The sequence below is a fragment of the Myotis nattereri genome (assembly GCF_964212035.1).
Source record: "Myotis nattereri genome assembly, chromosome: 2".
Lineage (NCBI taxonomy): Eukaryota > Metazoa > Chordata > Mammalia > Chiroptera > Vespertilionidae > Myotis > Myotis nattereri.
In genome coordinates, this window is record NC_138076.1 from 40,527,738 (window position 1) to 40,816,095 (window position 288,358).

At 43.0% G+C, this 288,358-nt stretch overlaps 2 protein-coding genes across 4 annotated transcripts; both read left to right on the forward strand.

Annotated features, from left to right (window-relative positions):
- The first annotated feature begins 25,194 nt into the window (after positions 1-25,194).
- DOCK9 (dedicator of cytokinesis 9) lies at positions 25,195-185,361 on the forward strand. 3 transcript variants are annotated; one of them, XM_081082498.1, is made up of 55 exons: positions 25,195-25,335; positions 47,028-47,144; positions 67,358-67,447; positions 70,973-71,055; positions 72,695-72,764; positions 74,806-74,901; positions 75,879-76,013; positions 81,793-81,967; positions 82,984-83,051; positions 92,765-92,839; positions 94,107-94,247; positions 94,531-94,734; positions 95,052-95,174; positions 98,615-98,697; positions 99,313-99,435; positions 102,423-102,502; positions 102,588-102,775; positions 102,910-102,975; positions 104,157-104,249; positions 105,841-105,964; positions 106,306-106,427; positions 107,533-107,619; positions 108,008-108,097; positions 109,394-109,509; positions 109,753-109,822; positions 110,683-110,808; positions 111,381-111,452; positions 118,241-118,387; positions 118,608-118,691; positions 119,323-119,434; positions 124,842-125,020; positions 125,230-125,343; positions 127,341-127,461; positions 131,766-131,899; positions 133,919-134,033; positions 137,507-137,573; positions 139,185-139,232; positions 142,708-142,751; positions 148,281-148,396; positions 150,370-150,507; positions 150,624-150,806; positions 153,000-153,113; positions 153,233-153,448; positions 154,676-154,733; positions 155,752-155,826; positions 157,109-157,215; positions 166,620-166,742; positions 167,443-167,556; positions 168,225-168,260; positions 169,078-169,224; positions 172,796-173,006; positions 178,026-178,216; positions 181,680-181,780; positions 181,916-182,054; positions 184,075-185,361. In XM_081082498.1, exons 1-55 carry the CDS (start codon positions 25,210-25,212, stop codon positions 184,195-184,197), a joined length of 6,300 nt encoding a protein of 2,099 aa, XP_080938624.1. In that variant the 5' UTR covers positions 25,195-25,209; the 3' UTR covers positions 184,198-185,361. The 3 variants fall into 3 exon arrangements, with proteins under 3 accessions (XP_080938624.1, XP_080938625.1, XP_080938626.1); XM_081082499.1 differs by lacking the exon at positions 155,752-155,826; XM_081082500.1 differs by lacking the exons at positions 155,752-155,826; positions 168,225-168,260.
- Positions 185,362-248,546: 63,185 nt separating this feature from the next.
- On the forward strand, positions 248,547-278,443 carry SLC15A1 (solute carrier family 15 member 1; the record flags this gene model as incomplete). Its single annotated transcript, XM_081083866.1, has 22 exons — positions 248,547-248,621; positions 252,039-252,120; positions 252,222-252,363; positions 253,284-253,403; positions 255,920-256,019; positions 256,255-256,345; positions 258,058-258,141; positions 260,888-260,970; positions 263,906-263,992; positions 264,550-264,639; positions 266,506-266,550; positions 266,696-266,728; positions 266,813-266,901; positions 268,417-268,498; positions 270,167-270,286; positions 271,591-271,737; positions 273,122-273,171; positions 274,079-274,186; positions 274,309-274,414; positions 275,276-275,419; positions 276,506-276,613; positions 277,581-278,443. 22 exons carry the CDS (start codon positions 248,547-248,549, stop codon positions 277,773-277,775), a joined length of 2,181 nt encoding a protein of 726 aa, XP_080939992.1. The 3' UTR covers positions 277,776-278,443.
- Positions 278,444-288,358: the final 9,915 nt, after the last annotated feature.

Consider the following 288,358-nt stretch of genomic DNA (forward strand, 5'->3'; position numbering starts at 1 on the left):
TTCCCTGCCAAAGAAAAACCCATATCTGAGAAAACCGAAGTCGATGTGACTTGTGAACCTAAGCAGAGGGACATGGAGCTGATGCCCACTGAGATTTCCTCTTCTCTTCTGGAGGAGGCTCTGCCTTTACAGAGTCTCCATGCCTAGAGTTTGCTTTTAGAATTCTAAGATGTGGGTTTGGTGGCAGTCCTATATACTAAATAGTTTTACCCTCCTTTGCTCTTCCCTGTATATTTTCTAGGTTTATGAAATAGGAAACCGCATCATCAAAGAATCAGTCTTACAAGTTATTCTTCTTTCTCTATGATTTATTTATTGTGAAGAGCAATCAGAAGAGAACCCCGAAACAACTTCCTTGCTTTCCCCCTCTACTGGGAACAGGGAATAACGATGCCCAGTCTTCTGACTTGGGAGGTGGTGATCCCATTAATCAAATGCTTGCACAGAAGGGGAGGGCAGGTGGAAGTCTAGCTGGTGTGAGAGCAGGGGAAAGAGGAGAGAGATCATGAATTCACTGTTGGTCTTGCTGAGTTCGAATGCCTGAGAAGCCTTCAGATCAGGGTCAGATCCAGCTTTTACGGGCCCTGAAGCTTTTACAATTTAGTCCTTCCTTAAGAAAACTGATAGAAAATGACCAACGCCAGAGTAGGTGCAGGACCTTGGGAGGGGCCTCCACAAGGAAGAGTCCTGAAGCTTAACACGTTAAGCGCCCAGCCAGTTTTGTCTTCCGGAAGGGAAGTATAGTGTCAGTTACCTGTGACTGACAGGGTGCTTAATGTGTTAAGCTTCATTAACTTCTGGGGAATCTGGGTCTGTGTCATGGCAGATGTCGGAGGCTCCCTGGGTTCTCCTCCCAACCTCAGGCTCATCACCATCTTGTTTATTAGACTGTCAGAGATAATTAAGGTTAATCCAAGGGCTACCTTAACGTGGTATCCAGAGGAGTCCATGCCGTGCCTTCTGACTTTTCTGCAGAAAAGCTAACTGCCTCCACGGTCTTTTTGACGTACCAGAGAGATGGAAAGAAAATGCCACAAAGAGCTTGTATGGAATGAGGGGCTCAGTCTAGTATTGATACCAACAACCAAAAGAGGATTATGCTCTGAGGCATGCTCTCTCTGTTTAGATTATCCCCAGGAATTAGGAGCTATGTATAAATTGAACTGAAGCACTTCTAGCTCTTCCTGTTAGGAAAGAGTTTGGGGGGGAACCATTTTACCTGAAACCTTTCACTTTAAATAAAACCTTTGAAACCAAGTTTAAATGGTTTCCAAATAGATTGAAAGTGGTTTCATAATAGTAAATGGAAGGCAGCACATTTAGATAGGCCTCCCAGGAATACTTCCAGAATGGGAATGGGAGCACTGGAACAGTGGTTTAGTCTGCCTGGGATAGCTCCTGCTGAAAAGCCTCCCCTTGCAGGGAGGTCATTGCAGGCACCGCCAAGGACAAGGTTGTATTTGGGTAAAATGTCCTCTGTCCTCCCGCTGCGGCTTGGCCTTTGGAGCCCCTGCTCGAGTGGCTGATCCTCCCTCGGTGCTCCAGAATTCCACCCTCGCTCCTCTTCACCTTCGTTGTCGGTCTCTGCGTGCGAATGATCTCAGCTGGCGTAAGGCTCCTGTGTGATGAAACCATTCACACCATGGTATACACAGCTAACAGAATTGTATCTGCCAAGGAGTCTGCATTTTAGAGGGACGTTTGCTAAGGGTAGCACTGCAGGTGATCATGGAAGATTTTGGAGCAGGTTGTCATTTATTCCCAAACTGCAGAATGAATGGCATTTGTAAGCCAGCGAGTCTCTGTGTGTGAGTTGGGGTTTTTGTTTTGATGGCAGGAGGAGAATGTTTTTTTACCTCCTTTTCTTTGTTTTCTAAGTGGGCCCCAGTTTTCTGAGCATAGTTATCTAGAGCAAGTTTCAAATGTTTAATTGGGGAGAGCATGAGGTTTCTATTGGTGGTGTTCCCTGCTGTGTTTTGCCACCTGCAAGCCATCCAGCTCCTCTCCCAAGGCCCCTGAAAGTTGAGCTTGGGAACCTCGCATCTTGCTTTGGGAAGGCTGGCTGCTGCTCTCGTGAGCCAAAAACATCTGCAGATGTTTTGGGCCTTGTAAAGACAGGGCACCATGATGTTGCTTTTTTGTTTGAGTCTATGACTGGCTGGCGTTCTTGAGTCTGTGTTGCACGTTATCACCTAAAGCTTCCTCTCTGTTCTCTCCCAGAGCCCTAAGTCAGACCAGGTTTTCCTGCTTTTATAAATCTGATTTGGGGGCTTGGTTGGGATGGGGTATTGAAGTCAGGCAGAGCCATGAACATTTTAGCCATCCCAAAAGTAGACATCATTGTCTTATTTTTGGTTTCCCTTTTCCACTAAAACGAGTAGGATTGCACTAGTTTTTCTTTGCCAGATTAACAAATACAGGTGCATGGATGGTGTCTGGGAACTTCAGTGCAAGGGAGTCAGTGCTGAATTTCCGTTTTCACTTTTCACCCTTGTAATTCAATCACCTTTTAGACTGGGCTGTTGTGTTACAGGAGGATGCAGGCCACTATCCAAGTCATACTCTCTTGTGACCGGTGTTGTAAAACATGTGGAAACTCTGATAGTTTCTGCAGATGCGTGTTTATCTGAACACACACACACACACACACACACACACACACACACACGGCACTGTCCAAAGGGAAAGCAGGCAGTTATGCTCTTAATTTTAAAAACAACCCCTAGCTGCACCAGAACCTTAAAACTTTTCGTTATTATTTCTAATCACCCTCTGTCGGGAAAAAGAACACACAAAAGAAGAAACATTGAGGATAGGTTTTTGGGACTGCTTATGTTGTCTGTCCTGCAGGCCCAGCCATGAAGGGCTTGGCTGGCAACAGGCAATTAGAGAATCCAGGAGAAGGCCAGATGATCTTGAACCAGGCAAGAGAGTTCATTGTTTAAGAATTCCTTCTATTGGGAAATGAATTTTAAAAAACAACAACAAAACTTAAAGCTATTTTTACTTTTCATATTAAAAACAGTTGTTTTGCTATCCGCTCCTAGGCCTCTTTCCAGCATGTGTGTGTCCTGGGGACGAGGGGGTGGGGGTGGGGGGTGTTCATAAGCTGCTCCGATGAACCTTGTTCCAGGACGCATAGACACCCTTTGAGCCTATGTATGAACAGCAAGATTAATTAGTTGGAAAGTCTGTTGGAGGAACTCAAGAGAATTTCCATACTAGGTTTTGTGAGACTACTTTGGCCATTTATTTCCAAAATATACAGTGTATGAGCGTCAAGTGCCAAACTGAGTCTGGGTTAGGTCACAAAAGTAAAAGGGGGAGTTGATGCATAGCTTTGACTTCCTGTCCACCCTGTTATCTGTGGTTAGATGATTTATATAGTAAAACTGCGATTCTAAGCGTGTAGCCCATTCACCCTTTTCCTTCTCCTTCCCCCCACAGAGACATTGTGGCTGTCTTCCTCCACCACCCACTCACTGTGTGCTTGGAATTGCAAACTAATTTTGATAATAGCCCCGAATGAAACATTAGGACGATGAATCTGGTTGCTCATCTAGGCAAATATAGATGGTTTTGGATTGTCTACCTTGCTGGACAGTGTGCCCCAACACCTCTCTCCATTACTATTTTGGAAGTAATGGAGAGTAATTGAATGAGTGAGAAGAAATTATACGCCTAGAGTTTAAGCTGCAGTGTTAGCAGCCCTGTAACCTCCCTTTGGGTGTTACTCTTACCCTATTGTAGGAGATAGATTGGGAAGAGCTCACCTGGGTGGCGAGTTACGGAAGTTGGTCTGGAAGGAGGAGGTGCTGACCAAGACCATGCGTCCTGACCACATCTCATTCCCTTATGGATTTTACAAAGTCTCTTAGATCGGAAACTCGTAAAATACTTTGGCACTTTGTCTTGGGACTCTGCCTACATGACTCAGATGGAAACCAAGGCCAGGAGTGCTGTAAGTGCACTCGAGGTTAAAAAGGACTCATCACATAATTGGTGACAGGCCTTTTCCATTTGTCTGTCTTCCTGGACAAAAGATCAGCCCATAGTTGATACCCAGGGTATGAGCACAACTTGCACCATGAAGGTGGGTTAGGTCCTACCTCCAGGGACTTCCATTTCATTTAGTGAGATGAGGTCCATAGGCAGAGGTGAGAGGCTGCCTCGACCTTAACTTTGTCACACTCGATGTGGCTTTTCTCTGTGATGCGTCCCCTCAGCACACACTTTGGCTCCACCTAGCACCCAGGTCCTGAGTTAGCTGTTCTCGGCTGTGACTTAACTCATGGAAGGCCCACCATGTGCAAAGGAGCAGAGGAGGGTGTCAGGTTGGGCACTACCGTGTGATTTTACCACCATCTGAGATGTTTCTGGGGCCTGCAGCACATCTTAGAAAAGCATACTGGCCTCTGCCTCACAGTCTGCGAAATTTCTCAGGGCTTTAGCAAAGAGGATTCTGGGGATTTAACAGGGATTTGTCCTGTTGGCAGAGGGCTGACTGGGCACACCTACACAGAACAAAACCCTCCTTTAATTATGAGGTTGGAAAGCAGTGTGCTTCTCACCATGCCCCCAACATCCTACATGGAAGTGTTTTCTGTTTTGTAACAAAGATGCACAAAGTCAGGGGGTCTTTGGAGTGTTCCTTGTCAACCCAGGACTTAACATATAGTCCTGATCAGCTGTGCCCAGAGAGGGAAAGTGAATTTCCAGGAAGAAATAGTGAAGGCTGAGCATGCCCATCCCTGGAAAATAGTTTGAAGATAGAGAGGTGGGCCCTGTGGCTGGAGTGAGGCAGGGAAGTGTTGAGAGAAGGTGGAAGGGTGTCAGAGAAGTGGGTAGATTTAACCCCTAGAGTGCTGGGGAGCGCGATCTCGCTCCTCCTGTCTTTCGCCAAAAGTGCCGGGAGCGCTATTGCGCTCCTCCTGCAGTGTCACTATTAGATGCTAGTAGTTCACTCTTTATTGACAGATGGCACCCAAGTGCAGATTACTATGATGCTGAATGTTTGTAATTCTAAAATTGACCACTGGCATTTATCTAATTTTTTACAGGTACTACAATTTTATGAAATTTACTCAGATTTTTTTGTTTGTTTGTTTGTTTGTTTTTTAATATATTTTATTGATTTTTTACAGAGAGGAAGGGAGAGAGATAGAGAGTTAGAAACATCGATGAGAGAGAAACATCGACCAGCTGCCTCCTGCACATCCCCCACTGGGGATATGCCCGCAACCCAGGTACATGCCCCCGACCGGAATCGAACCCGGGACCCTTCAGTCCGCAGGCTGACGCTCTATCCACTGAGCCAAACCGGTCTCGGCAAGATTTTGTAAAGCTTCGAAATGGTGTCCAGTTCTAAGTCTGTTTTTATTAGTGATGATGATATTGCTAAGTATGTCATTTATTGCTGTAAAGATGACAATTTTGTGGAATATATTGGAGAAGGGTGTACCTCTATTTTAACATTATATGTTTTGTTCATATTTTTTTTCTACTAGTATTTTATAATACAATCAGCAAACAATATATGTCAGAGATGAAAACAAATGTAGTAAAGGTTTCCTTAAGTTTTTGAATATGTAACTTCATTTACTTGCGATTCATAATTTTTTTCCTAAACTGCTGTAAAATCAGCAAAAATGCCTTGGCAATTTTAGCATAGTTCCTAGGATATTGGTTGGCACTCAAAGGGTTAAAGACAAACTTTACTGCCCATTGTTACTGGTCTGCTTTTACTTTAGGTTTGGCAAATAGGAATCTGGTGGTCAGCCGGTCAGCCGGGAGGCCTGTTATCAAAGAGAGAGGTTCTTTACCTTGAGAGAGGTTCTCTTTAGAAATTTTTAGGCAGAGCAACTCTAATTAGTCTTTTTCAGCATGACTGAGAAGGCTTTAGTTAGAAATTTGAGCCAAATTGGTGAGTTCTTTTTTATCCCAAGTTTTTATATCGCTCCTGTTTGGAGGTGGGGTGGGAAACTGTGCCTAATTAACAAGTGGAAAGTGTGATGTTTTCTATGGAGGGCCTCAGCGAAGCAGTTTCACTGTCTGTTTCCTGAAATTACCGAGACGGGTGACCCCTCGGGCTGCACGGGCAGGCGTCCCGTTAAGCAGGTGTGTTCTGGACTGAGTGCGCTGTGCAGGCCTCTTTTCCTGCTCAGAGGTTGTGGGAAGGGGAACACTCACCTTCCTGCTTTTCTTTCTGTGAAACCAGCTGAGAAATGAGTACTGATTGGGCCTAGAACAGATGGGGTACCTGGTTTTCAGAACACTCGAACAGCGTGCTAGTGCTGTTTGCCTTCCCACTGGCAGAGTAGTTTAATCCCAAATTATTATTACAATAAAACATAAACAAATTTACATAGGAAATTAGGCAGTGTGTTCGCGGTCATTCTTCTGAAAACAATATAGCCCCTGACCAGTGTGGAGAGACCTGGCCAGGCTGCTTAGTTTCCTAAGCTACTATTTTCTTGTGTGTAAGGGGGAAGTTTGCATTAGATTATCCATTCCAGGTAAGCAATTCTTTGACTTTGAAATAGATTATTGGCATATGTACATATAAATATAGACCATCAGGGAACTGTAAAGCACCGTCCAGTTGGAGTATGAAATATAAATACACGGAAGATTAAATATATAACATTAGTTTTGCTGTTAGCTCAGGATGACTCTGGAAGGTATAACATAAGTCAGCTAATGATGAATTGCTATTAGTACTCAGGATCTGGAAAAAGTTGTGTTTATATCACGGATGCCATGTGGGTAAGAAGGGGGTTTGTGGTAATCACTGGTAGCGCCTGTGTTATTGGGGGCTCCGTCCTGGGCCAGCATTCTCTTTGTAGGTGATAGCATTCGCTTTCATTGTTTAGCCACCACCTGCCTCTGTGTGGCTTCTCCACTCTCTCTGCATCTGAAGCTCTGTTCTCATCCCCATGCACGTTTTCTGCTTAAAACCCTTTAATGGCTTCCCATTGAGCTCAGGCTAAAACAGGCATTCCTAATGACGCCTGTCAGCACGATCGGCCCTCTTTTTACCTCACCAGGCTCATCGTGAGCTATTCTCCCTGCACTACTGCACTGAAAGCACGTGGGCCACCTTCCGGCTCCACAAGAGGAACAAGCTCTTTTGTGCCTCAGAGCCTTTGCATATGCTGTCCTCCCCGCCCTTAACTCCCAACTCAGCCATTTTGTCTTTCACACTTCCTTCTATCTAGCCACAGCTCAAAAGTTCTGAGAAGGCTTATTTGACTGCAGGTTCTACTTTTTGAAAGCATCTTCTACTTTTCTTTCAGTGCACTTACCACAGTTGCAAATAAACAAGTGATTATATTGCTAGTTGCTGACTAGCTGATTCCATTGACCTCTGGATATGCTTGTAGAAACCCTGGACAGTTAACACGTCTCCCTTTATGCCTTTCTCCCAGCCCACTTGCTGGCATAAAAGAAGAACCTTTGTAATGTTATTAGTTCAAACAGTACCCTGGCATTAGCTTTATGTGAGTGAAAAATATTCACAGATGCCCCAAGGGCCTTTCTGGGAAAAGGTGTTTCTGTAATGGTGAGCCTGGTGTCCTCACGGCCTGATGATCTGCACGTAGACCCAAACAGCTGAGAGCCACCGACCACCTAGATGGACTTCCAAGAGCATGATTTAGATCCTAGTGACCTTTTCTCTGTATAAACATTTCTTTAGAACACCTGGGTCATTTACACAGTTTCCTATTTGTAAATGTTAGTAATAATACTTCACTAACTTGTTACAGCATTTTTACTTATTTATAATTTAAACAGAAACATCACACTCAGTGTTTCATGTTCTTGGGCTTCTGGAATGTACTATTCTAAAATGTAATAATGATATAATTTTGACACAAAAAATTATATGTGAGGCCTAGATTTTTGCTAAGCATGTTTCAAATCCTACCTCCCCCAAATCATACAACAGACTATATGGAAAGAAAAGGGAAGAGGAACTACCACTTTATATACAGAATAAAAGACATTACATTAAGAGCACAATTGAGAGGAAAGAACAAAGACAATGAATTAATTGACCTTGATTAGCAACATAATTATATGATTATATATAAACTAGGGGCCTGGTGCACGAAGATTCGTGCACTGGGGGTGGGTCTCTCAGCCTGACCTGCACCCTCTCCAATCCGGGAGTTTCTGTCTGTCTTTGCAATCATATGAGCGAATTGTCTGAGACCCCCAACCCAGTTTGGTTTGTTTCTCACAGAATAACAGAGGCATTTTTTTTTTCTTTGCTCCATTGGTGGAGATTTCCTGGAAGTTTTAGGATATCTTCCCTTTAATTTTTCCTAGACACTCTGATTTAACTTATGTCTCTCACCTTTGCTTTCCCTCCATCCTCCACCGCAACAGTAACTTGCTCCAGGCTCACTTTGCTCTAGTGTCTAGGAGAGTGGTCGGCAAACTCATTAGTCAACAGAGCCAAAAATCAACAGTACCTCTTCAAAATAGACTCGCCCAGGCCGAAAACCGACTTCTGCGCATGGGCCACGAAGTTTCAATCACACTGTATGCACACCTGCACATGGTATTTTGTGGAAGAGCCACACTCAAGGGGCCAAAGAGCCGCATGTGGCTCGTGAGCTGCAGTTTGCTGACCACGGGTCTAGAAGATTCATCTGCCACCAGAACTATGATCCCCAGCATTCCTGGTGCTCCCTGTGCTCTGGGCTTCTGCTTCAGGTCCAGGGGCTGCCACCAGAACTACTATTTCCAGAATTCCTGGTGCTCTCCATGCTCTTGGTTTTCCCTTCCTGCTCTGTCTCCGTCCATGGCCTCTCACTCTGCCAAGTCCTCGAAGCCACCAGCTCTCCCTCTCTGCTCTCCGACTGGTGGCTTGGGGAGCCAAGTTCCCCAAGCTGCTCCACTCTCTGCTGGCTCTCCTGCTCTGCTCTCCACCCAGCAGCTTGAGGGAGTGACTGAGGGAGCCACATCCCCCCAAGCCTCCAGCTCTCCTGCTCTGCTCTCTGCCCGGCATCTTGGGGGAGCGACTGAGGGAACCACATCCCCCCAAGCTGCCAGCTCTCCCACTCTGCTCTCCACCCGGCACCTGTGTATGCAAATTAACCCGCCATCTTTGTCAGGTTAATTTGCATACTCACTCCTGATTGGTGAGTGTAGTGGAGGGACAGTCAATTTACATGTTTCTCTTTTATTATATAGGATACTAGAGGCCCGGTGCACAAAATTCGTGCAAGAGTAGGCCTTCCTTTCCCTGGCTGCCTGCACCAACCTCCCTCTGGCACCCAGGACCCGGGCTTCCCTTGCAGCTCTGGCTTCGTCTGGAAAGTCATCTGGAAGGAGGTCCAGTCTAATTAGCATATTACACTTTTATTATTATAGATAATTATAGGATGAATACACTAAACTCTTTGGACATGCATTTCCTTGTTGCAGAAGAAGATTTATACATTTGAGGGTAGGATGATATGTCTCTGATAGGGTTAGTACAGGGTTTCTCAGTCTTATTACTATTAAAATTTTGGGCTGGATAATTCTTTGTTGTAGGAGGCTGTCTGGTACATTGTAAGCTGGTTAGAATCCCTGGCCCCAGTCATGACAACCAAAAAATGTCTCCAGATACTGCCAAATATCCCTTGGCAAAGTTGCTCCCAGTTGAAACCAAAGGATTAGAATATCTGATGCTTCAGGTTAAGTCTGTAGTCTGAAGGGTGAGTGCCCCAAAAAAGCCCAACACAGGCAGAAGCGGGTGTCCATCCACATCAGAGCCCCATCGTGGGAGATGGTGGTCATGCCCCGCTTCTGTTGGGACTCATGCTGACAGCCTTCCACTTACAGCAGGCATTTCATTCTGGACTTCCCTGAAGTAAGGGAAATATATTTCACTGATTTAATTTAAAAAGTCTTGAAGCATCATCCCAGCTCTTAACTATTCTTTAAGAGCTAACTCAAAACCACCTTTGCAAGGAGGTAGGTGATCACCCATCAATTCCTGTGAATTTTTTAACGTGTGGGGAAATGAGAAAAATAGGAAAATGTGGTGAACTCTTAGTTTAAAAAAAAATTCTGAGATTGCCATTCCTAATTTCAAGCATGTATGCTTGTGTGTTTTAATAGACTTTCTTTACAAAACAATGGTAGTGATTAATATTATTTGGTTTTGTTTGTTTGGATTTTGTATTTTAGTGTTATTACTTGGCAAAATAAATGTTGGAAAGCTATGACAGTGCCCTGATAAAAATAAATTGATAATATATGTGACACTTCTTTTACAAAATTGTATGTCAATGGAGACTATCAAAAAGGTATCCTCTCATCTTGTAGCTCGATAATATTAAGGCATGGTGCTGGAAGTAATATCATAAATTTTTTTCTCTTTGAGGTAAAACCAGTTTTCGTCCTTGAATTTTTGACATAAGCAAACTCCATGTATTATTCATCTAATTGTAACTACAATGAGAAAAAACATTTAATAAATGTTTTCTGTCAGCAAACCATTTTGATCACTTTCTTTTCCCTCTAAATGATCATAAAGGGACCATTAGATTTCCATACGGAGCAAAGAATATATTAGCTCAAACAGAACTCTTCTTGTGTCATTAGAAAGAAAGACACTAAAATATTTTCCCCAGCATTCATTTGAATGCAGTACAGTTAGCACTCCTGTTTCAGCATCTTGCACCTACTTAGCAACCTACTTTCACCATTACTTGTTATGGTATACACACACACACACACACACACACACACACACACTTGTGGTAGGGATGGAAATTCAGTATAGTCATAAACTAGGCTGTGATTTCATAGAATCTTGTTCACAGCTATTGAGAAGACACGAACATCTGGTTTTTAATCCAGTTGAATGAGTTAAGAACTGTTTTTGTTTTTCCCCAGTCTGTCCTGAAAAGTGGGAAGGAGGGCATTCAGGATCCTACTATTGGAAGGGATTCCTAGTGAGCTCATGGTATTCCTCCTAGTCCCTGCCTTCCCTAACCATCACAAGCCCATATGTCTTCCATTGTGGTCTTTATCAGTTCTGGTAGTTTCTCTCCAAAACAATTAGCCATTTGTATCTCATCAGGTTGAGTAGTACCTGGTTAAAATCATAGAGACTCTTTGCATGTAAATTATATACTTTTTCCTAGGAAGACATTTTTTTATTTTTCCACATCTAATCTCCCAAGGTTTCTATGAAGAAGATTGAAGGGAAATGTTGTTCTGCACAGAGCAGTTAAATTGTTTCTCAAGTCACATAAGATTATAATAAATGGGTGGTTGATCCAAGAATTAGGATTTTTGGAGTCTCACTCTTGGTCCATAATGACCAAGTTATCATGCTGTACCCCTGTCATTTCCCAGTAATTTTGTAGGTAATCGAAGAATTAGTATACGAATTAGTCAGTATTCATATTTACTTTAGAGTAAGTGGAAAGGAAAGCTCTGCTTCATAGTTCTCATTGAAGAGGCAGAAGTCAGAATCCTGGCTGCTGAGTACCAGTCTGCTTTTCCCTTTCTCCCCAAATTCCTTTTCCACCCCCTGTGGTGCATTTTCACCAGAACTCTTGCTGTTCCTGGGAGCCCAGCATGCTCCTCCAAACCTCCAAACTTTTCTATATATGAGATTTCTGTTTCCCTTGAATGCCTTTTGTTCTCTTCACAGTTTGAAAAAAGATTGCTCATCTTTTAACAAGATATTGCTCCCTGGACTGGCAGCATCAGCAGCACCTTGAGAGCTTGTTAGAGATGCAGATCCTCAGCTGTGCTCCAGACCTGCTGCTTGGAGGGATTGGGGGAAGGGGGGGGCATGGTGCTCCTAGAGGGCCAGCACTCTCACACAGACCTCCCTCCCTAGCTGGTCTTCCTAGAGAGGGTTAGAAGAGGGCCCAGTGGCCTGTGTTTTTAAAAGCTCTCTGAGTGATACTGAGCAATGGAGTTCGAGAACCACCACATGTAGACACCACCTACATGGCACCTTATCGCTGAAGCTTATTTTGACAGTTCTTGAGTAAGTAGTCATCCCTCTTGTCAAAGCACTCCGTCTTAGTGCATTAATTAATCAAAGTATGTTAATTGCTGTAACCAAATGGCAATAGCTTAACACTGTAAGTTGTGACAAGGTCTCATTGCCCGCACATCAGGTGGTCTTTCATATGATGATTTAGGAAGCTGGTTTCCTCACATTCTTGGCTTCTCTCCTGCCCAGGACCCCCTCAGAGGCCTCTTGTGGAATGTCCACTTACAGAGGAGAGAGAGAGAGAGAGAGAGAGAGAGAGAGAGAGAGAGAGAGAGAGAGACCAGGCTGGGATGATTGTGCACCTTGTTTTATAACTGCCTCTAGACTTTGCTACCTACCTCATTTTTCTTATATTCTTTTGGCCAGAATGTGGTCACATAGTTTGAGTTACATAGTTTCAACACAACTGTCAAGGAGTTTGGGAAACGTGGTCTTTCTCTCTGCCCAGGAGGAAGAAAGAGTACTAGGAAGCATTTAGCCAAGCACTGTACAAAAAAACCCACCAAAAACAATGCAAGCCACATGTATAATTTTACATTTTCTAGTAGTTGCATTAAAAAAAGTAAAAAGAAACAGATGAAATTAATTTTAATAATATATTTTATTTAATCTAGTATATTCAAAGTATTATTCAGCATGTAATCAATATAAAAGTACGCAAAAGGTATTTTACATTCTTTTTCTCATACAAAGCCTTTGAAATCCAGTGTGCATTTTTCACTTGGAGCATGTCTCAGTTAGACTAGACAGATACCAAATGCTCAGTGACCCCACGTGACTAGCGGCTGTTATATTGGACAGCACAGGTCTAGCAGGTTCCTGCCTCACTTGGTATTGAAATCACTCCTTTCCATCTTCCCATCTCACTCCCTCACTGGATTGTGCACTCCTTACACCTAATTTCTGTGTGTTGCTTACCTCTCATTCCTTGCACTGTACCCTATGGTTAAGAAATACTTGCTGAGGGTTTGAGCAGGCAAGGCATTAATGCAAAAATACAGAAGAACATTCCTCTTGGCTCTTTTGATTACTTAGTGAAAGTTTCTAAGATGTTTTCTTTTGTGGAGTGCTGGTTGCACAGAGTATGACAAAATTAGTGTCACAGTAGAAGAATAAAGCAAACACAGTTAACGGTGGAACTAATATGAAATCACTGAATTGCAGAACGTTTGAGGTGAAAGAAACTTGACCATCAGATATTTTGATGTTCTCTCTCATTGGATGGACTTGTTTCTCCCAATCAAATAGAAACTTGGAGGTTGCACATCAGCTCTCGGGAGCTGACTCTGTGGATACTTTTGGTTGATTTAATTCTATTGCAATAAATGTAGAAGTCCTGTGTTTCTTCTAAGTTAATGAACACATATTGTAGGATATGCCAGTTATTTCAAAATGAGATGTTGTAGAAAGTGTAACATAGACTCAGTTTTAAGAGGCTGCCAACAAAAGTTGTTTAAGATTTTTTGTTTTGTTTATTTTAGTGGCTTTTCTTCAAGTCCTAAATCGGGGACTAGGAAAGCTCATGAAACTATATCAATCTAAGGTGTAATCTGAGTAAGACATTCTATTTAAAAGGAAAATAATAGTATAGTAGGCCTGCCATATTGGATGGGTGTTTTTTCTCCATTGCTGGCCTAATTGCAGTGAATTGTGGAGGATGCATATGGCGGATGTAACTTTGGCATGTTATTCCTCTTATGGCAGGGAAAAAGGAAATCCTTAGAAATGCATGGTGCCTTTCTCTAAACAGATGGTTTTACTGCTTTTAGTTAGGGACATGGGTCACACATGTGAACTTGAATGAGAGCTTACAACTCAGTTGGCAAACAAGTAAGGTGTTTGTGAAGGCATTGTAGGTAACAAAACCCTACTGTTGGTTTCGTTCTTCACTATCTTTAGAAAGTATACTGCTAAGCAAGTGTTTAATTACATGATCACACCCTTAACAATATCTGAGAGATGTGTGAGGCTTGTGCTGTTTTGTAGGTCCTTTCATACTGACTTAAAAGGCATTTTATTTTGGCAGAGGTGGGGGAGAAAAGAGCAAGGAAGGTGGGTGAACGGCAATTCTGGTGGAAGAACCTACCCACAATGTTATGATTTTCCAAAAAGTCCAGCTAAATAGAAATGATTAGTCATTATTAAGTCAAAACTTGCCATGGCATTTTCAACCAGGCTAAGGTCCTATGGAGGATAGATAGTAAACTCTTTGGTCTCATTCCCAACCCACCCTCAACTTTCAGCCCGATACAGTCATCTTTCTCATACCTGAGCAGCGACATAACTGGGAACCCATCCATGTGTCCTTGTATTGGATCTGGGTTTAAACATCGCGAGTGTTCTTCCTGAATCTTTTAAATTATTAGATCAAGATCAGTGATTCTCGGATATCGATAGATGAAAAACTGCAGCATAGGTATCACCTGGGGAGCTGTGAAAAATACAGCTCACTGGGTCTCAGCCCAAGATCCCAATTCAGAAGTTCTGGGTGGGGTCCTGGAGTCTGTTCCATACAGAGGTGAGCAGGCATTTGACAGATTAAGATCAGGAGGTGCAGGGAGAACATTCCAGGTTGGTGGACAGCACTTTTGGAGGCCTGAAGGTAAGGCTGGAGGAGGCAATACAGTCAGTGCTCCTTGTGCCTGAGGCTCAGGACGGGCTGATGAGGAGGATGAAACCTCTGCGTGCCTTGTTACCCTGAGGGCCATGGGATGAGGGGTTGTGATCACGGAAGTGATCACATGGAGAGACTGTCTTGCCCTGGGAACCAGATCTCCAGGGCTTACTGTTTGTTTCTTCCTTCCTTCCTTTGGGGAATTAAAATGAGAAGAAAGTCTTTGCCTTCACCTCTGCATTTCCTCTTCTCCTCACTCTGTTCCCTACTTTGAACCATTAGGAGTTTTTACCTATGTGTGAACAATAAAATAAAATAATAAAATAAAATAAAATAAAATAAAATAAAAGGGTTTTAGTAGAGTGAGGTTTGGGTCCTTTGCCCCAATTGCCCCCATATTACTTAATTTTCTAAGGAAGAACTTATGTTAAACCTGAGTTTTAAATCTTTTTAGTTGTGCATGGTACCTGAAGATCTGATCAACTTGTAGACCAAGTTTTAAAAATAAATGTTGATTTTATCTTTATGGTCAAGGCAAATAAAAATGACTTTTAATCTGTTTAAAGTTGTTTATCCACATAACAGCTCTGTGACCTTGGACTAAAACCCTAACTTTCATGCCTCAGTTTCCTCATCTGCATAAAATAAGAGCACCTACCTCGGGATTGGTGGGGAAGTAAATATACCGCTGATCACAGTGCCTGGCACAGAGGAAGGCCAGGCTGAGCAGAGCCATATTGGAGTCTGAGGCAAAAAACAAACAAACACCCAAACAATCAATATACTGATTCTGTCTCTCTTTCAAGTTTTGATTTGTTTATCATAGTTTTCTTTTTGCTATTAATTTTGATTTTTATTTGAGTATTTCATTAAGGTATTTATGTTGGTTACTGAGGTTTTCGGGCTCTCTGAAATTCTGTTCCTGAATTGAATGCCTCAGTCACTTCCCCCCAATTCCAACCCTGGCAGATGCACTATGTGCACCAGCCACTTTGTGGACATTGATTATTAAAATTTCCCAAATAGTAGTAAATGGTTTTAAAACTTTAAAAAAATGTGTTTAGTTTAAAGCAATTTATGCTTATTAAGGAAAGTTTGAAAAATATAGATAAGTTGAAAGCAGGGAATAGAAAAGCCTCCATTCCATATTTCAGACACAACCACTATTAATAATAACCTTTGGGTTTTATATTCTGTTATCTTTCATTCTGATATTTTCAGGCCCTAGAAAACCCTCCAATCTTCTTTGTGGCTCCCATAAAGAGATATATGTTCAAAAGGGAGGGAACATTATGTTTGAAATAAAACTTAAAATATTCTGATCTATTTAATTACCAGGTTTAATATTAATTTTGGAACATAGCTCCAAAGCATAATAACTATATGAACTTAGGCTATGCTATTTAGTTCATAAGAACACGAGTTTCTAGAAACAAAATAATTATAGTGTTGTTATTATTTATTTTGTCATAAGGGTTAAATTGATCTAAATGAAATGTGCAAGCATGTCAAATGCCTAGACATAGTAGGGACTTGGGAAGTGTTTCCCTTGCCCGCCTCTGCCTTTCATTCTCTTCCCTTTCCTCTCCCCTTCTGTGTTGAAACTCCCCTATGACAGTTACAATAAAAACAATAAATAAATATTGATTTCTAGATTTAGGTCTTGGCAAAGCGTAAATGGGGAATGCGCCTGGGGAGTTCCCAAATGCTTTATGTAACATTGGAAGCCTTGTTTATTTTGTAATTATTTAACCTGCTATTTTTGAATCAACGGAGGACTTTTAAGACCTGGCCCCTCTTTGTGCTTGGGCCAGTGGAATGAATATTCATAGCCAGTTTTCAGAGCTTGGTTAAACATCACCCTCTCTTTTAACCACATGTTTTCTGGAAGAGTTTTTTCCCCTTGTTGGAGAGGGGAAAGCAAAGCCTATTGTGTCGCATGTGTAATGCTTTAGAAATGTAACAGAAGTAACATTGGACTGTGCAACAACCTTTAGTAAAGGACCGAAGGTGGCTGCAGCTCCCCCATCGCTGTCACCACCACCATCATCATTGGTCTCTAAGTTACATGATGCATGTGTTTCGATTTGGCAGTGAAGAGGAAGGAAGCTTTGATGGCCTTCTTTGACACTCACCCTCCCCACCTACCCTGTTTGGATCTCCAGCTCTGGCACCTTTATGGTAGCACTAGAGGCCCGGTGCACGAAAGTCATGCATTGCGGGGCGGGGGGGGGGGGTGCGGGGGAGAGGGGGGCGGGGCTTCCTCAGCCCTGCCTCCGCCCTCTTACAGTTCGAGACTCCTTGCTCCTTACTGCCTGCCTGCTCGCTGCTCCTTAGCGCTGCTGCAGAGGCGGGAGAGGCTCCTGCCACCGCTGCTGTGCTCTGCTCGCCAGCCGTGAGCCTGGCTTCTGGCTGAGCCACACTCCCCCTGTGGGAGCACACTGAACACCAGGGGCAGCTCCTGCGATGAGCGTTTGCCCCCTGATGGTCAGTGTGCATCATAGCCACCAGTTGTTCTGCCAAAATGGTTGCTTAGGCTTTTATTATATAGAATCTATGAAGAAAGTCATTTAGCTTGGTTACACATTTTTATAGGCACTCAGGGAGAAAGTGTGACTTATCAGGATGTGTTGTCCAGGAATAACATTTGAGTTCCCTCAACTCTCTGGCTTCTTTTTCTACTCCTTGGCAGCCTCTTGATTTCATATAGGAAATCAGTCACAATGAGCTGGGAAGAAGTGGAAGGCCCTCATTTAGCCAGCAGGATGAGAGGGGATACATCATCTTTGCTGCTGATGAGTTCATCATATGGAAGGGACATAATCTACGGCTTTTTAAAAGAGGGAACTTCCCAGTTATTGTTAGGGGACCTGGTGTTATTGTAAATGAACATCATCTTTTAAATACAAGCTATATTAAGCCAGAGGTGCCAGGGGAGAGTCCACAACCCCCTTTGCAAAGTTTCCTGATAGCAGACTTTCCCCTTGTAGCCTGGGGTGGTTTCCTTTTCACAGAAAAAGGTGCCCTGAGGTTTCCTGCAGGCCTGTCCTCTCTCCTTCCCCATGTTAGGTAGCTGAAGGCCATGAACTCTGATACCTGGGAGCAGCCAGGGTCGTGAGACATTTGCCAGCTGTGCCATCTCTGTCATCTATATATCTAGATGGCCCACTGGTATTACACTTTATAAACACTGATATAACTCGCTTTAAGTAACTTTAACATACACCAACAAAGATATTACAAAAGCTATAAACTTGGAGGGTATTTATTTGCATTTTTCAATAGGTTGCTTTAGGAGGTGGATATGAGAAGAAGAGGAAGAATAGAGTTTGTCTTCCAGTTATAATTGAACGAGGCATTTTATTTAGAAAGAAACACTTTAGCACTTTATAAAAAGGTTGTGATCTTTCTTCTCACCAAGCATTTACTCTCTGGCCCTTAACTTCAACATTTGTCATGTAGTGAGGAAAGTTAGAAAACTCTGCTCCATGTGGACTCCCATGAGGCTTGGGTGTGCGATAAATCAAACCAAGATGAGGCAGTTTCATCATTCATTCTATAAGCAAATTTTTGTGGATTGCCTACTGTGTACACAGTACATAGAGTGTGCATGCACATGTGTGCCAGCACCTGCACACACACACACACACACAGTGTTCAGAGCTATTGAGGGGAAATAAAACATGCTGGGATCCCTCCAGTTAAGGTTGAGCCTGTGTGGCAGGCCAGGCTTCGGTAACTCAGCCTGGGAGTTTTGTTTCCTCAGAAAAATCCCAGGCACATTATGTTTTCCTTGGCTTTGTAATTTTCCATCTCTAAAACAAATCATGGACACTGCTGGCTGACTTGTCATTATTGTGATGAAAATAAAGGGACAGTTTACAGAAAAACTATTGGTGTCCGTAGTGTAAAAACTCTATATCCAAATTGAGGGGATCCTGACCCTTCAGTAAATTCACTCAAGAAATGCTTTTTGAGTGCCTATCCTGTGAGTAGAGCAGTGAACAAAATAGACAAAATCCCTGCCATTGTGGAGCTACTGCTCCTTCTTCTTCTTGTTCTTACTGTCCTTCTTCTTTCTCCCCTTCCTCCTCCTCCTCCTCCTCCTCCTCCTCCTCCTCCTCCTCCTCCTCCTCCTCCTCCTCCTAAGTTGTGGTTAGATAGACATTAAACAAATAAGAAAAATAGGATGGGGAATCCCAGATGGTGATAGAGGCTATAGAAAAGGAAGCAGGGAAGGGGCTGTCCCAGGCGGCAGTGGCTGTCTTTACTGAGACGCTCCTTGAACGAGGCTGCAGCCAGTGCTCCTGCTCACAGAGGGACGCATCCGTTATCCACTGGACCTTGGGAACGGACAGGATCTAGCTAGGGTTGTAATGGCGGGCGTTCTAATTCCTGTTTTCCGGATGAGGGAGCTGGGGTCCCCGGAGTGGTGTGGTCGCTGTCCGGATCGCTGTCCTAAATTCGCACAGCCAGTACCAGAGAGCCATCTCTAGCAGTGGGAGGCCTCTCCCATCGTGGTTTCTCCCCCGCTGTCCCAGCACTGTGGGGACAGGCCTCCCCCTTGACCCTTCTTTATCAATAGAACATCCTTTAGTTCTTTTCACCTGCCAGCCTCTCAGCTCTTCCCCTGCTCTGTCGGAAATGAGGATTTAACACATTTAGAAATATGTCTTTGTGTTTTTCTTTTGTGTGTATATGACTTGGAAATGTTTATCATTCCATTGAGGTGATTTATTTTCCCCCAGATGTCACCAATAAGGGAAGTTTTGATAGTTCACATGTTAGGTATGCAGAGCTGGAAAGATCTTTCAGTCTAAGTCCTTCGTTTTACAGGACCCAGAGAGGTGGAACCTGGAGAGGTCAAGTGACTTGTAACATCACACAGCTATTGAGTGGCATAGTGTGGGCTAAAACGTTAGTGTGAGCTTTTCTGTACCATTAGCTAGTAATCCATTGTTTTCATTTTTTTCTGACTATAGAACTAATAAGTGCTTTTGAAGAAAACTGGGAAAACAAAACAGTTTATAGAAAAAAAATCACTACAGGCCCCACTGTAATAGTTTCACAAACCAGGTGTAATCAGAAGTCACTTTTTACAAGTCTTTGCTTGAGGATATGTTTATTGACTTTAGAGAGAGTGGAAGGGATGGGGGGGAGAGAGAGAGAGAGAGAGAGAGAGAGAGAGAGAGAGAGAGAGAGAGAAAGAGGAAAGAAAAGAAAAGAAAAGAAAAGAAAAGAAAAGAAAAGAAAAGAAAAAAGAAAGAATAGAGAAAGAAACAGTGATCAGTTGACTCCCATATGTATCCTGACCTGGGATCAAACCAGCAACTTAGGTATACGCTCTGACTGGGAATTGAACCCACAGCCTTTTGGTGTACAGGTTGATGCTGTTGATGCTCTAACCAATGGGCAACAGAGCCAGGGCTCTTTTGTTTGTTTGTTGGTCTTGTATGTGTGTTTAATTGTGAGCATTTTCTCAATGTCATTAAAAGTTTTCAGAACACATAATTTTTATTGGTTATATTATTTATCCTGTTTTGGAGTCATACTTTATTGGCCTTGGATTGTCTGCTGGGCATTGGGCTTCATATAATGATCCATTTGCTGACCTGGCCATCCATCAACCAGTGAGGAGACTGCGGGTGTTGACACTGCTGATAGCCATCTGATGCTTATTTATTTAACAGGGGCTTGGTGTTTAAATTACTGTTATCTCTACTTGAATAGACTTAAACCTGCTAAAGTGAAGAGCTTTGTATCCTCAACCTTTGGGTGGTTCTCAGCTTATCTCTTGGACCTCAGTTCTCTTATTCTGTGAGTAGCAGGTTTTCCCTTGGTCCCTTCTCTGAGAACTAAATGAATTCCAGAGGCCTCCCCTCAGAAAAAGCACAGGCACACAGAATTTTGAATGTAATGTGAAAGGATTCATGGGCCACTTTCCCCACAAGTTCAGCCTTGGATTCCCGGCTAAGAAACGCTAGACTAGCCGATAATGCGTATTCTATTTCTTGTGATTATTGGATTAAATCTCTAATGACATAATTGAGTTGAGCATCAGACTTTATCTCAGAATGTATTTTTATATTAATTCTTCTAAGAGGCCCTCAGGGTCTGATGTAGAGACCCTCTCTCCTCTCTCACCTCCACCTGCCCCCACATCTCTCCTCCGTTCGTCGCTCATTGCCTCTAATCCTGTTCTGCTCTGTTTTGCTGCTTATTGTGCCTCCTATGTTCCATACTTCTGTTTTTCTTAGAAGGGCAGGTCATTTTTCTGACACCTTTTCTTTTCTTTGGCCGGCAGGCTGACCAATAATAATACACTGTGGAAAATATTTAGTCATTTGCTCCTTTTTGCAGTTTTTCTTAATAATTTTTACTTATTGTTTCAAAATTTTCCAGAATAAGAGAAAAGGAATGATTATTTTGGAATAGAGGCATATATGTACATATATTTAATATTTATATGTATATATTTAAGGCTCTATTCCAAAATATGTATATGTGTGCTATATATCTATATACTTTATGTATTTAAATACACTTTGTATGCACTCTAACGGCTTATATTTGTATCTTAGAGCAAGTTATTCAGTATAATATTTTTTAGGTGGGAAAAAGGAACATTTATTTTTATTTATTTTTATTTATTTTTTTACAGAGAGGAAGGGAGAGGGACAGAGAGTTAGAAACATTGATGAGAGAGAAACATTGATCAGCTGCCTCCTGCACACCCCCAACTGGGGATGTGCCCGCAACCAAGATACATGCCCCTGACCGGAACCGAACCCGGGACCCTCCAGTCCGCAGGCCGACGCTCTATCCACTGAGCCAAATTGGTCAGGGCTGGAACATTTTAATTATTAGTAAATGGTCTGTAGGGTTTCCGTTTATGAACAGTTGAATGATTTGGGCTATTAACAAATAAAAATGTTTGCATATTTTTACAACTACTAAATTTCATTTCAGGGGTAAAGATAACTCGTGACATAAAACTGACATAAGCATTAAGTTGAGCAAATATGTTTTGAGTGCTTGCAGTACCCAAGACACTGGAGACTCAAAGGTGGTGAAAATATAGTCCCTGCCCTTATGAATTTACAGTCTCACCATAGAGTGTGACATGTACAAACGTAATAAAAGGTAGATTGTGAAAAGCTCCAAAGCAGAGGTAAATAAAAGTTTAACAGAGAGCTAATTAATCCTGGCTAGGAGGATCAAGGGAGTTGCATAGAGAAGGTGCTATCTAAACTGGTTCTTCAGGCATGCATTGGAGTCCTCTGGGTGAGAGGTCCTTCAGAATGTGATAGAACTTCATTGTACAGTGGGAAGGGGAAGATGGGGACTTTTAGAATCTAAAGTTTGCCTTCCTTATAGTAAGAAATTACCCTTAGAACAGGGGGATGAGAGCATGAGTCGGGGGGGGGGGAGGGAGGATGGGGGTTAATGGGGAGGTATAAGGACACATTTGTAATACCTTAACTAATAAAGAATTAAAAAAATAAAATAAAATAAAATAAATTACCCTTAGAAAATCCTCTAAATTTCCCATAATATTTTTGTAGTTTTGTGTACCTAATGGTCCTGTATAATAATTTGTATGCGTATTAAAATCTGAGAACTGAAACCCATGTACAGAAGCATTCCATCCTACCTCTGAAGTGTTCCCACTTCCTCATGGGGTTTACTCCATTCTGTCTTAACAGTAAAACTCTATACCCTCAATACATGTTCATGGATGTGTTTGCTATTGTAAGAGTTAGACAAGTTAAGGTGAGAAGGAGCTTGAGGTTGCCAGGTAGTAGGAGTCAGTCGATGTTTGTGGGTTTGAATCCAGAGGGCTGGCATACACCTTGTTCTGTGAAATGGTGTAAAGGAAACCGTGGCCACCTATTTCCTGCCCGTCTACGACGGCATTTCCTCTTGTGGCTGCTCTGACCAGATGTCATTCTTTTGTCCTCAGACACCGATCTCATAAACCCCCTAGAGAAACCACATCCTACTCTGAGGTTTAGGTCCTAGAGTTAACTGCTGTACCATGTAACTCTCCTTGCCCGTCAGATTTCTAAAGTGTTGGCCGGTCCTAGACGAGCAGAATATAACAAAGACCTTGCGTGGCCTGAGAAGTTAAGTAGCAGGAAGGCTCACAATAGCGTCTCCATTGCTCTAGGTTGTGAGAATTTCCTTCTTCCATAAGTTGGACCCATTTGAAAGTGATAGACGAAACGTCTGTCTTGCTCTCAGAATTGCTTTATTTTATCCAGGATTTAAGTGTAATGCTCTGAGGTGATGGTGAGAAAGCTGTGTGAATTTGGCTGCTGCCATTTCCAATAAATATGTTGAGAACCTTGTCTCGTACATTAATCAGTCCCTTTTTACGTAAATCTCTGTGTGAGAACCTTTTTTAAAAATTCACTTGCCTGACAGCCTTGTCTGTTTTCTTTTTTTGATGATATGAATTATGTTTGCCTTTCTGTCCTGGCTACCTGGAAGCTCAGAGGAAATTCAGTTTTTTCCCCTTGGTTACAAAAGATATATAAAAATTCACTGCTGAAATTTTGAAAAAAATAGAACAACTTCAAGAAGAGGCCTGGCTCATGGCATGAGCACAGGGATGTCAAGTAAACTGTTTGAAGGTAGTTGTCATAGTTGAGCAGCAAAGAGGGAAGAACAGTTGATTTTAAATTGCTGAAGCACTTTGTGTAAAGTGTTATAGCAACAGTTTGTTGGAGCTGTTATTTTAGATCACACAGCTCCAGTCCTGAATTCAGGACGAAGGTAAATTTCTTCAGATTGCAATAACCACAGCAACAATAACAGTAGTTACCATTAAATGAACACTTACTATATACCAGACACTGTGCTATGCCATTTTCACCTTTTTACCTCTTCATTAAATTATCTCTGTGGAATTAAACCCAGATGCTGCCTTTATCTTTAATTGATGATCAGTATCTTTTACATATTTATACTTCTTAGCAGTTGGAATAGAAAACTGGTTCAGCATGGTATCATGGGTTAAGTGTGTGTACACTGGGTCCATATGGCTACTGCTTGCTGTGTGACCTTCTGCACATATATAACATCTCTGTGCATCTGTCTTCTCATCTATAAAATGGCAATAACCGCACCACTTACCTCATAGGGTTGTTATGAAGATTAAATAAGTTATTATCTAAATTATTATTGCTGGTGTTTGAGTGACAGAGATCCTGGTGGGAGGAAGAACAGGCAGGCATAGGGTGACATCTTTGCTCCCCCAGTGTCTCCCCCCCCCGCCCACGTGCCAAGCCCTCCCAGCCAGCTCCTTGGCCTGGAAAGTGGGAGATTTGTACCTATATTTTATATAGTAGTTTCTATGGCACCTGGTGCTGCTAAATGACACCCATTTCCATTGTTTCTTTACTACTACTGCTTGGTATCTTCTGTAACCAGATCATCTCCGATTTCAAGAAAATAAGCTGAATAATAACTAACTGGGAGAAGCACTGCAGCAGCCCAGGAAGTGCAGATTAATATTTAATTCCATCTTACTGCCCGTTTCCCATGAATTTTTAAATAAATCCCTTAACACTTCTGTTTTAGTTTTTCCCAAGAGATGACTTTAAAATGATTTAAAATTTACTCCACTGTTATTGTTAGGAAATACTAAAAATAGCAGCCTTTTTGGAAAAACACATTTTGGGTACGATCCCCATTGAACCATGGGACGGTGACTCAGCTCCTTTCTTGTGCTTTGTGTAAATCTCTGTTAACTATGCTAATCTGTCACTTACGCTGTCCATTCATCTCGCCTTCTCAAGGAGCTCTGACACTGCTTGCAGGGAGAGACCCCTGCCTGTTGATGGACTTAAAATAACATTCTGATTAATAAGAACATTTACCACAATACATGGTTGCCCATGAAAATGTTTGATGACCTTGTTTTTCTTGCACAAAATAACACATAAATTAAGTTGAACGTGCAGGGATAAACTCTTTCTTTACACCTGCAGCCTTGAGGTGCAGGCTACGGAATCTCCTGCTGATAGCTCTTACCAGCATTGATCATCAGCCAGGCATTTGGTGTTTAGCCATAACATAAAGGAAAGCATCCAAAACCTAAGAATTTTGGAACATCCAGACGACCTAGCTGTCTGTCTCTTCAGCTCCAGGAGCTTTAGATTTGAAGGAATTACGAAGGAGTCTAACTGTGAGTGGTTTTCTTTTAAACACTGCACTATATTGATTCGTGTCCATTTGGCCCACCCCGTGTGGAGCAGACACAATGAGGCCGGTCTTTATCAGAGAGGCAGTACACTGTGTATTGTACAGTTCAGGGTTTGTTTTCCTTTGGCCTGCGAGCGGGAACCTCCCATTTTTCCAGCAGTAGTAACACCCCTGGAGGCTGGCCCTCGCAGGCATGCCCTCCCACCCCAGCAGGCTCTACCGACCCAGCCCGCGGAGCTGACCACTGGTGCCTGGGAAGCCAGCTAGCTGCCTCTCCTGCCTTGGGCCACTGGCATGCTTGTGCCTTGCTCAGCTGGGCACTCACAGCTGTCCAAGTTGCAGACGTTCTGACTTGCATTTTCAGCCGAGAATGCAGGCTGATAAATACAGGACAAGTGGTAGAAGTGCCAAAAAGGAGATGGTGATCGAGTCCCCCCTGCAACACAAGGATGCAGCTCAGGGAGAAGTGGAAGCAGAGAGCCCGGGGCCAGTGCTGGTAAGGGGCTCACCCTCAGCAACCCTGCTGCCTTTCCCCACAGTGCTTGTGCTGTGTGCATGCTCGGTGCCTTCTGGCCCTCTGTGGGATTGTAAAACTTGCTCTGCCTGTCTCCTGTGAACTCTCCTCTCCCTCTTTTCCTGTCGATTGTTTTCGGCTCCACTTTGATTTTCTTTGTGAGGAAAGATGTGTTGACATTTTGTGGGCGATCGTGGCTTCCAGGAGGCTTCTTTGTATAGAACAACCATGCATTGTTCAAAATTATGCCCCACTTAGCTGCAGGGCTGCCAAAGGTATACCCAGGGAGGCACTTTTTAATTCCTTCTGTAGGGTTGAAAAAGATGTCCTTTGTAAAATTAAAACGTTTTTACATAATATGCGTACGTTATTGTGAAAATGATGAAGATGACACTAGGCGGTTTTAAGGGACATAACTGTTGAAGTTACATGTGGTCTCACTCACTAATTTTAACAGGTTTGCCTTGAACAAAGTTAGAAATAACCTTTATTTTGAACCAATTGATAGAAAAGTTTCTGTTCTTAGCATTAGCTAAACTCATAGCAGTTTGATAAATTCAAGTGCTTCGGTAGACTTTGTAAGGGAGGAATGTGAAAAATGGTTGTGTTGTTAGCATCAATGAGTAGGTTGTGCTTCTCTCTCGGAATTTCTTTAGTACAATAAAAGCACATATTTTGTTTAAGCAAACTGTAAAAAAACCACCAACACACACTGCAAAAGAGGACAATTGAGCCTTTCAAATGAGCTGCTAAAGGGATTATTAAACTAGTACTTAGTGATATTATAGAGTGATTTTTTTAAAAAAACAGAGGTCCAATTGCCATTATCATAAAGTGTTTGGTTAATTAACTTAATTTTCAACATTCTAATGCCCTTAAGAATCTGAATTTTAACTTTCCTATGGTGGATTTGATTTGAATTAAACTGCTTCCCTCTGATGTGTGAGACTACCTTATATTGTATTGCCTTCAGAATTGTATTGCTAACTGAACTGAGAAAGTCCATCAAGGATGATGGGCCTTTTCACTGCAGGTTTTCGTCTGAGAGAACCCTGGTACATTGTTTAGAGATGTTGTTCATTATCTTGGAATCCTTCCTGCTAGCATAATAGTTCATTTATTTACTGAGTCGTTTGACCTGCTTACTTGTTATATAGATTTAATCAGCTCCCCGCTGATGTAGCTTACGATTTCATGGAGGAAGTTGTGTGGTTTGGGTTCCCTTGTGAATTTTCTTAAAAATCTTTTGTCAGTGATTCTTCAGAAGTGTAGAAATATGTGTCCAGATGATTAGATACACTATAGAAAGATGCGTTGTGGTTTATTTTTAATTCCACAAGTGACTATTAAAATTATTTCTCTTTCTAGTGCTTAAAAATTAAAATTAAAAAAAAAAATTGGCCGCTCATATCCCAGTTATTTGTTTAGGTCAGATCTCACTCCAGGCATTTCCACGGGGAGTTTTTTCTCCCACTGCAATGGATAAGGCTGTGCTGGCTGCAGCTGCACCTGGGGGGAATGCTCACCCGGGCTTGGAAGCTTCTGGCAGCGCGGAGAGCTCTGGCTCTGTGCACCTGCAGAGGGAGGTGTGAGGGAGAGGTGAAGGCAACAGCGATACAACAAGACACTTTTCCTTATCTGATAGTGTTTCTCTTCTTCCATGGGGTGAGCAAGATAAAAAGAGCTAACTAGTATCAGATAAGAGAAGCAACGATATTTAAGTAGGGCCTCTGCCCAGGGCGGATCCTACCTGTGATCATCGCTGCTCACAGCAAATGAGAATTCAACAAACTGCTTGGAGTACAACTTTTTTCCAAGATGGTTTTGAAACAGTATGCCCGCACAGCCATGAGGTCTATTTCTTGTAGTGCTATTCGTTATTATGTCAGTAGCCCACATGTTCAGTGAAAATCCCAGGTCTATTACGTTTAAATGTAAATACCTTACTTTATTCCAGAGATAACATTTGAAATCAAGTTCTGCTGGTTTTAGTTATGTACACAATCAGTCCTTGCGGGGAAATATTGCATAGTTTAGAAAGCATAAAAGTAATTAATGCATATAATAAGAAATATAAATAGTGTAGAAAGATGGAAAAATAGAGTGCCCAGTATTACTTAGTGTATATACTTCCAGACTTTCTCCTGTGCATATAAAAGTATAGCTCTGTGTGTGTGTGTGTGTAAAAATGTGCTAGTGCTATAGATTTCTGCATTAATTTTCTCCTAGAACATATCAAGAACATCTATCTTTGTCACTATATGTAGATTTATGCCATTCTTTTTAATGGCTGTATATTATTCCAGTTTATAGCTGTACCATAATTCAATGGTTATTCAACTTGCTTCCAATTCTTTACAATTATTGAAAGGTACAGTCATTGAAAAATGACCTTGTGGACTGTGAGTGACTAACAGTGAATGTACTAGTACTTATCAAGTCAGAAGTACTAATTCTATAAAACTTCTATCAGAAGTCTCCTCTGGGCATTCATTGGCAATGATGTTTCTTTCCCCTTGGTCAAGGTTAAGGTTGCCCTTAGCAGTGGCTGCTTGTTCTGTGCAAAGTAAAATCAGTGTTTATAAGAGAAGTATGTGTTTGGACATTATAAAGTTTCAGAGGCTGCAGTGTTCAACTTACGGGCACCTACGTAGGTCTTGTCCTCTCATTGTGATGGTAAGCGGGGGAGGAAGTGCATGGTGAAACTCCCCTGTTCCTATCCACCAGGCTCCCTGCCAGCCCCATTGAAAAATGCCTTTGTGGACTGTGAATGACTAACAGGGGAACAATCTGGGTATTCTCGATGTCTCCCAGTTAGCTACCCTGCTTTCATTTGAATACCTATTTTTTTGCCCCCCAAAGTTTAAAGTAATTCCTGGAAATTATTTATTCTAATCGTCACTGCCCAACAATTTAGAGGAAAAGGGTGCGGCCTCAAAGAGTCAGAAGTGGCTGGGGATGTGTCGTTTGTGTTGTCCTTTCATTGGGTTACTCTCACGACGCAGATCAGGACTGCAGCACAGGTCTTAGGTGGGGGATTCTGAAGGTTGAAAGATGTGAAGATAGAAAATAGCTGAATTTTCATGTTAGAAACACTCATTAGGTAGTTTTTGGCAAGTTTCTTTTCAGAGACACCTTTTCTATTTATGTTATTCTTCTGGGATCTTCAAGTGTTAAAAACGGAACCCGAGTTCTTTCCTCCTTTGATGTCGGAATGAGCAGATGATTAGCTAACTGACTGGGTGAGAAGGCAGCATGTGAGCCAATGTAGAAAGGAGGAGGAGCCTGGCTTCTGGGTGAATTTAATAACCTCGCCAGCCTGGAGGGCTGTCTCAGAGGAGCTTCCACAGCTCGGGTCACTACCTGGTGGCAGTGCCGAGCCACTCTTCCCAGGAGAGTCAAGTCAGTGCATTACCTGGGAAAACGTTCTCTTTACTTTAGAAATAGCAGAAGAAGTGAATTGAGGCACAAGCCCTGAAGTACAGGCTTATGGGCCATGATCATGATATCCTGTAAGACTTCAGATGTCTGTGGTTGAGTTAATTACGTTATACTTCTAACCCCCTCTGCCCACAGGTTTTCCTGCATCCCTATTGATGTCTTTAGAAATAATTAAGAATATTAACTACCTTGGTGATACTTAACAAGTAGTTTTGTTGTTTTTAAAATAGTGAGTGGTGGAGGAAGGAAGTTCCTGCAAGGTTTATGTAGTGACATAGTCCCAGGGGACACGGACATTTTACCTGTTTAGAGCCACAAGCCTTCACCATGCTTTTTGGTTTTCTCCTTCATTTGTTCATTCTTTTGTTCATTAGACCCATATTTCTAAGCATTGAGATTTGCCAGACTTACTGTATAGTGCATTGGGGAGGCAGGTCAGTGAGACCAACCCCCCTCATCTCCCCAATACAAGGTCTGGGTAAGGAGGAGCTTTGTTCCTCCTGCTTTTCACAGGGTGCTCATTAGGCACAAGTGAGTGTTACTCTCACCCATCCCCTCCCGGTAAGACAGACAACATTTAAATCATCATTGGCCCCAGCAAGCACACGTTCTTGTTTTTTGAGCACCAAAAGCAGGCCTAGCCCAGCTTTTCCCAAGGCACAGGGCCCCCTGGCTGTTCATATGAACAGTTTGTGTGAATGGGGCCCCCAGAGTTGCACATAGACTTTGTGTAGTGGTCCGTGGAAGGACTCTTCGGAGATAGTGTCGGTGTGAATTTAATAACTTCGCCAGGATGGAAAACTGCCTCACAGAAGGGGATTCCATAGCTCGGGTCACTATCCCAAGGCCGTGCTGAGCCACTGTTACATTCTGGGCTTCTTGCTCGTGTAGAACATGAAAGTCCACTGAGCTCTGGCATGTTTCTTTGCTCATATCTGTCACCGATGTGGAAGTTACAGTAATGCCAATTGTATTCTTGTGTTTTGTTTTTTTTTTGGTGTAATAATACAATAGGAAAAAAATACATAGTGCCTTGCTCTGTGCCAGACACTGTTTTAAGCCTTTAAATGTGTAAAATGAGAAGCATGCAATAAATAATCTCTAAGATCTCTTCTGGGGCTAATGTCTCAGGGCTGTTAGCATTGATCCTGGAATAACCTGTGATGGAGTCAGGTCAAGACCCTGACAATTTTAGTTTTAGGTTCTAAGCTTAGTTTATCCAAAATTGTTTGGGTTTTGAGTTGTAGCAGCTGCAACACGGGATATTGGCTTTTCACCCAGTGTAAATGAGTAACACCAGTGGAATGTGTCGACCAACCTGGAAATAAGTAAAAGTAGCAGCAGAATTTGGAGTTAGCAGGGAATACGACACAGGAGAGGCAAGAAGCCAACTTGAGCCTACAGATGACATAGGACTATGAGTATAATTTTAGGACCAAGAAGGCTTGGAAATTATAGTTCATTCTCAACTTTCCAGAATTTGAAATATCCCTGTAATGTGATATAGCTAGTCCTGCATTTCTCTAAGCATGACATTTTGACACTTTAGATGTTTTTAGTGCTTGATTTCCAGACAAGTATATGTGCCACTTACCTTGCAGGTCTCTGAGGGCTTTGCCAGGTTCTTGGGGAGGAGCTGGCCTGTAGTTCTGTTTTGGAGTCGCCTTGCCATGGAGAGTTATCCCTACTGTGGGAGAAGTAGAAGTGAGTGGTGCAAAGGGGACCTGGGCCCTGTGTCTTTTAAACACCATTTGACATTTCTAAGCCAAGATTGTGTTTCTATCAGATGGAGATAGGAGTAGTGTCTGCCCTCTAGATGCCTCATCTCCAAAGGTTATCTGGACTGCCCAGGTCAGCTTACCGGTGCATTCAGTCTTTTCTTACTCTGAGCCACACTCCAACGTGCTAGCACACCTGACTCTGTGTGTGTGTGTGTGTGTGTGTGTGTGTGTGTGTGTGTGTTGCAAAACACAGATAATGTTATTAACTTCCTGCTTAAATGCCTTCTCTGTACAGAGAAGGCAAAGCATGGGTTACCTACATGACCCTCAGCGGCTGTCCCTGAACTTACTTGCTGGCCTCATCTCCTGCAATTTCCAAAATTCTTCCTGTCCTGGGCCCTATATTTTTCCAGTGGAGGTGCTTCCGCACGTGGGCACCACTCCCTTTGCCTGGCGTGTGCCTGCCCATTTCCTTTTACCCTTCAAGTCCTAGTTCACATGCCAGCTCCTCCAAGAAACCTTTTCATAGACCACGTGCTCCTGTGGCCGACCCATCATGGCATCACTGTCCTGGTGTGTTAATTATGCATCTCTGCCGTATTGCTGCTAAGGTTTATACTCTAGTCTTCCTCACTAGTACAGGGAGGGTATGCCTAGCAGGAGCCATGGTTTTTGTTTTCAGTTACAGTTGATATTAAATATTATTTCATGTTAGTTTCAGGTATATAGCATCATGGTTAGACATTTAAATAATTCTACAAGTGATACATCTGATAAGTCTAGTGCCCACCTGGCACCATACGTAGTTATTGCAGTCTTAATGACTGTATTCCTTATGCTATGCTTTACATCCCTTTGTTTGTATTCCATCTCTGACATAAAGTCAAAACTACCTGCTCCCACTCCCCCACCCTCCCCCTTTTTTTTGCTTCTCCACATGATCCTGGTCACTCTTTGCAGAATGTATTGGCAAAAATGGGTTGCAGAAAGGTGCTTCCAGGAAAGTCTAGATCTGGGGATAATTCTCCTTTATTCTTCCCTCTTCTACCTTCAAAGGTTTAGCCACTAATATCCAAATGTGTTGAATTGTTTAAAAAAAAAAAAAAGGTTAAAAAAATAGATGCATCCCGAGGAATCTGCTTGAGTATGCTGTGGGTATTGTGCCACCAAACTTGAATGTGCTTCTGTTATTGTTGACCTAAATTAAAAATAACATTTTATGTGCGTGCTTGGGTACAGAAGTGCAAACTTAAGGGGCCAAAGTCAGAAGCTTTTCCTCTCTTCCTCTTAGCACCTCTTCTGTCATCAGTACCACCTCTTCCTTGTGAGCCACATCTGAAACCATAACATCGCCTGTAATGGTTGAAGTACACTTGGAAAAACCATTGTGTGGCCTTATTACCAGCATTCCAACACATTGATTCTATGTGGAAAAGTGTAAGGTTAGGTTTTCCTTCCAAAGACCACCATATCCTGGAACTGTTTATTGGCAAAGTAAATTAAGAGCGACCTATTGGCATTCATATGTATTCCAACATTCCAACCTGGTTCTTCAGGAAGACTTAGTATTTCGGGATATGATTTTTAATATTCTTGAGACAAAATGAGTATCCCTCAGAAAAGGATTCTGCCTTTTCTCTCTTCCTTGGTGAGGTCTTGGAGCCTGGGCAGTTCAGTGTGGCCTACGTTTCCAGGTATCTGAGCTGGGCAGAGAGCAGAGTCTTGCACTTCTGTCCTCCCAGAGCGGTGGAGTGGTGTTATTTAGTTCTTCCACAAAGGGAAATGAGGGATTGGGCAACCGTTTCCTGTCCTAGAACTGAAATTCCATCATTACTGCCAGTTGTTCGTTTATGGGAAGGGTCCTGGGCTTGGAACCAGGAGATCCAAGGGTGACCATCTGTGTGACCTTCATTAATTCATATAACCCTTTTGAACTTCAGTTTCCTCATCTCTGAAGTGGTGATACTGCAACCATAGAGAATGGGGGAAGTTTAATGAGAGAACACGTGTGATCCAGCAAAGTCATGTGGGCTCAGCCCCTGTAGCTCAGTGATTGAGTGTTGACCCATGAACCAGGTGGTCATCATTCAATTCCCGGTCAGGGCACATGCCCAGGTTGCAGATTTAATCCCCAGTAGGGAAGCATGCAGGAGGCAGCCTATCAGTGATTCTCTCTCATCCTTGATGTTTCTATCCTCCTCTCCCTCTTCCTTCCTCTCTCTGAAATCAATAAAAGCATATTTAAAAACACTTTTTTAAAGTCATGTGTATGTTATAGGGGCTAAAATTCTCTTATGTCTGAGTGACACAACTATGTATGATCCCCATAATCACCATTTGTTGATTTCCTCCCCTGTTACAGGCATTATATATTGAAACCCTTCAATAACCCTGTGATGATTATAAGAAAAGTTATTTTCCCACTTTCAGATGCAGATATGGAGACTTGATAAGTTGCCCCAAGGCCGTATAGCCAATAATCAGTGGAATCAGGATTTTTTTTGAAAATACTTTTAATATGAAATGTTCAGACATACACAGAAGTTGATAGATTAGTAGAGAGGGTCTCAACATGGGTGAACATCAGAATCACCTGGAGGCTTTGTTAAAACCCAAAATGCTTGGCCCCATCCCCAGAATTTCTGATTCAGTGGGTCTGGCGTGAATTTGCATTTCTAACAAGTTCCTGATGCTGCTAGTCTGGGCCACACTAAGAAACATGGGTCTGGCATTCTGAACCCCCAGCTACCTGTCACCACCTCCAATAATAGTAAACATTTTGGGGACCAAGATTTTAATCCTCACTCCCTACATCTGCCCTTAACTGGTCTCTGAACTGCCTTCCTGGCCATGAGGTATGTAGAAACTCTTTTGTGAATCATATGTTATGAATATTCCATCGCCATCCTCAATATCTTCAAATAAGTACCTTAGGGTAAGTTGTTTTGAAATCTGACTTAATCAGGCTTTTAGAGCCTTTTAGCTTAATTACTTGACCTCCACATTTCAGAGTTCTAAAAATAGCTTTGATGGACATAGGAAGAATTAAGAATTTCAGACCATAATGCTACAAAGTGAGGTGGGGGGCAGTGGTTATTGGCCGGAAAATAATCTGTAGTATAATTTTAAGATAGAATTATGTATACAACTATCATGGTGCATCATTTTCTTTTTTCCTTTCACATGTGTAAACATGGCAGGCAGAAGCTGGGATGGTTGTATGTGTGAGAGACACATGCTGAACCAACCACTCTGGCTCTGTGTCTGTTATCTCTCTCTGTTTTCCTTACACCTCCTTTGCCTCTCTTAGCCCGTATCTCTGTCAGGATAGATGACACTTCCAGTCTGTGTTTGCAGGGGCAACTGCTCCATTCCACTCAGCTTTCTGCTTGTGTGTTCCATGGGTGAGGAGAAAGTCCCCTAAGTCCTTGCTATCCCTTCTTTCTTCATTAGCATTATCAGTAGCATCTCCATTGAGGGAACTAAATGTGAGCATCTGGGGGTTTTTCAGTAATCGGAATGACTATCTCTATTATTAGCTCAATTTCCATTATTATGTTTCTCTTAACACCGTTTTCTAGGTACTATTGATTTGACATTTTTTTGCAGTCGTTAATTCTGTTCATTTTAGTAATAGGGTAATAATTTTGGAAAACCACAGTTATTTATAAAACTGACAAATACAAAACCCAAAACTCTTTTCCTTCTGATTGATTGATTTTGAGTGTTCAAGTTTTGCTAATGCTGCCAAGCCTAATTAAATAAAATCTTCACTCAGTGACAAGTTCTCTAATTTGAATGCTTTTTAAAGTGCTGTATAAAAAGGGAATTCAACATCTATCCATGTTTATAAGATAAAAAAGTAGATTAACAATTATGTCATTCTTGGGGTTCTGAGGATAAACCCACATTTCAGTGTGAGAAATATATTTAGATGTCTGAGATAGGTGGTCATCATACATTCCAAACATTCTCGAACTCATTCACTTGTGGTTTAATGCTCAGGTTTGAGCTTGCTTCTAAGTCCAAGGCGCTCTCTTTCTCCACTTTTTTAAAATATCATTTGCTTGTGCATGTTGCCAAAGAAAGTGCGAAAATTAAAACGCAGAGGATGAGAGGAAGAGCATAGACCACAGGCCAGGAGACCTGGGATCTAGGCCCAGTCCTGCAACAACCCCTCCTGGGACCCAAGATAGTCACTTAACTCCCAGGCTCCCTGGTCTCCCTGTCTGTAAGACGAGAGGGCCAGACCAGATAATCTCAGGTTCCAATGTTTGCACAACTGGATTCTAATGTTACCGAACCCCCAGCTCCTTTGAAACAAGCATGCTTCTGAAGAGCTGCCAAGACTGATGTTCCTCGCAAGCTGATGAACAGCCTGGAGAAGAACATGTACTCCTGAAAAGGAATGTGATCCTATTCTGATTATCAGGGTCTCCTGAGTTTTAATGTCCTGGGTTATGGAAAGGAAAGAAGAACATGTCTATTACAAGGTGATGAGAGATCATTTTTCATGGCTAGAGGATGGTACAGGGTCTCGTTTTGTCTCAGTCCTCTTCTTCCTTCACCAGTTTGCTGGCTTCCTTAGGGCCCATCTCTACATAGCCCAGCTGCCACTCTGGCCTCATCTTTCACCACAGGCTATAGGCCAGGGGTGGCTTTGAGACATGGGGCATACCAGGTGAGCTAATCATTGGTGCTCCCTCAAATGGGTGCTATTCAAATTGTATGCTATTTTAGATGAGAGACTGATGAAGGCTGCTTAGGGCAGAGGTGCAGCAGGGACCCTGGTACGAAGCCATTCCTCTCTGACTCCAGAGAAACGAAGGCCCTAAGGTTGACCATCCATTGTTTGTCAAGCACGTCCATCTGCGCTCGCTTAGTTCACCTTTGCAGTCACATAGAGTACCCTTTCAGATGGGAGTTCTCATAAATGTGGTTTTCTCCATCGAGTTGGATTTTCAGTGATACTGTAGCTCCCCTAGAGACTGTGCTCCAAGCCTTTGGCCTGCTGCCACCCGAACCCTTTATGCAACTCTGCCCCAGCGGTTGTGAGCTGCTTGCTGCTTCCTGAACTCACCATGCTTAGAGGAGGACTTTTCCTGAAGCTGGTGATGCTTCAGTTTCAGGATCCCTTCCAAGGCCCTGGGAGGGACTCCAGCAACTTCGTATTCGTAAGTTTATATGTTTTTGACACCCCTCCGTCCAATTATACAGATTTCAGGCCCCACAAAATCTGGTCCCATCTATGAGCATGCTCTCTGTCTTCTCCATTTTCTTTGCAAGGAGTCTCCAATCCAGCCTGAATCCTGGCTAACTTGTTCTTCTCTTAGACTCAGCTCTGACAACTTCCTTTAAGAAGCATTCCATGTCGTTGGGTTCCTTCTCTCATCCAACTTGTCTTATTGAGTGCCTGTTCTATGCCAGGTGCTTTTCTACGTGCTGGAGAAAGTAGTGAATAAAGTAGAGAAATCTTTGCCTTGGTAGAGCTTGTAGTCCAGTTGGGAGAAGTCAGGTTCATTCTGGTGGGTCAGATGTCACTCATGGGTTCCCATTGCTGTCAGTCATCCTACTGTAACTGTTCACACATCTGTCTCCAGTTTGAATTGTGAGCTCTCTGGTGGGGGCCATGCCCTTTTTATCCTGGTGTCCCAAAGACCGGGCACCGTGCACATGGACAGGCTGGGTAAAAGTCTGGAGAGAAGAAACACGTAACTGCTAGTAACATTTGCAAGTGAGGAAGGGAGGCAGCTGCTAATTTCCTGTGCCCACTCTAATTATAGGAAAACTAGAGGCCCGGTGCATGAAATTCATGCAAGGGCCTGGTCTCTGCCACTGTGGCGGCCGTGGGGCCTCTGCCGCTGCCCCCACCCACCGTGGCTTTGTCCGGAAGGAAGGACGCCCGGAAGGACGTCCAGTCTAATTAGCATATTAGGCTTTTATTATTATAGATGAAGGTTCTTCCTTCAAATCTGATAACTTCACAAAGTTCTTGGTGGGAATATATAGTGAGAGTGTGTACAGTAGAGCAGTGCAGGAAGCCTCGTGGGGCCACACTGATTTTTATTTGGCTTCAGAAGCTCCTCCTTCTCACTGCAGGCTCATTGTCCCCCTCCCCAGCAACAGCACTGGTGTCTTGTTGGCAAGGTTGAAAAGGGACCAAGTTCCATGGGAGGTTTATATCTCAGGTGATCAAGTAGCTTTCATAGCCATGCAGATAAGTCAAGAAAGTCCTAAATTCTTCATAAGCAGAAATGATGAATTTCTCCTCTCTTATAATAGAATGCTCACAGAGTTGCCATTTCCTTCATTTGCTATTTCAAGAATAGCATTTGGGGTTTCAGCTTATGTTAACATTTAATTATCAGAGACATATAGGCAAGAAGAAATGACTAGAAAGGTCACAGGAAGCTCATGCCAGAGAGAAGAGCAATAGAATCAGTAAGCATTTTTATTTTTTATTTTTCTTGTTAATCATCATCTGTGGATATTTTTTCCATTGACTTTTAGAGAAAGTGAGAGGGAGGAATAATAGCCCAACACATTGATTGGTTGCCTCCTGCAGACACTCCAACTGGGATGGGATCGAACCTGCAACCCAGATACATCCCCTTGACCGGGAATCGAACCCATGACCCTTTGGTGTGCGAGCCAACGGTCTAACCACTGAACAACCCTGGCCAGGGTGGAATCAGCCTTTTTGCTTAGCTCTTCCCATGGTATTCTAGGCTTCATACATGTTTGGCCAAAATTGAACTCGTTTGTGGTCTGATGCTTTCCAGTTGTGCTGGATTCTTAAGGAATCTCATTTTCTTGGCATAGAGAAGACTCCCTGGTTTCTGATTGCCTGTGGATCTGGAATTTCAATTTGCACAGATGTTGAGCAGCCAGACCCACAGCAGCAGATGCTGTAGGAAAGAGTGAGTTCAGAGAGCCTCAAGGGAGGCTAATGGGAGGGCATGTGGGTCGTGCTCTTTGGCACCTGTGAGATCCGCGTGATCACTGGAGGCTTGCCATGCTGCCTGCTGCTTTGACCAGTAGATGGGGCCGGGGGGGCCTCCATATCAGGGGCTAACCTGTGCACACGTTGTCCATTGGGATGGAGCTCCTTCCGTGTTCTGATCACATGGCCCTGGCCTCAGGCCTGGCCTGTCGGTCTCCTCCACGGAAGGCAAGGTTTTGATTCTTTGTTAGAAAACCATCTGTGGGTCCTGGGCCTCCCAGACTCCCCAGCTGAGTCTGTCTCCATCTTCTGCCACAGAACCCTCTGAGCAGCGTCCCTTGGGGTTTACTGCTTGCCCCCCTCTCCTCCTCCGGAATCTTAGGTCCTGCTGCTCTGGTGCAGCTTGCCTACTGGAAATGGGTCTAAGTGCTTCTCTATACACCCTGACCCCCGCCCCCCACCATTGTTGTTCTTCTCAATCCTTCCTGACACAAACTTGATCAATAATCCCCAATTCAGTTCATAATCTAAGCATCTATTTATGTTTCTTTTGGGCTCAGTCCCTGAACTCCAGTGTCATCTCTATTTATTATTGTACAGTTAGTTTCCTCTGTCTTTGGCCTTTTGTTTTTCCTCTCTTGTGAATGCCCCTGCCATTGTTGTCTGTTTTATTTCATACATTCCTGGAGGGTGCAGGAAAATTTTTGTAAACAGATTGGTAAAACTGTACATGCAGCACTCAAAAAAATCTAAGGTCACTGTAATGCAAGCAACACATTTATTATTATTATTATTATTATTTTAATATATTTTTTATTGATTAAGATATTACATATGTGTCCTTGTCCCCACATTACCCTCTACCCCCCCACACCCTCATGCCCTCACCCCCACCCCCGTTGTCCGTGTCCATTGGTTAGGCCTATATGCTTGCATGTAAGTCCTTTGGTTGATCTTTCCCCCTTACCCCCACCCTCCCCTACCTTCCCTCCAAGGCCCGACAGTCCAATCAATGCCTCTCCGTCTCTGGATCAGTCCTTGTTCATCAGTTTATGTTGTTCATTATATTCCACAAATGAGTCAGATCATGTGGTATTTATCCGCTCTCCAGTTCCATCCATGCTGTGGCAAATGGTAAGAGTTCCTTTTTCTTCTTCCTCTTCTTAAAGAATACCTTTCAGCATTTCATATAATGCTGGTTTGGTGGTGATGAACTCCTTTAGCTTTTTCTTATCTGTGAAGCTCTTTATCTGACCTTCTATTCTGAATGATAGCTTTGCTGGATAAAGTAATCTTGGTTGCAGGTTCTTGCTATTCATCACTTTGAATATTTCTTGCCACTCTCTTCTGGCCTGCATGGTTTCTGTTGAGAAATCAGCTGACAGTCGTATGGGTACTCCCTTGTAGGTAACTGACTGTCTTTCTCTTGCTGCTTTTAATATTCTCTCTTTGAGCCAAACCGGTTTGGCTCTGTGGATAGAGCGTCGGTCTGCGGACTGAAAGGTCCCAGGTTCGATTCCGGTCAAGGGCATGTACCTTGGTTGCGGGCACATCCCCAGTGGGAGGTGTGCAGGGGGCAGCTGGTCGATGTTTCTCTCTCATTGAAGTTTCTAGCTCTCTATCCTTCTCCCTTTCTCTCTGTAAAAAATCAATAAAATATATTTTAAAAAAAAAAGATTCTCTCTTTGTCTTTTGCTCTTGGCATTTTAATTATGATGTGTCTTGGTGTGGTCCTCTTTGGATTCCTTTTGTTTGGGGTTCTCTGTGCTTCCTGGACTTGTAAGTCTATTTCTTTCACCAGGTAGGGGAAGTTTTCTGTCATTATTTCTTCAAATAGGTTTTCAATATCTTGCCCTCTCTCTTCTTCTGGTACCTCTATAATTCTGATGTTGGTACGCTTGAAGTTGTCCCAGAGGTTCCTTACACTATCTTCATATTTTTGGAATCTCTTTTCTTCTTTCTTTTTCGGTTGGGTATTTTTTGTTTCTTTGTATTTCAAATCTTTGACTTGATTCTTGAGGTCCTCTTGTCTGCTGTTGGATCTCTGTAAATTATTCTTTATTTCAGTCAGTGTATGCTTAATTTCTAGTTGGTCCTTTTTCATGTCCTCCAGGGTCTCACTATACTTATTGAGAGACTCACTAAATTTATCGGCGGTTTCCATAAAATTCTTGAAAAACCTTATAAACGTGGCCTTGAACTCTATATCCAGTCGTTTGCTTTCCTCCATTTCTGCCATTTATGACCTGTTTCTTTGTCTCTGCATTTTGGCTGCTTCCCTGTGTTGATAGAGTGGCTTTGTGTGCTAGGTGTCCTGTAGGGCCCAGTGTCTCAGCCTCCCCAGTTACCTGAGGTGGACACTCTTGGTGCACCCCCTTGTGGGCTTTGTGCACAGTCTTGTTGTAGTTATGCCTTGGTTGTTGTAGGATCACTGGGAGGAATTGACCTCCAGGTCAATTGGCAGTGAGAATCAGCTGTGTCTGCAGTGGGAGAACTTCTGTGCTGGAGACACCCTTCTGGGGCAAGACTTGCTTCAGTGGGGTTTTGGTGCTCACTGAGTCTGCACCCTGAGTGTGTCCCTTATGGATCTGAGGAGTTGTGATGTGGATGGTCCCCCTCTGACCACTGGGTACAGTGGCTCTTGGATCTAAGGAGGTGCTAATTTAGCTTCTGCCTGAGGTTACACAGCAGGAGCTATGAAGAGAACTGCAGATTCCCCTTCCTTTTTTGGAGTTTGGAGGTACCCTGATGAGGCCCAGCTGTGAAGCAATGCAAGCCGCTGTGGGGCCGTGGGCCTTCTCTTGGAAGTTCTGGGTCTCTCTGGCCCGGCTGCAGTTAGGTAATTATCAGGTTGCAAAGGGCCGGGGCATTCATATGCAAAAGTCTCTGCCGAAGCCTGGGTGGGGCGGGGTCTCAAGGAATCAAAGGGCGGAGCAAGCAGCTATGGCGGATCCTTAGCCTTGCCCTAGGAGTCGCGCGTCTCAGTGTCCTGGTAACGGCTGCAAGCACCTCTGAGGGAAAGCCGCCCTCAAGTTCGCCCGCTGCCAGACAGTCCAGTTTCTCCCCGTATGAGTCCTGGGTCCCCAGAGACTTCCCGGAACCGGAGTTCAGAGCCGTCGGGAGCTTGTGACTTCCTCCGGATTCAAAAAGACAGCCGCGTCCTCAGGTGCCATCCCCTTTCCGTGCGCGTGAGCCCCCGTACCTCTGCACTTTACTTCCGCAGCTTCTCTGGCTCTCAGTGTGCTTTTCTTTCCTTCTAGTTGTAGAATTTACACTCAGCCAGCCTTCCTGTAGTTCTGGATGATGTCCGTTTTGTGTTCCTCGAAGATTTTTCAATTGTTGTGGGAGGCAGCAATTTCCTGGTGTTTATCTATGCCACCATCTTAGTTTCTCCATTATTATTATTATTATTATTATTATTATTATTGCAATGATTACTATGTGTTTATAGTTTGCCAAGCTCTACTAAGTGTTTTACCTGCATTAACTCAATGGAGCTCAATAATAGCCGCATGTAACTGCACAGCTCAGCTGTCTTAACCGCTTTATTGCCTTCAGTTTGATTAATAAGTGTGGGCTCTATGGCCCTATCAGGGCAGATCCAGGTTTTGTGAGCAATGCAGCTTAGAATTTGGGGGACCTTGTGTAAGAACAATGATTCAAAGTTACCAATACAAAATAAGGCATGGAAGTGACTCTTTAGAATTTGAAAAGAAATCACAACAATTACAAATTTTAAAAAGCTAACTCAAACCATAAACGTCAGGAATATAGGAAAACAATAAATTTTAATCAACCCTTGACACAACTCGGGAATACTTTCTTCCCTACATTTTTTGGCTTTATGCTGTGATCATCTCTTCATATGATCATGATTTTGTTTTATCATTCTGTATCACAAGGATAGATCATTTAATCTTTCCCATAGTATGATTAATTGAAATTTGTACTTTATTAATCATAGTTTAGTAAAATTCCTTCTAGCTTCACATTAGGTAACATCATATAAATTTTGAAGACTGGAAAAATATCTATTAGGTTTCTTTCTTATATGAGCTATATGATTTGGGGGCATTCTCAGTTTGTACAATGACTTATCTTAAATGCCCCCAAGCAGCTCTGGGGCCATGCAAATTGGGATCGGTCTGTATTGCCATATATCCAGGCCCTCATTCTTCACTTCCGTGTCATGAGTCAGGACATTGGGTGTATTCCTACAAATCATCCTAATAAGACAAGATGCTGAACTTGACACATACATGGTACCTGGAGAGGGGTCTGTGCAAGTGAGGGCCATTAAGTTTTACTAATCTCACAGTCAATGTGTCTCTTGGTTCTGGGCTGGATGCTCCAGGGACACAGAGATAATGAGACCCGGCCCCGTCCCAAGGCACTAATAATTGGGGAGATAAGCTGATCATGAGCCAATTCAATCCAAGCAGAATGAACTGCATCCCAGGACTGCAGTAGTCAGAGAAGAGAAAGGCTACCTCTTAATGGGTTAAGGGAGGTGGGGCCCCAGTTTAATGGCCAAGTACGACATGTCCTGGGCCAGAACAACCCTGCTTTAGCATTTTGGGCATATTTGTTTTTTAGAGGAAGGATTCTACTCCTAAAATAAAAATTTCATAGACCACTGTCTGAAGGGCTGTAGGACCGTGACAGGTGCAGAGATGTGAGCGGCAGGCTCATGTCAGAAATGGTGAACTGCATTGCTTATGTCATGGACCCCAGGGCTAGAGATGGGTGACGGGAACCTGCACTTCAGCCTAGCCAAGGAGGGCTGTGTTGTCAAGGAATTCAAAACTTTGCCCACCTGAAGAATTCTCATTCTTCTCTCCGCACTCTTAGAGTGTCCCTTCGTGGTGACGTGAAGAAACTTCACAGCCCATGGGCGGCAGTTGGCTCCGCCTTCTCCCTTGACTCTGTATGTAACTTCTGCCAGCACCGCTCCTCACTGTATTGAATTAAGTGTCTATGAGCCTGCCTGTGCAGGGTGTCTTCAACTCAGTTTCATGGCTGTTCTCCAGGGAGTGACAACCCTTCCCCCCAAACTGTATTTAAAATTTGGAAACTAATATGTCTATACATTTTGGGGGAGGGCGTGGGCCCACGTTTTTAAAAGAGACTATAACCCCAAGGAGGCTAAGAAGCTCAGTACCCCCTGGATTTACAAATTCCTGATAGTTCCTGGACGTCATTATATACCTAGCCTTCTTCAGAATCCCCTGGAGATCTGCTTTAAGCACAGAGATCCGGTCCCCACTCCTGGAGTTTCTGCCCTAGTTTACTTTTGTGTCAGTGCACAAGGTGATGCCCTTGCTGCTGTCCCTGGGCCCAGTTTGAGAACCATTGTTGTAGTCTGCTCTAAGTGGAAAGTACCACGTCCTCTCCCTTTCTGATTTCATAATAACCTGAGAAGTGAATGTCCGTAGATAAGGACCTTTAACCTCCCAAACTGGGTAGAAATCTGAAGGAGTTGTGTATGTAGATCAAGTTACATGTTTCACGCACGATGAAAGCAGCATCATCACGCACTGCGACAGTTCTGGATGCCATGGACTCAGAATAGCTGAGCCACATCATGCTGAGGAAAACACAGTGTCCTTGAATATTTAAAATTCAAACTGGTGAATTCTCCTGGTTACAAAGCATGGTGTTTCTGATGGCCTAGGAGCAGCTCCATTCATGACCATTGGCCAATTTGAGTAATTCTGGGCACAGAATCTTGCTTTTGATAGAAAATCAAAACTTAGCTCTTGTAGCTTTATCACATGGAGAAAGATTGACCTTAAGCATGTTGAGATGACTTTAAAACCAAGGCCGTGAGCCAGATCTGTGCCAAACCTCTTTCTTCTAAACCAGGAGTGGGGGACGGGGACTGGCTGTCCGGTAACCAGGCTCATTTCATTTTACTGTGAAGGTGACGTTCTTTTCACCAGTGGTGCTTTAGGGCAGTCAGTTCCCTACCCTTGTGGGCTGCCCCCAGCTCATGTGACCACTTGGAAAAGCTTAGTGAAGCTGAAGAACAGTGAACAGCTCTAACCATTGAACCATCGGTTTAAAGAAGAGTAGAAAATAGGCGTTTATACTCTTAACCAATAATTTAGTGGGTAGATGATGTGACTGCCCATGGACCCGCCTCAAGTCTCCCACTCCCCTCACTTCTGTTACTTCTTTCTATATGTTCTTTTTCTCTTCATCTTCCTCTGATGTTTCCTCCATCTCTGCATCTTCTTCCTCCCTTCTCTGCAGGTGTCTGTCTCTTTTGCCTCTTTCTCCTCCCATCTTCTTCCCTCACCAATCTCCCTTTTCAGCCTTATCTCCTCTGACAACTTCTTTATTTCCTCTTCCTCAGGGCCACGTGTCGAAGGGGGGCATTGTGCCAATTATTTGTATTTGAAGCAAGAGCTTTTTGCCTTGTTTTTAAGTAGCAGGTGAGTCACTCAGGGTTGACCCCTTTTCCGTGGAGTCAGTGGTTTGTCCTGGAAAGTGCTCCCTGCTACTGCAGAAGACCTCTGCCCAGCCAGGTCTCTAAGGAGTCATTTCATTAAGTGACCTCAGGGTTTAGACACGTTTCAAATCTTTGTAATCCTTGAGACTGAAGAAGACAGACGCGTCATTCTTCCATGAGGTCTCTCTGTTGTTGAAATCAATCCTGTAGGCTTTCCTGGTTAACATGCATCATTCATCTCTAACAGAAATGTTGCTAATAAACTCTCCACAATTTACTCTGGTTGAATAGTGGTGATCCCAGATCATAACAGGGCAGCCTAGAGAAGAAAGAGTTCCAGCAGATGAAGACTGCCTTCTAACCCTGCTTGTTACTTGGGGGAGTCGGTGGCGGGTGGGGGGGAGCGCTCTAGGCAATTAACTCAACTCGTCATCCTCAGTTTCCAGCCTCAGTAAAACAGAGCAATGGTTTCATGCCTACGTTGGCATTAAGGGGTGTTAGAAGATAAAGAGAGGCATATTAAAATTTTTAAGAGTTTATTTGAGCAAAACTCAATTCAAATCAGGCAGCACCAAACTGGAAATGGTTAGTAGCATTCAACTGACAGAAGCTGAGGAGAGACTTATATAAAGGGCAGGAACAAAGAAAAGAAATTGATTGCCTATAGCAGTGATGGCAAGCCTATGACACGCGTGTCAGAGGTGACACGCAAACTCATTTTTTTGGTTGATTTTTCTTTGTTAAATGGCATTTAAATATATAAAATAAATATCAAAAATATAAATCTTTGTTTTACTATGGTTGCAAATATCAAAAAATTTCTATATGTGAAATGGCACCAGAGTTAAGTTAGGGTTTTTCAAAATGCTGACACGCTGAGCTCAAAAGGTTTGCCATCACTAGCCTAAAGCCTAGTTGGCTGTTTGTGATTAGTTGTCTTTAGTGGTTTGATTTTGTAACCATGAGGCATTTACAGGCTTAGATTTTGGGTTGCTTACATAGGCTGTCAGGCCTTAGAGCACCTCTGTCTAATGCAGCGGTGCTCAACCTGTGGGTCGCGACCCCTTTGGCGGGTGAACGACCCTTTCACAGGGGTCGCCTAAGACCATTCTGCATATCAGATATTTACATTACGATTCATAACAGTAGCAACATTACAGTTATGAAGTAGCAACGAAAATAATTTTATGGTTGGGTCACAACATGAGGAACTGTATTTGAAGGGCCAGAAGGTTGAGAACCATTGGTCTAATGGTCTTCCTGTTTAATTAGTTTAACAGTGGATTAAGTGTGATCACCTGTGTGAAAATATGCAAGTTATTGAACATTACATACTGACACACAAAAGTAATATTTACAACATTATATTCTGTCCTTAAATACTTCCAAGATATCTTTAGGCAAAAACTAATTTATAGTCTCTTTAGCACTAGAGACAAGAGAGCTCTTGGGGTCTCTCTTAAAAGGGCACTAATCCCACTCATGAGTGCTCCACCCTCATGACTTAATCAGCTCCCAAAGACTCTACCTACCTCCTAATATCATTACATTGAGGATTAAGTTTCAACATAGGAATTTTGAGGGGACACTAACATTCAGTCTATGGCAGAGGCTTTTATGACCACATCCACATCCCTTCCACTCACATGCCATTGGCCAGACAGTCATATGACCACACCTAACCATGGGGAGGCTGGGAAATGTAGTCCGACTGTATTTGGAGGAAAAGAGACAGATTTTGGGAACAGGTAATAGCTTCAGTCACAATATCTAATTTAGATGCTACATATCAGATGTCTTTCATATATTCTTATATTAATTTATTAATTATCGTTGTAATATACAAAGCATTTGTTGATATTAGATGCTTTTTTATTAATATTTTCAGAAATAATCTTGCTCCGTTTATGTGTGTGTGTACCTATTTTACCACTTAACATACTGCGTTATATAGTTAGTTAAATTACATATCTCTATCCCTGACCTCACCGTTAGTGCCTTGCAAATGGGAAGTGACCAGTAAACACTATGGCAATGACTGGCAAAGATGAGAGAGATTTTTCCTGAGAAGAATAACTTTGGGAATAGTTAGAAAAGGCATGTTATCTCTTTTCTTTCCCCACTTGCTGTTGCCTCTTTCCCCTTCTCAGTGCCTGGTAGGGATGGCCATCTCTACCCATGAGTTCACCCATACGCACTGGTTTAAGTAGTGCTTTTATTCTCCCCTGGTTTTTGAGGCGCTATTTGCCTGGTTTTTCTATGTTTAGGTATTACATAGCTAAGTTGTAAATATTTCAGGATAGACAGGGATATTTTGAGACTCAGAGATGAGTTCTGTAGAGTCTTATATGAAATAGTGAGCCCTGTGGATGCTTTCAGCCCTGAGCCAAGGAAAGGTGGTCATGGCTGGAGCCACTGTGGGCATCCAGCCTCCACTGCCAGACCATGGCTGGAGCCCTAAGTGGGCATCTCTGGCAGAGCCTAAAGCTTGGGAGGGGACTGACCTCGCCAGGGGTGACCCAAGACATGACTGGAAGTTCCACCAGAATCCATCGCCTCCTTTGTGTTTAAAGAATTAAGCAAGCACGACTATATATAGACAGAGTGCCACAAAGTGCCTTCTTTTTCTTTGAAAACAACTTTTATCTCTCGGTTCTGATTCTTCCTGGTAGCGAAACTAACACACTCTAATTATAGAAAAGTAGGAAAATGCAAACACATATACAGTAGAATTTAGAGTTCTTTAATCTTAAGAAATTGCTTGTGTCTATAAGAATGTTCCGCCCTAGCCAGTGTTGCTAAGTGGTTAGAGCGTTGGCCCAATCACCAAAGGTTCAAGGTTCAATTCCTGTTCAAGGGCACATACCTGGGTGGCAGGTTTGATCCCAAGCCCTGGTCAGGGGCATGAGGGAGGCAACCAATAACTATGTCTCTCTTGAATTGATCTCTCTCTCTCTCTCTCTCTCTCTCTCTCTCTCTCTCTCTCTCTCTTCACTCCTCCCTCCTTCCCTCCCTTCCTACCTCCTCTCTCTGAAAATCAATGGAAAAAATATCCTCATGTTGAGAATTAACAAAACAAAAATATTGTTTCAAGTCCTTATCTTTCACTTTCCAGGCCAAGCCAAAGCTGATTGAGCCCCTTGACTATGAAAATGTCATCGTCCAGAAGAAGACGCAGATCCTGAATGATTGTTTAAGGGAGATGCTGCTCTTCCCTTATGATGACTTTCAGGTAGGTAACTTTTCAGTTTCTGTAAAGAGAATCATGCAGTTGATCTTTACAATTATCATTTATCTATTGCTTTATTATTTGTTTAATTTAGGATTTTTAAAAGATGAAAAGATGATGTTATTTAAGGGGGGAAAATGTCATTATATTCTTCAGGCATTCTTTCATGAGTTGATTTTTTTAATGGCATTGTTTTTGCATATATATGCAGATGTGAATTTATATGTTATATATGTATGTATATGTATGTAAACATAAGCATATATACAACATAGATGTCATATATATAAGTGTGTGTGTGTGTGTGTGTGTATGTGTGTGTGTGTTTTATCTTGAATACAAGTACTATTCTGTGGGCTGCTTTAATGGGCAAGTGCCTCCTCTGTCTTGTGAGATTTATTTGGAGAGGAATTTAGATTTTTTTCCTAGTGCCTTAGAGTCTTAAGGTTGAGATTTGCTGGGGAGAAGCAGAGGATTTTGTCATGCATCCTTTTAGGGAAGTGCCATGAGAGAGGCTTTGAACTGTGTGTGAGCTCACAAAGAAGGGTTTTGGGGTAACAGGTGTGTCCTGATGCCTACCTCTCTGGTGCAGTGGCAGGTGCTGTTCTTTGGAGCTTAGTAGCTGCCAGCAGAGGACTCAGCACAGCTCCTGCTCTGAGCTGTCCTCTAGATTGTTGCCAGAAGCCTTTCAGATTATGGCCTGCGGCTGAATGACTCACAGGAACTCTGAGGGTAGTGAGGAGCTAGAACATTCTTCCTCCAGGAACCCCATACAGTGGTGTTAGATACCTCGTAACCTGGACTTACCTCAGTCTATTTGGAGGTCTGGTTACTTACCTCGCTCTCCTGGAACCTAATCGCCTTCTCTACCTTGAGGCTTCTCTATCTGATTCTTTTATTATTGAGCCCTGTCTTGTGTGAATTGAGCTGCCTTAGTTTTTTAACAACTTCATTGATGCCTTGTTGTTTAATTTTAAAAGTACTACATACTTGTAAACAAACAAAGAGGCACTATTGGAATACTTGACATTAAAAGCCTCCCCCACCACCTTCTTTCTAATCCCACTCTCAGAAAACCTATTATATACAATTCTGTGCATACTGAATTGTCTTTAGAAACTTCCATGTTAATGATAATTGTTGAATTATATTCCTTAACGTTTTCTTTCCCCACCAAATTTAAGAGACTTCAGTTTACAACAAGGCTGAGAATTTTCACAAATGTTCACTTTTTCTAACTTTTTAGAATGCATATGGAGAAAATTATTGTCCTTTAGATCTTCCCTGGAAAGTAAGGATTGCCATGGAAATGAAATTGACCATTAAGTACCGTAGTGTGATGCTGCTGCCAAAATGTGTTCTACTGATGAATGGTTTCAAATCACGCCTAAAAGGATGAGCCTTTGGAAACTTCACTGCATAGACTACCCAACTAAAGGACAAATGAAAGGAAACTTCAAAACCATGTCTCCTGCCTGTGATTTTGGCAGCAAATTAACATGAGACGTTAATCAGTTGATTACAAATGGCAATCCATGTTGACATATTTTTCCTGAAGTGTGCTCGGAGGAAGCTAAAGGTTATCTCACGTTTCTCTGAGCATGAAGTATGTATTATTCTTGGTATTAATTAGAGTAACAACATTATTTCAAGTTTTGTAGCCTAGAATGAAAAGTTGTATTTGCAGCCTTGAGATAAAGTTGCTTAAGAAGCAAACAAACCAAAGAAACAAGACATGGTTAATTTAATTTCATCTTTTATCCCAGAAACAAGGAACCTAAATGTTTAAGCAGTTGTAGAATCAAGTAATTGAAACTTTGAGAAAAAATGTCTTTGTCCTTTTCACCTGTATCTACTTCTCTCGGGATACCAGGCACAAATATTCTCGGGAAGGCCAAGAACTCACTGATGTTTTGCTGGCCAAGACTGAACCAGAAAGTGTTATTTTCTGTTTTGGGGAAGTTTATCCAAAGGTTAAGGAGCTTGAATTTTAGCTTTGATCCCCACCACAGTAATTGTGATGGTGTCTATTTAAATTTGGATGGTGTTATTTATTTTCTTGGAAACTCCTATTTTCCAATAAGTAAGGCCATTTGCACTGTGCTTTCTTGCCAGTTTGTCTTGGTAATTTCAGTAACTGTCTAATTAGCTGAATAAGCAAAATGTCTTAGCAATGTCACAGATTCCTTATGTCTGTCCAGGTTTTTATTTCCTTAGGCAGTATAGAGTAGAATTACTATTGTATTATTAGAGACAGGGAGCAACTTAGATCAGGTGAAAGTATTTTATTTCATATGGAAAAAGATAGCAAGTTGGATAACAAATGGGCCATATAGTGAGCAAAGTGCACGCTGGGGGTTGATTTGCAATGCTACACTTACTAGTTAAACAATATTCGGTAACTATTAAAAAAATAGAACATTATGTGAAGTTCTTTCAAATATATTCAGGGTAATAATCTACACTAATAAAAGACAAAGATGCTAATTGACCTGTACCTTTGCTATGCCCATCAGCCAATCAGAAGAGTATGCAAATTAACCCAACAATAATGGCTGTTAAATTTGCATACTGCAGGCGGGGTGGCACAGCACGAGCCGCCGCCCGCCTGCCTGCCGCCATCTGGACCTCCCGTGTGCCACCCGGGGTGGCGGGGCAGGGCAGCATGCTCCGCCGCCCGCCCCGCCGCCATCCCGGCCTGCCATCTGCGACCTGGGGAGCGGGCCTAAGCCAGCAGGTGGTTATTTCCCGAGGGGTCCCAGACTGTGAGAGGGCACAGGTCCGACTTAGGGACCCGCCCCTGCCAATGCACAAATTTTTGTGCACCGGGCCTCTAGTTTATTAAAATATAAATGTGGATAGTGATGATACATTTGTACCGTTCTTGAGGACAATGTTGGTATTGGTCAGCTCCTAAAATGAATCTTAGGGAGAGATTTGTTTGTGGGATGTAATTGCCTAAGTAAATGTGGATTTTAAAAAACAAAAGGACAATTTTCAGCTATCAGAATATTTATGAGTAAGGTTTTATTAGCCATGGCCAGAGACAGGAATGCTATGCTATATCCTTACTAGCCTGCTACACTTCTTTTTTCAGAATCAGACCTGGTATTTTGGGGTCTGTTCTGTTCTTTCCTTATCTTGGATTCGGGGTGCTCTTTGCCAATAAAATCTTCTCTTCTTTTCCATCCTTCTAGTACAGGGGTGGGGAATGTCTGGACCTCAGGCCGTATAAGGCCGGAGAAATCATTCGGTCTGCCCCTGCTAAGGCATTAGGGGTGAGTTAATTAAAGGTCTGACCAAATATAGCAGGCTGATTTTTAAATTGATAATTTTGTGTGGCCCACGAATGTTGTTGTAAATAGCCAAATAGCCTTTGGCAGAAAAAAGGTTCCCCACCCCTGTTGTAAAACCATCTCACCTTCTGAGGCCACTTTAATTCTCCCCTCCCCCCACTCTCTTATTTCCCTTAATGCTTACTGCCTTACACTGTGTACATTGATACCTAAGTACACTGGGCTTTTCACTAATGGCTCCCTACGCATACTGTGTCCAAGTGTCTCCACTGTGCTGTGGCCCTGAGGAAGGCTCAGGCACAGTGTTGGTGCCTCTCTAGGCTCCCTCCTGCCTGTCCACGTCCGCATCCACATAACCTCTGCACACTGGGTTCTAGGGTTGGGTACTTTTAGCTTCACTTAAAATGAGTAAAATTATTGTAAATATTGGGTAGTTTTCTTTGATTCAGGAAGTAAATATGAGTATCATTGAGCACATGTGGAAATGCCAGTAACTGGATTTGTAACACTTTTTGCCTGATCAGTGATTTGGATTGGTGGAAGTTGGATAATTTTTGAAATAAAAGAATGGAGGTGAAACAGTCTTAAAAGGCGTATATCTTCTGATAGCTTACAAACCTTTATTCTGAGAACTTACTTTTCCATGGGTACATTGTAGGTAAACTTTATTGGGCAAGTTAGATAGATAGAGATGATAACCTTTTTGGTTAAAATGTTTTAGATCAAGAAATATAAGTTGATTTGTTGCTTATGAAATGACAACTTTATATATAACTGAAAGTAAGGCCCAGGAATCCTCCCTTTCCTATCAGAGACATAGAATTCAGTGTGGGTCTGCCCATAGATTTCCAATCATCATTCTCCTTCAAGGGAAGTCCTTTGCCAGATGCTGCTGCTGCTACTGCTGGGACATTCTTAACTGTTGTCATCAATTCACTGAATCTACAGCTGGCTTTTTGAGCTCTTGCATCCTGGGTTGTTGCATAGCTTACTAATGTTTGTGTAGTTATTAAAGTGTTGGAATATGGAGAAGGTAGTAAATAGTAAAAAAGTATGTTGGGAAGCAATTTATGGATATCATTTATATAGTATAAATATTAGACTTTGGTGTGTGATATGAACTAACAAGGGATACTGTTTGTATGGAAGGAATAAAAGAACATGTTGTATCTCACTTCTGGGGCTATATCCAAAAGAATTGAAAGTAGGGACTCAAAGAGGTATTTATGCACCTAGGTTCATAGCAGCATTATTTACAATAGCCAAAAGGTGGAAACAACCCAAATATTCATTGATGCATGAGTGGATAACCAAATGTGGTAGATGCACACAGTGGAATAAGATATAGCCTTAAAAAGGAAGGAAATTCTGACATATACCACAACATGGGTAAACCTTGAGGACATTATGTTAAGTGAGATAAGACAGTCAAAAAAGGACAAATATTGAATGATTCCACTTACACAGGTTCTGATTCATAGAGATAGAAAGTGGAATGGCAATTGCCAGGGGTTGGGGGAGAGGGAGTGGGGAGTTATTGTTTAATGGGTACACAGTTTCAGTTCTGCAATATGAAAAGAGTTCGGTGGAAGGTCAGTGGTGATGGCTGTACAACAATGATAATGCCACTGAACTGTATACTTAAAAATGGTTAAGATGATAAATTTTATATTATATGGATGTTTTAGCACAGGTTTTTATGTGTGTTTTTTAAGAGCATGTTACGGGATTTCTGTGCTATGTGGATGTGAAATTGTTGTCATCCTTAAAGCTGTGTGTAAAGTCAAAATGAGGAGAGATTTCTAAGGTGCTCTTTCTACTGGTACTTCATAGAGTATTATCAACGTCAAATCTCTTAGCAAAAGAATTTTAAAGGAAAGATGGGAGTATAAAGCAAAGATTATTAATAATTGGCAATCCTAGAAATGTTCACTTTTGAAAATGTATGGATACAGGAGAATCCTCGTGTTCTCAGCATTGTATAGAAAAGTGTGGTTAATCCATTTCCCTTTAAATAACATCCTGATTTTTATTTTTCTTCTGTTTCTTTTCCTCTTCGACTTACATGAGGCTGATAATGATCTACAAACCACTGGCCTGAAAAGGAAGCCAGGCCCCGCTATTGACAAAGGGTCTGGAAGTCTCTGATCTCATTTCCCATCTGTTTTTTTAAAAAGAATTTTCTTTTTCTACAGGGTTTTGTCCTCACTTTTTATTATATGCTGCCAAAAAATTACCTCAATACTTTGTTTTGAGCTTTTGATTGGAAAGTGGTTTTTTAAAATAAATTCCTAGAAATTTTCATCAGTTGGAATTCAGTGGCCAACAATGTAACTTTCTGTGAACATTGTGGTTTCTGGGATATTCATGCCCAGGACTGTACCTTCCTGAAAAACCTGGATAAGTAATATTTCTGAATTGATATTGGCCAGAGCTTCAGGAGATGAGCATTTTAATTTTAATTCAAGTCTGATGCCTTTTACAGAAAACAGGGGCAGATTGTTCTTTTATAATCAAATATGCCTTAAAAAAGAAAAGCGTGTTTTTCAGATAGCACTGATCAGCTGAGTTGAAGAGAGTGTCGATTTAGCTTATAGTTTATGGTTATTCTCCTTGTGCAGAGGGCTCAGCCTGGAGATGTTTAGCAGTATAAATATATGATACAGTTTCTGCTTTCAAGTTGCTCAAAACTTAGGAGAGGAGGTAATTAATATTAGTAGTAAGGAAGAGAATGTGACCAGTGTCGTGGCATAAACAGGGGCCCATAGGAATTTATTCTATTGAGTGAGATAGTGGGACATTCAGGTGCTGAGAGTCCTTTCAGTGTTGGAAATGCAGAAGCCCAGCCTCAGAGAGAAGGCGGGGTTCACCACAGAAATGTTAGAGTAGCCCAAGGGGTTATGAGCATGAGAGTGCTGATGGGGCCCCCATTTTGGGGGGTACCTTCACTGAAAAGAAGGGAGGTGGGAAGCAGAGACAGGAAGTAAGAACAGAACCAGGAAACTCGGGGTTTTGGAAGGCAGCAAGAGCAGGTAGAGGAAGGCAGGCAGACTGAGCAGCAGTCACACACGCCTGGCTGATGGGGTGGGAGGAAGGTCCTTAGAGTCAGTAACTGTCTTTGCCAATGAAGATATTTTCTAGCCAAGGCTGAAGAAGTGAGTGGGTTCAGCACAGAGATTAGCGTTAAATAGTAGAAGAGAGAAGGAATCATTTGGCTCAGCAATAACAAGAAGTTTTTATCAGGATTGGGGAGATGCGAGAATGGGCTAAGGAGGAAAGTCCAGAAATGAAGAAGAGATTGAAGATGCAAGATATAATGGGGATGTCTTTTGAGGCAAGATGCTTTAGCGATGGGGACTTTGGGGGGAAGAATTCAGGAAAGAGAGGAGAAAGAGTTCTATCTCTGAACTGAAAAGAGAGGACTGGATATTGGGAAATTTAGAGGTGAATTGGGCTCAGGTGAGGTGCAGCCTCGGGGAGAGTAAGGAGGGTTTGGAAAGCAGGCTATGGGGAAAAGGATGGGGAGGAGCCTGGCTGGTGTGGCTCAGCCGTTGAGCATCGACCAAGGAACCAAGAGGTCATAGGTTCGATTCCCACTCAGGGCACATACCTGGGTTGTGTGCGTGCAGGAGGCAGCTGATTGATGATGTTTCTCTCTCATAGATGTTTCTATCTCTCTATCCCTCTCCCTTCCCTATCTCTAAAAATCAATAAAAACATTTTTAAAAATCTTCATTAAAAAGAAAGAAGAAGGATGGGGAGGAGTAACAGGAAGTCATCAGATAGCATTCCCTCTGCTGTGACCAGGGCCACAGCTCGCACCCTTTCTTGCCGAGTTAATGCAAGAGTCTCCTGTCAAGTCTTCTGGGTGCTGTCCTTGCTCCCTCAGCCTATCCTGACAGAGTAGCCAGAGTGATTGTTTAAGTAGTTTAAAGGGCAGGTCACATGCCATCGCTCCTGTGTTTAGAGTCCCTTAGTGAAGGCCCTACCGTGGTCTGAAGGGTCCGAGTCTACCCACTGCCTCTCTGACTGGCCCCCATTCCCCTCCCCACTCTCATCTGCAGCCACACTGGGCCCCACGGAGGGGGGAGGGGCTCCTATGTCACTCCTGCCTCAGGGCCTTTTCTCGGGTGTTCCCTCTGTCTGGTACATTCTTTACCTAGCTGTCCCTCACCTCCTACAAACCTTTTCCCAGGTCTTACCTGCTCAGTGAGGCCCTTGCCACTGCCATACCCTCCAACCCCCTTAGGCGTTCCTGGCCCCCTTTACCTTGCTTGGTTTTATTTTTCTCACTGCATTGCCTATCTGCTTCTAACATACTTATTTACATGTTTATTGTTCATTCATGTGAATGCCACACAGATAGAGGAAGAATTAAACCAAGATGATATCTTATGACAGAGATAGCTTAAGCAGGTGGAGATGTATGTATACTGTATCTATAGCAGTCATTGAATATTGTTCTTTATTATAACTTATTTGTAACTATAAGACTTTATTTTCTCCCCAAATAGAAAATAAAATCTCTATGAGAGTAGCAGACCATAATTATTTGGTTTTTATTACAAACCATCGTTTTTTGAAAATTCACCTCTGCATTTGCTAGAGTTCCTACAACAGGGTTTTATCCATGGTGGGCACTAAATATGTATTGAAGAAATGGATGGTTTGGGATCTTGGCACCAGCTTCCTTTGAGGTTGTAAGAGCATAGATCAGGAGTAGAAGAGAAGGAGAGACACAATATGTATGCATGCAAAAACAAAAAGCAAAAGTCCTTAAAGAAAAAGAAAATCTAGGCTTTGGCCTCAGAACTATGAGATGCCATTTAACATATTACCAGGTACAAAATCTTTTGGGTCCACAACCTGCAGGGGTCCTGCTGTTTCCGCACCTCTGCCTTTTTCCTCCAGGGTTGCGTGGCGGAGCCTGGCCACTGCCAACTGTGTCCTGTGTGGGTTTGAGCAGCCTGTGTCAGCAGCACCTTGAGTGTGTGCATGAAATCCAGAGGGGACAGATGAAGTTCAGCAAGGTCCCCTGATGTTAGAAGCCCTCGAATCAGGCCTTCCCCATCTGCTTAGCATTTTATCTGCAAAGCATAATCTCTGCTCCGTGGGGTTTAAAATAAGAGTTTGGATGGCATCCCAGGAGCAGCAATGCTGCTCTGAACAAGACCAGTGAGGTGGTGTGCTGGTAAATGCAAGGGATTTGAGTGAAATGCTGTTGGATGCACCAGTGAAACCTTACACATGAATGAGGGGCACATGGGGGAGTGTGTGTTCTGAAAGGGAAGTTCATTGGTATACATATTGCAATATGTAAATAGTGGGCATGGTTTAACATGAAGCATTTTCACTATGCTACCATTCACAAAAAGGTATGGTCTCTTTAGCAACTAGAATTGTGTTCTAAAGACATACAGCACCATACACAGACAACTAGAAAACCAAAGAAACTATGCTTGCTCATACCTCCCTTAAGGTTATGTTGCTGAGTGGAATGCAGATGACTCAGAGGGATGGTAGATGCTCTGGGTGATAGGGTCAGTGGCAAGATCCAAGACTTAGTTATGTGACCCTAGATGTTAGCCCCAGGTCTGTCGGTTACTAATCTGGCTATTTGGAATAGCAATAAACCCTCCTAAAAGTCACTTTTCTTAATTGGTAATTCAGAGACAACGTTTGCCCTAAAATTTGGATCCTCACAGATGGATGAGAATCCAATGAGATCTGACCGTTCGGGAAAGCTCTTTGTGTACCTGGCTGATGTCCTCCTGTTGGGAGGGAGCTGAGGGGCTAGGGTTCTTATTGCAGCCTTCTTCCTCTGGTCTAGGTAACATAGTTTTATTTTTGAGGATAGCAGTTTTAATTGCAAAGCCATGTCATATGGAACAGGCTGAGTCCCTTACTAGGGAGCTGGGCCTACCACTTGTCCTCTGAATGACCCAAAGGCCACTCCTGGTTTTCTGGATACCACCCCCCAAAACACACTCTCCTCACTTGTGCAGTGGTATTCATGAAGAGATTAAAAACAAGCTTCTTTGTAATACCAAACCAAACATAAGCCAAAAGGTAATCTCTTTTGAAAGGATGAGTCTGCTCACTCAGGGTTCTGAACATTGAACTTATTTGGTTATGGTTTTCTGCATTTGAACAGGCAATTATAATGTACTAGAGGCCCAGTGCACAAAAATCTGTGCACACCGGGGAGATTGGGGGGGTCCCTCAGCCTGGCCTGTGCCCTCTCGCAGTCTGGGACCCCTCGGGAGATAATGCCCTGCTGGCTTAGGCCTGCTCCCTGGTGGCAGAGGGCAGGCCCAATCCCTAGATGCAGCCCCTGGTCGGGCTCAGAGCAGGGCCGATTGGGGAGTTGGGGCGCTGCCGCCTGTCATGCACAGAGCAGGGCGGATTGGGAGGTTGTGATGCCACCCTCAGTCACGCTCAGGGTAGGGCCGATTGGGGGGTTGGGGCACCTCCCCCTGTCACACTCAAGGCAGGGTTGATGGGGAGGTTACGGCGCCACCTCCTGTCACGCACAGAGCAGGGCCAATCAGGGGGTTGGGGCTCCTTACCCTGTCACACACGGAGCAGGGTCGATCAGGGGGTTGGGGAGCTCCCCCCTGTCACGCACAGAGCAGGGCCCATCAGGGGGTTGGGGAGCTCCCCCCGTCACTCACAGAGTAGGGCCGATAGGGGAGTTGGGGCACCGCCCCCTGTCACACACAGATCAGGGCGGATCAGGAGGTTGGGGCGCCACCCTCTATCACCCACAGAGCAGGGCCGATCAGGGGGTTGAGGCGCCACCACTGTCACATTCAGGGCAGGGCCGATGGGGGAGGTTATGGCTCTACCCCGTCACACACAGAGCAGGCCGGGGGGGGGGGGGGCGGGGGGGAGGGGTTGGGGCGCCGCCCTCTATCACCCACAGAGCAGGGCCGATCAGGGGGTTGGGGCGCCACCACTCTCACACTCAGGGCAGGGGCGATGGGGAGGTTATAGCTCTACCCTGTCACACACAGAGCAGGGCCGATCAGGGGCTTGGGGCGCCGCACCCTGTCACACACAGAGCCGCAGGGCGATCAGGGGGTTGTGGAGCTCCCCCATATCAGGCACAGAGCAGGGCTGATCAGGGGTTTGGGGCGCCTTCCCCTGTCACCAACAGAGCAGGGTGAATAGGGAGGTTGTGGCCCCGCCCCCTGTCACACACAGAGCCGCAGGGCGATCAGGGGGTTTGGGTGCTGCCCCCTGTCACGCTGATCCCGGTGCCAGGAGGCCTCTCGGCTCCGCTGATCCCGGTGCTGGGAGGCCTCGCGGCTCCGCTGATCCCGGTGCTGGGAGGCATATTACCCTTTTACTATATAGGATAGAGCCCTGGTGCATGCGTGGAGCTGGCTGGTTTGCCCTGAAGGGTGTCCTGGATCAGGGTGGGGGTCCTCACTGGGGTGTCTGGCCAGCCTGGGTGAGGGGATGATGGCTGTTGCAGCTGGTCACACACCCTTCAGGGTGGGGGTCCCCACTGGGGTGCCTGGCCAGTCTGGGTGAGGGGCTGAGGGCTGTTTTCAGGCTGGTGGGTGACTGAAGCTCCCAACTGCTCCTTTTTTTCTTTTCTTTTTTTTATTGTGGGCCAGCTTTAGCTCTGGCTCCAGCTCTGAGGCCTCTGCTGCTGAAAGCAGGTATCTGGTTTGTTTGGGTTCTATAATCGAAACAATGTATAACTCCAGCTCTGAGATCCCAGCTTGCTGAAAGCAGGTTTCTGGGGTTTTGTTTAGCTTCTATATTTGTAACTATGTTTCAAACTGCAGGCTCAGAGGCCGGCAAGGCAGGCGGGGAATGTTGGTTTCCTCCGTCACTGAAGCAAACAAGCCTCATGTTAGTTTCAAGCTGCCTGGCTGCTGGCTGCCATCTTGGCTGGCAGTTAATTTGCATATCACCCTGATTAGCCAATGGGAAGGGTAGCGGTCGTATGCCAATTACCATGTTTCTCTTTTATTAGATAGGATAATTGGTGGGTTTGAAAAGGTAGCAGAATAAATTTTTTATGACTCCTAAAGGTCTACTGAAATTTTTAAATGTACATGATATTTTAGGAAACAGGACATTATGCAGAAGCTCCGTGCTGTCTCACCAGTTGCTGAAACCCTGTCTAATTTGGAACCTCAAGGGATCGCACAACTAAATAGAATAATCTCCATTAGAAAAAATCTGCCCATTCACTCAGCAGACATTTATGTGGTGCCAGATGTTGTTATGCTGGGTGTTGGAGAAGCAAAGGTGAATAGTATAATCGGAGGTTCTCAAGTCTAAAAGGAGATACAGGAAGGTTTTTGAGTAATTTCAGCAGAATGACACACATGCTCATTGAGGGCAGTGGCTGCAGGAGTCCTGAGGTTGGTATGAGCAGCTCTGCAGCCGGGCAGTGGGGTCGGTGCATTAGGGCGTCAGAAGTACCCCGTGTTGGAGGGGCGAGTCAGAAGTACCTCGTGTGCTCGAGGGGTGGAGAAGGACAGGAGAAGAGTCAGGAAACGTCAGTACGGCTGATCTTGGAAGGTCTTAGGTCCTGTTGAGGAGTTTGGACTTTGTTCTGGTGACAGTGAGAGTCATTGAAAACTTTTAATCTGAGGCGTGATGCTACCATATCAGAGTTTTAGAAAGATGACTGGCAGCTGTGCAGAGAATGGATAAGAGGGATGATAGAAGGAAGGCGGGCATTCCAGTCAGGGAGGGTGCTGCACTGAGGTTCCTACAAGAGCACCCTCATTCTGTGTGTTGTCATAGGGATGTACAGCAAAGAGAGGCGTTGACCTCACAGGATGACACTTGAGTGAATGGAGAAAGGCAGTTAAAGATGGAAGCTTCAGGACCGTGCAGGAGCCAGTGAAGAGGAGCTGTTAGAAACAGATAGAGAGATGTCCGTTTCCCTGCACGTATTCAAGGCTCGGCCCTTGTATGGCTTTAATTAGTTCCTTGGGAGTTGTTTTTGTTTTTTTGTTGTTGTTGTTAGATCCCTCAGAAACCCAAATAGAATTCCTTCTCCAGCTCTAGACCCTTCCCTTGTCCCATGCTTTGTCCATGTTCTTAATTATTAGTGAATTAAACATTGAAAATTCTCAGGAAACTGTTTGCCTGAAATTGGAAGTGTCTGATCTTAATAGAACATGTTGGTCAGCTGCCAAGACGTGATCTGGCAGCGAGCCGTGGGGCACACCCTGTGTGGACTGCAGTTCCCAGCCGCGTGTGGGACTGCGCCCTCTGCAAAGCAAGTCATCTGCTCTGAAACAACGCATCTGCCAGATATTTGGGAAGGCGTCCTTACTGCTGTGCTCAGTAAGTCGCAGTCATGTTTAATGTGGCCCTGGATACAAAACGTTTAATGTACAGGCAAACCCAGCCGGGAGTGTTTCTGCAGACATCAAAGGGACCCAACTCCACAGACAAGGGAGGCACCTGTGGTTTGGCTCAGGTCTAGAGACGAAAGGAAGGAGGCGTTGGGAGCCATCTCTCTAACAGGGAGTAGTTGAAAATCCGAGGTAACTTTAGAACATTGAAGTGGACACTATCCACTTGGCCCAGTTGGCCCAGTAAAAATTCAACTCAGAGCTTAATCTTTAGTGAGGGAGATGGGCCAGGCCTGAGGGAAGCCGTCTAAAGAGCTCTCAGTCTTACCTAGCCCACCTGAGCTCTCATTTCTGACAGCATCCTCTCCCCTCACGGCACTGAGCTCTGGCCCCCCCTACCCCTGCCGCAAGGATGCCCTTCTCCTGACAGATGATTGCATCAAGCTCTCAATGGTTTGAAGGGATAGTGCTATTAAATAAATTAAACACAAAAATAAACACTAGTGCCGATGCTTTATATGGAATTACAAACAGGAGGGGTTGACTGCTAAGGGAAGATAGTCTATGTTTGAGCCTAAGGGTAGATTGGGGTTGACCAGGCTCTGAGATCTGTGGGCTTCTCCATCCAGCAGGTCAGCAGAATGGCTCTTGGGCCTTCTTCTCTGACTTCAGGCCATCTGCACCTTCGAGGTAAGGCAGCAGGCACCTAGGACATTTCCCTGCACTCTGTTCTGCAGCCATGTGGCTACTGGCCAGTTAGAAGAGGACCCTCTTCCTTCATCTAACTCAGCTGTTCTGTTTAGGACACTAGAAGCCATCTCTCCCTGTTTCAAAGCCTGCACTCCTTCTGGCTGCCCCGCGATGTTTGTTTTCTGTCTGAGGCAGGACACTCCCAGCCCTCCCAGCCCTATGCTCCTTTGAACAGGAGAGACGGGGGAGACAGTCTGTGGTGGATCCACACAGCTGGCTCAGGTTGCAGCCCACCCACTTCTCTGGAATATTGTCTTTAGCTCATTGTTCATGTGGTCCCAGGAGCAGGGAGGGCCATTGTTTCAGTCTCTTAATCAAAACCCTATAAAATAAGATAGTTTAAATACCCAGTGGATGTGCGTACTTCCCATCAGGAGTTAAGAAGGCTGTTTTGTTATAGTTTCATGCTTATGGTAAAATGATAAAAAAAAAATAAAAATCCAGTGCCATATGGGTTTCAAGGGTTAGAAAAATAAAGAAATGATGAAATAAAGAAAGCATGTCTTTGTTAACACTCATACCTCTATTTATTTGAGTCTTTATGGTGAATCTTCCCTCCTTTTAATCTGACAATTCCTTTTATTAAACAAAATAAATGGGGACTATAAATCAGAGCTGTTCCAGTATTACTTTTTTTTCCTGGATGTCTTTTATGTTCTGGTGGCTCACTGAGCAATGCATAGCACTAACATAAACCATTCGTGTGAGACAGACTTAGAATTCCATGTTCACAGAACTGTGGAATTTTTAAACCACAAAGGAAACCTGGAAATCCTGAAAACCTCTTGATTTTATGCATGTGGAAAGTTAAAACTTTCCCCCAAGATCACACAGTTAATTAGAGGCAGAGCTCAGATGAGAACTCAGGTTTCCTGGCTCTCAATCCAAACCGCTTTCCAATATCACTTCTCAAATTCTTCCATAGGAAGCTTAATTAAATTATGTGCTTCACGGTGCTCGTGGTTTGAAACACAAGCTTCTTCGTATCCCAGCCTCAGAGGGGTCAAGGTAGTGTGTTGTCTAGCACTGACGGAAGGAAGACAGAGCCTTGACCAGATGGGGTCAGGAATTTTGATAGTAGAGGGGGATTCCAAGCTGAAGCTGAAGAAACAGGGTTGCAGCAGGCCATGAGGGAAGAGAAATGGGTGACGAAGTAGAGGGGTGGGAAATGCCAGGAAGGCCCAGGTGTGGAGGCCTGATACCTCTGCACATTCCCTTTAGGTGGCCCATGGCTCTGCCTCCCTGGGGTAAGCATCCAGATGTGGCTCATAGACAATCAGATTATCTCAGTTTTTGGAGGCAGTCATTTGAACCAAGAGAAAATAAAAGTTTTTAAAATAAAAAAGCATCTATTTGAAATTTGTTATTCCAAATTAGATTTTCAGATCACTATTAAATTTTACTCTTCATATTCTGCTGGGGTGAGGGGGGGCGGGGATGCGGGGACAACGTTGTACTTCTTCATCTCATTCCATTGGAGAAGAAAAGTCTTATACGGATTTACTTGGGGCTCTCAGGTGTTTGTGCATCATTATATAAGGCCTTTGGGGGAGGACTTCACCCCTTACTTTCTCTTCTTTAGCAGTTCAGTTATCCTTTTCAATTACTCCAAAATTTTGTGGAATTCCTCATAAGACTCCTGCCCATACTTGGCCACGGTAATTAAGGATTCTGTGTCAAAGACCACCAGTGTTTAACCTAAGTAATAGTACTGACCAAATATAGATGATTTTTAAAATTATTATAGTAGTTAGAAGAGGGCCTTTAATTTTAAATTGTTTTGTACTGTGAGATTTATATCCCAATGGTTGTCTATGTTTAGATTTAATTTTCAGGTCTTATCACACTTCATAATGTGAAATGTTTTTCCCTTCCCACTTGCAAATGTAGAAAGTTACTTAGTCAGAAGCTACTAAGCTTTCTTAGTAGAATGGAAATCGTATCTTTCCAAATATAAAAATAAAACTGATAGTCTATGAATGTCCAACCTTGATACTGATTTATATAAAGTGGACACAGACCCATCTTTTAGAAGGAATATGATTTTAACTGATAGAAAAGTAAAAAAAAAAAAAAAAAAGAATACCATAACCATGTAAAAGAAAATTAAGCTAATTTTTAAAGAAGGGCTTTAATGTTCATGGAGTATATCTTGGTCTTGATTTGAATTCTGTTATAAACCAGATTAATAAAACTATAGAAATTTAACGTGAATTGATTTGGCATACAGTTGACTATTACCCGAATGTAACTTTTAATACATAAAAATGTATGGAGAAATTAAAACAGAAAATCACTTATGCTATAGACTTCCCTTGTCAATTTTTATAATATATCAGAGAACTTTTATAGTAATATAAAAAAATGTGCAAGTAATGGATAATTATTGGTAGGTTTCTATTTCTTTCTCCATTGTCTATTTTATTCATTTATTTATTAAGTACTTGGCACAGAGATACAAATAGAAAGATGCATCTCCTGCCCTCGGAGGAATCCACAGTCTGGTAGGGCAAAAAAAGATGTGCCTGCAAGAGACTTTTGTATAATGGAACCAGAGATGATGAGCTATCAGACAAGCCATCATGGTCTAGCAGTGGTTGGCAAACTCATTAGTCAACAGAGCCAAATATCAACAGTACAACGATTGAAATTTCTTTTGAGAGCCAAATTTTTTAAACTTAAACTATATAGGTAGGTACATTTTTATTAACTTAATTAGGGTACTCCTAAGGCTTAGGAAGAGCCACACTCAAGGGGCCAAAGAGCCTCATGTGGCTCGAGAGCCGCAGTTTGCCGATCACGGGTCTAGGGGCAGTTTTTCACTTTGTAAGTCCAAAGACTGGGTTTGGACAATATAACCAGAATTATTTAGGCTCGGATGAATTCACTTGTGGTAGCCAAGCCCGCAAGAGAATATTTAAAAATGTGCATTCAGAACTGGAATTAATAAGCAAATCAGGATGTATTCATTGGCTGTGTGTTCTCTCTAACTAGTGAAGTCTAAATGGGGATCACATTATAAACAAGTGGGTTGTTGAGGCTGGACTTAGAGCCAAGGCAATGAGTGGGAGACCTTGGCAACTGGTGGTATTACACGGTGACTTCTCGTTGGTGCCAAGTCCTGTAGCCCCGCCCCCCCCCCCCCCCCCCCCCCCCCCCGCCCATGGGTCCCTGCCTGATGGATCCCAGCCTTTTCTTTTAAAGATACTGAGAAAAGTGCTCTGGTTCAAAGCCCGTTTCTTTCTGTTGGCTCATTCTTTCCCCAGATGAATTAAAACCACTGACTAGCCTGTGGGTTGGTGGGGTTTTAGTGTTGTTTAATTCAAATTTAGAGTTCTAGGAAGTTTTTCCTTTGACATAGAATGATTTTTCAGTTCTAGGATTTAATGGGTTTGTTTCTTTTGTGTGTGTGCAAAGAGCTAACCACATTTATTATGTCTTGATTTTGTCCTTTTAACTTTCCAAGGGTAAGCTTCTCTCCAAGTTTCAAGTGTATGCAGTACAAATACGATGTAGCTTAAGCATCTTTGCCTCAGGACACATCTTTTAAAAATATATTTTATTGATTTTAGAGAGAGGAAGGAAGAGGGATAGAGAGATAGAAACATCAATGAGAAGCATACATCGGCTTCCACCTGCATGTCCCCTACTGGAGGTTGAGCCTGCAACCCAGGCATGTTTCTTGACCCAGAATTGAACCACAACCTCCTGGTTCATGGGCTGATGCTCAACCATTGAGCCATACTGGCCAGGCAGTACACATTTTCTTGATGTCCTCTTCTCCTCCATGTCAAATTTAGACTCCCCTACTCTTTCCTCTCTTACCAGCTGGTGTATCTGTGCTCTTTTTTCTCATACCCTCCTGCAGTACTTATCACACTCTAATAATTTATTTCCTCTGTCATCAGACTGTAAACTCTGTAAGAACTACATTTTATCTAATGTGGTGTCTCAATGCTAGTTCATTGTCTGTTGGTAAAAAGTAGGGATCCAGTAGAGGGAGGAAGGGGGGAGAGAAGGAAGGGAAAGAGGGATGGATGGATGGATGGATGGATGGATGGATGGATGGATGGATGAATGGATGGAGTGATATTTATACTGAGCCTTACGTGATCAGTAGACTGTTCTTTGGGAAGAGAAGCCACTATAGTCTATTCTCTAGGTCTAGCAGACACTTTTCTCTTACTTGCCCGTGCTTAGGACACTGATTGAATAGAGGGTAAGTATGGAAACCAGATTGCAGTGTATCCCCTCCATGCTTCTGTCCTAACCTATAGTGTGATTCGCATTTGAAAGATATTTCCATGAAAATGGCAGTATTCTCCAATACTTTAATCAGGAGATGTTCCTAGCCTCTTACAGTCTTATTACAGTTATCTATTGCTGAATTGCCCCAAAGTCTAGTAAGACAATAATTTATTGTTTCTCATAATTCTGAAATCTGGTTAAGGCTAAGCTGGGTAGTTCTGCTTTATTTAGAGTCTATGGGGGCTGGGATGTCCAAGATGACTTTTTCACTTGACCAGGATAGCTGGAACCAGCTGGAGGCTGGTGGGGCATCTTTCTATATACGGCCTCTCCATATGACTAGCTTGAACTTGTTCACAGCATGTGGTGATATCAGGTGGTGAATCTTTTAATATGCTCGTTGTCTTTCAAGAAGGAAGAATCAGAAGCTTCCAGTTCTCCTAAAGGCTAGTCTTGGAACTGGCACAAGTTCCCTTCTACCTCATTTTACCCGTGTTAAACAGCCCAGATTCAAGGGAAGAGGAAATAGTTTCCACCTTTTGGTGTGAGGAACAGCATGAACATATAGGGAAGGATAGTAGGCATCTAAAAAAGAGGATCTAAAACAGACATACAAAAAGAACTATGAGGATCATAGTTAGGACTTCATCAGTAATGGAGTCAAATCTAACATTCTGGTATTGGTGGGTGGCAATAAACACGTGAATGATTGCTTTAATTATTTGGTAAAAGACAAGTCTCTAATGATTTTTGCTTTCTTTTAAATTGAGAGCATAATGGTACTTTGGTCCATGAGAATAAAAAAGACTCATTTGCTATTATTTTTCTCTTAAAGGGGTGCTTAGAATAGTATTACATAATTAAAGTTTCTTGAGTTGGCAATTCACTGGGAAAATTTTGTAATACATTTTCTTTCTTCTTAGTCTTGTGATGGGAAATGGGCTGGAAATGACCCTAATAGTCCTGTTTCTTAGCCTGAGCCATTTCCTGAACATTTTTGAAAGTATAATCATTAGTTTATAAAATCTTGATAGACCCAAATAATCAAGATAAGGATACAATAAGTAAGAATATTAAGAAGTTTACACAAACACAAGAGGTCAATGGAGGAAAAAGAGGACATATGTAATACTTTCAACAATAAAGATTTAAAAAAAAATAAAAGAGAAGGGAAAAAATAAAAATAAATAGAATCTGAAAAAAAAGGAACATACACAATTTCTTAGGCAATTCCCTTTTACTAATATTAGTTTTGACAGTCTCTTATAATTTATGTGTTATGTTGAAGCTTTTTGAGTAGATTGTGCCTCTGCAAAGCTTAGTCACATATCTCTATGGCATTTCATGTGAACACGTGAGTAATGAGAATCACCCTTTGTTTGAGATATTTGCAAAGAAACCAAGACACCCAGGGTCGTACAAGTCCTCTTGGAGGCTGAATGAATTAATAAGCCACCTGTGAAGGACTTTGGTGGAGAATAGAGTTCCTTCCTTCCCTTCCTGTAGAATTAAGGGATCCTTATTCTAAAAAACGGGAGGTAAGATTAATTTCAAAGATGGACACAGTGCAATAAGAGAATATATATATAGGTGAATCAAACACAACACAGAGAAAATGTGGGCAGGAAATAAAATTAAGTTATACATAAAATATGTGCCCTGGGGTTCTCCACCTCTACAGGTTGGGAGGAGATCACAGATTTGACCCAAAGCTGCTTATCAAAGGAAGAAGAGAAACAGCCGGGACAGGTCCTGGGAGACCCCAGCTTAGTAATTAGTCAGGAAGAGCCAACAGGGTAGATTCCGTTAGCAAAATGTTTCATGTATGCTGTTTTATAATCAGTTAATAGTTCCAAGGATTGTAGTCCGTGGGAGAGGAAATCTTTCTGAAGTCTGAGGTCCTGTTTCCTGTATTGACATGACTGTTCCGCACAAACAATGTTAATTGGAATAGATGTGCATCTGCCTAAAGTCTTGAGGCATTTTGTTATTTAAAATAAGCATTTAAGCCTCATGAAACAAGAATAGTTCTAAGGTTCATAGGAGGGGAGGTAGAATTCACAATTCATAGATTCAGTCGGCAAATATTGATTAAGGGCTTTCAACCTCTCTGGTTCTTGGGCACTGGAGATGTGGTAGTGAACACAGACATAAAGGGCAGTTCAGAGATGGATAGTGGTGATGGTTGCACAGCAGTGTACATGTACAATGACACAGGACTGTACAATTGAAAATGGTTAAAATTGTAAATTTTATGTCATATCTGTTTAACTACAATACAGAAAGATAATTGGGGCAAGTAAAAAGCAGTGTAATGGGACTAGATCAAGTACCTGGGGAGTTAGGGACTCTCTGCATGGACCTCTGCCTTACTCAGGGGAAGCAGAAGGGCTCCCGGGAGCGGCCAGAAAGAAGCAGGGTCGTGGCCCTGCATGACTTTTGAATGGTAGGGTGTCAAGTGGGCTCTGTTGTGTAACCTGAGGAGGAGCTGGTAGAGACTGAAGTGACTGTCCATGCCAGGCCCTGCGAGCTGGAGGCTGCCCTCCCCTCTTCACCTCACTCAGCCCTTGCCTGGTGCTTTCCTTCGCAGACCGCCATCCTGAGACGCCAGGGCCGCTACAGATGCTCCACGGTTCCCGCACACGCACAGGAGGAAGCGCAGAGCTTATTTGTCACAGAGGTAATGTGTTTCTTCCACATTCATGTATGTTATTTTAGTCCTTTTTTCCCAAGGCTGGCCTCCCCCACCCCCTTTTCTTTACATTTTAATGATGTTTTCAAGACAGTGTCAGGGAAGTAATCATATATATATATATATTTATAATGGAAGTTAAAATCAGAGGATGGCATGCGGTTTTCAGAATCCAAAGCTTAGAAATGCCAAAGGGGGTCTTTTCTGACAACAGAACGTGAAAATTCTGCGGGAGCTTATAAAATAAAGCCCCTGGGTGTAATGTCAGAGGCTTCGTCATGGATATTTAATGGAGACTCGGCACACACATTTATGTAATCATTTACACTATTACATATTTATACTTGGAACTTACCTTCAAGACCAGTTCAATTTCAATATTTATAAAGTGGCAGGTGAAAATGAGCTGAGCCTGCCGATCCCTGATCAATGTGTGGTCACTATTACTTTTGTTTTAACATACAAGTAATGATCATCATGAGGAAAGAAAAGTTATTGCATTGAGATTGCTGGTTTCGCTCCCCCCCCCCCCCCCACACACACACCTGGGGGTGTTAGTTTCTTCCTCCAGGTGCTTTTAGGTAGGATGAACTAATTAGGTGTTTTAATGTTCTTTCTTGACGTTCTCCTTCATTGAAGTACCTGGGCGGGTAGGGGCTCTCTGAGTGGGCCGCTGCTTTACTGGGAGAGCAGAAGGGCTCCTGGGCGTGGCCACTGGCCCCTGATCCAGAAAGAAGCAGGGGCCGTTTTTATCCTCATTTTCTAGATGATAAATATGTCTATTGCTAAATTTGCCCACTATAATGAAATTATGCTTTTATAAGTGAAGACCAATTAAAATAACACAATTTAATTTCCGTGGAGATTTTTTTAAAAATTCAGTATGTATTTAAAATTTTTAAAGTATGTCCTCTCATCCCTCTGAAAAGGTAACTTTTTATCTTGCCTCCTTTGCTATTATATTAGTAAAATTAATTCTAGACAAATACAGCCAGGTATGTTTATATGATCTTAAATGTTTATTTTAAAACAGGATGTAGGCAAATTGTGACCTACAGGCAAACTCTGGGCTGCAGCCGGTTTTTATAAATAAAGTTTTGTCGCAGCACAGCCACACCCGTTTGTTTACCTATTGCCTTTGGCTGCTTTTATATCACAGCTCAGAGGTGAGTGGTTGCCACAGAGACAGTATGTCCCTCAAAGCTGGGAATGTTTGCGGTCTGGCCATTTTCAGGAAAAGTTTGTTGTCTCCTGTTTTAAAGCCTGCAGCAAAATTATTAATTACTAATTCAGTTTTCCCAATTGCTTAAAAAATACGGTTTTTGAAGGGCAGCTCTCCGTTAAGTTCTTTAATCGCTGCAGGTTGAGCAATAGCGGCTCCATCCTCTGCTGCGGGAGCCAACATAACTAAGCCCTCTGGAGAGCCTTCCCTTGGGTGGAGTGGAACAGCACTTCCTCTCCATCCTCTCGTCCCGAGGAGAATGACCTAATGGCTCTTTAAAAAACAACTTCAAAAAACCTGCAGTAGAAGTTCAAAATATTATTGAATTTCACAAGTTTGAAAGGTCAGTCATGAAATCAGATCTCTGTGCTTTTAGAGATATGGGTCTGTGGATACTGATTTCTGATTGAACCCATTGTCTCCTAGACTTTCCACATCCCAGAGGGATGGGTGTTGCTTGCCTTATTCTGTTTCTACCTTGGAATTTAGTAGCTGCCTGCTGTGTGGGCAATCAACAATGGCTTATTAAATGAATGAACCTCTGGCTGCTTAACCTGGCTAACGATGCTTTTTGCAATTCCTTATAATTTAACATATTTAAATACTATAATTATCTTTCTTACTAGTTTTATCTAAGATATTAAAAATTTGGGCACTCTGGTATTCCGTTCATAAGTGCACACGATCATGTCTGTCTGTGCTTGTGTATGTTTTAATTGGGCAGGTGCATTTTATACTTCAGCATGTTTGTAATGACCTGCAAGAGACTTTGGTGGCACAACTTCAGTGGCCCTGCTCTATGCAAAACCACCATGGCCCTGAGTGCTGCTGCTGTCCCCGATCTGGCTTCCAGAACAAAGAGAATAGGGGCTTGTGCATGAGGCTGTATAATACACAGTCAGACTTGACTTAGTGATAATGGACCTACGGACGGTAGTGGGAAAATCCAAATCTAAGGATAATTCTGAAATCATACTGGTTTGGGAATGTAATTTTAAGTGTGGATATCTGATGTTCTAAAGGTGAAAATGCTTTGAAAATTTTTTGAAAGCATTTACAAGAATGAAATAGTATTTAAAAACATTTGTAAGTACAGAGAAGAGAAACTGAAAAGTTGCTTAGCTCATACACTTAACCCTCTTCGTAACCCTTCTCTGCTATTTATCCCACCTCTCCTATTTATCTTACCTTAATGATAGCAAAGCTTACACTACCTTCCCTCTACAACCTTGCCAGTAAAGTGCTTATAGAGAGCCTGGCACAGGAGAAACACTTGCTGTTGTTGCTGCAATTATTTTCATGATTTTGGGGTGAAGGAGAGTTTGCCTCAAAAGGCCTTCTGGCAATAGGCTAAGAAATAGATAAAAAGGTTCACAACTAAACAATGAAGAGAAATAAGCCGAAAAGAGACTTTGTTCATGTTAGTTATAGCCAGCATCAAATCAACTCGGTAATACATACATGCATTTATCTATCTATGTTTTCACTTATTCACTTTTTTTGCCATACTGAAGTCTACACACATGTAGTCAAGAGCTGATCACACAGAAAAATTATTTGGGCTAAGCTGATGGTAGCTAAATCAAAGACTTCACCTATAGATTTCGACTTGTTCGTATTTGAAGATCTGGAAGATCTTATAATCTTAAGACCGTATGTGCTACTCAGTGGATCCTTCTGTGTAGATGAATGAAAGACACCATGCTGGCCCGTTGAGTCTGTCTTTTAGGAGGTAGTCTAATGCAGCCTCTGCAGGTTGGTGTCACCGATAGAATCCTTGGCAATGGAGCGCTGCATACGTTGTGCATTCTATACACACATGCACGTACACACGGAAGTGTCATGGTGCCCCTGTGAAATGGAATCCTTCCTCCTAATACCTCACTCTGTCCCTTATAAATAGAAGAAAAAACTGAGGACAGATTTATATAATATTGACTAACAAAGCCACTTGTAATATTAGTAAATACCATGAAACTGTCTTATGGTTCACACTCTCTGTTCACTTTCATATTCTAGTAGAGGCCACACAACTTCTTAAGAATCAAATGCTTTTAAGTCAGAAACTGTACATTGTAATGTAAATGGAGCAAGAGGAGGTGATGTGTGTCTCCTGTAAAATCTGCTCTCAGATCACACTTAAAGCGACCCCTCTCCCCAGGGCGATGTTTAAGTGGTTCTTCAGCTTCACGGGAATCTCTGATGATGGAATTTCAGGCGCGAGAGCATTAAGGGGAAAGAATTTTTATTGTTCTCATACACTTTCTATTTTTTTTATCTACCCCCAATAGTGCATCAAAACCTATAACTCTGACTGGCATCTTGTGAACTATAAATATGAAGATTACTCAGGAGAGTTTCGACAGCTTCCAAAGTAAGTAAATGGGCAGACCACACACGGTGGGGTTGTATGCATAGGGAAAAGTCTTTGTACTTAAAATGTTTAGGGAGATATGTACCTTCTAGCAATCAGAGTAATCGGAGAAACTATTTCTACGTGGTTTGTATGATATGGGATAGCTGTTGTTTACAGGGCATGTGATAACAGAACTCAATCCCAGTACTCTGGGATTGGCAGGTGGTAATAAACACATGGATGGTTTAATTACTTCCAGTGGTTCTTTTCAGGGTGCCACTGATAAAACACAAGCAGGGTGAAATTTTTTCAGTGAGAAATAAAAACAAAGAAAATGTAAGGGTTTTGAAATATGCTACAATGTGTTTTATCTTAAAAAGAATATTTTAAGAAACAAAAATGTTTTTGTTTTATTTTATATTGAATAAATGAAAATTAAAAAAATTCTACCGAATAAATTTTATGTTAAAAGTATATCAAAGAACAAGCATTTCCCCAGACAAATTTCTTTACCTCCTTTAAAGTATTAACTCATTCTAAAATACACCAAAAGCAGGTACATTTAGATTGATTAGTGGTGGTTAAAGTAAACCAGGGATAGGATGTCTGTTATAAAATGGTACACCCATAAATGATGCAGTTGGCAAATTTAAATAGAGTTCAGTATGAAAATTGAAAGTAAATAATGATGGATTGTGTCTCAAAAGTAACCATCGCCAATGAAAATTTTACTTGAGATCCTATTAATATGTTTTTCTTTGTGTTTGTTGCACCTTTGATTTGTTTATACTATTCTTGATGGATCTCGCTATTTGTTTTTTCTATTTGTGTGGTTCAGCCACTCCTTAAGCTTGTTTAGCCAGCTTCCCAGATGCCTTTTTTTAAACCTCAGCTGAGAACACTCTCCTCCAACATTATCTTCTCCAGATGGGTGTGCTTCTTAGCTCTATGTTCACTCTGTACTCTGTGGGGATTTTTTAATTCTTCCCATTTGACCAGATTAACCTATCTTCACTGATAGTGTTGTTCCTACTTTTCTCATGGCTAAAAGAGAATAGACTGTGAGATATATTGTACTTCCTATATGATATTTTACTTTTACTGCTGGTAGACTTCACTTTTTGGCATAAATAAGAGTTTCTGGTTATTGTGATGAGGATGAGAGGGAAGATTGTAACAATGACTAAGAACATAGATTCTCTTCTATCTCTGCCTAAGTCATCTACTTACTCTGCTCTCTGTAAGCCCTAGTTTCCTCATCTATTACTAGTGAATGGTCTTCACACCAGTCCCCGCATCAAAAGGACTAAAGGAGAAAACACGTGAAGTACCCAGCACAGTGCCTAACACGTAATTGTTTAATAAATGCTAGCCGCTATTGTTACTGTCATGTTTTTGTTGTTAATGCCTACCAAGTCTTTATTTATTAATAGCTTTCCCATTTTAAAATACCTATGTAGCTCCCAACAAGCTATGGATAGCTTTTGGGGTTCTCCTAACTCCACTGTGAAAAGCAATGGCACTGATAGTTTTTATCTTTATGTGAGTGGGCCAATTTGGGGTTTGTTAAATGCTGGTTCCTCTGATGGGAGAAGAAATGCAGCATCTCTCCAGGGACCAGGTAATTATAAAACATATTCTTTTCTTCTTTTTAAAGCAAAGGGGCCAAGTTGGATAAACTTCCAGTTCATGTCTATGAAGTTGATGAGGAGGTTGACAAAGACGAGGTAGGATGATCACTCACAGATTTTAAAATTGACTTCTTTTACAGACTTAGAAGATTAATTAGAAAATTACCAACATTTACCCAAAACAGCAATTGGAATGTTTCTTGAAACGGAAGAATTTCACTAAATGTGTTGTTTGATTGATTGAAATAAAGTTTCTGTTTCAACTTGACTACTTAACATACGCAGCATGTTCTCCTGGCCCTGTTTATTTGTTCTGAGATCATTTTCAAAGGCCTGGATAAGATTTGGCTGCACTGTTAAAAGATATCAAGATTACTTAGACCTTAAGTTTATATTGTTTTTCTTTTCTTTTTAAAAAAAACATATTTTTATTGATTTTAGAGAAGAAGGGAGAGAGAGATAGAAACATCAATGATGAGAGAGAATCATAGATCGGCTCCTCCCACACGCCCCCCACTGGGGATCGAGCCGCAACCTGGGCACATGCCTCCCTTCCCCCCAGAATCGAACCCAGGACCCCTCAGTCCACAGGCCGACACTCCATCCACTGAGCCAAACCAGCCAGGACTATGTTGTTTTTCAGCAGGAAATCTTAAAACAATCTGGTAGCCAGTACATTTTAAGTTGCTGTTTTTCAGTGATTGCATTGAGTGAAGTATGTATTACCCAGAAGCTCTGATGTTAACAACCACTTCCCCTATTGTTGGAGAAATGATAATGGCTAGGGAAGTGTACAAAGACAGCAGGGCATGAAGGGGACTATGTCCACTGAGCAAGGGAAGCCTACTAAAAGATGGTGCTTCCCATCTCTGTATTTCTCTTTCTCCCCTACTCACTTTTGGGTACCTCATCGTGAGTTTAGTTTTTCTTTTCTTTTTAAATTGTCAGCTAAGCCAATAACACTAGCCCCTCATGAACTTTAACAATGTCCTTGGTAGCAAATTATTTTAGAAACCGCGTTTTAAAAAATAATTCTGAGAAGAGGAGGTAGTCATTCAAAGTGAAAAGCAAGATATTAAGAATGTGGTGCTGATTAATAGAAAGAGGAGGACCAAGTAAAATAATGCATGCAAGGACACACAAAACAAACTGTAAAATCCTAGACAGATAAGTTATTTCTATTATTGCTAATAATAACAGTAAAACCACCAATATTAATATTGAGCTGGTCTAACACATGGCATAAAATGGGCCTTTATGCAGTCGTCGGCTTGTACAGAAATGAGGATCGTAATTAGAGACTAGTTTTAGGAGGTGTGAGCTGGGCAGGCTGACCCTGTGTGGCCTTCTCTTCCCAGAGGACCTCTTGAAGGGTACACTGAGCACAGCCTTAAAGGGGGAAAGAAGCCATAAGGGAGCACTCTTAAAGAGTGTGCGAGGGTGTGGTGGAAGACTTGCTGGATTGTGTATTTGTGTGTATATATTTCATCAGTCTGTTTATTATGTGTACAAATATATGCCTATATGTTTAGCAGCCACCCCCTTAAACCCGGATCTCAGAGCTTGGGGTCAGAACTTGCTTCTTTACTTTTCTAGCTGTTTCCTTTCCCTTTTCTAACTCCTTCTTTCTTCTATCCCTGTCGCATTCTTCCCTCTTTCCTTGTTTTTCTGGTTGCCCCACCGTGTTACCTGTCCTTTCTTTATTGCCTCACATTTCCTTCCTTCCTTCCTTTCTTTATTCACCTTCCCCTGAACTAAGCCTCTGGGAAGTTTTCCAGGAATTTGCTTTTGTCCTTCAGTCATAGGGGAGTGGCATTTGAAAACATTTTTCGTGAAACCAGTCAAGACTTTAGAACTTGAGTGGTCAAGTATGGTATGTACTTTCTGTGGCTCATTAAACACTTAAAAGTAAAAATTTGTAGTGGAACTAGCTTTGCCTTTTCATGGGCTAGGGCTTTCAGAAATGTATGCTTGCCCATCTCTTTCCCTGTTAAGTGGACTCTAGAGTGCCTTGTAGGTGTTAGTGTCAGATGGTGACTCCAGTAAAGGGGCAGGGGGCAACCAAATGAATGCTTGTTCCACTGACCAGACTCACAGCAAATAACAGACTGATCACCATGTTTTCCTTCGCTCCCAGGATGCTGCCTCCCTCGGCTCTCAGAAGGGCGGGATCACCAAGCACGGGTGGCTGTACAAAGGCAACATGAACAGTGCAATAAGCGTGACCATGAGGGTAAGGAGGCCCACGCCCTGTTGTCCCCTCTGATTAAACGTTTTTTGCTGTAGGTCTTAGGAATAATGCCCAAGATGAATGAGCTTGCTGTTCTTTCCGACAAAAGTGAAGTTGTCTGGTTAGTAAGATGCCTCCCTTTGGTTAGTAAGATTGACCCCCATTCGTACAGCCCCTTCCACCCACTTACCCGTCACCCTCTCACCACCAGTGTGAAGAGATCATTGACCTGGCATGAAGGTGTGATGGGCTAATACAGGCTTTTTTCTCTGTATTGACTACAAAAATGATACTTGATACCTCAAAGAACGTCACTGAGAAGCTAAACCTAAGCGCTTTTTCAGAGGTCTACTGTGACAAAGTCAAGTGAAGTGGAAATTGAGGACTAAAGGCAAAATGGTTACATTGGGAGAAGGTTGCAAAGAGGACAGTAAAACCAGAGTAAAAAACTACCCAGGACAGAAATAGGGCCAGAGAAAGACCCGGATAATAATGAGAAAAGAAGCACTGGAAACGGGGTGGGCGTAGGATAGACAGGGAGATATCAAATCGGGGGAAATGCCGACTGTCTCAGTCCTGAGGCTGGGAAATCGCTCAGAGGCATGAGGCAAAGAATGGTTTCTGTGCTGTGTGAGCAGAAACTCTGGGGATTTGAGAAAGTTTCCATCCCTCTAGGCTGCATCCCAATTCGGAACTCACTGCACTGCTTTTGGATAGTTATATAAAAATCCCAAATTCTGTGGGTGAGAAAAATGACCTGTAGATGTGAGGTGAACCACCTCCTAACATCTACAGGTGAAATTACTAGATGTGAAGGAGAGTCTTCACTCACCCAGTTACCTGGGGGCATTGGCCAGAATGAGATTTGATTTTGGGAGAATTGAACTGGTTTTAATCTCTGTGTCGAATTGTGAGTAATTGCAAGAGATTGTGATTCTTTTCATTTTGAAGCAATAGCTGTGTATGTATTTTTCTTTCAGTCATTTAAAAGACGGTTTTTCCACCTGATTCAACTTGGTGATGGATCCTACAATTTGAATTTTTACAAAGATGAAAAGATCTCCAAAGAGCCAAAAGGATCGATATTTTTGGATTCCTGTATGGGTGTGGTTCAGGTAAATATGAAAAGAGTTCTATCAAGTTTTCTTATTTGTATAGGTACCATCTGTGAATTAGCAGATCGAAGCAAACACTTCCAAAAATGGCAGTTTTGTGGCAGAAATAGCTGACTTTAAGTGAGAAAAGGCTTGTTTTCCTCACTTTAACAGATGGCAGGTGTAACATAGAGGCAGAATTATGTTATAGTAGCCACAAATGCTCTTGTGCGTGAGTTCTTGTGTCTAAACCTGGCTCAGCCACTTTTTAGTTGTGTGATCTTGGGCAGCTGTTACCTGTTGTTTCATTTGCAAAATTCAAATAGTGATAATGTTTCCTGAATAGGGTAAATTGGAGGTTTGGATGAGCTAACTTGAAAATATTTAGAACAGTTCTTAGCATTTCAGTGATGACTTTTATCGTAGTTCCAATGGCAGAGTAGTATATTGGTCAAGAGATTAGTTTAAGATTCAAACTGAATTCAAATCCCTGCTCTCCCACTTACCCACTCTGTAACCTTGGAGATACTACTTAACCTATCTGTGCCTCAGTTTCCTCACTTGTTAAATAGGGATGTTAATAGTATTGAATATGGTTTCTGAGAGGATTAATTAATAGATGTATGAGCTTAGGACAGTGCTGGCACATGGCAAACAGTCAGCAGCTAGTATTAGATATTTTTATCCTAGTTCTGCTGCACTTGTAGAATTATTCTTAGAATTTTTAAATTATATATAACATATGAATATGTACATATTATAAATATCAGGCAATGCAGATAATGTGGAAGTCCTCATTGACCCCAATTTTTCCCTTTTCCAAAGACCTGCTTTTACCAATTTGGCATTCTCCTTCCATACCTTTATAGAATTGTCTTTGGAAGTTTTCCCATCTACCCGTCCATCCAGCCATTCCCCTGCCCTTTTTCAGGCAGCAACTGACAAGGATTCATAAAACACAGAACACCATCAATTTCAAGTGGGTTTGAAAGCAGAAAGGTAAACAAAGAGTCAGGGTAGGGAGGAGATAAAGTGGAATTAAGGGAAAAGTATGTTACAAAGACCTAACTAGGTGGGCAACCAACTGGACCCTATACTTCCCAGCTTGGAGACCTATGCAGTCGCACAGCACCCATAGATACAATCTAATTAGTCAGAAACTGCCTGAGCAGCCTCAGAATGAAGATCATTCAGGCATTTCTCTTGGGGGCGCTCATACAGAGGGAACACTGTGGGATTAATGAACAGTCTCCTTGACAACTCCTCACAATAGATACAGTCACCATTATCAGAGGAGTCTTCCTTAAAATGACTCAGTGTTGCTTAATGACATCAGCCTGAATCTCAGTTCTATAAGAAGGGTTGTTTTGTGGAACCAGTGTGGTTAAGGTTAGACACATAGCTCTCTGGTCTGACCCTCAGGTATACTTGTTTACTTAAAATTAAATTACATTTTCATCTAAGTAATTGTTCATCTGATGTAAACAGTCAGACAGTGCAGAAAGGTAACACTAAAGCCACATTCCTGCCTGCATCAGCCCTACTCCCCCGTTCTCCACTCTCCTAAAATGATCATTTTCAACTCTTTTCATTAGTTTTTCTGGATTTGTCTTCATATTGCTAGATAAGGAGTGTTTGTATTCTTCATTCATCAGTTGTGGACATTATGTGCTAGTGATGAGATTGTAGCTCCTGCCACCCTCCTTTCTGCTCTAATCTGGACTACAGTTGACCCTTGGATAGCACTGGGTTTATGGTCACCAACCACCTGTAGAGTCTAAAATCCATGCATAACTTTTGACTCCCTCAATATTTAGTGATAGCCTGCTGTTGACCAGAAGCCTTACCAATAACACAGACAGTTGATTAACACATATTTTGTATGTTATACATATATACTGCATCTTTATGTATGTTTACATTTTGCTCAACTACGAATGGTGCCATGTATGGTCTCTAAGCGTGTGTAGAATTTTTTATAAATTTTAACTTTGTATAATAGATTTCTGAATATTCAATAGTAGTAAATTATAAAATAGACTAATATCTATATATAATTTATTCATTTATGATATAGCTACCTTTTTCTTAACTTTCCATATTTTAGGATATGCAGCTCATCTGCAAGTTTTTTCACATTGTCCCAAATATCACATATAAGTGGACTGGTGCAGTTCAAACCCATGTTAATGAAGCATCAAATGTAATTTTTTTTTTTTTTTTAGCTTCTGCACAGCTACCATCCTGAAAATTCCCTTTACCTCCGTCCCTATATTGGAGTCCCTGTTTTGAGAATCCTATGTTGTCTTCTTTCTTGATTTACTTTCTTGTTTTGGAGGAATACATCCTCCAGTAGTTTCCTGAGGAATCGTGTGTAAGATGTTAATTTTTTGAGGGTTAGCATATCTGCAACTATCTTTATTTTTGCATTTATACTTGACTAATAGTTTGGCTGGATGAAGATTTTCAAGGTAAATTTTACCTTAGAATTTGAAGGCACTTCATTAACTTCTAGGTACGCGTGCAGAAAGGTGAGGTAGTGCTGAGGCTCACTTCATTTATTTCCCTTCTCTCAGGGACCCCAGGCCTGCCCTCCCTGTTGTCAAATGTCTGAAAACAGTTGTTCCCTCTATTCTGTCCAGTTTTCTAGTAGTTATAATGGGAGAGTAAGTCCAGACTCTGTTACTTCATCATGGCCAGCAGTAGAAGTTGGTGGCCTAAACTCAGATGTTTTCAGGGGCTAAGCAGGTAATTAAGTGAAAGAAGAGGCCTGATTGTGAAGCAATAGTGCAGTGATGGCGAACCTTTTGAGCTCAGCATGTCAGCATTTTGAAAAACCCTAACTTAACTCTGATGCCGTGTCACATAGAAATTTTTTGATATTTGCAACCATAGTAAAACAAAGACTTATATTTTTGATACTTATTTTATATATTTAAATGCCATTTAACAAAGAAAAATCAACCAAAACAATGAGTTTGCATGTCACCTCTGACACGCGTGTCCTAGGTTCGCCATCACTGCAATAGGGAATACTGGGACTGTGACTAACTGGGGACAGGTGGTCCCATTTAAAGAGGACTGATACTGCTGGGTGGAAATACCAGCTCAGGGTTGCCAGGCCATTGGGTTTTTTCAAGAAGGGCAAAAATACAGAATTTTAGTTAAACCTTGGTGCTCTTAATTATTGCTAACTAATTTAAAAAACAAAAACTGCAAAAATAAAAAGTAAAAAAAATAATAAAATGGGATGGGATGGAATACGCAAAAGCGTATTTGGGCCCAGATTCAAGAGGATAGCATCACTTAACATTCACTGAAAATTATTGTACGCCATCAGCTAATTGGCATGTGGATATCTCCTGGCTGGTAACCCAACCTTCACCTAAAAGCTGCCACTGTAGAAACCAAATTATATCAAAGTATGTTTAATCAGAGTGTATAGTAAGAAGTACCAGAGAAAATTGCCAGTGATAGCAAATTAACTTCTGGTGTGGGACTCCCAAGTCGGAGTTTGATTTATATTTTTAAGTGGAGAGACTTTTCAAGTTACTTTTTAGTTGAATTTTCTGGCATTTGGAAAGTAGGAAGTAATTACTTGGTTTTGGTGCCCATCTTCAGCAGTGCATAAATGATTTATTTATAAGCACAGCACGCTGGGCTATATCATTCATTATGGAGTCATTTTAGAATCGAAGGTTCTGATTTCATTGGACATCTCATCCTTCATACTCTTTTTGCAGAAATGGCTGATGGTGTTTTTCATTTAATGAATTGTATCTAAGGCTTCAAAAATTTAAAAGCGCTTGTTTTCATTCACATTTATTGTAAACTAAGCTCCAAAAGTTGCGGGTTAAGTGTGTTGGGGTTTTAAAAGAATATATTGCTATTGGATATTATTGCAAAATTAGTTGATTAATGCTATGAGTTCAAAGAAATGCCTAAAGTAAATTTTTAAAATGGACCTGAATGGAATCCAGGTTAGAATGTTAGGCCCTAAAAGTATTTTAGAAGCTGGGAGTGATTATAGTTGTTTTATAGATAAGGAAACAGGAATAACCCAGGATCAGGGCCTAATGTCTCCTACCGCCCCCCTTTTCACTTTTCATAATTGTGAGTAAGTGAGGAATGTGGGGGAAAGAAAACGCGTTTCTCTTCCAGACTTAGACTCTGATTCTTGCCTTGAAGTGAAGTGTAAGTGAGGTCCAGGGCAGCAATTAGGGCGCCCACAGTGTGCAGTCTGTGCACAGTATTTTGTGTGGCTTTGCCCGGAGCGGCTCTCTCCTTCATATTTCTGAGAACTGCACAAAGATGCCTTTGGGATGGTGGCCCTGTCCCTGAAACCTGCGTTCAGGAGCCCCCACAGGGACTGCAGCTAACCAGCTAGAATTTTAGTGGGTGAGGGGTCGGCTCTGCCCTGAACAGGTGGCAGGAGTTTGTGATTTCCCTCAGCCTGGACCCACAAGGAATCTTGTGCCATGGTCCTTAGAGCTTGATCGCTATCTAATGCAGTCACCCCCAGGGGGTGTTTGGTAATATCTAGAGCCATGTTCTGATCTTGACAACTAGAGGGGAATGCTACTGGCATCGAATGGGGACGTTTAATAAAACACCTACAATGTGTAGGACGCTCCCACACAAGAATGATCAGCCCCAAACATCAGTAGTGCAGGGCTGGAGAAACCCTGGCATGTTCATCCTTCATCATTTAATGCACATGGACTACTATTTTTATACTTAGAGTCAGACACCCTTTTGGAGGCATAAAACCACAGGCATGAAGGAAGGGGAAGTGCCCCAATACCTTTTGGGACTCATCAGTGATGAGAAAGTTCCAGATAAGGAAGTCGAGCATATTGATAGGTAATGGCTTGCTTTTAAAAATGTAATACCACCCACTAGTTCATTTTAAAAAATAAAAAAAAAGGAGCTAAGGGAATTGAAAACTTTCAATGAAATTTCATTCGTTCAAATATCTTTCAAGAGCCTATATTATTTGCCAGGCTGTATTCTAGAAATGGGGATGTAGCCCTGAGCAAAAGAAATCTCTGCCCTGAGGAGCTTCCATTCATTGGAGGGAACAGACAGCAAATCAGATGACTGTGTGAACTAGGGAATGTGTCAGATGGAAAAACAGAGCTATGGAGGAAAGAAAGCAGGGAAGGTGGATAGTAGGGGTTTTATGGGGAGGAGGCTTGTCCGCAAATGCCAATGTGATAGCATCCACCAGCAAATAATAAAGAGAAAACTTATTAAGGCCTGTGGGGAGCCGGCAGGGCCATGGCATACTCAGCCCCAGGGCGCCTTATGTGCCATGCCAGCTCAGCCTGGTTCAGTGACCCCGGGTGGGAGGGTGAAAGGATTGAGAAAAGACAGACAAGAGAATGAAAGCTGGGTCTCGGTGGGACGCTGCTCCCTGATGAGGAGACAGCGCCAGTGCCCACAAGCCGTGTCTTTATTTTATAGCAGATGCCATGAGGCAAAGTAGGGGCGTAATCAGGTTGTTTACAGCATTCTCGTGAGTTTCATCCTCACTTAACTACATGCACCCGAACTCTATCACAAGGCACGTGGGCCACGTGTTCGGACCATAGGTTCAAGCTTACAACCACAGCCGTTGGCTATGATTGTGCTGGGGGGGCCCTGCCCTCCAGCTGGGACTTGCACGTGGCAATGAGAGGACCCTGTCCTTTCATTAGTCCGAGGCTTGAACCTGGCCAAAACACCGTAACCACGCCCCACAAAGGCCGTTCCAGTTCTTTTAACATATGTCTCGTTACCCCTTTTTTTCCCATTTCAGAACAACAAAGTCAGGCGTTTTGCTTTTGAGCTGAAGATGCAGGACAAAAGTAGTTATCTTTTGGCAGCAGACAGTGAGGTGGAAATGGAAGAATGGATCACAATTCTAAACAAGATTCTCCAGCTCAACTTCGAAGCTGCGATGCAAGAAAGGCGAAACGGAGACTCTCATGAAGGTAGGCAGATCCAGCTTCCCCCGGGCACAGGCACACTCTGTGAGTGTCCTTTATTTCTGACGGAAGGTGTGGAAAGTAGACAGATATTTTGCATCCGTAATGACAGGTCAGACAGATGTGAGCTTTTTACAGACGGCCTGTCCAAAAAAGGTTTTTGTCACATTGCAACTTATTACCCTGGCATTATTTTTATAAGGAAATCATGTGATTGGAAGAACCACAGCTTTGGAAGCAGAAAGGAAGACTTGAGTTTGAATCCCAGCAATATATACAATTTTTCAGCTGTGAGACCTTGGGCAAGCTGCTTACATTTTTTGAGTGTTACTTTACTCACCTGTGAAATGGGAATAAAAAATGTAATTTGTTGGTTAATGGGAAGATTAAATAAGATAATGTATTCTAGTACCTAGCATAGAGTCAGCACTTAAAATCCTAGCTATAGTTGTTACCATGATCATTAATCATATTGTTTGGAACTTCCAAGACTAAGTTAGAATGGGCAGAGAAGCCTCTGATTAAATTGATGGGGGAAATCTATTTTCTTGACAATTCATATGTTCAGTTGTTGTTTTTGTTGTTGTTGTTGTTCTTTAGACAGGTGATTCTCAACCTGTTTATGTCTTAAAAATGCCTGGGAACTCTTAAAATATATTCTTTCCTTTGTCCCACCAAAGATTCTGACTTAGCTGGCCTGGGGTGGTGCCGGGAGGCCTGACTTTTAGCACGCCTGATGGGAGTGGCGTGTGGGCTGTTCATGGCTTTTATCTGTTCTAGTATCTGTTCTAATCAGACAGTGCCCATGCTGTACCAGCTGTCAAATCTTGAACTCTCACCAGTGGGCCTGGGCATCAAAGTTGTGTGTGTGTGTTTTAAGCTCCAAAGTGTCTCTAACGGGCATCCAGGGTTGAAATTCAGTGTGTTCCAGGGCACGTAGAGAAATGGCCTTCCTCCTCCTGTTTTAAAAAATATGTATGTTCAACTACAAGTGACTCAGGTTATCTGTTTTGCCATTTCAGATGATGAACAAAGCAAATTGGAAGGTTCTGGTTCCGGTCTAGATAGCTACCTGCCTGAACTTGTCAAGGTAACATCATCTTAAGTCTTCTGCTCTTCATAGAATGATACTGGAATGATTCTCACTGCATCTGTTGAAATGATTAGCAGTTACATTATAGTCAATCATTAAAATGACATTGTAGTTACTGCTCGCTCTTTTCTAACTTGAATATTTGCTGAGGTGAAAGACACTGCTCACCTGAGTTGATTTCAGTCTGTTTTCCAGAAAGTGCCTTACAAAGTGCCTTAAAAAAATTTTCTTTTTTTATTACTCTTTGTCAGTGATTTTCAACTGGTGTGCCACAAGAACTTTTAAAACATCCAATACCTGACTGTTTAGTCAGGGGCACTGATCTCCAACAGCCAATACAAAATAGCTCTCTGGTGTGACTAAATCAAATTATACCCTTTTTTCTTTGTCACATCGACAGAAAAATATAACATTTTTTGGTGTGCGGTAGAATTTTAGTAATTAGTTTCTGTGTGCCATGCGATGAAAAAGGTTGAAAATCACTGCTTTAAGTCTTTTTCCCTCCATAATATTTACTATCGTATTACAAGCATTGAAGAAATAACCAAAATACACAGGTAAATGTTCCCAAGGGAACAAAGTACTTATGCAGCTCTTATTCAGGTTAACACATTGTATGCGGGGAACGTATTTATATGTTTTACGTATTTATACGTTCTAGCAGTGTAGTAGAGCGCGGGACACGTATTAATACGTTTTTTATAGACTAGCGGTAGAATGCGGGTAACGTATAAATACGTAAACTAAAGTTATCGTAATTTTACTGAACATTGCCATTTGGGCAAAAAATTAGCAAAAATGGCCCGCGCCACCTGTTAGCGCGCGATAAAAACTACCTGCAAACAATGTGTTAAGAGACACAATTCCAAAGATGATGGTTTCATGTGAATCTTGCCACCAAACCAAAGAAGGGTTGCCTGTGTTCTATTAATTGTTCATGGGTTTTTCTGAAAGAAAAGAAGTTACACCTGTTTTTTATAATTTTGAGAAACTTACAAGTTACTGAAAAGCACAAAGAACAAAACAACTGTATTCCCACCTCTCAGATTCAACACCTGTGACTATAATTTTAGCTTCCATATTTTTAAAGAAAAAAAATACATTATAAAGGTTTTTTTAAAACATTATACTTATTTCATTCCCTTCTTCTCCTGCAACCTCAACCGGAAACAACCACTATTAAGAGTTTTCTGGGGTTACTTTCATATCTTTACCAATATCCTAGATAATAAAGAGCTAATATGCAAACAGTCATCACACCCTCACACCCTTGCGCCGGGGCCAGGGGACCTGAGGCCGCGCCCTCTGGCACCAGAACCATGGGACCTGAGACCGTGCCCCCTGCCCTGGCACCAGGGGACCTGAGGCTGCACCCCCTGCCTGGTGCCGGGCCAGGGCACTTGAGGCTGTGGCCTTGCACTGTGGGGCTTGATGGGGGTGGGGCCGGCCGGGTCTGGGTCTTGTGCAATTTCGAGGCTCACGTGGGTGGGTGGGGACTTGACTCTGGGTCCCGCGGTGTGCCCCAGACTCTGACAGGAGCGAGATTTTCATATACATTTTACTAATGTTCTTTCATCTCTGACACTTCTATTATAGAGAAAGGGCAAATAGCAATTAAAATATTTCCTCTAATTAATTCCCTTTTAATGTGCATGAGTTTCATGCACTGGGCCACTAGTATCTGTTATAATGATATATATGGTTGTGTGTTTAAAAATGTTATATAAATGGTAATGTATTATTCTGCCCTTGCTTTTATTTTCAATTCAGCATTGTTTTGAGATCCATCCAAGTTGATGTATAGCTCTAGTTCATCATTTTATTGTATTGCGTAAGCATTTATCATAGCTGTTCTATTATTTCCAGTTTTTCTAATTCAGTGTTACTGTGAGTATTCTTGTATTTGTCTCCTTGTGTGCATCTACAAATGATTTCTTTTTTAAATGAGAGAACTATCTTTGTTTTCTCTAACTCTTTATATTCTTACTCTGTTACTGGCTTTCTATTCTTTTTTCTCTCAAATACAATGAAACAGAGACTGCACACACCCACATCTTAAACACTATAATAGAAAACGTGGTTTATCTATATACAATTATAAATAGACTAGCATTCAGCACTGACCTTTACTTCAGACAACATGGTTCTTTTAAAATGTTAAAACCTCCCTCCCTGGCTAGGACTTTAGAATATTGTTTTTCTTAGGACTTAACTGTTACCACAGTATCTTTTTAGCACCTGCATATTAAAGCTAATTTTAGTGCCACCATTGTAACCACCTTTTAGGCTGGAAAGAGTTTGGTGTGTGTGTTTGCTTTTTTGAGTTATGAATTTCTATGTATCATATTTTTCACATTGAGATTAGCTATTTTATTTCTAGATGTTTGGAGGTTCATAATTTCTCAAAGCAAAACCTTTGTGGAAACAGATAATATATGCAATGCAATCTAGAATTCAAAACACAACTTTCTACACTTACTGGGTGAACACAATTGATCCCTAGGAGCAGACTCATATTATTTGAGCCTAATGTTGATTAATTAGAAATCTGTATCGTTTCCTGTGAAGACATACAGGAGTTGTGCTCTCCATTCTTCTCTCATTGCATACTACTACCTAGCCAGCACAATTTAGAATGCCTTGGTCCTAAGACCTAGGGAGATTTTTAAAAAAATAAAATACATATGTACATTTTTTTAAAAATCTGGGTCACATAATGTTGAGCTAAAGAAGTCTGCCATGGCCCAGCTGCTATGGCTCAGTGGTTGAGCATCAGCCTATGAACCAGAAGGTCAGGGTTCAATTCCTGGTCAGGCAGATGCCCTGGTTGCAGGCTTGATCCCCCGTGTGGGGCATGCAGGAAGGAGGCAGCTGATCAATGACTCTCTCATCATTGATGTTTCTATCTTTCTCTCCCTCTCCATCCCTCTCTGAAATCAATAAAAATATATTTAAAAAAATGAAATAAAAAAGAAAGAAAAAAGTCTGACATGAAAATACATATGTATTCTTTTTAGAATATGTGCATAGCATATTTGGAGCTATTTTCAAACTGTGAGTAAAAACCATCCTCACTGAAGCTATTTTAGTGGCTAAAATCAATTTAATTGGTTTCAACTTCCCTCCATTTCTTACTTACAATTTGTTTTGTTTGTATTTTTAATTTTCTTTTATTGAAGTAGAACTTACATACAGTAAAATTCTCAAGTACAGTTATACAGCTTGATGAACTTCCCGTTTGTGCACACACATAACCACCGCCCAGATCTCAATACAGAGAACATTTCCAGCACCCAGCAGGCTGCCTTGTAACCCCTCCCAGCTGGCTTTCCCATTCTTTTGACCTCTGTCATCGGAGGCTGGTCTCAGCTACTCTAGACCGTCCTAGGAATGGAATCCTACAGTGTGCAGCTTTGTGTCAGGCTTCTTCAGCTCAGCATTTGTGACCCAGATTTTTCTTTTTTCTAAAGGGTAGAATTGAATAGAGAATATGAAAGTGCACTTCCCTTAGTGATGATAGACATTACTTTATAGCTGTAGGTATAGATACAGATGTTGTGTGTGCATTGGGTTGTGATGCAAATGTATTTTTTACTGTGGGTCATGGTCAAAGCCTGAAAAAGGCAGCAGCATAACGGGCTTAATTGCTTCCTCCTCTCCCCCACGCCTCTCAAGTGTTTTAAAGCTATTTTGATGTAAGAAGGGAGAAGGAGGCAAAAGGTAACTTTTTAGAGCAGTGGTTCTCAACCTTCCTAATGCCGCGACCCTTTCATACAGTTCCTCATGTTGTGGTGACCCCAAACCATAAAATTATTTTCGTTGCTACTTCATAGCTGTAATGTTGCTGCTGTTATGAATCGTAATGTAAATATCTGATATGCAGGATGTATTTTCATTGTTACAAATTGAACATAATTAAAGCATAGTGATTAATCACAAAAACAATATGTAATTATAGATGTGTTTTCCGATGGTCTTAGGCGACCCCTGTGAAAGGGTTGTTCGACCCCCAAAGGGGTCACGACCCACAGGCTGGTGACCCACAGGTTGAAAACAGCTGTTTTAGAGGAAAATAAAGAAGATTGAAATGTATTATCATTCACTCATTGTGCTGCCATCATGCTCGCAGGCGGCAGGGTCCAAGGTGGTGCCTCTGTGATGCCCAGTGAGAGGGGCCCAGGCACCCACTGTGCCCGCTCACAGCTCCTTTACAGCCCAGGGCCCCGAGTGTGAGTGTGGTTTTGGCTGTTCACAACCTCCTTCAGTGTGTGTGTGTGATCATTCATACCTGTTAAAAAAGGCAGGGAAGTTAGCCGATAACTAATTTTAGAAAGAATGGATTCCATAGGGGAGAATCTGAGATGAAAGTACGGAGTGGGAAGGATAGAGAGGCCGGAAGCAGAGCCGAGCAAGGAGGGGAGTTTAATCAGGAACTGAAGAAGGAAAGAGGTCAGTACCAGGGAAGGAAGGTGCAAGAAAGGGCCCAGCAGGGGATCAGGACACAGTTTAGATTTCAGAGAAAGGACTAGAACAATGGGGGCAGGCAGAAGGCCCTTAAAGGTGTAACTTAATGGCAGGTCCTCTCTGGTCAACTCCTCTTTCTGTTTCATTTATCGTGTTGCCCCGGCTTTTGTTTCCACTGTGACTGAGACATGACCAAAGAGGATGTGAGTGACAGGAAGTTGTTCTAGTACAAAAACAACTGAAGTCTCTTCTGGAATATAATGGAGGGGCCTTTTGCATGTGGTAGTGACGATATGAACTTAGGTTTTCAGAATATGTTGTGTTTTCTTGGCCCTTACGTTGTTTAGACAATTAGTACTGAACATTATTCTTGTTTTACCAGGCGACATTCTGCATTTACCCCAATACCTGTTCTTTTCTTCCTGTTGTCTAACATGGCACCAAACATCTTTGTTGTAAATATAACGGCATTTATAGTATCAGAGTACCTACTCTTTTAAAGATTTTTATTGATTATATAAACATAAAGTTAGCTAACCCTTCAAAGTCTGGGGTTAATATGCTGAGATTAGTAAACCTGCTTACTATTTATTTAATAATTTCTTTCTCTGGTTATATTTATCTTAGGTGACATAGGGACATATATCCCGCCTTGTGTAAAGACAGAATGAAGAAAATCCTCATGCTTCCACCTTATATTTCTCTCCTCCACAGCTTTCCTATTTTTGATCTTTTTTCCCCCCTCAGAGAACAGCAACTCATCTTAATTTGATCTCCCCATATGGTTCTGAAAGAGAAGTATTGTTTCATGTTAACCCAAAATTGTTCATATCCAAATACCATATAGCTTCTTTTTAGCCAATGAACTTACCTTTCTGGATAAATCTTCCACAGTTGAGCACAGAATAAAGTATAGTGTCTCAGACTCTATAGTCTCATCGAGTTTGAGTAAGGGTCAGGTGGCCAAGCAGCAGTCCATGTCAGAATCCAGACAGTTTCACAGACACCTTGGCTAAGGTCAGTGACAGATGCTGCCTTCTCTGCCTCCGAATCCAGAAAACGGTGTGATTGCATTATGATGCAAAGGACTCGGCCAGGGTTGTGTTTGTGAGGTCAGCTGGCGTTCGTTTCTTGGGCCTCCTTGTTCTAAAATGCTCCCCTGCGGCTTTGTGACCCAGGACCAGGTGATGGTCCAGGGAGTTGGCTATCTTGGAAGTAGTGGAAACAAATCATGGCAGCTCTTTAAATTAAAAGTATATATTCTGGTCTCCAGGGATTTTGCTAAATTTTCCTATTCCAATCCATTTTGGTTAAATGAGCCAACAGTCAACACAGTATAATTCTGATAACTAATTCTGAAAATGAAACGCCGTTGGCCATAGTCTTTGACCTCCGATTGTTTTGTTTGCTCAGAGGTAAACTGAGGACATAAAGTAGGCCTACAACAGTCCTTCTTGAAACTCCGAAATGTTTGGTCCATAATTATGTTTGGTCCATAATTATTTCTTAGGACAAGGCCCGGGAGGGGGTGGGGGGAGGACATTGTCAGGGTGTCATTAGCGATTAAACTTAGGGTATACAGAAGTGGGAAGAATAGAGGAATCATTCTCTTCTTTGACTTCTGAGCAAGGGTCAGTTTTTACAGAGAACAGCTCTGTCATTGTCCATTTTCTTCATTTTCCTCTCCTTTTCCTCTAGACTGAACCCAGAATATTAGATGGGCTCTGGGTAGGATGGCAGCAACAGGGTTTGGGGAAGTGCCAGTCCACTTCTTCCTACCTCACAGTAGGAGCTAACCACAGGTTATTTTAAGAGCGGAGCTGGTTTCTGTCCCTTTGAGAAGTGCAGGATGGCATAGTCTGTGGGATAAGTTGTTGTTGTTGTTTATAGCAATATTTTGTAGGCCTTTATATTGTAAGAGTACGTGACAGGAATTTATTTTGTCTTTACCAAAAATGTAAGTAAAAATAACTGTGCTTGCCATCAAAAATAAAAATATCCAAAGTTACATAAAGAAAAGATAACTTTTTCCCTCATCCTCCATTGCCACATTCCTGAGCACACTGATGCTATTAACCTGTCGTAATTCCTTTCACCAAACCAGTTGCTCATAGGAACATACACATAAACATAATGTTTTTATTGTTTTTTATTGTTGACAGTATTACAGATGTCTCGCATTTTTCTCCCTTTTTGCCCCCCGGGTAGTGTTTTTAATTATTTTTAAAAATATGCTCGTGATCTATGTGTTGCTCTGCAACTTGTTCTATCACTTAGAAACATTTCATCGCTACCCCTGAATCCAGTTTACTTATTTTCATAGCTGCGTGATATTCCAGATATGGATATTGCTCACTTCAGTTCGCCATCTCCCTGTTTACGAACATTCAGGTTACTTTCAGCTTTTAGCCTCTACAAACAGTACCCAGTAAACATTATAATATACTTATGAGCTTAAATACATGCACTCTTATTTCAGTAGGAGAAATTCCCCCAAGTGGGATTTCTGGGTCAGAGGTTATTGTATCTTTCATACTTTACATATTGACAGGTTACTTTCCCAGTAGGCTGAAATAAGTCACATTCCCACTTTTCTGCATCCTCACCAGAGAAAGTGAAAAACGATGTTTCACTGCTCTGATTTGTAGTTCACTGCTTGGTAGCGATGTTATTCATATTTTCACATATTTCTTTACATTATTTTCTGACGGGCCTGTTCATATTCTTTATCTGTGTGTTGTTGTTTTTTTCTTGTCTATTAAGAGTCTGAGCTCTGCAGCCAGTCAGCCTCAGAATCCGGCTTCCATTCGATGTTATGAGTTCCAAGGCAGAGCATTTACCACAGAAGCCTCAGTGTCTTCTCTTTTAAACAAGGACAGTAATAGCGCCTGCCTCCTAAGTTTGTGCAAAATTTAAATGTGGCCCTAGCCGGTTTGGCTCAGTGGATAGAGCGTCAGCCTGCAGACTCAAGGGCCCCAGGTTCGATTCCGGTCAAGGGCATGTACCTTGGTTGCGGGCACATCCCCAGTGGGGGGTGTGCAGGAGGCAGCTGATCGATGTTTCTCTCTCATCGATGTTTCTAACTCTCTATCCCTCTCACTTCCTCTCTGTAAAAAATCAATAAAATATATTAAAAAAAAAATTTAAATGTGCACTTAGAATGATACCCAGTATAGAGATGTTTGCTATTATCAATAAATATGCATTTTATCATTATGATGCTTCCAGATACTTATTATTCCCTGGCACAGGGGAAAAGCCCTGCTGCTCCCAAGCCTCATTTTCTTACGGTCTAGGCTTTACTTGGTAATTTCTTCAAACACTATTCATCGGACATCTCTTCTGTTTAATGCATCCTGGGCTTTGGGAGGGATGGGAGGCACTTTAAGAAGCCGAGTTTGCTTTCACCTGTCTCATAGCAGAGCTGTCAGTGTATGTAAGGTGGATTATAAACTCTTAGGTTATTTTTACCTCTAAAGTGGTCCCTTCTTTCAGTGGTTTCTCCAGTGGAGACTCTATCTCTTGGATATTAGTGGCAACATCAGAATGCTTTGAGTCTATTTTGGGCAGGTTGTTGATTTTCTTCTTTTATATGTCTGCATCCTGTTTTCTTCTTTCTGTTCCCCTCCCATGCTGAGGTGTGACGATGTGACTTGTGGTTTTTGCAGAAAGGAGCACGTGAGAGAGGACATCCTATTCTGACTCTGTAAATGTATAGATTTAACCATTGAGATTCAGAGTAACAAAAAGAACAGAATACAGATTAGAGGCACCAGGTGTGAGAAATAATGTGGCTGGAGATGACGTAGGTCTTGTGATAATGTTAGAGTTTTCTTCTTTCTGTTCCCACCCCCACTTCTGCAGCCCCCACCTCTGCCACCGTATGTCTCAATGGCCTCTTCTCCAAGTCTGTGATTCCAGCCTTCATCCCGACCTCGTACTCAAGTTTCATCTCTAGCTGTCTGCTGGGTATTTCCAGTTGGAAATCCCAGATACATCTTCGAACTCTAATTCATCTCCTTCTCCACAGACTTGTTCTTCCTCTTGAATTATCCATCTTAGTTACTGGCTTCTCAGGCTAGGATCCTGGAGTTGGTTATGGGCCTTGCTCTGCAACTGAGTGGTGGCTGTGATGCTCAGGAAGGATCATGTGGCTTCCTGGTCTTTCCCTCTTTAGTCCATTTCCTCAGCCCTCCCCGAGGGATGCTTCTGAAATGTGGAACTGGTTATTTTACTCCTTTGCTGAAAATACTGTGGGATTTATTTGGATTTTGAATGGAATCTCCAGTCTTTAACATACACATCCCCGCATTCCGTCATAACGAATGGTTTGGTAACTGCTCAGGTATGACTTGCACCTTTGTACTTGCAGTACCTCCTCCTAGAATGCTCCTCTGTCTTTTCCTACCCAAATGTTCTGGTCCTTCAAGATGGGTCTTCCTCCGGGAGCTTTTTCCTGACTGCCTCCTCCCAGTCCAGGCTAGATTTCACTGTCCCTATGCTTTCTTTTGCCATTTTTATTGCCTGTTTATATCCTGTCTTCCCAGCTAGTGTTCCTTAGGGTCAGGGACTTTGTTTCATTTATATTTGTGTCCCTAGTCCCTGATTCACAGTAGGTGCTCAATAAATATTTATTTAATGAATCAACAGTGCCCCCTCCCTGCCACAAACACCTGTGACTGTCCCTCAGTATCTGCCATCGTGTTCTCCATCCGGCCGTTCAAAACGCATTCCTTTCTCTTCCGTTGCTTGTACCCTCGGTCTTAAGTGGGCCCTAAATTTTTCTGCCACCTGGGCTCATTTTCACAGACAGTATCTGTCTATCCATGTTGTGCATCCTCTTCATTCAGCCTGAAATGTTTGTTGTCCTCCTTTTTGCGATCTAAATTCCACCGCTATGTTCAAAGCCCAGCCCCTATTCAATTACATTATGAAGCCTTGCTTGATAGGAATGCTTAATTATTCTCTTTTGCTTTCTTTGTATTGTTTTTGGCTCTCCATTTGATTGTCAGCGTCATAAGGTCAGGGATCAGATATTGACACCCCTTCTCCCCCCGCCCCCGCCGCACTCTCACTGTGTGCTCCATCCTGGTTCCTTGACAGGCAGACTCTCCACGCTGAGGGCAGAGTCGTCTGGCAGCCTGGCGCTTCAGGAGGGGGTGGCTTTCAAACAAACTGGGACACCCCTGTCAGAAAAGGGCTATTTTTAAATGTAATTTATATTTTTTTGTTTATCTTGTTACCAGAGTACCCGAGAAGCAGAAATCAAACTGAAAAGTGAAAGCAGAGTTAAACTTTTTTACTTGGACCCGGATGCCCAGGTAGGAACTCTTTTAATGTTTAAAACCAAGTTCGAAAATAAAGCCTTTGACAGGTTGTTTATTTATTTGTTTATTTTGGATTGACAAGCAATATAACAACAATATAGAAAATTCAAGGGGAAAAGGAAAAATAAAAACAGGCTGTAATCTCATTGTGTAGCCCAACCATTGTGAATATTTGATATTCAATTGACTGTTGAAAATTGAGGGTTATCCAAAGACATTCTCAGGTCCACAAAGAACATGTAATTCACCCCACAAAATAATAGTCAGAAAAGAACAGGTATCACTGCAGATGCCCAGCAGACAGTGATGTTTCCTGACTTGCTCAAGCTCAACCCCAAGTTGCAGTGCGTGTGATCCACATCGGTGTCCCAGCAAAAGCCAAGGCACAGTGTGGCGAGGACCACAGGGCTGCCCACAGTAGGGTGGCTCTGGGGGGCAATGGTTCTGCAGTATTTCCTTCTATATTTCTCCCTCTTCATTGATAGTCTTTTTATATAACTTCTTTCCCCCCACTTAACTTTAATAATAAATGTTTTTCTGTGTTTCTTCACAGGCTTCATAACCATATATATTTTGACAATATTTTACTCGTTGTGATAAAGTATACCTAACATGAAATTTACCATTTTGACCCTTTTTAAATGTGCAGTTTAGGGTTAAGAACATTTATAGTGCTGTGCAACTGTCACCACTATCCATTTCCAGAACTTTTTCATCATCCCAAACAGAAACTCTTTATCTGTTAAACAATGACTTCCCCAGGCCTCCTTCCCCTCACCCCTAGTAACCTCTATTTTACCTTCTGTCTTTGTGAACTTGCCTATTTTAGGAACCTCATTTATGTGAAACCATACAATATTTATCCTTCTGTGTCTGGCTTATTCCACGTAGCTTAATGTTTTATGATCCATCCATGCTGTAGATTGTGTCAGAATTTTATTTCTTTTTATGGCTGAATGCTATTCCATTGTATGTATATGTGACATTTTGTTTATCCATTCATCTGTTGATGGACACTGAGTTGCTCATAACCATAATTTTTAAACTCTGCATGATAATCCATCCAGTAGATATACCATCATTTTTGACCATTTTTTATAAACTGTATAAACTTATAAAATAGTAACACTATTGTGAGTAATCGTGTATATGGCTTTTCCATATGGCAGTTTCTTTAGGGTACAATTATTATGGGATTTTTTTTATTGCAAGCGCAATATATTTACATGTTTGCTTTTTTTTTTCTTTTTTTTTTTTTAAGAAGCTTGATTTACCATCAGCTGAACCAGAAGTGAAGCCATTTGAAGAGAAGTTTGGAAAAAGAATTCTTGTCAAGTGCAATGATCTGTCTTTCAATTTGCAATGCTGTGTTGCCGAAAATGAAGAAGGACCCACTACAAATGTAATTTTTAAAAAAGATTTCCTTAAAAAAAACCCAGAGGTTTCAGTTGTTCCCATTACAGTGCAGACATGAAATTCTAGGTCTTGGTATCAAGGAGGTACAATGTTTAGGTCAGGATGTGGGGGCTTGTTTAGCCTGTGGGGACAGAATATTTGTCACAAAGGATGGAGATCGAGTCTGTTTCTCTTTAGCGGGAATTTATAGCCACAATCATAAATAAGTCCAGTCATTTCTTCTTTGAGCCTGCGTGATGGTCTGGACTGTTTTGTTTTGTTTTGCTCAGGTAGAGCCTTTCTTTGTCACGCTATCCCTGTTTGACATAAAGTGCAACCGGAAGATTTCTGCCGATTTCCACGTGGACCTGAACCATTTCTCAGTGAGGCAGATGCTGGCCCCCCCGTCCTCGGCTCTGATGAATGGCAGCGGGCAGAGCTCGCCCACCCTTCCGGACATCCTCCATGAAGCCGCCATGCAGTATCCGAAGCAGGTGGGGACCTGAGCCCAGCGGTCATGATACCAAGCCGTAGCCTGCACACGCTGTGTAAACACATAGAGGCTGTGTAAAAGCAAGCTGGGAGAAGTGGCTTTGGATTTCTCAGTTCTTTTCTCTAAACTGCCTCCCCCACCAAAAGCCTATTTGAGCAGTTGATGAGCTATTGATCAGTTAGCCAGTTTGGCACTGGGTGCTTCTTAATAGCTAAACGGGTTCACCCTTCTTTGCTGCTTTAGAACCTTTAATATTCATGGGATTTGTTTAATGTGGCTGAGAATTCTATTTACTGAAGAAAATGTTTTGTCCCCTAGGGAATATTTTCAGTCACCTGTCCTCATCCAGATATATTTCTCGTGGCTAGAATCGAAAAGGTCCTCCAGGGGAGCATCACGCACGGCGCGGAGCCATACATGAAAAGTTCAGACTCTTCTAAGGTAGGGATGACTTGTGTGCTTTGTGAAGATAAATAGCAATCGGAAAAGAAGGCTTTCCATTGAAGTAGAGATGCTTAAAGAAGTCAAAGTTGAACCATATTTATATTCAAAAGATGTAGACTGCTGTACATAGATTTATATTTAACTTTATGTGTTCAATTTTCAATGAAAAGCAGTCCTGTGTGTAAATAAAATGCTTCATTTGGCTGGACGATCCTAACATCATGAAACAATTTGCAGAGGAATTACCAGCTTAATAGTAAGATTTGTGTCCTTATAAAGTTCACATATTATATTCAAACTAGAGGCCCGGTACACGAATTTGTGCATGGGTGGGGTCCCTTGGCCTGGCTGGCAACTGGGGCCAATTGGGGGGGGGGGGCCTGCAGCCTGCTGGGGGGAGGGACTACGGGAGGTTGGCCCCAGCAGCAAGCTAATCAACGGCTGATTCCACAAGGAATCAGGCTCCCTCTTCCCTTTTGTCTGGGTCTGGGGTGTGGGTGAACCAGATTCGGGGCTGTCAGGGCCACAGCAGCAAGGTCTGGGTCAGTGTGCATCATAGCTACCGGCCAGTCATCCAGTCATTTGATCTTAACAGCCACTTAGGCTTTTATATATATAGATAGTTTATTTCACTTGTTGGTGTCTCTCTCAGGTTCTGGAATTATATTTGGGTCCATTTATACTTAAAAATGAGACAAGACTGGGAGACAGTCTGGCTCAGGTGGTATGGCCAGTAGGATTGGTGATTCAGGTCTATTTGTGTTTTGTCGGGGGGGGGGGGGCAGGGTTGTGGTGGCAGAGGTAGTATGACCTTAGGTTGAAGAAGGAAGGGGAACAAGAAGGTATATGTTTGGTGTTTGTGCAAAGTAATGTTTATTACCTGGGGAATGTGTAGATGCAGACATACCATAGACTTATTGATTAGTAGAAGTCATCTAGTTCAAGACCTCCTTTCCTATTCAGAAAACTGAGGTTTTCAAAGGGTTAGTTACCTCCTTCGTGTCCCACAGCTAGAGTGGCCAAAGGACACTTGACTGTCACTTGCTTGCACTCTGAGCTACCCGGTTAGAGTAAGCTGTTGAGTGCTGTCCTGCCAGTTTTATAGTATTTTTATTTTAAAAATGTTTTATACACGGTCATTTGAAGATTGCCCTAATAAGGACTGGTCAGCAGGAGGAGGGGACACCCAGAGGCTCCAACAGGTTTGCTGAGCTGACTCAGTTTCCTCTCTCCCTCTCGGTGGCCACCCATACATCACAAGTGTGTCCACCAGGACGCAGGGTGGCCCTCAAAGAAGAGGTCCTAGGAGTCAGACATGCAAGTGCTGAGCACCTAACTAGCCTGGGCACTTTGGACAAATCCTATCACCTCTCTGAGCCCCAGATATTTAATCCTGTAGTTAAAGGATAATGTTTCTCCCTGCTCATACCTTTCTCTCGGGGACAGTGCTAGGACCAAACAATGTAAAAGACAGTGCTGATATGGACTCCACAAACCACTGACCCATGTAGGACCTCGTTATCATTTATGACAGCCCCAGTCAAGTAAAAGCCCATTTACCAGGCGCATTGCTTCAGACGGCATGTGCTTCTGGCTGATAAAAGCTGAGTAAAGTCTGGTCTCTAGAGAGAAGCTATTTTATTTTTTAAATCAAATCTGTAAAAATGAGGATGAGAGCGCTTTTAGCTCTTTGATGCTTTGATTGATAATCAGCGAAGGCCCAAGATAAGATCTACTCCCCTGACTGTGCATGCGACACATTTCCAAGGCCCATACGCACCATTGCTACTTCTGTCTGCCACATGCACCGTTTGAAATGTGGCTGCCCATGTTGGTGCAAAAGCCATATCATCGTGGGCTGGACGTTACACTCCACACATCCCAGTGTCCACTGAGCATCTGCTGATGTCTGTCTTCATCACTTACGATGAAAAGCTCCACCACGTGCACATTGTCCCATTTAGTCACACCTCTGAGGTAGCGAAGTAAAGCAGAGATGAACATTCAGCTGTGTTACATCCGCATGGAAGGTTTGGCAGAGATGACAGAGGGATGATTTTTTTTCCTGTATATAAAAATTGTCTCTTTGTGTTTTCCAATATGGTGTAGAACATCTTTTTGAGTAAATTTTTGTTTTGGAGAAAATTTTTATGAGAAGTCTCTATAGGTCCATCACAAACAGATTTGAAAGAAAGGAAGGAAGGTAGGAATAAAGAAAAGGAATAAAGAAACAAACCGAAAGGGAAAATATGAATTTTTTCACTCTGACTTTCGCTACATTATGATCCATTTGCACTTTTGGGAAGCCTGAGCACTCAGTCCTCATTCACTGCAGGGAAGAGTGAAACTTACTTGAAGCCTTGTGTTTTAGCTTTAAGTTTTATGCAGATGTTGCATTTTACTCCACAATATAGTCATTATTGTTAAACTGAAAAATAATAGTTTCTCCCCAAATTGCCATCCCAGCAAAGTAGGCCATTTTACCCTGCGACTGTGTCCCCCTGAGTCCCCACATGAATACACCCCACTTGAAGAAGAAAGGGAGGGCCTAATTGAGCTTCTGGCATCTGTTTGAATCAAGATGTGTTTTCCAGTTCACTCATGAAGGCAGCAATTCCCACAGCCTGATTATGACAGAATCATAATGTTTTGTAATGAAAAGTATAAACTAAGCCCTTCATTTTTAAGGTATGGAAAGTGGAACTTAGAGAGGTGTAATGGCCTATAGATTCAAACAGCTGGTTTCAATTTGACTTAGAGACAGACAGCTCTATTATTCTACTTCTGAGCCTTCTAGATGAGCACTTCTCAAACCCAGTCCCAGTGCACACAGGCCACCAGAGGTCTGGTCAGATGCAGGTTCTGACCCAGGAGGCCTGGGGTGGGGCCTGGGGCTCTGCATCCCTCACAGCTTCCCCCTGATGCTGATGCTGCAGTCTGCAGAGCACACACCAGTTCACAGGAACTAGATTATTTCTCCTAAACTTGGTTTGTCTTGGATGTACTTAACTAATGTAAAAAGCCCTTCAACACATCACTCTGAATGAATCAGACTTTGCATTGGTAACAATGCCATATCCCACTACCAGCAAATTTTGGAAAATAAAGTGTCATCTGCTTTAGCGATGGTGTATAGTTGATTAATAGACCTGCTATGTGTACATAATAAGCTAAAAGCAAATCTGCTTCACTCTGTACTATAGGTTTAATCAGTTAACCGACAAAAAGCAAAAATTAGTTATTAGGAAGTGAAAATAGCAGAATTTATACTTAGAAAGCAAAAATATAAAAATTGAAAGTTTGCCCTAACAACACCTATCATGTTTTAATAATGAATATTTATCCCCAAATTATGGGATTCTGCACAAGCCCTTTAGATGCTAATTCTTCTGTCAGTGGGATTCAGCATCTCATGGCTTTATTCTGATGTCTTCAAGGTTGCTCAGAAGGTGCTGAAGAATGCCAAGCAGGCATGCCAAAGACTCGGACAGTACAGGATGCCATTTGCTTGGGCAGCAAGGTAAGGGGAACATCTTTTATATCTTTGATATAGGTGTAGATATATGGAGATAGATAGATAGATGATTGATAGATAGATAGATAGACAGACAGAATTATAGATCGACCAAACTATTCTCTTTATTGCCCAGAGATGAATAGGATTTAAATGTGTAAAGTTGAAAAGTAAGTAAGCCCTGTATCTGAATAATCATTTATTAGAGTCACAGAAAGGAAAGATGCTGGTTGGAGGGTAGCTGTGTGGCATTGGCAGGATGAGCAGGAATGTGTGTTGCAGAGATGGTATTCCAGGTCCCAGCCACGTGTCTCCCGCTGGGCATGGGCGACTGTCCGTGTGGTCTGCTGGTCCTCTTTATTTTTCGATCGCTGCTTCTTAAGAACTCGACTGGGTATGTTGTTTCCCAAGCACAGGCCATTTGCTGGAAATGTTTCCTATGTAAATTGAGTTAGTTTTGTTCATCCTCATAAATATCTTCCAGGTTTTTAGGTAATGAGATTTCTGTTGGCTACAGCCAATGGAATAATAATTAGTCTTCACATAGAAACCAGAGTTAAGTCGTTGGTTTATTTTGGTCTTTTGGAAATTCAGTTTGGAAGTGTTGTTTTGCTATTTCAGGACGTTGTTTAGGGATACATCTGGAAACCTTGACAAGAATGCCAGATTCTCTGCTCTCTACAAGCAAGACAGCAATAAGCTCTCCAATGACGACATGCTCAAGTTCCTGGCGGACTTTCGGAAGTGAGTCTCCAGGCCTTGCTTATTTCCACTTCTGAGAACTGAAGTTGTTTGGTGGGGAGGGAGGAAGCAGGAGCAGTCTTTTAAATTGCTCCACTCAAACATCCCGGGGCATGTTGGGTGAGCATGGAACTTTACCTCAAGTCCTTGGGAAGGAAGAGAGGGTTTAAAATTGGAAGAGTAACCTAGTTGATTTGAATTCTGTAAAGGATATTATTGGTGGGTCCGTTAAGGGTGGGTTGAGGGTAGAGATGAACCTGGCGAAGAAGGAGGCAGTTGAGGAACCTTTGTAAGAAGTGGGAGGGGCTTCAGCAAAGCCACTACAAGTGGAAACAGGAAGAATGAAACTAATTCAAGTTATGTCAGAGAGGCCCAATTACTGGGTCTTGGTTTCCTGATTGGACATTAGGGTGGAAAGAGAAAAAAATGGTTGGTAGTCTCAGATAAATAAATCCAGGTTTCTGACTTACACAGTGGAGTGCTCCTGGTACTATTAACTGAATGGGTGATTTGGGTAGCGGGGGAGGGAGGATAACTTATATCGTACTTATTGTTTATAGTCCTAAATGCTTTATATCTATTAATGAGTGTATTAGTTTCCTATGGCTGCCATAACAGAGTACCACAAACTGGGTGACTTAAAACAGTGGAAGTTAGCTCTCACAATTCTGCAGCTGGAGTCCTCCTTGGTTTGTGGCAGCATAACCCCAAACTCTGCCCCTGTCTTCACATGGCTGTCTTCCTGTGTGTCTGATTAACGTCCTTCCTCTTACAAGAATACGTCATATTGGCTCACCCTAGTGACCTCATCTTCACTTGATTACATCTGCAAATACTCCATTTCCAAATAAGGTCACAGTCACAGATACTAGGGTTAAAATTTAAACATATCTTTTTGGGACTACAACTCAGCCCATAACAATGTGATAAAGAGAGGTTGGGCAATGGCGGGAGTTAATCTGGCTGAAGATCTGAGGAGTTCATTTCTGAACTTATAAAAACTGGTTTCCTTTGCTGGGCATCTTTTGGCCATAAGTTTTTTTGACAGGAGGCAGGATGTGTGAAAAATTATTGATTTGCCTTCCTGACAAAGGAATCTTAAAAGCAGGAGTTAGGAACTTTTAAAAATGGGGACAAAACCAAATGCTTCATCTGTCGACCAGTGAGCTTTGATGTTTCTTGGCGGTATCTAAACGACATTATTAAACAGGTGGCATATGAAGAACCACGAAACTGTTCTGTTTTCTAGGAATAAGTCATGTCATGTCAAACTAGTCATTCTAATCACATTTCTGCTTCTCTCTTTAATGGGGCTGCTAAGCTGGTACAACAGGAATGCAAAGCCTTTGACAAGTGTATATCCCAAGATGTCCCATGAGCAAGTCAGAGAAGTGTAGTACACTTGAGTGGACAGATGTTCAACTGCTGGAGTAACCAGATGCCAAGAAGGGTGATGAATAGGCTAGTGTCAGTCTGGCGATGAGCATCGAGAGGGTTGAGAGGAACCTGTTCATGGCAATATTCTGTGCAGTATCTTCATCAGTGACTTTTATAAGAGACTATAACATGCTGGTGAAATGTCTTCGCAACACAAAGCCGTGAGGAATATCTAATACATTAGATGTTAATACCTGGATTTAGGGTGGTTTGATAAACTAGAAATGCCTCAAAATATATAAAGAAATGAAATTTCATCAAGACAAAAATCAAATCCTGTTCTGAGTTCCAAAAACATAATTGTATAAACCCAGAATGGAGAGATGTGGCATGATAGTAAAGCATGTGAACAAAGATTTAGGACTTTTAGGTGGCTGTAAATTTCATTTGAATCACTAGGTGTGGCTACCTAAAAGTAATAGCATCAATAGATGAGTGTATTATTCAAAACCAGATAGCTATGCCCCAGGCTGGGTTGTTCAGTTGGTTAGAACGTCATCCGATATGCCAAGTTTGCAGGTTCAATTCCCTGTCAGGGAATATACAAGAATAAACCAATGAGTGCACGAACCAGTGTTTCTCTCCCTCTCTTTCTCTGCTTCTCTCTCTCTCTCTCTCTCTCTCTCTCTCTCTCTCTCTCTCAATCAATCAATAAAAGATAAAGTAAAAACAGACAGCTATCCTACCCTCACTGCTCAGGCCATTGGGCCTGATCTATGCAGTTCTGGGTGCAACAATATAAATGGGACATTCTTCAAGGAGAGAAATGGCATTGGAGGAAGGTGCAGAAGGGCCGAGAATGGAAGACTTCCGAAGGCTGTTTCTAGATGGTTGAAAGGTGTTCCATAGGGAAGCATAACAAAGCCCCTTGATGAGTGGAAGTTTCAGAGAGCTACCTTTCCCTTGCTATGCGGAAGAGCAGTCTGAGTGCTGAAAGTTTCCTGCCACTAGAAAGGGTGAAGCAGTGGCAGTGCTTGTCAGGCACATTGTAGAGGAGATTCCTGTAACGGATTGAATCAGACCAAATGCAGACACCGTACATTTCATTGAGTACCTGCTTGGTACCCAGCGTTTCGCTAGACACCAGAGACTAAGATGACTTCTGCTTCTGAATTTTCATGATTCTAAATGAGCGAAGAATGTATGGTGAGGGGGGAATGGTTCAGGAAAACTTTAACATTTTGCTGATGTTCTTAACTAGACTTTTGCTGTCCAACGCAGTACCCACTACCACATGTGGCTGTTTAGCACTTGAAAAATAGCAAGTCCAAACTGAAATGAGCTGTAATGGAAATACACATCTGATTTTGAATAATTCGAATGCACTTTTTATAGTGATTATATATTTAAATATAATATTTTGGACATAATGGGTTAAATAAATATACTCTTAAAACTAATTTTACCTGTTACTTTTTTAAATGTGCCTACTGGAAAGTTTAAAACTACTTTTGTGGCTTGCATTATATTTCTCTGGGAAGTGCTCTCTATAATTTAAGTTTTGGAGCTCATCTAACTTATAAATGTTTGATTTTTCTCTTCTTTGTTTGTAGACCTGAGAAGATGGCTAAGCTCCCAGTGATACTGGGCAATCTAGACATTACAATCGATAATGTTTCCTCAGACTTTCCCAGTAAGTGTAAGTTCTGTGTAATAAACAGACAAAATTTTGTTTTTGTTTTTTTTTTACTTCAATTTGCTTGTTTTTAATTTTTCAGATTATGTCAATTCATCATACATTCCCACAAAGCAATTTGAAACCTGTACTAAAACTCCAATCATGTTTGAAGTAGAGGAATTTGTGCCCTGCCTAGCAAAATATACTCAGCCGTACACCACCTACAATAACCACCTTTATGTTTATCCTAAGTACTTGAAATATGACAGTCAGAAGTCTTTTGCCAAGGTGAGTATAAAGAATGAGGTTTCATTTTTGGTATTAAATTCTCTTGGGTTTTGGCTTCTCATGTTCTTTTATAAATATTTATATATCCTGGCTTTTTGTCCCCTCTTCCCCATTTTTCTTTAAATATACTGCAGGCCAGAAATATTGCTATTTGCATTGAATTCAAAGATTCAGATGAAGAAGACTCTCAGCCTTTGAAGGTTTGTTTTTTTATGTATATTCCCATTTTCCCACTTTAATAATGCAGTTGCGTGCTATGGCACAACTAAAGGAATCTGGCACATTTTAATGGACACAAGCATACAAATACATGACATCACAACTTATAACCACACATGCTGAACCTTACGGAATATGGAATAATTGAGTTCTTATTCCTAATTCACTATTTCTTTTTTGTTATACATTTTAGGGGTGAAGGGTTCTTATGCATGTTCAATTCAGTAAACACATTGTGCACCTGCTATGAGCCAGGCATTGTATGGATGCTAAGAATTATATTAATAACATTGATAATATAAATAATAATAATAATAATAATAATAGATTGACATTTATTAAATGTTTATTATAGTGTGATGATAATAATAGTAGTATATTATTGATGCTTACTGAGTGTTCATTATATTCCAGGCTCTGCTCTTAGAGCCTTATAGGTACTAAACCCCTGTAATTCTCATAACAGTCTTTTGAGTTTGGTACTATGAATATCTGCATTTTTTAGATGAGGAGATTAATGCACAGAATTTAAATAAATTGCTTAGGGTCATACATTAGGGGAACTGATGTTCAAACCCAGGCAGTCTGGCCCCAGAGCCCAAATTCCTTACTGAAACTTTATGAAAATGACTTTGCAAGAGGGGAAGGAGACAAAGTTGCAGAGAACAATGTAGTTTAGTTTCACCCTCAAGAAATTGTGTAGTTTGGTGGGAAAAGACAGTTACGGGGAAAAAAAGCTCCTGGCATACAGAAGGTACTGAAAGGGTTTATTTTACAAAACTGAGTAATTAGAACAGAAAAATGCTGAAGGGACACAGAGGAAGGAGTTCCTCATTTCTGGAAGGATGCATGAGAGTTTGCTTGGGGCACAGAGAAGGGAAGATCCCTGGGAGAGAGGATGGCATAAGCAGAGGCCTGGCAGTGGGAAAGGGAGCCGTGAGCAAGGTCTGGTTCCGAGATGCCTCAGTGGGTGGGAGGGGAGCTGGAGGGTGAGTTGGGCCCAGGACTAAAGGGGCGTGTGGGTCTGGAGTCTCACAGGCAGAAGAAATCCAACAGAGAGGGCTAAGCTTTGCTGTGGGAGTGCTCTTTACAACACATCTGAGTTTGATTTCTTACTCTATTAATTGAATGCTGGTGTTTCCCTTGCTAACTCTGATTTCAGTGCATTTACGGCAGGCCTGGTGGGCCCGTGTTCACAAGAAGCGCCTTTGCTGCCGTTTTACACCATCATCAAAACCCAGAATTTTATGATGAGGTAAGATTTTCAAGGGAAAACCCAGTTTAACCGATTTTAAGGAAAACTCAGGTTCTTTGCTTAGTAAAGCAAAATTCAAGGGGAGGTGCATACTATACTGAAATGACAGTGATAGAACTAAATGTTCATAGCAGCACAATTCACCATAGCTAAGATCTGGAAACAGCCTAAGTGCTCATCAGCAGATGAGTGGAGTAAAAAACTGTGGGACATATACACAATGGAATACTACGCTTCGGTAAAAAAGAAGGAACTCTTGCCTTTTGCAACAGCTTGGATGGGACTGGAGAGCATTATGCTAAGTGAAATAAGCCAGTCAGAGAAAGATAAATACCACATGATCTCACTCATTTGTGGAATATAGAGAACAACATAGACTGATGAACAGGGACAGATCCAAAGACAGAGAAACAGCAATCAGACTATTGATCCCCAGAGGGAAAGTAGGGGAGGGTGGGGGTAAGGGGAGGAGATCAACCAAAGGACTTATATGCATGCATATAAGCCATACCAACGGACATGGACAACAGGGGGATGAGAGCATGAGTTGGGGGGGTCAGGGAGGATGGGGGTTAATGGGGGGGAATGAGAACACATTTGTAATTCCTTAACTAATAAAGAATTTAAAGATTAAAAAAAATGTTGAATTATCTATTTTCCATAATTTTTTCTAATTATAAAAGCAATGTATTTATTGTAAAAAATTAAAACTTGGAAAATGCAGATAATGTAGAAAAGAAAAACTTAAAAATCCCTCCTCTATCACTACCACAATTAATAATTCTGATATAGTTTCTTTCAAATTCATACTTAAGTATAGTTGCATCTGTTGGACCTTTCTTATTGTTGGGTTTCCTTATGTAAAATTATATGTAGGTCATTAAAACTACTATATGAATTCTACTGGTAAGTGTTCTACCCTGGTTTTTCACCATGCCTGGCTGGTGTTAAGTTAATGTAGTGGTTTCTCTCATGTGTTTTCCAGTTCCTTCTGGAATTTAAATATCGACTCTTCTAGTTTGGGTCAGTCATGTCTTAGCCTGTTTGTGCTGTTATAACGAAATACCACAGACTAACTGGCTTATAAACAGCGAATATTTATAGCTTACAGTTCCGGAGGCTGGGAGTCCGAGGTCAGAGTGCCAGCATGTCAGTGCCGCAGGTTCTCAGGTGTATTCTCGCATGGTGGAAAGGGCTCGGGAGCTCTGTGGGATCTCTTTTATATGAGAGCATTAATCCTATATCTGAGGGCTCCACACTCATGACATCATCACCTCCAAAAGCCCCTATTAATACCATCACCTTTGGGGGTTAGAATTTCAACATGTGAATTTGGGAAGGAGAGGGGAGGTTGGGGGGAGAGGGGAGGACACACAAACATTCAGCCCATAACAGTATAACATTGTATCCAGGATCCATTTCTTCCTTAGCACAATTTACAGTCTCAGATTTCTTTAACTACAAATGTTACTATTAGTTTGGAGACCAAATGCACCCTTAGGCATTGGGTGACACGTTGTGTGGCTGCTGTCACCAAGAAATGTTGTTGTTCAGGAATATTAGAAAAGTTGTTGCTTTGTTTGCCTTGCAGATTAAAATAGAATTGCCCACCCAGCTACATGAAAAGCACCACTTGTTGTTCACGTTTTTCCATGTCAGCTGTGATAATTCAAACAAAGGAAGCACAAAGAAGAAGGATGTTGTTGAAACACAAGGTTTGAAATTCCATTATCCCTTTGATTTTTGATAACTTAACATTAGGTTCTTAGATTTTATTTTGATATGAATTTGGATTCTTTTGCAAAGGAGTTTTTAGATGATGCTTGTGAAGGCAGCATGCCTGGTTTGTATATGTAAGTTTCTATAAAAGGTCACTTTAGAATTCTAATCCCAAAGCAGTCAATGTTCTACAGAGATTGTTTTCAGGGTCTCTTCAATTTCTTAACCCTGATTGATATTAACGGTTCTTGAAGGTCGGGTAATTTAGTAAGATTGGCTTTCTTTCATCAGTTTTCGTACACTTACAGTGAATCTGTTTTGTTCTTTGTTTCAACAGTTGGATATTCCTGGCTTCCTCTTCTGAAAGATGGAAGGGTGGTGACCAATGAGCAGCATGTTCCTGTCTCAGCCAATCTCCCATCTGGCTACCTTGGCTACCAGGAGCTTGGGATGGGCAGGGTATCAGAATTTAAGTTTAATTTATCCCATTCCTTCACAAAACATTAAAGATCAGCTAAAGCAACAATGACACAAAAAAAGCACATAGTATTTTTCCCAGTCTTGGCATCTTGGTTTTCGTTATTCATTTTCAAGTAAACTTAGGCCATTGGGAAACAGTGATATTAACAGTGTCACAATGTAGAATTATAGTTCGGGCATTTTAGTATAAGCCCAGAAGTAGCAATGCCTCAGCAAGGACATGAAGACTTGGAGATATTGGATAAGGAAGAAAATCTCTGCGAACTAGCCATGCTCAAATAAAGATGCATTCTTAGGGTCATGCAAATGGTTAGGAATTATCTTCCAGCATAATGTAATAAGTCCAGTAAGCAAATATCTCATCCACATGGTAGCTCGTTCTGACTCATTAATGCCTGAATTGTCTCAGATTCCTCCTATTGGTTTGTTGGTTTTGCATTTTTTCAAGCTGTCTTAGATTATATAGACTTCAGTTTTATAAGATGCTCAGAAAAGGTTTTTGTTTCCTTTCATTTTTGAGTGGCTTTTAATGTTTCTCTACATTTTAAATGGAGACAAATGTGGGCCCATATTATGAACAGATAGTTAAAATATTCCAAAATAAGGTTAAATCATGTAACATTCAGTTATAGTTCCTAATATGAACATGAGAAAAATGAAGGGTTCTGAAACTAAAAATAGGCACAAACAGATACTGACCCTTTGACTGTGCCAGGAGTACTTCCTGTCCTATTCGCTTTATCTGGTACCTTGTGCCATCACTTTCAGAGTCCTGAGCTCGAGTTTGGTTAAGTCATTGGTGGAATAGGATTCTTTCCCTCTCAAATGGACAGTAATCCTTTCAGCTGCAGCTCAAGAGGAAAGATAACTTATACAATCCAGGAAGAAAAACAACTGCACTTGGGGAAAGAAAGCGGGCAGGAATTAGTGTTGGTTTCATCCTGTTGTCAGCCAGGCATAGGCATGACTATCGAGCCACCAGAGCTGTTGGGGCTTCCGCACCTCATCAGGGCCCTTATTCAGGATGGTGATTGAAGCCAAGATCACTCATCTGTTGGGATATCCCCCCCCCCATATTTTTCAGCATTGTGGTCCAGAAATTAAATGGGTCGATGGAAGCAAACCACTGCTGAAAGTTTCAACTCATCTGGTTTCTACGGTGTATACTCAGGTATGCGCTAGTCCATTAAAATTAGCAGTGATTGCTCTCTGAATGAGTTGGTATAATTTTTTTTTCAAAACAAAAGTCTAATTGACATGTTCTATGGATATACTTTTACTCTGTAAGCCCTCTTTTGAAGAAAGGAAGTACAGATAAGGTGCTCATTGGTACTGAAATAAATGAAGAGCACGAGTAACATTTTTTAACAGTTTTCCTCTTTTGTTGGAGGATCTTTGGAAACGTTCTTTAAAATTTGTTTTCATTTTTATCTCTTTGACATTTGCATTTTTATATGATCAGTTTTCATAGTCTAAATGAAACATGCATGCTGTAAGAAGCAAATACTTCTATTTCTATAGCAGATATGCTAATAAAATTTTTTTTTTCTCCTTCCCAGGATCAGCATTTGCATAATTTTTTCCAGTACTGTCAGAAAACTGAATCTGGAGCCCAAGCCCTAGGGAATGAACTTGTGAAGTACCTTAAGGTATCAGATGGCTTTCTTAGTGACCCTTTTTTAATGAGTTTGGAGTTGATTGGGTTTTCTGTTTGGTGGTGCTCTTCGCTAGGTACTCTCGCACCATCAGCTTCTGTATGGTTTGAGACAGTGCTAAGAAGGGCACTCAGAAATAGTGCTCCTCCTACCTTCGTCCTAGTCCCACGCATACTTTTCTCCGGCCAGACCTGACACACACTGCTCCCTGCATAGGAAACCCCTCCCTTACAGAGGCCGCTCATGTTGAGCACTCACTGGGCTCACAGCGCAGAATCAGGCACGTGGAAGCAGTGACTGTGGTCTTACCATTAAGGAACTTCTGGTTCATTGTAGGAGATAACACAAGCTTCGAGAATGCGTAGCAGGTGGGTTCAAAACAAAACAAAGCAGACAACCCATGCCAGCAACCCCAGGCTTGTGCAGGGCCCGGACCTTCCGAGAGTCCTTGCACAGGGGAGCAAGCAGGGTTTCTCTAGGGAGTTACATCCAGAACATGATTCTAGGGGAACATTTTTAAAAGGAAAGTAACTAAAAGGGCATTCTAGGCATGGGGACAAAATGTAAGAAAGGTGACAAACTTCTGACTGCAGAAGTTTGTTTGATTTAAGCAAAGAAATTGGACTGGGTAATCCTGAAATCACTGCTGTGCCCAATCACCTGTGGGCTGCCTCAGAGAGAGCCATGTGACTTGAAGAAGAACCTGTGTATAGGTTTCCTATTGGTTCTGTAAGAAATTACCACAAACTTGGTGGTCTAGAATAGCACAAATTTATTATCTTACACTTCTGTAGGTCAGAAGTCTGGTATGAGCCTCACTGGGCTGAAACCAAGGTGTTATTAATCGTGAGCTTCCTTTCTGGAAACTAGGGGTGAATCTGGGTTCTTACACTAAATGCTGCCTTCATTCCTTGGCTTGTGGCCACTTCATCCATCTCAAAGCCAACAGGTTCCACCACTGACCATTTTCCCTTAGACACATCTCCCCTGACTCTCCTCTTTTGCCTCCCTCTTCCACTTTAAGGACCTCTGTGGTTACATCAGGCCCACCTGACTAAATCCAGGAGCGTCCCCCTATCTTAAGGCCAGCTGGTTAGCATCCTTAATTCCCCTTGCCATGTAACATGTTCACAGACATGGACTTCTTTGTCCCTTATCCTGCCTGCCACTGCCTCCCTTTTGCTTTAGATGCACATCTTCCATCCTTACTTGAAACTGAGTGAAAGTTGCTCAGTGAAAACTGGTTTAATGTCAAAGGATAACTCGGACTTTGGTATTCCATGCCTGTAGAGCCTGCACGCAATGGAAGGCCACGTGATGATCGCCTTCTTGCCCACCATCCTAAACCAGCTGTTCCGTGTCCTCACCAGAGCAACTCATGAGGAAGTCGCCGTCAACGTGACACGGTGAGAGAGGTGTAAGGTGGATACTCTCCTTCCCCTTCGGTCTATCCACATCTGGAGCATAATCATACATATCCGGATGCTAGTGTGTGTTAAACATTATATTTAAGGCATATGTAGAGGTCTCATCTAATTCTTTGTTTCCTGTGGTGCCAATAGCATCATCATTGTTCTACTGTGATATTAATGAAATGTTTCCATTTTCACATTACTATTCATTGCTTTATTCATTCCTATGGTGTGTAGGGTCATTATTCATGTGGTTGCCCAGTGCCATGAGGAAGAATTGGAGAGCCACTTGAGGTCATATGTTAAGGTATGTAAAATAAACTGTCCCAATCATTTAAATCTGTGGCTCTCCAATTTTCCTTCTAAGAGCTTATTTTTAAAAAATCTAGTTATTTGGGGGTATATTTGGGGATGAAACTTAATACCTCTGCTTTCTCTTCTGTATCACATAGCCAGTGCTCCCACCTAGATGAGGGGAAGTCCAACGAGGGCAGCCTTTCATTTATTTACTTAGTATCATTTTGTCAACTACATTTCTTCTTTTATGGGTGATGCACATGATGTGGAAGTTTAAAGAAGAGTATTAACTCACTCCTAGCTAGGCCTCTAGCATGGCTTCTTGCCTTCATTTTTCTTTTTCCTGCCTAAAATTCCCAGGAATACTGCTTTTCCCAAGACAGGAAGGTTAGCTCTCACCTCCATCTACATGCTGGGATAAATATCAACAAGGTCTTCATTTATGGACAATATTCAGTAAACATGGTGGCTGTGATTGTTCTAAACAGTTGCACATGCTCCATTTAATCTTTGACAGTATGAATTTTAGCTATGTGTTCATTTAAAAAGTGAAGTTCAGATTGTTCAGGGAATCAGTTCCCCAGTGTCATGTGACACATTTCCTGAAGTCCTTAGGAGGTGGAGCTGTGGGCTGGAGGACCACTGACCTGAGTCAGGTGATTCACTTATTTAGGTGGGTCCCCGAAGACAGCCTGAGCTCCCTCTTTCTGTCACATGACAACAACCCTTCCCACCTTCCATTTCCACACCTTTCTCCCCCACCCATGTGATTGTACCTGGGTCCCTGATCCTCCTCCTCTGGGGCCTCTTCAGCTTTCAGCTCAGCTTGGAGAACCAGTGCATTAAAGCATCTTTCCCTTTTCTTCAAAGTACGCGTACAAGGCTGAGCCGTATATTGCCGCCGAATATAAGACAGTGCATGAAGAACTGGCCAAATCCATGACTGCAATTCTCAAGCCTTCTGCCGATTTTCTCACCAGCAACAAACTACTTAAGGTATGGTGGGAGGCCAGTGTGACTCTGCAGTATGGAAACTGATTAAGGAAACTTCAGACTCCTCAGCTAGACTAATTCACCCTTTTTGTGTGCTTTTAGAGATGATCATCACCTCCTAAAAAGCAGTAACAGAGTTAGCTCTTCAGTACCTACATTGCCCCTTGTACCGGTGCTCCTATTAAAGCTGCAAATTATTATTATACTCAACGCTTCATGGCCTCTTAGGTATTAGTAAGTCATATTTGAATAATTGGAGGACCGTGAGTTAGAGCTTTTACAGGCAAGTGTCAGCAGGCGAGAGGAAAGGTTGCGTATGTCATCGAGCGGTGCCTCTTGGTGGGCTGCTGAGCTTATGTACCCTGTTCCCTGGCGGGATGGAGTCACTTATTGTCAGACATGTGAAAGCAGGAGAACACCTGCCAGAACCTGTGGCCCGGTAATAATTTGCCAAGAGGTTCAGCCGTGGTGTTTTGGTCACATTTGATTTATGTCAGTGACTTTGCCGGCCTAAGAGAATGAACATCTCTTCCAACTGGTTGTTTTGCTTACTGGAATCCTTCTTTTCCTTTCAGTACTCATGGTTTTTCTTCGATGTTTTGATAAAATCCATGGCTCAGCACTTGATAGAGAACTCCAAGGTTAAGGTATGTCGCTCCATCGTGTGGTGGTTCTTAGGGAAAAGTATCTTTCATTGTGTTTGTGGCTAACATTTATTAAGCTTCCTGTGTGCTGCTTACAGTACTGCTTTAATTACTTTCGGGTGATAAAGCCTTTTAGCTTTATTACAATTCCAATGTGGGTGAGGGGAGTATTAGTCTGACCCCCATTTTACAGATGAAGGAACTGAGGCCTGGGTGCTTGCGTTACCTGCCCAAGGCCATGCATGCTGCTGGTGAATGGAGGGAGCCAGGTTTTGAGATCACTCTGGCTCAGGCCCATTCTCCTCAAGCACTGTGTTATTAAATCCTTTCCTTTGACTAGCTGAGAAATCTCCCAGTTTGTTGAAATGGGAATAGTAGTTTAAGAATTCATTTAAAATGCATTTACCTGGTGTTTCTTAAGTGTCTTGCACATCCTAGACATTTCTCAGGGATTTAGAAGCATGTCTGATGCTACTTCACGTCCTCTGTAGCCAATGAATGGACTCAGATAACATAGTCTCCCCCAGGCCTACCTCTCCGAGGTGCTGTGTGTGTGCCTGTAAGACTCTCTGGGTCTCCATGCTGTCCCAGGCTCACGTCTGGACTTTTGCCTGCCGAGGTATGACTGGTTGCTGCCTGTGTGAGCACAGATGAATTTTTATAAAGTCCTAAGGCAGTAAGCACAGGTGGCATGCTGCAGAGCTCCTGAAATGCACAGTCTTGCAGTTGCTGTTGTGACTGTGAGTTCCTGCCACATCGTCGCAGAAGTGGGAGCTGGAGTGGTCTGGGTGAGAGCCCAAGGTGCTTATGCAGGGAGCAGCCATTGTGGTGCCAGGAAGTCTCTCTAAATGAATGTGGGGAGGAGGGCGGAGTCCCAGGCAGGGAGGGTCAGGATCTGGGCCATCTGGACTTCAGGAGGAAGCCTTGGGAAAGGCTGGTGGGTTTTGTCAGGCAGAAGGTTGGTGGTTCAGACCCTCAAGCTGTAGTTTCCTCTAGTAGTGCCGGCGCGGGTGCCTGACCAGATGGTTTCCTTTTAAATCCAGCTTTAGCACACAGGGAGATGCCAGATGGAGGTGGGCCCTGCCTTCCACCGAGTAACGCACCATCCGAATCATGCCAGGACAGCCTTCCAAGGAAAAACTCCAGCAGACTGTCTACTTGGCAGTGTGCTGCTAGTATACGTGCTTATATACGCATGCATACACCCATGTGCACGCACACACACGTGGGCAGGTTACTTGGATATATTACCTTTCTCTTAAAAATGTTGTCGTTAAATAAATTTAAAAAAATAAATAAAAATGTTGTCATATGCAGGATGGGCTTTAAGCCTATTTTAGTTTGCTCGGGCTGCCATTGTAACTACCACAGCCTGGGCAGCTTAAACGATAGAAATTTATTTTCTCACAATTCTGGAGGCTGAAAGTTCGAGATCAAGATGTCTGTAGGTTTGGTTTCTTCTGAGTCCTCTCTTCTTGGCTTGTGGATGGCTTCCTGCGTCTTTATACTATCCTTCTTCTGTGTTCTAATCTGCTCCTTTCTTATAAGGACACCAGCTCTGTTAGAGCAAGGCCACTGAATGACTTAATTACCTCTTTCAAGACTCTGTCTCCACATTCCCTCATATTCTGAGGTGCAGGACATGAACATAGGAGTTTTCAGGGAACACAGTTCAGTCCATAACAAGGTCCCACTAGATATTTTATTATTTTTTGCTCTAAATCAATATAATCACTTCAGAAAGATTGATGACTTGCTTATGTTTAAAAATATAACTGATTTGTTATATTTTGAGCCCTTTATTATATGCAGACTCAAGGGTTACGAAGTTAAATGTAGTGTGGTTTGTGCCCTCATGAATTTAGGTGGGAAAGTGTACAACTAGACCATGGCAGCGATGGTCAGGGAGGTAATGAACAGTTTGAAAACACTCACAGAAGTATATTTAAAATCAAGTGTCCATGATCTCTTTCTGAGACCTGTGATAGGTTAATAAAGAAACTCAATTGTATGTGCTCTTTACTCCAGAGGCCAAATTAAACCATGGACCTTTAGGGGTGGTAGAGACCTGAGAGCTCCCTTCTGGTCCAGCTTCTCCCTTATGTCACAGCAGGTGAGATGAAGTACAGACCCATGAAGTAACCTGCCCAGGGCTACCCAGCTGAGCAGAGCCAAGAGCTGACTTATGCTGGAGTTAGAATCAGTCTTTCCCAGATGCTCCGCCATGTCCCGCCTCATAACCTAGTTCTCCGGGGCCCCTGGGACGTCATTTGTTTTTGGAACTCTGTGGAACAAACCACTCGAAGGTCACCAGGCACACGCTTTTCCGGAAGTTAATTGCGTCTTGGTCCTAAAACAATATTCAGAGAGTTTTGGGAAGTAGCTTATTTTAAAATAGTTATCCAGTTTAAAAAATAAACACTAGCATCCAAAAGGAGAAAACTTAACTATAACATAATTTACTATAAAAAGAGTCCCAAATGCCTGCTTACCACCTGGGAGAGCTGAACATTTTCACTCTGGAAGGCTCTCCTCTGACCTTCTCTGTTGATCTAGAAACTTTTCTCTCATTTTTTAAAAAATATATTTTATTGATTTTTTACAGAGAGGAAGGGAGAGGAATAGAGAGAAACATCGATGAGAGAGAAACATCGATCAGCTGCCTCCTGCACACCCCCCACTGGGGATGTGCCCGCAACCAAAGTACATGCCCTTGACCAGAATTGAACCCGGGACCCTTCAGTCCGAAGTCCGACGCTCTATCCACTGAGCCAAACCGGTGCTGGCTTTTCTCTCATTTTTTGAAGCCTTCATTCAGTTGCCTTATATTTTAGGATTAATGAGTTTTATGTGTTTGGATTAGTTATTTTTATGTTTGTCTTATACTTACATCTTAAGAATTGTTTATCCGAGTCCCTGGTCCCAGTGTTCTGAATTTGAGGAACAAGTTCATGACCGCCTTCCTGTACCACTGATGATTTCCAAAATCATGATCAAATCCCCTCAGAGTTTTTCTATTTTTGACTGAAGATTATTAATATCATCCAATCTGTTTATAACTCTAAGCTGATTTCCTTCCTCACTGGCAAGTTTTTCTTCAAATGTCATGACCAGGCACACGCCTGGGCCATGATCCGTGTCAGAGCCAGATCATGCTTTTGGTGTTGAAAGTACCTGGCATTAATCGGCCCCTGGGGACAGGGCGTATGTTAGCCGAGGCCTTCAGTGCACACTCCCTGTGTCAGTGGGGTTGTGCACATTTATGTGGAGGGAGAAGTTTGCACGCTGCTCTGCCTGCTTCTGATGCCACAGTCTTTCTGAAGATGGAGGTGGCCACATGTGCCCACCCTCCCACCCCCAGCCAATCAACTACTCTTTGTTACATTTGCTGAGGAAGGCTGTGGATCACAGCCTGTCTTTGAACAAGCATCTAAAGTAAGCAATTTCTTTGCTAGACTCGAGTATTTCGTAGGTGGCATGTGCTTGGAATTTTAACAAGTGGCTTTTGAATAGACCTCTGAGACCTACTAAGTTTGTAACCCCCAACCCCACTGTGCCTCAATGGGCACATATTTTAGGTAGGTTTTTTTTTTCCTATCCTTTATATTTAGCACCTATAATTTCAGCAGACTCATTTTGCATTTCCTTTCCTCCCACATCGAATCCAGCAAATTGCTGGCATTCCACAGGTGTACTTGGAAAACCTGGCATAGGATAGGATGACTATATGCCATTAAGTGTTACTTATTTAACCTTCAACCATTTTCAGGCTTAACTGAGCAAGGCAAGAGCTTTCATTTGAAAAGTGGAAGGAGGATGGTATGGTTCATGTTCTAAATGGACAGTTCGGACTTCCCCTAAACCATATTTGTTACCCCTGTACCCAGGCGATGGCAGGATGTTTATATCCATGCTTTCATCCATGAATAAATGCTTTGAACAGTTGGTTGCTCTGTGCAGAGCATTGAGCAGAAATGCACGCGGAGTAAGGGACATATCCTCGGCCTGGAAGCTGATGAAGACATTCAGCTTGGAACAGTCGGAGGAGAGTGCAGGAAGGTGTTATGTGTGAGCTCCAGAATGACAGGAGATGAATGTGGAGACAGAGAGGGAACCTTACCTGGGCCTAGAAAGGCCAGCGTTAGAGAGAAGAGCACGAGCAGAGGCACAGGGAAGAGCTCATACCCAGGAAAGGCCTCTGTGGCGGAGCTCAGGCTGAGGGTAGAGGGAAAGGGTGAAAAACAAGATCCACTCAGAAACAACAGTGAGGTTATGAGGGGCTTTGAGGCCAGGCAGCCGATGATTCGGTAAAGCCCATTGAGAGGTAGGTAGGTTCTTGAGCAGAAATGACAAGACGAAAGAGCATATAAATGTCAGCAGAGAGGCTTGGAAACTTTTATATCTATGAGTGTATCGTCCCCCTGGAGTTTAGCCTGTGGAGCAGATGAACATACCTGTCATGTTAGCTCTCTAACTGCAATAATATGAAATGACATTTTAGGGTGATGCTGATGAAGATCCAGCATTGGAGGGAATGAGGTGGGATTGAGGATAAGGATGGAAAGCATTATAAATAAATAAGAGAGAATATTAAATCAACTAATTATTTGATACAGCAATTCTACTTATAAGTATTTAGTGAAAATAAATAAAAACATTCACAGAGGCTCTGGCTGGGTAGCTCAATTGATTAGAGCATTGTCCCCATAGGCCAGTGATGGCGAACCTTTTGAGCTCGGCATGTCAGCATTTTGAAAAACCCTAACTTAACTCTGGTGCCGTGTCACATATAGAAATTTTTTGATATTTGCAACCATAGTAAAACAAAGACTTATATTTTTGATATTTATTTTATATATTTAAATGCCATTTAACAAAGAAAAATCAACCAAAAAAATGAGTTCGCGTGTCATAGGTTCGCCATCACTGCCATAGGCCAAGGTTGCAGGTTCAATCTCTGGTCAGGGCACACACAAGAATCAACCAATGAATGCATAAATATATGGAATAACAAATTGATGTTTCTCTCCCCCCTCTCTCTCTAAAAATAAATAAATAAAATTTAAAAAACATGTTCACAGAGAGACCTGCATGTAAATGTTCATAGCAACTTTACTCATAATAGCCAAAAACTGGAAACATCCAAATGTCCATTAACTGGTGAATGGATAAACAAATAGTGGTAACTCCATACAATGGAATACTACCTAGTAATAAGAAAGAACGAACTACTAATTCTTGCAGCAACATGGATGGATCTCAAGGGCATTATGTTAAGTGCAGGAAGTCGCTGTGATGATCATGCAGACTTCACGCAGTGTGAATGAGCCCATTTTATGACATTCTAGGAGAAGAAAAGCTACAGGGATAGAACAGAGGGCAGTGGTCTCCAGGGGCTGAGGTGGAGGGAAGGGATTCAGAGGGACCCGAGGGAACTTTTATGGTGAAAGAAATGGTTGTGGTGATAGTTACACAACTGCGTACACTGGTCAAGACTTAGCAAACTGTATACCTTAAAACGGTGAATTTTAGTATATGTAAATTAAACCTTACACAGCCTGATTTAAACAGAACGTAGTAAAGTCAGGGTTTTTCTGGGGGGTGGGGGACACTTAGATATTACGTTTGAGAGCATAGAAGAATGGAGCTTTTGAGAGATAATTAGGACATGGTTTACCAGGAAAGACAGGACATGATGAGTTATGCTTGGGATATCTTAAGCTTCAGGGCCGAGGGTTCAGCCACGTGACAGAGATCTAAAATAACAGTAACCTAAGAAAAAAATTTATTCCTTCCACATGAAAGTCCAAACTAGTTATAGGGGTTCTGTTCCACAAAGTTTATCAGAGTTTCCCACACTCTAGATTTGGCTGATGGCACAGTTTTCTGCGACGTGTTTCTGTGCCCCATGTCTTTCCTGTGAACTTGTAGTGATATCTAGAGGCTCAGCCCCATGCAGGATTGATTTGCTTTTTGCCAAGGATGCTTCGTGCACTACTGCACCACACCAGGCGGCATACAATATCAGGTTGTCCCACTTTTAGTTAGGACAGTAATGACTAATACAGCGACTTTTCAGCATGCAATACCTGACTGTTTCCTTATGGTTGATCTGGATTTGAATCTTTGTTGGGTGATAGTTGTGTGACTGAGGACACATTTGCTTAACCTGACCCCCTGTGAAATGAGGTTTAAACTCATAAGGGATCTTATAATAATTCTATGAAAAGTACATAAAAATGTCTAGTGCAGTTCCTGACATGTCAAAGATCTACAGCAAGTGGTAGCTAATTGTTGAATGGTCTGAGTGTGATTTCTTAGGTAAGCATTCCCGGTAGGGAAAAATTAGAATTTAAAATTAATTCGAAGAGGACTGCTTCTAAGCAGTTTCAACTGGTCTTGGCAGCTTGAATACTTGAAGCTTAAACCTAATGCGTGCGGTGTTTTCTGAGGGGCTCCCTGAGAGGTTCAGGCTAGGATCACCAGAAGGACTGGGTAAAAGCGCAGCTCCTCATCAGCGTCTGACTGCAGGCACATCTCCACATTTCTGTCAACATCTCCAGGCAGGCTTTTATCTCGCCCAAGTCTGAAACCTCAGGTCTAATCCACAGAACTTCTTTGGAGGATTAGAATACTTGTACAGTGCCTTGAGAGAAGAAAGAATAACTTATCTAATTTCAGATAAATAAGATTAGAATGCTGGGTTATTTAAATGGACTCACAGATGAGATATTTCCCCCAAAGGGTTGCAACTTAAAAACTAATAAACATTCGCTCTAAATTCTTTCCAGGTATTGCGAAACCAGAGATTTCCTGCGTCCTATCATCATGCAGTGGAAACAGTTGTGAATATGCTGATGCCACACATCACTCAGAAATTTCGAGATAACCCAGAGGCATCTAAGAATGCGAATCATAGCCTTGCTGTCTTCATCAAGGTGGGGAGCGCCAGGCGAGAGGGCGTCTGCTAAGTGACTGAAATGTCCTTTCTAGAGGAGTCACTAGTATGTAGTAGTTCACAGTTAGTTGCTCAGTCAGCATCAGTGGCATCTTTATATGCTGAAGGACAGACTTATTAACAGTAAAGACAGATTAGAACCCAACTTTCCAAAATGTTTGGGCCTAGATGCTTGACGTTATGGGTTGTTTTGTCCACAGAGATGTTTCACCTTCATGGACCGGGGCTTCGTCTTCAAGCAGATCAACAACTACACCAGCTGCTTTGCTCCCGGAGACCCGAAGGTAGTGTGTGTGTTCCACCCTGTTCTTTTTTTCCCGCTGACTCACTTCCAGAAACTCACCTGTTTCTCTTGGTTCACATCAGAATTTTCTTTCAGTCCCAGAGGCACGACTCACTCCCCTCTTGAAGATACTAAATAGCACTCGTTTGCATTAATGTGTGAGATGTTAGGGACACAGGAACTCCAAATGTGAAATAAACATATCTATTTGATTTTCTCATAAACACGTGAAATGACTTCAGTGCAAAACCGAAAGTATGCATGTTGGGAGTCACAGTTTATTTAGCAAGGTAATAGAAGTGACCGAGGCCTTCTCTCTCACTCAGCTTTTTGATTGTATTCAGTCTGTGTCTATAACTGTAAGCCGCCTGAAATCCTTTATTGAAGTAGGAGGAGCATAAACCATAAATGCCCTAAAAGTCAGTGGAGAACATCATTTAATGAAATGTGTTCTCAATTTTCAAACAAATCCCTGCAGTCATTCTGAAATCTAAAATAGCACAGAGCTTGCTGTTCCAAGAAGGTCAAGAAGCTAAACACTGGGTCTGTTATTTCTTACAGGCTTTTTAGGATGCTGGATAAAGTATCCAGTGAGGTATTTAACGTAGGACTAACATATTTTTCCCCTGCAGACCCTCTTTGAATACAAGTTTGAATTTCTCCGTGTGGTGTGCAATCATGAACACTATATCCCATTGAATTTACCAATGCCCTTTGGAAAAGGCAGAATTCAAAGATACCAAGGTAATCTTACCTTTATATTTATTTACTTAGCTTTTTCACTATTAGAGTCATTTATTTTTAATACGATGAGAGAACTGAATCCAACATGACATTCGAATTTTTAAAAAAAAATTTTCTAGTAAAATTTCCATTTTAAAATATTGATAAAATATTCTATGGGAACTTACTTTTCCGCAAACTTACCAGACTATATCATGTTAGTGTACCTCCTTTTCATTGAAACATTCCTTTGCTTAAACACTAGAAATCCATTTTACTTACTGTAGTTTATTTTTATTGGTTTCACTTTTCCTTTTTTCTCATGAATTAGCTTTTCTTTCACCAGCTGTGGAGTCAAATGACACTCCTGTAGGTAGGTGTGGGGTGTGACGCTTGCTGTCTTGCATTTTCCTCCTTTAATAAATAAAGAATGCAAGTGATTGCTGAAATGCTTGCACATGCAGTTCATCCAGGCATTTCTCATGTACTTCGGTCAGTTCTTAACTCATGATAAACCAGTGAGTGTCTTCTCACTGTTGCTAAGACATTGCTGTAACATCCCAGGGAGGCATCTTGCTTTTTGCTCCTGGGTAAAACAAAGAGCCTGCTCACTCCAAAAGTGTATTATTCCACCATTTTCACAGACCTTGCCCATAGTGGTGGCAGTCACCGAAGTCACAAGCCACGTGGCTTTCCACATGCTTTTACGTTTGCATGTTGGGTCTGTACTCATTGTCCTGTGTCCTCTTTCAGTTCGGCTCACATTGATGTCTTTATCTTCACTGAATAAATCAATGAAGCCTGCCAGGTCTGTCGGGTGATCTTTACTAGGTTTGGTGCCTGTATTTGTTCAGGATTATTTACGCTAAAGGAAAGAAGAAAGTGGAAGGATGCCATCAAACTATTAATAACACCTAAATCAACTGACTCTGAAATTCAGAGAGAAATACACAAAGGCATTCATTCAGAGACATAAATACCTTCCCCCCAAACAGACTCAGACTGATTTTGAAGGAATGAGAAGAGGGATTGTGGCCCTAGAGTTGGCCATTCAGGGGTTCTCCAAATATTTATCCAGCACCAACTATGTTTAGCCTCAGGATACAGTTGTGGACAAGTGTCCATGTACAAAGTATGGACCTGTGAAGAATTTTTGTAAGATTTTATTTGAGCAAAACTGATGACAATTTCCAGGAAGCAAGACCTCAAACACTTCTTGGAATGGCAGTCAGCAGCTTCCTTTATGCATTTTGAATTATTAAGAAGGGAACCTAAGGAAGATTCCATGAAGGTAGAAGAAAGCAAAGGTGGGGATGATATTATAGGATAGTTAACAAGAATATGTGCTCTTTTTGAGGGTAGTTACTCTTATTTTGAACGAATGTAATCTAAATGCACAAAAACAATAGATCTTGCTTAAGACAAATATAAACCTTTTACTAAAATAGTGATAGGCCTGGGCATCACTACCCACCATGACCTGGGAATTTGTGATCAGATCACCCTGTGAGGTTTCCCTAGAACCCCTTTCTCATGCACACAAGGATGATAATCCCCGGCTGTTTTACCTAAGGGAGATTTATATATAAAATGTTAGAGAGTGATAATTGCTAAGAGAGAAAAACAAAGCAAGAAAAGGGGTGTGAAACGGGGTGACATTTGAGATAGGGTGACCAGGAAATGGAATCTGAGGAAAGTGAGGGGGCTGTGCATACACCTGGGGAAAACATTCTGGGCCGAGATAGCAGCCAGTTACTCAGCATCCCCTGATCCCACCCTGCCAGCTGTCTGGTCTCGCTTCCCACTAGTCCCATATTTCAGACACACTTGCTACTCCCAGCTCCTCAACCGTGACACGCCTACCCCCAACTCCCCCTCCACCTCAAATAGCCACCTCCCTGGGGGAGTCCTCATCGGCCTCCCCAGCCAGTCACTCAGCACCTCCTTCATGGTGCCTGCCAGGTCCCCTCCTCACCCTCTCCCAGCACCCAACTGGAGTTAACTGTTCTCCATCCTGCACTTCAAGCCTCATCACACCCTCCCTCACCTCACAGTCTGTTGCCAGCACCCCTCCACCCCCGGACTTGTGGACCCCGACTGTCTTTTCCTTTCCCCTGTCAGGGCAGCTCTTCAGACCCAATGGTTGGGCGGGGACCGTGTGCTGATGCCTGCCTTCCGCTCTGGCCCAGCAGGTCCAGTTGCTTATCCTGCAGAACTGAGCAAAGTGGAAACCCTTCAGGTGCCCAGCAGATTGGCACAAACTCACAGCGGAGTGCTGGGTATTTGGTGACAAGAGCGACTGCCCAGGCAGATAGGGGTGGGTCACCTATAGATAGTTTACCTTGCATTGACAGGAATGAGTGTTTTTTATCTCTCCCCTTCCTCTCTCCCTTTTCACTCACACACACACACACACACACACACACACACACACACACACACAGAGTTAACCCATAGGTTTCTTCTAAGGGGTTTTGTGAATTTAAGCTGTAAACTGTCATTTGGATATATGGGGCTTAATGTAAAGAGTGGACATGATTATTCTGAAAAGACAAATAATCTTTCTCTTGCCTCTGCTAAAGGGTTTCATAGGACTTGGGTTAGTATTTTGGATAGGTTTAGGAGTAGCTCATATGAAACTAAAGTCAAAGGAGGGGTCAATAGATTTTCCTCTAATAATAGATTAAGGATGAGAATTAAAATCCTACTGCAGCTTACTGAAAAGGTGTGTTTCAGCTTCTGAGTGATGCTTGGCTGCTTTTATTTGCCCTGTCTGAGGAGATTTCACATTTGCTTCTATCTCTTTTCCAGACGAGCTTTTAGTGTTGTCATTTAGCCTGCTGATGAATTATGAGTCTGGGTTGGTGTTTTGTCCCTTTTGTTTTAGTTTATTCACCTTTAAAGGTGCAGAAGTATTAAGAGTATATTTTTAAAATCCTGCATTAAATAAGTTCTTCATCTAGTGATAGCAAAATAAATAGGTTATATGCTAACTTGTTCATTTTATTTTTTTTTTAATTAAATCTTTATTGTTCAGATTATTACATTTGTTCCTCTTTTTTCCCCCCATAACTCCCCTCCTCCCAGTTCCCGCCCCACCCTCCGCCCTCACTCCCCACTCACTGTCCTCATCCATAGGTGCACGATTTTTGTCCAGTCTCTTCCCGCATCTCCGACACCCCTTTCCCCCCCAAGAATAGTCAGTCCATTCCCTTTCTATGTCCCTCATTCTATTATAATCACCAGTTCATTCTGTTCATCGGATTATTTATTCACTTGATTCTTAGATTCACTTGTTGATAGATGCATATTTGTTGTTCATAATTTGTATCTTTACCTTTTTCTTCCTCTTCCTCTTCTTAAAGGATACCTTTCAGCATTTCATATAATCCTGATTTGGTGGTGATGAACTCCTTTAGCTTTTCCTTATCTGTGAAGCTCTTTATCTGACCTTCAATTCTGAATGATAGCTTTGCTGGATAAAGTAATCTTGGTTGTAGGTTCTTGGTATTCATCACTTTGAATATTTCTTGCCACTCCCTTCTGGCCTGCAAAGTTTCTGTTGAGAAATCAGCTGACAGTCGTATGGGTATTCCCTTGTAGGTAACTGAGTTTCTTTCTCTTGCTGTTTTTAAGATTCTCTCTTTATCTTTTGCTCTTGGCATTTTAATTATGATGTGTCTTGGTGTGGTCCTCTTTGGATTCCTTTTGTTTGGGGTTCTCCGCGCTTCTTGGACCTGTAAGTCCATTTCTTTCACCAGGTGAGGGAAGTTTTCTGTCATTATTTCTTCAAATAGGTTTTCAATATCTTGCTCTCTCTCATCTTCTGGCACCCCTATAATTCTGATGTTGGTACGCTTGAAGCTGTCCCAGAGGCTCCTTACACTATCCTCGCATTTTTGGATTCTTTTTTCATTTTGCTTTTCCGGTTGGGTGTTTTTTGCTTCCTCGCATTTCAAATCATTGACTTGATTCTTGCGCTCCTCTGTTCTGCTGTCGGGAGTCTGTATAATATTCTTTATTTCAGTCAGTGTATGCTTAATTTCTAGTTGATTCCCCAATATAACATCGAGGGTCTCATTAGTTTTCTTGTAGATCTCATTAAGTTTATCGGCGGCTTCTAAACAGTTCTTGAGAGACCTTAAAAGTGTGGTTCTGAACTCTAGATCTTCCATTGACAATTTTGTCCTGTTTCTTTGTCTCCGCATTTTGTTATGCTTCCTTGGTGCACCCCCTAGTGGTCTTTGTGCGCAGTCTTATAGTTAAATCTTGTAGCTAATTCCAGGGAGGGTTTGACCTCCAGGCCAAGTGGCTATGAGAATCAGCTGTGTCAGCAGTGAGAGAACTTCTGTCCTCTAGGGAGGTGCTAATCTAGCCTTTGCCTGAGGCTATCCGGCAAATGCCTCTGTGCAGGGCTTGGGCGGGGCGGGTCGCACAGGATCAACAGGGTGGGCCGGAGAGAGCAGTGATGGCGGCTCTCAGTCCTGTCCCCAGGGGCTCTGCCTCTCTGAGTCCCAGCACCCGCTGCAAAGCTCGGAGAGAAAGCTGCACTCGCTCTGACCGAAGCCAGGCAGTCCCGCTTCTCCCGTTTGAGTCTGGGTCCCTAAAGACTCGCCTGGATCTGGAGCTCAGAGTCTGCGACTCCCTCCCGATTGAAAACGCCAACCGCGCCCTCCGCCGCCAGCCCGCTCCGCGCGCGCGCACTCCGCACCTCAGAATTTGACTTCAGCACTGCGCCTCCTCTGAGTGTCCGTATGCGTTTCTCTTTCCTCCTAGTTGTAGGACTTCCATTCAGCCAGCGTTCCAGTGGTTTTGGGTGATGTCCGTTCTGTCTTTTAGTTTCACTTTTGAAGTAGTTGTTCAAAGCAGCAAACTCCGGCGTTAACCTATGCCGCCATCTTGGTTCTCAACTTGTTCATTTTAAACACATTGGATTTTAATGGGCATATATAGGCATTAATGACTAGGAAATGGGTAAATGAACTCATTTAGTAAAGAACATTTAAATAAACCATGTATATTTATTCTTTCTTTAATTACATATTTGTTATCCGTAGACCACTCTTGTATAAGACTGTCATTAGCACGATAAGTTTTTTAACTTCATGTCAATAACAATATTACATCTGTAACATAATATATGTTGTTCTATATTATAAAAATTGGCACTAAAACTATTCACTTACTGAATTATATAGGTGTAATATGCTTGAAAATAAAAATTCAGTGCAATTATCTGTATTTAAATTTTGTTTTCATATAAGAGCCCTGGGTGTTAGGAAGTAGAGCAGTGTTTTAGATAATCAAGCTTTTCCCATTGGAAGCCACACCCAGAGTGGGCTGAATGTAGAGGGTGGGGTTTGGTTTTTATTTTATTCAAAGAGCGGCACATTCTTGCTAACGAAAGCAGTTTCTGTCCTCATTTCAGATCTCCAGCTCGACTACTCTTTAACCGATGAGTTCTGCAGAAACCACTTCTTGGTGGGCCTGTTACTGAGGGAGGTGGGGACCGCCCTCCAGGAGTTCCGGGAGGTCCGGCTGATCGCCATCAGCGTGCTCAAGAACCTGCTGATAAAGCATTCGTTTGATGACAGATACGCTTCCAGGGTGAGGGGTCGCCAATGGAAGAAAGCATGAATTGATAAATGTCCTTTATTTTAAGTACTACAAGGAAAGTAACCAACTATAAAATTAGTGCAACAGCATTAAGACTTTTCCCTGTTTGTGCAGTAAAATCTCATGGTGGTCTTTTCAGGAAGGCGGCTAGTGCCAGCTCAGACCTTGGGGTAAATGTGTGCTGCGTGTCTTTGTTTCAGAGCCATCAAGCACGGATAGCCACGCTCTACCTGCCTCTGTTTGGTCTGCTGATTGAAAATGTCCAGCGGATCAACGTGAGAGAGGTGTCGCCCTTCCCCGTGAACCCCGGCAGTGTACGTGAGCATGTTCACATGTGCGCAGCCCGCGCCTGTTTCCTCTGGCTGCCCTGACCAAGGGCCACAGACTGGGTGGCCCAAAGCAACAGAAACTTACTCTCACAGTCAGGAGGCCATACGTCCAAAATCACGGTGTCAGCAGGGCGGGTTCCTCTGGAGGCTCCGGGTGGAGAGTCTGAGCCCTGCCTCTCTCCTAGCGTCTGGTGGTTCCTGAAATCCCATGGCCTTTGGCTTGTGGCCGCATCATTCTGGCCTTAATCCATCTTTGCGTGGCCTCCTCCCTGGTGTGTCTGTGTCTCTGGTGCCTGGTGTCCTCTCCTTTTCTTATAAGGACACCAGTGATGGATTGTATTTAGGGACCTCGTCTCGCCTTAAATCTTAATTACATTTCCACATAAGATCACATTCTGAGGTTCTGGATGGATATGAACTTGGGAGTTCCCCAATTCAACCCAGTACATACCTGTTCTCTCTCAATTCAACCCAGTACATACCTGTTCTCTCTTTTTGCCACTAAAACAATAATAATACACAGTACTTATGTAAATTGCATTTCTGGCTAAGATGGGGGTCAGTAAACCTGTCTTGTTAAAAATCATTATAAAAATCATGCTTTCTTAGTGCCCTGATATCTTGTAAAAACATCAAGATCTTCTTTGTGTTGTCAACAAATCTTTATAGAGGAGGGAGGTTAGAAAAAGAGGCATAGTTCTAACCTGTGTGGTATGAAAGCTCAGTGCTAGCCCAGTTCTGACTGTAATATAGTACAAACCAGCTTTTGAAAAGCCACCTCTTTGGGCTAAAGTGTCTGTCTGTAAAATCAGAAAGTCAAGCCGATGTCAGAGAGTCCAGGCCCCACCGCCAAGAACTGACCACCTTAATTTATATTATCTTCGTCCATTCATTTAAAAGGGCTTAAGTTAACTTATCATTTTAAATCTGTAGATTGGAAATTAAGTTGACTGAAGGGTGATCCCAGAAATTATCTCAAAGCTTTATAATTGGAAGCCACCTGCCATTCATTTGGGCAGAATTCAGCAATTTCCTTTTCCTCTTCATTCTGGACCTCTCAACCAGCTCAGATGTTCATCTTGCCACTTCGTCATCCAGTGTACACTTGGGGAGTTTCTTTTGATCTTTCTGTCCCTTTCCCCAAATAGTGGTACATTGTTGCACTTTTTTACTCTTCACCTCCGAATATAGCTAAATAATGATGCCCTGAGAAGAGCCATACTTACAGAATGTTTTTTATAGTTCTAAAGGGCTTAAACTTTCACTGTCCTTACATAAACTGCACCACACTAATCTCACCCTATCTATACAAATTGTGTTTCACAGTTGTATTCTCTAAACCTTCGCTAATCAGAATAAGTAATTCAGGGTATAATGCTACCCTTTCTGTAATGCTTCAGTCCTGAGAAAAAGGAGCACAGGTCTCTCCTTGGCTTGCAGCAAGTAAAATCCCTTGGAGACCTCACTTCAGCGTTAACGCAGTTTCTCCCCTGACCGAGGGTGCACATGCAGCTCCGAGCTGGCAGAGGCGTCTCGCTGGTGCTCCTGTGAGTCCCTGTTGCTCGTGTGGGAGGGTTTCCGACATGAGAGAAGAGCCGGTGTTCCCTTCGGAAAGAGCACGTGAGGCTTTTTCTGAAGGAAAGAACATACCAAATAATGTAAAGCACTGTTGGACATCAGCGCTCTGGATCGGGCAAGGTGCCAGACCTCCTGGGAAGAGAAATGACTCTATGAGCCCAGACTTCTCTGCCCCTCGCCCCCCATTAAATAGTCTGTGCTCCCTTCTCCCTGCTCTTTCCGTGATCCACCCGCCACCTCCCTCTCTCTCTGGGGTCCCGTGTGGCTGCTCCTCCCACTCGGACACATGTCACTTGTCAGGCTGTGCCGTCTCGTTCTAACACCTGCCCTCACACTTTCAAGATCAGCTGGTGACTCTTTTTAAATCGTCTTTGATGATTTCTTCTCTTTCTCCCCTTTGGCAGACTGCGAAAGAGGAGACACTCACCTTGCCCGCTGTGAACCCGTTGGTGACACCACAGAAGTCTGGAAACACCTTGGACAACACCCTGCACAAAGATCTCTTTGGCGCCATCTCTGGCATCGGTAATGCTCGGCGCTCTCCTGGGCTTCACTCTGGTTTAATTCTGAAGGTGTCTTTAATCCAGTCGTTAGTGAGCTTTCAGATTAGAACTCTGAAGTCTGCGTTTCTGCTTTGAATATTGTTTTCCTGGTTTTGATAGTTAATGATTGAACCCCCTCACCTCCGCACCGAAAAAGAGATCCCAGCGTCTCGTGAATTCTGAATTTGGTGCACTTGATCACATATTCGTACCGTTGGCTTTTTGTTAATGCCTAAGTTAATTTATCATTTTAAATCTGTAAATTGGAGTGTTTATGCTTTTAGAAAAGGAAAATCTCTGCAGGTGCATGCGAGAGGAGTGGTAGGATTTATTTGTAGTGCTAGCAATTTAGATGAAATGTGACAGGATAATTCCCGCAGGGGCGAGTGGTTTATGGCTAGAGAACGATCCTGAGAGTGGTTTTCTAAATCTTCTTTTCCTGGAATATATTTCTATCTGAAATAATGTAAGAGCAGCCCCCATGAGGAGGAAAACAGATGGCATAAATCAAGATCCAAATGGAGTAGTTTCTCCAAAAGAAAATGCCTGAGAAATGTACTTGTTAATATTCTGAACAATTTAGCCCCCGTGCCAGCTCCTTCATACAGAAAATGATACAAAAAATATACAGAATTGTCAGAGACACATTCCTGGTCTGTCTTTATCCCTTTCTCTCATACCACACTGGGAATAAATGAAACGTCTTGCCATGGCGAGTTCTTAGACCACCCAATAACGGGACTAACTCTCAGGGCAGAATGAAGGGCAGTCCTTTTAGCTGAGTGATCTGCAGGACTGTTGTTCATTCTGAGTTTATGTCCTTTTATTTTGTGTTGTTCTTGTTAACATGCTATTTCATGTAGGTGATGAAACTGCACAGAATACAGAACTGGAAACCTCCTATTAATGCTGGAATTTATCCTACAATACCAGTACTAATCCTTATTCTTACTTATGTTCATGTATGTTTTTCATAGTTATACTTAACCTCATTTGGCATCAGAGAGTAAATGCGTTAGTTCATGCACACAGAGCAGAGCCTGCACACAGTGTTCCCGTCAGCCATTCTCCTGGCACCTCCGCTCTGTCTGTGCCTTGCTCTGCGCACACACCAGCCACTGCTCCAGGCTGGAGAAGGGGCTCTCTTCGGAGGGTCTTGTCTTTGGTGGTTCACAGAAGTGGCTTTAAGTTAGACAGATGTGGTGTTGGATCCAGACTCCACCGTTTACCAATTACCACAAGCAGTATCTCTCGTCTCTTTACCCAGTGTCCACATCTCCAAAACAGAGTCACGGTGAGGGATAAAGAGCTAATACGATGTGCGCAGTGCTTGGCGTGGTAGGCATAGTGTGAACATTTGACTGCTATTATAATAAGCACAGTTCTTTAGCATTATTAATGCTTTGTGATATACTCTCAGTTTCCTAGGGCCTAGGAGTGGGTTGAAATTTTAATTCCCTGACCAGTACTCTGTAGGATTCTTGTTCCATCTTTCACTTACATGGAACTGTGGGAATGGTCAGATTAGAATGAGGTGTTGTTTTGACCCTGGCTTTATTCTCCAGTTCCCCATGCACCTTGTTAGGTTTGGGGTGCACGGAGCATGTAAAGATGAACCATTGGGTGTCTTCAGCATGACTCAAATGGCATAAATGGCCTTCAGTACTCTGTGCTCATGGTGAAGTTACTGATTTAGTGTCTTTTCACTTTTTCTTGCATTTCAAGACCTGAATCCACTTTTCATAGGAATTCACCACAACAGACTTATTTAAACCCAGGCTTTATCTATCCCCCACCCCCCATCCCTCATCTTTAAAGATTTAAATTCTTGTTCCCAAGGAATGCCTTTCAGGGAAGCCCCACCTATGAGCTGGGTTTACCAGTTGTTTTCTGGTAGCTTTAGCAGCTCTTCTTTTAGTCGTCAAGGAGTTTGCAGTTAACTTTAGATCTAGTGCCTATCCTTTATGAGCAGACTTTCTCCTTACTTTTCCATTTAGAAGAAATCCTGTTTTCATGAATATTAAGAATGCTCCTTCAGCAGTGTTTGTTGATGTCTTTGAAACATGCTGCATGAAAATTCTAAAACTTATTTATTGCTGGATACAGACACTCTGAGACAGGGGTCCTCAAACTACGGCCCGCGGGCCACATGCGGCCCGCCAAAAACATTTATCTGGCCCGCCGGGTGTTTTTGCCGCCGCTGTGTGCATAGGAATTTGTTCATAGTTTTTTTTTAAACTATAGTCCGGCCCTCCAACGGTCTGAGGGACTGTGAACTGGCCCCCTGTTAAAAAAGTTTGAGGGCCCCTGCTCTGAGATTTTAAAAGGCACACCTTCTTAGGCTCAGGGTTCCTTTTATCACCTACTCAGTGTATTGCCCTGGGATGTCTGTATAGAGGGAGAGAGGTGGACTACACCTCTTTTTATTTTACTTACATGTTGTGTAAGATTTTTAAAAGTTATGCACTGGGCCAGGATAGAAAGTATAAACACACACGCATGACATATAGGAACATAATTCTACTAAGCGTGTTGATTTTGATTTATTGCATTTCCATCTGTTTTCCTCGGATTAGGACGGTAGTTCTGGAATTGAGCCTAAAACTCTGAGAATTTAGGACCTAATTTTACCGAGGACCTCTTTCTCCTGAGTTCTGTGTTCTGCATTATATATGAAGCCCAAGTATATCAGGAGGACTATAATTATAATTTGGCCATAACGTGTGTTTCTTTTCTCTCTCACTATAGAAAAAGGCTCATAGTTTTTTCATAGGGTTTTCACCTGCTCCTTGTGACAATCAGTCACATCGTTTCTATTCTGGGGAGCCGCCTGTGGCCCGGGGTTCACATGTTCCATCCTTCACTTACATCTTTTAATTCCTCTGGCTCTTCTTTTCTTGGTTTTAATACACTGATTCGGTTTCGGGGATGGTGGTGGATAAACCCGCGTGTTAGGTCGGGGGAGGGATTAATTTAGAAGTGTCTTAGTCCATGGCAGCTAGTTTGCATGCTGAAACCTGAAATGGCCAGCCCATGTGAGGTACCAGGTAGAGGCATCCTCAGCTTGGACATGGGAGACCGTGCTTACAGCTTGCTAGAGTGGTGCCAGAAGGCTCCTCGTGCCCCTGCACAGCCGGCCAGGCCTTTCCGATGGAGGCGTGCGTTTTGGTTCAGCACAGGATGTACGAGTCTCAGAGTCAGTTTTAATTATGTGATTTACACACATCTTATCTAAGCAGGAAGTCAATCAGTCACATTGAAAAATTGCACAGCACCGTGGTGGGTGCTGATTTCTGCCTTCAAATGCTGTTTTTATCGGATGTCACGAATTTTTATGTCAAAGTTAGAGTTCCTGTCTGCTGGTCACTGTTTATTGCAGAGCTTCCCACAAATCCTCAGTTCACATCACTCATATTGTCACAGTAATTTTTTCATGGAGTCCTCAGGCCAAAAGAAACACCTAAGGACTGTTTATTAAGTACTTAGAACCAAGTAACCTAAGTACTTATATGCTAACAGCTTAGTAGGCATTTGAAAAAAAATACCCATAAATTTAAAGAAAACCATTTGTATTATTTTTATTTTATTTTTTTATTTATTTTTTTTTAACTAAATTTTTAATAACCACAACTCTTACTAATGGGATGTGTGTGTCTGTTGGGCCCTGCCCAGCTTCTCCAGTTTTGAATCAGGCTGCTCATAGCCCTCCTCGTTTTGTTCCACATTGATTTTTGCCCAGTACTTGCTTTTTATCATAGCAGCTGCCAAAAACACCCCGCTTCACAAATATATGACATCATCGAAAGGAATGTAGCATGATCTAATGCTGAAACTACAGTTTCCGACAGATGTCAGGTATCGTTGTGTTTTCCTTGAAAATGTAAACTATCCCAGGACACCCCTCTAAGTTTTCTAGGGCACCTCAGCACACAGTTTGAACACGGTGGGTGTGTTGCATGATTTAATTTTTTTATTTGATAGTTGTAGGTGGTTTTATCTCTTAAATATTTTTAAAAGTCTTCACTCTCTCCCATTCTGAAACAGTATGTGCTCCTTTAGTCTTTGCCATCAAAGGTGGTTTCTCATAAGTGAATTGGTAGCTGTGGCTGAATGTTTCTGATTAAAGTTAGTTTTTATCTACTTGATAGGTGATTGAATGCAACTCTTGGGCCAAATGCCTAACAGAAAAAAAATAAGTGCCGTAAAAGTAATTTTTCTTTGTTTAGTGCTTATCTGTACTTTGTTCTGTCTCACCTGAACTTTGTTCTTGGCTTAATCCTCATTTAGCTTCTCCGTATACAACTTCGACTCCAAACATCAACAGTGTGAAAAATGCTGATTCGAGGGGATCCCTCATTAGCACCGATTCAGGAAACAGCTTTCCAGAAAGGAATATTGAGAAGAGCAATTCCCTGGATAAGGTAATTTCTTTTCAGATAATGTGTTTCTCATAACAAATAGATTTAGCCCAAAGTAAACATACTTCATGTTCTAGTGTTCATTGTGTGACCTTTAAAACAAAACCACAGAAACCTCAGTTAATCTGGAGTAGATCATCAGAGTAGTAACTAAGAATGGGGCCCATTCCCTGGAACCCCCTGCTTCCTGTTTCCAGAATGCCAGATTCGGGCAGTGTTTACAGTTTGGTAAGTGGTTCTGGCAGGTTGGACAACTAGGGAAATCAGAATGCCACTCATTTAGAACCCCTGTGGTCTGTATGCCGGAGAACACCATACACACAGGCATTGGTTCCAAAGCCAGCTCCAGAAAAGATTAATTGACCATACAGGTGATTCCAGGGTAAGGCTTCATTTCAAATCACTTTTTCACACTGCCCAACCCCAGCCCAGCAGATCTTCCTCATATTAAACCTCCTGTCTTGAAATGACTAAGGCGCAGACTATTTGGGACTTCGTGGGAACAGATAAAGCTTGGATTTAAACGTGAGACCGTGACAGGTTGGTCTCACTTGGCCACTGTTGTCCTAATTTATTTCAAGGTATAGGCAAGCACATGTAATAAGCTTGAATAAACATGTGAACCGTTTAGGGATGTATTCCTAGCTCTCAGAAACATGGGACACTTCCTTCCTCGGCACCAGCTTTGTCATCTCATCGCGCGTTTCCGTGGCTGGCATTGACATGGCTGTCCGTAACCGCTGTGTGTAGAGGTGTGTGCATCGCAGCGTGGGGTGTGTCATGACCTGTCGAACTTCTCCCTTGACCCTGACATGCCTTCGCGTGTAGAGGGAGAAGCTGCTCAGGAGGCACTCCGCCTGCGTCCTACGCAGCGCTGGCCGGGAGGAGGAGGAGGAGGAGGAGGAGGAGGAGGAGGAGGAGGAGAGCGGCCAGTCAGCCAGGAAACACCGGGTCACTGTGGACTTCTCCCTTCTCACCAACCCGCCTCTGCCGGAGGAAACCTTGCCTGCGGCACCTTCCCTCCCGCTGCAGGAAGCGCGGAGTCCTCCCAGCGGCTCTGAGGAAGTGGGTGGGCCAGGTGATGCATCTGCACCCCGGTTTTGCCACTAACAGCTCCCATATTTCTTCCTTGACTACAAATATTCATGGATGTTATGAATTAGACCTATTTATCTTTTTTTTTTTTAATTGCCCACTGATACCTTGAATGAGAGATAGTTTTTCACTGATCTTTCTGCTTTGGTATTTGGCAAAAAAATTTCCCTGACTTCAGTTGGAAATGTAACTTCGAGGATTTTTAAATCTTCTGTGTTTTTTAACATGAGATGCGATTCTTGTTCTTTTTTTTTTTTTTAATGTGAACCCTTTGAACTTGTGAACCTGCTGTCTAGTGGCAAAACTGCCCTTGCCCTGCATCCTGAGTTTTCTGGCGTTTGCGGTGTTGAGCTAAGCTGATGATGGAGTGACCTCATCAGCTTAGGGTCTTTGGCCGTGCTGTGCTGAGGTGACCCCAATTTTTCCTGTCGGGCGCCTGCCCATGGTTTTCCCCAAGGGTGCCCCATGAGGTAACTGAATGGCAGCAACCCAGCCCCAGGCTTTTGTGGCTGGCACTCAGCAGCACCATAGACTTCTGCTGTCTCAGCCACGGACACGTTCCTGAGGATGTGGTTGGTTCTGCAGTGTTGTCTGAATCATCATTCCTGCTTTTCTGCATGAGGTTTTACTTGGCATTTCAGAACTAAGCTGGTAGCTCCACGATGGCCATCCAGTGGGAAAGGCTGGCGCCTCTGGCTTGTCCCTTAGAACAGTGTGCGCAGGAGACAAGCCAGAGCTTGTGTGGAGCAGCACGTGTGTGTATTCAGGGAAGGCGCCTGATGTGTGTTGACAAATTATCTCTACCTTCCAGTCGGAATGATTGGGCTCAATTCTAAGAACCTTTCTCTTCCAAGGTAGAAAAGTGAAGCTGATTTTGTGTTACCTGCTGTTGAAGGAGAAAAACCCACCCGTATTTCCTTTCTTTAGCACCAACAGAGTGGCACTTTGGGGAACGCCATGGTTCGCTGTGACAAACTGGACCAGTCTGAGATTAAGAGCCTGCTGATGTGTTTCCTCTACATCTTGAAAAGCATGTCTGATGGTAGGTAAAAATGGAGATATCTGCTTTACTTTCCTTGTTTCGGTGTTTGGGTTATTTTTTAAAGATTATAATTGGTTGAAAGGATATAAGGATTTAAAACAGTTTTCCTCCTTGTTTGAAATACATGTTGATTTTCTAAATGGAGTAGAAATAAAAGTCTTAATTTGGAAAAGTATTTTTATTATTTTATTCTAGAGAATGAGTCCTAAAATGTGAATGGGACTATTTTATACATTTATGTTGAACTCAGACCTACCATCTTAACTAAAGGAGGCAGCTGCAGAGAAGCAAAGCAGCTTTTTGATTTTGTTTTAAATGTTATTGTTTAAACAAACATACTGGCAACTTACACAACTTTATTAGTCTGTTTCTTGAATTAGAAAATACAGTGTTGGGGAACCTCAGCATCTCTTCCAGCCTGATCTTACAACTCAGATGTTAGGAACAGCATACCTGTCCTTAAAGTGCTTCAGGACTGGATTTTTTCATTCTTCTGTCAGTTTGTTACCTTTAAATAACCAGTTAAAAAAAGAACAAACAAGATTTTCTTTGATGACCAAATGCAAGAGCACTGGGCACTTATTCTGATATTTGGGTTATAAAGTTGAAATTCTTTTCATTAAGTCAAAAGTTCTAAACTTTCGCCAAAACCGGTTTGGCTCAGTGGATAGAGCGTTGGCCTGCGGACTGAAGGGTCCCACGTTCGATTCCGGTCAAGGGCATGTACCTGGGTTGCGGGCACATCCCCAGTAGGAGATGTGCAGGAAGCAGCTGATCGATGTTTCTAACTCTCTCTCTCCCTTCCTCTCTGTAAAAAATCAATAAAATATATTTAAAAAAAAAAAAGTTCTAAACTTTCGATTATGGTAGTGACTTTTAGCCAGCTATGATCCTATTTTTCCTATGCTGAATGATTTTTTAAAATATTTTAAGTTTTGAATAATAAATATGGTTTATAACATAACTGCTTTTTAAAGACAAATACCAGAAATTTTGCATCCAAGTGAAAGTTATCCTTTAAAGTCGGCCCTTTGGAAGGCCATGCACAGATTTTAAGATACAACAACCTCTTCAAAAGAGTTTTATAGTATTTTTTAAATTACCTGAAGTTATTCATTTCTTTCCTTTATAATTAGAGTTTTTTGTGTGTCATGTTTCAGAAATCTTCAACTATCTCTAGGATCATGAAGATATTCTCCTATATTTTCTTTAAAAGCTCTATTATTTAAATTTTCACATTTAAAGCTTAGCTACCGAGAATGGATTTTCGTGTATGGAGTGGGGTAGGGGAGAAATAGTCTTCAGCATAGTTGACCAGACAGACACAAAAATCGATTGTGTAACTCTGTGTCTATTCTTTCCTTTATTCTACACTTAACGAGGACCTTCCACATGCTGGGCCCTCACGCTCTGCGCCTTCTTGTGCCTCCTCCCTTCTTCATGGAGCTTGGCTTGCTCTTCCCCCTCTTCTCAGCCAGTAGCCTGGCCACTGACTGGCCACACATGTCTGCAAGTTGACCTGGAGAGGCCCACCAGCATTCAGTTGGCTCCCTGGGTTCTCACAACACCAGGATGACCAGGTTCAAATAACCAGAGTCTGTCACTCTGGAATCTAAACTCAAAACCCCTGAAAAATGGCAGGTCCCTGACCCACCCTTGTCACTGGCCCAATAGGCCAAATACGGCTTTTAAAATCAGGTGTACTGAATTGGAGAATAACTTAACTTCCCTGAGCCTTCATTAGCTTCTCTGTAAATTGGAACTCTCTGCCTCTGATTGTGGTGAGAATTTGATGGTATACTGTATGTGACATCATGAGACCACCTAGCACAGTGCCCGCACATAACAGATTCTCAGTCTGTATCCCCTGGCTTCCCCGTATGTCACTGTTCCTGACAATGCAGAGGAACAGTCCAAGGCCATGCATCTTCCTGCACCACTGGCATCTCTACAGCCACCTTCTCACTCAACCTCAGGCTCCCAAATCAATGTCTCAGAGAGAAATCTCTTCACCTGTTTCTGAACCTCAATGTAAAATACTATAAGAATGTACAAATATTTAACTATCAAATGGTAACAGTCTGTGGAGTGTGCTAAATGGTTAAGGGTCATACACAGAACATACTTCCTGCAAATAAATTTGTAGAATTTGCCTTAATTACAATATACAGGTGGTCTCAATGAAGAGTAAGTGTGGGTTCTTCATTAAGAGTACAGTGTAGCATTGTGTGGGGAAGCAGGCACTGCTTGTTTGGAGGTCTATTTAGCAGTAGCTGTGGAAGTTGAAAATGCACATACCATTTGACAGAGCTATTTCACGTCTAAGAATTTGTCCTGTAGACGTAGTTGGACAGGTGTGCAAAGACCCATGCAAAAGGATGTTTGTTGAAGCACAATTCATAATAGCAGAAGATTAGGGGGGAAAAAAGTAAGTGTCTATCAGTAAGAGCCTGGCTAAATCAGTTATAGTGGAATATTATGCAGCTTGAAAAACATTGAAATAGATCTAGGCCATATTGTTGAATTAAAACTCAAAGGGCAAAACAGTGTGTGTAGTATAATATGCATGCTTCCATGTGTGTGTGTGGAGGCCCGATGCACAAAATTCGTGCACTTGGCGGGTCCGGGTGTGGGGGAGTCCCTCAGCCTGACCTGTGCCCTCTCCCAGTCCAGGAGCTCTCGGGGGATGTCTGACTGAAAGGCTCCAGCCACCACTGCTGCACTCGGCAGCTGTGAGCCTGGCTTCTGGCTGAGTGGCAGTCCCCCTGTGGGAGCACACTGACCACCAGGGGACAGCTCCTGCATTGAGCATCTGACCCCCCCCCACCCCTGTGGTCAGTGCACGTCATAGCGACCGGTCGTGTTCCGCCGTTGGGCCGAAACCAGCTTTCTGACATCCCCTGAGGGGTTCCGGATTGCGAGAAGGTGCAGGCCAGGCCAAGGGACCCCACCAGTGCATGATTGGGGCTGGGAAGGGACTGTAGGAGGGCTCCAGGGCGTGTCCCGCCTGGCTCCCTCAGTCCCCATTGGCCAGACCCCAGCAGCAAGCTAACCTACTGGTCAGAGCATTTGCCCCCTGGTGGCACATCATAGCAACTGGTCGACCAGTCAGCTGTCTGCCCCCTGTTGGTCAGTGCATATCACAGCAATGGTTGAGCAGCCTTAGCGTATCATTAGCATATTACGCTTTGATTGGTTGAACCAGACAACCAGACACTTATCATATTGGGCTTTTATTATATAGGATAGCACTAGATGATGTACAAAGAAATTAAACTTCAAGGTTCAAACATAGCTTCTTTAGATTGAATAAGCCCGTTGTATGTGTTATCCAGATGGGTCACTGTGGTTCGTCCTCTGATTAGCTGTAAAAGCGGGCAGGGTTTGGAGGCCTATACTCTGAGATCTCGTCCCATCTCATAATGTACAGAATGCGCATCATGATTCTGACCTGATAAATGTTTATTTTCTAGATGCTTTGTTTACGTATTGGAACAAGGCTTCAACATCTGAACTTATGGACTTTTTTACAATATCTGAGTGAGTAGTTTTGTTTTGTTAATTGCCTCTTGATTTTCCCTGGCCAGTGAAGAGGTGTGAAGAATACTGTGTAGTTGAACCAGGAATGCAGATATTCATATCCATACTTTTAAGCTATTTCTCCTGGGCCTGATCCCAGCACCTGCTCTCAGGAGCTTATGACTCAGTGGTCAGTGACCAACCTTAAGAGGTTGTTATAAGAGGTAACTACTAGTACTCTTGAGTATAAGCCATTTTAATAAAATAATAGAAAATGTATTAGCTGAGTTGGGTGGATGCTGCATTAAGTTGAGTCTAACCTATCTCAATAGATGCAGAAACTGAGATAGAAAAATTGCTATAATTTTTAAATGTAAGATAAGTAAAATCTTACATATTACATATGTTATCTCATTTTTTCTCTTTAGTTTAAGTTTCTGGTTTTCTTTAAGATCATTACACGAATCCACAATCCATTATCCAGAACTGCTGGGGCCAGATGATTTTCCAAATTCAGAATTTTTTGGATTTTTGAAAAATTTGCATATAGAGTAAACTCCATAAGACCTCAGCAGGGTCTCAGGCAACACCCACGGTCAAACACATTACTGTTTCTGCAGTTAAAAATTATTCCTGCAGTACTGTCATTATTCATAACCATTGGGTAAATCATAACTATAAGTAGTTTTATGTTTGTTAGTGGGGTCCTGATTCACGGGCAAATGAATTTGCACAAACTCAGTTGGAACCCTATGGTGCTCTGAGCTTTGTGCGTTTGGTTGATAGTCTCATGACTATTCTCTCTGATGATTAAAGGTGGGAGTTGTCACTTGGTGAGATGGAATTCAGCATCAGAAAACTTACTGGACATTATTTTAACTGCTTATTAATTATATGCTTTTTAAAAAATCAATATTATGGGTATATTAAAACAAAACAAAAAATGATGTCTGTAAGGGGCCAGTCTGTTTACTTAAGCCAAAAGAGAGAGCTCCTTACATAGACTTGAATGAGCACGGATAAGCAACTCAGAGCAGTGCAGTAGGGCATACAGTTTCCATGGTGGTTTCTAAGGCACACTGCCTGGGTCAACATCTGAACCCTGAGTGGATGGACAGTCCTATGGGTCTTAAGCCTTTCTTCTGTGTGGCTTTCACCGCCCACCACAATTCTGGCAGCAGCATAATATGGGGCCTCCGTTGCAGGTTAGAAATTTTATCTTGGTTTAGAGGGGTCTTCCAGAGAATTTCTGACGACCTGAAGTAAGGGGCTAGTATCATGGTCAGCAAACCACGGCTCGCGAGCCACATGCGGCTCTTTGGCCCCTTCAGTGTGGCTCTTCCACAAAATACCACGTGCGGGCGCGCACGTTCAGTGCTATTGAAACTTCGTGGCCCATGCGCAGAAGTCGGTGTTTTGTGGAAGAGCCGCTATTTTGTGGAAGAGCCACACTGAAGGGGCCAAAGAGCCGCATGTGGCTCGTGAGCCGCGGTTTGCCGAGCCGCAGTTTGCCGACCACTGGGCTAGTAAGAATTTATTGAATGTGTTATTGTTGATGGGCTTAAATAAACCAATGCATTGAAAATAATTTTATCTTCGTGTTTCCCTGATAATCTTTCATCCTGTCTGCAGAGTCTGCTTGCACCAGTTCCAGTACATGGGGAAGCGATATATAGCCAGGTACTGTGGGGGTTTCAGTTTCAAGTATTATGTCATTTTCTGTATTACTTGGATCTGAATGTGTGGGAATTGTCATCTGTGGTGATTGGCAGTTGGGATTCTCATAAACAGCCATGAAGGCAGTTGGCAGGTCTTTGGACTGCTACCAAAAAATCTGTTTGCATCTTTCGCCTACATTCCTTCTGTTTCGTTTTTCTCATGCATATCTCTTGGAAAGATCCTCCTTTGTGGCCTGTTGCTACACTTCTAGCCTTGCTTCCAAGTTCTCCCTCACGTCCTGTTCCTTCTGTCTTCTTTTTCTCCTCTCCCACTTCCTCCTGACGTGTCTTCTGGCTCTTTTCTCCTTCCCCAATTATTTCTCTTTCCCTGTTTTACTTTCAAAGATTTTTTGTTTTAACCATTCCGTCTTCCAACTTCAAAGACACTAATTTCTCATCTAACCACATTCCTTTTTCCTTAATGAGAGAATGTTTTCAGTCCATCTCAAATGTGTTTGGACTTGCACAAAAACTCTAAAATTGAGCCTTTTCTCCTCTGCTTCTAAGTAAGCTACCCGTGCCTTTTGTTTTTACCCAACCAGAACCCTGTGTGGAGTATCATAAACCCACACTGCCCTGTCCCACAATAAACGCTTGGTTCTGCACTGAGCTTGAGGAGAGCTAGAAATTCATTGCTGACGGGTACCCAGGCAGCTCCTTCTTGGGAGGTATTTCCCGGAGCACATCTTGTTGTTACCAAGCTCTTACCCCTGCCCTGTAGCCATTCAGTGTGTCTGTGTTTCATTCCATGCTGTGTGTTCTGTGATAATGTACTTACGGGGTCCTGGTCTAAATATCATATTTTTCTAATGCTATTGTTTTTAATAGTTTAATTATCAGTAAACATTTGTTTTAAGAAAATCTTTAAAATTTAGTTGTAATTGAGTTATTTTTCTCTTACTTATAATTTTGTTTAGTAGTAATGAAATAGGAAAGAGATTTTTAATATGTTTTCTGTCTGCATGAAAATTTTGCTTTTTATGTTAATGTTGTTCTTCTCTTGGGATATTTGAGAAATTTTCAGAATTAGGTTTTATGTTAAGTAAAAGTACATGTTTTCTTTTAAAAAGGCCAAATTTAGAGAGAATATTTTATGCTTTCCTCCTATAATATTTTCTATTTTTAATAGAAATAGGTTGGCACTTAAAGTTCTCTAATCTTAATTCTTTTATTTTTATCATAACAGTAATTTTTACATTTGAGATTTTGAGTACCAAATGCAAGTATACACAAGGCATCCACATACAATATATCCCCTTTGACTTTGTCCCGTGGAGATGGGCAGTGTATTTGTAACAAAAAGGCACGGAACCAGGCAAGCTTCCCACCCTTCCTGCACTAACTGTGGCCTACGTCACAAGATGACATTAGGAAAGTGTGCAAAATAGAATAAAATGCCTCAGAGCTGAACATGGTGAATGTGGGAAGCTGACATTTTTCTGCCCCAACAAAATATTTTAAAATTGGGTTTTGTGAAACTGTTAACTTATTTTTCAGTGACTACACATTTGATTTTTTTAAAAGAAAATCCTCCAACTTCATAAGTACCTTGTATATACTTGCATATAAAATATGCATCTTTTGACCACCTTAAAAATGGATGAGCAGGGGATAGTGGAGGGCTGGGGGGCGGGGGGGGGGGGGTGCTTTGTCACGTGCTCTGTGGAAAGACACACCATGCTTTGTAGAAAATCACCACGGTCTCTGCATGGGAAAACGATTCCGAGCGGTGATTTAAACGTCATCAGTGTTTGCTGGTCACGGTGGTCTGGTTTAATGAGTACTGCGCCTTCTTATTGTGTCACCTTGAAATCACCCAGCAGCATGCTGCCCGATGAGATCCCATGCATGCCCTGTTCTACTCCACACGATAACACAATGAGGGAGACGGCTGGCTAAGGGATGGGGACAGGCGTCATTCCAGCACTGGTCTCATTTTTCTTCTGCTCCGGTGGTGGTACACAACAGGAATTTAGCTGTTTGATTGCTAACCCAGATCACTTTTCTATTTTCTTTACTTGACTGCTGACAAGTTTAACAAAGTGTGTGGCTCTTCTCCTTCCTGCCTGGGTAAGAATAAAGGTGTTAAAACTGCTTCATATAACCCTTCCCATTGCATGTTTGTTCTCTGTTTCTTCCAATGCATTATTTTAATTTTAAAAAGTTTTTTTTGTTCTTTAACAGCATATATAATTCAAAAAGATTTGTGGTGTTTTGGCAGTTGACAGAACGCTGACTTTAGCACCATGTTGGACTGGTGCTCAATTTTTTTCTTTTTTAAAAATATTTTTAATGTGTTTTTTTAATTGATTTTTTTAGAGAGACAGGAAGGGAGAGGGAGAAAAAGATAGAAACATCAGTGAGAGAGAAACATCATCAGTCAACTGCCTCCTGTACGCCTACTGGGAATCGAACCCGTGACCTCTTGCTGCATGGGCCGATGCTCAACCACTGAGCCATACTGTCTGGGCTCCATTTTTTTCTTTTTAAGTAGCATCTCTAAAGTACTTTCTAAAACTGAGAAGTTCTCTGCTTTGGCTTGGTTTTCGCGTCTCTGTTGTCATTGGTGCTTTGCTGTGAGCCCTGTGTGCCTCTGGCTCACAGACAGGCTCTCTGTGCTTGGTTCTCGCGTGGCCTGTCTGCTCTCCACTGTGTCCTCGCCTCACTAACGCTCCCGGTCTCTCTGCAGTGTAACAAGTCTAACTTTTGCTTCTATCCCATTTCACTCATGTTGCAGGAACCAGGAAGGGTTGGGACCCATAGTTCATGATCGAAAGTCTCAGACATTGCCTGTTTCCCATAACAGAACAGGAATGATGCATGCCAGATTGCAGCAGCTGGGCAGCCTGGATAACTCTCTCACTTTTAACCACAGTAAGTCCCATGACATACCATCGTAACAGCCAGCCATCTCATGTGACAGCTCAGAGGGGAGAGCCCCAGGCCACACCACACACCACATCACCAACCTGACTTTTCTTCCAGCTCAGAGCAAGTAGGATGAAGAGCTCAAGGCGCAGTTCCCTTCCTCGGAGGAGAATGACACAATGTGGACCACGGTCAACTACGACACCAGACCTAAAAGAGCTAGGCCCTTGGCCCCAACCTTTCTGGTTGTGTTTTTAAAACAAAATTTGGCAGGTTCAATAGCCAAACATTCTATGATATTTTTAATTTAATATTCGGATTCCTTGCCTGTCACCAATTTATCATTGATCTCCCCCTTCAGCCCCCCGCCCCCGCCTCCCTCCCGCAATGTCTGAGAATATCTGGGACAGATGTTCACCCTGATCCCACGCATGTAATTGATCAGCGTCCACATTCTGACATTCCAGCTTAGAATGTATGTTTAACTGCTGTGAAACCATAAAGCCGGTGAATCAATTTGTGAGGGTGTGGAAAAGCCAATAACAAAGTGACTTTTTCTGTGTTTTCAGTGTGAGAAAGATATCAAGTGTGCTTGGAATTTCTGTAGACAATGGTAAGATTTAATCAGGTTGAAGTCTGCTTTCCAAAGGCTGCTTCACTTGCAAATCGAGACCTTTTGTTCATCTTGCCTTCCTAACTTTGGTGCTTTCTAACTGCACAGTAGAGACTCTGCCAAAATGTGGGCCCCTATTTTTTACTTTCTTCCGTCACCAGAGGGGATGTGCTGTTCCTAAAATTTAAGTGTTTCATCTTCTTAAGGGTTTCTCAAAGCAGAAAACCTAAAAGATATCAACCATGCAGCACTTTGAAAACTAACGTGATCATTTATGATAAATACCATTTCCGTTAGTGGTGTGTTCTCTGAATTGTTCCATCTTTTCTTCAAGCATGACATAGCTAGTTATTGTTCTATCTGGACCATGTTTGTGCTCATTTTAAGTAACGTCTTTAATACATGGTTATTAATATCTCCTCATCATTTCTAATCATAGGAGCTCCATTCACTGTGACTTCCATACCTCTTTCTTAATGTAGGCCAGGAGTAAAGACAACATTCCCATCACATTACATTGATAATACAGCTGACCCTAGAACAACATGGGAGCCAGGAGCACAATCACCCTCACCGTCAAAAATCCTCATATAACTTTTGATTCCGCCCAAATTAACTACTAATAACCTATTTGTAGTTAAATGGGTTGACTGGGAGCCTTATCGGTAACACAAACAGTTCATTAACACGTATTTTATATAGTACATGCTGTATTCTTACAATAAGTTATCTAGAGAAAATAATGTTATTAAGAGAATCGTAAGAAAGAGAAAATGCATTTACAGTGCTTATTGGGGGAAAAAAAATCTTCCTATAAGTGGATCCATGCAGGTCAAACCTGTATTGTTCCAGGATCAGCTGTAGGTGAAAGTAAGAAAGCTGAGCAATCAAAATACAGCAGCTTCCCATTCTTCCTCCCCTGACCACATTAAATGTAATGGGCATTGTCTCTCTTTATAAAAGTCTAGGCTTAATTTAAATCGGGATTGTGTCTGCCACATACTGCGTTGGTAGCTTGCAAACGCTAGTTCTGCGTTCTGACCTGTCGAGAGTGCATTAGTGACACGGCTACAGCTGCAGTCCTTGACGGTCCAACATCGTGCCTGTTCGGGCTTCCCTAGCTCTGAAGACAAGGGATTGGAATGAACAAAACACGGAGTTTTGTTATGTTCGGTTTTCATTTCCTAGTTAACAAACAGAAATTAAAGTTCCACTAAGCTGCAGGACCTGCTCCACTGCCTTAGCCCCGACCATTTATAACACAGGGACTGCCTCCCTGTCAGCTGACATAAATATTTAACCGTTAACACGTCTTAAAAAGAATCATAAGCAGACGAAGGCCCCACCTCCAGAGATAATCATTTAGGAAACGCAGAAAACAAACAAAAATAAGAGATCCACAGGCGAATAACTAATCCGCTAAGATGTGCAGCAGCTCCTCCCACTACGAATGGACTTTGGGGTAGTGGCTTGAACTGGAGGAGAGAGACAGCTGGCTGGGTTCTGCTGCCAAAAACCACATTGTTAACACAGTTGATCTCCGTTCTGTCTTCCTGCTGCCCACAGAGAGCCTGGCCTTCTTGCCTTTCTTCTTCTTCACCCTGGAGTTTTTTCTTTAGTCCGTTTTCAGTGACATTAATCCTCAATCAGTTTCTTCTTCTGCCTTCCCAGTACACAGCGTGTCGCGATTCTTTTACCTTTTGCCTGTGCCCCTACAATTCCTGCTCATTCCCAAGTGGATGTCTCCTAGTCCCTGCGTCTTCTCCTGGGTCTCAGTCTTCATTGTAGCTCTAATTCTGATTATATGTATTTGGGTGGCTTTCGCCCTCCCCTTTTTAGCTTTTTGAGATTCAAATCATTAAGTCGGCCAAAAACCACAGAGAAGGGAGTATGTACCATATGTATGCATGAGTATGTGTGTGATCATGTATATGTATATGCACACACGATTGTTTACATCTATACCTAGACATTTTATGGGAAATTTATAGCCATATATGTCTCTTAAAAAATAATCTTATTTAACAGTGAATACAGTACTTTCTGTTGGGCCAATCAATATGAAGTATATATAATATGTGAGATATTTTCTAGGATGCCAGAGTATAAAATGAATTTATTTTAGAGAAGAATTAAAACAGGAAGAGTCCCCTCTACACTTGTATTTATTATTTTCTCTTCTGTCCTGCTAGGAAAGGTTTTGTCAGCCCTCAGCATGACCAGCAGGGAGCAGCAGAGGACTGTAGAAACTTAATCCAATGGGGCCAAGTTATACCTTCCGGTCACCCATCACTAGAACATAAGAAAAGACATCATAGGCACTGCACATGTCACTCTAGCCGGGACTTAACTTTACTCTCAGATTCTAAGAGAATATAATGAAAATGGAAAATCCCCTGATGGACAATACTTTTAACTTTTAAAAACATTCAAAGGATAGAGGCTTGTTGTTTGGGTCATTGCCCAGGTACATGAAAGGTAAATGTTTACAACATTAAGACATTGACTGGTTTACTGTAAAGTTGCACTCATTGTGTGTCAGTAGAAGAGATTTGTGCCAAGTAACAAGTTGAGAGTGATGGCTATATGTAGAATACTTTATATAAACCAGGTAATGAGGGAAAAACGACGTGAAACATGTTTGCAAATAAGAGATACATTTGCAGAAATAATAGAAAATAAACTTTGTATTTATTTTGATGTTCTACAGTATTCTAGGAATATATTAAATTAACTTGCATGCTAATTCATATTCCCCACTGGGGTGGGAAAGAGCAGCCAAGCGGTAGGAATGCTTGAAGAAAACCTGTATTTCCTATAATTCAGCGTAAGAGTTTAAGATCACTGGATTTAGTTGCAGAGTTTAGATTTCAGGTCAACATGGGAAAGCATTTTCTACCTGAAATGCCCATTAGCCAGTGTGGGCAGGTGTGAAAACAGAGACAGGGTGAGCACCTGATCATATGGGAACTCATCTTACCCCAAAATTCTTTGATATTTATGAATTGAGAATAGGAAAATGAATACATGATCATTAAATTTCTTTCTTACACAGAGTATTGAATTAATATGAAAAAATGCAGAGAATGCATATTCTCTGAAGTAAAATTAGTATTTTTCAAAAGTCTAAGCATGGACAATATATAGTTAAAAATAGGTGAAATGGGCTGGATACTTTAAATGTCTATACTCAAGATAGCAAATAAAATACTATAAAGTCACATTTCCTGGGTTCTGAGATGTTTCTTTGATTTGGAAATGTAATTTTGCACATTTGCCAGCATTTTCAAAATTAGGTAAATTCTGTGGGGACTCTTCAAGTGTGTAGGCCACCTCATCTATAATCATCACCTGGATACCCTTAGCCAGTGTTATCTAGAAAGAGAAAGGACACCAATAAATTCAATTAAACATCTAAATTAAAAAATGATGACTTTTACAAAAGATTTGTAACTTCCCAATGCATTTTGGAGAATACATCCATTTGGCAAAGTGCCATTTACCTTTAGTGTGATTGCTATTTATCTGTAGGATTTAATATTATATCTACCTCAAAAAAAAAAAAGAAGAAGAAAGAAAGAAAGAAAGAAAAAAGACAATTCCATGCAGAGAAAGAATGAAAATAATCACCAAAGCAAGTTTCTTGTTACAGATTAACCCAGACTCTGTAAAACTTTATTTGGGGTAAATGGCAGCCCTCAGTAAAGGGCCCTTCGGGGCTGTGTGATAGTTTTGGTTGGTCTAATAAAAAGTGTAATTTTTTGCTCCTTCTTGCCCCAGTTTGTGATCATTCTGTTTTCCTCTTTCATTGTCTCTGAATCTTTCCAAACAAACCTCACTGAATGAGGACATGCCTTGGCTTACAAAGGCAGTACAGTACATATTAGTCCCCAAAATGGCCATCTTCCTTGTCTCTGGGAGATTCCTTACCGAAAATGCAGAAATAAAAAGAAGCAGAACGAGCATGGTGCCGGGCGTGTTAGTGGGGTCCCTGAGGGCACAGGGACTGTACCGCAGTGTGAAAATAATGCAGTCCGCAAACACAGGACTTCGACCACCTTTGCAAAGCCAAGCAGGTTCGGATGAAAGCACACAGTAGTGCTCTTATCAGGTTTTGAAAAGCAACTGGGAGCTTTGAAAAGCCTTTTTTTTTTTTTTTTGTACCTTTTAAAAATTACCCTGTAGCTGACATTTATGAAAGTCAGAATAACATCATGCTAGTTACCTTACTTTACCCTCGTAATGTGTTGTATGATACAGTGACCCCCATAAGGAATTTGCAGGGTAGTTTCTGTTTCTCCCCCACTTCTGGCCTCAAGAGAATTCTGTAAGTTTCCTGTACTTCATTTTCCTGATCCATGTACAAAATGTCCTCCTCTCTGGAGTATTAAGAAAACTACCTACATAGTAAGTGTTGATTTGTTTTTGCTCCTTGGAGAAAGACATTACATGATGTTTTATTACATTGCCATCTTTCCTTGTAATCTAGATCAATACTGTAACATCTTTGCATCTCTATATTTTCTGCTAATGCATACCATTCATAATTTAATATCTCAAATTGTATGTCGACCTCTATTTTTATTGGTACTAAATTGATTTTACAGCCACATAAGAAGATATCAGTTTGTACTTAAATTATGATTCTTCAAGTTCTTTCCTTTTCTTAAACATTTCTTTCAGACACACTGGCTTTTGTGCTTTTCATTAAAGCAAGTAGAATACTATTAGCAGTACAGTCAACTCTTGATTATGAATCATGGTTCTAGCTGATAACACAGCTCTTTATATGATTGACTTAACACTTACATAGCATTCACTCTGTGCCAGGCACTGTCTTCAGAGCTTCACAAATATTAACGAATTTAATACTCACCACAGCCTCTGAGATACATACTGTTATTATCCCCATTCTACAGATGAGGATAAAGAGGTCAAATGACTTGCCCAAGGTCACACAGCTAGCAGGTGGCCAAGCTGGACTCAGGGACCAGCAGCCCGGCTCATCTTCTTACCCCCTGTGCTGTGCGCTGCCTGTGTCTGTGTGGGAAGCTTTGGACATCTCCACCTCCCTCAGCACTCTCGCCGTCCTTCAGCTCAGCCAAGTGGCTAGATTGATGGAGTCCGGTCCAGGGGCCTTCCTGGCTCCACTGTTTACTAACTGTGTGACTTAAGACAAGTTGTTTAGCTTTTCCGGTCTTCCATTTTCCTTATCTGCAAAGGGGGGGTTAATAATGTACATATTTCACAGGGCTGTCGAAGGATTAAATGAAGTAATACATGTAAAGTTCATAGAATTATGGCTGGCATATAGCAAGCACACAATAGATGCTTGCTGCTATTACTTCCCTTCTGGAGTTGAAAAGGACTTATAATTGAATGCAAACATTATTAACTACCAGCCCCCCCCCACACCCCCAAAAAAGTAAGCCTTCTATAAATAATCAAAAGTTGACTGACTGCACCATTCCGCCAGCCACGCTGCTCTGTGCAGCCCCCACAGTGACCTTGTGCTGTAATTCACCGCAGGCTACGGCCATTCGGACGCAGATGTGCTTCACCAGTCGTTGCTTGAAGCCAACATCGCCACTGAGGTGTGCCTCACGACCCTGGACACTCTCTCTCTGTTTACACTGGCGTTTAAGGTTGGTATTGAACGGCTGTTCGTGGTCAGAACTCCACCTTTTACATTCGTGTGCTGCTTCAGCTGGGCCAGCGAGGCCTTCTGTGTTGTCTTTTTATTTCACTGTTGTTGCCCCTGTAAGGAAACCGTTCATCCTTCAATGCCCTGAATGAAATTGCTCCCCAGTTAATGACGTGAATTCCCCGAACTATAATAAAGCTTACCTGGTCAGGGCGTGCCACAGGTGTGTGAGTGGTGGAACCAGCGGCATGTACCTGGGAAACAGGCTTTTGCTGTGCCCTCCAGGGTGATAAACGTGAGCACGTACCAGGCCTCTCTGCCTCTCCCCTCCTTAAACCAGTCTCGGTGTGGTAGCGGTTGAAACGAGTTATTTATCCATAAAGAAGCATGAGAGTACAAACGCATTCACCTTCTTAAATTTAAAAAAATTTGTTACTCAATTAAATGGTAGGAGCATTTCAGGATAGAAAAGGTTGTTTTGGTCTGATGTTTGGGTTTTGGGAAATAATATTCAGGCAGATGAAGAGGGTCTCTTCAGGCATTCTCTTGTTTTTAGGAACCAAATGCTTCCCACTCTTGCTAAATGATTGCTTCCATTTCCAGCACAGAAAGGAGAAACTGCATGAATATTAATATGCTGTGACTCTCGAAACAGTTTATTTGCAAGGGTGTTTGGAAGACAGAGCCTAAATCACTCTCTGCTTTGCTTATCTCCACTTCTCATAAAAGCTCGTTTCTTTCTTAGAGTAAAAATATTTGTTTAGCCTTTCCGGTCCTCCATTTCCTTATCTGCAAAGGGGGTTTAATAATGTACATATTTCATAGGGCTGTAGAAGGATTAAATGAAGTAATACATGTAAAGATCCTAACAGAATAAGTGTCTTTTCACAGGGAGCCTCCGTTCCTGTGGGCCTTAGTGAATGTTCCAGACTCTTTATGTTTAGTGTCTATGACTTTCTAATTAATGAGAGAGAGGCAGAAATTGATTAGAAAATTAAGGAAGGCAGCTGCTGGTGGTGGGGGCGGGGGGGGTGCGGGGTTGGGGGGGGGGGTGTTCCTAGGATAAAAGGTCCTTTATCCCCTTAAGTGAGGGCTTATTTATATCTTGTGTAAGTGGGCTTTAATTCCACTCTCACAAGCGAGTTTTGAGATCAGAACCTAAGAAGACTAAATCCTGAAAACGGGAAGCAGCACCTTGACCAGAGAGAGTGAAGGGAAAATAATTCAACTCCGGAGGGAGCAACTTAGAGACGGGAACAATTCGGACAACAGGAACAGGGTCTCAGCAATGTTTGTGAACCATTTCCTCTGGATCCCTCAGCGCAAAGAGCGCTGAGAAAATAAAAGCTCACATCCAGATTCGCCCAGACCTTACTCCACCCATAATTAGGAAGGACTGTGGTTCCTGGGAAAGTGGTGCTCGCAGACAATAAACCATGTAAGCAGTTCCCCGAACGCTGGAAGCAGCCTTTTTAGTTTTGGTTGCTGAACAGTTGCTCATGGCTGAGAATTACATAATATTCAGTTAATTAAAACACGCTTCCTGCTCATTAGATTGCTTCTTCTTCTCATGATGGAATTCAATACTCTGCTTTGGTGTTGCATAATATAAAGATCATTGTGATTTCCAGGTGTCCTACCAGCTGTGAGTGCATCTGTGAATCACTAAAAAAAAAAAAAACAAAACAAACATCCCTTAAATTTTTTCCAACAATAAGATGTGGTAACAGTTTGCTGGGAAGTTTTATAATTCCTCTTTTTATAGAAAAAAATAAACTCTCCGAAACATAAATTTATTAACAGGCTTATTTATAATAAGACAAGAGGATTCTGTGCTTTCTTAGAGGATTCATGGCAGAGTTAAAGTTGTCTTCCTTAGTACCTGGAAAATTGACCCTTTGAGCCTCCAAATGGCGTGAGGCCTGCTGGGTGCCTGGTGCGCCTCACTGATGCAGCCGTCCTCGTGTGTTTTAGAACCAGCTCCTGGCTGACCATGGACATAATCCTCTCATGAAAAAGGTTTTTGACGTCTACCTGTGCTTTCTTCAAAAACATCAGTCTGAAACGGCTTTGAAAAACGTCTTCACTGCCTTGAGGTCGTTAATTTATAAGGTAAGCTGTTTCACCGGGGAGGTCATCCTCGACTGTACTGCGTTTTCCTCTTGCACCCGGAGGGGTGGGGCACGCTGGCCGTGACTTGGTTGCTTGCTCTCTCGTGCTCCACCTAGTTTCCCTCGACGTTCTACGAAGGGAGAGCTGACATGTGCGCCGCTCTGTGCTACGAGACCCTGAAGTTCTGCAACTCCAAGCTGAGCTCCATCAGAACCGAGGCCTCCCAGCTGCTCTACTTCCTGATGAGGAACAACTTTGACTACACTGGGAAGAAGTCCTTCGTCCGGACGCATTTGCAAGTGAGTGTAGTTTAGCCTCCCTTACAAGCGTACTCTGAAGTTCTGTTCCGGCAGGGAAACCGCGTCACGTGTGCTGAATTACCTCCGCGTCAGTACTGTGAGGTCAGCCTGGAGGCGGTATAGTCAAAGTCACATTGACAGGTGTGGTTTATTTCATCCTGCACATTGTCAGATTTAGGCCCAGGATGTGTTTCTATTGGTGAATTAATATTTACATGTTGAATCAACGTGAGACTGACCGAAATTCCATTGAATGGAGATTGATTAGAATCCCTGTGAGGATGCCTCATGGTAACCATCTTAGGTAAGACACAAAACGTCCAAAGTTGTTCCTGTCTGTCTTCCAGCTACTAATATACTCCTGTCTCTCAAGTATTAAAATGTCTCAAGTTCTCTGCTCTGGGAACCATGCCAGATACTGAAAAGTCATGCGTATTTTTGTTAGGGACACTTTTTCTGCAAACATATAGAGGAATGCCCTCTTCATCCCTGTATTTATTCTTTTTTTTTTTTTAATATATTTTATTGATTTTTTACAGAGAAGAAGGGAGAGAGATAGAGAGTTAGAAACATCGATGAGAGAGAAACATCGATTAGCTGCCTCTTGCACATCTCCTACTGGGGATGTGCCCGCAACCCAGGTACATGCCCTTGACCGGAATCGAACCTGGGACCTTTCAGTCCTCAGGCCGATGCTCTATCCACTGAGCCAAACCGGTTTCGGCGCTGTATTTATTCTTTTATTTAAACAAGTATTTATTGTTTGCAAACTACACACAAGGATCCATGGACAAAACAGAACCCCCGCTTGGCTCCCACGGAGTATGCGTCCCGCTGGATCCCCAACACCCTCGGAGTGCAGTGTGCCCTGGGCTATAATAGAGGAATGTTAGTGCCCCAAGGAGGGCATCTGGCTGGAGACCCGGGGCACGGAGGGGAAGAAGCTCCCAGAGGGTGTGAAGGATGAACGCTGCTTAGCAACCCAGGGGAAAGGACCCATCCAGGGAACTGGAGAAGGTCCTTAGTGAAGTTGAGAATGTGGGTGAGAACAAGTTGAGGAGGCATCATTGCCTATTTGGAGGGATTGCCTGGACCCCAGTGCTGAGAGTGTATTGGGGGAGTCAAGACCTTATCTGGGGAGACCGTGGGGAAACCACAGTCAGATACAGGCCAGAGAGGCTGGTGTTCTGGACCAGTCGTGGTGAGGTGAGAAGGAAGAGGAAGTAGAGGTGACAGCACTTTGTGATTGGCTGTGCTTGGATGCGGTGAAGGAAAAGGAGGGATTAAGGATGGCATCCATGCATTTTAGCTTGAGTAACTGGGTAAAGCCAGTGCTATTCACTGACCCCCCAAAAAGAAAGATTTCCCTATTGCATAGCTAATATGTATACCTTTTAACAAAAAATGCAAAGGACAGTCCACTTATTGAAAGTTCATACCAAAAACCAAGGCATAGTATTTATCTAAGGTCTCTCTTTTTATTAGAGAAAGTGATAGGTAACCGTCCAAATGGTATGAGCTTATCTGATTCTCTTTTTTAAAAACTTACCTTTATTTTTTAAAGTATTACAGATGTCCCCCTTTTTATTTTCCCCATGGACTCCCTCCACCACACATCCACCATCCCCAGACCTTCACCACACTGTTGTCTGTGTCCATGGGGTAGGCATGTATGCATATAAATTCTCCAGTTAATCTCTCCAAACCACTCCCCTGCCCCTGCCCTCTCATGCCTCTACACCAGTGGTTCTCAACCTTCTGGCCCTTTAAATACAGTTCCTCATGTTGTGACCCAACCATAAAATTATTTTCGTTGCTACTTCATAACTGTCACGTTGCTACTGTTATGAGTCGTAATGTAAATATCTGATATACAGGATGGTCTTAGGTGACCCCTGTGAAAGGGTCGTTCGACCGCCAAAGGGGTCGCGACCCACAGGTTGAGAACCACTGCTCTACACTCTCTTATTACCATTTTTCTGTGCAAATAAGATACTTAATGATAGCATAATCCCCTTCTGGAATACTTCTTGAAAACTCACTCAGCCATCATTTCCTACACTGGAGTGATCCCCGCTCGGAACTACCCCTTTGCCCTGACTTCATGCACAACCTACCTGAAGGCAGGAGCTGAGCCCAGGTGAGGAGTCACTTGAAGGTGAATTGATTTGCTCACATTTGTGTGTCCCTAAGGTCATTATTTCCGTCAGCCAGCTGATAGCAGATGTTGTGGGGATCGGGGGAACCAGATTCCAGCAGTCCTTGTCTATCATCAACAACTGTGCCAACAGCGACAGGCTCATCAAGGTGGGTGGCCTGGTCCCTTTGTCTTTCTCACCCCCAAGACTCTGCCTCCTCTCTACCACGTACGTGGACGGGCCGAACACAGCCGAAAACCACGTGTCCTTCTCCCACTCCGGTTTCAGCACACCACCTTCTCCTCGGACGTGAAGGACCTGACCAAAAGGATCCGCACGGTCCTGATGGCCACGGCCCAGATGAAGGAGCACGAGAACGACCCTGAGATGCTGGTGGACCTGCAGTACAGTCTGGCCAAGTCCTACGCCAGCACCCCGGAGCTGCGGAAGACGTGGCTGGACAGCATGGCCAGGATCCACGTCAAAAACGGGGATCTCTCCGAGGTAGCCCTGCCAACCTTCCCACTGGCTTTTTTTGAGAAAAGTATTCCCCATTCACTAAAAAAGCCAATTTTGAGAAAAATTTCCCAGTAATTAAAAGAAGCCAATTAGCCCTAGCCAGTGTGTTCAGTGATTAGAGCATTGGCCCGCACACCTAAGGGTTTCAGGTTTGATTCCCGATCAAGGGCAACCCCGTTGTTCAGTCTCCTTCCAGGTTAGGGTGCCTGGGGGAGGCAACCAATCAATGTGTCTCTCTCACATTGATGTTTCTCTCTCACTCCTCCCACCCTCCCTTCCACTCTCTCTAAAGAACAGTAGAAAGAATATCCACAGGTGAGGATTAACAAAAATAAAATAAAAAAGAAGCCAATTAAAAATATGGGATTCTTTAAACAGTGTAGGCTCAGGGTTACTTCATAGTCATGTAAGCATTTTAATAATTTACCAAATTGTAAGGAGATATGTATGTCACAAAAGGGCATTGTTTGAAAGCTCTTAGAAAACATCCATGTTCATGCAGATGCCTACTATTTCAAGTGCACTCAGTGTCTGCATCCAACATCCCCTCTAGTTCTAAAATTCCTCTATTTATGAGAAAATTAAATTTTCCTATTATTAAAGTATTGACAGGGCATAGGTTTTACCCCTTTTGAGGTTGTTCATTGCCATCTGTGGCCTTGGTAGATGTTAGAGCGCCCCCTCGTGTCCAGAGCTGCCATGTCTCAGTAAGCAGACAGTGTGGGGAGCAGTTGGGTGTGTGCTCTGGGAAAGTGCCAAATCCCAGATCCAACATTTACTGACTCTGTAACACTGAGCCAGTTTTTAACCCCTGTGTGTGTCGATAACATCTGTAAAATGGAATAAGGAAAACAGTACGCTATAAGGCATGTTCTTATTCCCATGAAAACTGTGTTTAGGGTTGTGCTAAGGCATGTAAGCATGATCAATGGAATTAACAAAGAAGCATGCTTTTATTTTTAAACTTCTGTAATTGCTTAAATTAGTAAAATTACGTTCCGTATCTGAAAAAAAGTTTGTAACTTTTTTATGGAGTCCATTCTGTTTGACAATTGTTCCACTTCTTTCCAAAGGTAAATTTGTCAACTATTAGGAACATGAGTTGGTGCCTTGGGATCTCCCATAAGAACACACAGTCATTAGATTTCTGTCTGCGAGCATTTTGACATGCTGTATAAATGGTGATTCTGAAGCATGTGTCTCTTGTTGCAGGCGGCAATGTGCTATGTCCATGTCACAGCCCTGGTGGCAGAATATCTCACACGGAAAGGTGAGGAGTTTCCTGTGTTTTGTGAAATGAACATAAAACTGTACAAACCAGCAAAGATAAGCAGGAGCCATTGAGAAAGATTTGGAGGTGGGGGTTGTGTGGTGTGATAAAACTGTACAAACCAGCAAAGATAAGCAGGAGCTGTTGAGAAAGATTTGGAGGTGGGGGGTTGTGTGGTGTGTGTATGTGTGTGAGTGTGTGTGTGTGTGTGTGTGTGCGTGTGTACGCTATTCATTGTTTTGTTTGCGGGGGGTGACATTTGCTTGACTTGGTAGGCACAGCAGAAATGCCAACATCAAAAAGACAAGTGGGTGACATCTCTTGCTAATGGCTCCGTCACCCAAAGACTAGTTAATGAGCTTTGCAGTGAAGTGAGGCCAATCTTGAGCTGAAAAGATTTTATTTTCCCCTTAAGATAGTTCCCACTGGAACTATTTATCTATCAAAAGACAGTTGTAACGGGAGCTCATCGGGCAGCATTTTCTGGACCAGGGCCCAGCTGGCTTCATTGTGTGAGGAGGCAGCTTGCTGGCTGGAAACCTTGCCTCCCCGTGGAAGGAAAGGGAAATGAGTGAATGGTGCCTGTTTGTGCATTTCATATCTGTTCCCAGATTAGCAGGCCATGAATCCTCTCGTGTGTTCCTTTTGGTTGAACACCAGTTGCTCATTTCCATTGCAAAATCAGTGCAGCCTCCAATGGCGGCGTTTATTTTTGAGCACGAGGATCTTAGAAAATCTGGCCGTGTGTGCACGTGACAAGCACAGCAGTTCCAGGTCTGGCTAATGAGGAGAGTGTTTACAGAGTGAGAAATGATAGGAAGTCACAGATGCCCGGCCAGCGAATGTCTATATTTCTGGTGCAGCTGGCTATTTGGAATGAAATTTAAGTGAGTCTTAGGCTTGCCATACATCAGAGCCTGAGAGAGAAATAAATTCAAGAAGAGCTCCATATTCTCTTACTACCAGCACGCTTTCCTTTTGAGACCTATTGTCAGGTAATACATTTCCTCATGTTTAGAAGCAGACATAGTCCGACGGGAGCCAACCCTCTCCCCCCACAGCTACAGCACCTGCCAGAGGAGGCGCCAGGGAGGTGAGCCCGGGGTCGGCCTGGTCCATGGGGCCCCAGCTGTCCCATCCACATGACACTCAGAGGCGTGGGGACTTTCTTTTTCAACTCTGCCTGGACGGCCTTGGCCTCGGCTCTCCTTTCTCCTTCTGTTCCTGCCTCTCCGTTTAGTGGGCAAGGAAGGAAAGTCCTCTGGCCACCACTGTAGTTGTCCCACTGGAGTTAAATTGTCCCTTCCAGTGTACTCTGTCACCTAAAAGTGGGTGGTTGGCTTTTGCAGTTTTGCTTTTTGTACGTTAATGTATCTGAAGCTCCTGGATTAGGGCTTTCATTTGTCTCCATTAAACAAAAGCAGGTCTAGACTAGGATAGGGGCAGAGTCTCATGTGGAAACGTTGACCAATAGGAAAATCTCTGGCTTTAGGTCCTACTCCTTTAAGACTTGATTTCAAAATTCTCTGTGTTCCTCCTGTTCCCAAAATATGGGAGGTCTGAGTTCAAGTTTTGACTTCTGTTTTGGTTTATTGAAAACAATGATCACAAAATAGAGTAAAAGACATTTCAAGTCCTTCATTTGATTATGTTTGCAGAGATCCCAAATGGGTCATTTTTGCTATTACCTTATCCCAGCTGCAACCTTATTCCATCCCCCCTTAGAGAGCTGAGTGCCTAGGCCCCTGAAGCACTCATGCTTTCTGTGCTCTTGCTCTCCAGCTGTGGGGGAAAGAGGCCTCTCCTTACCCTAGACAGCCCATGTGGAACCAGCTAAGACAGCCTCTCGGCTCATCACTGTGGCTGCTGAGTTACATCTTGGTTTTATAGACTGCTTCATGCAGGAAGGGCAGGTTCTGGGTTACCCCCAGCCAGACTGGGTGAGATGGCAGCTTGACAGAAATATAGTTATCTTTGAATCCAATATTTTTCCTTGATTGGCTTTGGCTTCTTTATTTTTCTTGGTATCTGAGCATATATCATCTTACCAAATCAAATTTATTGTTTATTGGTCATCATTTTATAGTTAATTCGATTCAATACCTAGGTCAGTTCATTTACAGTTTAAAGATTGCACACATTTTAGTAAAGGTGGGTGAAAAATAAAACAGGGTGAGAAAAAGACACATCGAGGGAGCGAGTGAAGAAAAGCACACAGTGTTCCCAGGCTCCCACGGGAGTGCTGGCCCGAGACCCAGGGGATTTCAGAGTCGGTTCTTTCATTCCATACAGAAACATTCAGGGCAGGAGGAACCCTCACGGTTCATCCACTTACGGGTTAACAACTCACTCTCTCCCTGCTGTCTCGATTCTAGGCATGTTTAGACAGGGATGCACAGCCTTCAGGGTGATCACCCCAAACATAGAGGAGGAGGCCTCCATGATGGAAGACGTCGGCATGCAGGATGTCCACTTCAACGAGGTGAGTGTCCCGGCCCGTGCGGTTTGCAATGACGAGAACCTCCGCCCCTGTGGTTTACCCTGCCAGTGTGTGGGACAAAGGCCCTTCTCTATGTAGCTGCTGTTGACACACTTTGTCTAACTAATGTAATGCTCCAGACACCGGGAACAGAGCAGCGGACAGCTCTACCATTCCATCTCCCTTCCTAGGAATCCATCCTGGACTCCCGAAGGAGAGTTTGAGGAGCTGGTTAGTAGTGAAGTGAGGCTGAGAGGTCAAACTCTGTGAAGAAAGTTTAAAAATCACTATCCTAAAATGTCTAGTTTCAACGCTCTAACTTAAAACATGAGGAAGGAGGATAATATATTGTTTTTCATATTTAAATATTAAAATAATTTTAACCAAAATAGATAAAGTTTTATTAGCATCCTGAAATAAAAAAGCAAGCTGGTTATTACATGGCATTAACTGTTCAGCAGTCTCCACACCTTGAAATGCCTGGATAGATGTTAATTTTTTACTTTGAAATCACTGTGGTAACAGGGCCCATGTGTTCTTGGCTTTGAACTCACTTCAAGGCAAGTTTTAACTGGGTTTTTCCCAGAGAAGAAGCTTGAATGGATTTTCCCCTTGTAGAAATCACCCTTGTCCCCCATGCCAAGTCAGACCTTTGGGGTGCAGCCTTTCGTTTAGAATTCAGTAAGGAAAACAGTGATGTCAACAACAATGAAAGATTTGAAAGTAAACAATTCTCAGGAACCTGTCCCGCAGGGATGATACAGTAAAGCTCAAGTTTGCTCATCTGATTAAATATGAGGCTGGAATAATCACTACTGCCTAGAGAATTACCCAGTGAAATAAAGTACAGGTTTTATTGGGGAAATTTGTGAATGGCACTTACTCTGCACAAGAGCCAAACACGTGATAGGGATAGCTTTATCAGTCATTTTCAGAATATGGTTTGCCCACCCTGTCCTTGAAGCATGCAGTTGGTAAATCTTTAACAAGGTCCATAGGGCATGATCTGTGATGATTAGGATGTGACACATCAGGATCATAAAGTCCTGCGCAAGCCGGGCACATCTAGATTGAATCTAGTCAGGAACGGAAAGGATAATGTGTTCGAAAAGCCAGGAAAACAGACATTGCCACTTACCTTTCTCCTTTAGCTATCGGGATGTTTTCGAAAAAAGAGAAAGTTGAAAATCTCTACCGGAGAAGGGAATAGGTGTATAACACATAGTTTAAAAATCATTGTCCTTTTAAGCTGCATTATTAGATATATTTGAATGCCTTTAATGATCTCCTAAATGATTTTAGAGAAGTTACCTAAAAATACATAATGCTCCTCCCAGCAGGCCTCCGATGAGTTTTTGTTGGTCGAAGTTCATGTTTCCTGACTTTGATCGCAAGGGCAGACTCCCCCCCACCCCCTCCCGGCTACTTTTGATTAGATAAAAAGGAAGGAACATCCCATTTCTGTTTGTAATTTTGTTTCACAAGTTGGATTCTGTGCAGACTACAGAATTCTGAATCCTCTATGGTGTCAGAATTCCTCACAGCCCATGTGGTTTTGCGATCCCTCCGGCATTATGCCAGACAGGCAGGGATCTGGAAGGAAATACTAGTAGGGGGCATGCTAGGAGGAAATTGTGAAAAGTCTAATAAAGGGACTTATTTTGAAAGTTTGGACAGGATTTAGGGAGACCAACAAGGAATATTGCAATTCCCTGAGATTAGCAGCAGCTGGGTTACTATTTCTCAACCTATGGACTAAGGTTGGAGAGAAAGAGAAACTACACCAAGGGACTGCCTGATAGAACTGTGGGCTTTATTTAGGGGCGGGCACAGTCCTGGCCCCTTGCAGGGAGGGAGCCATCGAGTAGCCGCCCCACCCTCACTCTCCTCCTGACCTCCAGTTTGCACCTGAGCCTTCCATGGGCCGAGTCAGCCAGGAGCTAGAAGACAGGGAGCAAGCCAGACGTTCTAGTGCATCCACCTCCCAGAACACAGAGCGAGGGAGGGCAGGGCTGACCAGGACTCTAGAGGGGAGAGTGGAAATTGCAGTCCAGTTGCTAAAATTTCTTTGTAACCCTCAAAATCAGTATTCATCGAGGTGCTTGTGTGGTCATTGGGGACATGCACAGAGCAGCAAAAAATTTGAGCTTGCCTGTTCCTAGCTGAGGAGGCAGAGGGTAGCCTTCTGCCTCTTGGTCTGGCTCTCGTGCTTTAAACGGGTGTCCTTTTCTGCTCAGTGCCATGTTTTGCACATCTTTGTTCTTTTAGTTTGTGATTTTGCTGTTTCAAATGGCCCCCAAGTGTAGTGCTGTCTCGTGTTTCTGGGCACAGGACATCTGTGATGTACCTTACAGAGAAAATACTTGTGGACGATGAGCTTTTTCCAGGCGTGAGTACTTTTGGCTCATGAGTCCAATGTTAATGAATCAACAATATATACTACAGTAGGTGTCTTGACACAGAAACACATGTAAAACAAGGTTACATACTGATTGGTTCTCAAAAACTTTGTAGCCAGAGGCTCTTGGGAACCTAACCCTGTATCTCCCCAAGGAGGGGTGGTTCAGTCTTCACTAATTCATTGATCATGGTGACTTTATACAGTGTCATTACCATGAATCATGAGAATGAGAATCAGCTGTATCTAGCACACTCAGCTGTTGTTTCACAGAGTAGCAACTATCACCACTGGGTATAGCAAACGTATGAAGTTAACCAGACAAGTCTCTGGCTTATATCAACCGAACTGTTTCTATTCAGAAATAGCTGCCAGTAACCAACATAAAATGTTTACATCTGTAGAGCATCTCAAGAGATAAATACATTAACAACATATTGGATGATTCCTCTATTTACACCTCATCCAAGCTTGCTGATTGTCTGTAACCAATAAATTTGTCTTACCATCCACTTTTCCTTGACCCAGAGTGCTCTTAGAACCATAAAAGTTATAATGATTCCGCAAAAACAATAGCAGTAGGAGTAGAGTGTTGACCCGTGGGGCTTGTCTAATGCTCTACCCTTGGCTCATATCTGGAGATATACCCCTGCTTCATTGTGCAGATACTTGCTGAGCTTCCTCGGCACTGAGCTGGGTTGCTGGAGATACAAGGGTGAGCAAGATGTTGTCCCTGTCCTAGCAGCTCTACTGCTTTTGATGCTTTCTTCCCATTGACGAGAAACACCTAAGCCACTGTCCCTTAGAATATGAATTGCAAGGTGTCTGAGTTCTTTGTGACCTGGAAATTTCTGTATTCATTCCATAAACTAGCTGTGTGCCATGTGCTAACTTTGGGATATACAAGTGAAGTGCCTGCCTCAGGAAGTTTCACTCAGTGCAGTAGTCCTCAAACATTAGTGTGCTTAGAAATTACTTGTATTCTTGTTACAAGTGTACTAGTAGATTCCCATTCTACACACACACACACTCAGCTGGGTAGATGTGGCACCTGGGAATCTGTATTTAACAAGCATCCCAGGTGATTTTTCTAATGCAAGGAGTTTTCAACTGTATCTTGAGAAATAATAACATAGTTGGTAATAGGGATTATGTCATAAAGTACAACATTGTCCAAGCGAAGTCACCCATTCACAGTTATTCCCAAGTGGCCGATAATAGAGACAATACTAGTAACTAACTTCATAGGAAAGGTAAAGTTAAATTAATTCTAAAATGGAGCAAATGGCATTTAATACAAACACTTTGAATAAGCTGCACATACACACACAGCACTAGTGTGCTGTTGCCACAGAGAGGCTGTGAGTGCCCTCAGCCACATCACCGTGGCACACTTACAAATGGGGCTGGCTGATTGTGTCTTAAACAGCTTCCGCAATGGCTCATGAGCTCAGTGCACTGAGGTCTTTGTAAGACTAGTCATAAAATACATACTTTTCCAATACATAGAGTTTGTTGAGGGATCTCCCTCCCCTCCCCCCCATGAATAATTACTTACAGTTCCTAGTGTATATCAACAATTTAGAAAAACAAAATCTTGGCATTTAACTTTTGAACAAAGTGGTAAAACCATCAGTCTTTCTGTATGATTGCCTTTTGAAGTCATTACTATCTGACCATTGTCTGGATTAGTTCTGGTTTTCAGGTGCAGTGATTGCGAAGAATTCAAAGTCAGCTAATACATGGAATTCCTACTGATTTCTGTGCTCCATTATTTAGTTACTATGATGTCTTAGTTTTTATGACACTTAAAAATTTTGTGTTGTTGACATATGGTCTTTCTAACTTACCTGTGATCACTGGTTCGTTCTGTTCAAAGAATTGTTACTTGATTTCACCAGCCTTAAAAGTCTAGGTGTAGCATTGATGTTATCTTGAATAACGTACCTTACCAAATTTAGCTTTGATATTCAGTAGCCTATACACTACTTTTCTGAGAGAAGGACTTGCCTTTTTATAAAAGCCATCTTTAGTTTGTTATTGGATAAAATCTGCATGGACTCTGCTGTTTATAGTATTCATTGTGAATTCAGACTGATAAACCATAGATTCTAGAAATGCCTCCTGAATTAGAAAAAAAGATAAAAATAATGTCCAGTATTATATGAAAGTTGATGATGTGTTATTTCCCAAGTTTTGATTACCATCATATCATAATAATTATTGCAAAGTTATTTGCTAAGCTCAGTTCACTTTATCAAACTTTCCCATTTTCCAACCATTCTGAGCAGTTTCCCTGGTTGAAGTTCATCTTTTTGTACCAAATATGGCAGAGTTTTTTCATAATGAGCTCAATTGTCTATAGTGTTGATCTGCTACTTAAATTCAGGCTTCACTGTTATTAAACTTTCCATTTGTTCTTGATTTGACTAAACAAGAGTAAAGATAATATTCAAATCTTAGTCTCCCATTTAGGAACATTTGGCCCAGGAGATTACCCACATAAACTCTGTTTTATATATATTCGTTAAGTGACTAAATCTAGGGCCATTTAAAAATATACCTGAAAGGCTGCCATACACAGATGCCTTATCTGGAGAGACAAAACATCATTTTATTTTATTTTAATTTTTTTATTGATATCAGAGAGGAAGGGAGAGGGAGAGAGAAATAGAAACATCATTGATGAGATTCATTGATCAGCTGCCTCCTGCACGCCCTCTACTGGGGATCGAGCTTGCAACCAGCCATGTGCCCTTGATCAGAATCGAACCCGGGACCCTTCAGTCCTCAGGCCGATGCTCTATACACTGAGCCAAACCAGCTAGGGTGACAGAACATCATTTCAAAATCAACTAACATCTGTCTTATATATTACTTCATTGTTGTGGTAGTTGATGTATGTCTGTATGCATTTTCATGTCTCATAAAATTATCGACATTTAATTATTAATTTATGTTTGACATAGAAAACTTGGAGTGTGGCAATACAGTGGGGCCTTGACTTACGAGTTTAATTCGTTCCGAGAACGAGCTCGTTAACTCAAATTACTCTATCAACTCAATGCAAAAAATCAGCCAAGGGACAGCTGGTATCTCAAAAAACTCGTTAGTTGGGACACTCGTAAGTCAAGGCCCCACTGTATAGCCTTTGTTTAATTAATCCTTTTCACCTCCCCGGCCTCATCTCTTGCCATTCTCTGTTTCAGCTTTTATACTCCAGCCCCTCATATTGCTTGTAAATTCCTGCCACACCTGCTGCCCTCTCCTGTGTCTTCCTTTGCGGTTCCCTCTCCCTGGAATGTCTCCCCTCTCATCCTTCTGACGTCCACTCCCACCTTTCTCCTTCACCTCACTAACTCCTGACCACTCAGTCAGTGGTCACCTTCTGCAACCTTCCTTGCCCACCCCTTTTCTCATCACTGGATGGATGCCCAACCGCTCTGCATCCCTGATTCCCTGCACATGTCTTTGTCAACACACTTGCCACCATCTTTTATAATCTCTTTATGGAGCTGTCTTCACAATAGCCTCAGCTCAGAGAGAGCAGTAAATGCTTCATTTACCTGATGGTTGGCCTCCCCAGTACTCACCCAGAGACACACTGACTACTGTTACATAAAAAAATCCCTGCTGCTCTTAATTCAGTGTCTACCCTTCATTGACGCATGACAGAGGATCAAACATGTTAAAAAGCAACTATTAAAACCCTTCCAAATTATATTAGCAAATTGAATCTGAGAGTATACAAAAAAGAGGAGTACATCATGACCACGTGGGATTTACCCTGGAAGCGCCCCATTGGTTCAACATGGGAAAGCCAATAAATATAACTCAACATATTAATAGAATAAATAAGGAAAACCACATGACAATCTCAATAGATGCAGAAAAATCATTTGAAAAAATCAACATCCATTCATGATTTAAAAAAAAAAAACTAGTAGAAAGGAACTTCCTTACCTGAAAAAGATGATCTACAAAAAATCTAGAGCTAATATTACACTTAGTGGTGAAAGACTGAATGCTTTCCCCCTAAAATTGGGAACAAGACAAGAATAAATGTTTTCAACACTCCTTTTCAACGTTGTGCTGGAGGTTCTCTAGCCAATGTAGTAAGGCAAGAAAAAGAAATAATACTGTCTATTTTAACCTAAGATGCAGTTGTCTCTGTGACAGAGAAAATCCCAAAGAATTTATGGAAGAAAATACTAAAACTAATAAGTGAATTTAGCAAAATTATAAAATAAAAGATCAATATACAAAATCAATCAACCTTCTTTTTAGAGACCCTTATACCATAGTTTTACTATATCGTTAATGATTATCTTATATAGTTTTTACAAACAAATACACTGGATGACTTTCAGTCTTATTCCAAACTTTTATTTCCTTGAAAAGAATAAATTATTAGAATTTAAAGACACTATTATTTATAAAAACATCAAAAAACATGAAACTTGGGTATAAATCTGTGTACATCTGTATGGTCAAAACAAGACATGGATGAGGGAAATCAAAGAAGATGTAAATAAATGAAGTGATGACTCAATGTTGTTAAGATGCCAATTGTACCTAAATTGATTTATAGATTCAAAGCAGTCCCAGTCAAACTCCGTCTGGACTTTTGGTGGAAATGGACAAACTGACTCTAACATTTAAATGGAAAGGCAAAGGAACTAGACTAGCCAAAACAATTTTGAAAAAGTTGGAAGAGTCACACCACCTGATTTCAAGCAGTGGTTCTCAACCGGGGTTGATTTTGCCCCTTTCTCCCCCTGGGGACATTTGACAAATCAGACAACATTTTTTAATTGTCACAGGTGTTTTTTGTTATTTGTTTGGGGGTGGGGGCAGGAGTTGCTCCTGCTACTGGCATCTAGTGGGTAGAGGCCAAGGATGCTGCTAAACATTCTGTAATGCACAGGAGCAAAGAGTTATCTGGCCCAAAATGTCAGAAATGTCACTGCAGAGCTACCGTAGTAATCAAAACAGTGGGGTATTGTCACAAAGATAGACATTTATCAATAGAGAAGCCAAAAATTGACCTGCACACAATGGTCAATTAATTTTTTAATAAGATTTAAAAGCAATGCAATGGAAAGGAGACAGTCTTTCATCAAATAGCATTGGAAAAATTAGACCTACATATGGAAAAAATGTATGTTGACACATACTTTACACTGTATTCAAAAATAACTCAATGAATCATAGACTTAAATGTAAAATATAAAACTTCTGGAAGAAAACATAGGAAAAAATACATGTGAACTTGGGTTAAATAAAGATTTCTTAAATAGATATAATATATACAGGACAATCCAGAAAGTAACAACTTGGTAAATTGAACTAATTCAAAATTAAAAACTCTTGCTCTTCAAAAGACACTGTTAAGAAAATTCAGAGACAAGCTACAGATTGGGAGAAAATTACAAATCACATGTCTGGTAAAGAATTTTATGTAAAATAGATAAAGAACTCTCAAAACCCAATCATAAGAAAGTCAACAACCCAGTGGAGAAATGAGCAAAAGGTTTGAATAGACACTTCACCAAAGCTATACAGATGGCAAATAAGCACGTGAAAATTTACTCAGCATCATTCGTGAAACCCACTCAAATGGGCTTAAACAGGAAAGGTCAAATAAATTGGCTCCCGTTCGGAAATTCCACAGAGAGGTTGGCAGCAATCAATCCAAGCATTTAATAATGCTATTGCTTTGGGAGGTAGTGGGAGCCCTCCACTCTGTTACTAAGGGTGACAGGCCCCTGACTCTTCATGAGGTGGATGTCAGCCCCAATCACACTACATGCTGTCTCTCTTATGTCCAGTCTGGTGAGAGCACTTCTGTCCCCAAATCCCAAGCTATCCAATAATTTACCCTGATTAGCTGATTTAGGTCACATGTCCACCCATGATGGAACAATGCCTGTGGCCAGGTAATAGATTTTTTAAAATATATTTTATTGATTTTTTACAGAGAGGAAAGGAGAGAGATAGTTAGAAACATCGATGAGAGAGAAACATCGATCAGCTGCCTCCTGCACACCTCCTACTGGGGATGTGCTCGCAACCCAGGTACATGCCCTGGATCGGAATCGAACCTGGGACCTTTCAGTCTGCAGGCCAACGCTCTATCCACTGAGCCAAACCAGTTTCGGCCAGGTAATAGATTAAGCTGATTACTTTAAACCTGAGCCACATGCCCCAACCCTGTCATGGATAGTATTAGCTTCCTCAAAAGTTTAAAAATTTTAAGGAGGTAAGATAACTACGCAAACTTCAGCAAATAGAAATCTCCAAGGGAAGGTGGAAAGGATGCTGGTGAAGCAGGCATAATGCCTACTACATGTCATCGCTGAATTGTTCTGAGATGTTTAATTTGGGTTAAAGTCATGCTTAGTAATTCTCCATGTGTCAGCATTGTCATCATTCCTCAAAAAGGAAAAAAATTTTCTAATTATATTTATAAAAAGAGAACTGAGAACAAAAATTGAGAGCCTATGAGAGGCTATTAGTGTCTGTTTCTTCCTTGCAGTTCACTGCAGAGTCATACAATGTGTGACCCTTCGTTTCTGCTTGCAAACATGCCTGGTTATTTTTTAATGAGCCATTTACAAGCATGTATGTTAGTGTCTAAAAATATTCCGTGTTTTGGCCCTGACCAGGTAGCCTAGTTGGTTAAAGCATTGTCCCAATTCACCAAGGTTTCAGATTCAATCCCCCGTCAGGGCACATAGAAGAATAAACAAATGAATGCATAAATAAGTGGAACAACACATCGATGTTTCTCTCTCTCTCTCCCTCTCCTTCTCTCTCTTTTTATCTCTCTCTTTTTCTCCCCCTCTCTAAAATCAATAAATTTAATAAATAAACAAATAAATAAAAATATTCCATGTTTTGACATTTTCCTCCTAGCCATCTTAACCAGCTATGCATTCTGCAAGGACACGCTGTTTTGTTCCTTAGTAACACTCCTTTCTGGCCCGTGGCCGTCTTCTTTGGTCAGGATGTGCTCATGGAGCTCCTTGAGCAGTGTGCCGATGGACTCTGGAAGGCCGAACGCTACGAGCTGATCGCCGACATCTATAAACTCATCATCCCCATTTATGAGAAGCGGAGAGATTTTGAGGTATCTGAGTTATTTGTTTTTTTTCCAATGTAGAGGACAGTGAAATGACATATACCCCCAGGTTTCCTTACATGCAAAGAGAGCAAGCAGGCCACGGTCAGAGATGAGCACGTGGCCTCTGACCCTCCACGTGGGGCTGGCGGGTCACCACCCTGAGCCATCAGGCATCCCACACCCAGACCCCACCTCTAGGCAGACCCCAAATCTCATTTTATAAATATAATTAGTTCTGACACTCCACTTTTGAAAGGTGCCTGGAGCAATTTTATAATCACCAGGTGCCTTTTTTTCTCAGGACGCTTTGTTGCTCCCCCTACCTGGGAAAACAGTGTCCCTTCCATGCTTCCTGGCCTGGGAGGCCGTCCAGTTTCTCTTAGCATATCAGATGGAGTGGGGAGATCAAGGACTGAAAACGTCACCACAGGACTTTATCATCTCTGACATTTCGTGTTAACTTGAAGGCAGAATTTGCTTACTGCAGTGTGGAAATTTGATGGGTTCTCATATGCACACTGGTCCTTTGGGTAGGAAACACTACAATTCAAAAAGGATCACTACCAGTTGTGCAATCCAGATATAGTCCTGATTGTTTTTAAAAACTCAAGACCAAGGATTTTTCACCCACGTGATCTCACTTGCTTTTTTAAACTGGTTGTACGCGTTGCCAGCGGAGAGAACTGGGTTTTGTTCTGCTTTCCAGAGGCTAGCCCATCTGTACGACACTCTCCACCGGGCCTACAGCAAGGTGACCGAGGTCATGCACTCGGGCCGCCGGCTCCTGGGCACCTACTTCCGCGTGGCCTTCTTCGGGCAGGTGAGCCTCTTCTCTGTGCTGTAGGCTGGCCCCAGGCCCTTCTTTATTTTTTTCTTAACTCTATAAAATTGTATTTTGTCAATTTTCTGCTCTCTATAAATGCTAATTTGATGAATTTGTCATGTTTCGTATGATTCTTCCTCAGTAGTAAACTTTCTGCTTTTCTTTTTTTTTTTCTTCCTTCCTGTTTTTTATTTATTACTTTCTTAAGGCAGCGGTAAGTTCTCCCTCCATAAGACTTTCTTAGTGGCATCTTTGGCACTTCATATGATTTGCAAGTTTCCCTTTCAAGTCTGTATGTATATCTGTCCAGTCATCACAGACTCCAAAAACATTAACATTTTATGTCATTTACAGAAGTAAATCATCTGTTTGCTCATACATTTATACTGCATGTTTTAAACAAAAATTAAGACTTCCTGGTTTCTTTTGTCTATGTGTATCTCTACCTCTTGTAATATATCATCTCCACAGTATATTTACCATTGTAATATTTCAGAAACCCCGTATAAAAGGGTTCACTTAAATTTAACTGAACGTTTAACCTCCAAGACTCTAACATGATTAGATGATATAAATTATAATCCATTTATTTAGGTCATGTGGTTTTTCTATGAACATTATATAACCTTCAATTTATCCTGTTATTGTCTTTTATAACTTTATAGCAATACCAGTTTACAGACAGTGAAACAGATGTGGAGGTAATTACAGTAAAAGCTTAATAAGCAAATTATGTAGTGAAAGTACTGCATCTAAACTCCTAGTTTGATGTGGATGTTTTCTGTTTCATGTTAGCCTGTATATTTTTTTATATATATATATACTATGTTTTTGGCACCATTTTTCCTCCTCTATTTTAGATGAGAAATGTTTTGTTTTAATTTATTTCAAATATTAACCCCAGTCTGGACTTTCAAATGTTCAACCTTTTTCACTTCCCATGCAATTCTAAGCCTTGTTTTATTCAGGCATGATTGGTGCTAAAATATTACGATAATGGCAATATTGGAGATATGGCACCAGATATGACTGGTGATAATGAAAATATTTTCTGATATCATGCTACAGCCCTTTAATATGTTTCCATCAGTGAAACAAAATAGAATTTACACAAACTTTACTTAGTTTTTGCTGAACCTACCCCGGACCTAAAAGCTTCCTCGTGTGCCCTGAAGTGCTGTATGAGCCCCTCCCCGTTGATTTGTTTCTTGGGAATGTGAAACAGGCTTGAAGCCCATCATCAGACTTCACCGAGAGAACACAGTGTTGAATCCTCAGTCTCTCATTTCACTCAGCACTTAATGACAGCATTCTTGAACGCGTTTGCAGTTTTGTGTTTTAACTTTCTCTTTGCACCCAGACTTCATAGTATTATCATTTTCCTTCCTGTTTGAAAAGCCTGTTTAATTAGGATTTTATTTTAGAATATTTTATTTTTTTAACCCTTATAATCCTTCCTGGGTGGTAGCTGTGGGGTTGTATTCAGTGATAGCTCTCTAATTGTGCTCTATGTCACAGGGATTCTTTGAAGATGAAGACGGGAAGGAGTATATTTACAAAGAACCCAAACTCACACCTCTATCCGAAATTTCTCAGAGACTCCTTAAACTTTACTCAGATAAATTTGGTTCTGAAAATGTCAGAATGATACAGGATTCTGGAAAGGTAGGACCATGTTTGGAAACATTTTATGGCAATATAATATTGTTTTGGTTATGCACGATGGATCATATCATATAATACTAATAATTAGACCCGACGTCCTTCCGGATGACTTTCCGGATGAAGCCGGGGCTGTGAGGGAAGCCCGTGCCCCGGGTGCCAGAGGGAAGCCAGTGCCGGCAGCTGGGGGAAGGAAGGCCTACTCTTGCACGAATTTCGTGCATCGGGCCTCTAGTATATTCATAAGTGTGTATAGAAGAAAACAAAGACCCAAGAAAAATTAAGAATGGTTGGCCTTGAGTGGCAAGTGTGTGTATTTTTTTCTTCTTAATACCTTCCTTTGCTTTCTAGAAATTCTTTATTAAGCAAATTTTTATTTTATAATTTTAAAGAGACATTCATTTACAAAATAACATCTGAAAGAATATAACTTTTTTAGTCCAGAAAGTTAGAAACGCTGTAAGAGGAGGGCCTGAGGCTCTGTTTCTCGTAGCACTTTCCCCTGCACTCCACACTGGGTTATCTGTTAGCTGACACTCGATTGATTGGTGGATGTAGGGACAGCTGGACCAGCAGACAGACACATCAAGGAATGGACTAACTAGCCAGCACGTTTATAGGAATGAGACCTACCTTCTGTCTAGAGAGGCTGTCCTCTGCCGTATTGCTCTCATGAAGACCCTTTCTGAACCTGCTTTGCTTTCCCGGTACATTTATGTGTCCCACTGGTTCAGGATGTCTCCAGGAAGTGGGCTATCGCTTTGCTTCCTGAAACTCAGGCCAGGGTAGAGCTCCTGTTCTTGGCATTAAAAATGCTTCCCCGGCTCAGTTTGCAGCAATGACAAGCTCTCCCTCTTCCTAAGCCCTTTAGGAGGCTCCCTAGTGCAGTTTCTGTCCTGAGCCCCAGTGTCTGGAATCTTGGCGCCCTTCCTTTTCTCTAGAAAATAATCTTCCAGTCTCCTGCCCAGTGCTAGGGAGGGGAAAAGAAGAGGGGCGGGGGGGGGGGGGGCGCGATTCTGGCTTCTAGATGCAAGAGACAGGCACAAGCTGACATCCGAGTTTGGCCTGCAGCCTTTCACCTGCTCGCCCTGTGTTCTACTCTGTACCTCACTCCTGCTTTACGCTGACACTGGTGACCCCACTTAGACTTTTTCCAGACCAGTTTCTCCAAGGAGCATTTTCCTCTTGTGGGGCAAGGACTAGGGAAGGAACCTGAGGTTCCTCCACTCCAGATAGACTTGGGCCACCCGCCCTGGTTTCTGCCTCACCCCTCTCTTGGTCACCCCAGTCCTAGTGCTGGTGCTCTACAATATCAGTCCGTTCAGGCTGCTATAGCAAACCCCATAGACTGGGTGGTTTATACCCGACGGAGATTTATTTCTCACAGTTCTGGGGGCTGGGAAATCCAAGGTCAAGGTGCCAGGAGATTCATTATCTGGTGATGTCCTTAAGGGTGGGAGGGGTGAGGGAGCTCTGTGGGGTCTCTTTTATAAGGGGCACTAGACCCATCATAAGTGTTCTACCCTCATGACCTAATCACCCCCATCCCACTAATGTCACCACATGGGAAGTTAGGCTTTCAGCCTGTGAATTCTGGGGAACACAGACATACAGTCTATAGCAGCAAGCTTCTCAGGGGTGCTCTGAGTCACCTGTTACCCTTCTCTGTCGGAACTTGGATTAGAACTTCTTCGCTCTGCTGAATCAGATAGCACACCTCTGCTCGCCTACCTTCCAGAAATTGTAAACCCTCCAATTCACTGCTGTCTGCCATCCTCTTTTCTTGGTCCTCTCCTGTTAATTCTGTACTATCATTTTAACAGATTGCACAAAGTGAAAGGGATAAACACATGGTGCTGGTCCACTTTTAACCAGGAACCTCAATACAACCGTATTAAGGCCTACTTTCTTCCTAGACCAAATTACTCAGGTCCAATTTGCCTTTCTTTCTGGAACTGAAACCTTTGTCTGGGCCAAGTTGCGACTTGAACATTAAAGCCTTTTCTCAAGGTTCTCATGCATTCTTCCCCTTGTCACATGTAGTCCCTGATGTAGCAGCTGAGAGACTTTCTAGATCTTCTCTTCTCCTAAACACCAGGCCTCCATTCCTTCTGCAGGAACTTATGTGCAACTTTGAAAATGCAGACCAGGGAAACACCACTAAAACAATGGTCAGGAATGTTTATTTCCACTGCTTTAACTGGTTTCTGCTAAAGGAAGTTAAGTTTAATAGGTTTGAATGCAATTAGTATAGTGATTGGCCAGATGGCCTTTTCTAAAACAGAAGTAACTCACAACTCTGTATTTCCTTGACTTCCAAAGGTTAAGGCGCTTTCACATCTGGTTTTCGTTTCTCTTCACAAGCATCCCTAGGAGAACAGTGGGGCGTGATAATTTGAGACCAGTAATACTATCTTGGTCATATTCGTTTGCCTACCCTGCTTCCAGTATAGTCTCCAAGTTCTATGCCTTTCTTTCATGTCCCCTTTTATTTTTCTAAGAAGCTTGGATACAATTGATATGTGCAAAATTGATTTGACTCCCTAATAAATTAGTTGTTGATTGTCTATGGAAAATGCCCATGTTTAATTTTGTAGCACATCCCAGAAGTTGGAGCACCACGAATTCCAGAACTGTTGTGAAACTAGTTATGTGCTAAGTTGATCAGGAACTAAACTTATGGTTAGATTAGTTTTAGATTAATCTGTGCCTGTATTAAATTAATTCATCTACATCTGTTTGCATCTAATCTACCTCCAGATTAATTATAATTTCAGGAACTAGTTTGTTTGTGTTTTTTTTTGTTTTTTTTTTTATTGACTTTACAGAGAGAGAGAGCGGAGGACAGAGAGAAAGAGAATAGAGAGGGAAACATCGATTTGTTGTTCCACTTATTTATATATTCATTGGTTGATTCTCATATGTGCCCTGACCTGGGATCAAACCCACAACCTTGTCCAATTGGGATAACACTCTAGCCAACTGAGCCGCCCAGACAAGGCAGTTGGGGACCTAGGTTTTAAATATTTTTAGTAAAATAAACATTTAGTGTCATAAAAAAAAGTGGGAAATTAAAAGTCTAGGTTAAACAAAACTAAAGAGACATAACATTAAATATAAAGTGTGATTGTTGATAAGTTTCTGGTTCAAACACAAATAGCTATAAATAACATTCTGGGGACATTTGAGACATTTTGATACAGACTGGGTATTGGGTGACATTAGGGAATTAGTGTTAATTTTGTTGGATATGATAATGTATATTGGTTAGGAAGACAATGTCCTCATGTTTAGGAGATGTTGGCTGAAGTATCATGATGTATATCACTTACTTTGAAATGGCTTAAGTAAAAAAAAGTCTATATGTATGTGTGTATGTGTGTGTATATTTAAAACAAATACAGCAGAGTATTAGCAGTTGCTCTAATTGATGGGTATATGGGTATTCTTTGTACTATTGTTTTCCAACTTTTCTGAATTTTTCCAAAACTTTTACTAATAGAAAGTGGGAAAATACAACATAGGCATGCTTTGACAACTAGCACCAATATTCCATTTCATTATTCATTTAAAGGTCAACCCCAAGGATCTGGATTCCAAGTATGCGTATATCCAGGTGACTCACGTCACCCCATTCTTTGATGAAAAAGAATTGCAAGAAAGGAAAACGGAGTTTGAAAGATCTCATAACATTCGCCGCTTCATGTTTGAGATGCCCTTCACGCAGGCTGGGAAGAGGCAGGGCGGGGTCGAGGAGCAGTGCAAACGGCGCACCATATTGACAGGTATGGCTCATGGCATTTTTCTAGTTACATGATTCTACTTCTCCCAGACCACAGGTTTATATCCAATGTCAGGTCACTTTTCTTCTTAGACTCCGATGAAAACAGTGGGCCCCTCCCTCCTCAGGATGCTTTTGCACACCATTTTAGGAGATTTACAGACTCCTTCTGAAGCCCACATGGACCCCTCTTGGGCCCATGGCACCCAGGTCAAGAACCGCTGCACTCAGTACCGTTTCTTCCTCACGGGAAGAGACCCCCGTGATCTCGGTCGCACAGGTCCCAGCATGGACCTGCTCAGAGATGTATAGCGGAGTGAATAAATGGGAGTTGAGGCTGCATCCCTCCCACCTGGCCTCTGAGAGTCGTTGGTCAGCTTCCGCTTGAGTAGCTCCAGTTCCGGGGTCCTTGCTGCAGTCAGAGGCCGCCTGTTCAGCTGTTGCCGAGTTTTAATTAATCCTTTGGTGCCGTTTACCACCCATAACCCATACTCAAAAACGTGTTTTGCACCATTTCCAAGTTCCTAACAAGCGTAGAATCATATTAGGAATGATTTTTACCTTCTTTGAGGGAGCTTGACTCATCCCTTCTTAGGTTAGGGTCAGCAACATGACTGCAGTAACCTAAAATAAAACACTTTCTTGACTTTTTAAAAAAATCAGTGGGGAGGCCCTTTCAGAAGGCCAGGTGTGTCTGTGTCCACTGCCGAGGCACGTTTTCCAAAGGGTGGCCGTAGTTCCACTCAGCCAGGAAGCACCCACTTTTTGTGTGTAGAGTCAGTGTTGCCCAGTGCCCCATTGCAGTAATAATGGAAGAGCACTGTACGGTGCTGCATCACGGGTGAGGCTCCGCCCCCACCACTGGAGTGTACACTTTAAGTGGGTGAATTCTGTGGGATATGATTGATATCTCAGTAAAGCCGTTAAAGAAAGAATACAGCTCATTGCAAAACAGCTCAGAACTGCATATTGCAGAGAATTTTTCACTCTTTCTACAAGGGACCTGGGATAAAACTTTAAAAAAAAATTTTAAATCTGCTTTCTTAAAGAAAGGGTTTCTACCCCGGCTCTTAGAATAATAACTTAACATGTAAAGCACAAACAATATTGTCTCTTCCCATATGTCTTGAATTGTTTTTCTAAGGGACACAGTAGCACATGCTTCTTAATAAACAAGATAACTACATTTCCAAACGGAGTCATTTTATGGGAATTATCAACTTAGGTTGTTTGTCACTGTTGTTGTGATAAATCAGTGCTTATCAAAGGTTGTTCCTGGGTCTGCATCATCAGCATCGCCTGGGAACTTGTTAGAAATGCAAATCCTCGTGCCCCACCCAGACCTATGACTCAGACACTGTGGGGGTGGGGCCCAGCGAGTTGTGGTGAACAAGCCCTTCAGTTGATTCTGATGCCACTCAAGTTTGAGAACTGCTGCTTTAAATAAACCTCATTCCCTGATGAGTCAGGGTCAGGATTTTTATTATGATTATTCCGCTCAGGTGGCATTCTGATTCATAAAGTTATTACCCGGTGTTTTCCTTGGGCAGATTTCCTCGAGGGTTACCACTTGGTCACAGAAGTATTTTAGATTAGATAAACAAAGGGAGCAAAGCTCTGTACCTGCAGGAACAGGGGACCAAGAGTAACTCCACTGCAGGAGAGGCAGAGGAGACACGGGTGCTGCTGGCTCGGGAAATAACCGCCTTATACAGCTGGAGGCTGAACAGTGTGGGCAGTGCAAAGCCTGGGTCCTGCAGACCGGGTCACGTCCTCGTTGTGTGACCTTGGGCAGGTCACTTCACCTCTCTGTGCCTTGGTTTCTTCCTGTGTAAAAGGAGAGTTATACTTTCCATCTCATATTAAACATTTTGTATATCATGCCCAGGAGGGGAAAGAATGAACTTCATTTTACTAAATCTCACTTTGCCTCTGAGGTTGATGATGACTTAAAGGGGATTGCAGTAAATAAAGCACAAAAACAAGAGTGCAATAGTTGCCATGAAAAGTCTTAAGAATACTGAAAAGATAGTTACTGGGCAGTGTAAAGATTTAGAGATTTAGTAGCATAAAAATGCTACTAAAGCCCTAGCCTGTTTGGCTCAGTGGATAGAGTGTCAGCCTGCGGACTGAAGGGTCCCAGGTTTGATTCCGGTCAAGGGCACATGCTCAGGTTTGATCCCCAGTGGGGAGTGTGCAAGAGGCAGCTTATCAATGATTCTCATCATTGATGTTTCTATCTCTCTCCTTCTCCCTTCCTCTCTGAAATCAATAAAAAAATACTTTTAAAAAAGATTAAAATGCTACTAAAAACATGTAAATTCTATACAACCTTTAGTTAAAGAATATCCTGAAAGACTTTGAACTTGAGAGTTTTCCCTCATGTTATTAATCTCTTAGGTTCTTCTGTCATTGCATTGCTTCAAACCTGACCTTTAGCCTGCCAAGATACGGGAGAGCCCTAAGCCGCGCTGCCCTCTGAATCCAGCAAACACTCGCTTTTCAGGATAGTCCAGTCAACTGACATTTGTGATCATTCAAAAAAAACCCAGTGATCACCCACCTGGCTCCTTTGGTGTGCATTTCTGAGCCTCCCTCCCAGCATGATCCCCTTTATTTCTTTTTTCATAGAACTTCCTAACAAATACAGAATTATATTAGGAATGATTTTTACCCAATCACTGGAGTTTCCTTCCAATCACTATTCCATATTTTCTTAAATCATGCTTAGATGCCCACTCAGGTTGGAATCTTCTACTCAGTCTAAGCAGATGGACAGTCACTTCTCAGCCCTCTCTTCCTCACCTTCCTTGTTAAAGAGCTGCAGATCACTAGAGATGGCTCGCTGAGTCTGTCAATTTTCCACCTTCCGAGCCACTTTGCGCTTTCAGTTAGCCATTTTGGCAGCAATACAGTCATTAACGCATCAAAACTGATTGCGTACAGGTGGTGTTCCAAGTCTGCGTGCTAACAAAACCAAGCTCCGGCTGTGCAGATGAGATGCTAGCAGGAGACAAATGATAAACAGAAAGCAATGCATAAATATACCCATGTTGGAAGGTGGTATGTGTTCCAGACAAAAGGAAAAGGAGATTGGCAATGTGGGGCTGAGGGGTGGACTGTGGTTTATGTAGGGTGATGGGGTAGACCTCATTGAGGAGGTGACGTTTTGAGTCCAAGGCCAAGGGCAGGTGTCTTCATGCCCTGCATATTCAGGGGACGGCCAGCAGGGGGGTGTGATGGAGCTGAGGAAGAGGAGGAGAGATGAGGCCAGCAAGTAAGGCTGGGCATGTTGGGGGGCGAGGGGGGGAGTCCCAGATCACATGGAACTGGTAGGCTCCTGCACAGACTGAGTTTTCTGTATCATTATATATGTGAGCAAAAGTAGGTTTATAGTTGTTCATACGGAAAAATAAGGCAATAATTAATAAATAATAATACGAGAATAAACTGTGTTTCACATACAACTGTAAGCCTACTTTTGCCCCACACTGTACTCTTCTTCGCCTCTTTAAGTCTCCAGTTATCATTGCAAGAAGCAAGAAGCAGTGACTCAGGACTCTTATGCTACGCGAAATCAGTATAATCCATGGACATATACGCATCCTCGCAGCTGGCTTTTCTCTCGGAAATGGTGGTGCCACCACACCATAGCCCTCAGCACTGTGACAGAACAACGGCCTGTGTTTAAACATGGCCGTGGCTGCATAGACGTTTCCTTACAAATGAGAAAGCTGTAGTTCCCCATACACCTGTCAGTCTGCCCCATCCAGGTGCACCTCTGCTCCCAGGATCGTTTCCCGTGTCCTTGGCCAGCAAGCAGCAGTGCCCAGGTCAGGTCACCTTCTCAGAGGAGCCTTTGGTTCTAATCGGATTTCCCCATCCCAGTGCTGCGACTTAGAAACTGCCCGCAAGGAACACAAAAGAAACAGGAGACACAGACTCTTGGACTAAGGTTGATAGAACATGTAGGGACTAGAACAGGCCTGTGTGTGACAAAGGAGGTTGGTCAGGTTGAACACCTTCTCCAGCCTTGTCCAGACGTGGCCCATGGGAACTCCGTGTCGCTGGCCTGTTTTCTCATCTTGTGACCAGCCCTTTCTGAGTAATTCCCCACCCCCCAGCCACTTAACAAATAATAATGAATCCAAACTCACACTCTCCTTGCCTTGTTTTTGCTTACTAAAAAATAAGAAAGCATATATCTAAGATCTATTAGTACATCTATGTTAAATGAGAATAGTACAGGTATTTATATACCATATAAAGCAGCAAAGTAGAAACATGAAACAACCCAAAGTAGATCCAGCTGTTTCTCTGCTCATTTTTAAACTTAACTCTTTGGTGTCTTATTATGATAAATGAAAACAGTATTGATTTTTTTTTTTTGGTTTAAAAATGTATAAAAAATAGTAAATATTTTTACTTATGTTTTTTTATTTGTTTTAAAATATCTCTATTATTGCTACTTCAACAGTTTTTGCCATTCTGGCTCATAAAATATTTTGCTTGGAAATATATCTTCACTTCTTATTTTTCATTTTTCTGATTTATGCAGCCTTTGATTCAAAGTTGTTCTGTGGATAAAAATGAATTTTCTTATATTTTTTCTGGACTTAAGCTGTATGTGATATCTTTAAACTATTCCGTCTTTTTTTATATTTCCAAAGCCACCTTATATCTTGCTAGTTCACTCAGATCTCTCAACTTCCAAGGAAGGCAAGGCAGTCATGGATGAGAAACTTGAGGAGGGAACAATATAGCAATTTCTTCAAAGACACACTTCTCACAGTAAACGTTCACAAGCACCCGACTCCCGTTGCTTTATATGATACAGCCTGTCATCAGACAGCCACAGTGATAGAGAAGGACAATGCGTATTCGGGGTCCATGAAGGACTGCCGTACGACTTTGGCAGGCTTTCGTTCCGTCTCTGTAAAACGGGAACAATAGCGACGTCTACCTCGATAGCAGTAAAGGTCATGCAGACCGTGGCGTAATTCTGGGACCCGTTCCTCCGCAGCGATACACTGCTTCCCTTACGTGAAGAAGCGGATCCCCGTCATGTACCAGCACCACACCGACCTGAACCCCATCGAAGTGGCCATTGATGAGATGAGTAAGAAGGTGGCGGAGCTGCGGCAGCTGTGCTCCTCGGCTGACGTGGACATGATCAAACTCCAGCTGAAACTCCAGGGCAGCGTGAGTGTTCAGGTGAGCCAGGCGCCGGGCAGAGCAAACCACGGGGCAAGCGAGGGGAAGACTCCTTACTGAAGACCTTGGGAATCTTTCAGGTCATTTGCACCAGCAAGGTCTGGTGTAGATCTCTGGCTTTACCAGGTGATTCCCGTTACCTGCCCCCAGTGTCTGTGCAGTTTCTCCTAATACCAGTAACCATAGGGTACCCCACCCTACCCCTCACTCTCCACTCTCCCCCATCTGCAAGAGTATCATTCTCACTAAACTGTCTGCCCGGGTAGGAGACAGCTCTCCACACTAATCTGGGTTTTTGTTTGTTTGTAATTTGGGGGATTCTGGGTGCCTAATTGGAACCATTAAGACTCTTCTAAATATGAAGAATAGCTCTAGGTTTTCTTATAAAACTATTGTTGTCTGGTTTCTATAACATTTGTTATCTGAAAAAGTACCTTAAGTTTACTCTCTTAATGGTATTTTTTGATTAATATAAAAAATCTTGATTTTAATATAGCCCAATAGATTAATTTATTCTTTACTGGTAGCCTTTTTCTATGTCCACTTGAAGAAATCTGTTTTTAAAAGAACATCTTTGAAACATATTTATATTTTCCTTCTTTGCTTAACCTTCCTATACAGACCTGCAGTCCATCTAGATTTCTGTATGTGGTAGCAGATAGGGGTCAAAACACATTTTTTTCCATATAGCTATCCAAGTGGTGTGCACCATTTATGAAAAAGATCACCCTTGATTTAGGGGATGATTATACAAATATATTCAGTGTATGAAAATTCATCAAGCTATACACTTACATTATGTATACTTTTCTCTGTGTATATTACACTTCAAAAATACATTTTTAAAAGGTTTCTTACATAGTTTCCTATGAAATTGGTAAATGCTAAATCACCTCCTTCCAGTGAGCAGTATGCCTGTTACTTCACTGATATTTTTAAGTGTATATAAGTAATTCAAACACATGTTTTATGTGTGTGTGTTTATATGTATCTCTAATATTTTTTCTCTTTCAAGAAGGGTGTTTATGAAAGTTACATGTAGATTGTAACATATAGATTTTGGAGTTTCCTTGGTTCATTTTCTGAAATCATTTTTTGTCAGCTTTTTATGAGATTCATGTTGAGCTGCTGCCTAACATTTTTCTAAATGTCATTCACCACAAAAGTATTTATAGATGTTTTCAACCTCTTTTCTTATGGCCCAAAAGACTTATGCGCCAAAAATAAGTTATCAAGTGAATATGATAATCATTCCAGCAACGTGAGTGATTACATAACGGGGCCAGAGGCCAGTTTCTGCAGCTAGCAACAAAACCACTCAGCAACGTGACCCAGGAGCCTCCAGCCTCTATCGAAAGGCCAGCAGAAGGGTGTGGGCGCCAGTAAAAGGTGGGGCTGGACTGGTTGAGCTTTCTAAAGGACAAAATGTGCCCTGCCATTCGACTGTGACCTTAGAGTTTTACAGATGCTCAATCATCTTAAAAAGCAAAGAATTGCATGATTAAGTAAGATGAACTTCATACATGTGTACCCACCAACGTTAACACAGCGTTAGAGTCGGAGGAAATGCGCCGTATCGATTTATCTGTGCATTTCTGTAATTCTTTCACCGAGAGCCTCACGGGAGCTGCTGTTGTGCAGGACAGAGCACCAGGCTGGCTCCATGGCGCTGCACTCCAAGACCTTGTTACATTAGACCTTAGGACGTTTCATCATCTTTCCCCTTTGCATTTTCTTAAAATTGAATGAGTCATCCCTCAGTATCTTTGGGGGATTGGTTCCAGGAACCCACAGGGTACCAGAATCCATGGATGCTCAAGTCCCTTACATATAATGGGGTAGTATTTTCATATAACCTACATACATCCTCCTGTATACTCTAAATCAGGGGTCCTCAAACTTTTTAAACGGTGGGCCAGTTCACTGTCCCTCAGACCGTTGGAGGGCCGGACTATAGTTTAAAAAAAAACTATGAACAAATTCCTGTGCACACTACACATATCTTATTTTGAAGTAAAAAAACAAAATGGGAACAAATACAATATTTGTATTTGCATGTGGCCCGTGGGCCGTAGTTTGAGGACCCCTGCTCTAAATCATCTCCAGATTACTTATAATACCCAATACTATGTAAATTGTTATACTGTATTATTTAGGATATAATGGCAAGAAAAAAGTCTGTGCATGTTCAGAACAGTAACAACCATCTTAGGCTTAACTACATAATACATATCAGCAACAACATAATGTTTTGTTTAATCCTCACCCAAGGATATGTTGAGAGGGAGAGAGAGGGGGCATTGATGTGAGAGAAAAACATCAGTTGCCTTATGTACGCATCCAGATGGGGGATCGAACCCACAATCTTTTAGTGCATGGGACAGTGCTCCAACCAAACTGTAATTTATTTGACTATATTTTTGATTCGTGGGTAGTTGAGTTTGCAGATGCAGAACTATCGGACACAGAAAGCCAACTGTATCATTTTGGATAATCAGTCATTTTGGTCATCTTCACACAGACACACACACACACACACACACACACACATATCCAGGGTGATGACATAGTCATCACAGAAGGTTAGCTAGCGGTTCCTGTCTCAAAGTGCTCCCCACCTCTGGTGTGAATTCCCACACTGCAGATCTTCTGCCGTTGCCGTGTAAGTCCTGAACACCATGGATCAGAACCACAGCCCTTTCTTTCACCAACAGCAACAAAAAAGATAGACAGCCCTCCCTACTTAATTACCCCCCAAGCCCACCAGATCTTCCAGGAGAAGTTATGCAGAAATCACGTGGTAAAGTCCTTTCCAAGCTGTCTTGGATGCCTGGGACTTTTTCCTTCCCATCCAGTATGTCTAACTTTCTTTTTATCTACATTCCCAAGTTGACCTTTCCAACTGAGAAGTCTTCTTGACTAATTGAGATATGCAGGGTTCTGGTTCACATACCCTATTGCTAAATGCCCCTAATGTTTGGCGCTTGCCTCACACCTCTGATGGTTACTCCATTCAAGGATAGCAAATCAGTTTGTCCATGGCTGTCTATACAATTCAGTGAGGTGAACAGTTGGTTTTTAAACAATTGGCATACATACTTTTTTTTTCCCAGTTTTTCACTGAACTAATCAGGTTGAGTATAGTGTAGCCAATTATCAATAGGAAGACTTGGGCTCTGATCTCAGGTATTTTGCTTATTGGATGTTCAACGCTGAATAGGCCCTTATGTTTTCCAAGCTTTGGTTCTTCCTACATAGAATGAACCATCATCAGCAGTGCCCTGAGGATGGCTGAGATGGTAAAATTAAATGACATGTAGCTTTCTTCATGGTTTCCTCTTTTGGGTTGTAAGTTCCTGGAGGGTAGGGGTCATGACTACAGGCATCATTTTTAGCACATACTAACTGAAATTAAAGGTCATTTTCTTTATAACATAATTTTAAAATTTTGTTCTTTATTTAGGTCAATGCTGGTCCACTGGCATATGCCCGAGCTTTCTTAGATGACACAAACACAAAGAGATATCCGGACAATAAAGTGAAGTTGCTTAAAGAAGTTTTCAGGTAAAGCACACACTAGAAATGTCTTTTTCTCTTCAAGTATGAACACCTTCAGAGCTCAATCAAGGAAGAGTCACTGCCACTTGGACTCATTCTTTGTCCTCAACATCCTTTTTTCCCTCTCCTTTACCACTTCAGGCAATTTGTGGAAGCTTGCGGTCAAGCCTTAGTGGTAAATGAACGTCTGATTAAGGAAGACCAGTTAGAGTATCAGGAAGAAATGAAGGCCAACTACAGGGAAATGGCAAAAGAGCTTTCTGAAATCATGCATGAGCAGGTAAGTGCCACCTGGAGTTCTCATGTTTGGGGAGCAGGCGTTGGTTGGGGTCTTCAGTACACCCTGTGATGGCCTACCCCTTCTGACAACCTTCCAGGATTTGGAGAATAATGTAGCACTCTACTCTGCTGCTACTGTCTAACCACAGTTTATTGAGGAATAGCTCGAGGAGCAGGTTGCCTACCTATTAGTACCTAATGTGACCAGAGGAGAGCAGCTCCTACCTCCTCTTCCACACTCTTGGGGGTGGCCCCTCCCCACCCCAATCTAGCGTAAAACAACAGTGACAACAGCAAAACAAAATAAAACAAAAAACCTCTCACATAAAGAAGAAATACCCATACTGTTGGTAGAATTTTCTTTATTCACCCAGTCCTTTGAAAGAACAGGGTTTACCCATCAGTTTAAGGAATTACCTGTTGTATTAAATGTCTTTTGCCATTTACAAAAATAGGGTTGTTCAGTTTTTAACTATTTAAAGCTGACTTGGGTGCCCCAGTAGATTATCCCTGGCTGTTTCTATATTCCTTGTCACTATGGGATCTTTTCTGATTGTACTGCTATCATTGCCTTCCTGTACGGATTCCTTTCAGGAGAATTGTGGATGAGGGCCCAGTAGTCATCAGAGAGGACAGTTGCCCAGGGAACCCAGTAAATGTCAAAGAACAGCTTCCACATAATTGCAGAGAGGTCCGCTCTCCATCAACCATAGTGACTCCTTCCGAGTCGCAGAGCCATCTTTATAGGTAGTGCTAGCACCTTGCTAACACAGAACTGCTTCTGTCTCTTCCCCGCACTGTTGCCTCAGTCTTGCAAAACCGAAGCCAGGACCATTTGTGTCAGTTAACATGTCATGTGATGATTTACTTAGGAAATTTCTGTTGTAGGAAAGCAAATGTCTGAGCTTTAACTTGCTTGCTTTTTTTTTTTCTCCTTCATGCTCACACATCAGATGGGATGGTAATGTCATTTTTTTAATTTTATTTTTCTAAAACTTGATTTACTGACTCGCATAAAGTTATTCCTGAGTTTGGGCTGCTGCAGATGTTGGCATAAGGACAAATGCATGTGCAAAAGAAGGCACCCCTCTTCTGGGCGCTTGGAAAAGTAGGAAACGATTAAAGAACTAAGTGTGAATAACTAACCAGAATGTGAGGGCCTCAGGAGCGCAAGTGTTTGGAAAACACTCAGGGTCTTTTCCATGGGCCTCCAGATTCCTGTAGAATGGAGAGCTTGATCAGTGGGTGCCAGCATTTGGCACTAGAAAAGATGAAAGTAGGAAAAAAATTATGGGCTGAAAATATTAAAATAAACTCCTAGATTGTATGTATGGACATTTGATGCAGTGCTGTGCTCTAAACTTGAACTTTCCATTTTCTCAACAACTATGAAGATTAAACTCCTTTGAACGCTTAAAGAAAAAGGGTCATAACCCGGAGTAGACTTGCTTTTGGCTTTTCCAGGGGAGCCTCTGAGTGTGTATGACCTTCTCAGTTTCTGTCTAGCAGGAGGTCACTTCCCACCCTTAGGGTCCTTCCCTGCATTACTGAACGCAAAAAGAGACGAGCTCAGGGTCAAAGGGGTAGCCCCTATCTATAGGACCCCGAGAAAAGGAGCCAGTAGAGAAACATAGATGCTCCAGATTCATCTTAAAAGACTTTTCCAGGGAACAAGGCTAGGTCATGTCCCCATCAAGTATGTGTAAGATAAACTTCAAGCCACCTTATCATCCGGTGAGTCTAGAAGGCTCTCCATTTATTAACTTGTAAAGGAGACAAAAACATGTTTGCTCTGAACTTTCTCCTTATAATCCTCATCTGAAAAACATCATTCACTAGATGAGCCGACACAATCCTTCTGAAAACTGCCCAAACCAAGCTATCTATCTAAGCAGACCATCATTCGCAGGAACACTTACCACTGGATGAGATAAGCCCTGTGGGTTGCATGAAACGCACCATTTTGGAAAATGCTGTTCAGGGCATTGCACTTGGGTAATGTTGTGTTTCTGTGCCTCAAGATTTGCCCCCTGGAGGAGAAGACGAGCGTGTTGCCGAATTCCCTTCACATCTTCAATGCCATCAGCGGGACTCCCACAAGCACAATGGTTCACGGGATGACCAGCTCGTCCTCCGTTCTGTGATCCGCCTCATGGGCCGCGTGTGGGGACCTGCTTTGTCATTTGCAAACTCAGGATGATTTCCAAAGCTAATCACTGGGCTCGTGCAGGACACGGGGAGACCGGGCACAAGGAGAAATCAGGGGAATGGGAGAGGGAGGAAACGGAGAACTGTTCTTTCATAGCAGATTTTCTAGAGGAGTCAGGAGAGGGCACATATTTTTTTTAAGTCTCTCTGGCAATATTCCAAGTTTTCATGATGTCTTAACAGAGGCGTGTGGTGGACCCTCATACACTGAAGCTAGATTTTATTCTTCCTTACAGAGTAGTATTAAGATAAATGGCCTAGAGAAAACGAGTGTTCTGGAATGAACGTAGCAGGGACATAGCACTGAAATTGAGGCTGGGGTAGCCCTTTGCCTCTAGGCTAAGCTGGGAAATCTTGAAAATATTTTTTCCTGTGGCACATTCAGGTTGAATACAAGAACTATTTTTGTGACTAGTTTTTGATGACTTGAGGGATCTGACCGCTGTAATTTTTGTACCAGTGAACCAGAAGGTTTAGTGCTTTTATACTTACTTACTTGCGTCTAAAAAAACCCAGAAACGCTTAAGAAACTATGTGAGCTTCAAACTAGTCAAGCAGTTTAGAACCAAAGGCCTCTATTAATAAACACAACTATGCTAAAAAGTTTAAAGTAATGCAGTGTATTGTCATGTACATAAAGTTTGTTAATACAGTCTCGGCGTTCTGTACATACGTGTGTTACGTTTCTACATTTTTAATACTCCTCACATGAGCTTCTGCATTAAATTTAATTGTGACAGATTTGTGCTGTTCTTAGTATATGCAAGACACTTGACTTTACTGTTTTATTCTTGTACATAAAAAAGTGCAATATGGAGATGTACACAGTCTTTGCTATGTTAGGTTTTTAAACTGTTTTTGAAAAGTTCATCCTTTTGCCAAAGTGGTGGAGTATGTCATTGGTAAATCATAAATCCTGTGGTGAACAATGGTGTGGTTTAAAGCTTTCACCATGTTATATTTTCTTTTGAGACATTAATTTAGTAATTTTATATTGGGGAAAATAAAGGTTTTTAATTTTATTTAACTGGAATCTCTGCCCTGCTGTAATTAAACATTCTGTACCACATCTGTATTAAAAATATGCTGATTTTCTGGTAGTGAATATTGGGTATTTATTGTTTAACAGCCGTGGGAGGGACAGGATATTGAAATACTCAGGAGTGAAAAAAAGGTGGTATATGAACTTTGTTTTAAAATACCTGAGTGGGGGAAAAAGAGGGTAAGTACATGAAACAAGACTGACAAATGTTGGTAATTCTTGAGGCAGAGGTTGGGTATACGGGAAATCTTTATACCAGTTTCTCTGCCTTTGTGTAAGTTTCCAAAATACAGATGTCAAGAGGCAGGTAGGTGTGAGGAACAGACCTCCCGGAGAATTTGGATAAGTGCTTTGTCGCACCGTGGTCTGGCTCTGTCGTTCCCCACGTGTACGTAGACACCGTATTACCTCTGGCTTTTCCCCTTCAACTGTATCCAGGCCTCACCTGTGTCATCACCCTTGCTGCTTCAAGATGCATACTCTGGGACAAGGCGGTCCTTTGCCCCGGCCGTGCTTCGCTGGCCACATGTGCTCACACTCCCTGTGCCCTGTGTTATCACAAACACTGAACCCAAGTCAAGTGATGGCTCAGATTGCAGGGGCCAGGCCTGCCTCTCGTGCCCGGTGGCCCAGCAGGTGAGTCAGCGCCCTGTCACTTGGCCCCATGTGGCTCCAGTGGTGGAGGAAGAGGATTCTTCCCACAAGAAGTGAAACGGCTGGCTTTCCTATTTGAAGGGTTTTAAAGGCTGTCCTTGTCCATAACCAGTTGAGGAAATGTGATGGTGTGTACATCTCGAGCACCCAGATGCCCAGGATCCTTTGAAGTCTTTGAAATGTTCTCTCTCCGTGGTAAGGCTATATTTCACAGATGGAGACAGGTCATGAAGAGAAGGTGAAGTGTTATAGGAACTCACCAGAGGCTGCAGCCCCTTCATTAGTGGATCAAGATCTAGGGCCTAAGAAATTTTTCTATATTCGTTTGCCCTGAGGGTCTAACATCCCCACCCTGGACTCTGACATCAACAGGAATAGATATAAGATATTATCTCCTTTGTCACTGAGCTGGATTTCCTACTCATAAATGCCTCATATAGAAGCCATAAAACTCAAGTCACCATGTAGTAACATAAATAAAAGTCTAGGAAGAGCTAACTTGCTATCTCATCATTAAACTTGGAGAGTAATCTGTACCAATGTCATTGTCAGATAAGATTCCGCTTGGAAGGTGACCAACCCTCATTTATTATACCAGTGGAGAAAGGAGCCATCTCTAAGTTGAGGACATCTACTATTGACTTCAATGACACACGTTCATATCAATTAAAAACCTCATTTAGCCCTGGCCGGTGTTTCCCAGTGGTTAGAGCATCAGCCTCGTGTACCAAAGGGTCATGGATTTGATTCTCTCGGTCAAAGCATGTACCTGGGTTGCAGGGTTGATTCCCCAGCTCCTGGTCAGGGCACTTTCAGGAGGCAACCAATTGATGTGGCTCTCTCACAACCATGTTTCACTCTCTCTCCCTCCCTTTCTTCCCCACCCCCCCCCCACCCTTCCACTCTAAAAATCAATGAAAAAAATATATACTCAGGTGACGATTAACAACAACAAGAAAAAAAACTCATTTAGTTTTTGTATTGAAATTTAATTTCAATATAAAGTTATATATTAAAGTAACAATGTACTGGAGAAATTTTTTAACATTAAAGAATATTTATGCTCGGCTGGTGTAGCTCAGTGGTTGAGCATTGACCCATGAAACAGGAGCTTGTGGTTCGATCCCCAGTCAGGGCACATGCCTGGGTTGTGGGCTTGATCCCCAGTGTGGGGTGTGTAGAAGGTAGCCAATCAATGAGTCTGTCATCATTGATGTTTCTATCTCTCCTTCTCCCTTCCTCTCTAAAATCAATAAAAATATTTTTTAAAAAATAATATTTATGGCTGTTTTTCAGTAATTTCTTTAGTATTTCCCATAAGCCTTATTCTGTTTTAAATTGAGGTAAGTATACATAACATAAAATTTACCATTTTAATAACTTTTAAGTGCACAGTGCAGTGGCATTAAGTACATTCTCATTGTGTGCAACCATCACCACCATCCATCCACAAAACTTTTCATCATACCAAACAGAAACTTCATATTCATTAAACAATAACTGCCTATTCCCCCTTTGGGAAAATTGTTTTTGAAATAAATTTGAAATTAAAACTCTAGTTAGTAGCCAGCCAAAGAATGTGTATTTATAACCCATAGACACAGACAACAGTGTGGTGATGGTCAGAGGGAAGGTGGGGCATGGGCTGGGTGAAGGTGGGCAAAGGGAGGGTGAATGGGAACATCTGTAACAGTGTCAACAATAGAAATAAAGATACAAATAATAAAACTCCAGTTAGTACCTCATCAGGCATATCTGCTACCTGGGAACTAACTAATTCTAGGTAGTAGACATAAACAGAGCCAGCCCCTGGCATGGAGAAAGCTGCGGAGACTAAGGATGGAACATTGAAAGGTAACTTATGAAATGACCATGAGGATTTGTTTAACCATGTGACAGTTACTCTGTGTGAAAACACCATTCAAAAAAATACTTGATTTCCATCAACAGGGGATCGTTCGCATAAACTATGGTACAACTACCCAGTGGAGGATTGTGTAGCTATAAAAAGGAATTGACATCTCTGTATACTGCTTGGAGTGATCTTCAAGAAACTGTAAGTGAAAAACACAAAACTAAGAAAAGTGTGAATAGTGTGCTCCCCATTATTTAAGAAAGGAGGGATATAGAAATAAACACATTTGGTTTTTTAAAATTTTTTAAATATATTTTTATTGATTTCAGAGAGGAAGGGAGAGGGAGAGATAGAAACATCAGTGATGAGAGAGAATCATTGATGGGCTGCCTCCTGCACACCCTGCATTGGGGATCAAGCCCATAACCTGGGCATGTGCCCTAATCAGGAATCAAACTGCAGCCTCTTGGTTCACAGGTCAACGCTCAATCATTGAGCCATGCTGGCCAGGCTACATTTATTTTGTTAGGTGGAAGAGAAAAAAAAAAGTTTTAAGTTCTTACCTATAGGGGGATAGAGAATGAGATATAGGAGGCAGGGTTAGAAGATAAACCTGTCCAAATATAATTTGCTTTATATACTTACCTTTAGAATCATGCGAATATTTCCATAATATTTATTTTTAATTCCTAAAAATTGAAGGCAGATGAAACAAATGAACATAAGCCAATAGAAGATTGGTGACAAATACACAGGAATTTTTTCAAATGACTTTATAGGAATTTCACTGTGCATCCCAGTGGGATGTACCCTAAGGACAAAAATAGTGGAAATAAGCCAACGAATAATAAAACCATTTTCAGTAACCGTTTTGTTTGTGGAAGTAGTGTTTTGTTTTTGTGAGATTGTATTATTATTCTGAGACTGTTATATGTTTATTGCTGGAGAAAGTAAGTGAGTAATTACGTTGATATCATTGGAAATCAAGTTTTTGTCATGGGAGAAAACAAAGTTGCATCTATAAGATCAAAAAAGCCTTAACCGGTTTGGCTCAGTGGATAGAGCGTCGGCCTACGGACTGAAGGGCCCCAGGTTCGATTCCGGTCAAGGGCATGTACCTTGGTTGTGGGCACATCCCCAGTAGGAGGTGAGCAGGAGGCAACTGATTGATGTTTCTCTCATCGATGTTTCTAACTCTCTATCCCTCTCCCTTCCTCTCTGTAAAAAAAAATCAATAAAATATATATTTAAAAAATAATTTATTATAAGACCAAAAAAGTTAAAGCCCTTTAGTTTTGAATTTGATGTGGAAATACCAATTTGAACTCATGATAAGTTTTTCTTAAACATCTATACCATTTCTTATCTTGGTTCACTGAAAAGGCCTAAAAACAATGACCAAGCCAGTAGCTAATGATCACCCCTATATGTCCAAATCCTATTCTCTAAATACCTTCCTACCAAAAGGATCCAGGGCTCCCTGGAGGATGGCTGTTTTGAGATTTAGGACAACAGGTGTCCAAAATGAGTCTGGAGCATCTTTTCTTACCAGACATCCAGGGTCTGGCAATTCCACTTTGGGGCTATGCCCCAAAGAAATGGATGTAGGGACTTAAACAGATATTTGTACACCCATGTTCATAGCAGCAATATTCACAGTAGCCAAAGGATGGAAATAACCCAAGTGTCCATGGGTGGATGAATGAAAAGCAAAATGTGTGTACATACAACAGAATATTATTCGGCCTTAAAAAAGAAGGAGATTCTGGCACATGCTACAACATGAATGAACTTTAAGGACATTGTGCTCAGTGTGGTGAGCCAGACACAAAAGGATAAAGACTGCATGATCCTACTCATAGGAGGCACTTAAAGCAGTTACAGTCATAGCAGCAGGGTGGTTGCAGGGTGTGGGGAGAGGAAAATGAGGAGTTACTGTTTAGCTGGTGCACAGTTTCAGTTGGATAAGATGAAAATGTAGGGATGGATGGTGGTGCTGGTTACACAATAATGTATATACACTTAATGACATAGAACTGTACACTTTAAAATGGTAACTCATCCTCTGTTGGATATATTGGTTTGCAAAAATTTTCTCCCAGTCAGTAGCTTGTTCATCCTCTTAACAGGGTCTTCTCAGAGCAAAAATGTTTACTTTTAGGACTGGCTCTCCTTTCTCAGCATAATTCTCTGGACAATGCACTCAGAACACGGGCAAGCGACTTGAACATTTCACTGGAAAGGAAAGACAGGTGGCACATAATGAAAAGGTACTCAACATCATTCGCCATGAAGGCAAGGCAGATCAGAATCACATAAGAGCCAAAACCGGTTTGGCTCAGTGGATAGAGCATCGGCCTGCAGACTGAAAGGTCCCAGGTTCGATTCCGGTCAAGGGCATGTACCTGGGTTGCAGGCACATCCCCAGTGGGAGGTGTGCAGGAGGCAGCTGATTGATGATGTTTCTCTCTCATCGATGTTTCTAACTCTCTATCCCTCTCCCTTCCTCTCTGTAAAAAATCAATAAAATAAATTTTAAAAAAAAAGAACCACGTGAGAGGTCATACACACACACTGTCAGGATGACTAACATCACACACAGTGACACCACCAAATGCTGGCGAGAGAAACTGGATCACTCGTCCATTGCTCCTGCGAAAGTAAAGTGGCACAGCCACTCTGCAAAAAAACTTGGACGGTTTCTTAAAAAGCTAAGCATGTAAAAACCATGTGACTCGGAAATTGCACTCTTGGTCATTTGTCCCAGAGAAAGGAAAATTTATATCCACTCAGAAACCTATTCATCAATGTTCATAGCAACTTTATACACAATAGCCCAAGACTGGAAACAGCCTGGATGCTCTCCAGCAGGCAAACCGGTTGGTGGTGCATCCAGGCCCCGCAGTGCTGCTCAGCAGAAAGGTGGGAGGAACCGCCGGTGCTCGCGACGGCCTGTGACTGGAGAATGATGCTGCGTGAAAAGAGCCAGTCCTAAAAGGTTATCTACGGTATGATTCCGTTATTGAAATGACAGATTATAGAAATGGAGAGGTTACTGCTGTCAGGGATTAGAGAGGAGACAGGATGGGAGGAAGCCAGGGGCTGTAAAAAGGTAGCGTGATGTTTACCCGAAGCTGCCTGTCTTGTCCTGCCAGCCAAATGCTTCTACTCTGGGATGGTCTGTGTTGCCTTTAGGGGGATTGTCTGAGCCAAGACCACAGCTGAGCATCAAGCAGAGTGGGTGTGACCGGGCTCAGCTGAGAGTTAGGGTCATAAATACCTGTCCAGTGTTTCAGTGAAGTGTAAGGCCACTTTAAGCAAGTTGGTCTCACATGGTATGAAAATAATGAAGTTTCCTTTTCCTGACTCACTCTCTGGTCTTCTTCCTTGTAACTGTATGCATGTCCCCATGGTGACGAATCTGGAAGGGGGTTCCCCACAGAGTTTGGAGTGCACATTCGTCATTCTCTTGGCACTTGTATAGTTTGAGAACATGTCAGTCCCATCTGACCTCCCAAGTTTCTGGGTAATGCACACCTTGGGACAGAGCCTGAGGAGCCTGGCCTTGAGTCCTGCTGTCAACCATACAGTTCCCTTGGCCAGCACGCCCATCATTTCCCATTCCCTCTTCACCAACTGATGGACCCAAGGCCATGCCTTCAGTACTCTGAGACTGCTCCTTTTGACCACATGAAATCATCTTCTGCCCTGCTCTCTCTCCCAGATCCATGTGGAGAAGTGGCTCTGATATGCTTGTTTAGGCTCTAGTCAGGAGCACAGGTGCAGCGTCACTTCTCTACCTAGGCAGTCATGTGCTGCTGCCCTTGGCCCATGCAGTGAGGTAAGACTCACATTGGCAGAAGAGGAAGAGGGTTGCCTGCCATCCCCCGCCCCCAGACTAGCTGAGCCTTGCTCTTGATCTATGAAGGGGCATGTCACAGACCAGCCTGATGTCCAGCAAGGGTCTGGGGCTTGTCATGCTGCACGGGCGTTGAAGAGCTAAAGGTTTGGAACAAAAGTCTGGAGCATGCTCCTTCCTTGTCTGCATGTAACTTGAGCAAATTCATCTTTCACTCTGCACTGCCCTCTATAAGTCAAGGGAAAGCCATGTCATCTCCCACGTCAGATGGGGGTGCTGTGCATATTACAGGGGACCATCAAGGCTGAGAAGGAGCACCCTCCTCTTGTTTGGAAGAAATGAGAACAATATCTACAATAGTTCCTTAAAGTCATTGTCAATTAGAATTTGCTGGAATGTGGACTCACTGCTTGAGATGGAGGTGGTGGCACCTACAGGTATGCTGGAGGTAGTCACCTGGAGTTTGCCTGTTGTATTAGGGTTCTCCAGAGAAACAGAACCAATAGGGTTCATGAGAGAGAGAGGGAGAGAGAGAGAGAGAGAGAGAGAGAGAGAGAGAGAGAGAGAGAGAGAGAGAAAGGGAGAGAGAGAGAGAGAGGGAGGAAGAGAGAGAAGAGAGAGTATAAAGATTTATTTTAAGGAACTGGCTCACAGATTATGGAAGCTGGCAAGTCCTAAGATCTCAGGTGAGTCAGAAAGCAGGACACCCAGCAGAGCCAATGGTGTAGTTCTGTGTGAAGGTCAGCAGGCTCGAGACATGTTTCAATTTGAGTCCAAAGGCAGGAAAAAAGCCAATGTCTCAGTTCAAAGGCTGTCAGGCAGGAAGAATTCTCTCTTATTCAGGGGAGGTCAGCCTTTTGTACCACTCAGGCCTTCAAGCGATTGGATGAGGCCCACCCACATTAGGGCGGGCAACCTGCTTTACTCAGTCTACTGCTTCAAATGTTAATCTCATCCAGACACCCTTAGAAAAACATTCCGGGGAATGTTAGACCAAGTATCTGGGCGTCCTATGGCTCGGTGAAGCTGGAACAACACACACACAAATCAACCATCACACCTATGGTCTGTGAAGGGAACCATGGTGAAGAAATGAGACTGAGTTGCTAACTAAGCCTTAGACATCGGAGTAGCATTACTCCTGATTCTGGGCCTAAACCCACTATTAGGATTTGAAGTCACTAGGCAGGAGAGAAGTTGAGGGAGAACTTCTTTCTTTGAACATAGACATTGAACTGAGCTCTGAAACTTGGAGAATGTTGGAGGAGGAGGCCCAAAGACTGTTCTGGACAAATTTTATGTGTGACTGACCCACCAGCTCAGAGGTAGAACAGGCCTGGCATCTCCTTGCAAAAGCTGGTGATTTGCTTAAGTATCAGCCATAGCCTCCTCTCAGCGAGCTCCTCCCAGGTACCAGCACTTTACAGACGTGTCACTCTTAATCCTAACAACAATCCTGTGAAGTAGGTGGTGGTTTCACATGAAGAAACCAAACCTCAGACAGGTGGAGGATATTGCCAAAGGTCACACCACCAGTGAGTGGTGGAGCTGGGGTTCTGATTTGTCTGACTGGCAGGCTGGTCAGCTATTGGCTCAAGAAGAGTGGGTATAAAAAAAAAAGAAGAAGAAGAAGAGTGGGTATACCCTGGCCAGCCTGGGGCCACCTGGCAATGCAGGCCTCTGCAGAAGCTATGGCCCAAACCTCAGAAGGGCAGGTGTTATGGACTGAATGTATCCCCCAGTATTCTCATGTTGAAGTCATAACCCCCAGCACCTCAGAATGTGACCTATTTTACAGAGATAATCAAGTTAAAATGAGGTCATTCGGGTGGGCCTGAGTCCAGTATGATGCACTTCCTCATAACGAGAGGAAATTTGGACAGAAGGAAGACAGTGTGAAGACACAAGGAGAAATGGCATCTATGAGCCAAGGAGATGGACCACAGAAGAAACTAACCCTGCTGACATCTTGATCTCGGACTTCCAGCTTCCAGAACTGTGAGAGAATAAATTTCTGTTGCATAAGCCCCAGTCTGTGGTACTAGCGCAGCAAGATCCCGGTCCCTGGGGCAACACAGAGCAAAGGCTTCCCCGGGGACGTGTACCAGAGACTTGGGCCCTACAGAGGGCCAGCAGTTTGAATACAAAATGTCACTGAAACAGGACAGAAATGAGGGCAGTAAGTGTTTGCTCTGAAACCAAGATTGGGAAATATTAATTGTCACCATTGACTTTGGCAGTCTTGTTTGACTGGTTCCTAATGTGCTTCCTAGGAGTCGATAAACAGCAATGTGGGTATGTCACCTGGTCTAGTTTGCACCTTTTCAGATAGGGAGTTACCAGGAGTGGGCAGCATATAGCCCTTCCTGTCACCATCCCTGACAAGTGTCCCAGGGAGCCATCTTAAAGCCCCATTAGTTACCTTGGCACAGTGATGGAGTACTGGATGAGAAGTCTGAAAAGCTGGGTTCTAGTTCAAGTGCAGTAAGTGTAGGTTATATCACCATCTCTGAGCATCAGTCTCATCATCTGTAAATGAGAAAAATCCTGGTCCTCTTGACTTCACAGAGGTTTTCCCTCAAATCAGAGCAATCATTAATATTATACCCATACCCTCTCCAAAAGGATAGTAGGAAAATTATTATAAAGACATACTAAACAAAACCATCCAAGCAAGCATACCATATTGGCAATTAAGGAATAGAGGGAGGAGATATTTACAGGGATACCTCATTTTATTGCACTTTATTGTACTTCACAGATGTTGTATATTTTTACAAATTGAAGGCAAGACCCTCCACCAGCAAAAACTTTATGACTTGCTTTATTGCAATACTTTGCTTTATTGCAGTGGTCTGGAACCAAAGCCGTACTATATTCAAGATATGTCTGTACTACACAACATGGACTAAGCCTAAAATTTTAGCTTTGAGCATCTTGGTGGCCAAAAGAAAAAGTACAACACTTTCAAAAGTAGGAAAATGACTCTGGTTGGGTAGCTCAGTTGGTTAGAGTATCATCCCGATACCCTAAGATAGCAAGTTCAATCCCTGGTCAGGGCACATACAAGAATCAACCAATGAATGCATAAATAAGTGGAACAACAAATCGATGTTTCTCTCTCTCCCTCTTTCCTTCCTTCCCTCCCTCTCTCCATCCCTCCCTTCCTCTCTCTCTCTAAAAATCAATCAAAGAAAATTTTAACAGTAGGGAAAAGAAAACTATAAAGTTTAAGATACTGCTTTTTCAGTTGTTGTACTCTTTTAAAGTATTTTTAAAAACTCTTTTATACAGTATTTAAAATGATAATTTATCTCGATGTGCAGTCATGAAAAACAGAATCCACCTAGGTTCTAAACTCAAATTTCCTACATTTCTAAACATTTTTAAATGTTCTAAACTTATTTAGCTTAGAAGAGATGAATGTATCTCTAATCTCTTCACAGTCTCATGTGAAGGCAAATCCAACAAACTTTTTTCTCCTCTCTTTATTAAAAATGTAGTTATTCTTTTTTTTTTCTAAGTATGAAAGCAATACTTGCTCCTAGTAGAAAATGTATAAAATACTGAAAAATATAAATGAGAATCAAAATAGCTGTAGTCCTTCCTGCTCCTTGCAGATCACTGCCATCAACGTTTTTTTGTTTGTTTGTTTTTTACTTTCCCAGAGCCAGGGAGAATCCGATAGAAGTCAAATCTCTAGAACAGCGGTTCTGAACCTGTGGGTCACGACCCCTTTGGGGGTTGAACGACCCTTTCACAGGGGTCGCCTAAGACCATCGGAAAACACATATATAATTACATATTGTTTCTGTGATTAATCACTATGCTTTAATTATGCTCAATTTGTAACAATGAAATTGGGGGTCACCACAACATGAGGAACTGTATTAAAGGGTCGTGGCATTAGGAAGGTTGAGAACCACTGCTCTAGAAGGTTTTGAAATCACACAGGCCTATGCGTTCTGATTCCAGCTTAGCCACTTACTAACCGCATAGCTTTGGGCCGATGACTCATGCTCTTTTACCCTGCCGACATCACAGGGCTGCTGCAGTCCCATGCGAACAGGGCCTGGCACCCAGTAATTTCTTAGGAAAGGTGCCTTTTCATCTGTCCCTGCACTGCCCGGAGGGTGCAGTTTCAGAAACACCCTGGGGACCCATGGAATTCCGCTCTGTCCCGCTATGGCCCACTGAGCTCTGCCCCAGCCTTGCAGGGTTCTACACCTTTGCACATGACATAGCATTGGTCTGGGAGGCCCTGCCCCAACACAGCCCTCTTTGTGGGTCAGTTTTCCATACTGTGGGTGCTGGTTAGCTGTTGCATCCTTTAGGGTGTGGCCCACCCGCACTCCCTGCACAAGCAGAGGTACACCCACATAGTGAGTGCTCTGTGCTTAATTAGCGCTTGTTTATTCTACTCTCCTCGCCCTGAGCTGGAGCTGAAGAAATAGTGAAAGAACAAGAGAGGAAGCTAACACACATTCAGTGCTTACTAGGTGGCAGGCACTGCCGTAGTGATTGACAAATGTGAGCTTATTTAACCTGCCCGACAACCAACAATACAGTGGTGTTTCTGTGAGCCTCACTTCCCAGAGGAGGGAACTGAGGGTGAGAGAGGATGACTAATTGGTGCAACATGACGCAGTGAGGGAACGGCAGAGCTGGTGTTTGGAGCAATGCACCCGGCTCAAGTCCACGCTCTTAACCATCGTGCTGTTCTGCGGAACGAGAACCATTACTAATGATCCTCAAGGCTCCATCCAGGCCCCCGTTACAGATCAGGTACTGAATGGTGAGAGGGCCTGAAAGCAAATGGAATATAGAGGCAAAGACACCTCTTCCTTTGGGGCCTGTGGTTTCCATATGCACTGGACTCTGACGTGCAGGGGTGGGCAAAGGTAGGCTTACATTTGTGAGTGTGCCAAACACGGAGTTTATTCTTGTATTATTATTTATTAATCATTGTCTTCTTTATTTGTATTACAACTGTAGACCTATGTTGCCCACACCTACACATTTATTCCCCCCCCCCCTCTTTTTTGTCATGGAGAGCTTCAAACATATACAAGAGACAAACCAGTTCAGTGACTCCCCATGAACCCTCTCCCAGCTTCAGCAACGATGAACCAACTCACAGCCAATCTTGTTTCACTTTCACCCTCCATTTCACCCCCCCACCGCTTTCCCCTCCTGTGTTATTTAGAAACACAGCCCAGGCACGTCTCCTTTCATCCCCAGGTATTTCAGGATGTATCTTTGAAAGATAAAGGTCCCACTATTATACCTCAACATTAACAATTATTCCTGAATATCATCAAATACCCAGTCAGTGTTATTTCCCATTGTCTCATTAATGTCAGGCTTTCTTAAAGTAGTTTTTTTTAGTGTTATCCACATTTTGAGAAGTAGACATTTCTTTCGAGCCTTTTTCATTGGTAGGTTTCTCCTCTACCTTGAAATGTAGTTGTTGAAGAAAGAGGGCATTTGTCCCGTGAAGTTTCCCAGATTTAGGTTTTACAGATTGCATTCCTATAATGTCCCTTAATGTGTTCCTCTGTCCGTTGTGTGGCCCATCAGTAGGAATTGAGATCCAGAGCCTTGATCAATTTATAATATGGATTATTTTTATTTTTTGGTGAGACTGTTTTGCAGGTGGCAGTGTGTTCCTTCATCCTGAGGTAGATAATGTCTTGTGGGCCTATTGAGAATTCCATTACTTGATTAGAGTCTGCAAAATGGTGACGTTCTTTATTTACACACAGGAATTCCTCTGATAAGAAACACTGCCCCTCATCCACCGTCTCATTAGCCCTCAGTACAGTTCATATACGGAAAGTGGTTAAATACTTCACTCTTCTTCTTTAATTACAATATTTCAGAATAATGACTTAGATCACTTGCCTCCATCCTCCTACAGTGACCAGTTTATTTTTTTTTTTTGTGCCATTCTGAATGCACAGATTCAAACGTAATTGATGTTGCACTGCAGTAATTACTCTTATTGATGTTCAGCTTGCCCCACCTCGGCAAGTGGTGCCTCCTTGGGCTGCACCAGAGCCCTGTTGTCATGACCTCAAACTTGGTAACTTCTCCCTATTTGCTATAATGACATGTTCCAGACTCACCTTGTACATTCCCTGGGACAGATGTGGAATCAGCCCATTCTCCAAGGATCCCTGGGCTGGTTTTTGTTTTGTTTTGTTAGAAGTTTGCAAATCATAGTGTAGACACCAGCGATGCTCATTGCTCTGAGTTGGTCACTGGCTTTAGGCTTTTATGGTGGGACAGCTAGGAAATACACATCTATAAAATACTTCCTACCCCATGAGCTCCTAATGCTACTGTCAACTTATATCCGGAATTGCAATTGTTTACTTAGTCTCGTCTATCTTCCACTTCTACCCCCTCTCTTCCACACTGACAATCCTGGCTTTCAGAACATCAGGAAGGATAGACTATCACTAATAACCTGTTTGCTTTACTCCACATTCTATACCTGACAACCTCCGAATAACAGTACCAACACTACCTCAAAAAAAAAAAACACTATATAATAGCAAGTGTTGAAAATTGTTAAAAACAATTTTTTGCAGTTATTTTGTCCTTAGGGTTTGTCCAACTTGGGATGTCCAGTCAAGTTGCTGTGCTTTAAAGTCACTTGGAAAGTTAAGTTCATTGGTATCATTTTGTTTTTTCATTTTGTAAAGATTTCTCCTTTCAAATTTAATCTTGTTGATGACTTGGTAAAATATTTACATGGCAACAGAAGACATGGAAGAAACTTTAATGCACATTGATAAGTGAAAGGAACCAACCTGATAGACTGCATACATACTGTGTGATTCCAACTATTTTACATTCTGGACAAACTCCAGTGGTTGCCAGGGCTGGGAGGGATGAATAGGCAGAACATAGCAGCATTTTAGGGCAGTGAAGCTATCCTGTATGATACTATAATGATGGATACATGTCATTTTACATTTATCAGAAGCCATAGAACATACAACACTAAGAGTGAACCCCACTCTGAACTGTACATTTTGGGTGATAATGACATGTTGGATCATGGCATGTGACAGTTGTCCCACTCTGGCGCAGGATGTCCAAAATGGGGGAGGCTGTACTTGTATGGAGTGGGTGGGAAGTATGTGAAAACTCTCTGCTTTCACCTCAGTTTTGCTGTGAACATAAAACTACTCTAAAAAATAAAGTCTGGCCCTAACCTGTTTGGCTCAGTGGATAGAGCGTTGGCCTGAGGACTGAAGGATCCCAGGTTTGATTCAGGTCAAGGGCATGTACCTTGGTTGCGGGCACATCCCCAGTGGGAGGTGTGCAGGAGGCAGCTGATCGATGTTTCTCTCTCATCGATGTTTCAAACTCTCTATCCCTCTCCCTTCCTCTCTGTAAAAAAACCAATAAAATATATATTTTTTAAAAGTCTGTTATCTTTTTAATTCACACAGTTCCAAGGTCAAATATCTAAGAAAAAAAGAGACATATTTAAAGAAGTCTAGCTTCTATGCTTGTCCCTTCTAGTCTTTCCTTCTCCTTCAAGAACACCCTTTTAAGCCTTTGAGATCATCCTCCCAGTTTTTTCAACGTAACACACACGCACACTATTCCCACTTGGGGCTCTCTGTGAAGCTTCCTCTATCATTGTACAGGGAACTTGCCACCTGAAGACTTGTTTTCGTTACGTGGGAAGCACAGTAGTTTATCCAGCTGTTGAAATCCTGTCTCATCTTTCCTTCAGAGCAATAAAAGCTAATAGCGCATTTTCAATTAAACAGGCAATAGCCATTCATAATCATCCTTTCTGCTCACTCTTGCTGTGGTTTTCAATCTCCAGGCTCTCCACCATCCTGGGCGGGACCCAAGTGCCTGTCTTTCCATTACTGTTGGACCTCTGCCAGGATCCTGATGTGCACTGAGCAATTGGCCGCTCATCCAGTCCCATTGAAAGCCCTCACACACCCGCTAGGTCCCTGGGATAATGGGAGCAAAGTCCCCTTGTAAAGAAAGGAACGCATTCTGCTGATTTAGATGAATTGCCTTCTTGCCTCTTGAGGAAGAGCTCCATTGCTGAGCAGGGTGAGGGGCACTTGTTCCAGCAGGTAGGCTTATATCTGTCCTGGTCCGGGAGCATCTGTGCAGGTAAAACAGGCATGCCTTCCCTGCCACCCCCACACACTCACACCACACACCAGGGTGCAAGTGCCACTTCGCCCAGCCCGTGCTTGGGGGTCGGGGTGGGGGTTTGCTGCTGCATGTGGCTGTGATGAAGACAGTTTTCTCTGTGACCTTATACCTTTATAAGGACAATGAGACCAGCCCTGGGGGCATCTTTTCCAGGCTTAGTGACACGTGTGTTTTCAAAGTGAGAAGTTTTGATAGGGACTTTTGATTATAGAAACGTGGACTTGGGAGCAGCTTTGAAAGTCATCGAATTCAGTGGTTCTCAACTGGGAATGATTTTGCCCTCAGGGGACATTTGGCATTGTTTGGAGACAATTTTTGGTTGTTACACTTCGGGGTATGGGTGCTACTGGAATCTAGTGGGCAGAGGCCAGGGATGCTACTAATGGTCTCTAATGTTACAGGGCAGTCCCCTCAACATATAATTGCCAGGCCCAGAATGTCAGTGGTGCCACAGTTGAGAGGCCTTGATCTAATTAATCCATCCTTGGTCAAGATGTCGTCTACAGACCAGCAGTCTCAAGCAGACAGTGCACACGCTTGTTAAATAGAGGGTCTTGGCCTCTACCCCAGACCTCCTGAATCAGAACCTACATTGCAACAAGACCTGTTAAAGTTTAGGAATCACTGCTCTACATGATCTCCAATCTCTAGCCTAGTGCCAAGAGGGATCCGATAGCAAAAGTCAAATCTCCTACAAAAATGTAGACAGTTTTGTCCAAATAGCCAGTTCTTTCTAACAAATTCAAGGTGTTTTTTTAAGGAATGATATAGCCCAGTGGTCGGCAAACTCATTAGTAAACAGAGCCAAATATCAACAGTACAACGATTGAAATTTCTTTTGAGAGCCAAATTTTTTAAACTTAAACTATATAGGTAAGTACATTATTATTAACTTAATTAGGGTACTCCTAAGGCTTAGGAAGAGCCACACTCAAGGGGCCAAAGAGCCGCATGTGGCTCGCGAGCCACAGTTTGCCAACCACGGATTTAGCCTAATGGAGATAGATTTTATATATATATATATATATATATATATATATATATATACTGTATAATGTGTGAAGACAGATGCCACCATAATTTTGATTTTGTTTTTTAATCTTTATTATTAAAAGTATTACATATGTCCCCTTTTTCCCCCCATTGACCCTTCTAGCCTGTCCCCATGCCTTCACCACCCTATTGTCTATGTCCAATAATTTTGATTTTTAATCTCAAAATAAGAAGATCCCACAAACATTTCAATTGCATTTTCCAGTGCTGTGAAGCTCCCATAAGGCTCTTGGTCTGAGTAGCTGCTGGTCATTTACAGAGGGTGCAGCCTTGAAACCCTCCACTCACTCTCCCATTCCCTGTTATTTCCTAAGTATCAGAATAACCTGCCCAGAAAATGGCTTCACAAGGAAGTTGCCAAGCACAGTGCTGGGCAATTAGTAAATATGATCTTCCCTCGCTATTTGCAGGGGATTGGTTCCAGGAGCCCCGCAGATACCAAAACCTGCCAATTCTCAAGTCCTTTATATAAAATGGCATAGTATTTGCATATAACTTGTGCACATCTTCCTATATACTTTAAATCATCTCTAGATTACTTATAATACCTAATACAATATAAATGCTATGTAAATAATTGTTATATGTGTTGTTTAGGGGATGATGACAAGAAAACAGTCTATAATGTTCAGTACAAATGAACCCACCAACCATCGTAGGTCTAGCAACAATGCAACTTTTTTTCTGAATATTTTCAATCCAATCATGGTTGGTTAAATTTGGGAAGGAAAGAAGGAAGGAAGGAAGGAAGGAAGGAAGGAAGGAAGGAAGGAAGGAAGGAAGGGAGGAGAGAGAGAGGTCACCTCCACAAGACACTCGGGACTAGAATTGTAAGTCCAGGAGAATGAAACTCCCTGAAGTATAACTCTCATGGCGGTCAGCCTGACAATTGAAAGGGCGGCTGAGGAAAGCAGTGAGATACCAGAGCCTGTCAACTCCCACCAGTCCCCTCTCCGGCTTCAGAATCACTTCCAGATATTCTTCTACCTGAAAGTCATCAGTTCGAAGCCTTTGCTTTCTCCTTCTCTACCCACAACAACACATCACTTCCGGAATAATAATCTCCCTGACTGGCCAGGAGTTCATGGTCTAGCAAGAATTTGGACCTGCCCCTTGAGCTGTCTGCCCTCTCTTGATTGCCCTTCTTTGCCCATTGAAACCCAAGGGCTGTTCCGTTTCAGCAGAAGAACTCTCACCAAAATTACACCTGTTACTGTGCTGATAAAGCACCTGGCCCATGTGTCTGGTGCTTATCTTATTATTCTTCACCACTTCCCAGGAACTCCATAACAGGAAAAGGAGGCTCAAAGGGTACAGTGATTTGCTGGCAGAGTCAGGACCAAAACTCCAAGTCCCTGATGACAGTGTTCCCTGCGCCAGAACAAACAGCAGTGGCTCATAGAGCTGCTGAAGAGATGATAAGGCAGAAAAAGAGAGCTCCCCTTTTCTTAGTAATATTAAAACTAACATGTTTAACTAATTTATTTGTATTTCACATTGTCCCTTAAATAATTTCAGTGGAAAGTGGAAGGTGTGTGGAAAAAAGAAAACCAGGCCAGGAATATAAAATAGAGGCAAGAAGTGGGACTGAGACAAAAATGTGTATAATTAAAGACCCAGATATTTATCCACAGGAAAGCACACATTTGGATCTTTAGTTGTCAGTGAAAAAGAAACTCAGTTTTCAATAGATGACTAAGACAACTGCTGAAGGAAAACATAAGTGGTCCTGAAACCGAGATAGGACATGAACTTCTCCTTAGGGTCCCTAAAGAATGGTCATTTTGACAACAAGCTTCCAGTAGACCTCATGTCAAAAAGCCAAGGGTGGCATATGGAAGGGCAATTCAATAAAGCAGTTCTACAAAGGGCACCACCACACAGTCTGGCACATATCCCTGCAGGTCTGGTTCATTTCACGTGTAGACTTGAATCACCAAAGGTCTACCTCCAAACAGGACCACCACCCCTGTTCCTGGTTGGGTGGAGGATCATGATTAGTCTACACTGCTCATACCAATGCCAGGCTTCTGGCCAGTGAGGACTTCAGGCACGGGCATGTGACCCAATTCTGTCCAGTAAAACCCAAGAGAAAGGCTGCTGGGAGATTCCAGAAAAGTTTCCTGTTCATCTGGAATAGCTGCCATTGGCCTGATCCCAGACTGAGGGGGAATTCTCCAAGATGCCTGCAGAGCCAGGAGATGCAGAGAAGTGGGGCCGAGCCCTGAGAACCACCAGCCCCTCTGTCTGGACTCCTTTTGATGCAAGAAAATGAATGTCCTCATTGTTTAAGTCTGCTTCAGTCTAGGTCTCTGTCACCTGTAGCCCAAAGTAACCAAACTAATAAGATCAGTAGCAGAGAAACAAAGATTTAGCAAGACTGGATCACCTCCCTGTCCATGGCTCCGTAGTCCTCCTCTCCCTGATTATCCCATCGAGTTGTTTCTGTCTCGTTTATATTTCCAGAATCCCTCTTCTTCCTTCTCTTTTCATGAACCCTACTTTTGTTTTTAGTCTCCCCACCACTTTCTTGAAATATTACAATTGTTCCCTATCTCCAAGCTGCCTCTGTCCAGGTCATTCTGTAAATAGCTGCCTTTGTTTTCTAAGATGTGAGTATGACCATGCTGTGTCCTGGTTTTTTAGAAAAGCTGACTCCTTATTAACAGCTTTAAGGTAATAGGCAACATCTTCCATTTGGCTTCCTTACCTCCTCACACAGAGCCCTCATGCCCCACACAGTTGTGTCACTGGGTGCCTGGCCACTTTTCCTTCTCTTGAAAGTATATGTAATGTAAATTTACTTCTCCTGAACAGAAATTTCTGACTCATGAGTCTGTGCTAGGCGCTCCTCTGATAGGCCACCAATGCATTTGGACTTCCCCATCTTAGCACATGGCACTGTGTGTAATCTTCTGTTTACTTGGGCTTGCATAAATAATAGGTAACCCAGTAAAACTTTGGCAGGGCTATAGGCCATCGTGGTCATTGAATTTGTGACTTTGGATGTGAACTCATTTACTTTAAGTCATGCTATTTGAGTAGCTCATAGTTCCTTGGGCAGCTATGAGACACACCTTATCATTAATGAGTGGTAACTAAGCCAGAAAGTTTTCACCATTTTTGGTAATTTGGGAAAGCATGATTCTGTGATCAAGGCCAGAGGAACACTTCTGAAATCAATGCATTCTGTTCTGGCATCTCTCCTGTCTTTCTACCCTATCACAAAGCAAACAAGGAAGCTAGGAGAAGCAAACCTGCGTCCTTGTAAAATTGAACCACCCATACTAAAGCGGTCACAAGTTGACCAAAAGTTGACAGAAATCTCCCTGGGGTCCTCTTACTCATTACACTAGCACATGCTGGCCAAACCCTGAGTGCCATGCCCTGTGCTGCATTATGGGGAACCCTCATAGCAATACCATGTCATCAGTGTTGAAACAAAACAATGTATACAGCACCAAGGGAGAGTTGGGCCAACTTAACAAAGGCAGACATTTCAAAGTAGAGGAGGGTATTTGGGGCAGAAAGAGCAGCCTGTGTTCTTATAAGGATCTAGGAAACACAGTTATGTTTGGGAAACTTCACACATGGAGTTTGAGATGACAGGAACCAGTGCTGGAAACAAAGTTGGCATTGGAGTTGAAGGTTCTTATGTGCCTACTAGTGGCCTAGTGCACAGATTTGTGCACATTGAAAGGAAATTAATTAGAAGAAATATTTAATATCAGGCTTCCCCCTCTCTGGTTCTGGGATGCGACACCCGAGAACCGCTGCTGCCAAGTCACCACAGCTTGGCAGCTCCTGCGTTGAGCATCTGCTCCCTGGTGGTCAGTGCACATCATAGGTACTGGCCAGTCAGCCAGTCGGACGATCACTTAGCCTTTTATATATATAGACTAGAGGCCCGGTGCACAAATTCATGCATGGGTGAGGTTCGGCCAGCCCACCCCAATTGGGGCCATCAGTCTGGGCAGCTGGGGGGAGGGGATGCTGGAGGTTGGTAGGCCAGCCCCACCCCCAATCAGGATGGGAGGGCCAATTAAGGGTGGGGCCAGCCATGGGGAGGGGCCACAGGCAGTTGGCCAGCCAGCCTCGCCCCCATCAGGGTGGGGTGGGCTGATAGGGGCAGGGCCGGACAGGGGAAGGGGCCACCAGTGGTTGGCCAGCTGGCCCAGCCCCCTGGTCCAACTCCCAGTCAAGGGGACAATTTGCATATTAGCCTTTTATTATATAGGATTGGAATTTGGAATTTATCCCATGAGAAGTCCCAGAAGGTCTTGTTAGGCGGTGGGTGGATGGGGAAGAGGGAAACATGACCAGCTCTGAGGTCTGAAACATACCTTGAGTAGCAGATCAAAGGAGGGATTGGAGAGGGGTTGTGGGCTGGATCCATCATAACATTCAAATAATTTTACCTGAGTCATTTTATGGAATGGATTAGTTGTAATAACCATCCAAAAAGACGTTACGGTCATCTAAAAAGTAAAACACTTCTGTTCTAGAGTTTATTTTCGGACTAACTGACCCCTGAGTATGCCTTTTAGGATTCTAGAGATTTCTCATCCTGTAAACTATTAGATGAAGAAATAGTCCAGCTTTATGATTGAAAATGAAATCTGAGGCCTAAGCTTTACACTTGAAAAGAAGGTCTTGAATTGAGTGACTGAAATGTTACAGCAAATGTAACATCGTTAAGTATCAATACAGAAGGATTCAAAGGTCAGTGAAATTGAATTGAAGGCTACCAGTTCCAGAGTATTCACTTGGTCCCTAGACCAGGCAATTCTGTCTTCAAGAGGGCCCTGGTTCAACTATTGTAATAGACAGTGCATCAAGGAAAATTCGTTTTTCAAGTATTTTATTTAGTCCCTGCTCTCCCAAGATCTGCTGTTTATTCCAGATGTAACTGCTTAAATAGATGACTAAAATAGATATTTATTATCCCATCTCCACTATTTTTCACTCCCCCCCCCCCACCACCACATACATCCACATACAACCCCCCTACAACTTAGTCACATGCTCACGCCCAGCTGCAAGGGAGGCTGGGAAATGTAGTCTTTATTCCGGGCAGCAGTGTGCCCGAGGAAGAGGGGAAGTCACTGGGTACTATCCACTGCCTTTGCCAGGTCATTTACATTTTTTATGGACCTTTCTCACTTTTCTTCAAATTTCAATTCCACCAGCACCTCCTGAGGGCCTGGAATGTGCCAGCGTTCTGTGAGGTATTTTGCACAGAGTCTCATGTATTTCTTAAAATTATATGTGAACTGCAAGAGATATTAACCCCATTTTTATTTGTTCGCATCTGTACTCTCAGAGCCTATGCAAGTGCCTGGCATGTAATTGCCCTTCAATAAATGTGTGAGGTCTAAAAAAGAAAGTTAACCTCGTGCACATTTCTTTGGCATGGCTATCCGGGAAGCCTAGAGCAGAATTTCTAGAAGTCATCATACTGTACACTTACAATGGGAGAATTTTGTTGTGTGTAAATTTGGCATCAGTAAAGCTGGGGTGAGGGTGGGGGAGGACAATGTCCTCTTTTGAGGAGTCCCAACTGGCTATTCTAACAGTCCTTGCCCTCCATGTGCTCACCTGGAAGATGGAGGTGGTAGCTCCTGCCCCACAGGCAGCTCATGTGAGAGTCTGTGAAGCCACCTGCCCTAGCACCTGGCCCAGGTGGACTCTCAAAAGACATCACCATTTCCTCCCTAAGAAGTTTTCAGATTGTTTGGACCAGTGCACATTTGTAAATGTTTCTCTGTCTCTGCATCTGGTTCACCTTCATTTACACCTGTTTGGAGAGTGGCATTTTCTGTCTGCTCTCCATCTCTAGAGAACAGGGCAGGGATGTGGCCCACATAGAAATTCCAGTCATACAGCTCTCCTGGGACACTTGGGACTGGATCACCATCCACAGGCTACTTAATCTCTGCCAGCCAGCTCTCCTGATCACAACTTGCTGCTAGCCCCAAAGGTGAAATGTCATCTGACCCCTCCTGGATCATTCATGGTTCCTAACATGGTGCTAAAATCAAAACAAACAGGGCCCCATAAACACAGGGAGATTAACTGAACACAGTGAGAATATCCTACATAAGAAATACTACCTACCGACACAGCTAACACAAAAATATTTAATATCAGGAGAAGACCTGGAAGTCTGTCTTCACAATGACATGGTCAACTGCAGGGGCCGAAGGAGGGAGGTGTGGTCCACATGGTTCCAGGCAGGTGATGCCCTTTGTTCAAGTTCACAACCAGATGTATGAATCTCATTAATATAATGTTGGATGAAGGAGGCCAGACACGGAGAGTATGTATCGTATGATCCATCTGTATGAAGTTCAAAATTCACCTTTGGTATTAGCAGGTAGAAGAGTGGCCACTTTGGGGTGGGGTAGTGATGAGAGGTGGCACAGGCATGCTTCTGGGAATGTGGGGCTGTTTATTTTTACTTAGGTGATGGTTAGGTAGATGCGCTCATGTGGGTGAAAATTCCTCAAGCTTATGAGCTGGTTAGAATCTCAGGCACAATTTTTTTAACTCATGGATTTTTAAAATTGAGATATAATGCACATACATTAAATTCACCCTCTAAAATAAGTGATTCTTATATGCATGCATACAAGTATATATGTATGCATGCATATAAGTATAACCAATGGACATAAGACACTGGGGGATAGGGGAGGCTGGGGGACTGTCTAGGGCGGGGGGATAAAATGGACACATATGTAATACCCTTTGTAATACTTTAAGCAATAAAAAAAAAAAGAAAGAAAGAAAAAAAAAAAGAAAAGGCCACCTCTGTCTTAGCCTGGGAGTTCTTGGTGAAAAGGTTGATCTTTGTAGGCCAAGGATTTGAAGATGTCAGATAGGAATTTGCAATGATGATCTAAATAGAGATCATTGGATTGAATACAGAGTCCTACAAAGATGACCTTTTGTTAACCTTCCTGGGTCTGACTAAATTCTGCAATCAAAATGAAATTGACAAATTAAAATTTTAATTTAACTGACAGACATACATCCTCCATTTTGATCTGTTGAAATGATTTTTCCCTCCCAAAAGTGAAATTCTAGAGAATCCACGAACAAGGTTAGCTTCATCATTGGTCAGCAGCATTAGTGAGCATGTAGAAACTGGATCACTTTCATGCCCAAACCAATTGTTAGGAGTGCAAATTGGCACAGCTTCTGGGGAGCCCACTTATATCAAAGCATCAAGTGTGCATACCCTTTGAGCCGACATTTCCACTTCTGGGGTTTTTACTGAAGGACAAAACCAAGTATACGTTCAAATGTAATGTTTAAAAAAAATGTTCATTGTCCACCATTGATAAAATACTCAACCATTTGCAGATTGATTAAAGAAACATATTTGATGTTAAAATATGTCATTAAAATGACATGTATTGTTTAGCAAAAGGAAATTATACAGTTTAAATAGCAGAATGTGTTATGTGAGCCCATCTTAGTGTAACCACATGAACTAGCAAGTATACATACATAGATATTAGTTTAAAGTATATCTGGGGCTTAAAATAGTTATTGTTATCTGGTTGAGTGGTATTACAGTTGGGGTTTTACTTTGCATATCTTCATTAAATGGTTTTTTTTTCTGTAAAAAAAAAAATAAATAAAATAAAATAAGTGATTCAGTAGTTAGTATATTTATTGAACAGCTATCACCGTGATCTAATTCCAGAACATTTCTATCCCTCCAAAAAGAAACCCTGTACCCATTACCAGTCACTCCCAACTCCTCTCCTCCCTGTTCCTGGCAGCTGTTAATCTATTTTCTCTCTCTATGGAGTTGTCTATTCTGGACATTTATTTAAATGGATTTATACACTGTGTGGTCTTTTGTATCTGGCTTCCTTCACCTAGCATCACGTTTTCAAGGTTCATCCATGTTGTAGCCTGTGTCATTACTTCACTCCTTGTCATGGCTGAGTAATATTCCACTGCCTGGATAGACCACATTTTGTTTACCCTTTACCAGGTGATGGACACTTGGGTTGCTTCACTTTTGGTCTTTTGTGAACGATGCTGCTGTGCATATTTGAGCACAGGTGTTTGTGCTTTCAGTTCTCTCCTGATTTAACTAGTAGTAGAATTGCTGGATGCCTGTTGAGTAGACGTGTCTAGGGCAGACATCCTCGCCTTGTTTCTGATCTTAGGGGAAAGGTAGTCTTTATCAAACTGAAGGAGTTCCCTGCTATTTCTAGTTTGTTGAGTGTTTTTAACCTGAAAAGATGTTGGGTTTTGTTTAATGCTTTTTCTGTGTCTATTGGAACGATTATGTGGTTTTGTCCTTTAGTCCATTAGTATGGCATGTTATGTTGATTTTTCTAAGTTAAACCTTGCATTTTGGGATAAATCCGACTTAGTTATGTCATATAATGCTTTTTCTATATTGGTAGATTCAGTTTGTTAGTATTTTGTTGAGAAATTCCTTCTATTCATAAGGCATGCTGACCTTTCCTTGCAATGTTTTTAGTTTTGGCATTAGGGAAATGCTGGCCTCATACAACAAATTGCAAAGTATTTCCTCCTCTTACATTTTTTCAAAGGGTTTATAAAGGTTTGGCATTAATTCTTCTTTAAGTGTTTGGTAGAATTTACTCACGAGGTTATCTGGACTTAGGCTTTTCTTTGGGGGAAGATATTTATTTACTAATTCAACCTTTTCATTTGTTATAAGTCTATGCAGATTTTTTTTTTTAAAATCAGTAGCAGCATTTTGTGTCTTTCTAGGAATTTGTCCTTTTCATTGAGATTTTCAAACTGGTTTTCATAAAATTGTATGTTATTTCCGTATAATCCTTTTAATTTCTGTAAGGTCAATAGTGATGCTCTCTCTCTTTTATTCTTTTTTTATTATTGACTAGAGGCCTAATGCAGAAAATTTGTGTAAGAATAGGCCTTCCTCCCCCCCCCCCCCACCCCAACCCTCCCACCCTCCTGCTACCGGCACCAGCTTCCCTCTGGCATCTGGGACCCAGGCTTCCCTTGCAGCCCCAGCTTCCTCCGGAAGAACATCTGGTCTAATTAGCATATTATGCTTTTATTATTATAGATTTTGAGAGAGAGAGAGAGAGAGAGAAACATTGATTTGTTGTTCCACTTATTTATGCATTCATTCATTGATTCATGTATGTGCCCTGACTGGAGATCGAACCTACACCCTTGGTGTATCGGGACAATGCTCTTCCCAACTGACCTACTCAGCCAGGGTTCTTCTCTCTTTTATTCCTGATCTTAGTAATTTGAGTTTCTCTCTCGCTCTCTCGCTCTCTCTCTCTCCCCCGTCCCCTTTCTCTCTGTCTAAAGATTTGTCAATTTTGTTTCTTTTTTTAAAGAATAAACTTTGTTTTCATTTATTTTCTCTATTGTTTTTCTATATTTCATTTTTTTCCCACTTTGGTTTTAATATTTCCTTTCTTCCTTCTTGCTTTGGATTCAGTTTGCTCTCTTTTTAATTTCTTAAAGTGTAAGTTTAAATTATTGATTTGAAATCTTTCCACTTTTTAAATATAGAAATTCACAGCTACAAAATTTCCCTCTAAGAAATGCTTTAGCTGCACCCCCATAACCTTCAGTGTGTTGTGTTCCCTGTGCTCTTTAAAACAATTGATATTCTGCCTTTAGGTGTAGTGTTATTTCTATGTCAATTAAGTCTAGTCGATTGGCAGTGTTGTTCATATCTTCTATATCTTTACTAACTTTGTTCTATAAGTGATTGAGAGTGGGATATTGAAGTCTTCATCGACAATTGTTAAATTATCTATTTTGTATTGAACTTTGTTGGTTTTCTTCTTCATATATTTTGGAACTCCATTATTACAGGTGCATATATTTATAATCGTTATACGTATGTTCCTAATGTATTGAGCCTCTTCTCATCATGAAGTGTCCCTCTTTGCCTCTAGAAATAGTTCTTGTCATAAAACTTATTTTGTCTGATATTTACATAGCAACTTGGGCTTTCTTATATTTTTTCCATTTTCCAAGACATATATTCTTTTCATTTTTCACTCTGAAGTTACTTGTGATTTTAATCTAAAATGTGTCCTTTGTAGACAAAATACAGAAGGATCCTGTTTTTAAAATTCAATCTGACCATCTCTGGTCTTTGATTGGAGTGTTGATATTCAGTTCCCATTAATGTGCTTATTGATACGATTGGATTTCCATCTGCCATTTTGCTTTTGTTTTCTATATATCTCATGTCCTTTTTTGTTCCTCTTTCTAATCATCACTGCCTTCTTTCATGTTAAACAAATCTATATATATAAAAGCCCAGCAACGGTTATGGCAGAACGACCAGAACAACTGGTCACTATGACACGCACTGACCACCAGGGGCAGATGCTCAATGCAGGAGCTACCCCCTGGTGGTCAGGTTCAGCCAGAAGCTGGGTGAGCGCAGCAGCCATACATCCCCTGAGGGCTCCCGGACTGCGAGAGGGCGCAGGCCGGGCTGAGGGTCCCCCCCACCCCCCACCCCGCCCCAGTGCATAATTTTCATGCACCGGGCCTCTAGTATGTTATAACATATCATTTTAACTCCTGTTGATTTTTTTAACTACGTATTTTAAGTTATTTTCTAAGAGGTTGCTTTAGAAATTGCAACGGACACAATACTGGCAATGCCAGTAAAACATAGTGCCTCAGTGGTTGAGTGTCGACCTATGAACCAGGAGGTCACAGTTCAATTCCTGGTTAGGGCACATGCCCAGGTTGTGGTCTTGAGTGATCCCCAGTGTAGGGCATTCAGAAGACAGCCGATCAATGATTCTCTCTCATCATTGATGTTTCTATCACTCTCCCTCTCCCTTCCTCTCTGAAATCAATAAAAGAAACAGATTTTTTAAAAAAGAAAGGTCACTTGTTAGTGTGCATAGCCTGTCCCACAAGACTGGAAATCTTATGAGAGGAAGAGCTTCTCATTTTTAATAGGATACACATGATAGGTGCTCAGTAAATACGTTTGAACAAAAGAGTTAATTCTCCTCAGAATATTTTCTCTTTGCACTGTGCTGTAAAATCTGTATTTCCTCAGGTCACCCTTAAAAGTGACATAAAACACATTCACAAGGTTAGAGACCCTCTTTGATGGTTAAGAGTCAGGAAGTTTGAGACAAAATGTTCTGATCTCCAGAAGTTGTCTGACAGCCTCTTGCGTCCATCTCTGAGCACACAGCCTTCTCTGAGGTGTGTCACTGGGAAGTGTAGCTAGTGTCTAAGTAACCTGTGTATCCTCGGCCTGTGCCCAGGCACATCCATGCACGTGCAAAGGGTTACAAGTCACCCAGTCCTCCCGGGCCCCACCCTCTGGTCCTGACTGTACTCTCAGAGGCTCTTCACCTGCCTGCACCCGTGCCCACTCCTTCCCCTGCTCCCTGCCCAGGTAGAGTCCAGGGGTCACAGAGCTTATCTGATGAAGCACAGCAAACCATCATTCACTGAGTCTAAGATGTGTGTTCCCATGTAAACATCTCTGAAATCAGATGTCTCCGATAGCCAATAAGAAAGCCTGTGTCATCAGTTAGCTGTGGTTTTTTCTTCCTTAGTAATGCATGGAGCTGCTCCTGATAGTTGGCATCTTAGATTTGGTGAAATCCAGTCAGCAAAAGGACAGGCCTTCAGAAGGTCAGTTCCTCCAAAAACTGATGCTCAGCTCAATTCAGATTCTACACACTCGGGTCTCTGGATATTCGTGTCACTCAACTAATGATAATTCTTCAAAACAGTACCGATAGAGCTCTTATTATAGATTTGCATGCACTGGGCCACACACCGAACATAGACTGCCTCTCCTCTTTATAACAACCAAGAAGGTAATTTTCTGGTTACAGAACAGAGAAACTAAGGGTTAGAGAGATGAGGTAACCAGGCCTTGCTTATGTGCTCCCCTTCCAGCCAAACGTACCATTTGTCTGCCCTTCTCCGTCTTATTTAAAAACATTTTCCTGAGGCCCAAGGGTACACCTGGGCTCCCCCTGAAGTCCTCCCACCGGAGTCCTCCCTTCCTCAGCCTTAGTCATATATTATTGCAGCAAGTAATGACTAATTTACCACCTGTCCTGAGGTTACCAGCTTGAGAGCCGAATCTGAGGACACACGTAGCTACAGCTGTGTGCTGTGCACAACTCATTAACATTCGGTGTGGGCTGCATCTCGGGGGGCGGGCAAGGGGGGAGGGCGGGTGGGAGCAAAGGGCGGCTGGTAGGTGCAGAGCAGATGCCCGAGGCTGAGCAGGAGGAAGGAAGAAGCAGGCAGATGGTCGCAGAGCCGCACCTGGCTGCGGAGGGATTCTAACCTGAGTGAGTGGGCGAACCATTCATTGGCCAGGTGCCTATAAAATGCGGCACAGGCAGTTCCCATCCGGAGGTGCCCGCAGCAATCTTGGAAACAGATCCTCTAAAGAAGCAATGACGTTAAATATTCTCCTTATGTTTATGAGATTTTCCCCCACATTCAATACATTTGGCCCATTACTTTCATACACTACTGAGGAGAGAAAAGTATTTCTGGAAGGCAACGTGGCCATGTGTTTAGAGAGAGCCCAAAATTGTTCCCGTACCCTCTGACCAAGAAATTCCAATTTCTAGGAATTTATACTGGGAAAGCATTGCAGAGACACACAACTATTTCAGTATAGAGTCTTTATTGCAGTGTTGTTAAAAAAAAAAAAGCCCCAATCAGAAACCAACTTAGAGGCCCAAATAAAAGGGAAAAATGTAAATTATTTATGGTATCTACTTAAAATAAAATACAGCCATTAAAAACAATAATAATTTAAGACTCCATGGGCAAGCGTCCAGGAGATAAGGTTGAGTGAAAATAGAAGCTTATAAACAACATGCATGATACGATCCAGTGTTGCCGAGTTTATTAATTTATGTACAAAGAAAAAGTCTGCAGAAAAGTACAATAAATATTAGTTTTAACTACATATAGATTTTTTTGGACACACTTTTAAGAACTTTCCAACAAATTTTATAGTGAAGATGTATTACTTTTATATTCAGAGTGTAAAGAAGAAATAAAAAATTGTCTCCTTGATTTTGTTGATATCATGGTGAAGTATGGTAGCAACCATCTCAGGTAGAAACTATAGTTTACCTTTAACCCTGCTGTTTGGCTTATGTACCTATTTGCTTTGTTTAACAATAGACAGGTTATTTTGATTTTCTGAATTATATAAATCATCCCATTCGATTAAATACCCTATTGATTATGTGAATATCTCAGGGGTTGTGGTTATGCTAGTCTTAGAAAGCACATTTTCCCTTACCTGGGAAGGACAGCACAGTTATCCCAAGGTCAGAGGGCTCCAGGTAACGTGTCCCTGTGGACTCAGTGCTCCCGGGACCCAAAACAAAAACTGTGATTTAGATCACATGCTTAAGTCTGACCAGGTTCCTCATTCCAGACGCGAGGGCTCTAGATAATGTGTTCCTGGCAATTCAGTGGTCTCAAGACCCGAGGGCTCTAGATAATGTGTTCGTGGCAACGCTGTGACCCCCAAACTATAATTAACATGCTGCTTCTGCTTCTGTAAACTGCTTTTTTGCAAACCAGGTTCCTCATTCCAAACCTTGAGACGTAATCAATACTTTTGTGATCTCTGCCTATATAAGTCTGGTTTTGCCACCATCTTATCACTATGAGATTTGGGAAAGCAAAATGGCCCCTCATAGTCCCGGATTGCAATAAATGTGACTCTTTAATTCAACTTCTTGAGGCGTCCTTCTGTGATTATTGGGGTACATTACAACAATGGGAATGACTTTCTTATCTTCAGGAAGAATGTTAGCTCTTCTTGGTGAGTAGGTTTAAAGAAACTATGATTAAAACAAAAATTCCCCAGTACATTTACTACAGAGAACAAACATTCCTTACTAAATGACTGAGGTAGGGAGGGTTAAAGCATATCTAATCTCTGCAGATCCAGTCTGTTCTCACTGAAGGACACACGGCGATCTTAGGACACACTCTCCTGGACGATGAGAAAGCATTATTAGTCTGTTTTACAGATAAGAAAACTTCCCTGCAGAGAATTACTTCTTTTCCTCTGGGCTTGCCTGCTCAATAAAATCAGTGAACTTACTCTTTGAGTTGCTGGCCACTGTGTTGGCCCTGTTGCTTGTCGGTCAGCTTTTAGAAAGTAGGACCCCCAAAGTGATATGACACTAATGTTTGTCCCAGAAAACCTTACTTTCAGAGATCAGTAGCACATTCAGTTCATTGAAGCTGCTTTTCTTGTCTAATCGCAGACTCTTGCATGAAAGGGAAAGTATGCTTTCTGATTTCATATTGTCCCCACTAAAGTGATACAGTTCACCTTGCTCAAAGAATATTTTTCAGGCAATATTGTCCCCATGAACCCTACAGGAGCTATGAATGAATGAAATGTATTCACCAAAAGATAACTGGGAAATTCTGGTAAAGGGACCAGTGGGGAGCACTGCATATATTTAAAAATAAAATTAAGACGAAAACAAATGTGGGGGAAAAAAATGTAACAGGTCGTAGTGTAAATGTTTTGAGCCTTGAGAAGCTAGAAAGGACACAACTGATAAAACTCGCTGGGGAAAGAGGGATGGGATGGGGGTGGAGAGGGGAGTAGGTTTGTTGGTTGCCTCATCTATACTAGCTGGGAGTCAAAAACATTCCTTCAGCTGACAAATCAAGTAAAAGTACAAACACAAACACCAAGAAAGAGAACTCCCTTAAGTTGGGTGGTAAAGAGGAGGAAAGGAATTCAAGAGGAAGAGAAATATTTTCATGTTATTTCTCATAGTAGGGAACACTTGATAATATCTAAAGAAATGGCTAATTAAGGGTATTACATAAGATTATAATTATAAACTGATCACTTGTACAAAAATACAAGTCTTCTTCCCTAAAAGTCAGGAAAAACTGAGTTCCCAAAATACAAAGATCTAAAATTCAACAAACTGCACATTAGAATGGACCGATTTTGTTGTATAAATTCTATCTCTATAAAATTAAAACTGCAAAGACATTGACCACGTAATGAAAGTCTTAAACTATGAAAACATAAAATATGAAATGAAATAATATGACAGAACTAAAATCAAACATCCATAAATGGATTAACTCACCTATTAAATAAAAGTGTTTCAGTTTGGCTCACAAAGCAAATCTCAACTCTATGCTGTTTGCAGGAGACATGTGCAAAACAAAGTGATTTAGAAAGATGGGAAATAAAAGGATGAGCAAAGTGTCTCTCTTCAGTCCAGCTCCTATTAAATGATCCTCATCCATCACCCTCAACAATAAGATTGGATGCTTATTTTACTTTATATATATGCTATCTTAATTAAGCTTCCTGTGAGAAAGGTAATTTTATTACTCTTTTACAAAAAGGGATCCCATACATGAAACTTGATGGCGACTTACCCAAGTTCACATAGCTACCATTTAACTGAGCAGAAATCAGTCCTGGGTTTTCAGATTTACTCATTCCATGCATTTCCTCAACACTGTGTTTTCTCAGGAGGAACTAAGAGGGAGCAGGTTGTAGGTATACTTATGCAAATTATTCTCTCTTTATAAGAAACTGGAGGCCCGATGCATGAAATTCGTGCGAGAGTAGGCCGTCCTTCCCCCCTGCTGCCAGCACCAGCTTCCCTCTGGCACCCGGAATCCAGGCTTTCCTCCAGCATCCGGGACTCAGGCTTCCCTCACAGCCCCCGCTTCATCCAGAAGATTGTCCGGAAGGATGTCTGGTCTAATTAGCATATTACACTTTTATTATTACCCATAGTGCTTCCAATTGTGAGTGCTTCCTTGTTTTATGGGACTCCTGGGACTATACATTTTATATGCCCTAAATCCCCACAACATCACCATCAGTGAAGTATCATTATCTGCATTTTTTCATTTTTGTTAAGCAACCTGCCCAATTATACACAAGATAAGCAACAAAACTGAGATCTCAAATCAGGTACGTCTGACTCCAGAGCTTGAGGGATTTCCAGTGTGTCACTAACAGGGACATTAGTAAAATCTGGGGCTAGGAGAGTATAAAAGAACTTAAACTGAACCAGCAATCCTTAAACATTTTTTATACTTTGCAAAGGCTGGCTTTATGGGCCAACAACCCATACAGTCACCCAGGGTCATGAGCTCAGAAGGGCCCTGTACTCATTTAATACTCTGTGTCACCATCTTGAAACTCCTAATAATATTATCCTTGCATTTATGTTTTGTAAGTGAAGTTTGATGAAACACTGGAGCATGAGCAGTGGCGATATGCTCATAAGTATCGTCTGCTGTCCTTCCCCACTGCCTCATTGGCCTATTGCATTCACAGTGGTCCATGAGATCCCAATAGACCTGTGATGTGTGTGAGTTTAGCAAGATCCAGAGTGAGTGCAAGGCAAAGAGTTATATCTACAACTTAGTAAGCAGGGGCACTGACGTCCGTGAGAGATCACACTTTCCATTCCAACTACCTAGAACTTGCTTCCAATGCAGAAAGAAGGCAATGATTTTCCAAGAAACACAGCCAAGGGAGACAACCAAGATGGCAGCATAGGTAAACACCTGAACTTGCTGCCTCACACAACCATGTTAAAACTACAACTAAAAGACAAAACGAATAGCATCCAGAACCATGGGAAGGCTGGCTGAGTGGGAATTCTACAACTCGAAGGAAAGAGAAAAGCGTATTGAGTCCAGTAGGAGGTGCAGAGGTGTGGAAGTGTGGAGGTATGGAGGCACATACATGCAAAAGGGGCTGGCAGCTGGGTACACTGCTATCTTTTTTAATTAGGAGGGAGAAACAAGCTCCCGAATCCAGTTCTGAAATCCAGTTCCAGGTGAGAATCTGGTGACCCAGGCTCATACGGAGAGAAACTGTCCTGTCTGTCATCAGGCCAGAACGTGAGGGCGGCTTTCTTACAGAGGTGCTTACAGCGTTCATTGTTCCTGCCCGGGGCCGTGGGACACAGACCCCGGGACCTCTCTGAGGGAAAGCAGACTGGCAGCCATTGTGGTTTGCTCTGCCCTGGTGATTCCCTGAGACCCCGCCCCACCCAATTTACAACCCCACCCAAGCTGTACGCAGAGGCTTTTGCATACCAATGGCCTTGGCCTTTCTCCGCCTAAAAACCTGTCAAACTGTAACTGGGTTAGAGAACCCCAGAACTTCTAAAAGTAGGCCTAAGGCTCATCAGCAGCCTGCATTACTTCACAGCTGTGCCTCATCTGGGCACCTCCAAACCCCAAACAAAGAGAAGGAATCTGCAGATCTCTCTGTAGCTCCTGCTGGGTGGCCTCAGGCAGTGGCTGACTTTGCACCTCCTTGGAGATCCAAGAACCAGTCTCCCCAGTGGTCAGAGTGAGACCATCAAGATTACAATTCTTCACATCCATAAGAGACACACTCAGGGGGCAGACTCAGTGAGTGCCAAAGCCCCACTGAAGCAAGTCCTGCCCCATAAGGGTATCTCCAGCACAGTTCTCCCACTGTAGACACAGCTGATTCTCACAGCCAATTGACCTGGAGGTCAGTTCACCCCAGTGATACCAACAACAATCAAGGCTTAACTACAACAAGACTGCACACAGCCCACAAAAGAGTGCACCAAGAGTGTCCACCTCAGGTAACTGGGAAAGCTGAGCCACTGGGCCCTATAGGATACCTAGCACAGAAAGCCACTCCATCAACACAGGGAAGCAGCCAAAATGCGGAGACAAAGAAACAGGTCACAAATGACAGAAATGGAGGAAAGCAAACTACTGGATAGAGTTCAAAACCACGGTTATAAGGTTATTCAAGAATCTTTAAGAAACCTCCGAGAAATATAGTGAGACCTTCAGGGATATGAAAAAGGACCAATTAGAAATTAAGCATACACTGAAATAAAGAATAATATACAGAGATCCAACAGCAGACTAGAAGATCGCAAGAATCAAGTCAAAGATTTGAAATACAAAGAAGCAAAAAACACCCAACCAGAAAAGCAAAAGGAGAAAAGAATAAAAATTATGAAGATAGTGTAAGGAGCCTCTGGGACAACTTCAAGCATACCAACATCCGAATTATAGGAGCGCCAGAAGAAGAGAGAGAGCAAGATATTGAAAACCTATTTGAAGAAATCATGACAGAAAACTTCCCCTACCTGGTGAACGAAATAGACTTATAAGTCCAGGAAGTGCAAAGAACCCCAAACAAAAGGAATCCAAAGAGGACCACACCAAGACACATCATAATTAAAATGCCAAGGGCAAAAGACAAAGAGAGAATATTAAAAGCAGCAAGAGAAAAACAGTTACCTACAAGGGAGTACCCATACGACTGTCAGCTGATTTCTCAACAGAAACTATGCAGGCCAGAAGGGAGTGGCAAGAAATATTCAACGTGATGAATAGCAAGAACCTACAACCAAGATTACTTTACCCAGCAAAGCTATCATTTAGAATTGAAGGTCAGAAAAAAAGCTTCACAGATAAGAAAAAGCTAAAGGGGTTCATCACCGCCAAACCAGTATTATATGAAATGCTGAAGGGCTTTCTTTAAGAAGAGGAAGAAGAAAAAGGTAAAGATAAAAATTATGAACAACAAAGTGACAACAAATACATATCTATCAACAAGTGAATCTAAAAATCAAGTGAATAAAAAAATCTAACAAACAGAATAAACTGGTGAATAGAATAGAATCAGGGGCATAGAAAGGGAGTGGACTGACAATTCTCGGGGGGAAGGGAGTGTGGGGGGTGCGGGAAGAGACTGGACAAAAATTGTACACCTATGGACAAGGACAGTGGGGGGTGGTAAGGGCAGAGGGTGGGATGGGAACCAGGTGGAGGGGAGCTATGGGGGGAAAAAGAGGAACAACTGTAATAACCTGAACAATAAAGATTTATTAAAAAAAAAAAAACAGAAAAAAAGAAACACAGCCAAGGTACTCTCTCATATCATCCCGCATACTTGTATTCTTACTTTCTGTTAGCCCTTGCCTTATACTGAAAATGATGACATAGAAGGAAAAAGGAAGATAGGGCAACTCAGTTCCTTTTCCTTTCTGATCTCCTTACTTACTCATCAGTAAACCAAAGTTCAAGAGTGTTGGTAGAATATGTGTGTGGCAAGAATTGAAATAAAAACAGTAAGTTCGTCCCTGACTGGCTTGGCTCAGTGGATAGAGCATTGGCCTGCAGACTCAAGGGTCCTGGGTTCGATTCCGGTCAAGGTCATGTACCTTGGTTGCGGGCACATGCCCAGTGGGGAATGTGCAGGAGGCAGCTGATCGATGTTTCTCTCACATCGATGTTTCTAACTCTCTATCCCTCTCCCTTCCTCTCTGTAAAAAATCAATAAAATATATTTTTTTAAACAAACAGTAAGCTAGTTTCTCCCAGTGTTTCCACTCTTCTGGTGAGAACAAAGCACCCATGCATGTGTGAGCTATGGAATATGAATTATACAATTTTGATGATTTTGAATATGGGTTATATGTACTTACACTTGCATTTAAACGAGCATCACAGAATATAAAGATGAACAGTAAAACTGAGGCTAATAATTTACATTTTTTCTTTACTTAAAATGACATTAAATAGCAAATGAACAGTATGACAAGTCAAGAGAGAAACTGGAGGAAAGAAAAAACCATGTATTTTAGCACCTTCTGTGGCACATTTGTCCTGCTTTTTGAACAAAAGGCAGGCCTGTTTTCATTTCACACTGTGGACCCACATCCACACATTAAGTAGCCAGACCTGAATGAAGTACACACACACACACATACACACATACACACACCACACACACACATACACACATACACACACACATACACACATACACACACACATACACACATACACACACCACACACACACATACACACACCACACACACATACACACACACATACACACATACACACACCACACACACACATACACACATACACACACATACACACATACACACACATACACACACCACACACACACATACACACACACATACACACATACACACACCACAACACACACCACACACACATACACACACACATACACACATACACACACCACACACACACATACACACACACACACATACACACACCACACACACATACACACATACACACACCACACACACACATACACACACACACACATACACACACCACACACACATACACACACACATACACACATACACACACCACACACACACATACACACATACACACACATACACACATACACACACATACACACACCACACACACACATACACACACACATACACACATACACACACCACAACACACACACATACACACATACACACACATACACACATACACACACCACACACACATACACACACCACACACACATACACACACATACACACGCATACACACACACAGACACACACACCACACACACACCACACACACACACACACCACACACACACACACACATATACACAGACACACACACACACACACACACACCACACACCACACACACACATACACACATACACACATACACCCACACCACACACACACACCACACACACACACACAGACACACACACACAGACACACAGACACACACATACACACACACACACATACACACACCACACACACATACACACACATACACACATACACACACCACACACACACATACACACACCACACACACACACCACACACACACACATACACACAAACACACACACATACACACACACATACACACAAACACACACACACATACACACACATACACACAAACACACACATACACACACACACATACACACATACACACACACATACACACATACACACACCACAACACACACACATACACACATACACACAAACACACACACATACACACAGACACACACACATACAGACACACACACACAGACACACACACACATACACACACACCACACACACCACATACACACACACACACACCACACACCGACACACATACACACACACCACACACACACACACATACACACACACCACACACACCACATACACACACACACACCGACACACATACACACAGACACACACAGACACACACACATACACACACAGACACACACAGACACACACACATACATACACACACAGAGACACACACACACATACACATACACACAGACACATACACACAGACACACACACACATACACACACATACACACACAGACACACACACAGACACACACACACACCACACAGACACAGACACAGACAGACACACATACACACACACACACCACAGACACACACAGACACACACACACATACACACACATACACACAGACACACATACACACACAGACACACACACACAGACACACACACACACACATACATGCACACAGAGAGACACACATACACACACAGACACACACACATACACACACAGACACACACAGACACACACAGAGACACACACACACACACCACACAGACACATACACAGACACACACACACACCACACAGACACATACACAGACACACACATACACACACACACACCACACACACACAGACACACACACACACAGACACACAGACCCACAGACACACACAGACACAGATACACACACACACACAGACACACACAGACACAGACACACATACACACACACCACACACACACACAGACACACACAGACACATACACACACAGACACACACACATACACACACACATACACACACACACAAATACTTGCAAATGTATAAACATGAGCTTTTGATGAGCAACTGTCCAGTTTATCAATATACTTATATTGTAAATATTTTGGGATTTGGAAATTTCAGGAGCATCTCCAATTTCAAAGAAAGATCAGTTCATCAGTTCAATTCAATTCCAGTCACACAGTTTTGCACCAAGGATGATTTTTCCTTGCCATGGACTGACTCTGAGACCATATCCATCATGCCAGATGTGGCAACCTCTCTCACATTTCATTGAGGTGAAATATGTTCTACCAATGACCTTGCCCAAAGGAGGAGAGGGTCTTAGAGGTTGACCAGCAACAGTAAAAAAGAAAATAGACCTGTAAGTGTGGTAGGTTGATGAATGGCCTCCCCAAGGATAGGACCTAATCCCTGGACCTTGTAAATGTTAAGTATATGGAAACAGGCTCCTTGTGGGTGTGATTAGGTTAAGATGGGCCTGGTTTATAGGGTAAGCCCTAAATGCAATCACATATCTACACTAATAAAAGAGAAAGATGCAAATCGACCATACCTTCATGATGCCCACCAGCCAATCAGGCATGAGTATGCAAATTAACCCAACAAAGATGGCGGGTTAATTTGCGTTCCGCACCGCCCCAGCTGCTCTGGGCCTCTGGACAAAGTGGGAAGGCGGAAAGGTGGCTCCAGGCTGGAATGAAGGCAGAAAGGCGGCTCCAGACGGAACAAAGGTGGTGCCGGCAGCCAGGGGAAGGAAGGCCCATTCTTGCATGAGTCTTCGTGCATTGGTCCTCTACTATCCTTATAAAAAGGGGCAGAGAGAGAGTTGAGGACACACAGAAGAGAAGGTGATGTGAAGACAGAGGCAGAGATTGGAGTGATGTGATCACAAGGCAAGGACTCCTGGGGCCACCAGAGTTAGAAGAGGAAGGAAGGCTTCTGCCCTAGGCCTCCAGGAGCATGGCCCTGTTGACACTTTGATTTCAGACTTCCGATCTCCAAAACTGTGAGAGAATAAATTTCGATTGTTTTAAGCCACCGAGTTGTGGTAATTAACATACTCTTTCAAAGAAAAACAAAACAAACAAAGGAAATACAAAACAAAGCCTTGCTCATAAGGTAGAAAATTAAGACTGTAAGGGCAGCCCGGCTGGTGTGGCTCAGTGGTTGAGCATCAACCTATGAACCAGGAGGCCACGGTTCCATTCCCAGTGAGGGCACATGCCCAGGTTGCGGCTCAGTCCCCAGTATAGGGCGTGCAGGAAGGAGCCAATCAGTGATTCTCTTTCTTCATTGATGTTTCTATCTCTCTCTCCCCCTCTCCCTTCCTCTCTCTGAAATCAATAAAATTATTTAAAAAAGAAAAAAGACTGTAAGGACAGTTTCTCACATTCAGAAGAGTTAAAGGAAATTCTTTAAAGGCTTTAAGAAGACTGAAAAACCTAATTAACAATAGTCTTGCCTCATCTCTTCCTGCCCAAGTCCATGGACTACATGTAGCAGAAGCTGAGAATCAAAACCCAATTTTATGCAGTCATATTAATCTATCCTTGATAACGTGTCATCACAATGAAAGGCTCCAAAACATTTATTAAAGCACATTGGTATTTTGGAAGGACATAGTTTTTATAAAGAACACATTTTCATAAATAATTTTGTGACCATGAGATTTGTATAATCATTAGCAAGAAACGTGTATCATAAAAAAAAAAAAAAGAAACGTGTATCATGACCCTTGTAACAAAATAGCACCACCTCTCACATTACTCATTTACAACCTTACATACAGTTTTCTTTCTGCTTGATACGTAATGTTGCAGCTTTGGGAAGCTGATTCATACAGCAATTGTGAGTGCTTTGTACCCTTGTTAGGTTCATATCATTCACTTTCTGTTTTCCTTTTCAAGAAATAAATTTACATAATAAAGTCTAAGCAGATAATAGAGAACAATATTAAATATAGTAGGTCTTTATAGATACGTGTATAATTTAATATGAATAATAGATTTTATATCATTTGAAACAAAACATAAAGGAAACAGAAAAACATATGGTCTTAAGATAATCTGATATGTAAAAACTGTGTAATTGGTATTTATAATGATATAAATCATGTAGAATGATAAAAATCAGCTCCTGGGCGGGGGACAGTCCTGGTTAGTAGCATTTGCCAATTTCTTTGGTGTAAATGCTCCCATCATGGCTGAAATCAAGCTACCCATCTGAAATCTAAAGGTGGAGTTGGGAAGAGATACGCACAATCAGTTCAGGGTCCAGCCCAGTGCACCACTGCTGCTCACACTCCAGAGCTGCCACCCTCAGCCTCTCTGTTCCGAGGGAAGGCCCATTGAGGACATCCATCTACCTGCCCAAGTGCAGGGGAAACCCATGCCAGATGCCTACAAATGACTACCTATTCCTTCATTCTTTTAAGGAACAAAAAAAGAAGGCTCGCCAAACGGAGGAAGAAATCCAGCCACTTAAAGGAGGAGCCTCTGGATGAGTGAACAAGACCCTGGATGGGGGCTGGGATGATTTAGAGACAGGAGGGGATTTGATTTTGAAATTTCAATATGTATCTTCAGCGAGATTCAAGAAGACATTCCACTTTTAAATGTAATAAAAAGAGCTCTTAGAATTAAAAAAAATACTTTTTGCTAAATAAGAATTTAAGGATGAAAGATAAAGAAATCTCCCATAGTGCTGAGGCAATGTAATATAAAAGAAAAAATTTATTTTATAGTACATAAATGTTTAAATTGCCACCATCTATCAAAAATATATAATTTTGATGTCATATCTTCAAAATATTTTTACTTTAAAATAATTTTAGACTTCTGGGAAAATTGCTAAAATAATACAGAGAGTTCCCATATACTATTACCCCATTTCCCCTAATGTTAACATCTTATATAACCAATAGGGGCCCAGTGCACTAATTCGTGCACATTGAAAGGAACTGTGGGCCGAGGGGCTGTGGTAGGCCCAGGGGCAGGTCTCGACCCATTCTCCACGCCCCCACCCGACCCCTCCGCCGAACCCCCCCCCCCATCCCCTGTCTACCAGTAGCCCCACGCCCACCTCCGCCACTCCCACATGCTGACAGCACTGGCCCCGCTCACACCCGCTGACGGTGCAGAGCGATTGGGGCAGGCGCCAGCAGCAGGTGCAAGTGGGGCCAGTGCTGTCAGTGGGTGTGAGCACCGGCTGCTGCCCCAATTGCCCCTCAGGAGCAGGGGGAGGTGGAGAAGCCCTCAGGGGCGATCAGGGCCAGCTGCCGCCACTCACGCCCACTGATGGGGCTGAGTGATTGGGACCAGCACCAGGCACCAGCAGCAGGTGCGAGCAGCGGCTCCGGTGCCAGCTGCAGGTGCAAGCAGCAGCTCTGGTACTGGCTGCAGGTGCGAGGGGGGCCGGCGCTGGCAGTGGGTGCGAGCACTGGGTGGGAATGCAGTGTGCGGGAGCAAAGAATTTTCAGTAACCACCAGAGGCTCACCCCAATGACAGTGACCAGCACCCTGCCTTGCTCTGGCACCCCTGCTCACCATCCTGCCGCAGCCAATGCCTGCCATATTCCACACACGCCCCCTGGTGGTCAGCGCACGTCAAAGCGACCGGTTGTTCGGTTGTTTCGGTTGTTCTGCCATTCGGCCTATTTGCATATTAGCCTTTTATTATATAGGATGGCAGAGTGACATCAGGACATCAGCAATGATACAAGACTATTAATTAAAACTATAGACCTATTGGAATTTCACTGGCTTTTCACTAACACCCGTTTTCTGTCCCGGGATCACACATTGCATTCAGTCATCTGAGCCTGCAGCCCCCTCTCATCTATGGCAGTTCCTCAGTCCTCCTTGTTCTCCAGAGCCTCCGCATTTTTGAAGCATGCTGGTCACTTATTGTGTAACATGTCACTCAGTTTGGGTTTGTCTGATGTTTTCTCATCATAAAGTCATGCATTCTTTGCAAGAATTCTACAGAAGTGCTGTCCTGCTCATCTCAGTGCATCATATTGGGGGTTCATGATGTTGACGTGTCTTCTTGGTGCATGTTGACCTTGATCACATGGTCAAGGTGGTATGTGTGGCATTGCTCCACTGTGCAGTTACTGCTTTTCCTTTTGTTTGTTTGTTTGTTTGTTTTTTAAATATATTTTATTGATATTTTACAGAGACAAAGGGAGAGGGATAGAGAGCTAGAAACATCGATGAGTGAGAAACATCAATCAGCTGCCTCCTGCACACTCCCTACTGGGGATGTGCCTGCAACCAAGGTACATGCCCTTGATCGGAATCGAACCTGGGACCCTTGAGTCCCCAGGCCGACGCTCTATCCACTGAGCCAAACTGGTTAGGGCTGCTTTTCCTTTTGTAATAAATGCCCTGGGGAGACATTTTAAACTAAAACTAGATGCAGTGTTTTTTGGTTGCTCATTTCTATTGGCTACCAATTTCTTAACATTCCCAAAGGGTTTCTAAGGTGGTTAGGTAATGACTCCAATAATAACAAAGGATCTAACTTGTAAATATTCATATCACAATTTTTAAATATTCCCCAGTTTCTCCCTTACTTCTTTCCTAGTGAGATGTGTACTCCTTCTAACCACATGAGGAAAGTAATGAAGTGTTGGTCCTCCGCATTTGAAGGCCTATGTACACTTAGGACTTTTATGTAAAATTTCCTGGGGCCAAGAGAAAGAGGCTGGCAACTCCATGGTTGGTTACATTAAGAGTTTAAGGAAACTTACCTACAAGGTGCATCTTGGGCGGTGCCAAAACCATGTAGATATCCCCTGCACCGCGTGGCAGGTGCTAAGGGGTTCTATTGGACAGTCAGGGTGGATGGGCACACTGGGTGTGAGCCCCCTCAGATCAGGGGGAAATGCCTTATATACTTCCCCACATCTCTCTCTCTCTCTCTCTCTCTCTCTCTCTCTCTCTCTCTCTCTTTCTCTCTCTCTCTCTCTCTCTCTCTCTCTCTCTCTCTCTCTCTCTCTCTCTCCCTCTCTCTCTCTCCTCCCCCCACCCCCCATCCCTTCCTTCATTTTCTCTAAATCAATGAAAAGAATATCCTCAGGTGAGGATTAACAAAGAAAAAAACAGAGTTTGGTCAGATACAAATATATGTAGCTAAAGTCTAAAGAGGAAATCGGATACATCTGTGCATGCCTCCCATGTTGCCCAGCAAGGTGCTCCGCAGAACAGTCTCAGCAGCCGTGTGCAGAAATGGTATGAGTCACGAAACCCGACAAGTATCTTTGAATCAATATGAGCTGGTTGCTGATTCTCTTTTCCTGGAACCTGTTTTCCAAATGACCCTTAGTGTACCCTCAGACCTCAAATTCTTCCTTCCCCCACCCCAGGCCACTTCGCAGAATCTCTGGCTCTTCTCAAATAGGTAGCAGTGGGACCCACTTTTTTGTGGTTGTTGTTTATTTCTGTTTTGATTCCAGTTGCTTTATTAGCAAAACTTCTACTCAATTTTTTTCTGAGACCAAATTGAAAGGTCTTTACAGCCAAGAAATCTGAGGGACAGCGCTGGAGATAATGATACTCTTATCACTCCAAAAAGCTCACAAGCCACCTTCCCAGGTAGCATTCTTACTGAAATAAACTCCGTGAAACCTCTGTCCATGCCTCTGGGAAAAGATAATTATGAAAGGTCTAAGTTTGAATGATCTTAATGCAACCATTTTGTGCTGATCTCATCGTTGTCACTAACATTCACTTCTTCCCCAGTAGTTTTTAGAGGACAGTCCTCTGAGGCCAATTGACAGTTTTGTGTACCCAGGACCAGCTTGCCAGTTCTGCACATTCAAGTTCTGCATATGGGGCACTTTGGCGATGTGTGGTGGGGTTACTGATGCCCCACCCCACCACTGCCCCAGACCCGTCCTCCTGGAACCTGTGAACCTGACCTTACTTGGAAAAAGAGGCTTTGCAGATGAAGTTAAGGATCTTGAGGTGAGATCCTCCTGGATTAGGGTGGGCCCTAAATCTAATGACAAGTGCCCTAAGGAGACACAGAGCAGAAGAGGAAATGAAGACAGAGACAGAAATTGGAGTGATGCAGCCACAAGCCAAGGACACTTGGAGCCACCAGAAGCTGGAAGAAGCAGGGAAGGGTCTTCCCCTTGAGCCTTCAGTGGGAGTGCACTGTCACCGTCTTGATTTCAGACCTCTGGCCTCTAGAATGTGAGAGAATAAATATCTGTATGTTAAGCCGCCAATTTGTGGTCATTTGTTCATGGCAGTCTCAGGAAGTCAGCACATAGAGGGCTGAGGGGAAGGGAGGAATTAAATAGAGGCTGACACAGTGTTACTCACTCGAGACAGGTGAGTAGGTGGAAGCACCAAGTCCAAGGTACTCCCTACATACACCACAGACAAGGGTGCATCCGGTGAGAGCACCACCTCATAGTCCAGAAAACCCTGGGAATTCCAGTGGGCTCGAGGGATTGGCCGATGGACTCAGGGTCAGCAGAGCTGTCTCTGTACCCTCCGTTTTTGTTCTTCATTTTTGATTCTCCATCTTGAGTAACATGCTTCTTCTTGTCGTGCTTAAAAAATAACAACTATAAGCTCTGTGAATGTAGCTGGGACAGACAAGAACAAGACAATATGAGCCTTTGTGGTCATGATTCAAATCATAAACAATTACCTTCCAACAGTGACAGCACAATACTGTCACTAGCACAATACCTTCACCTTTGGAGGTGATAAATAGTGGCTGAATGAAGGTAAGGCAAGAGAGTGAGAAGCTAGAAAAATTACTTGGCAAGTGGAATGGGGAAACTGAGACAGCTGAACAAACTGGCTGAGCAGTTTATAGCAGATACAGAAGGTCACTTCCCTAGAGATAACATTTAGGCCTCAATTGTATTTCAGCTCCAGGCCCAGAAAAGCAGCAAAACCAGGAGGACAACATGCCATGACAAGCTGCAATGCGTGCTGACCAATCAGTACAGACCATGACCCTGAAAGAGCACACCTGGGAAACTGATGAATATTCTGCAAAAACCCTCCCCTGAGGCCTCCCCTAAGGTTCCCTCCTGAAAGGGACAAAGCCCTCCAGACAAAGGACTCTGTGCCTCTCCCTCTGGGGAGGCGTGTTCCTGCCATTCCCTCTCTCCTCCCTTCCCCCTCCCTCTTCCTCCACAAACACCCATCTCAGGGGAGCAATGGGAAGCAGCAGCTCCTCCTGGGCTGACCCCTGACCTGTCCCCAAGGCCCCCTTTTCTCTGACTTCTTGGTGAGCCAAAGCAGCCCAGCCTACGCTCATTCCCCCCTAGTCTCTCTCCTGTTGCTTCTTCTACTCTAGGCCCGTCCTTGTCTCACTGCCCCAGCTTTTATAAATGTCCTCTCAAAATCATCTGGATTCGTGTTGTGAAATCTTTCCTGCATGAAATCAAGAACCCACACACTACTGCCAGGCCCTAGGCGAGGGGTGGGCAACCTTTTTGTGAGTGCATGCCAAAACCAGCAAAATCTCTGACTCAAAATTCTTCTGCGTGCCAACCCTAATTTTTTGAGAACATGTTACGCCTACTTGATATCTCTTAAGATGTACGTATGTGAAGAACCCTGAAGAAATAATAAAATTCATTCGAGCGACAAAAACACAGTATATGATGATGAAAAATACATTTATTTTTTAATGTATACATGTTATGTAAAATTATTTATTTATCTAAGATGCACCTACACTGAATTTATCTGAAAAATAAAAAAGTCGATATTAAGAAAAAAAATTGTAAATGGAAGATTATAAGAGAGGGTTTCGTGTGCCAGCAAAAGTTACTGGCGTGCCATGTTTGGCATGTGTGCCAGGGGTTACCCACCCCTGCCCTAGGCAGACCCACTCAGAGCCAGTAACAAAGAATTCGAATAAACCTATGGAAGAAATAGCATTTCCCTCATGACCACTGAAAAGTGGGCTACACCCCACCAGGGAGTTTCTGATTCAGTAGATCTGGGTGGAGCCTGAGAATTTATTTTGTTACGAAGTCCCAGGTAATGCTGATGCTGCTGCTCTGGGGACCTCACTTTGAGAACCACTTACAATGGAGCTGGAGCAGTCACCCCACAGGAACTACCTTGCAGGTCTTCGGCCTCAAGTCTTTAGAATGTCAAAGCGGGGCAGGGCCTTTGGACTGAACCTAAAGCAACATTGTGCCTCAAAGACCATTTGCAAAGACAACAAGACAGCAGTTATTTTGACTACTGGGGTGAAAGTGAAAACATTGTTTGGAATTAGCATTGCTGTGTTAGTTTATTTGCACCAACAGAAATGCCTTCCTTCTATTGATGTAATTGTTCCCCTTCCCTTTCTCAAATACCCATTGCCTTTGTCTGATAATCAGAACAGTATTTGGGCTTCTATCTGAATCAGTGCTTCCCCATAGCTGTTTGATCTCAAATAAATGCTTGGTGTCTCTCACTTTGAAAGACACCTTTTATTTTGGGGATAACATGACCTAGAACAGCGGTTCTCAACCTGTGGGTCGCGACCCCTTTGGCGGTCAAACAACCCTTTCACAGGGGTCGCCTAAGACCATCCTGCTTATCAGATATTTACATTACGATTCATAACAGTAGCAAAATTACAGTTATGAAGTAGCAACGGAAATAATTTTATGGTTGGGTCACAACATGAGGAACTGTATTTAAAGGGCCAGAAGGTTGAGAACCACTGGCCTAGAACAAGAGTGCCAGGATTCCAAGCTTCATGAGCTCAACAACAGAAATATCACCTTGTAGTGAAAACTTTAATCAAAAGAAACTATCACAAGCTTTCCCTTTCTTTCCTTTATTATTATTATTTTTTAATATATCCTTACTAGAGGCCCAGTGCATAAATTCATGCACGGGTGGGGTCCCTAGGCCTGGCCGGGCGATCAGGGCTGATCAGGGCTGGGCCAATTGGGGCCTGCCATCCGGGAGGAGGGAAAGGGCGTGGGAGGTTGGCTGCTGGCCCCAAGGAGGGAGCCGGCCCTCAGCCCCCCTGGGAAAGGGCCATGTCCACTGCCACCCACCCCCGGTTCCATGTCTTAGCCTGGGGCCCGAAGGGGTCAGGAGGGGAGGCAACGGTCGCCAGACTGGGCACGGAAGAAACGGATGCTGGATGCCAACGCCACCAGCCCACCGTGGGAGGTTGGCTGTGGGAGTGCACTGACCACCAGGGGGCAGCTCCTGCGTTGATCACCTACCCCCTAATGGTCAGTGTACGCCATAGCAACTGGTCAACCGGTCGTTCTGGTCATTCAGTCATAATGGTCGCTTAGGCTTTTATATAAAGAGATTGATTTCAGAGAGGAAGGGAGAGGAAGAAAGAGATAGAAATATCAATAATGAGAGAATCATCGATTGGCTGCCTCCTGCACACACCACACTGGGGACCGGGAATTGAACCGTGATCTCCTGGTTTGTAGGTTGACTCTCAACCACTGAGCCACACCAGCTGGGCACAAGCTTTCCCTTTCTACCCGCTGGCTTATCTGATAGCAGGACAACTATGAAGCATGCTTCCAACCCTTCAAGAGCAAGTTTTCTTTCCTTCAGTCAATGCTGCACTTTTCTACTTGATGCAGCCTTTCTACTTGTAGCCCCATGCCTTTAGGTAACATCAGCTGCAGCCCTGGGTGTATCAATGAAGCCACTGCATGATGAGGTTTCTCCTCCTGAAGAAAACCTGAGGAGGGCAGGTCCAGGCACTCCTGTCGAGAGCTGCCTGGGTTTCTCCCTTCACACCACAGTCTTCCAGTCAGGCTGGGGGAATTGCTAAGACTCGAAAGTTAATACAGACAGGTGAATGGATACTCACAAAATGTGGTAGGTGCATTCAATGGAATAATACTCAGCCTTAAAAAAGAAGGAAATTCTGATGCACACTACAACATGGATGGACCTTGAAGGTATTATGCTAAGTGAAAAAAGCCAGACACAAAAGGACAAATACTTTTTGATTCCAGCTATATGAGGTACCTGGAGTAGTCAAATTCATAGAGACAGGAAGTAGAAGGGAGTGGAGACTTAGTGGTTAATGGGTAGTTTATTTGAAAAGATGAAAAAGTTCTGGAAATGAGTGGAGGTGATGGTTGCCCAACAATATGAATATACTTAATGGCACTTAATGAACACTTATAGTTAAGATGGTAAATTTTATGATATGTATATTTTACCACAATTTTCTTAAGGCAATAGAAACTCACCTTCATTTCCATTTTTAATGTTCCTCTCAGTTTTTGTAGAGGACAAATCAAGTCAGACAAAAAAAACACACAAATTATCTGGAGATAATTGTTATATCACTGTTATTTTTATTTCCTTGTGTTTAAAATATATGTATATTGATTTTAGAGAGAAAGAGGAAGGGAGAGGGAGAAAGAGAGAGAGTGATGGGTTGCCTGGCAACCTGGGCATGTGCCCTGATGGGGAATTGAACCAAGGACCTTTTGGTTCCTGAGACAGTGCTCAACTAACTGAGCCACATGGGCCAGGGCTGGTTTTGTTATTTTAAAGAAAGTGTTACTGGAAAGGGGACTAGGCCCAGAGCGGTGTGTAGGCTCTTGACTTCACGTAGGAAAGATTGCATAACATTAAGTCCAGGTGATTTTGAAAGTACATTCATTAAAGATGGAACAAGGAAGGGCTCAGGACAGAAGAAGCAACAGGAGAGGGACCAGGTGGGGAAATGAATCTAGGTTGGGCTGCTTTTGTTGTTTATTTTTTCAAAATTTATTGATTGATGTTTAGAGAGAGAGGAAGGGGTGGGCGGAGAGAGAAACATCCGTTTGTTGTTCCACATTAGCTGGGCTGCTTTCGCTCCAGAAACATTATGGGAAAGAAGTGAGCTAAGGCAGGGCTGCTGTCAGAGGAAAGGGGCCTTGGGGACAGGTTCGGAGGCTACCCCAGAAGAGCTGCCGCTGCCCATTGCTCCCCTGATTGCAAGTCTCCTGGGTCCCCTAGAGTTTAGGAGATGCACAGCATTGGGGAAATAAGAAGGAGGAGGGAAAGGCCTGGGTGTGTCTGGGGGTGGAGAGAGCAGGCCCTGGGCCCTTCATCTGGAAGGTTTTAGAGACGGTGAGTTTAGGGGAAGAAGTCTCAGGTGAGGATCTGAGGAGAAGATTCACCAGCTTTTCCAGGCCTGCCCTTCCAGGGTCGTGGTCTCCTCTGATTGGCCGGCACCAGGACAGGGGGTTCTAAATCACGTGGCCAGCGATCTGCCATGGAAGAAAGGCCACGGGGCAGGGGGGGGGGGGCGCGGGCGGGGGGGGGGGGTCCCACACCAGTTTTGCCTGCTGTTAGGCACTGGGCTTGCCGCGCTGGTGACCTTCTGTATCCGCTATAAATGGCTCAACCAGTTTCTGCAGCTGTCTGCCTCAGTTTCCCCATTCCACATGCCAAGCAATTTTCCTAGCTTCTCACTCACCTCCCTCAAATGGTAGGTAGAATCCTCCCTCCAGAAATGCTTTCCTGGGCTCCGGCTCCAGGTAAAGCCTCACGTGCACGCACGTGAAACTGGTCAACGTCCCGCCCACTTTTGCTTCCCCTCCCGCAGTGTGTTTTCTCGGCGCAGTGGCTTCCAAGGTGGTGACCCGGGGAAGCAGCAGCAGCACCTTAGAACTTGTCAGAAATGCAAATTCTCGGGCCCCACCCCCAGCCTACCAGCTCAGCCAGTAGGGGAGAGGCGGTGAACCTGCGTTTTAAGAAGCCCTCCAGGTGACTCCGATGAGTGCTCACGGTGGAGCGTCCCTAGTCTAGGTCTCCCGCTGCCGCCCGCGGCCCTGCCCCTGGCCCTCCCCGAGGGCCTCGGCGGAACTGAGGAGCCCCCGGCTGGACACGGACAGCGGACAGGTGCCTCTCAGCGGCGGCGCCAGGGGCGCTGACCTCTGCTCCCTGCTATCCTACCGCCCGGCCCGAGGGTGGAGTCCGGCCGCCCAGTCTGCACACCTCCAGCTGCGCAGGTGGCTGGGCAGGGCCTGGAAACCAAGTCATAGGAGCCAGAAGTGAGCGAAGAAGGCAGGGCTGCTGTCAGAGGACAGGAGTCCCTCCCGCCTGGACTCCTCGCTCGCCGGTCGCTGGAAGCCCTCGGAGCCGCCACCATGGGTAGGCGAGGGTGACCGGGCTGGGGCGGGGTCGTCGGGGAGCATGGGCTGCGCGATCGGGGCGCTGCCAAGGGGATGTCAGGGGTCCAGCCGGGCTGCGTGCGACGCTGGTCCCCGCAGTTGTCGGCGGCTCGCGGACCTGCGCGCAGAGCCGGAGGGCGGGCACCGCGGGCGGGCACGGGGCGCGGGGCGGGGACGCGGCGCGCGGGCTGCGAGCGACCGGGGAGTCCGTGGCTCCGGGGAAGGTACCGGGCGGGCGAGACGTCGCTCTGCCGGGCGGTCTCCTCGCTGCAGAGGCAGAGGGTCCCGCGCGCCCAGACTTAGAGGTTGTTAGAATGAATGCCAGCCCGCGTGGGTTGGGAATCTCAGTCCTTGGGTTTCCGCTCGGGCTTGACTGGGTGGTGCGCTCGATCGGGCGCGCAGAAACTTCATCCGCGGTGGGCGCTCAGGCGATAGAACATGTTTTTCTTCTCTTATCCCCCGGGAGTGCTGCCTGGCCGGAGAGGAACTGGGGCTGGCCCTTTGGGGCCCCTCTTAGCACCCTGCCACCCTCCTTAAGCTCCAAGGGAAGGCACCGAGGAGGGAGGCTTTTCTCCATAGGCACGGAGTGTCCGCAGAACAGCTAGCAAACAAGTTCCCGCTGCCGGCTTCAGAACAAAGCGCTCTGGGACGATTGCAGGCGCAAGAGCGCAGGTTCTGGAAGAGGCCAGACATCAGCCAGCCCCCTTCTCCCTCCAACATGGGGAGCAAGTCGAGTGATTGCCCGTAACTGGGGCCGTGCAAGGACCCAGGGGCAGACAAGGGGGCTTTGGGAGTCGGACTTCCACCTGCCTGCGCCAATGTTCTCCTTCTACCACTTGCTACCTCTGTGACTTAGCATCAGTCAAGTAAGCTCGCTGGGTCGAAATTCTCAGCCATCAAATAGAAGTATCAGTGCCGACCCCGTGGCTGTGTTGAGGTGTTTAAGAGCGTAGCACTAGCGTGGGCTCCCAGAGGCGCACTGTCCCGGCAGTGCCATGGTTCTGCAGTAGCAGCACGGAGCGCTTCCCGCGTGGGGCGTGGGGTTGTGGCTGACAGCTGGTCCAGAGGCTGTGCTCTCAGGTGCAGGCCGTCAGCAGGAGCGCTTCCCAGGCCGCTGCCTCCTGGGCTAGAGTTCTGGATCCCAGCTGAACCACCATTCGCTTGCCAGTCCGTGTAAACTTTTCTGGGAGGGGCTCTGAGCGTTTGTTTCCATCGGTAGATGGCTACTACCTGCGAAGCGTCTGTTCTGCAGGACAACTTCCCTAAGAGTTCCCATCAGGAGAGCTGATTGTTGGGGAATAAACGCAGCTTTTGAGGCGTAGCCCCAGTGAATGGACCCTTTCCAGTTTGCAAATTGGTCCTTAAGTGGATGTTTTTTGCAACTGAGTTTGGCAGTGTGTGAGCAGCTACAAAATGTTGGCATGCAGACACCAGTTTACTCAAGTCCTAAATTTTCAATATCTGGGTTTAGTAAGTGACACAGATCATTAGAAAATGTTTTTAGTAAAGAACTAGCAGTAACTTCCCCTCTTAAGAACAGATCTTTGGTGCTTAGGTTGCGCCACGTTGTTTCAGATCCCCTGGTGACTGAAAGGGGAAGAGCTGGAAGAGTTGGTGAGCGCCCCAGGGAGAGAAGCAGGAAACGGTGCAGAGAAAAATGTTTGCTTCGAGCTGATGTCCTCTCCTGTCATTGGAACAATTTTGACACCAAGTTCTTTCACTCGCCCTGGAAATGGAGGGGCAGGAGTTATGACCGAATAGGAAAGTGAGGGATGCGAAGAGAGTCAGAACTGTACCATTGAGGCATTCATTAGACTTAGTAACATAAGCACAGGGATACACAAAAATAAACTGGATAGAAAGTTGCTTTGGGGGTGAGGATACATAGCTAAACCTGGCTGCAGGATCTGGTTAGAATCTTAAACTGCCAACCAACCCTTTGTCGGCAGACCGTTCTTGGAAAGGGCCAGGAGTCAATATTTTTGGCTTTGGGGACCTTACAGTCTCCATGGTAACTACTCAACTCCGCCCTTATAGTTCAAAATATGTAAACAAATGGAAGGAGCTGTGTTCTAATAAAACTTTATGGGTACGGAAATTTGAATTTTATGTAATTTTCATGTGTCACAATATAGCCTTTAAAAACTGTTTCTTCATCATTTAAAAATGTAGAAACCATTCTTAGTTTGCAAGCGTACAAAAGCAGGTGGTGAGCTGGATTTGGCCCGTAAACGATAGTGTGCTGACCCTTGCTTTAAAGTATGGATGTGCAGCCCTAGCTGGTTTGGCTCAGTGGATAGAGCATCAGCCTGCAGACTGAAGGGTCCCGGGTTCGATTCCAGTCAAGGGCACATGCCCAGGTTGCGGGCTCATCCCCAGTAGGGGGCGTGCAGGAGGCGACTGATCAATGATTCTCTCTTATCATTGATGTTTATCTCTCTCTCCCTCTCCCTTCCTCTCAGAAATCAATAAAAACATATTTTAAAAAAATAAAATATGGGGCCCTGACTGGCTTGGCTCAGTGGATAGAGCGTCGGCCTGTGGACTCAAGGGTCCTAGGTTCGATTCCGGTCAGGGGCATGTACCTTGGCTGTGGACGCATCCCCAGTGGGGAGTGTGCAGGAGACAGCTGATCGATGTTTCTCTCTCATCGATGTTTCTAACTCTCTATCCCTCTCCCTTCCTCTCTGTAAAAAATCAATAAAATATTAAAAAAAGAATAAAGTATGGGTGTGCTGATCGGAGCTGAGGGTGGAGAGAGGGTCCGTCTCCCAAGGGCTGTCTTGTGCAGTCAATGGCTGAGAACCTCTCCAGTGACTGAGAGCCACCTAGGAGACCTTTGTGGGCGTTGAGATGCTTTGATTGAAGATTTCGAATATTCGATCCCTCCTCTCACCCCATCCCACTCCCTTACCCAGAGTTCAAGTTGTTGCTATAGCAAATTACTTTGGTGTGAAAAACCATTGGCACATATTTGACTTTGAAAATTAAATATGAGGAGGACTCAAGTTCTATGAAGCAAACTCCTATCTCCCTCTCCCAGGGCCTCCAGGCTGATTTGAGAAATCCTCTCAGTTAATGAAGGATACTTTGTTATGTTCCTGCCCCTCGCACCCCCTGTCCCCCTAACCCCCAGCCTCCTGCTGGCCTTGCATGGGATTCTGGTGAGTTTTGCGAGGGGGCCTCCTGCCTGAGCATAAAATGATGGACTAACTGGAAGGGTGCTGTGAACCTGGCCATTTATAAATCCTTCCGCATTCTCTCCTCTTCCCAGAGGCTCTTGGGTAAACCGAAGAACAATGCTGAGGTCACAGGGCAGCTGGCACTCCTATACAGGTGGCATGTGTACAGCTAGACGCTGAGATAGCGCCACGCCAAAGGTGGCCTTGGGCCTCTGATCCCTGGGAGAACCTCCCTCCCAGACAGCACAAAGAGAGGACTGGCATTGTTTCTCCCAGGCTGGTATGACTGTCCGTGGTTTTCAAACTGCAGCATGCATCAGGATCCCCCGAGTGAGGGCTTATTCTGACAGGTTGCCCGGCCTTATCCCTAGACCACTAATCGGCAAACTGCGGCTCGTAAGCCACATGCGGCTCTTTGGCACCTTGAGTGTGGCTCTTCCACAAAATACCAACTTCTGCGCATGGGCCACGAAGTTTCAATCGCACTGTACATGTGCGCCCACACGTGGTATTTTGTGGAAGAGCCACACTCAAGGGGCCAAAGAGCCGCATGTGGCTTGTGAGCCGCAGTTTGCCGACCACTGCCCTAGACCGTCTGCGTCGGTAGGTCTAGGGCAGGGCTTAAGGGTTAGTGTTTGCACAAGTTCCCAGGAGCTGCTGCTGGGCCAGGACCGCACTTTGAGAATCACTGCTCTAAATGACAGGCTCTCCCCACATCCAAACGTTGCCACGGTGCCCCCAAATGAAATCATGGCTCGTGCAGCCTGGCCCCTGGCTTGCCCAGGGTGATCAAGTTTGGGGTAAATGAGCAGCTAGAATTTGAAAATTAGCTTGCAGAGGCTAAGAACATAGGGTAGAAAAGCATAGAGGTGATGAATCATGTGGCCCAGCACAGGCTGCAGGGGGCAGGCCTACATTCCTTAAATATGTGTGCAGGTATTTAATTGTCATGTGCAGGTATAAAATAGTCCTGCCTTGTAGAAACGCATATCCTCAGGCGTAGGAACACCCTTGCCCATGCACATTTTTCCACACTGTGTTACAGTTGAGGTGCATGACGTATCATAAGACCAGAGAAAGCAGCAGCTAATAGTGGCTTGCCAGAGTTGGAGGATTTGCCTCCTTAATGCTAAATTTTTCCATAGTCCTTTATATCTCTGCACAATGTCCTGGGTGGAATTATTCCATTTTTGCTTTACTCGGATTTTTTGATGAATGATTTTCCTGCTGCCCTTTGAGTTTCTGAAAAGCAGAGAACAGATGGCGAGGTTAGTCAATGGGCTAGCTGAGCTAGCAGGAAAGCTCGCTAGTGAGAGGGACGGTTGACAGGGAATGAATGGAAGCACGGGACTGGGACTCCACAGCCGGCTGGGTCCCCTCTCCGGGGAGCTCTAGGACACAGTTGTATCTTGATTTCAGCCCTGGCAGGAGAGAAAGTAGGTAGGTGTCCCAGGTGAGCTGATAGGGAAATAAAAACAAGGGTGAAATCCGAGGAACGTTCCACGTTCCTCCGTGAGGGTGATGAAAGAAGGAAAGCAGTATTGTCAGCAGATGAGAACATTGACTCAGAGTGGGGTTGCAACACAAAGAACCAGAGAATCATTGTTTTGCAACTTCATGCCTTGGCTTCAGAGGCCAGAAATATATCACTGAGGAAACCACGGGGTCGCCTCATGCGGTTGATGTGAACAGGGCTGTGTCACACAGGCCGGGCCCGGCCATGCTTCTGCTCGCTGCTGAGATTGGGTGCAAGTGCAGTTACAGTCCACAGGCAGCACAGAGATAAAGGACGGTCTCAGCAATCGGAAGTAACCACCGTCAAGGGGAAGGGATCGGATCTTCACAGATGCTCCTACAAGGAGAGGAAGATTTAATTACTCCAGATTGGAAACCAGCCAAGGCCTTCCACGGGGCTGCTGAAAGGAGCTTGCCATTGGGTGAGGGTGTAAAGTCATCGGTTATTGTGTGGGGCTTGTGAAACTGAGCACATAACCAAAGGAAAATGTGGTTTGAGAATCAGACTTGAGATCGGAAAATTCGCAAAACGTACTTACATAACACAAGTCATTGGAAGCTCTCGGGCCAAGCATTTAAAACTCCTACAATCTGCCTCAGGTGGGACGATTTTGTTATAAAAGCGATTAAGACATAGGAGGTACATCTGAGACGTTCTCGGAGGAACAAACCTTTTTCCCAATTAGTCAACACACATAAGCTCAAGTGGTGTTTCCTGAGGCTACTATAAGAAATTTACCACAAATGGAGTGGTTTAAGACAATAGAAATGTATTCTCTTGTAATTCTGAAGGTTGGAAGACCAAAATCCAGGTGTTGGCAGGGCCGCGCTGGCTCCGAAAGCTCCAGGGGAGAATCAGTTCCCAGGCCTTCCTCTTGGCCTCTGGGGTTGCTGCCCATCCTAGGCATTCCTTGGCTTGTAGATACACCACTCTTATCCCTGCCTCCATGGTCACCTTCTCCTGTCCCTGTGTCTTCACCTCATCTCCCCTCCATGCATAGCTGCCTTCATATGGCTGTCTTCTTAGAAGGACTCTGGTCCTATTGGATTAAAGACCCACTCTACTCCAGTATGACCTCATTTTAACTCACTTTGCCTGAAATGACCGCATTTCAAATAAGGTCATGTTCTGAGATTCTGAGAAGGAGATGAGTTTTGGGGGGACATCCTCTCCAACCCATACACATGGTAATAGAAAGGTTCTCTCTGAAATACGTGCATCACCTACACGTAACTTTAGGTAGGGAACATTCTTAGTGTGTAAGGATGAGCGCATTGCGGCAGCACCCTCTGCTTTGGGGCTACGTTTGGTGCCTGGTGTCTCCCCCAGCTCGGCAGATGGACTTGTCTGCTCACAGTTCTGATCCATCCTAAACAACAATCCATTTAATGACATAATAAGTGTGTGGAAAACACTCCCCCCACCATGTGTAATAGTAGGTGAATCAGAAATGCTCACAACGATGTCATAGACTCAGGTAATTTACCTCAAATTAATTCTAAAACTTATGTGCACACTCCGTTGGAATTGTAGTGCGCATCTGTGGATAAAGTTTCCAGGCAACACTTAGCTATGGATAATATTTAAACTTTTTTATAGCTTTTTCTTCTATGTATGCTCATTTCAAAATTACAAGACTGGAAAAAATTAGTCACCTAATACTTCTATGGAGAGTTGTTAGGTAATATGTAACAAAATAAAATATGCATTCTGCTTCTAGAAATGTCTTATAGGAAGACTCATGATAGGAAGGAGGCATGTGCAGTCTAAATATCAGCTAGGGAGAAATGTACATTTCGTGCATAGCTTTGTAGCTAACTTCCCCCTTACTGTGATCATAAAGCAAATTTTCTAGCCACAATTTCACATCTAAGTATAAAAAAAATCTTTGTCTCTAATATTTAGGGTTTCCAACTGAATTGCTTCCAAAACAACCCCTCCCCTCAAAGGACCAAGAGAGCCGTTCCTTTTGATTTAGTGACATCTTGTATTGTTTTCTCTGCCAATAAACAATATTACCAGGGCCGCTACTAATTCCCTTGTTCGTACTGTGTGTTGGGTGTGTGCAGCTGGCTGTGGCGGGAGGGTGTTGTTCGGGAGGCTGACAGCTGCTTCCCTTCTTGTTCTGTTCTCTCATTCCCTTTCAGAGCCTGCTCTGAGGATGTCTGGCTTCTCCTTAACCTGAGAGTAGATTTGTTTATTCGCTCCCAGCAGTCACAGCATTTAAAGTGAGCCTAGCTGGAAGTTCAGAATAAAGGATGTTCTTCTGAATGAAGGAATGTCCAGGTGTAGATAAAGGACATAACTTGGAGAGCGAGGGCTGCCTTCCTAACACCCATCTCGCTGAAGTAACTGAGGCAGAGCTTAAGCCTGTGCCTGGATCTTTCTGTTTTGCATGACAGCTTATTGCATATGAACTCCTAGCACCCTCTAGCCTGGCTGCCCTTTCCCTGAATTGAGGAACAAACCATCTCTAGGCATGTCCGAAGCCAGTCGGATCCTGAGGCCCATAACGGTCATTTCTTTCTGAAAGAGAACAGATAATGGCGGTCAGTGATGCACACCTTTGGTTACGGAAGCAATGATAAAAGTCATAGTTATTTATAAAACTATCAGAGGTGGCTATATGGGCCTCTAAGCCTATCACTTTGGACAATTGTGTAGAAATCTTTTTAAAAGGAGAATATCTATAACCACAGCCATATATTGAGCACTACAGGTGCTCTCTGACTATTATGGGTTGAATTATGCCCCCCACCCTTAGCCTCCCAAATTCATGTGCTGAAGTTCTAGCTCCTGGTATCTCAGAATGTGACCTTGTTTGAAAATAAGGTCATCGTAGATATAATCGGTTTAGATGAGGTCATTCTGGAGTAGGTGGGCCCGTAATCCAATGTGACTGGTGTCCTCGCGAAAAGGGGAAATTTGGACACCGACAGGCACACAAGAGAAGGCCCGTGCGGATGAAGGCAGAGATAGGGCGATGTTCCTCCATGTCAAGGAACGTCAAAGTTCGCCAGTAAGCCCCGGAAGCCAGGGAAGAGGCCTGGAACAGATTCTCCCTCACAGCCCTCGGAAGGAACCAGCCCTGCGCACACCTTGACCTTGGGTTTCCAGCCTCTAGAACTGTGGGCCGATAAATTTCCATTGTATTCAGTCACTCCATTTGTGGTACGTTGTTATGGCAGCCCCAGCAAACTCATGTGCCGACCAAGAGCTGCCTCCCTCAGTCCTGCCCAGTGGGCCCCAAGCTGAGGGACGAGGTGGGTTAAAGAAAGGCAAAGGCATGGCTGCCAGACACACGCAGGACAAGACAAGGGCCAGGCCTGGCCGATGCATGGCGAAAGACACTCAGGCAGCTTGTTACTCACACGGCAATGGAAGGCTGGGCAATGGTGCCACCTCCCTGTGGGCCCTATTCCCACAACAAAAGGGCAACACCAGAACAACGGCTAAGGACAATGGCGGCACACATCATGAGATACCCCATTGCTGAGAAGCCTATGCCAGACTGTAGCCAAATGGATTTATATTCTGTATCTGTCTTCTCAGGGGGCAAGACAGAGAGCCCCGTCCTCCTCAGCAGGGCGCGCCCCTTTGCCCGCATGGCCTGCGTGGGTAAAGCAAGGCCACCAGTGCCCCAGAGCCCAGCCACTCCCTGCAGTGGCACCATGCCAAAGTCACTTAATAAAACCTGTGCTGTCCCATTAACACTGATTTCCCCACGTTTCTAAAGTAGCTTCATGCTGTTGGGGTTTAGCTGACACTCTTCGTTCTCAAAGGACTGATCATTCATTTGCTTTCAGCCATGGTGCAGTAAGACAGCCCATGGCCGGATTAGTGGGGCATTCTGATGACCCTACACCAGTGTGTTCCCTGTGTATGTAGCTACTTGTTGACGTATCAAGGAAAAAATAGATTCTCTTGTGGTGGGGAAGAAGGTAGTTGAGGAAAGGGGTTTATTTCTATTTAAAAAAAAAATCACACACTCACAATTGAAAGATGGGCAGGGTCACGGTCCATAGAGGGGCCCCAGGACCTTGTAATGGGGTGACCCGTGGAGACGACCACCAGGGACTCAGATCAAGATTTAGGAGCCTTTATTAAGCTGGCCAGCGACTACAGTTACAGCACTCTGCCAAAGCAAAGGCTGAGCTGCAGTGCCGACTACAGGAGTTACAGCGTTTTTATTTGCAAAAACCACAAAGTTAGTTACAAAGCCGTGTTTACACAATTTGTTCCTGACACAGTACAGCATCAGTACAGTGACCACCTTCCTATCTATGTGTTCTAGGAACAGAGAGCGCAGCGTGCCCCGCCTGGCCGAAGCGCCAGATATGCAACCCAGCACAGCCTGGGATGCAGCCCTTGCTCCATTGCCGAGCAATGCATCCACCCGGGGCACCTTTGCTTCTTGGTGCCAAGCCACTGTCCACTCGTCAGCCACACCTCCCAGGGCAGCAGCTGGCCTGCAAGATCACAGTTTCCTAATGCATAGAAAAGTGCCACATGGACTAGCAGGAACCCTGGGGGTGGGAAATGCGGCGAAATATTCACATAAGGGGGGAAACTCACCAAGTCAGGCAAGAAACAGCTTCAAGGAGAGCCACTGCAGAACGAAGGGCTGGTGACAAGCCCAGAACTGGCTCTTGAGTTAACCTGACTACTGATCTGAGGGGGGAAAAGCACATTTCTCCTTTTAATCAAAGCTGATCGTGTGTGTGTGTGTGTGTGTGTGTGTGTTGGGCTGGGAAGGGAGCAGGATTCCAACCAAGTGTGCAGCACAAGGCACCCAAGCTCCTTCCTCTTCCCCCTGCCCCGTCACCTCGCCTCAGGTCAGCCACAGCACGCCTCGGGCATATCCTCGTAGGCTCTTTTTGAAGTGGTACACACTATTTTCTCAAAAAAAGAAAAATAGTATATGCAGCTCTGTAACATTTTTTAAAAAATCAGAACAACTAGCTTTGCCGGGGGCAGTTGTAAAGAGGCTAAAGAGACCCAAGAGTGGGGAGAGAGTATCTGGGAGGCTGAGGGGGCAGGTGGGTGCTGACTGCCCGATGGTGCAGACAGCTGTGAAGAGCCTGCGTGGAGCGGGAAGTCCTGTGCCTTCCTCTCCGTGTGGGGCACAGGAAGGCGGAAGGCGGAAGCCGAAGGGCTTCACCTGCTGTGATGAGCAGCAGGTCTGACCCTGCAGGCCTCAGAGAGCCAGCCAGGCTAGAGAGCAGTCCTGGAGGGCTCCATCTCGGGAAGCTCAGGGTGGACAGGAGACCGGAAGGTAAGATAAGACAGAGCCTCAGAAAGCAGGACGGAAAAGCAGAATCACTTCAGAGGAGCTGATCACCTGGATAGGAGTCCCGCTTGGTGTGCACACCTTCACTTCAGGCCCTTTTCTTTACACCCCAGTGTCACTCCAGAGCAGTGAGTCCTCCCAAACACCCAACCACAGCACGTGGGGCGGCACCGGGAGGGCTTGATAGCATGCAGAGCGGCAGACCCGCCCTCTGAGTTTCTAATTAGGAGGGTCTGGGACGGACCTGAGAGTTTGCATTTCTGATGAGTTCCCAAGTATAGCTGCTGGTCCAGAGACCCCACTCTGAGAACCACTGCCCTGAGGAATTAAAAATGACCCTTAAGCCCCTCCAGCTACCCAGGAGCCACACGCTGTGGTCTGCCCATCAGAAAAGCAGCTGGACTGAGAAGCTGCGTCTGCTGCTATGGCTTGTACTTGAGAAGACTGGCTTTTCTCTGTCCTAATCTCCATGCCTGAAGTTCCCCGGGTGACATCAGGAGGGCCTTCTGCTTTTGAATGTGAGCAACCCTGGAGGGGACTGCATCTTTCTTGGAGAGCCTTCTCACCCCAGCCAAGCCTCTCCATGGGAAATTCTTGTCCATGTTTTCATTTTAAATATATTATATTGATTTTTTTTACAGAGAGGAAGGGAGAGGGATAGAGAGTTAGAAACATCAATGAGAGAGAAACATCGATCAGCTGCCTCCTGCACCCCCGCTACTGGGGATGTGCCCGCAACCCAGGCATATGCCCTTGACCGGAATCGAACCTGGGACCCTTCAGTTCGCAGGCCGACACTCTATCCACAGAGCCAAACCGGTCAGGGCCATGTTTTCATTTTAAGTCAATTCATTCCAAACACCCATCCATCCTACCCAGCGGTCTTGATGGCACTCGGTGAATAACAAACCTCATGTAGACTCTGCCTGATAAGTTCACTTGCAAAGAAGGTGCTGGCCTCTCTGGGTGAAGGAGTGGGGGTCCCCTGGTTAAGTGCTTTGAACAAAGCCACGTGGCTAGGAAGAATATCTCCAAGCTGCGGTTCAGCCTGCCTGTCTCCAAGGCCCATGTCCTTCCTCCTCTGAGACACAGGGGCAATGTGTCTAACGGAAACCACTCAGGCCAAGAGCGAGGCTATATTCTAGCAGAAGCCACCGCATTCTCTGGGCTCTCACATAACCTACTTTGTAAGGCACTTGCGTGGCCGAAAGCAGGGGTGGGGGATGTCCAGCCCCCGGGCTGTATAAGGCCCACAAAATCGTTTGGTCTGGCCCTGCCAAGGCGTTAGGGGTGAGTTAACTAGATGTTTGACCGAACATAGCAGGCTAACTTTTAAGTTGATCATTTGGTATGGCCCGAGAATGATGTTATAAGTATCCAAATGGCTCTTGGCAGAAAAAAGGTTCCCCACCCCTGCCCTAAAGGAACAATGATCAACCTATTTTAATCCCGGTTGATGGAACCGTTTGCAGACCACTCCTGCTTGGCAGCAGCCCCGCATTAGAGATGGAGAGCAGACAGTCAGTAACCTGCAGAAGGTAGCAGCGCCCATACAGGTTCTGCCAAATCGCATCAACAAGGCAGTCGCCAGATAGGAACTTCCAAGGCCCCAGATAGAAAATGTAGCTGGGTGGGCGGGAGAGGGGGCGGTAGGATTACTAAAAGGGCATCCTGCCAACAAATAAAACTGCTAGGAAGTCTGAGTCTTGGTTCTTTGTAAATAGTGATTAAAAACCTGTTTACAAAGCTTAAGGCAAACCCATGTGCTATTTGCAATTGTTGTTGCAACAAATTAGCACAAAGTTGGTGGCTTAAAATGACACAGATTTATTATCTTACGGTTGTGGAGGTCAGAAGCCGACATGGGTCCCACTGAGCTAAAACCAAGGCGTCAGCAGGGCTGAGTTCCCTCGGGAGGCTCCAGGGGAGAATCCATTTCCCTGTCTTTTTTAGCTTCTGGAGGCGCCACATTCCTTGTCGTGGTGGCCTGCCAGCTTCCTTCCTCACATCTGCTCCTCTGACTCTTTCAAGGACCCTATGATCGCACTGGGGCCACCCAGCCAGCCCAGGATGAACCCCCATCTCAAGGTCTTTAACGAGTCACATCTGCAAAGTCCCTTTGCCATGGAGGGTAACAGGGCCACAAGTTCAAGGGAGTAGGACATGGACAGCTCAGGGGCACCACTGCTCTGCCTACCACACCCTACAACTTCAGAAACACCGTCTCTAACACACCCAGCAACGCTTACAGGGTTCCCTCCGTTTCATTGCTGGTAACGATAGGGAACACTTTTCTCCTCGCTTAGACTTTAGCAAAGTGCTTCATCAGTTCTCTTCCCACGTCCAAGGGCTAGAAACCCACTGTTTACACCCATCGTGGTGCTGAAGGTGTTCTTAATGTCTAGGTAACAAACCATAAGTTCGTATTTCCATCCCTAAATGGTTCAAAATATGGCATGTGCTTTGTTAGACAGTAGGAAATGCTCACCGTAATGAGAGATTTTATTAAGTAATGGGAAGTGATCCAGGGGTGGGCAAACTTTTTGACTTGAGGGCCACAATGGGTTCTTAAACTGGACCAGAGGGCCGGAACAAAAGCATGGATGGAGTGTTTGTGTGAACTAATATAAATTCAAAGTAAAGATCATTACATAAAAGGGTACGGTCTTTTTTTTCAATAGTTTTATTCATTTCAAACGGGCCGGATCCGGCCCGCGGGCCGTAGTTTGCCCACGGCTGGATTAGACTGTCTTTCTTGTTTTTTCCTGTTGTTCCCCCCAAGTCAGTAATCACAGAAATCCATCGTGTACATTTATTTTATTAGATTCTTTAGCCAAAAGAAAAAGACAGAATCACTGCTGGGCCTAGAAACAATAAGAACAGGCCTTGACTTGGCGATTGCTCTGTGCCCCATGCTGACCAAGCGAGCTCATGGCGAGCCTGATTCTAAACTGTTTTCCTCAGACCAGCAGTTAAATCCAGGTGACCCGTGAATGATGCTAGAAACATCAGACCACTCCACTCTGCTGATTCGATGCCAAGAACAGACACAATTGTACCAAAGTAAACAGACTCTTGTGACTGAGTTGAAATTTGAGTCCAGACTTAAGACTCACCCTACGCACGACATCCACTTTCTAAGATAGCAATCCTGTTGACTCAGGTGAATAAAGATATAAAAAAAAAAAAAAATGCTGACTGCAGTATCACATCCAGTAAACAGTTCCGAATTCTGCAGAAGAAGAGTTTGCCAACCTCTGCCCGGCAGTGCGCACCTTTGGAATGCACACCTGCCAGGGAATGAAAAGCCTCCCGAGCGATGACTGGGGACTCAGATTTTCTCTTGCGTGGCTTTAGAAATTTCATTTTCCATAATGTAGTTCTGGGTGCGATGGTTGCAACAAGACCTAAACCCTCTGATTGTTTCGGTCTTTTTTCTCTAACACTATTTATGTTTGAAGTAAACAAAACCTCTGGCAGTATTATTTAGCAGTAATCAGTGTTAAATAATATTTAGCAAAGTCTTTCCCTGGAAACCAAAATTCTGAGAAATCTGCAAAAGGAAGGACTGCAGGGAAGCCCCAGGCTCTCTCTGCTGAGTTTGGGTTCATACCTCCCTCCTGCTTTTCTAGAGAAGGTTGGAGCCCATGTGGTGTCACTCCCTGCTGTGCCTGGTCTGTGGGAGACCGTGGTGAGACCACATTATATGAGGTCTAAGTAGGCGGAGCATGGTACGGTCCTGCCACGTCCGCGTCCAAGTCCTCGAGCAGATCGGGCACCACTGCAATGAAACTGGGCTCCGAGTACGGCCAGAGGGCTTTACAGAAGCACGGTCCTTTCATTTCCCTGGGGAGTGGCGCTCTCCCCAGTCTGGTGATGAAATCTGACTTGTGGGCTGTGTCAGTCATGGTCCCATCAGGAAACAAATGGCATTCTCAAAATAGGAGCATTTGTTAAAAAAGACTTATTAGAAAAGACTGATTGTGGGGACCATACATGATAGTGCAGGAACCCAGAGTTATGACCCCATTGCTACCACCCCTGGAAAGTGGTACAAAACAGTGACCAAGCCCCGGAAGGAGAGAGCCATGTGGGACGTGTCGACTGCAGAGGAGCGGTGTCGGTCGCTTGAGGACACAGCAGTCTCAGGTGACCTTTCCAGGAAGGAGCCAGGAAAAGGAACACCTGATCTTCTGATCTCTTGCTGGGGCTCCCCACCGGCCAAACCATATGGGGGATCAGGAGGATGGGGGGACACGGATGAAATCCGTGCAGGTCAGCCTCATGGGCAGAGGGTGGCTAGTGGGCCTGGAGGGGCCAATGGAACTAGCGAGTGGCAGAGCCAGGATCTGAACGTGGTGCTTGATGCGCGATACTACTGGTTCTTTGGGGGACATATTCATTCAACAAGCATTTAATATCCACCCTGGAAAGCAGCATGCGAGGTGCTGAGGATTCCTAGGTAGTAGCATCTCCTGCTGAATGTCGAGTCAAGCCTGGCTGGGGCTTTCCGGCGAGCGCTCACAGCAGTCCTGTAAGGTGGGTGGCCTTATCTTCATCCGATAGGCAGCCTGTCTGAGGAAAGACGGGCTTGCCCAAAGTCACAGCTGGAAAGCAACAGGACAGAGATTCAATCATGTCTGGCCCCATGCCCGCATTCTTCACACGATGCCCCTCAAAGCAGCCCATCCCCACAGGGATGTCTAACTGGGGAGAAAAAAAACAGTCTTTTAGGTTTGAGGAATCTCCTTCCAGAACGGTTATGAGCAAGAAGAGCTCGGAATTGGAGTCCCATGAGACCAGACAGTTTATTTCCCGTCTCGGGACAAGGACTAAAATAGCATCACCATTCTTATGTGGGCAAAAGTGAGACCATCTGGTGTGCGGCCGTGCTGAGCTGGAGAAGTGCAAATGCCCACAGCACAGCATGACCAGAATGGGGAAGGAAGGCCCCCCCCAGATGAGCGGGGGAAGGTCTGCAAGACCACGTGGGTCTGGGCCAACGGCAGAGTCCAGTTATGTTTCTTGTGGGACGGGCCCTGGATTTGCACATAATGAGAATACAAGGTGGCAGATGGGAGAGGAAGGGCCCCGAATGGGGAACCGTGTGAGAGTGTGAGGGGGGGAGGCTTGGTGGAGACGTCTGCGTGTTGAGCAGCTTCTGTATTCAGTTCCTGCTCTGAACTGACACAGAAGGATCTGTCTGGGTCTCAGGGCCAGAGAAGTGGCAAAACTTATTTGTGCAGATCCATCGGGCAACTCAACATCACAGCTCACCTGTGGTTCTCAAAGTGGGGTCCCTGGACCCGAGTAGCAACATCACCTTAGAACTTGTTAGAAATGCAAACTCAATGGGCCATCCCAGACCTACAGAGACAGCAACTGTGGGCGTGGGGTCCAGCAACCATTTCTCATAGCCCTCAGGGTCATGCTGAGGCACACTTCAGTTTGAGAACCACTGCTGGGGGGTCACTGATTCCTAATAGAGGAGGAGGGGACTGCTCAGGGGACCCTAATAGCAAAGAACTCTAAGATGTGGTCAATGGGGGCTGAGAGGAGGAGGGAGATGGTTCCCCATGGCAAGGGGCCTAGCATGTAACAGACACAGACTTCTTTCTATACTAACACTGGGCAGTGCGTTAGTATAGAAAGAAGCACGAGAAAATGTTAAGACTTGAGACAAGACTATGGGTGAAATCTTGTCAAAATTCAGGGGAGACAGAGGAGCAGAGACTGGCAACAGGGGTGAAGGGCACTAAGTTTAGAAGATGGTCAATGGCACGTGGTTTGTACCAACTCACTTGGATTCTGGCCCTTTGTCTTTTTGCTCTTCTAACAATGGGCCCTGCACTGGTAGGTATTGGAAAAGTGGAGATGAACAGCACGTGGTGATTCTTCCGCTAAAGTGGAGGCAGAAATAGAAGCTGTTATGGCATTGAAGCAGCATAGGAGGTCAGAGAAGGCTTCATGAAGGGAAGGAGGGCATACAAGGAGCATTCCTGGCAAAGGATTTGCTGTTTTGTGCACGAAGGACTTTGGGGGGGTACATACCGGTTCAGTGAACAAATGGTTGGGTATGGTGGGAGCCCTCTCTGCCTAGGGAAGGGGCTGGAAGGAGGGTGGGCCCAGGTGACAAGAATGCTGGTTGAACCCTCACTGTGTTTTAAGTACCCTTAAGCATTTTATATTTCCATTATTTAATCCTCACCAAATCTGCTGACCTTGTGAGATAGCAAAGAACATGCTAAAAGTTTTGATTTTAGCCTGTGGGCAGTGGGCAGCCTTTGAAGTGTTTTAAGGAGGAAATGGGTTTGGCACCGTTCTCTGTGCCTCTGGTTCTCTACTCTGACCCACAGGAGAATTGTCTGGAGCTAATTAAAGAAGATGCAGCTTCCAGGCCTGACTCTGGACAGGAGGCATGGCTAGGGCTGGGATCCTGGAGATGGCTGCAGCGGTCTGGATAACACATCTGACTGTCAGGAAAAGTCACAGGGCCTGAGTTTAGACTCAGCAGAAAGCATTTGAATTATTTGACTTTAATAGTGGCATTTTTGTTTTTCTTTCAGGGACGTCCAAATCATATGTAAGTATCCCTTTTTCTTTTCTGTGTAGCTTCACCTTATAAACCAGGGGTGGGCAAGCTTTTTGACTTGAGGGCCACAATGGGTTCTTAAACTGGACCGGAGGGCCGGAACAAAAGCATGGATGGAGTGTTTGTGTGAACTAATATAAATTCAAAGTAAACATCATTACATAAAAGGGTACGGTCTTTTTTTTCAATAGTTTTATTCATTTCAAACGGGTCGGATCCGGCCCGCGGGCAGTAGTTTGCCCACAGCTGTTATAGACTCTAGCCTGTTTTGCTCCAAAATGTTCACATTTGTGCTTCATTCTCATAACAAATGTGCATCGTGCATCTATCATTCATGAGAGGGCAGTCCTGAGTATGAGACGCTCCTTCTCTTTAGGAAATGCTTTGTGCAGCCCTTCTCAGGCTAACAAAACTAGATGCTTCATTGTTGTCTCTGTGTGGAATGTAAGGGAACAAAAAAATTTTAATTTTTAATTCTAAAAAATTTTTAATTCTAAGATTCTACCTCTGGATAGTCACTGACAAGTTACTAATAGGCACAGGTTACTTTTCATGCCGTTAGCACTCATTGGTGAAAATGGGCCGGCAGGGAGCATATTTTAACCCTGGACTGTTTTGTTTTTGTCAGAGTTGCTTTGGTTATCCCCTGAGCATCTTCTTCATCGTGATCAATGAGTTCTGCGAAAGATTTTCCTACTATGGCATGAAAGGTAACTATTTTTGACACCCACCCCCTCGCGTGCAGAGCGCCAGTTGCCGCGACCACTCCTAACTGTGCTTTTCCCTCCCCTGCCCTGTCTGCTGCGGAAAGCACTCCTCATTCTGTACTTCACACGGTTCTTTAAATGGGACGACAACCTGTCCACCGCCATCTACCACACCTTTGTGGCCCTCTGCTACCTGACGCCTATCCTTGGTGCTCTCATTGCCGACTCCTGGCTGGGAAAATTCTCGTGAGTAGTTGCAACTTCCTTGTTCCCAGGCAAGCCAAAAAGTAATTATTAGCTTAATGGTTTGAGATGATGGACTCGGGGAGCAAAGAATCAGAAACCTAAAACTCTTAGGAGAGCATGCTAGGCCCTGTTTCTGCTCTTCCGCGTACCCCCAGAGCGTGGCACAGTGCCTGGCATTTAGCAGTGAGTGCAAGTGGTGTTTGTAGGTTCTCCTTTCCTCCTTCAAGCAGCAATAACATCTTTGTCTCATCTTGAAATAGTAGCAGGGACACCATCTATCATTAATGATGTGGGAAGCATTGAGGTAAGGGCAGGGAGAACAAAGAAGCTCCCCAACTGATGTCCCAGCAGCCAAAAGGCTCACACTGCTCCATGGCCAGAGAGGACACGGGGCACCCGCCCAGCCCTTGGTCAAGTGCACTCGAGAGGGGGTTATCGGGAAGTCCCCAGGATTTAATCAGCAAAGAAGTGAAGGTTCTGCCAGGCCAAGGCATGATGTGGACAGAAGCAGGAAAATTCACTCTCTCAAAATAACTCAGTACACGAGCAAGCAGTGGTCCACTCCTGGCCAAATGTTGTTACCAGGCATCAGGTAAGAATCTCTCGTTGTCTAAAGAGACAAGTTCCGATTTCAGTAGTTAGGTAACAAAAAACACTGGGTCTTACAAAGAGCTCGAAGATAAAACGCATCTCCGCCCTTGCTCCGGCTCCTCTGGGCAAGTCTTTGCTCTGCGCTTGCAGGCTGGGCAACAGGTTCGTCAGCAGGTTGCCTTTCTAAGAGTTACCAGTTTTACTCAATTTGAGAAACAAGTACATTCATGACCAGGCTCTCGAAAGTTTGAAGCCGGGGCCTTTTTGTGGTGGAGTAGGAAGCTGACTGTACAATTAACTTGGATTTTTCTTAACCCCTCCAAACACAGGACCATCGTGTCACTGTCCATCGTCTACACAATTGGGCAGGCAGTCACCGCAGTAAGCTCCATTCATGACCTCTCAGACTTCGACCACGATGGAACCCCCAACAATCTTCCTTTACATGTGTGAGTTGATGTTACCTGCTACCCCACCCCCTCCCACTGGTTGCTTATTTGGTGCTCCAATGTTTCACCTTGAACTTCACCGTAAGTGTAAGGAGGCCTTTACAGCGATAGAGAGAAAGCCGTTTAATTGACTTAAGTGTTGGGTCTTCATTACTGGTATGTTGCCATCCTAACAGTTGTCTGGAGTCATTGCTCACTCGAAGGCTTGCTGTCTGGGGTACATGTCATGTGGCGCGTGGTCAGTGCATGGGATACTTATGTTAATCGTCATCTTCTCTGGAGGGACAGACGTTACTGCCACTGACCTTGATCCTCAATTGGGCCGGTTTCCTCAAGACCCTGTACCTTTGGTTTTCTGTCTTGCACTACACTTTTTCTGAGTTCCCATTAACTCAGTTTCATAAATATTTGTTCGAGCCCTGCGTTCTGAGTCCTTGATGGACGTTGCCATTGACGCTGCCATTGACAAGTGCTCCTCTGTGAGACTGATTTCCCTTCCCTGCAGTCTGGTCTAGTAGACAAGTTACCAAGATTTATTTTGTCTCCTGTTCGTGTGCTTCGATTTCTTGGTCTCTAAGTAAACTACCTTATCGGTTGGGAAAATATAATTGAAATGTCTCTCTCTCCCACTCCTTTCCTCTCTAAAAATCAATAAAAATATATTTTTTAAAAAAGAAAGACATTTAAATTCCTATCTGCAGCCCCCGAGTTTCTGGTTTGTTCATCAGTCAGGTTGCTGCCCAGACGAGGCCCTTTGTTGTAACGCCCATGGTGCCCACAGGAAACTTTGCTGGTCGAGGGCAGTGGCTATAAGCTCAGCCTGGCAGCTTCTGACCCCCAGCCCTTCCACAGAGCAGCTGTAGGGCTTGGGGCAACTTATCTTCTCCACGCCTCAATTTCCTAATCTACAATATTGATTAAGAACATGGACTTTGTGGGTTCAAATTCTGGCTGTGCTCCTTACTAGCTGTTTCTTAACCTCTGTGCCCAGGTTTCCTCATTTGTAATAGCACCTCCCTCAGATAGGACTGTGTGTGTTCATCCAGAGGGAGCATCTGGAGCATTGCCTGGCAAGTGACGAGTGCTCAGGAAAGCTTAGCTACTTTTCTTTCTCATGGGGTTCCTGTTAGGGCAGTGATGGCGAACCTTTTGAGCTCAGTGTGTCAGCATTTTGAAAAACCCTAACTTAACTCTGGTGCCGTGTCACACAGAGAAATTTTTTGATATTTGCAACCATAGTAAAACAAAGGCTTATATTTTTGAAATTTATTTTACATATTTAAATGCCATTTAACAAAGAAAAATCAACGAAAAAAAATGAGTTCGCGTGTCAGAGGTGTCATAGGTTCGCCATCACTGTGTTAGGGCATACCCACAATTCTCACAAGATTGCTGGGTGTGTTATATGCAACTGGCCATGTTTTGTTGTCTTTTAAAATGCTTAGAGTGACAGCATTTAAGTTCTTAAGAAGCAAACAAGGAAAGAGGTGCTTCAACCAGCTAATTCAGCTAGATGAATGTGATTTTTTAAAGGATTCTTTCTACACATAGTAGTTCTAGATTTTGTTTCAGAAAATATTGTTTAGCACTTTAAAGCAACATAGCAATCAAGCAATATGGAAAAATGCACACATAAAACCTAAAATTTGTAGTACCTGCTATCATTTAACAAAACTACAAATGAGGGTTGGCAAATGCTATGAGTGATTTTTTTTTAATTCAGAAAATAAAACACAGATAACTTGGATAATGCAAAAGTAAATACAAATAAATGATCCTTAATCCCTTCTAATTATTATAAATAATCTTTTTTTAATATTGTAAAAGATTATAATAAACATTTTCCTTTACTTTCCAGTCTTCTGTAAATAAGTTAAGATCATATTAACTAACCTAATATTCTGCTTTGCCATTAAATCATGTTTTCTAATGTCTTTTAATGACTGTTATGAGTCTATGAAGATTATACAGAGACAATGCTTAAACATATCACTTACCTAGTCTTTTGCTAACAATCATAAGGCTGCAGAAGAACCCCATACAAAAATCCTTATTCAGTATTCAAGCTATTGCTTTACATTTTCTAGCTAGTAAGTTATTAGATAACAGTATACACATGGAAGCCCATGAGATCAAGTCCCCTTCACCTGTCAAGACTGCATTCCTGCCCATTATCTTCTCATAGAGCAGCAGTTCTCAACCTGTGGGTCACGACCCCTATGGGGGTCAAATGACCCTTTCACAGGGGTTGCCTAAATACATCCTGCATATCAGATATTTACATTATGATTCAAAACAATAGCAAAATTACAGTTATGAAGTAGCAACGAAAATAATTTTATGGTTGGGTCACCACAACATGAGGAACTGTATTAAAGGGTCGCGGCATTAGGAAGGTTGAGAACCACTGTATAAAGGTTGCTGCACCTGTTCTGCTGAGGGAAGCTAAGAAACAGGAGGTTACTGCTTTTAAGACCTCACATTTCAGCAATACCTTCACCTCCTTCTTCCTCTAGGGCGCTGTGCATGATCGGCCTGGGCCTGATAGCTCTCGGCACTGGAGGAATCAAGCCCTGTGTGTCTGCATTTGGTGGAGATCAGTTTGAAGAGGGCCAGGTAAGAGCACATGCCTTCGCAGAAACCACATAAATGGACTCTAAACTTCTGGGAATCAAATTCCACCGACACAAGGTCTGTGTGCCACTGGATTCTTTTCAAGTAGACCTGAAAGTGAGATACTGACCAAAACTAAGTTTGAAGCAAGGTCAGATTATCAGCTATATAATCAGGTTCAATCAGTTGATATATAGCCAACTTCATTGTAACTTTAATTTTATCCTTCTTATTATAGGAAAAACAAAGAAACCGATTCTTTTCCATCTTTTATTTGGCCATTAATGCTGGAAGTTTGCTCTCTACTATCATCACTCCCATCCTCAGAGGTAAAAAAATGTCAGAGGGGGGCTTCTGTTTTTCTTTTTTTAATTGTGGGGAGAAAATCACGTGGAAAGTTTGTCCTTGCTTTGCTTGTTCTGTCCTCTGTTCCTCCATTATACTTCAGCCACCAGACACATAACAGAGTACACATTGACATCCAGAGTTTGAGCTTCTTTTCCTTCCAGTTTTATCTCCTCTTCAATCTTATTAGAATCCCTTATCCTAATGACCACTGGAGGATCTATAGCATCCTTAGCACAGCAGCCACTTTTTCTAAATGATGACTAATGCAAAGTCCTTATTCATGTAAGAGATAAGACAGTAGAAGCTCTGAAAAACACACATTTTTGCCTGCCAGCTTTGCTCCTGGGTAATGTTCAGTGAGTTAGGGAGAATTCTGTGGGCAAGGTTTTACTTTTTGCTTTCCTATCATCTCAGATATTTCAAAAAGAACTGCCCAAGAAAGAGAATGAGACAGCAACTGGCAACAGCACTCAGATCTTTGTGCTTGCTAAGGATCCATTGAGAGTTTGTGGATTTCCCACATCGAAGGGAATATTTGGGGTCAAATTAGACCATGGGATCAGATTAAATTATGACATAAAATATTTTGTGGGGGTTTCTGTATTTCTGCATAGACTAGTAGTTTGGAGATGATACTTAAAACACATTCCAACTTGTTTTGTATAAAAATTTAGTAGTTTTCATTCTTATGTTATGTTTTCTCACCTCCCCCACCTACTAGAATATTTACTATGCATGTGGTGCATTAGAGAATGTGTTACAGGATAACATCTTTAAAGGTGAAATCATGATTCTCACACAAATATGAAATGAGCATGTGACAATGATTTTATATAACTTAATAATAAATGAGGAAACTGGAAGCTACAAGTCAGTGCCAATAGGGATTTGACTAACAGGAATTTATTTTGCTTTGCCATTAACAGAAGTCATTGCATGTTTTCTACTAGTTAACATCTTTCTCTACAGAACTGTGAAATAACTGGTCAAAGACAAAGTTAAAACCCCTTTAGGATCAGATTCCTGGAGGCTCCAGCATTCCGTTAAGAGGATTTCCAGAATTCTCTGTTGCCCCTTCCAATGTCTTAATTTTTTGCATACCAACCCTAGGATTTGAGAGCTAGCAAAGTCTGGCCTCTAGGCCCAGTCCAGAAATGTAGAGAAGACTACCCATTTGTGTGCTGTCTATGGCTGCTTTCACCCTACAGAAGCCAGCTTGAGTCACTGGGACAAAGACTGAATAGTCCACAGAGCCTGAAATATTTGTTCTCTGGCTCTTCACAGAAAAGTCTGTGGACCCCTGCCCTGTGTTATCTACGTATTTTCAAATTAGCCTAAATTCAGGGACATACGAGATTAATTTTCCAAGCCACTCTTGATTTTATTTACTGAGTATTCAGGTCATTTTTATCTCCCCCACTAAGAAAACCCACTGAATGTAAGAACTGATTTTGGCATGACCGGTATCAGAGATCTACACAGGGCCGGGGGTTAGACCTGTCTCCATCTCCTGCTCTTTCTACTGCAAAGCTGCTTAGCTCCTCTGGTATTGATATCAGTGAGGCAAATGGACATGTCTCAAACATTAAGTGAAAAACAATACGTAATAACCAGTTAGGGATTTTTAGAAAATGGGAACTGTATGGGCATTACCAATGCCATAATGAATTTTAATCTGGTAATTTCTCCCCAGTTCAAGAATGTGGAATTCACAGTAAGCAAGCTTGTTACCCACTGGCGTTTGGGGTTCCTGCTGCTCTCATGGCTGTTGCTCTGAGTAAGTAGAATCAGTTGAATTAACTCAATCCTATGATCAGATCAAGCCTTTACTTAATCACTGTGACCACTTTTTAAAAAGTCATGTAACAAATTGTAATGGTAAATAGTATGAAGACTTGCCAACCCATGTTAAACATGCTATGAGAAGTCAAAGAATGTAGAGTTGGCATTTTTCAGAAGGAATAAGACCAGAAAAGTGTTTGCAGGAAAAGGGATCAACTGAGTTGGACATCTAAACATGTGATACTATTTAGGCAGATTGAGATGAAGATGGCGAATCTGCTGGACTAGCTGAACCCATAGCTGAAGGCTTTCCTTCTTACCAATATGTGCTCATCTACAACTTGAAGACATGACAACCTGGTCCAGTTGTTTAAATACTTCCAATTCCATCTAGAGTTCCATAGTGTAGCATCTCAAAATGTTTCTACTAGAATATCTCCCCTCTAGGATGAATATATGTGTGGTAGATGCATTCATTCACACATGAGTTCTTGGCACTGGCTTTTTAGGAAGTGTGAAGAGATTTCTACATGGGATAGTTTGGTTTGAGAGATGATGAGGGTCTTCGTTTCCTAGAACTGCGATAACAAAATACCACAGACTGAGTGGCTTCACCAACAGAAATTTATTTATTGTCTCACAGTTCTGGAGGCTGGGAGTCCAAAATCAAGTGTCAGAAGAGTATGCTCCCACGTAAGGCCCTGGGGAGGATCTCTTCCAGGCCTCTCTCTCTCCCTCTTGTGGTACCCAGGCTTGTGGCAACATAATGTCAGTCTGCCCATGGCCTTCCCTCTGTGTGTACATCTGTGTCCAAATGTCCCCTTTTTAGAGGGATACTGGTCGTATTGGAGTAGGGCCACCATAATGACCTCACCTTACCTTGATTGTCTTCTGAAACGATTTTATTTCCAAATAAGCCATATTCTGAGGTCCTGGGGGTGAGGACTTCAACATCTTTGGGTACAAGAAGGAAACAGAGCCCAATTGCCATCTCAGGCTCAGAATTCTCCCCTTCGGATATGTCCATTTCCTCCCATAATTGTTTAACTACAGCCACACTCCCCTGAAAGACTCATGTAGACTTTTTCTCTCTAATTCTGCGTGAGGAAATGGAGGTAGAGAGGACTTCAGAAACCGTTGTTTTAGGCTGGACACTATAAGTTGTCATTAGGTAAATGGTCATTTAGTCTGTATGAGTCATTCTTACATCAAAGATTATGCTTTTTCTTGTGGAGGAATTGAGAACAAGCCAAATCCTGTGTATCAACACCCTCTCTAGAAGCTCCTATCTGCAGCAATCTTAGGCTTGACTTAGGCTTCAGTTAATAAGAAGCTTAAATATTAAAATATTAGCTAATTAAAAAAATGTACTGGCCTGGCCAGTGTGGCTCGGTGATTTAGCATTGACCTATGAACCAGGAGGTCGGTTGGATTTCCCATCAGAGCACAAGTCCGGGTTGTGGGCTCAATCCCCAGTAAGGGGTGTGCAGGAGGCAGCTAATAAATGATTCTCTTATCATTGATGTTTCTATCTCTCTCCCTCTCCTTTCCTCTTTGAAATCAATGAAAAATATATTTTTAAAAAGTGTAGACTTAGTCTGTTGGGCACTTCTTCCATCCATGTTTGATTAAGGACAATTGGCATTGGGTTAAAATATAAGTAAATTCTCCTTTCTTTAATTATAAAGAACATCTATAATAAGGCACATACTTGGAGATAATGCTTGAGAGTTGGCACCTATCAAAATCTTACGCCCTCTCTTAATTGAGGGAAAAAGTGTAATTCAGATGATCAATTAGTGTTTTAAAAAATTTTTAATTTTGATATTGGATAATTAGAAATCCTAGTATAGGGATTGTGTTTTCAGAGTTTCTTCCAGAAATGCTGTTTTCCCCTGCATTATTTTTACAATATGTCTTTCCTAAGAGTTGCTTCATTGTAAAAGTGCTTTTACTTGTGTAAAACTGGAGCTGCAGATGCAAATAATTGTAACCATGATTCTGTGCAATGACCACAGAATAAATTCTGTTAATGTGAGTAAGTAAAAGTTCCAACAGATAGTCCTTATTTTTTTTCCTGATAATTAAAAGAAGAGCTTACCCAGTCAGTGTAGCTCAGTGGTTGAGAATGGATCTATGAACCAGGAGGTCATGGTTTGATTCCATCAGGGCACATGCCCGGGTTGGGGGCTCAATCCTCAGTAGGGGCCATGGAGGAGGCAACCAATCAATGCTTCTCTCTCATCATTGATGTTTCTATCATCTCTCTCTCTCCCTTCCTCTCGGAAATCAATAAAACTATATTTTTAAAAAAGAACTTTTTCTTGTCATTGCAACTGAAAAAGTAAAGCTGATTTTCGTCTTTATAGAGTAATACATTAACCTAATATGTAAAAGCACTTATTTCTTTGTCTCCCTTTACATGGTGATAGAACTTGTGCCTAAATAGCTGAACTAAGAAATGCGTCACTTTGTAAGTCTTTGAGCGGCCCCGAGTTTTGGGAAGTAGATAGTAGTAGACGTCACTGTTTGTATGTGAGAACACAGATATAACAGACTCAGAAGCTCCTCTGCTTGTTAGAATCAAAAGCACTTTCTTCCCTGGGAGAGAGGGCGGTACCCCCATTCTATGAGTAACCCTGGTGTATCCAAAACAAGGTTATAACTCAAATAAAAACACATCTTCTGGGTCCCAGGTAGTTCTGACAACACCCTGTTACCCATCTCCTTTTGCCCTGCAGTTGTATTTATCGCTGGCAGTAGCATGTACACGAAGTACCAGCCCCAGGGGAACATCATGGGTGAGGTGGCCAAGTGCATTGGGGTAAGTATCTCAGTCGCTCTCTCTCAGTGGCCTTGGGTCACCCCAGAACCTTTCACTTCCTTCAAATTAGAATTCGATGAAGTGTCGACTTTCCTTTGAGGGTTGTATTAGTGTTCTTTACTACAGGGGTGGGCAGAAGTGGGCTAAATTACCAGCCACCATTACCTAAAAGGTAAATCACAAGTAAGGATACGAAATAAAAACAATAATAATAACACAAATAAACAGTACAATAATTAATAAATAATAATACAAGGATAAACTGTGTTTTGCATGCTCACAACTGTAAACCTATGTTTGCCCACCCCTGTATTTTGACAAATTGAATTTTCTTATAAAATTCGTCACATGGAAAAGGACACAAAACAGAACTCAACTAAAGAGGGATGGAAATGACTCTTGAACTTACAAAATGAGGTCAATGGACATGAAAAAATCAAATCCAAGCAACCCCTCACCTATCAGAATGGCAGGCAGTGTCTGATGTTTGTTGGGCAGCGGTGTGACAGCGAAGAGGCGTGGTTTGGTGCTGCCTGTCAGGAGCCTGACAATTGGACACAAATCAAGGCTAAAAACCAGCACAAATTCACATGTGAAGATTATCAATGTAAGGTTTACAACAGCAGAAACGACAAAACAAAACAAATATTTGCAGCAGCAAACATATAAGTCCACCAAAAATGGGAGGACAGCGGCTAACTGGCGTCTGTGCCGCGTTACGCAGCCCTCAGAAGTCTCGTCTTCAGAGACTGTTTGGTGATGAGAACATGCAGAACATGGTTTCTTCCACATATAGCTACATCGCCTATGCACATACGGGCACATTTAAAGTCAGGATATAAGTGATGGAGTCAAATAACTTGATTCCCCTATTTACGCCCCATGTTTTTAGTGACTATGTACATTGTATAATCAGGGGGAAATGTGTCACTTTATAAAAAAATAATTGTGAATAATTTTTTGGATGTAATGGCAGCCTTAAGATAAAGTTAGGCCCCGGCTGAGTAGCTTAGTCGGTGGGAGGGTCATCCCATACACCAAAAGGTTGCTAGTTCCATCCCAGGTCAGGATTTGTGCAGGAGGCAACCAATTGATGTTTTTCTCTCTCTCTCTCTCTCTCTCTCTCTCTCCCCCCCCCTCCCTCTTCCTCTCCCTCTCCCTTTCTTCTTCTCTCTCTAAATAACATCAGTAAAAAAAAAATCCTCAAAGATAATGTTGGGTCACTTTCTTTCTCTTTGCCTGGCTTTATTGCATTAAATTACATATGGGCACTTTACTTTGTGAAATTAACGTGTCCTCTCAGAATCATTTTTGTTCTCTTCCCTTTCAGCTATTCCTTCTTCCTTCCGTACTTTCCTCTAACATTAATTACATTGATCCCCATCACAAATTTGTTTCCAAGCCAGGAGGGGATCTTACCAATGCTCTCTCCAAGTCCTTCCTTCCCAAGTAACTGACAACTTAGTTCAAACTCCAAAACAACAACTTCATGCTATATAGAATCATGAGACTTGTATTACCCTGCATCCAAAACCAGCCCACAGCTTTGAGTTACTGCCTTTCAGTCGTGCATGTCCCCAACTTGCCCCACCACCAGCTTCTCTGCTGCTGCATAGTTACAATGCACTTGGCTTTTTCGGAAGGCCTCTTACTGACAAGGAATCCTAAAAGCCCCTAATTGTATGATGGTGGGTCAGCATATTTTCTAATCAGGGTTACCGTGTTTTAAAATATGTTTAACTGTAGCCATTACTTTTTATAAACCCATTTCTGTGTAGTGGGTTCTCATTGTCCTTTATATGGCTGTACCATTTATTATAGACCTTCAGTATAATATGGTGGCCACCAGCCACATGAGGCTATTGAACATTTAAAATGGGGCAAGTTTGTCCTAACTGGTTTGGCTCAATGAATAGAGCGTCAGCCTGCAGACTGAAGGATCCCAGGTTCGATTCCAGTCAAGGGCATGTACCGGTGTTGTGGGCACATCCCCAGCAGGAGGTGTGAAGGAGGCAGCTGATCGATGTTTCTCTCTCATCAATGTTTCTATCTCTCTATCCCTCTCCCTTCCTCTCTGTAAAAAAAAAAAAAAAAAAAATCAATAAAATAATTATTTTAAAAAGTAAAATAAAAGGTGGCAAGTTCAACTGGGGAACAGAATTTTAAATTTCCCTTAAAGTAATTTAAATTGTATAATTCCTTATATATGTATTTCTATGGAGTGGGTCCTTTTAAATCTAAAAACCGATACTTAATTCAGTTATTGGAAAATTTTTAAGTATCTTTGGAACAACTTAAGTATTTAACTCTAGTTTTTCAAACATAAATTTTATGAAATGTATATGCAGATCAAATATTCCTGTTAAAAATTTAGCACTCAAATTAAAATGTGCTGTAAGGGTAAAGTATACCCTGGATTTCAAAGACTTAGTATAAAAAAAGAGTGTAAAACTTTTTATGAATTTTTAAAATATTGATTACATATTAAGATCATGTTTTAGGTTTGTGGGGTTAAAAAAATATATTTAAAATTAATTTTACCTGTTTCCCTTTTGCTTTTCTTTCTTTTCTTTGAATCACACCTCTGGAGCTACTTATTTATTTATTTACTTATTTATTCATTGAAATAAATCACTATTGCTTTTTAATATGGCTACGGGAAAACATAAATGTTACAGGTTATGTTTCTATTGACTGCCACTTTGTAGAGTACAGTAGTAACAGTGTGACTTTGTTTACCCCAACTCACTTGAAGATAGCAAGAGTTTAGAAATAAATGCATCATGCCTTTTAGCAATGTCATTATACTAGTGTATACAATTTTATATTTTGCGTCTCTCACAAGTCTTCCATTAAAAGGAGTTTAATTGAAATGTGTTTCCCTGATAAAGTAACCAGTTCTGTTCTGAAATTTGCTTTTTCTTCCCTCCTTCAGTTTGCCATCAAAAATAGGTTTAGGCACCGGAGTAAGGAATTTCCCAAAAGGGAGCACTGGCTGGACTGGGCCCAGGAGAAGTATGACGTAAGTGATCATATTGCTGCAGTGTCCCAGGGACCTTCCTCTAGTGAGCGCCCACAGTTACAACTCATCTTCTTAAGGCTTCCTGGATGAGATCACCAACTGTGTCCTCAGAACCTTTAACAGCGTGTTAACTAAGACTCTGGGAGTGTGATTGTTTCGTTATTGAGTCAAACTTGATTAACAATAGGTATAATGTACCTGGGAACAATATTATCTTGTCATAGATTTTCACTCGGTACAATCTGCCAATTAATATATGAAATTGTGATCACATAACTCTAGTTTGAATCTAGAAGAGTGAAATGGTGATGGTGGTGGAGTGTACATTTAATAGTTTATATAAGTTTGAGCCATTTACCTCCTACACAGACGTTTTCACTCATATTTTAAATAGCTTAGGAAGTTTTCGTTTTCAAAAGGAGCCTGGGGTGGGGTCTTCGGAATTGTTCATCACCTCCCAGCTTGTCTCCAGCTGCAGATGAGTCCGCACTGAAGCTAACAGTGCTGATGGCTGTGACAATCCTGCCTGATTAGTCCCTCCCTCACTCCAACCACAGGAGCGGCTTATCTCTCAAATTAAGATGGTGACGAAGGTGATGTTCCTGTATATCCCACTCCCCATGTTCTGGGCCTTGTTCGACCAGCAGGTAATGGGAAACTATGTTTTCGTACATCTTCATGTAGCAAACGTTCTTTGGGTGCTACCACGTACCAAGCCATGGGATCTGGTTCTTTAAAACGTTCTCTTCCAGTTTCTCTTTTATTCATTTATTTGATCACTTAATCACATTTGAGTTTCTTTTTAAAAAACCAACTCTAGATGGTTCTCTAGCCTCATCTCTGTTGCAAAACAAGAAGAAATTAGGCCGAAACCGGTTTGGCTCAATGGATAGAGCGTTGGCCTGCGGACTGAAAGGTCCCAGGTTCGATTCCGGTCAAGGGCATGTACCTGGGTTGTGGGCACATCCCCAGTAGGAGGTGTGCAGGAGGCGGCTGATCGATGTTTCTCTCTCATCGATGTTTCTAACTCTCTATCTCTCTCCCTTCCTCTCTGTAAAAAATCAATAAAATATATTAAAAAAAGAAGAAGAAGAAGAAATTAGGTGTGATCAAGTAAAGGAGACTTAGGAAAAACTGGATCAGAGTGTCCAACACTCTTCCGAATCAAAACTGAGAATAAAGAAAAATTGAGAAAAGAAAAACTGAGGAAAAAAAAGAAAACTAAACACTGAGAATAAAGCGTTTTCCCATTGATGCATCATGGTAAACAGAGGCAGTCCCTTTTATGGGATCCACAGAATATTGTACCTGACAGGCACTTGACATCTTCCCATCTATATGGGATGCGTGGTTTAGAAGCACCATCCAGGGATGCACGATGACGCCCAAAGTCATTCTGGAGCAGGAACTAGACGCCGGTCATTGCCTTGTCACCTGCTCTTTCTCCCACAGCTGTAAGATGCTGGCCTAGGAATGTTTCAGCGTTGAGTTAGATAATTGAATGTGTGATGCCTATTAGTCAAAGGAATAAGATATTATTCCTTTTAGAAACTGAAGTTTTTAAAAAGTTCACAGGCATGTGTAATTGTATGGTTCAGGGAGGATTACTGTATGGGTAAACCATCTCTCGTAAGAAAGTTGAGTGTACACATTTAACCTCCTTATTGGTAAGTACGAAATCAAGAACAGCGTTTGAAACACCAGGGAGGCAGTTTTGCACATTGATTCAAACCTGTTACTGGATGTGGACTTGCACTAGAAATACACTCACCACCTTGTAGCTGTGTGTCTTGAGGTGATCCCTTAACCCTGCTGAAAGGATAGTAACCCGCGGCAAGGCTGTGGGGATCAACATGGAGAACTAGGGCATATACCCCTGTATTAAGAATTAGAACAGTGCCTAGGAGGACTTACTCTGATGTCCTCCTAGTGGAGTGGCTCGGTTACGTTGAAACATGTACATCTTTAGTCCTCTGTGGGAATAATGATACTTGTACAGTCCTGAGTCACCTTTTCCTATGAAATAGGTTTAACATAATGAACCCGCTCAGGTTTAAATTTGTCACTCTCTTCATGGAATCACATTTTGGGACAGCTTGGACTGTCAAAATGGCTCTGAGCCATAACAATGCTCTCGAAACTGTGGTGCCAGTGAATATAGACTATCCTCAGGCTGTGAAGCTGCTTTTACCTGGCAGCTAATGTCCCACCAACCTCAGAAATGCATTTTTGTCTTTCCTCAGGGCAGCTTTATCTCAGAGCAGAGCTATGTAGGTGCTCTGTTGGGGTCGGGGTATTATGTTATGTTAACTTGCAGAACAGAAATCCAAGTTGTTTCTCCTGACCCAGTATTACATGGAGCTGGGAGATGAACTCGGCTTTGAAAAAATTTTAAATCCCATAACATTTCAGACCTCATTCCTGATTTGGAAAAAAAAAAAATCAACATTGACTTGTCAAATGTTTGAAAACCCATGTTCCCAAATGATGCAATGAACTTATTTGTTTTTAAGGGCTCAAGGTGGACGCTGCAAGCAACAACGATGAATGGGAAGATTGTAAGTTTAAGACATCCCCTGGTCACTCTTCTTTTATTTTAGTCCCTTTGCCCCCTTTCTCCTTCGTTTTCATGACATTCCCAACCCCCCAGGTGATCACCTGTGGGAACTTATCAATGAGACTTCTCCCCCTTCTCTGTTTTAGGGACTTCTTGACATTCAGCCGGATCAGATGCAGGTAAGAGACAACATTTAAGTTGCTTTCAGAGACCCAAGTCACCTGTGAGCCAGTGGTAACAGTCCATCTCCACTTCGTCTGCAGACCGTGAATGCCATCTTGATCGTTGTCATGGTCCCCATCGTAGACGCTGTGGTGTATCCCCTGATTGCAAAATGTGGCTTCAACTTCACGTAGGTGACCGGCAGGGTGGGGTGGAGGCTCCGTTAGTCCTAGGACTTTGCAACTAGGCTGCACTCCCTCAGCTTCCAGGCCTCCGTGGAAAAAAGAACCTGTCTCCCCTCCCACAACACCATCTATGTGATGGGGCTTTTAAAGACATACATTTGAGCCCTGGCCAAGTGGCTCAGTTGGTTGCAGTGTCATCCCATGCACCAAAAGATTGTGGGTTCAATACCCAGTTGGGGCACATGCAGGAGGCAAACCGACCAATGTTCTCTCTCTCTCCCCCTTCCTCCCTCTCTAGAATCAATAAAAACATATCCTCAGGTGAGGATTAAAAAAAAAAAAAGAAGTACATTTGAATTAGATGTCGGTGTGCTGATGTTCCTGAAAACTTTCCCTTAAAATACAATGTTATTACCAGCAGCCTGAAATGGCCTCTGAGGAAGGCTCTCTCAGATATGCTGAAGGTTGTTCAGAACAGGGGCCCCCAGGATGTGCCACTCTGGCTCAGAGAGTATTTTGTATTTTGAGCTGAACCCAATCTAGACCCTGTGGGCTCACGAAAAAAAACTGCCTGTTTCTCCCTTGGAGAACTTAAATGGGGGGGCTTGCCTATAATGAGTCATTACCAGAAATAACTTATTATGACTTATCTAAATGGCAGGGTAAACATCCACGTTACTGAACAACTGCTTTTCTTGTTATCTTACAAGCTGCCCTCCTCCCCTCTGAAGCCCAAGGCATCTTGACTCAGGGTGCTATCTATAGCCCACTTTCCCTTTCTGTCTCTGAACCTCTCATGTATGTGGGGCTCCCATCCATATATATGCAATTAAATTTGGTTACTTTCGCTTGTTAATCTATCTCATGTCAATTTAATTATCAGACCAACAGAAAGAACCTAGAAGGGTAGAGGAAAATCTCTTCCTCCCCCATAATCTAGAGCAGTGATTCTCAACCTTCCTAATGCCACGACCCTTTAATACAGTTCCTCATGTTGTGGTGACCCCCAACCATAAAATTGTTTTCGTTGCTACTTCATAACTGTAATTTTGCTACTGTTATGAATCGTAATGTAAATACCTGATATGCAGGATGTATTTTCATTGTTACAAATTGAACATAATTAAAGCATAGTGATTCATCACAAAAACAATATGTAATTATATATGTGTTTTCCGATGGTCTTAGGCGACCCCTGGTTGAGAACCCAAAGGGGTCGCGACCCACAGGTTGAGAACCGCTGGTCTAGATGATAAAATGTTAACTATCATGCGGAGTATCACCCGAATTATAATTTCTAGAAAGTAAATGTAAAAACACAAATGAGACTCTCTATTACATTTAGTGTCCCTAGTCTTGGTCATGAATAACAAATGAAGAGATGCTTTCAATCGCGTGTGTTTTGGAAGGGAAGTTAGTCTGTTTGGGGATGGTGGGAGAGGAGTGCGTCTTTGGGGGGCATAGCATTAGCTTGTTTGTATGAGACTGGTTGGGAGTCACTCTCTTGCTTATCCCATCAGCCCTTTGAAGAAGATGACAGTCGGCATGTTCCTGGCTTCCATGTCTTTCGTGGTGGCTGCATTTGTGCAGTTGGAAATTGATGTGAGTTGTCCTCTGATTCTCCAGTGGCCTTTCCTGGCTCAGGCATTCGGGTGGGGTGTTCAGAAGTCTTCTTTCTCCAGGAGTGAAAGGATTAGGGGAGGCCAGGATCTTTGCTAATAAAATGTCCTGGAACTATGGACAATGCACCCAGGGGCAAAATAGTCCCTTTCTGACAGCATGGACTCCTGGGTGTTATCTCTGCAAAGGATGCAGCCAGGAATAGGGTCGATAGGTACACTTAATTAGGAGAAAAGCTGGACCACATTTACATAAGGAGCTTCCTTTGCAGTTTTTATAATGGGAGATAAGTTCATGAGACTAGTACTTTCATGAACTCCTAAAAGAGCCAGTGAAAGGAAGTTCAGCACTCAAAAGTATTTCAAAACTCTGTCAATTGTCTTCTTAATGGGCTTCTGCCCTTTTGTATTCCAACTTTTCTAATAATGATTAGTTTCCAAGCTAATTCACATATCTATTGGACCCACAATGGGGCTAAACTAAACTCCTAATGCCCTTAGTCTAAGATCAGGTCCTAGGAACCTGGTGTTATGTAGTACATAAAATAAGAGGTAGAAGATCTCTCTCTCTCTCTCTCTCTCTCTCTCTCTCTCTCTCTCTCTCTCTCACTCCTTCTCTCTTTTTTAATTTATATTTTTAATTATGATAAAAATATACATAACAAAATTTACCATCTTAGTCATTTCTAAGCGTACAGTTCAGCAGTGCTAAATACTAGTATATTCACATTATTGTGCACACAATCTTTAGAACGCTTTCATCTTCCCAAACTGAAACCCTACATCCATTCAACAACTCCCCATTCCTCCTCCCCAACCCCCAACCCCTGGTAACCACCATTCTACTTTCTGTCTCTATGACTTTGAATATTCTAGTGGAATCACACAGTATTTATCTTTTTGTGACTGACTTATTTTATTTGGCATAATGACCTCAAGGTTTATCGATGCGGAGCATGTGTCAGAATGCCCTTGAAGGCTGAATAATATTCTGTTTTATGGATATAGCACATTTTGCTTATCCATTCATCTGTTGATGGACACTTAGGTTGTCCCACCTCTTGGCTATTATGAATAATGCTATTATGAACATGGGTGTACTCAGTTTCTCTTGAACATAGCTAGCTTTGTGGAGCTGAAATAGAAATGGATCACTTCAGTGACAGTGGAGTTTGAGAGAGGACATGTAGGGGAAAGGCAGAAACCCTGAGAAAAGGTGTGGAGGCAGGAGGGCATAAAACATTTGTGGGAGGCTGTGTAGAGCACCATGTCCAGGGCTGCGGTCTGGACGTCCAGAGTTGGAGGGGAGGCACCCCGAGCAAGCAGCTCTCAGGTGCCTCAAGACATGCATTCATTTAAGCTATGGTTTCTCTGACCCCCTCAGTTATTAGGCCTCGTAACCTACCATCCCTTGGCCTGGAGGTAAGAGCAAGAAAGCCTCTTTCTGATTACTTCCATGTTCTGTACAAACATCATTTTCTATGGGTGCCATGAAGGGAGTGATTAGAGGCTTTGGGGGCTAGTTAAGTACGTGGTGTGCCTCAGCCAGCACAGCTTTCCATGGCTGGGGAAGGGGACTCTATGCCTCTGGTTAAGGTATATTCCATACAAACTGAAGACCTCACTGCCAATTGTCTTTTATTTTGTTCAGAAAACTCTTCCAGTCTTCCCCGAAGGAAACCAAGTCCAAATTAAAGTATTGAATATAGGAAGCAATAACATGACTATATATTTTCCTGGAGAGACGGTGCACGTTGGCCAAATATCTGCAGTAAGTAGAAGGAACAGAAATTTATTTTTTATCATCTGGCCTGAGTGATAATAGGATTTTCAGAATCTGATCTTCTTGGTCCTGGTATAAATTCCAAGATAAGCCCAGAAGGGAAATGTCTTAATATCATGATCTCCTTTTGGTTTCGATCTGGACCAGTGCACATTAAACTTTAATGTGCATATGAATCACCTGGGGAGCTTGTTAAAACGAAGACTCTTGATCAGTAGGTCTGAAACCTTCCATTTTAACAAGCTTTTAGGTGATATTGCTCTGCTGGTGCATGAACCACACTTTAAATAGCAAGATCTGCGTCGGTGACCCTCCACCAGGGGCAATATAATGGGAGAGAAGTTTATAAAACTTGTTCTTTTATGAACTCCTAAAATATCTAGTTAAAATAAATTCAGCACTCACAAAATACTTCAAAAGTGTGTAAATTATCTTTTTTATGGACTTCTTCCCTTTTGTATTCTAACTCTTCTAATAATGGTTAGTTTCCAAGCTAATTCACATGCCTGTTGAACCCACAATGGAGCCACACTGACTCCTAATGCCTTTAGTCTAAGATCAGGTCCTAGAAATCAGGTGTTCTGTAGTTAAGGGACATTTGACAATCTCTGAAGACATTGTTTTATTATCACAACTGGAAGTGTGCTATTCTCCTATGTAGAAGCCAGGGTGCCACCACACAGTCCCTCCCCCCAACAAAGAATTACCTAGCTCCACATGTGAATAGTGCCAAGGTTAGAAAACCCTAATGTGGACATTCATTGGTCCGGATTAAAGTTGTCAATCTTGAGTCCTTATTTGGTCACCTGGAGAGCTTTGAAAATTCTGATATCTGGGTCCCACCTCCATAGATTTTGATTGAACTTGTTCATTCCTATTTAGACACCATTGAGAACCACTACCTTAGATCTTGCCAAATTAATAATCTTGAAGTAAAAAAAAAAAAAAAAGTTTGACTCCTAATGCTTGGGGCAACCCAGTATTGATGATCTCCAGGGCTGATGCTGTTCTTTGCCCAATGATAGAAATGATTTCTATAGCATGTATCTTCATAAATGAAAATGATAGTAAAATGCTGGATGAAAAGTGTAATTCCTTTGGTAATACTAAACAACTTCATGGTAGAGTCTGTAAGGATGGGGGCCTGAGACATGCCAGCTCCCCCAAGGCATTTTTTGATGTGTATGAATGTGCACTGGGAATGTCAAGTAATATGCCATGACAATGTTCAGTTACACAGTGCAGAGCAAGACTCTGAGGTGTTAACTATGACTCCTTTTCCCCTGTTACAGACAAATGAATTTAGGACTTTTGATTTGGACAAATTGACAAGCATAAACATTTCTTCTCCTGGATCACCAGTCACTCCAGTAACTCCTGATTTTCAGCAGGGCCATCGCCATACCCTTCTAGTGTGGGGCCCCAATGATTATCGCGTGGTAAGTAGCTGGACACCTGCAGCTGACTCTTTACTAGATGTGCTATTAGAGACATGGTCTACATGGTCTTTTAGTGGTGTGACTTTTACTTCTATGTCATAATATATTAGAGAGCCCTCAATTTCTTTCTTTTCTTTTTTTCAAAGATATATTTTATTGATTTTTTTTACAGAGAGGAAGGGAGAGGGATAGAGAGCCAGAAACATCGATGAGAGAGAAACATCGATCAGCCTCCTCCTGCACACTCCCCACCGGGGACGTGCCCGCAACCAAGGCACATGCCCCTGACCAGAATCAAACCCGGGACCCCCGAGTCCGCAGGCCGATGCTCCATCCACTGAGCCAAACCAGCCAGGGCTAGCCCTCAATTTCTTGCTTCTTCAATCACACAAGTCATTTGCCTTCCAATAACAGTTTGACTGGTGGATGTGAATGGTTAATTTTAAATAATGTATAAAGAACTTTTTAGTGCCTTGGCCAGGTGGCTTGGTTGGTTGGAGCATCATCCCATACACCGGAATGTTGCAGGTTCGATTCCCAATCAGTGCACATACCCAGGTTGTGGGTTTGATCCCCTGTTGGGGCATATATGGGAGGCAATTTAATGTTTCTCTCTTCTTTCTCACTCTCTCTCTCTCTCTCTCTTTCTCTCTCTCTCTCTCTCTCTCTCTCAATAGAAACATATCCTTGGGTGAGGATTTTTTTAAAAAAGAACTTTGAGCATGGTGTGTGTGCGTGTGTGTGCGTGTGTACATAAGACACACAGAGTATGTGTGTGCATTCTCAGTGACTTTTTGAAATAAAGTTTAAAATATATCTTTAATTGTATTAATTTTAAAATCTTGCCCTGAATAATTGAGAAATTTGTGTAGTTTCTATAAAAAAGTATAGTGAATACATCAAGTAAAAGCAATAAAAATCATATAAAATATTTTATGACAAAGTATAGGATCTAGATATGCCATTTAGCATATAAAGAAGCTGTGAAGGTGTCATTGAACTAAATGAGGGAGTTGTAGATATTCTGCAAGGTGCATGTAAGTGAGCTTCTATAGAACTGCAATATTGAATTAAGACCTCTGAGTCATGTGTTTAATTGGGGAGCTGTTGAATGGATTGTTCTGAATTCTTGGAGCACAGTGTTCTGCAGAACCACTGGGAAGCAAGCATCAAAACTTGTAGAGAAAAAAAAAAGAAAAAAAAAAAACTTGTAGAGACACATGTTAACTTCAAGGAAAACTAGGACTGAAGGATGGAGCCCTGCAAATGTAATCATCATGCCCTTAGCTCCCAGGATCAATGTCAACATCATTCCTCTCAGAGGCTAAAATGGTCATCTAAATGTATTCTAATGGATTCGATTTTAACATGTTTTCTTTCTCAGATAAAGGATGGCCTTAACAAGAAGCCAGAAAAAGGACAAAATGGAATCAGGTATGTGTATGCCTTTAAAAATTAAGTTGTATCAGCTTCTTATGGAAGTAATGTATACCCATAGTAATGTCCAACTGTAACAAGGATATAAAATGAGAATATGGATTTATCCCAAGAGGGTATGCTGGTTCAATATTTTTTAAAAAATTAACCAATATAATTTATTATCTTAATAAACTAGAGAGGAAAATCCATAAAATCATATCAATTGATGCAGGAAAAAAGCATTTGATAAAATTCAGTATCCATTTCTGAGAAAAATTCCCAGCAAACTATGAAGGGACCTTTCTTACCCAGGCCCAAGTGTCCACTTCCTAACTTTATATTTTGCCCACTGTCTCGCTTTTGAATGGTTCATCTTAATCTTTGATAAAAGCAGCTTTGACAATTTGGAGCAGTATTCATTCTATCTGTTAGGCTCCTGGTGACACACACCAGCTGCCATTCTCTATATTAATCACCTATCAAACTACACCAAGTGGAATGCTTAAGGATGTCAGACCTGAGTTTAATTCATACATTCTCAGCAACTTCTGCTTTTGGTCTTTCACCGCATTAGCTCTAAAGCTTCTGAAGCAAGGAATGCAAAGGCATAGCTAGCTACCTTCTTAAAGGGGGAGGGATCGGCACCTATTTCAGCCTGTCCCTAATATCCCAAACATCACTGAAATTGTTCCTCGTTACAACGTACTTAGAACAGTTCCTGGCATTTAACTGTATTAAATAAATTGCTTTAGGTGTGTCCTCATGAGTGGGTGAGCCTGGGATTGCTTACCTTCTGCCTTTACTCTAGAAATCTTCAGTTCCCTCTGATAGGGAGCATAGACCAGTTTCAGGTGCAAAATGCTGTGACTGAGAGCAAATCATTCCCTAGTCCCGCCACAAGAAAGATGGTTTTCTGTTTCAGATTTGTAAATGCTTTTGGTGAGAGCTTGAACGTCACAGTGGATGGGGTCCTCTATGAAGACATTACCAGTTACAATGCCAGCAAATATCAGTTCTTTTCTTATGGCACGTAAGTACCTATACTGAATACTTTGTTCCAAAGTTTATGGACTCCAAGTCTTATTCTTTAAACAGTACATTGAAACTTCTAATACCCAGAATGTTAACCTCTATTATTCTTTCTTTCCATAGGAAAAACATCACACTGAGCTCACTAGAGATTCCAGGAGACTGCAATAACTCTTTTAAATCATTTGACTTTGGATTCGGTAGTGCATATACATATGTAATCACCAAGGTTAGTAGCCCATTCCATCAAGCCAGAAGCGCCTCTCAAACCTTCCTCATCTGAGTCTCACAGACACTTAGGACATAGTCATGTTTTAACCAGAGTAATGTTAGGGTCTGTATTTTTAAATGGGCTTAGAATTAATCACGTTCACCACCAAGTCTTTAACTTGTCATTGACTTAAGTCCACTGTTAGAATAACATTGAGCAGACTGACATACTCTCACCAAAACTTCACATTGACCAGTATCTGATGCTCTTAGTGCACAGAGATGGCAATCTTTGAAACAAATCTGACTCCCAATCTACTCTCTTATTTAAAAGGAATACACTAGGGAACATATTTCCAAATCCCACCATAGCTATCTCATCATGAGTACAAATTACAATGCTGCATATTTTCATTGAAAATGTGTACTTAGTTGCCCTAGCCTGTTTTCCTAGTGGTTAGAGAATTGGCCTGTGGACAGAAGGGTCTCAGGTTCAATTCCAGTCAAGGGCATGTACCTCTGTTGTAGGTTTGATCCCCAAGCGTGAGAGAGGCAACCAATGGATGTCTCTCTCACATCAATGTTTCTCTCTCTCTGTCTTTCCCCCTCCCTTCCACTCTCTCTAAAATTCAATGGGAAAAAAACATCCTCAGTTGAGGATTAGTAAATAAAGATAGATAGATAGATAGATAGATAGATAGATAGATAGATAGATAGACAGATAGATAAATTTTTAAAGAAAAGAAAATGTGTACTTACTTGGTAAATCATTTGACGTAACTCTAGAAGTCAAAACTTAATTTTCCAATTTGAGCAATTTTTACTTTAGCAGCAGTCTTGATTTTCATTTATTTTTCTCACTTTTGCCTTATTGGTTTAGAGTGGTAGATGCCCTAAACTGGATGCATTTGAAGATATTCCACCAAACACCGTTAACATGGCCCTGCAAATCCCACAGTATTTCCTCATGACCTGCGGCGAGGTGGTTTTCTCTGTCACCGGACTGGAGTTCTCATATTCTCAGGTTTCTTGTTCATTTTCTTACCACTCTTCCTCTACCCTGCCTTCAAAACACTGCTGGGACTTCATTTAAATCTGTGTTAGCTATACATTTATAGTTTTAAAAAGCTCTAGAAAGCATTCTGGTATATTCCACCAAACCAGGTTTTTGAGGTCACCACGCCTTTATTGACTGATAGCATTACTGTTTAGCTTTGTGAGTGTGTATATCACCTGTGTCTATATTCCCACAGTCATACTCAGAGGTTTAGAGTCCTAAGTAGGAAAAACTATATTAACAACGGTCACCAGGGTCATGAGAGTGAGAGGGCTCTTCTTTCTGAAACAAACCAATGGTATCAATGATTCATAAAAGTGCTCACTTCCAGGCCTGTGTCCTCATTATCTTTATGGTTCAGTCGTGGTCTCTCTATAGCTCCTAGTAAACACACAGATTAGGGCCTAGCTTTTAAACATTAAAAAAAAACAAAAAAAAACATTGCTTAGTGTATTAATGAGGCAAAGTTTGCCGATACCTGACTCACAACTTAATTTCTGAATGATTTTATCAAAGCTACAGTTATAGTCAGGGTATGCCCATCATGTCTAGTACCTTCAAGTCTTGCAGTAACAATCGTTAATATGAGCTGGATGATCCCTTTCTGTGGTGACCTCACAGGAGATGATATAACATAGGTGACAAAAGTTAGAAGGGAGCCTTTGGTGACGTGGCAGAGAAGCTCACAGGAGAGCAAGCTCACCGCCCAGAGCGCAGCCTCCATCGGGGAAGGGGGTGGGGGGCGCGAAGGTGTTGTGCTGGATGGCTTTGCTTGGAAGCTCTTCTGTAGAAATAGGATCCATTCGCCTGTGCATTTGTCTGTCTAACTAGGATGGCAACTTTGAGAGTGAAAAACAAGGTTTCCTTGTATGTTTGTGCCACTTGAAGATTTGGGGTATCTTGCTACCCAAGCAATTATCCCTTTTACATTCAAACCAGCCTGACCTTTCATGTGCATGTTTAGGGTGACTGCTTACATACAGAAATCGCTGGCTGTGTTCTCTTGCTGAGGCTGAGATCCAGATTGGCATCCTCTTTTCTCTGCTTCCTCAGGCTCCTTCCAACATGAAGTCGGTGCTGCAGGCAGGATGGCTGCTGACAGTGGCTGTGGGCAACATCATCGTGCTCATCGTGGCAGGAGCAGGCCAGATCAAGGAACAGGTAGGGGTGGGAGAGGAGAGCTACCTTTGTCTCACCCATCAGTGGTCATCACGGTGACCCTTCCTAGATATACACAGTCATCTCAGTGAGCGGCTGGATAAACTGCCAGGCCGGCCAGATGGGGCGGTTACCAAATGGTCTATGGCCAAGTGTGTGCTGATCCTTCTTACGTCCACTGGGCATTATCCAGTTGAAAAGTAACAACAACAATAACCAGATTGAGTTCACATACATACACCCTGATGCCGTTTACTATCAAAGAAAAGTTCTGTCCTGGCTTCAGTGAATGCAACGAAATGGCCCCAAACTAGGCATGTTATCCAGAAACTGGCATTATTCCTAAAGTTAAAGGCATCCTAAAAGTGGTTGTAATTTCTCCGGCTAAAATAAAGTAAGGGCTTTCTATGATACTTACTAGTAAACTCTCTCCTTCAGCACATCAGCATATCCTCATAAGGGGGTTGTCCCTTACCCCGCCCCATCAGTTTCATTACTTCGCCTACCCGGTCCCCTCAGAGCATGCGCTACTGCTGCAAGCTCATGGGCTCGAGGTACTGCAAAGGATAGCACGGGGCTCTTCCCTCAAACAGTTTGGCATATTCTGTTTCTTTCAAGAGTACTGCCTGGTGTTTCTTTGGTCTCCCAGGGCCCAGCTATGTGCGTTATGACTTGGGTTTTTCAGAAATTTTCCCTCATCTTCCCAAAGTCTTGTGTTTTTACTTTCCGGTGCTATAAGAAAGAATGTTATCTTGATACTTGAGCATTCACCAAAGCTGGCCCTTCTGTATCTGTGGCAATTGCTGACCATTCTATGTCTATGGCACAAGCCTACCGATTTTCCCTCACAATTTAATTTCAAAGTACCTCCCATCTGGGCATAGCAAGAAAATATACATGTGCTATATCCACTACTATAACCGGGATTGTTTTTGTTTTTTTTCCTGCTCCAACTCCAATTCCTTCAAAGTGGGCCGAGTACATTCTGTTTGCTTCGTTGCTTCTGGTTGTCTGCATCATCTTTGCCATCATGGCTCGATTGTATACTTACATCAATCCAGCGGAAATTGAAGCTCAGTTTGATCAGGATGAAAAAAAGAAGAAGCCAGAAACCATATATGCCGAAATAGATTCTGCCTCACAGACGGTGCAGACAAAGATGTGAATGTCAGGAAGCCAGTGGAGGACGAATTGGGCCCAGAGTATGCCCTGACTTGTGTCTCCAGGTGGCAGGATGCTGTTGGGTGGCCCCTAATGAGGACGATGTCAGCATTATGAACCAAACCAAGAAAGCAATTTTCTAAGCAGCCCTCAATGAACCTAAAACTCTGGAAGAAGCCTTTTTTTTTTTTTTTAAAGAGAAATCTTATTTAAGGTGCGCATGTGTGCACATACACATTTTTACAGCACTATGAGCATTCCCTGCATTCAACTCTTTTCCTGTCACACAAATGACGTTATTTGGGACTAACTTAATTGTTGGAAAAAGTGACCAAGTTCCATATGGTTTGCATTCTAACACTATATGGAAACAATGTTAAACGAGTCCAGAGACAATGTGAAAGTGAATTTATAGGCTTATGAATGGTATATGATAAGCTAGTATTAACTGATACCTTTACCTTTTGTTTTTTGTTTTGTTTTGTTTTGTTTTTCCAGTCCCTACCTCTTTTTAAATTATGTGTAACTTAAAAAACCACTCAGGTAAAAGTCAATAATGATTTTTAGAGTCTCAATGGTATGAAATAAATTCCTGTTCTTAAGAATAAATGTCTGCATGTCTTTGGGTAGAGTAATTCTTAACATGTTTCCTGAGTATTAAAGCTGTACACATGTTAAAATTTCATCAGAGGTTGATAAAAGCATGAACAAAAGAAATAACCATGCTGAAACCGGTTTGGCTCAGTGGATAGAGCGTCGGCTTGCGGACTGAAAGGTCCCAGGTTCGATTCCGGTCAGGGGCATGTACCTGGGTTGCGGGCACATTCCCAGTAGGAGATGTGCAGGAGGCAGCTGATCGATGTTCCTCTCTCATCGATGTTTCTAACTCTCTATCTCTCTCCCTTCTTCTCTGTAAAAAATCAATAAAATATATTTAAAAAAAAAAAAAGAAAGAACCACATTAATAAATGAAAGGAACATGAAATATGGAGGTTTGTTTCTTCCTGGTTTTATTCTCCCCAGGGAGATAGATAGATATCTATCGATCTCCATGCATGCACAAAACTCATGCATGGAGTAGGGGGTCCCTCAGCCTGGCCTGCACCCTCTCCAAATAGAGACCTTTGGGGGGATGTCCAACTGCTGGTTTAGCTCGAATCGGCAGTCGGACACCCCTCTCACAATCCAGAACCACTGGTTCCTAACTGCTTACCTGCCTGCCTGCCTGATCACCCCTAACCACTCTGCCTCCCTGATTGCCCCTAACTGCACTCCCCCACCAGCCTGGTTGCCCCTAACTGCCTCTGCCTCGGCCCCTGCCACCATGGCTTTGTCCGGAAGGATGTCCAGAAGATGTCCAGTCTAATTAGCATATTACCTTTTTATTAGTATATATATTTTTTTCTCTTTTATTACTAAGATCTTTCTATGTGCATATTTATGTACCATCTCAAAGTGATTTTCTCAATACTAAAGCATTTTTTGCTTAAATAAAAATTCTTCTAAACCATTATAAACACTGAATGCCTAATTCATTCTATAGATATATTTCATTTAATCATTCCCAGGTTTCAGACCCAAAGCAAGTCTACATTAGCACTCTTATAAAAACAAGCCACTGTTCTTACATAAACTTGTACACAGCCCTGAATGCTGGAACTGGTTTCTGGATTGGCAGGAAGAGCCCATGCTGGATCTCTGAGGTGTTTCATGCACATGCTTGTCATTGCACTGTGAGCACAGATTGAAGCTGGTGGGGGAAGTGGGGAGGACTCAAAATCCAGAGAGAAATGCACATGAGATGATCACACCTCACTGAAGACCTTCTCTACCCTTAGGATCAAGTGCTCATTCCTTAACTGGGGCCCATGAGGCTTTTTTTTCTCTGGACATAGCTCTCTACTCTCTGTTCACTATGATCTAACCAACATTGAGTTTCTTCAATGCATCAGGAATGCATCAGGTTCTCACTTCCAGGTCAAAGGCTAAAGAAAAATCAAATCCTGAGACACTTAATCTCTACCTACTGTTCACTCAAACTCTCCGTCTGGCTCGGTCCTCTTCATTTTCAGGATTCAGGCTACTTTCTCCAAGAGTTTCCCTGCCCCCATTCCCCTGCATTGGGTTGTATCTCCTTTAGGTGTCTCTCAGCACACACCCTCACTGTATTGTAACTATCTAGCTTTCCCTAGACTGAAGCTTTCTGCATGCACCCTGTTCTGCCTTCATTCTCGAGAACACAGTAGGCCTCTATGTGTCAAGTAAATGTGAACCTCGGGCTGGAGGAATGAGATGGAAGAGATGAAGAACTTAACATTCAGTACTGATTTGAATGAGCCTAATTAATGAAGTCCAGTGTCAAAGACTGGGTATACAGGACGGCTAATTTTGCCTCTCTGATGATTTCTGCTCTCTAGCTTCTATTTTATGCCTTTGATGGAGGAAGCTAACAGTGATGAGCACTCAATTTTCATTTCTTTCCTTGTCAGTAATTGAAAGATATGCTACTTCTAACTCTTCTTGGAGCCTCTGGGTAACTTTGGGCACCTCTGGACCTCTTAGATCTCATTTTCTTCTATGAAACAGAACCCTAGATGATCTGAGTTTCAAAAATCCTTTGTTTGAGGGTTTCTGGCACACAATGGGCTTCCAAATATTTGAATGAAGGCCCGCCCCTGTATGGACTCTGACGTTAACACTATAGAGTGCTTTGCATATGGATGGGAATGACTCCTGCATCATCTTCATAGGCCTTTAAACGATATGATAAAGGCACGGAGGAGAACTGGGGCACTTGGGTCATGAGGGTAGAGTTTTCAGAGTAATCTTCCCTCTGGCTATTATTTGACCACTTCCAAGCATAAGTAGGATTGATGGGTGCCAACATGGGTGCTCTAGATGTGAGACATAAGACAATGGCAAATGTCATGGGGTAGGGGTGGTGGAGGGGACGCGTGAGGCCAGGTCAATAACTTCTGGTCTCCTTCCCTCTCCTCAGCCCCCATTTTTTGGTGTTTGATGCCTTTCTCTAAGTTCTGGGCTGATCAGTGTATAACAAAAGCAGTACACGTGAAAGGCTGGCTGGCTGTTGAAGTACAATCCAACGTGGGGTGGAGAGAATGGAAACGCTCTCATTGAAAACAGCAGGGCTTCATTGCTTATACCCAAAGCCAGAGCATTGTGAGAAGTGTTTATAACGTTCATAGGAGTCGTTTTCATATCAACCTGTTCTTGTTTTGATTCCACATTTCTCTATAAGTTTTTTTTTTAATTTTGTGGGTGTTCTTTAGTTCTTTCCGGGTAATAAAATATTTGTTTTGCCGTCTATCCTAGGCATCATAAAATGACTTTATTAAATGTATGTTCAAGTTTGATTTTTGTTGACATTTTAGCCATAGATTTTGCCATGCATTCTGGGATTTTTTTGTTTTTTTGCAGCTTCATTTTTTTAATGACAAACAATAGTAGTTAACACTTATTGGATACTGAGTATGTGTAGATAGCATGTTACACACTCTGTTGCATGAAGTTTATAAGCATATAACCCTTGTAACAGCTCTGCAATATAGATCACTATCATTATTATTATCCTCATCCCACAGAGGAGAAAGCAGGCACAGAGAAACCAAGTAGTGTCTAGGGCAGTGATGGCGAACCTATGACACATGCGTCAGAGGTGACACATGAACTCACTTTTTTTGGTTGATTTTTCTTTGTTAAATGGCATTTAAATATATAAAATAAATATCAAAAATGTAAGTCTTTCTTTTACTATGTTTGCAAATATCAAAAAATTTCTCTCTGTGACACGGCACCAGAGTTAAGTTAGGGTTTTTCAAAATTCTGACACGCCGAGCTCAGAAGGTTCGCCATCACTGGCCTAGGTCCCAAGCCCAGGCTGCCAGTCACTCCACAAACCTGCCTCTTGATGCCAGTGTTTAATTGCCAGTGTGGTCTAACCCCATTGTATCCTTATAACACTAAGGAGGTCTTATTACTCCTGTCTTAAAGATAGAAAAACTGAGAAACACCTAGCTTAAGCAACTTACCTAAAGCCATATACCTAGTAGTTGGCTGAGGCAGGATTTGAACCTAAGCATGTCTGAACAGAAGGGCCTGTCTCTTAACCACCAAGCTATACTGTCTCCTTTCGCACAGTGAAAGGCAAACATGTGATGGTGGGAGTGAGGTAAAGGGACCAAGAGCAAAATGGATGCTGGAGGGCCTCAGAGAGGCGATGGTCCACCGAAAACCCAGGGTGGACACCCCAGGGCTGGCCTAGATGGACAAGAGGAGCTGTGTGTAGGGAGGAGAGGCTGTAAGTCCTGCTCTTTGGATGAAACAGAAAAGATTCAACACATTTACCACGTTAGAAGGAGCCAGGGCCTCCTGTAAGGACCTCTGACGACCTGACAATGGTGGAGCCCCGCCCCACGGGTCTGAGGTTTGCACATCCCCATTGCCAATGGGAGTCCCAGTGCTGGCTCCTTAAAGGTGATTCGCTCTGACGCTTGCCATGCAGAGGCCAGTGTCTCACCTTGAGGGGCAGATGGTTGAGGGCAGGGGTGGGTGTGAGGAGGAGTGGCCATGGCAGTGCAGGAGAAGGAAGGAGGCAGGAGGTCCCCGCACAGGACGGCAGAGAAGTGCAGGCCCTTTCATTTTGTTTTTAATTGTGGTGAAATATACATAACAAAACTGACCACGTAGCCATTTTTTCAGTGTGCAGTTCAGTGGCATTAAGAGCCTTCACGTTGCTATGCAATCATCGCCTCTATCCATCTCCACAACTGTTTTCATCTTGCAAACCTGAAACTTCATACCAACTCCCCATTCCCTTCACGCCCCCCCCACCCCCTCCCAGGCCTTCAGAGAAACAAGAAGCACTTCTCCTTCCAGTTGCCTTCATCGTGTGATGTCAGAGGGAGCCCTGTGTGTCCGGGGCCCCATCTCCAACCTGATCAAAGGCCTCTCGGGGCCCTGAGGTATGTGGGTAAGGTCCCCAGTTTACTCCATCCACTGCGGTGTGACCAGGATGGCTGCCCATCTCACTTTCCTGTATTCTACTAACCTCTGGCAATGAAAGCCACCAGAGATTTTATTGATGGAACACCTGGCTTGTTCTAAGGAGACTTGCAGAATCCACACATGTGTTTAAAGGCTCAAAAGGAACAGGGGTCGGATCTGCTAGGTCACCATCCTGGTGACCCTGGAACAACGAGCCTTGTATTTCTTAAGGCTGAATGTTCTGGAGGCCAGCGTAGGGTCCTAAGAGCTTCCTACTTGTGGGGGAGGCAGAGGATTGGTCCCCACTGCAGGCCGCTGTGCCTGGGCACTGCCTCATCCTACGCACTGGGTTAGTGAAGTTTCCCGTAGGTCTCCATTTCATAGGAGGCTCCTACAACAGTTGATAGAGTAATTTGAGTTAACGAGCTCCTTAATGAGCTCGGTCTCGGATTCGTAAGTCAAGGCCCCACTTAGGGGCCAACTGTCCCCATTTGTCAGGGGCTGAGGGAGCTCCAGGGACAGTTCTGAGCAAACCAGGACGAGTTTATGAGAGTCCAACACTCTCTTTCCTCTCGTCCCCCCTCCCCCAACCCCCACCGCCCACCCTCACCCCCAAGAAAGAGAGAGGAGGTTGCCAGAATTCTGCTTGAGGCTTTCCCCAGCTTTGCAGTTGTCAGCCAAAGGTGCCAAGAGCCCCTGCTTCCCTAAACTGCACCTTTGGGCAGAGATGACGTTCTCTGCTGCCCCCTGCTGTTCAGCCCAGATTTTAGTCTTTGGTAAGACTGACCTTCAAACTAAACTTCAGGAGGTCACCAGTTTTTCTTAGGTCCTGGTTTGGTTTACGAGCCTGGAACGAATTCTTTGCACAGGGAATGCCTCGGACATATTATGGGTTTGGTTCCAGACCCCCTCAATAAAGCAGGCATCGCAATAAAGTGAGCCGTGGTCATATTGCCTTCAGTTTGTAAAAACTGCAACTTCTCTGAAGCACAATAAAGCGAAGCCCAATGAAACAAGGTACACCTGTAGGTCTCACTCAGCTACTAAAAGTCACAGCCCATGTGCGTCCAATAAGTATTAAGGCCCCACAGCAGGCATGCCGGGAACGAGGGAGTGAGCAAGCTCTCGTGATGGAATCATCGAGAAGAGGAAAGGAGCTCCCCCTCGCCCCACAGTGAGAAGACAGCAGCCTCCCAGCCAGGAAGAGAGTCCCACCAGAAACCAACCCTGATGGCATCTCGGACTCCAGCCTCCAGAACCGTGAGAATATCAATTTCCTTTGCGTTGTTTAAGCTCCCAGCCTGTGGTGTAGAGATTGGCAGCCTGATATGACTAATACAGTGGGGCCTTGACTTACGAGTGTCCCGACTAACGAGTTTTTTGAGATACCAGCTGTCTCTCCGCTGATCTTTTGCATTGAGTTGATAGAGTAATTTGAGTTAACGAGCTCCTTAACGAGCTCCTTAACGAGCTCGGTCTCGGAACGAATTAAACTCGTAAGTCAAGGCCCCACTGTACAGGGGCCAACTGTCCCCATTCGTCAGGAGCTGAGGGAGCTCCAGGGACGGTTCTGAGCAAACCAGGACGAGTTTATGAACACAGACTTATGAACGGATGTATGTAAAGCGCCTGGGCTCTCTACAGTGCGTGGCGTATAGTAAGTGCTCTGTAAGTGCTAGCAATTACCTTATTCCTTCATCAACTACTTAGTAACCTGCTCTGTGCTAAATGTGGTTTGATACAAAACCACAAAATAGGGCGTACAAAATAGATAAAGCCTGCCCTTGTGCAGTTTACAAGAATTTATGATCAGGGTCTGGCTGCGACTGGTTGATAATGGGAGCTGTGTCAGGATGGGAGGACAAAGTTCAGACGGGCTTGGGCCCTGGGAGGTGGCCCTTAGGCACTGATCTTAGGTGTCACGCTGCAGAAGTCACCAAAGAAGGCAGACACCTCAGTTGTTTCATGTTTCTAAAAAATGGAAGCCCGAGAAGCTGGGTAGCACCGGGGCCTGGTCAAATGACCACAGGTGTTTTGCCAAATGGCTCTGGGCCAGCCCAGCTGTCCCGAAATTTCCTTTTGACTAAACAGGTTCATCACACAGCCTGGAAATTCCCCATCTTGGCCACAAGACAGCAGAAGAGAACATGTTTTGGAAAATGTGGTGCCAACCAAAGGCTTTTGCAAATGTCAGAAATGTCTTATTGGGAATGTTTCGTGAATGCACATCAAAAGGCCTCATCAGATACAGAGTATTTATATCTCTAAAAGTTTCTTGGGCCTGGCGATTAGCGGACTTCTAGCCTCTCTGGGACTCCGATACAAGTTCCAGCAGGGGTCACTGTTTCTCAGTATGTCACAAGGCAGCATGTGGAAGTACTGGCTTTATGTGATTTGGGAAAGAAACTCACATTTATCAAGCACTGTCTACATGCCAACATTTGCATTATTTTACATCTATCCTTGTCCACTCTTTTTTCATTCAAAAATATTTATTAAGCTTCTACTGTTTACATGTATTTATGTAGGCCAGATGAACTAATAAATATATGTCAGGTGTCAATAAGTGCAATGAAGCAAAAATACGCAGAGTAAGGGGATAGAGAGTGGTGGAGGCTGGTATTTTAGATGGGGTCACCAAGGAGGCCTTCTCCTCAGAGGTGACATTTGAGCAGAGACCTGAATGGAGTATGGGAGCAAGACAGGCAAATGCCTAGGGGAAGGCCTAACTGATTTGGGTCAGTGGATAGAGCGTCGGTTTAAGGACTGAAGGGTCCCAGGTTCAATTCCAGTCAAGGGCACATGCCTGGGTTGGGGTTTTATGGGATCAATCCCCAGTAGGGGGCATGCAGGAGGCAGCTGATCAATGATTCTCTCTCATCATTGATGTGTTTGTTTGTTTTTTAACATTTAATCACCTTTATTTATTTACTAGAGGCCCAGTGCATGAAATTTGTGCACTCAGAGGAGGGTCCCTCAGCCCAGCCTGTGCCCTCTCACAGTCCAGAAGCCCTCAGGAGATGTCCGACTGCCATGGAGGTGGGAGAGGCTCCCGCCACTACCGTTGCACTTGCCAGCTGTGAGCCTGTCTCCTGGCTGAGCAGTGCTCCCTATGTTGAGCGTCTGCCCCCTGGTGGTCAGTGCACATCATAGCGACCGATCATTCTGCCGTTTGGTCAATTTGCATATTAGCCTTTTATTATATAGGATTGTTTGTTTGTTTGTTTTTGTTAATCCTCACCCGAGGATATTTCTCCATTGAATTTTAGAGAGAATGGAAAAGAGGAAAAGACAGAGAAACATCGATGTGAGAGAAACACATTGATTGGTTGCCTCCTGCAGGAGCCCTGACCAAAGCCTGAGCCGGGAACGAGCCTGCAACCAAGGTACATGCCCCCGACCAGAATCGGACCCAGGACCCTTTGGTCTGCAGGCTGATGTTCTATCCACCGAGCCAAACCGTCTAAGGCTCATCATTGATGCTTCTATCTCTCACTCCCTCTCCCTTCCTCTCTGAAATAATAAAAATCTATTTTTAAAAATGCCTAGGGGAAGAACATTCCAGAAGGAGTCCTAAGAAGGCCAGATGTCCTGACATGGGAATTTGGTTGGTGTGTTTGAAAATAGCAAAGGGGCTCCTGTGTCCAGAGTGTAGTGAGCAAGGGATGAGGGAGAGGTGACCCAGATTGACTACTGAAGGCCTGTGGGCCATGATAGGGACCTTGGGATTTGTCTTCTGCGTGTTGGGAAGCTATCAGGTCAGGGACTCTCAATGCTGCCTGTTCATTAGAACCATCTGAGGAGCTCTGATTCCAATGCCTGGGCCTCACCCTAGTGCCTGGAATCAGAACTCTGGGGTTGCAGCTGGGCAGCTGGTTTTTTCCTAAGTGCTCCCAGGGATTCTAAGAAGGAGCCACGGCTCAAAACCACAGCATTCGAAATCATGTGTGAAACCAAAATAAAAACTGCAAAAATATGAGGTGAACACTGTGGTTAAGAATATGTGCCTTTCTGGAAAGACAACTTTAGATCTAGTCAGTGCATGGAAATGAGGCCTGGGTCATGGAAGACAACCCTTCAAAATGAAGCACTTTAAGTGGGAACTGCTGCCTCCCATCAACCCAGGTGAATCTTTATTGAGAAAATGCATTTTCTGAAGCATCATGAGTCACTCAGTGCTGTGATGACTGGCATAATAAGTATGGTGTAGAGCTAAGCACAGGCATATTTCCTTTCCTGTATATTTTTCAGAATGTGAAATTTAGATATAAATTTCCCCAAAGCAAGGTTTGGATTTCTGTGGTGCTGTGGCTAATAACAAGCATAATGAGATGTTGGTGGTCACATCTCCGTAAAGTGTAAAACCTTCTCACATCCTTGCCCTTCCTTGTGGGCCTTTGCTCTTTCATCTGTCCACATCCGCATGTGATCTGCTGAAGGAATCTATGGAAATAAGGATATTAATTTAATTGAGTGAGCATGTTGACTTTGAGCTAGAGAAAAATATTATATTGGGGGTCTCCTAAGCAGACCTCAGTGGTGCCCGGGACCCTGGTACAGATGTGTGTAATTTTTAGATCATTTTCTCCAGCAAGGTATGCCAGCCAAGACCTCTGCATAGAGGAAGTATGAATACTATATACACATGCCTTGCTTGGACTCCATTTTATTGGGAAATAAAATGTGATGAGATTCCCTCCCGGCCTGAGTTGGGCTCCCATCTCTGCCCTGGAAAGATAACCGATTACCAACAGGTTGGACATCCCTCCATTTGCTGGAACTCCCTCCCAGAGTTCTCCTGAACCCAGCAAGCCCTTTTCTCGACCATCTCCTTCCTCACCTGACTCCTCCAATCGCCGCACCAGCAGCACCAGCCCTGGGCCCAGGAAGCCTTTAGATGTAGATGTTGACCTCCATGTTTCCCCATTTAAGCTGAAGGTTGAAATTCATGTGAATCAAAATCATATATCAGTTGAATGTAGCATTTAATATAGATTAAATGAAACTTTTCTGAAATTTCTACCTACTTGCAACTAAACACACACACACACACACACACACACACACACAGAATGGTGCACCCTCAGCAATGTGGTTTGGCAGCAAAGATAGGAAAGAGCATCCTGCTGGCCCCTCTTGTTCCTCTCCAGAGCGCCCAGTGAGGTGCAAAGGCACAGTACACAGTGGAGCGCGAGGCTTGCAGATCAGGTGCCCTTAACCAACGGCTGGGCAAGATCACATGCCGAGTGGCTGGTCACCTGCTACCTCAGGCTCCAGTCAGCTTCTCACTAGAGCTTTGGGTGCATGAAATTTCTCCACACCCACCCGAATCAAAATGTTTGTCCAACCCAATCCATTTTTTCAAATACTCTGTATTAATGTAGTACAGCGGTTCTCAACCTGTGGGTCGCGACCCCTTTGGGGGTCGAACGACCCTTTCACAGGGGTCGCCTAAGACCATCGGAAAACACATATATAATTACACTAGAGGCCCGGTGCACAAAAATTTGTGCACTCAGGGGGGCGGGGGGAGAGGGGGTCCCTCAGCCCGGCCTGTGCCCTCTCGCAGTCTGGGACCCCTTG

Bases quoted from the DNA above. Each gene is read 5' to 3' on its own strand.
- DOCK9 (XM_081082498.1), top strand. From the start codon at position 25,210: ATGCAGGCTGATAAATACAGGACAAGTGGTAGAAGTGCCAAAAAGGAG. The intron at 119,435-124,841 runs GTAATCTTACCT...TCCTCATTTCAG, and splicing joins CAGAATTCAAAGATACCAAG to ATCTCCAGCTCGACTACTCT. The intron at 168,261-169,077 runs GTAATTACAGTA...TCTATGTCACAG, and splicing joins ACAGTGAAACAGATGTGGAG to GGATTCTTTGAAGATGAAGA.